Consider the following 288358-nt stretch of genomic DNA (forward strand, 5'->3'; position numbering starts at 1 on the left):
AAATGAGTGAACACAAAAATAAAGCACAGGGAAAGAGAGGATGTTCTCCAGGGCTCTGCTCCATTGGGATGTTTTAAAGCAGCAGACATGGAAACCAAAGTGTTCTTGACAGGAGCAAAGAAAGGTGAGCTGAGTCTTGGGGATTGATGGATGGGTGGATGGCCAGGCCAAAGCATCACCCTTGAATCCAAAACACAGCTGCTCAGTGGGTCTGGAGAAGGCTCATGTGACACCAGACACCTGGAAGCATAGAAAAAACAGGGCGGTCAAAAAAAAAAAAAAAAAAGGTATATACCGGTGACTGAATTCTAGCCTATGAGATATGAGCAGAAGTGCAGGCTCTCTTCAAGCCTGCCCCCCAGAATCCCCCTTGTGCCCCCCTTCTCTGTGCTGGTTTCCTGTGAGCCCAGCCAATTCTGAAACAGGAGAGCCAGCCTGAGTGGCTGAGTGCTGCTGGCCAACTACAGACGCTTATTGCGAACTCTGTGTGAGTGAGAAATAGACTTCGCCCGTCGTTTTTCATTGAGCCATTTTGCATTTCGCCATTTGTTTATTACCACAGTTGGACTTACTCTAGCAGAAAATCTCTCCAGCTCTAAATATAAAAGATTAAATCGAAAGCGCCATAAACACATAGATAATAACTCCACCGAAGAGATTTATTTCCCTTACCAGTATCTAAGCATCAGCAGGGTGCTGAATTTAGGCAAATTTTATTCTCAGGTTTTTTTACACTCTCTATTTTGGATGGATATATATATATATATATATATATATATGCTTTTTTTCTTCAGAGCTATTCTCAGTAATTGACAGGACATTCGCCTTGGGCATACCTTATGTCCATAGGCAGACAGCGCCACAGAGCACACGCCAATCACTGGCATAATGACTGGAGACAGCGGTATCACCACACTCCCTCCTGGAAATCTTTCTGGTGCAAGTCACGCATGTCCACCAAGCAGGCAATGTGACCCACTTCCTCATGAACACAGAGCAAATATACCAGCGGCACACTCTCCCCACAAGGCAGAGACCCATGGGCTTGGAAAGAGGACTTGACTTTCCCTCCTCCACCTGGAATGCACATTCCCAGGCGGTGCCTGCTGGTGTGGCCAGGAACTCTGTCCCCCTCTTGGGTCACACTTAGGACAGGAGAGGGACCAGGTTCCAAGGCCACATATGCTCCTGGCACTCCTTGGGTCTACAAATGACCTAAGGATATTGCTTGTCTACCTGGGAGCCAGTCTCCATAGCCTGCCCTGAAGGACATAGAAAGAAAGCTGCCTACAGAAAGCCACTGGGATTATGAGCAAGAAGCCCTGCCCCTGTTGCCCCTGCTACTGATGCTGGTGTCTTGATGGACAGCTGTGTTGATACTCCCTTAGTACCATCCCAGGCTCTGAGACGTCAAACTCGCTCCCCTCGGTGCTCACGCTTCCTCCCCTGCGTCCCTTAGCACAGAATCCCTTATGGGGGACTCTACCTCCTCTTCTCTCTCTCTCTCTCCCTTTCTCTCTCTCTCTCTCTCTCTCTCTCTCTCTCTCTCTCTCTCTCTCTCTCTCTCTCTCTCTCTCTCTCTCTCTCTCTCTCTCTCTCTCTCTCTCTCTCTTTTAAATTATTTTATTGATTTTTTTACAGAGAGGAAGAGAGAGGGACAGAGAGTCAGAAACATTGATGAGAGAGAATCATCCATCAGCTGCCTCTTGCACACCCCCTACTGGGGATGTGCCCACAACCAAGGTACATGCCCTTGACTGGAATCAAACCTGGGACCTTCCAGTCAGCAGGCTGAGGCTCTACCACTGAGCCAAACTGGTTTTGGCACCTCCTCTTTTCTCTGTGTTCCTTATATGGCTGTGGGATCCTTGTGGGCAGGGAGCGAGTCACACCCATTTTTGGCTTAGCTCAGACTCAGGCCCTCACAGACTCAAAAGGTGGAAAAAATCTGTTGTCAGCCTGGAGTTTGGCAGATATCTTATATGAATTTCCCCATTCTTAGTATAGGGCCCAGATCTATGATCGCTGAAAAATCAAACAGAGCTCAGAAGATTAGATTTATGTCTAAATAACAAAGAGAAATACTGTGAACTTGCTTAGAAGGGTGGCATCTCCTGGAGAGTCTCTGGCTTTTTTCCATTGCACCCACTGTTTCCCTGGCTGAGAACACAGCCATCTCTCAGCAGCCCCCATATTTCAAAGAGCCCCACCGTCCCATCCCTCCATAACCTGCCCCCAGAATGACCCACCCCCTGCACCCATCTGATTCAGAAGTAGTTTGTGCGTCTCCATTGGCTGTGGATTAAAGCACAGACTCTACGCATCATATGTTGTCAATACTTTTCACAGCCAGTAACTTCCAGAGAGTTTCTAAAAAGCACATCTTCCCTTCACTGAAATCACTTTGCCTCTCAGGATCTTGGCGGCCATGTGGTCATAGCGAAATGGTTGCCACTACTTGAGAACACACATCAGAACTTGCAGAATGGGTGTCAGCAGCTTGGAAGGAACCCCAAAGACACAGGGAGATCTCCTCTAAGAAACACCACATCGTCAGAGCTCGGGGTGGCACAGAGGACAGTGCTGTGCCCAATGCCCACGTGGCTCAGCATGCTGAACGTGATGCTACTGTAGGCATTCTTAAAGCAACTCATTTGGCTTTTATTTTCCTCCCTCCTCATGCGTGAGAACTGCACATGATGTCTAACTAATTCTTCAAAAGCCCTGCCAATGAAATAAGTATTTTGTGTCTCTGTTGAGCTGGCTCAGATCTTTTTATTTCTAAATGGAGCATGAAATAATAGTGCAGCTTACCGTGGGTGGTGCTTTTCGATTTGATTGAAATGGAATCTATCAATCTAACCCTATTCATACTTCTTCTCTTCCCGTTACCCTTTTATAGCACACTGATCCTCACCACTACAGATTCCTGAATCTGAGCAACACTTCTCTTTTTTTGCCTTTATTTAATCCATTTACTCTACTGGAGTTTTCTGATCTCTCATATCTACCTGTTGAAATTCTATCCATTCTTTAAATGCCAAATTATATGTCACCTCCTCCATGGACTCTTCCCACCTCTTTCACTGTGACCTCCTCCAGTCTCCATCTCCCCACATGGCTTGGACTTCTGTTACACTTCAGACACAGTATGTTCTTGTGGAATCTTCCGATGGCCTGGGCGCAAAGGTGGGCATTTTGGTGTATGTTGTCCCAGGTAATCATCACAGCAACCTTGGAGGTAGGAATTATTCTCCGTTCTTTAGGTGACTTTCACTGAGACTTCTAAAAAGCAGTTGATTTACACACTTTCATACATTTAGCTGGTAGTTAACACAGGTCTTTTGGCCCAAATCTTATCATTGAACACATTCCTTTTTCCCATATCCTGCCCTCCCCATCTACATACTGATAACATTGGGTTAAATGTGAAATGCAAAATACCATTCAAAACCAAATTTCCTTGAGAGCAAAGTCCCCAATTTATGTGGAAAAACACTGAAGTGTTTGAAAACACACCTTTTCGTTATTAGGCTGATATTCTTTGTTAAAGTTCATTTGTTTAAGAAATATGTGAGTTACATTTCATTGTAAGAAGAGAACCATTATAAACTTAGCTTCAGAAATGCTGTGATTAGTTTTCTTGTTTCTGTTTTTTTTTTTTTTCTTTAACAGTAATGAAGAATGCTGAAAATTTTACCACAACAGCCAGTTTACATTCACAGTATTATTAAAATACAAGAAGTAGAATTCCCCTTTCTATTCTGGGGAATAGTCAGCAATAGAACACAAAGAGGAGAAAAAGTCTTGCCTTTTCCCAGACACCAGAAACAAGAGCAGCCAGTTAAATCTTAAAATCAAGCAGAGCTGAATCTCAGTCCAAGCGCTCGCTAATTTTCTGATCTTGCACAAACTACTGAACCTCGTCAGAACATCGATATCCTCATTCATAGAACAAGAGTCAATACCAACAACATCGTGTCATTTTAGGACCAACTGGTAATGGCATATAAATCAAAAGCATTATTATGATTGTTATTATTATTAACGCTGTTTATTGATATAACATTTGGCCATATCCAGGAGGAGACTTATGATATCATTTGATTTCTGTTTTAAAAACAAACAAACCAAAACCTCTTTTTGCTGTATAGAGAAGAGATTAGAAGCGGTCAAGAATTGGGTAATCAGGAAAAAATGGCATAGTTTTCCAAGTAAGAGATTAAGGAGGCCTGTTCTTGGGTCATCACAGCTAAGGTGCTTCAGATGACTACAACTGAGACAATTTTAGGAGATAGGGTCCCTGTGATTTGGTGTTGGGATGGTTGTGAGAGAACGTGAAGCAAAAAGAATCAAGAATAACCTCTAGGTCTATGACATAAACATCTGTGTAGGTGGTAGCACCAAAAATTAATTTGGGGAAGACTGAGGGGAAATGGGAAGGAGGTCAGGTTGAGGGGTGGGAGTAACATACAATCCAACTATAGAAAAAGTCCACTTTTAGATATCAACAGTATAGTTTTCCAAACTAGTATTCACATTTGTATCTACATCTGGGGTGGTTCTTTCTCTCTGTTTACTAGTACACTCAAAATGTTAATGTAAAATGTTGATCCAAGTAAAGAATGTTTTCTCCTCTCTTACCTTCCCATGGAGACCATAGGAAAAGTCACAGAGATCTTATTAGCTTGATTCCGTCCCAGAAAGCTTTGGGGTTTTCTTCTCCATCTTGTGATCATTGATTACCTCAGCAGTTAAGCCAGTCATCTTGACTAAATCTTGAATTTCTTCCTACAGTTTTCCCGGCAGGAGGAACAATTCTGATCCAGGAACTTAGGTCCACAGAATGGGTTGGCTCCCTTGTCCTTGGAGGCCGAGATTCCTTGTAGGGCCTGGAAAGTTTGATTGTATCATCTGTCATGCCAAAGCATTGCCCAAACTCATACCTTCTTCTGCACCCTCTTAGGATCCCTTGCTCAACAAAGCCCACATTGTTTTGTTTGACAAATTCTTTCCTGATTGATTTATGAACATAAATTCAATTGTTACCTTATGGTCACCATAATCACGGTTGCAATTTCGATTATACTTTGCATTTACAGTAATCACCGTTCCCAAACTGCATCTGAGTGTCCGAACTTCCCCTCCCTGAAATTGTCCGAGTGAAGTCGCTCTAGATGACTATGATGGATGAGAGGTGGAATGGGATGACCCCAAAGTAAACTTCCTTAGCTCAAAGTCTGTGTACTTCACATTTAATATTTTGCAGAAAAGCAACAGTATTTGCTGCTCATGTGGATGTTCTAATTTACAGAAGTTTTATAGTATCTCCCACATTTAAGGTGACCTAGAAAGCCAAATAAGCAGAAATGGACTCAGATTTACTGGAGAAGTGATCGCTGCCATGTTTCCTGTGCAGTTGTCTGGCGCAGGTACCGAAGGCGTATTTTAAATGAACATCTGTTAAGGAAGTGGGCTGCTGCTGTGGGAAAGACTGCAGTGCTGGGTTATTGCCTTCATTCTGGTACTAACTGAATTTACACAGGACACCTCATATCTGAATGTCTTAAACACCTTCTCTCCAGGATAAAAGGCTTAAATTAACCCAGGGTTTCTCAGCCTCTGTGCTATTGACATTTGGGACTGGATGATTCTTTGTTGTGGGGGCCACTCTGCCCACGGTAGAATGTTCAGCAGCATCCCTGGTCTCCACTCACTAGATGGCATTAGCACACCCTCTCCCCTGGTTTTGACAGCCATACATACATGTGGACACATGTGTGAAGATATTGATAAAATGTTTAAAAACACATTTTTATTGACTTCAGAGAGGAAGGGACAGGGACAGAGAGAGAAATATCAATGATGAGAGAGAATCATTGATCAGCTGCCTCCTGCACATCCCCTATTAGGAATCAAGCCCACAGCCCAGGCATGTGCCCTTAACCAGAATCAAACTCAGGAACCTTCAGTCTACAGGCTGGTGCTCTATCCACTGAGCCAAACCAGCTTTTTAAGTTTTTAATGGTTGAAACTGGGTGATGGATATCTGTAAATTCTGTATACTGCACTCTCTAGTTTTATATATATTTCACATTTTCTAAAACTGTAACTAAAAGGCAAATTCTGTCAGATAAGAAACCAAAATTACAGAAAGGCACATCATATATATATATATATATATATATATATATATATATATATATATACACACACACACACACACACACACACACACATTGCAGTCCAATGAACAATGAAACCAGCCTATGAATGCAGGAATCAATATCCTAGAAAGATAGAAGTTACACTGAGATAAGCAGCTGTTTATTTGTGTTGTTTTATTTGAGGTTTATGTATTATTACTATTATTTTTCTTTATTATCCTTTGGGGTATTTGCCAATTCATGTTATGGAGCATCATGGCTGAACCAAAATCAGTGGACTGAACACATCAGTCATCCCTCTGCGGTAAAAAATAAAAATGTAGAGTTAAAGGGTACCAACGTGACAAGGACATGAGGAACCAAGATCCTAAAGGGGAAAAGCCACAGAGCAGTGAGCCCCAAGTGTATATCACTTTCTCTTGAAGCATCTGTGGTGTGTGGAGGGGATGGAGGTCAAGATGCTGGAGGGTAAAAAAAACAAAGTCAGAAGCATCTTCCGAGAGGCTAAAAGCTAAACAGAAATTTGGGCAGTCTCGTGGTCCTGGGGAGACTAAAACTGGAGTTGGGCCCGCTAGGGAGGTGAGGGCCTTATGAATGTTGGAATTTTACCTGAGACCCAGCTGCCCAAAGAGCTACTCCTGAGGGGTAAGCGCAAACAGAAAATGCATGTGCCCCCCAAAGCCTAAACGTGTGGCAATTGCTGCTTGTCTTAGATGAGAAGCCTACATCCATCTTCCTGCCAGAAAAACATTAGCTCCACTTCAGAGGAAGATAAAATCTTCCAAGCACCATATTGTTTTCCATAGATAATGTCTGGCATTTGAATTAATAGCATGCCAGGAAACTGGACCAAATGACTAAACAGCAAGAGAAAAGAAAACATAAAATAGAAACAGACCATAGATAACCACAATATTGAAGTTGTCAGACATGGACTTTAAAATACATACAACTATTGTGTTTAAGATGGAAAGATAGATAAATTCTCTGGTGAAGTAAAATATCTAAAAAGAGCATTAAGTAGAAATTCTAGAACCAAAGATAATGAAATACTAAAATTGAGAATTAAATAGATGAGTATAACAGCAGAATAGAAAAATCAAAAGAGGGGATTAAGCATCTGGAAGGTAGTCAGTAGAAAATACCTAGATTGGAGCACATAAAAAAGGAGGGGTGAAATGAAAAAGGGTAAGATTCAAATAGAATAATATCTAAATTTTGTAATTGGGATCTAAAAAAAAGTTTAGACGAAATGGTGTAGAAGAAATATGCAAAGAAAAACTGGCCAAGGATTATTTAAAATTTATTTAAAAAAAAAACAGGAAGCTACAAATTCAAGAATCTCTTAAACCTACATAAGATAAATACAGAGAAATGTACAACTAAGCACCTCATAATAACAAAGAGAAAGTCTTAAAAGCTATCAGAGGAAAAAAGACATAGAATGTTTTAAAAGAAGGAATAAAACTGCTGCCAAAATTTTTTTTTAATATGTTTTATTGATTTTTCACAGAGAGGAAGGGAGAGAGATAGAGAGCCAGAAACGTCAATGAGAGAGAAACATCGACCAGCTGCCTCTTGCACACCCCCTACCGGGGATATGCCTGCAACCAAGGTACATGCCCTTGTCCGGAATCAAACCTGGGGCCTTTCAGTCTGCAGACCGATGCTCTACCACTGAGCCAAACCAGCTTTGGCATGCTGCCAAAATTTTTAATAGGAATAATGGAAGACACCAGACAGGAGAAGGACATGTTTACAGTTTAAAAAGAAAATACATGTCAGCTTAGAATGCTATACCTAGCAAATGATCTCTAAAGCTGAAAATGCCAGTGTTCTCTCCTGTCCACGTTGACTCCTTTTCTTGCTCCTAGTAGTACATCCCTATTGCGAATCACTCATATCACATTGGGAGTAGGTAGACACTTCTGATCTTAACACAAAGGTGTGGGAGACTGTTTATTTCTGACCACAGACAGGTATTGTATGCTTCATCTGCGGAGCAATGGACTGGGGTTATTATAAAGAGAAATCTTGCCCTACCCAGTTTGGCTCAGTGGATAGAGCATTGGCCTGTGGACTGAAGGCTCCCAGTTTCGATTCTGGTCTAAGGGTACCTGCCTGGGTTGTGGATTCGATCCCCATAGGGGGCAGCCAATCAATGATTCTCTCTCATCATTGATGCTTCTATTTCTCTCTCCCTTTCTCTCCTCTCTGCTCAATAAAAGTATATTAAAAAAAAAAAAGAGTGAGAGAGAAATCTGGAAAAAAAAAATGCCCCCTTGAGGACCATTTAATGGCCAATGTGTTTATTTTGTGACTGTAGGAAGCATTGCAAACTTTAAATGGCTTGGACTGGTGTGGTGATTGGACTGTTCTGGCCAATCTTCAAACACATGCTTTCTCTTTCAATTGTAAGCACAGAATTACACAGAGCTGGATCCGTTTCCTCCAGTGATGTGATTGATGCGCTGACTGATGCATAAGTACGCTGAAGGTGCCACTGGGTTTTCTCTCCCTGTACCGGAGGACAGGGAGGTTTCCTGGGGAGGAAAAAAGTGCTTTGTATTTCTGCTCAGGTTCACTTATTTATTTATTTCCTTTGCACTGTGATGAATTGCACCGCGTTTTGGGAAATTGAAATGGTACATGTTACAATAAAAGAACAACGGAGTGCAGGAACACAATTTGGAAAGCAGCTGGAGCACCTCAAGATAAAAGGGGGAAAGAGAAGTGACAGAGTGTTAAGAAGAATTAATTTCCTCTTCATCATCTAAACAAACAGAAATGGATCTTCCAGGCCCCATTAGGGGAGATGAGTGTTTGATAGCGCTCCTGTTCAAAGCTGTTCGGTGTGATGGATAGATATCTATGCTCTGCCCAAAGGGAGCATTGTGGTCCTACATGAATGATTTGTTTTTCTGTGCCTCAGTTTTCAAATTTGCAAAAACAGGGTGATAAACACAGAATCAACCCATGCAGACAGCTCCTCTGCACAGTCAGTGTTCTAAGCACTTTGCATATATTACCTCATTTAGTCATCACGTTGGGGTGGGTGCTCTTATGATCACCTCTGCTTTACAGAGGAGGACACTGAGGCACAGAACAGCTAAGTAACATGCCCACAGCCACACAGCTATCAATAGAAAGCGGCAGAGGTGGGATTCAAGCCTACGCTGTTGGGCTCAGTGTCATGTTCTCTTAGGCATTAAATTCTACTGTTTCTCTTTTAGGTTTAAGGCTGTCACTTAAAAGGCTCCCCTGGGCCCTACTTGCCATGAGGATAAAGTCCCAGCTCTACCGCATGGAATAGATGACTTTCACAATGGAGCCTGTTCCTACCTCTGCAATCTTCCCTCTCCGGACATCTGGTCACCTCAGCACTTCATCCACCGGCCTAGGAAATTCTCATCATGTGTTCCCTGGACATCACAGTGCCCTCCTACCCATTAGGCTCTTCTCTTGCTCCTCTGTCTGCCTGCAGTGCCTCTCTCCACTGACTACCCACACCTCTGATCAGCGGGCTCCTCTGCTTCCTTCAAGTCCCAGGAAACTATTACCTCTCAGGAGTTTTCTTGACTTCCCTGGCCACAGGTAAGTGGCCTATTTTTCTCTGATTTCTTAAAACATTGCACTTCTTCTGTAGTGTTTATCACTCGGTATTATACTATTTGATGTATGAATCTGTCTGGATAGAGGTTATTTCCTTCTCTCCCAATCTAAGGAATTAGTGAGCACTGTGTAAAGAAGGATTCCAAGGTCACATGTGAGTTCAACAAGAGAATTCTGAAGGCAGACTTCACAGGGCAAGGACCTTGTCTGATGTTTATACCCTGGAATCCCCAGTGCCTGCCTCAATCTGAATACACAGTAGATACTCAATTACTATTTGTATAAGCAAATGATACGTTGACAGTCTGTTGTAGTGAGGGAGGGGAACAGGGTGACATTCATGCGAAGCATTTCACATTCCACTAATAGTCTCTGAACTCTTCACCAGCATCACCGCCCAGTCCTTGTTCAGCCCTGTATTGTGTTATGCTCACTGTCTCTCCTCTATCTTGGCAACCTCTCTCCCTGCCGAGGGTCCCTGAAAGCCAGGGAAATGGAAAATACATCAATAAAAGAGTTGCTCTTCAGAGAAAAATGGAAGTGATGTGTCATATCTTTGTCTTTGTTTCTACTGACCTGAATTAGAATGAATTAATATAATGTAGTGGCATTCTTTGAGATATGCTGGGGATGTTTGAAGTATTATAAAACAAAGATAGCTTGGGGAGTGTTTTTCTCTTCTGGTCTCTCTCTCTGGGGTTTAGGATGCCCTCGCCATGGTCTCTGGAGCCGGGCGTGTCTGATTAGAACTGCCCGCATTGGTGGCAATGCTCTGCATTTGCACTGTGCAATGTGATTGTCACTAAGCACATGTGGACATTGAGCCTCTGAAATGTAGCTGGGGTGACCTATTTTACTCTTCTCTTTAAAATAGGTTTTCCAACTTAGCCAAGTAAATTTTCTCTTTTCTCCATCATGTACACACCCATCTGTAACTTGAAGCCATGTGTAAGCCAAATCTGACCTATCCATCCCTAAACCCTCAGGGGCTGTGCCCGACCGAGAGGAGCCCCAGTGCCCCACATACTTTGCATCGTTTGCCTGGATTAGCCTGAACTCCTGGCACCTCTATCTACCTCTGTAAGGTGAAATATCATCCAAAGAGCTTTCCTAACTCTCACCAGGCCACTGCCCAGGCTTGTTCAGCCCTGTATTTTGTTATGTTCATTGTCTCTCCTCTATCATGGCCCCTCTCTCCCTGCCAAGGGTTCCTGAAAGCAGCCTAGGAATCAGTTTCATCCAAGTTCCTCATTTAACACTAGAGGTCTGGTGCACGAAATTTATGCATGTGGGTGTGTGTCCCTTAGCCCAGCCTGCACCCTCTCTAATCTGGGATCCCTCTCACAATCCAGGACTGCTGGCTCCCAACTGCTCACCTGCCTGCCTGCCTGATTGCCTCTAACTGCTTCTGCCTGCCAGCCTAATCACCCCCTAACCACTCCCCTGCCAGCCTGATCGACGCTTAACTGCTCCATTGCCAGCCCCATTGCCCCCAACTGCCCTCCCTGCAGACATGGTCACCCCTAATCGCCCTCCCCTGTAGGCCTAATCACCCCCAACTGCCCTCCCTTGCAGGCCTGGTCCCTCCCAACTGCTCTCCCCTGCTGGCCATCTTGTTGTGGCCATCTTGTGTTCACATGGAGGCGGCCATCTTTGACCACATGGGGGCAGCCATCTTGTGTGTTGGAGTGATGGTCAATTTGCATATTACCTCTTTATTATATAGGATAAGGGGGCACCCACACTCACAGAGCATTACCACTCTCTATCAAATTCCACTCAAGGTTCCTCTTTGGTGCCCCCTTTTCCTTTGGGCCTCTTCTGATTGCTGTGTGTCTACTGCTAACCCCTCCGGGATGCCTCTAGCCGCCTCCAAGAGCATAGCTATGGTACAGTGTCTTGCTTTGCTCCACTACCCTTCCCTTAACAATACAGTGGTTCTGAGAGTAGGGACTATTCCTTGACCTGTCTTCCCCATAGCACTGTGCGTCAGAGCATGTGCTCCCTGATGCTGTCAGGAAATGGAATTGGCAGAGCCTGTCCTGTCCCATGAGAGAACTTCGTGTACCCTGAAGGGAAAAGCATAGGGAGATCACATCATCCCTTCTCCTCTCAGATAAACCGTGGCAGAGAAACATATGCTTATGTTTCCTCAGCGCTTAAAGGGCCATTTTAGATGATGCCCAAGCACAGAGTTAAATATTGAAATTAATTCCAGGATATGAGCCAGTCAATTCAATTTGGCAGATAGTGATCAAATTCAAAAAGCATATACTATCGTTTAACGGACAATACTTTCTCACATGAAGGAGAGGGAGATTAATATGACAGAATGCAATTTCACTCAAGTGTTTATTGAATGCCCATCATGAGTCAAAAAATGCGTAGCTCAGAGCTATTCAAGGTTGGTGGCTGCCAAAGTGACTAAGGATCACATTACTCACCTGGTGAGAATTCAAACAGGCTTATATGATGGCAAAAGAACACGGCTGATAGCAGGAAGAGAAAAAGGAAGAGGAGGAGTTACCAGGTTCAGAAATTAGCTAAGCAATGGCATCAATGTGGAAATGCATGGGCTCTGCGTAGACTTTGGCCGGCGTTGAGGTTGTTTCTGGAGAAGAGATGGGAATTTCATGATTTGGATAAGCCAGCCCTGAGCATGGCATGAGGCTGAACTGCCAGCTCGGGCAGTGGGAAGCATGTAGATCTTTGAATAGCAGAGGACACCGAGGCATGTCAGTGGCCTTCGGGCAGAGGAGGTACACATTAGTCCATGAGTGAACTGTTTTATGCTCTCATTATAGTGGGACAGTGGTGACAAAGAGCAACAGATTAGCCATTTTAAGAACAGTTGTCAGAACAACTTAAGGATGTGCTGTTTTATGGGTCCGAAGAATTTTAGGTGAGAAATGAAAGATTTTTTGTCAAGTTTGGTGATTGGGAGAATGGAGAGATGTTCCATTGAGGAAATAAGAAATAAGAGAGGAAGGGAGGAGGTCATGTGGTAGGAATAACATATATTGAGTATGACAGGATAATGGACTTTCAGCTAGGGAAGCTAAATGAATTTCAAAATCCATTTGAACTAGAAATAGGGTGCGGATAAAGGCAGTGGCTTTCATGTCAAGAGAAACTACCTCCCTCCCCTCCCAACTGCACATTCATTTTTTCTTATTAGAATGCATAATATCGTCAATAATACTGTAAAAAGTATGTATGGTGCCAAGTAGGTACTGGAAATATTGGAGGGAACATTTTGTAAAGCATAGGATTGTCTAACCACTATTTTATACACCTTAAAGTAACACAAAATAATATTGAATGTAAACTTTAATTGGGAAAAATAAATAAATGATAAATGAAAAGAATATGGAAGCCCCAGACAGGGCCAAAGTTAGAACATGGTTGGATCGAGGCCACCATGTCCAGGACTCTCCAACTTACCTTGTCCAAGGTTTTACACGTGGTTCAAAGTCAAAGTAACCGTTAGTTGCTTTATAAACTGCCGGTGAACAGATAGTCTCAGTTTTATCTGAGAGCTAGATCTTGAAAAAGAGTAAGAGCTTTTGCCTCATGCAGTCATTAATGGGAAGACCGAGGGCTGGAAAGTGTAAGTGGGGAAAGGACTACATTTACTTTGTTCATACCCCTGGCCTTCTCCTATGAATTCTAATAAAATAACCCACGTTCCCAGCTCTTACCTGAGATAAGAGAGCACATAGGTTACCAACAATGGTCTCACTTGAGCCCTCACTACAAGAATTCCTGGAGCTCCACATCCCAATCCATTTCCCCACTGCCCATCATAAGCATGCACACACACACACACACACACACACACACGCGCGTACACACAAACACCCTTACTATAATAATAGTATTGATAGTAAGAGTGACAATAGTAAATGTGAATTCTAAGTATTTCAAACATTTCCCTCCACATTTCTCAGCTCTTTCAATATTAATTCTAAGTTTCTCAAACACTTCCCTACACATTCCCCATTTCTTAAAAAAAAAAAAAAAAGAGTGACAATAGAAACTCTACTAAAGACAAATGCTTTCTTTCTGTAACAAGGACCATGTGTTTCAGGACATGTAACCAGCAATCATACAGGATTAGTTGACTGAAGCCAGTTGCCTAATCTCATGTAGAACATATCCCAATTTCCTTGAAGTCCCTGATATAAACTGGAAGTTAGTTTAGGATAATCAGTTTCAAAATAAAGATTAAATCATAATTCATTACCCGAGTTGAGTCCAGAAATTCCTTGGTCAAGACTCTCAGTCATTTCCAGTCATTTGTAAAAGAAAACATGGCTACTTTGATAACCCTGCTGATTGTTTCAAGCTGGCTTTTATGAATGTGAAAAGGATACTGGTTCCAAAATATTATCTGATAGCATAAGAGGTCCACTTTTTCCCCCCTGCCAATAATGTCTTAGCTTGGAAGAGAGCAGAGGAAAAATAAATCCAAACTGTAAGCTGTGAGAAAGAGTTGGCCGCACCATCTCTCTAGGAGTAGGACTGAGGTAGCTAATGATCATCCAGGAAGTGCCTCAAAATGCAGCAAGAGTGAGTTCTGATCTTGTTGTGTGACACAGTGTGAGCTGTAAAAAATGGAAAAACACCAAGATTCGTCATCAGATGCCAATTGGCAATAGAAAGTTCTCTCCTAAATTGCTCTAGCAATTTTTCATACCCACGGCATGTCTAGGTACAAAGCAGCTGGTTCGTGCTCAGAATTTAAATGCTAGCAAGACTTTTAAATACTTATTTCATCTAAAAGGTCACTGCCTTAAATATTGCTCGGAGAACTTGCAGTGAGAGGTAGCAAGAGAGAAAGAGCAGGGATAGAAAGAGGGGTCAGAGACTGAAGCCTCCCAGGGAGGCCCGTGTGGCCATCAAGACAGGTCCTGGGGAAATTGGAGCAGCTATTTGTGGAGCAGTCATATTGTGAACATTAAATGCAGGTGCTTTGCCATTGTCAGTGGGAGATGAAATGCATTGTGGCTTCGTAGCTGCCTTGAATCTGCGACATTTATCCTCTTGTAAAGCCATTTTTATCCCTGAAGTCTCTGGAAGATTCCTTGTACACGCCACAGATTTTACCAGGAAATGCATTTGGTCCTGACCCAGTTACATGTATACATACTATTCCTAGCTTGTACAAGATTAAGACAAACCCCCTCCCCACCCTGCATGGCTAGATCACTCACCATCTGCTTCTCTCCCTGGCTCTTGCCCACTCCCGAGGGTATAAACCTGCACCAACTGGTTAATGTGAGTAGGACCTGAGCGATGCTGTTTCCTATGTGGTTGTGCTCTCTGCCTGAAGTTGCTCGCCACCCATAGTTAGGGCTCCAGGGCTCCAGCCCCTTTAACTGGCCCATTTCTCCCCATAGATCTTTGTCAAGGTTCCCTTTGCATTTCAGCCTAAGGCGATGGTTTCCTTGTGGTGGATGAAACTCAACATTGCACCAATGACACTTTCTACTTCAATGCTCTCTGGAATCAATTCTTGGACCTCTCACCTGGCTCGGTCCTCATGGGGAGTCACTGTCAGGACGATGAGAATGAGGAGAGCCACAACGTTACCCTTTGGATATGTCATGTACTGCTCCCCGAAAAGTGACAAATCCATCCTATTAGAAGACCCAATGGAAAAAGCAGAATTAAACCTCCCTACCAAGAAGTTTAATATGTGCATTTTAAATCGCAGTGTTACATAGATTCCAAAGCTACCTAATTAGAAGGGGCCACAGTTCAATTGGATTCATTTGGGGCGGCCCATAAAATTATTCTCTGCCATTGATCAGACTTGAATCAGTGCTTGGAGATGCAGCTCCTCAGATGTTTTAGGAGGGATCTAATCAAAATAATAAGGAGTCATTCAACCAAGAACGCATAAGCGCGGCCTAGTTCTGGACAGTGGGCTCAGCAGGGGACTGGAGGCAGGTAGAGTCACCTGCTGGGGCTGGGGACCGGAGGGCCTGGTGTACCTCCCCGAGGGCTGCTCTGTACCCTGTGCAGGCACCATGGAAACAGTGGGAGGTGCCAGCTATGGAGCTGGAAGCACTCTCTCCACTCACCCTGATACAGAATCCTGGGGAGAAAGCACTGAAGCAGCTTCGTCAGAGCAATCTTGGAGTAATTAGCTTTATTGACATTAACTGCCTATGAATGCCCCTTTCTGAATGCTCCTGGAAATGTCTAAATTATGAGACAAGCACTGTTATCATAAAATTACATTACATGTAACTAACAGAACTGACTTTCTAAAGTAGGACAAACGTTAAGAGTCTCAGGGTTGTTTAAACACACCAGTTTCCAAGCCGACCTCCGCATCAAAATCTTCATTCACTGGACTTTCATGGTGACTAATTATAAATAAGTAAAAATTAAATTAAATTAAATTAAAAATGCTGATTATAGTGCAGTATATGGTTTAAACCTTGTACTAATTGTATGACATGGGTTCTATCACTAGCTGTATGTAAAGATAAGAAGAGGCATAGAGAGGTTAAGTAACCTGCCCAAAGCACACAGGTGGTAAGATGCGGGTGGAGATTCCTGGTTTTAGAGGTTGTCTCTTTAACATACCTCTCCTCCAGATCCACACGTTACCCCGGGAGGGTGTTCTGGCTGTGGTGGCAACTGTTACTGCACAGAAACGTCATTTAATATTGATGGGGACTCAAGGAGTTAACATCTTTTTGGCTTTAGGTATATAGTTAATAAGCTGGGTAATTAATACACGTAGAGAGCTATTGTTCGGGGTCTGGAATGTGTGGCTGGACCTGCTCTGACTTCAGGACCTTTGTGCCCCAGGAAGACACAAGTGACCAAGACGGTCTCTCAGTCTTTGTGCTCCAGGGAGAGAACATCCACACCCAGAGCACAGACAGAGAACCCCGGGTCAGCAGATGAAGGGATGCTCGGAAAATCACCGGTTGGCAGATTTTATCTGATTAAACCTTTTCCCCTGAATTCCAAACCCTTTACCTACAATTTTCTTCTTCTAAAAGGGTTGGCTTGGGATGAGAGGTAAGACAGTCTTTTAGAATATATAACCCTATGTCTCCTCATATTGCCTACCATCTGAATAAAGTGTCCATAAAGATTCAATACTTACCTCTACTTATTGGTTCTGGTTATCACACACAGCAGGGCCACTGACTTTTCTGGTTTAAATATGACCCTTTGCCTTTCTTTCCTTTTGATTAACACTGGCCTCACCCAACACCCTGATGCATCCAGTCCCTTAATAATCAGAACAATGAGGTCCTGATCAGCATCAAATAATCTTAGAAACAAAGCCTCAGGACCACAGAGTTTCAGTTAAACTAGAAATAACATCCAGGCCTCATTTGTATTTTTGCTCCAGGCCCAGAAAAACAGCAAAACCAGATAAAGCCACACCATGGCTGATAGGACTGGATGCAATGACCATAACCCCTGCCTTGACCAGAGCCCCTCTGAAGCTCACCACTCCCACAGACTTCACTCTGACCCTGCCCTCGCTGAGACATGGAATCAGGTAGGAAATGTTCTCTGATTCACTCCCAGCACAATGGCATCTCTCAGGACCTTCCAGAAAGCCACAGGCACACTGTCACTGGTGGCTGCCTGGCCTCCTCTTTTAGCCTCCAGTGCCACTTGCCTAGTCTTTATGGCCTTACTGGGCAGGGGACCTCATCCTTTGTCACCCATCCCCAAAGTCTTCTGCACATCCTCATCTTCCTTTTCTTTTAGTCTTTGTTACCCATCTCCAAAGTCTTCTGCACATCCTCATCTTCCTTTTCTTTTCTTTTCAATGATCTTCCAGGTAAGAAGAGTCGGTTGCTTTACAGGCCACACAAGTTGAGTAGCAAGCTCTATAGTGCACAGTTAAATGTTTCATCCCAGAGAAAAGTGCCCTTGGCCTGCTCTTCTCAGACAGTCCTCCGGTCTCTCAGGTGCCACCATGTGTCATTCTATAATATATATCTAATAAATTGTCTGCCAACAGTGTCTAAACAATAACTTGGTTTCTTCAGCAATTTCCATATTCTCCCCTATAAATAGTGGACATTATTACTTAAATAAGGTAGAAAGAGTGCAAAGGAACTGTCAGTTATGAGGCACTATTTTCTGTCTATGAATTCATGTAAGCTCAGAGAGGAGAGTAAATCAAACAATGCTTGCAGTTTCTATTCTTTTCATTTTACCAGTTAAGAAAGAGATACTCAGAGAGGTCAAGCCACTAACACCAAAGTCAGCTTCACTCCAAACCCATGTTTTGTCTTGACAGCTGAGCTTCTGACACCTTAATGAGCACATTCATCACCATGGGGACTTGTTAAACTGCAGGGGGTGATTTAGAAGGTCTAGGGCAGGGCCCAAGATTCTGCATTTGCAATGATCTTCCAGGTAAGAAGAGTCTGTTGCTTTACAGGCCACACAAGTTGAGTAGCAAGCTCTATAGTGCTCAGTTAAATGTTTCATCCCAGAGAAAAGGCCTTCCTCAGGCCAGTCCCTTCCTAATGCCACCAATCCCATGTCCTAGGTCAAAATTAACACATACTTAATGAGAAGGTATTTCCTAAAGTGTGCTTCTTACACCATCTGTAAAAAATTCTCTGGAATGTCTTTTAAATACAACATTCTGGGCATCACCTGAGTCCTTCTGGTCTAAAATCATAGCAGGTGAGACCTGAGAAGGTGCATTTATGGCCAGCTCTCCAGATGTGCCTTCAAGTTTGAGAAAATATTGTGTGATCCAAGCACTGAATGGATGGAAAGGAAAATGATGAACATGGGAGCTTATTGAGACAGACCTGCAGACAAAGGAGCCTGAATGACATCTCCTGGAAGGCAAAAGAAAGCTTTTCTCTCTGTGGTGTGAAAGTGAGGTTAAAGCTGAAAAGGTGAGTCATGAAGGTTTAGAGCTAGAAGAGGCCCAGCAGACTAGATATTGACAGACAGGTCACCTGGGAGATCTTAAGAAAGAAACTGTTCTTCGCTTCTTATGAGGAAGAAGTCATAACATCTTTCCCCTTGGATAAAAATTTGAAGGATATGAAATATTGAATTGATATACTACACTTTCTATGGTGTCTTGGCAGTGCCTGTAGAGAAGAGAAATAGAGATAAACTCTTATTCGCAAAGCATTTTACCATGTGTGTTAGCACCCATGGCATGCATTGCCTCAGAGGGTGTGTAAAGGCAAGAATTATTCATTCCCAGCTCACAATTGAGCACTCCAGGCCCCAGGGAGTGGTAGTAATGCCAGGGCCAATGCTCTGCTCTCCAACAACATGACCATGCTCTTCAACCAGTCCGATAGCTCCTAGACGTGGCTGTGCATCAAAACCACTGAGGAGACCCCAATCCAGGTCCACTGAGTCCTTTGGGAGGAACTAGACAACAATCAATCTATGAATCCATATGTGTGAACCACTCAACCACACTGTGGCATGTAAAGAGCTTCAAAGAATCATCTGGAAAGAGAAGAAGTAATGTGTGGGACTCTGGGACCCCTCCTGAAGATCCGAATGGTGGCAGACACATTTTAGGGTCTCCCACACTTGGCAAGTTGGTTCCATAACTGCTGGAGGTGAGACCCTTTCAGATATTTGCTTTTAAACAATTGGTCAAGAGAAAACATAGCTCAAATCCTATATGGTTTCATCAGCAAGCCCTTCGAGGTGAAGAGATAAATTTAAATTTCTGTAACTGTAAGATACGGGGGAAGTGGAAGAGGATGCTACAGTGCTGGATTTAGGATCAGCTGTTGTTTTAAGTCCTCCTAGCCATGTGACTTTGACTAAGTCAACAACTCAATGAGGTATTCAACCACCTTCTCCACAGGACATACAAATGTGGGGAAAGATGAGTAAAAGAAGGCAACCCATACTAGGTGCTCTTTGCACATTAGTTGGAATTGAATGTGAGGTTCTTTAGATGGTTGGGCTGGAGCTCGGGCAGGAAGTAGTAGATCTTATGGCTGATGGCCTGGTTCAAAATAGCTCAAACTCCATACAATCCAGACCTTCATCAGAGGTCTGGCCCTCCAAATTGACAGCTGGGGCAGCAAACTGAGCAGTGTGATTAAGGAGTCTCCAGAAAGTTCCTTAGGGATGTAGTGCCTGAAATGTTACTGTTTTATTATTTAAAGACTGCTCCTCTTCTCCAGCTTCTCTTTCAAAAGTGAAAAAGCCCTAATGGTTGACTTTATTCTAAATTTTCATTGTTCCTCTGACCAGAAAAAAACACAAGAACGTGTGTGTGGGAGAGTGGGTGATGTGGAGAGAGGACACAGCAGGGGAGAAAGGGACACAGGAAAAGGTGAGGCCAAGTTCTGCCAGATTCATATTTGTCCTCCCCCAGACATAGCAACATCATGCTAGTGAGAGACTTTTGCTTATTACCAGAAGAATATGCCTGAATACAATCTAGACAGTATATAATTTTTGTTTATCATTCTCCCTTTTGACCTCCTCTACAAATCAGTGCAAACACATGTAAGAGAGAAGGTTGCTGCAGTCAAACCCCAAATCATTTCCACTCCGTGTAGATCCTTGTTGCAAAAAGGGAAGTGAAAACCTAGTTTAGAACTGAAATTGATAATGGTACCAACCAAATGCCACAAACATAATGTATTGTAATACCTAGAGGAGGAAAAGTTGGATCTAGGAAGGGATTGGTGGAGCTGAGATGTACCTTTCACAGAGGGAAGTGTGTGTGGAGAGAAAGTGTACAGCACTTTTCATCCAAATACTCCCAAAACTTGAAGCTGCAGGGGCTGGAGCTGGATACAATCTTTACACAGCTGGTGAGAAACAGAAGATTATAGAGTCTCTTGGGGAGTATGTCAAGGCTGGTATGGGAAGTAGCTAACTCTCAGCTTATTCCCAGAGAGCATGTTTTTAATAAAACACAACAGCCTCCACTGCACTCATGCCAGATAAAAAAGAGGACGTTGCCCACGCTAACTTTGACTTGGAAGTCACTGTGCTATGTTTATGACATTAGCTCTCTTCCTGCCCCAATAGAAAAGCCACTTACATAGATAATATTTTCAGCTAAATCTATCTAGAGGTCTATCTGAAGTTCCCCTTCTCCCTTTGCTTGCACCTTATTCTTTGATAAGGCTCCTCCACAACTTCTAAGTGAAATTCCCTTATCTACCATACTGGGTCAAAGTGACACCTCCCCTGATAAGGTTAAGCAAAGGAAGAGAAATCACCCAACATAGTAAGACTTACCAGGTCAAAGCAAACATACAGGTTAAGACTAAGTGCCACTGGGCAACAGCCTGATCTGTTGCATGCGCATAATTGGCTCATCTGTGCCCAGACACATGCCATGTCTAGAATAGCTACTGGTGTGATCAGGGTGACATCTCGGTATGAATTAAAGTAGAATCCCACTATGCTATGGCTTTTTGTAAACAGTAAGATACAAAATGTTTAGCATTGTTTGTTTTCAGAAGGGAAAGATCTAGTTGTTGTTCACCAGTGTCTCACACTCAAGTGGAACCGCATGCCTTTGATGGGCAGGAGAAACAGGAGCCAGCACACAGATTGAAATTTCAGGCTCTCATGCTCCAGTTATTACCAATGGCTCCGAAGGCAAAAATTCTATTAAAATGCGAACTCTCATTTCATACGCCATTGTACCCATGATCATTATATTAAAGGCTCGAGAGTTTGATTTGAATAAATTAATTTAGCCACTTTCTCTCTCTCCTTTATGGAGTACATTAAAATTCCATACTATTTGGTTTGAGATAAATGCAATGACTTTCTAATGAATCAAATATCCTGACTAATAAAGAGCGATCACCATGTAGATACACTATATAGGCATTACTAATTTTCAAAGAATTTGAACAGAATTAACTCAACACTAAAATAGTCCTGAGAAAAAGTTACTACCTTAGATTCACATACATTGTGCTAGTATAAATGTGTTAAACCCCGATTTATTTCATTTTAATATAGCTTTAAAAATAAATTTTATTTTATTAATTTTTACTTCTCAAAATTTTATGAAATGTTAAGGAAGAGAGTTGAAGAAAATATTTTATGATTTATTAAAATATGAGTACTTGCTATTCCTTTTACATGTGTAGAAAAATATGAGAAGAAAAAAAAGAGTCCTAAAATTGGTGTATAAGAAAATTCTCAGTAGGACCTGTCCCTGTGGTTGCCAGCCAGCCTGTAGGATTTCAGAAAATCAAAAATAGCCCACTAGAGAAAAAAAAAAATCAGGCTCTTCACTGATGGTGTATCATTGATGAGGTGTCAGCATTGCTACAAGCATGATCAGAGGGTGGTCTGATTAGGTTGAGCCCCACTAAGTGAATAGTAGAAATGTCCTAGCCATCATCCCCTCCCCTTTGTCAGTGCCTGGACTGTACCAGTTATGAAATATAATTTGAATAGCAAGCCAGTGTTTGAAGAGGGTCTAGGTCATCAGTAAAACTAGGCAAAAGCAGCTTTTTCACTGCATCAGAATTGTGTCGAGATGCTTTACGCTATAAATAACAGCCAACTTGAGCTGGCTGAAGCGAAGAAAGGAAGTGGCTTACATAATTATAATCTAGAGGAAGGCAGGCTCCCCAGCCATCTGCCTGTTTTCCCCTCTCCTCTGTGCCCATCCCTGCCTTTGCTCCCTTTAGTGTATCAGCTAGATGCCAGCAGCCTTGTCTACAGTGAGAGAAACCAGTTATCCCCAAAGCTCTGTGGATAAGTGACAAAACTTCTCTCAAATATTCAAATAACCTTCCACCGGAGTCTCTCTCTTTAAAAGAAATATATATATATTTGTTTATTGATTTCAGAGAGGAAGGGAGAGGGAGAGAGAAATAGAAACATCAATGATCAGAGAGACTCACTGATCAGTTGTCTCCTGCATGCCCACACTGGGGATTCAGCCCACAATCAGGCATAAGTCCTGACTGGGAATTGAACTTTGAACTCCTGGTTCATAGGTCATGCTCAGCCACTGAGCCACACCTGCCAGGCTACTGGAGTCTCTTTAACCTGCATCGGGGACCCATACACATGCCTAAACCAATCCTATGGTCATTAGTTGGCTGAAGCCAGGGTTTCTTTTTTCTTTTCTTTTTTTAATTGATTTTTTACAGAGAGGAAGGGAGAGGGATAGAGAGCCAGAAACATCAATGAGAGAGAAACATTGGTCAGCTGCCCCCCTCACATCCCCCACTGGAGATGTGCCTGCAACCAAGGTACATGCCCTCGACCAGAATCAAACCTGAGACCCCTCAGTCCGCAGGCCGAAACTCCATCTGCTGAGCCAAACCAGTCCTGGCTGAAGCCCAGGTTTCTAAACCAACTCTCGGAAAAGATAACGTGTGTGCCCTAGAATCTCTGGAGGGCTCAGCTCCCAAAGTCTGATGACTCAGTAGGACTGGGATGGGAACAGAAAATTTGCATTTCTAAAACTATAGTTTTAGGAAAAACAAACAAACAAACAAAACTTAGTCTTTTGCAGGTAATACTGATGCTTCTGGCCCCAGGATCACCATCTGGGAACCATAGGATTGGACCTGTAAGGAACGCCGATTATGGTTTAGGCAGGGATGCTGCAGTTCGAACAAACTCCCAGGGAATGCTGATGCTGCTGGCATCCATTGAGAAACTCCGTTTAGAAGTCCTCGTCACATTCTCTCTCTCCTCCCTGCTCATGGTTAGTCCCCTTCCCAGAGGACATGCTCCACCGCCAGCAGTGTGCTCCCAGCGCTTTGGAACGGTGAGTATCTCCTTTTCCGAAGAGTAAAGAGAACAGCTCTTTCATGGGCCTGGGAGTAGACAACAAAGGGAAGACCTACATCAGACAGCCCTGAGACCCACCTTCAGTAGGTGAGCACTGGGGTGAGTTCTGGATTCAGGTGAAATAGAAGCAAAGCTGTTTCAATGTGGTCCCAGGGTCCCGGCATTCCTGACTGAATTCTTGGTGCTAGGTTAACCAGAAAGACTTCCTATCAAACTCTCACTATAATCTTATCTGAACTGAGGGAGAACTTTTTTTTTTCATTTTAGAAGCATTTTGCATAAAAAAAAGGCTTCAATCACACTACAGTGAGCATTGTAATTTATTGCAAAAATATCACGATATGAGTGATCCCTTTACTCCTAATGCTCTGGTCCTGGTCTGGGAGGAGCACCTGTCAGCTGGGAGCGATGTAGGAATTCATCACTGCCCTCAGCCTTCCCTTTTGTCTATTCTTTGCTTAAAATGTTTTATTTAGAAGCCACAGGAGGCAGTGGATATGAATCAACGCCAAGCTCTCAATGTCGGCAATGAATTACACTCGTGAGAAATGAGCACATCTGAGGCAGGTGGGAGGGCCAGCCCCACTGATGGATGAGTTTTCTGAAGGAGAGCAGGGTAAGAGCACTTGGCAGCCATGGCTGAGGCTTCCTCCCCATCTTCAAACATCACACATTTTCTCAAGAAAGAGGTGAAGGACCTCTATGAGACTTCTTCAACCAGGCGGTGTGCTAAAGCCATCACTTACTAAAAGGTCAAAGGAAGAGAAAAATAAACCTCGAGAAGACCTGGTTAGTGTACCGTTTGGATGGTCTCCAGCAGTTCAAGGAGCCCCATGAGCAAGAGGAAATGAAACTAGAGGAAGTGGATGTTGGCTGATAACATGTGTTGAGGCGAATGGCGTTAAACATCTTGGCCCGGTCCCTGCTATTCAGGAGGAAGCAGAGAGGTAGGGTGTCTGGGTCTATCAATTACAATCCCAGCGAAGTGAGAAGGGCTGCAGAGTTGGCTGCGTAAATGGAAGTCAAGGAGAGAGGCAGACGAAGGGTGAGAATGGGAGAGGGGTGTGTGTGGACATTGATAGCCAAGATGGAAGGCTGGGTGGACCAGTCTTCCCAGATGACCTTCCAGATGAATCCAGGGCTGCGAGGAAAGCCGGGCCCCGGGTGCCAGAAGGAAGCCCGTGCCGGCAGCCGAGGGAAGGAAGGCCTACTCTTGCATGAATTTCATGCATCGGGTCTCTACTCATTACATAAAGAATATAAATATCAAGTCACTATAATGCACACTTGAAAGCAATATAAAATTGTATGTCAACTGTATTGCAATTTGAAAAGATAACCTTCTCACTGCCCAGCATGGCAGACAGTGAGGTAGTGCTGGTGAAGCAGAGGTGGCAGACAGGGTAGTCAGCGAGACAGAGGCTTCAGGACCAGGAAGTAATGGCCACCTGTAACTAGGACAGTTGTTCTGCAAGGAGCATCAGAGTAAGCAAGCATCCTTAACTCAAGATTGAATGAATGAAGAGCAACGTGGGCAACTCTGGAAATGAGAGCACACAGAAGCCAAAAACACAAAAATTATCAGAGTTATAGACATTCATTTGACAAAAGCGCTAAACCTAAAACAACAGGCAGGCAGAAACTGAAATCCCCTGTTGACAGTATGTCCCAAGCTGAGATGTGGCCAGTTTCCTACAGTCCCCATGGAGTCTCAACTATTTCTCATTTACCATGACAAGAGCATGACCAAGATAACCTTCAGCAGGCTCAGGATGTGACTACCACAGAGCAGGCCTGAATCCAGCCCACGGTCTGAAACCAAGCTCCTCGGAGTCCTAGCTGACATAAGCCTGTGAGTAAGAAATAATATTTGTTTCTGTGAGGGGGGAGTGGTAAAGGGGCTGTTTGTTACACGGCATCATTGTGGAATAACATGGTTAACACAAGCCTCAAATTAAAGAGGCTTCCCGTAATACCTACGAGAAGTTCGACTCAATTGATAATTGCTTTTATGTTTCTAGGATTCGGAAGGGAGTGAGCCAGGTAAGAAACTTCCCTCACCCGGTGTTGCCTGACTCTGGCCTGGGTGGCTGACATATCACTCACTGTGTAAGTAATATGAAGTCCAGGAATGAGGATGGTGTTGCCACGTGTTATAATCTTAGTGCAAGTCATTTACAGGTGGGAGTCATTTCTTTATTAATACGAATGCCACCATCTATAAAAAGCTCCCTGATGGGTCATCTGTGTATGTATATATCTCCATTATACAGAAACGAAAGCACAGAGAGGTTAAGAGAAGCATCTAAAACCACACAAGTGGAAGCAGTGGAACCAAGATTTAAACCCAGACAGTGGACATCCAGAGTGTGCTGAACGGCTGCCTTTGGGAATCTGCAGGGCTCACAGCTCTTTGCTCACACCTCCCTCCCACTCCCCCAGCCCCACCCACAGGTAGCCCTTCCTGGGCCCCCTGCTCCTTGTCCAGCCTCTGCATTCAGGATCCAGACATGGGTTCGAGGAGCCGCCGTGTAAGCAGATCCCTCTGCTGTCATCTGTGAGCATGTCCAGGGTGACTCCGGAGGGGTCTGGCTTGAGGCAGGAAGCTGGACTGCTTTGAGGGACCCTCCTGGGCTGTGGGGTACTGGCTGCTTCTTCCTTTCCTTGGCGAGTTCTCACAAAACCCACAGCTGATGTTTTACCAGGAGGTTTCGTTTCTTTTCCAGGAAAGGCTGTTTCTTACTTTTCCTCTGTCCATACCCAATATCTCTTGCTCCCTGCCCCCTCCTCCTGCCCTCCCTTTGACCATTCATAGCACTAGCTGTGTTTTCCTCTGGTTTCCGTCTTTGCTTTTCTGGCCTCAACATTCCTCACGGCGGCCAGGGGCTGATGATGCTCGGTGCATCTCCTCAGGGCGCAAGGAAAGGCAAACTTCATTCAGGTGGATCTAACGTGGTCCCTGGAAAAGAAACTGTCCCTCCTGCCGCTGTTTTACCAAAAAAAGAGAGAAAAGTAAAATGTCTGGGCTATAAAGGTAATACGTGCTCATGGTAAAAGATTACTGGGAAGTGTAGGTAACTCAAATAAATATAAAAACTACCCATTATTCTCCCCTCTCCTGAGATGACCACTGTTAATACGTGCAGATCTTGATATATTTCCTGACAGTCTCTTAAATGCACTTTAACATAATCAGGATTTTACAGAGTATAACGTTTAGTAGCTTGCTTTCTTGCTGAATATCATAACATAAACATTTTTCTACATCCAAAAAATGATTAGAAAACTATTTGCCGAAGCATGCCAAGGACCATTGGCCTGAGAGAGCATCCCACAGGAAGTGTGAGGGCCGGGGCAACACATCTGTGATATTTCATGTGACAGGGCCCCATCTTGGAGCTGCTTGGAGCTTCATTTAAATATCTGAAAAGCCGAGCGGTGAAGCAATCTGTTGCATTTCATTTACCCAGACATGGTGCTTGCATCTCGTTTTTGGAGGAACAACCATGACATCGCATAGCACTCGTGTTTTGGGGTCAGTCTCTAAAATGGCCTGATGAGGGTCCCAAGGGATCTCTCACCCCGTGCCCCTTCACCTCTCATTCGAGATCAGTCGGTGTTCCAGATCTAGACCCAAAGCTCTAAAAACAAGACATTTTTATTAAACCAGTAGAAACAGCCAGTCGAAGTTACAAGGAGAGCTGCCAGGGCATAGGGTTTTTGGATTCCTAAAGAGGAAACAGGAACGTGTTGACTCCTTTAAGGGCATATTAAATATGCCTGTCACACACATCACAGTCCTGCCCAGGCTCTCCTGCACCACCCATTTTGCAGATGGGAACCTGGAGTTGAGAGAGTGAGAGGCTGAGTCCAGGGCACAGGGCTTCTGGCTGAGCCCCCACTCTCTGTAGCATGACAACCGGCTCCGGTCTGTCTCCCTGCCCAGCAACCTGCAACGGGCATAATAGCGTTTGCTGTGGAATTAAAACCAGTGGCCCGCAGCTAAAAGGGTCATCCTGGAGCCATTAGCCATCCGCACGGTGATTTCATTAGGCCCCCAGCACCAGTCATCCCTTTCATTCTTATCGCCCGGCGGCACCAGCTCCGGGATGCGCTGCACGCTCCTGCACATTTGGCTCCTGAGCGAGATCTCTGTCTCATCTATTAAAGTCGCTTCACTTAATGCATTGAATTCCAGCCCTTTTATTTGGTCCATTAGAAGATGTGAGGAATGCAAAATCAGAATCCGTCTGAAGATAGAATGCTGAGCAGATCACAGAGCAGCTCCCCCTCAGCAGAGGCGAGCAGGAGCCGAGTCTGCATGCTCCAGGGGCTTCATTAGGGCTGGATGAGGAAGGGGAAAACCTAGACTTCTTTGAACCACCCCAAGCCAAATGCTTTGTTCACATCACAGTCAGCATGCTCTAGGGCTTCATTAGGGCGGGATGAAGACAAGGAAAACCCAGAATTCTTTAAACTACCCCAAGCCAAATGCTTTATATATGTTATCTTATTTAATCTTTATGTTATCTTATTTAATCTTTAAAGCCAGGCATGAACTAGTCACTGCTATACCCATTACACAGATGGAAAAACTAAGAGTCACCGAAGAAAACTGCTTGACCAGGTCCATTCATGTACAAAGCAGTCAATGCAAGAGCTAGCTGCACACAGCTCTCCCGGAATTGAAACCCATGTCAGGGCTGTCACGTCCATCTATTGCTTCTTAGAGAAATGGCCTGAGAGATGGCTCCTGGTCAAGGGAAGTTTGCTGGGTGCTGGCTGCCAAGGGCAAGGTCATCATAAGAAGGTAACTGTTGCCTGTGAAGGTCCTGACTCATTCCTGCTGTTCTGGCATAATTATCAAGAGCACCCCTTTCGCTCCCCAAACTCTCCCAGCTTGGAGGGACAAATTACAAGTAGCTTCCAGGTTGAAGGAATGAGTCTCCCCCACCCCCTCAGAGTAAAAACCAATGACAGAAAGCTGAGAGAGAGTGCACCTGCCATTCAGAAAGGGACGGTTGGAAACCAAGGTCTAGCCAATTGGTTTCCACTCCTGGGGTAGACAGCAACAACCCCGCTGAGCTGGAATGTAACTGAATTTCTTCTTGGGGACCACACAGCAAAGGAAGCGCTGGGTGAGCAGCGGTTCATGCCCCCCATGCGCAGGGACAGGGAAGCTGCTAACGTGGGCCTCGGAGAGGGGGAGACCACCTGCCCGGGGCCTGGAAGGTGCCCTTGGCTGAGCTGGAGAAGGTCAGGAGGAGTCCCGGCCCTAACCCTGGAGCAGCTGGAGCATCAGGCAGGAAAGCAGATGGAGTGCTTTTACAAGGCCTGGGCCAGAGCAAGAGTTCAGGGAGGCCCTATGTCAGAGGAGGCTCTGTAGACCCTGAGGCCCGGGATCCTTGGAGCCCCTGAGTGCAGGATGGACTGCCCTGGGGGTGAGGTCGGGGGGGCAAGTAAGGCCAGCGAACTGGGAACAGAAGAGCTGGGGGCATGAGGAGCCACGGGAATGAAGACAGTCAAATATGACATCCCAAACGTCTGGCCAGAGAGCCCTGTGGTTATGGGACTGTGGGCCCGCTGGGGGGAGTGGGAGGGAGACAGGCGGGAGGGTGGTCAGAAGAAACTGATTTCTAGTGCTTAGCTACATAACGGAGGCTTGTATTTCCAAAACGGCTAGAACTGAGAATCTTATTTCTCTTTGCATGCTTTTGTACTTGTCTGTTTGATGCAATAATAAAGAAAGCATCTTTTAACTTTCTCACATGATAAATTTCTACCTCATTTGCCTTTATCTTTCCCTCCACCCCGCTTTGACCCCTATTAAAGAATCCAAAATGTAAGTAACTCACGAAAACAATGGAGCTGCCATTCATCACGTCCCTCTTCTTCTGTGCCAGGAGAAGGTGCACATGGCACTCGTTACATAATAAGTTAGCTAATTACACAATGGCATCTGTTTGGTGAGCATCGCTTAGCACAGCTGCTGCTCCGGCCAGGGGTTGGCCTAGTTATGATAGGGTTTGCTGGAGGAGAGACGCTGCTGAATGAGACTCACCCTCTGCCTCCCGGGACGACTTCCAGCTCATTTGGGCCCATGAATTCCAGAGCACAACCTCCGTTCGCCTGGCCAGGAGAGACGACGGAGCAGGAAGAAGAGGCACAGTCAGTCCCGGGCTCTGAAAAGGGACAAATTCTATCCCTCAGAGAATTGTGCTCCAGCACCTCCTCCACCCCGATCACATATATTTACACCTCGCTGGTGTATCTGAAACAGACGATAAGCTCTCTGGTAGAGAGCACGCTCCGTTAAGGTCAAAGTCACGTGCAGGCTGCCATGAAGTACCGTATTTTTCAGACCATAAGACGCTCCGGACCATAAGACGCACCAGTTTTTAGAGAAGGGAAATGAAGAAAAAAAGATTCTGAAACAAATAGTGTCCTAAAATATTTTATGTGCATTAAAACCCAACATCACAGTCATAAACACATGTAATCAACCCTGTAAAGTAAACAGCAGCATTTAGAACCATTTTAGAGCCAGGCAAGCACACAGAGACCACACAGAGCCGGGCAAGTAAAAAAACTTTTTTTTTTAAAGTATATGTGTAGGCTATATTTGGACCATAAGACGCAGGGACTTTTTCCCTCCACTTCTGGGGGGAAAAAAGTGCATCTTATGGTCCGAAAAATACGGTATCTGCTATTTTTGAGCACATATAGAGTGTTGGTTTGAGGGGGGGAGAGGCAAGGCGGAGCCTAAGCAAAGGAAGGCACTGAGGTGTCCTCCTAAGAATTCCCACTGATGAATGGTAGCAGCAGGCTGGTGCGTGGTGAGGCGAAGGACTCTGAGGCTCACCAGAAGTTGCTCTGTTAGCCATGCCCCGCCACCCCCACCCCCAAGTGCTAGAAGCGGGAGTGGTGCCCTGGACACCACTTTCCTAGCTCCGGAGCCTCTGCTATGTAGAGGCAACCAGATGCGAGGCTGCTGGGACAAGCCCAGGGATGATTTGTTCGTGGGAGAGAAAGAGGAAGCTGGGGAAGAGCATCCTGAGTGTTTTGGAAGTTAACAGTCAACTTCTCCCCAGAAGACCCCCCACATTTCAGGAGAGCAGCAGGCTGAGGCAGTGTCCAGGGGAACATGGTGCTGAGCTGAGGGAGGGAGCCTTGTGCATACCTCGCCGAGGCTCTCGTTGATTCCTGGGACATACCTGTGGGCCAGGTCATGGCCCAGAGCCCTGACACGCAGCTTGGCCTCCAGCCTGGGTCTCCAGAGTCTTCAGAAGAGAGAGAGCAACCTGTCATGGAAAGAAGAGCCAAAGAAAACTTTGGGCATGGAAAAACACGGGCCGTGCTGCCTGTGGTTCCAAAAGAGAGGTGACACCCTTGGGGAAACGAGGTTCTTCCCACGCCCTCCGTGTGGGGCCTGTCAGGTTAAAAAGGAGAGCCCCAGGGTCTCCCAGAACAGGGAGGAAAGAAGCATTGCAGCGGTAAGGTGGGTACCCACACCTGTGAGGCAATTGCTGGTGGTCCCCATGGCAACCAGTAGCCAGAAGGCCACCAGGAGGCAGATCACAGGGAGTGAGCCACGTGGGAAGTGCAGTGCCCTCTGAGCTGGAGAAAGGGGTTCGGAGGGGCTGGCCTGCCAGCATCTCACATCGGGACTGAGTCACGGCACTGGTGCCTGTGACTATGTGGGGGACCTTGGAGAGTCCTGGGTCCAAGGACTCAGAGGTCCCAGCTTCCCAGCAGCCCTGTTCTCTGTCCTCCCTCCTGCTCCACAGTGGAGCCGTGCTCAGTGCAGACCTTTCCCTTCTCCCCTCCCCTGCACTTCTGGAAGGGCCTCTTCTGTTTCCTAGTTTCCCAAAGTCCCGGCCACGGGAGCCAGTGAGTCCCCCTGAAGCTGGTGACAAGAGGAAAATACTTCCCAGTGCCGAGGAGGAGCAATGCAAATGGTCCTGTGGAAACATTTAATTCGTTCCTGGCACTCCAGGCCGTGCGCCTGGAACCACCAGAGGCGCTGCGTGACATCCAGCAAAAAAAGCCTGGCTTGCTGCTCCCTCCGGAAGCTTACTCCTGGGGCCTGGAATGGAGAAACAAAGAACTGAAGAAGGTGAGGCGCTCTCCAGCCATCTGGAGGGACTGGTGAGTAACAGTGGTGCGTGGGCCTGGCGCAGCGGGAGAGGCTGGGAGCAGGCAGGCTCCGGCTGGCAGCCCGTGTGCTGCCAGGGGCCTGGCCTGGGAAAAGGCGCTGCCTGCCCCTTTTGGACCTGTCTCAGGGCCTCCTTTTCCTCCGCAGGAAAATGATCTTGGCTCCAAATGTAAGTCCTGTGAGGGATAGGCCTCCATGCCTCCCGACCTCCCCCTACATGATGTACTCACCTTTCCCACGCATAATTTCACTACGCCCTGAGCTGGCTGCCGTGGGGACACTGTGAGCACCGCTGCAGGTGGCCCGGCAGCCCGGAGCCAGGGAGGGATGCTCAGAAGCCTTGACGGGATCAGCAGATGCACAGCACATCCCCTTCCTCAGGGGCAGACCCTGTAAGTGGCCCAGAGTCCCCAGCGCCATCCAGATCTGACCTCCTTGATCAACCCAGTCCTGCTGCCACCTCAGGGAGTGGGCACGTAGCTTTGTGTTGCCATAGCAGGTACACCTGGATGGCTTCATCTGGCAAGGGATGAATGACGAGCCCAAGTTCAGGTGAGTTGAGAGTAGCAGAGTTGGTGGCATGGGCCCCAGACACTTGCCATATCCAAACTAGTCTTGACTGAGACCACCAGCCCCGCCCCAGCTCGCTCTTCATCATCCATTCTTCAGAGTCCTCTGGTCACTGGCTTCTGCTGTGATTCCTCCCAGTCTCAGACCAGACCCCACCCTCGGCCAGGACCCTGCCCCAGCCCGACCCCTGCTTCTGGAAGTGTACCCCCATGGTGCCCTGGTTGCCCACAAAGGAGTGCGTGAGCACAAAGGGGACTGGAGAGTCAGCCTGTGTGTACTCAGGGCCAAAGGTGTTGAGATCAACCCATATTGGGTGGGAGATTGGCATAACTCATCTATGCCAGGGGGAACTGTAGCATCTTCGTTCTTCTGCAGCATCACCATGTTGAACCCCTAGGATATGTGCCAAGATCTTGAAGGAAATGAGAAGACACAAGTGAAAAGACCTGGCCTGTTCCTGGAGGACTCAGGCTGGAAGAAGGAACACACTTGCCTGGTCTACAAGGGACTCACTTGTCTCCTTTCCTGTGTCACAGCCCCAGAGACTGGGCATCCCGCCTCCTTTTCCTCCCTGCTCCAGAGCAGCCACCACCCAGGTCGTCCCTGGAGGCCCCCTTGGTGCTGGCGGGATACAGAGTGGCCTTGGCCAAGTCTATCTGCAGCTGCAAAGGCCAATGTATGGCTTTTACTGCTGATGCTATGAGAAGCAGCTGGGAAAGAAAAATATGAAAACAGGAGGCCTATTCAGCTGTAACTGTCTCTAACTCTCTTGGCCCCTGCTTGGGGTTTCCCACCTCCTCCTGTGATAGCACTTGGAGGTCCCTGGTCATTTTTTCAACAAATAACTTTGATTTCTCCCCAGCCTCCACCTCTTGAAGGCTGCATATCGTGTCCTTCCCCATAGGCAGGAAACCACTGCTCTCAACCCAGAAGGCCAGCCCACAGTGGCTCAGCTCCTTGTTTCTACGGAATAAAGAGTGTGGGAGAGGATCCATTAGGTGTTGGCAGAGGAGACCCAAAGCCCTGTAGTAAATGACAGAGAGCCAATGAGAGAGAGACAAAGGAGAAAGCAGCCAAGGAAAGCCAGAGACTCCCTGAGAAAGCAGAGACTTGGCGATCTTGCCTGGCGCCCGCCTTGGCAAGCTCCATCCTTCCTCTCCTGTAAAAGGTGTGAAAAGCACTCTCTTTGATTTCCTGCAGGTTGAGTTAATGAAAGTAGAGGTGTGATGCGGTGGGGTGGGGGTTTTGAAGGGAGAAAGCACAGGACACAGCCTTTATAAGGAAGCCTGGAGGAGAGAACTCTCCATAAATGAGTTTCTTCAAAGCAGCTTTATAAGTGAAAGAGGACATTGTCTCCTCATTAGTGGTTTTTGCCTGTGATAATAAAGCTTCTTCCGGTAGGATCCCAGATAACCATCCCTAACATAACACCTTCCATTAATTTGAGTAGAGACTGGAGAAGGGGGAGGGGCTGGAGGAGGGATTGAATGGAAACACCTGATCTTCTATGGATGCTGCAATGGGAATAGTAGGAATTACTAAGGTGACCAGACATCCCATTTTGGCGGGACAATCCCGCTTTTTAACAATTTGTCCCGCATCCCACAGCATTTAAAAAAAGTCCTGATTTTGCCGAAACTGGTTTGGCTCAGTGGATAGAGTGTCGGCCTGCAGACTCAAGGGTCCCGGGTTCAATTCCGGTCAAGGGCATGTATCTTGGTTGCAGGCACATCCCTGGTAGGGGTTGGGCAAGAGGTGGCTGAACCATGTTTCTCTCTCATCGATGTTTCTGACTTTCTATCCCTCTCCCTTCCTCTCTGTAAAAAAAAATCAATAAAATATATATATTTTTAAAAAGTCTCGATTTTGTGGGGTGGGAACCTGGTGGAGGGGAGCAATGGAGGGGGAAGGGGGGAAAGAGGAACATTTGTAATAATCTGAACAATAAAGATTTATTTTAAAAAGATAGAAAGAAAGAAAGAAAGAAAGAAAGAAAGAAAGAAAGAAAGAAAGAAAGAAAGAAAGAAAAAAAATGTCCCGAAAAAATCAGAACTTTTTAAAAATGCCGAGGGATGCGAGACAAATTGTTAAAAAGCGGGACGTCTGGTCACCTTCGACTTACGCAGGGCTACCATGGGCAGGAACACGTCATATGCACAGCCAGCACCCCCCCTCCCCCCAACTCTCCAGTTCTCTAGGGGACTTGAATCTCCAGATAAAATGCTTACCACCCAAGCACTCTGGGAAATCCAGCCACCCCTTCATCCCACAGATAAGCACATGAGCCGATTGATCATAAATATTTCACCGAAATTCCCAGAGGGGTTTGTTCTCGGGAGCCTGCTTGCTGGGAATGTGAGCTCTGGCTAAACTCTCAGCCCCTCTTCACTGCCTGACGCCTCCTGCTGTGCTCAGGTGAGGCCTTCCCCCGCATCACCTGTCACCTGGGCTTGTGAGTTCCACGATTGATTGAGGGTTTGGAGGCAACCCAATCACCACCAGGAAATCTCACTCCCTGCTCACGTCCCACCTGGTGCTGGCCTCTCACCGTGTTTTCCCATTCCTCTGTGTAGGGCTCATTTGAATACCTTTAACTTCCACGGCTAAGTTCACGAATGTCTGTGTATGGAATAAAGGCTATACCTGTTTCCTCATTTCTCTGCCATCCAAACCAAACTAAGGATTTTTCATGTCACGCTCAGTCCCTCCAGGGGTTTTCCTGAGTAAATAGACCACTTAGGCTCTAAGTCTTAGAGACTGAAGGACAGCCACTTTTGCCCTCTGTTATCACCCAGTGTTACACCCATTAGCTATCCTGTCTTTTCACGAGTCTTTCTGTGGTTATCCTTGAACCTACAACATGCGATTTAACGAAGTCTAACAGAAATATTTACTCTTTAAAGTTCCCTGGAACACTTTAATGCCACTTACCTCTTTGCCCATCTTTTCTGTATCGCTGTCATGCCATTGTTATTCTCTGTGTTTGTAAAATAAGACATTGTCATTTCTGTTCGCACACAGTCAGTATTTACTTACCCACAATCTTATTTGCCCACATGAATACCCTTTTGATTGCATCCCCATTCCTGTCTGACTCTTCATGTGTCTCTCTGGGATCGGTTTCCTCTGTCTGAAAATTTCCTTGCGTGCATGCTTTCTGGCAATAAATTCTCTCGGATTTTGTTTTTTTCCTGAAAATATATTTTCAGCAATCCGTTTCGATTTTATTTCTAAGAATTTTTTTTCTCTCTGTGCACAGACTTCTAGGTTGGCTTTTCTTTTCTTTTCATACTAATCATACTAAATCTACTAAAATCGATTATTCTCTGGATTTCTTATTTCCACGGAGATGTCAGGTGTTAGTCTTATAGTTGTTTATTTCAAAGTCATGTGCCTTGTTGTAGGTGCCTGGGTATGTCTGCTCTTTAAAAAACAAATCCTGTTAAGAGTTTACAGTACTTCTTAGATCCATAAGTAAGTGTCTTTTATGTTTTAGAACCTCATTTATTATCTCTTCAAATATTATTTCTATCTAATTATCTTCCTTAAAAAAAATATATATATATATATATATATATATATATATATATATATATATATATATATTGATTTTAGAGAGGAAGGGAGAGGAAGAGAGAGATAGAAACACCAATGATGAGAGAGAGAGTCATTGATCGGCTGCCCCCTGCATGCCCCCTACTGGGGATTGAGCCTTCAACCCAGGCATATGCCCTAACTGGAAATGGTACTGTGACCTCTGGGTTCTGCTCGAGCACTAAGTCATGCCAGCCAGGCCCTCATTACCTCTTTACTCACCTTTGGGTGAACTAATCCCCTGTCAACACCACCTCAGTGTGCTTCACACGGACCTTTTCCAGGCTGAGCCTTGAGGCAAACTGAGGTCCCAGGCCTGACACCTTGATCGCAACTCCTGTGAGATGATAGAAGCTGTGGTTGTGGGTTTGGGAGTAAGTTGTGAGAGAGGAGTATATAACTCTTTCCCTCCCAGAAGGTCCCTTCTGCCTCTGCATGGAGTGCCAGGCCCGAGTTGGGAACACGGACACCCAGCTGAGCAGCTGTGGCTGCCACAAGAGCCAAGTCCAGGAATCTCGTGCCCAGGGCTCTCCTGCCTGAGTCCCAGCCTGTTCCCCAGACCCAAGTCCGCACCTCAGGCTCCTCCTCCTCCTCTACCCCCCTCCATTCCTCAAACACCAGCTTCATTGTTGACTCGTCATGAAGTTTTTCTTGAGAATTATTTCTACAACTTCTGTGAGTCACGAGACATCAGCTCGTGGTCCTTACTTTCAAATTGCTTCTGCTTGAACATATTTGGGAATAAAGACGTACGCTATCTCAGAAACACTTCAATTACTGTCTCATTAAACCCATCCAAATTGAATTCACCTGCTTTGGAAAGGTGGTTCTTAAAGGAGATGTGAGTTGGGACTTCACTTGGCAAAAAATAAAATAAATAAAAATAAAATAAAAATAAAAAAGTGGGGGGTGGGGGTGGGCAAGGGCAAGTATTTTTCTTCTCCTTTGAGCCCAAACCATTTAAGGCAATCATAATACTTTGTCATAAAGGGAAAAATGTGATCCTATCCGAGGAATTATTTAAAATGTTGCTTTGTTTATAGTTCCATGACTTGAGTTGTCTATACTTGCTGTTTCTCTCCTCCCGTGGGAAGAGAGCTGACACATTTATTTAAAAAAAACGCACTGTAACAAATATATTACAAAGAGAATGTTGCAGCTACATCTCAGCGAAGCATTTCCATACCCCCAGTGATGGATATCCAGTCACGGTGCTCTATTTATCTAATTTTGGCAGGTTCTAAGCAATCCATCATCCTCTGAGGAAAATCATTCAGGCTCTGGAACACATAAGGAATGAAAAATCGAATATAAATCAGGAAACTTATGACCCAAACTCAGTTGCTAATTAGCATGTGACCATAGGCAAGGTAGCTCATTGTTTGTTGGTCGAATAAAAATATTTATTGCACGTGGTTCTTGAGAGAGCTCAATGAGATGCTACCTGCAAAGCAGTGGGCACAGAGCATCTGATATGATTGATACACATACAAATATTTTTTAACCTAAAAAAGCTGTTTGAATGTAAATTGTGTTAGACCTCAGGGATAGTAAAAATTTATTGTATAGTCTTAGATTCAGTTTCCTCACTCACACCACCAAGGTTCAATCTTCAAACAAATATACAAAATTCAGTGCAATTGTAGCCAACAGGTAAAGGGATTTTTTAAAATGGTTCTTCATAAGTTCATTTGACGTTTGTCCAAATAGTGGTTCAGCAGCTCTCTATGCTAGCATAGATTCCATGTGCATTAAACGTTAGAAAAGTGATCAGTGAAAGTACAGGAAGAGCTGGACGTCATGTGTAAGACAAACAAGAAAGTTCAGAATCATAGACAGGAGAGGGCAGACTGGCTGAGGTCCTTGAGACCCAGATCGTGATTTAAGAGTGAGTCCCACGAGCTTTCTTTTTTGCTTGACATACCCCTAAATTAGGAGCTGGAGAAGCCAACAACCCAGAATTGCCAATGAAAACAGACAAAAGAGCTCTAAAAATTACTGTTCTCTCCAGCCTACAAGACAGGATACATTTAGGCAATAACTACCCTACTCCGGCAAAATAACAACTACCGCACCAGCACCCCCATCAGACAAGTGGTTGAAAAGGATAGTCTTCTACCCTCACCAGGTTGTAATGAGATGCCTAACTCCCCTGGTGGTGTCAGAAAAGACTGAATAGGGAACTAGGACTTTCCTATCCACCTGGTGGTAATAAGAGCCCCTCCTTTTACCTCTTATGACAATGGAAGCTGTGCAGGGAGCAGTAAGAGGGTGAGTCAGCAGAAATTTAGTGGGAAGCCTTAATTCCACCCTTCCCAAGGCAATGAATGCTGATGGCTTAATCCTTCACACCTGTCTCCTTCCTTAAGTAATTAGCAGGATGCTGAACTTAGTAGAACACCCACTTCCTGCAGGCCATCCTGTTGGACTTCAAGGTGGCTGGGGAAATCATGTAAGTCAAATGGGCTTTTTAATTCCTGGTTCTGCCATATACCAGCTGCTTACATGTGAGCACATCCCCCTACCTCTCTAACCCTCTTCCCCGTAAGGAGCGAGGGCTTCATTAAATGAGTGATGAAGAGTATGGTCCAAAGAACACGAACATCTTATGGTGGCCCCAGGTTCACAGTAGCTGAAGTGAAAATGATCTCTGGCAAACAGCAAATGATTCATCCCATACCTGGAACTTTCAGGTGAGTGATAGGAACACTTGGTTTCTCTGATTCTCCTGGCACAGGCCTCCCAGAGAACACACAATGGAGAGAAAGCCCAGGACATGTGCGGGTTCCTGGCTACCTCCTCATTGAACCATCCTTCGTTTTGCTCCATTTGAGACTCTTGTCCTTCTATGACCTATGTCTGCATTTAAATACATCTCTGCTTTAAACATCCTCAGACCTGTGGGAGCTTGTTCTAAAAGAAGTGAGGGGTACACGCCCCCGTACCATCTATATATATGTTAGCAGAGTTTAAAAATAATCAGGCACCAGCCTGCCAAGATTCATCTCTTGGAAATGACAATAGGCTGCCTCAAGACTTTAAACATCTCATTTGGAAGCGAGCTATTTTTACAAAGGGTGGGGAATGGGATGGTTGTGGGAGGTGTACAGTCTCATTAAAATGCTCATGATGCTTTAATGAGGATGGATTGTCTCATAGTTGATGAAACAGGGGTTCAGAAAGAGGAAGCAACATTTTCAAGGTCATACTACTTGGTAATGAGGAATCCAGAATATAATGCTGGCTTTCTCTAACTGCAAATCCCATGCTCTCTCTAGGAGCCCTATGGACACTTCTGGAAATAAGGAAGGGGGCTCCCAGAATGAGAAAAACAAAACAAAACAAAACAAAACAAAATCATCCAAATTATACATATAGAAACATCACAGACACAGCTAAATAGCAACAAGAACATCATGAGACCAGACCCTTAGGACAGTCTTACAAGGAGGGCAAATGGACCTCAGGTGGTCCCTCCCACCTCTATCCCAACCCAATTTCATTTTCCTCCCTATTCCATATGTCATTTGGAATCATTTGTAAGTTTCCTTCTCTAAGCATAGGAAGCATTCCAAGGGGCAGTTGTAGGTTCTCTCTCAACCTCCCAGGTCAGGGAAGGTCACCTGTGGAGCCACCACCTCCCCCAATGCCTGTGGTGCAGCTGTGGGTGGACAGTAGAGGTCTAGTCTGGTCTTCAGTGATCACTGGCAGAAAAGTTCAGGCTTCAGAATGTTCCCAGTGAATGTTCTCATTTAATTGATTGTCACTGTAGCCCCGTGCACTTGACAGGCACGGAATACACTCCCATGACATTGTAATTTATTTTCCTGCTGTTGTTCAGCCAGTTTGTGTTGAATACCTTCTTTAGGCTAAGAGCTTTTAAATGAACCAAGTCTCACTGAGGGCAGACCAGTTGCTCACAGACATCTTAAGTGGTAGGACAGGGTCTGGGATCCTAAAGAATCAGGTTCTTAGAACATGGCTCTTCCCACTCACTCTGGGGTTGGCAGACTTCCATAAAGGTTCATCTAGTATATATTTCAGTCTACTGTCTCTGTCACTAATACTCAATCCTGTCCTTGTAGCATGAACATATTTCTAGACAATTTGTAAGGAATGAGCATAGCTGTGTTCCAGTAAAATTTTATTTATCAAAAATGGCAGTAGGCCATATTTCCCCATGAACCGTATGTGCCCCACCCAAGTAGACCACTACCTTGGTTTATATAGCACCAGCATCCTTAGCCAGGTTCTTAAATTGTATGCTAGGTACTTTCCAACCCAACGCCAAGGCACCGACTTACCTTTCCTCCTTCCTTTTTGACAGGGTGGCCTCGTGCATGAAACTGACACCTCAAACCAGGTCTCAGATTATAATTTTACCTCTCTCTTCTTCTAGGTTGAAATTTATTACAGTCATGGAGAAGCAGGTTTGTTCATCCCAAAGAAGACAGTGCATATTTGTGCTAAAAGAAACCTGGTGGTCAGAGCTCTCTGAAGAGAATCTCATTGACTCAACGGCTCAATTCATCAGATTCCTGGAGTGAAAGAAGAAGAGGCATGTGTGCTCAGGTTCCATGAGGTGGTGTTAGAGATCTTGGGAAGAATACCCAGATTTGAGGTGACCATGTCTAGCATCTTCTTCTTGGCCATGCTGCCAACCTGGCCCCTGCAGGATCCAACATGGAAAATGAAGAACCAGGGCAAGAGGGCAGCATTTCTCAGGATACACCTCACACTGTCACTTGCTCTGGGTATGTCCAAAAGCAAGTATCTGATTAGATTATTTGCCATCCACCTCTCTGGAGGATCCTCGTTGAGGGCAATTTTGTCTACAGTGTGCCAGGGACTGTTCTAGGAACAGAGATATGTCAGTAAAAAAACAAAACAAAATAAAAACCCCACAAAGTCCCTGCATTCGTGAACTAGCACTGAATTGGGGGAGGGTAAGACAAAAGCAAGGAATAAATTCATACTGTTTAAATAAGGGGGAAAAAACGAGGGAAAGGAAATGGATTCTGGAAGGGAGAGGTATTATTTTAGAAAAGATGATTAGGACAAAAACGTTTTTGATGGGGTGATCTTTGTGCAGGGACTTGAATGAGGAATGAACCATACACATAGCGGAAGAAATAGCATTGTGGGAACAGGGAACAATAGGTGCAAAAGCCTTGACATGGGAATGTGTCTGGCAATTTGGAGACAGCAAGAGGCCAGTGGAGACCAGCATCTAGAGCAGAGTGAGAGAGGGGCAGAGACATACCACGTGAGGTCAGGAAGGGAGCAAAGGACCAAAACACTAAGAATTCACACCGAAGATCTTAGAAGGGATTTGGAATTTATTCCAGCTGAGATGAGCAGTGATGGTCTGCCTGGCCTGGCGGCACATTGGCCTGGTTGCCTGTACTTTGCAACTCTTGCCTTCTGTCCTGGGGCATTTGGGTCCCTGTGGAAGCCTGAGCAATCCAGGAAGTTTACACGTCAGGGCCATCTTTTGACGATTGGGGATTTGAATAGGCAGATAACGTTAACAGCTCTTCAGAGGGAGCCGGATGTAACTGAGCCCCCAGGAGCTCATGGCAGTCATCAGTTCAACCAAACTCCCTTAGAGAGAGTCCCCTCTTACCTGTTTGGTCTTCTCAGTCCCTCACTGGTGACCCCAAGTTTCCTTGCAGGAGGCTTTGTAACTCCAAGCTTACTTCCTTTACTGAAATGAGGAGCCTGTTTAGATAAGGGGGAAAAACAGGCTGTAGGAAGGAGAGGTGAGTGGGCAGGCAGGCATGATGAGCTTGGCTCAGGATGACACAGAGTTCCACATGGAGATGGCACAGAGGCAGTTGGATGACTTGAGTCTGGAATTTAGAACAGACTGTGCAGAAGAGACAAGGCCACCTGTCTTCCATGGGCCCTGTGTTGGGGGTGGCAGCACCCCCACATTTACAGACTCAATTCACAGCACCCTCCACCCCCACATTCACATACAATGGGTCTTGGAATCCCACTGTTTCCTTGATGGTGACTCTTCCCAGAGCTGACGGGATACAGGGAGCAGTGAAACTACAGACAGCGCTGTGGCCTGTGTCTGCAAGGACAGTCACATTAGAATGAAAGCTTGTCATCGAAAGTCAGCAGGGCCACCTCTGCAGAGGTACATTGTCTGGTGGGAGCCTTTACCCTCCACTCAGATCCCCCCTGAGGTCTCAGGAAGGAGAAAAGGAAGTGAGAGGAGAAGTAGTTGGGGGATGGGAGAAGATAGCAGTTAAGTCCGTAGGAGCACCTCTGACAGTCCCCAGCCATACCCCCATCCCCAGGCTCAGTTGCAGAGACACAGCAGAGGCAGGATGGGTTTTTTGTTTTCATTTTCATTTAATTTGCCCAAATGAAAATGGCAATTATGGAGGAGTTATACCTCCCCCTTGCTTCAGAGATGCAATCCCTGGCACATTTACGATCCCCATTTGGAAAATCACCCATAAAAGCATCAGACTCGCCTGCATTGTACATGGAAATTGGCAGTGCCATCTTTTGTGCAATGGAGAAAAATCCACCCTAGGGTACCAATGTTAATACAGTTTAATTAGGCCAATTTGTAGTAAACTGAGGTTTCCACTCTGCAATTTGACAAGCAGCTTGAAATGGTTCGTTTCATTTTTATGTTTGAGAATGTCCGTATCACAAACAAAAGGTCAAATAAAACATAAAATTCTACCCAAAAGACTCCTAAAAGTGCCATGAATTTCTGTTGTCATTAGCATGTGTGTGTGTGTGTGTGTGTGTGTATGAGTGTGTGCGCGCACTGTGATTTTTAGAATTGCTTGCTGACAATAAGCTACTCTCTGGTAGCCATGGAATCCATCCCATCAGTAAAGCTCAGGAGGGCTGATCAAACTGGTTCCCTCTTACAAAGACCTTGCCAGGGGCTCATAACCCTCTCTCCCACAGAGTCTGGGAAAGGATTCACAGCCACCAACCCTGCACATAAACAATAACTAACATTCACTGCATTTGGCTCAAGAGGTAAGCCATGTTGCATAGGGATGACAAATACATTTTATATATTATCATTCGATCAGAAAACTAGCTCATTTCAACTTCATTATCTGAATATGTGCAATTCATTTTACTGAGCTGCACTCTGATAATTTATTTCTGGAATTCCATCCAGGTCCCTTAGAAGGAATCATCTTGTGACTTTCACTTATATGGGTACTAGTGGTACAGTGCATGAACTTTGTGCACATTAAAAGAATCTGGAGTGCACCACGGGACCCAGAGTCAAGTCCCCGCCCACCCATGTTTGCCTCAAAATCACAGGAGACTCAGACTTGGCTACGCGCCCCCCCCCCCCCCCCCTCCCATTGAGCTAGATCCAGACCTGGCTGGTCCCACCCTTGTCAAGCCCCGTCAGACAGGGGGCACAGCCTCAGGTCCCCTGGCCCGGCACCAGGATGGGGGAGAGCCTTGAGGTCCCCCATCAAGCCCTTCCTGGTGGGGGATGCAGCCTGAAATCCCTTGTTGAGCCTTGCTAGATGTGGGGTGCAGCCTCAGGTCCACTGGCCCAGAGGCAGGGCCGGGGGAGCAGCCTGAGGTTCTCCAGCCCAACACTGGGGTGGAGAGCACACCTTGACACCTCCCTAAAGTCCCACTAGACAGAAGGTGTGGCCTCAGTTCCCCTGGCTTGGTGTCAGGGGTTGGGGACACAGCCTGAGGTCCCCTGTTAGCCCTGCTGGGTCGGGGGTGCAGCCTGAGGTCCCCCAGCCTGGCACCAAGGTGGGGGATGCAGCCTGAGGTCTGCTGTCCAGCCCTTTGGGGGCAGGGGAGGGCTCAGCCTCAGTTCCTGCTGATTGCTCATTAAGGCTCCTTACAGGAACTTGGCCTCTGCTGTGGGTGCAACCATCTTGTGTTACAGAACCCAATCCTCCTCCCCCCCCCCCACCCCCACCTCCGCTGTGGGCACCACCATCTTTGTGGTGAAGTGGTGGTCAATTTGCATATCCCCTCTTTATTATATAAGATAAGGCAGTAGCTGAAGCCACTCTTCATGAGAAGTGGTGGTGGTGGTGGTGGGGGGGGGGTGCATGGGTCAGGACACACAAGAGAGGACAAATTAAACAATACCTTCTTTCTTTGATAGGTTTTTGACATCAGAAATTATAGACATTATATCTAAAAACAAGAAATGCTTTACAAACAAAAATAGTTATAAGAAAGGTTTCAAAGGGTATGTAACAGAGCCAGTCTCCTACTAGGTAGAGTCTACATTGCATCTATAATACATTGCTGGGGCAAGACTGTCCGCCTGCCCTCTCATCTCATATGGTGCCTTAAATGCCCACATTAGAGCCAGTCTACTGGTCAAATATGTTTAATTCCAGAAGACTCAAGATAAGAAACGGAAAGTGTAGTACTTACAACTGATCCTGCATAGATCTCAGAGCATCTCAAATAGATTTTCAATAAATTGATTCTTGAGGGAGTAGAAACATGGTCAGCTACATTTTTTGAAAGTGCCAGGATAGGAATGGAACATAAGATGCTGCCAGGAGGGCAGGCAAGTTTGGAATGCAGATCTGGAGGTTGATAATGAGAAGCTTGGGACATCTGATTTAGGGAGAGGAGAATTACAAAGGGGCAGGACTGAGAGGTGAAGGCAACACATATGGAAGAGTGGCACACATTAATAGATGACATGCCAATTTGTTTTGATTCTTGGTGAAAAAATCTCAAAAAGCTACATTGTGGTCTGTTTCTCCAGGTAGAAGAATTGTCATTGGCCCTGTAAGCTCCAACCCAGCTGCTGGGGCCTTTGGCTAGAAATACTGAGAATCTCTGGTCTTGTGAGGGAGGCCTTTCCACTCCCTGCCAGAGAAGGAGCATGAGCACAAAGGGCAAGGCCATTCCTACAGGCTTGTTAGACCTCTGGCAGGAACCCCTCGCCCTCCATGTACATACCCATGCCCATGACCTGTGGTGGCCTGCCTAGAGCACCTGCTCACATCCAGAGTCTAAGCACCAAGTCAGGCCAAGACCAGGTCCATACAACTCCGAGTATCCAGCCAGCTCATGCCATAAGAAGGCCAATCCATCTGGAAGTTGGCCCTTACCCCCAACAGCCTAGACATCTGGATGGCAGATCATAGCTTTGATGGTGCTCAGTGGATGCCTTGAGACATGGGGTTCCTGTTCCCATGTGTCATAAAAGGCACATTCTTGAAGACAATGTAGGTCATGCCATGCCATTCAGAGGGTGAGAGTCTCAGAACTGGATTTTATTTGCTTGCATTTGTTTGAAGGCGGCATAGATAAATCACATTTGCATGACTCTTGCGTGAGACAGCCCTTGGGGTCTGCTGCAAAGAGACACATGTAGTTGTATCTACTGGGTCTCTGTTGTTGGCCTCGCAGCCTCTCCGTGGCTCCTACCAGGCCTCTTCTTTCACAGTAAGAGGGAGCGTGTGCTTGTGCTTGTAGGAACATAAACAAATGAAGCTTGGTGCATTACTGATTTAAAAATAATCAATGTTATGTGAGGAAAATAATGTGCATATGCATTATTTAGGCAAGAATTGCCATGCACTTGCTGTCACAAAACAGATAGCCCAAGTGAGCTAGCCATAAGAACAATAAATCATGGAACCCATTTCAAGGAAAACCAGTATTGCTTTGGAAAATTGCATTCAAATATGTGCACCTGAAATCAACTCAATATGAAAATCTTAACATTCAATAAATGTTAAGAATAGATTAGGTAACATTTGAGTCCAAAGAAATATAAAATTCTTCAAATTTGTAAACTTTTTATTTTACCCATGTTTTGTAAGATAATAAATTAAAATGTGTACAGCATATTGTGCTTTTTTTTTTTTTTTTACATTCTCCAACCCCACGAAGTAAAACCAATGGAGATAAACAGCAAATTCAGAGAGAAAAGGCCTTTCTGCCCACTCTCCATCCCCAAACAAAAGGATGAAGCTGATGCTTGCACTCCGACTTCCAGGAACAGCAGGCACTGTAAACGTCTCCCAGCTCAGTTGGACATGCCATGAATTCTATGGGGGGTCTCAATCCAGTAAACCCAAACTGGTTTAGGGTCTACATTAATCTGCCAGGGCCTTTGAGTGGGGTGACCTGGCTATTAATAGACCATTGAAAGGATTCTCCATAATGCCAATCACAGAATCAAAAGTGCTGAGTGGGTCCATCATGGGAATGAAACTGCTCAGGCTGTGCTGTTTTGACTATGAAAATAGATATTCCCCAACTGTCATCTCATTGAACAGTGTAGGAAATGTTCTTTAGTGTCATCCACCAGTCTGCCCTTAAATTTTAGGGGTACATTATTGTTGGTAAACCTGTCTATCCATCCTTTCTCCTCCATCTTGCTTTAATTTTTTATCATAGCCAGTTAGCTCTAAGAGCAAGTGAAGTGAGCAAGCAAGTTCCTTAAGACAGAGCCTACCTCCCCTCTCCATTTCCTCCCCCACCCCTGCCATGGTACAACTGTTTCAAGAGAGTCAAGGGAATCCATACTGCATGGGGGTTAGAGTTAGGGTTAGAATTGGGAATCCATATTATGTGGTTATGGTTAGGGTTAGAGGGTAGATTTAGGATTAGGGTTACAGTTTGGATTAGGGTTAGGGTTAGGATTAAAGGTTAGAGTTAGGGTTAATAGTTAAGGTTAGGGTTAGAGGTTGGGGAAGGGTTAGGGTTAGGAATCCATATTGTGTGGTTATGGTTAGGATTAGGGGTTAGAGTTAGGGTTGGGAATCAATACTGTGTGGAGAGTTAGGGTTAAGGTCAAGGGCTGGGAAATGCATACTGCATGGTTAGGATTATATTTAGGGTTAGGGTTGGGAATCCATATTGCATGGAGGGTTAGGCTAAGGGTTACATTTAGGGTTAGGTTTAAGATTAGAGTTGGGAATCCATGTTGTGAGTCAAGGATCCATTGACTCACTGTCTTCAAAAATGTTTTCAGAGACCTAACAGGAACGCATCATATCACAAATTCCTGGGTCTGACTTAGGGTTGGGAGTCCATATTGTGTGTCAAGGATACATTGACTCGCAGTCTCACAGATGTTTGCAGGGACCTTACAGTAACTCATCACAATCTGGGTTCTGGGCAGCCTGCTCTGTGTGGTGGAATCAGCCAGGCTTTCTGCTGCTTTCTATGCCCCTTCGTGCCTGTCTAAGCAGCCGAGCCAGGAGGAATTACTCAGGGTCTGATTCTTTAAATTATGTGCAGAAACACGGTGAAAATGACAACATAACTAATGGTATTTACATTTTTTTGAGCCAAAGTGAAACTTTTTCTCCTTCACAAACATTTCCCAAAGCCCCAAATTTTACTGCTGAAAGTAACCCTTGGAGGAATTTCTTAGGCATCCGAGTTCCAGTTGGAGGAAGTGGAGAAGGTGTTGATGTCAGTTTTTAAAGCATAAGCTGGACTATGACACCAAGTGGCTACAACATAACAGAACTGCTCCACCCAGAACTCTGGGTGAGCTGTTTTCTCAGGTCTTTTGTCTGTACGTGTGACAAGAGCTGCTGACATTGGCAGGTTCAACTGTTTGGACCTAAGGATCCCCCGGCCCTGCCTTCGAGCCACAGCCAAGTCCATAAAGGTGGCGATTAAATGTATTTACCCTGGACCAGTTCTGCTAAAGAAACCAATGTCTGGAAGGTCTGAAAGATGTCTCCTCACTGAAGGTCCATTAAAAGTATCTTTCCCTCTCCTCCCCTCTCTAGATTCTCAGAAACACATCAGAGACACTTGAACAGACTCAGATGCAAGAAGGAAAGAGAGCTTATCACAAAATGCCAACATTTCCTGAAACCCACTAAAAACCAAGGGAGGCTTGCAAAGACCTCTCAGGGTATGCGAGCTCCATTACCACAGCTCAAAAAAGTTCTATGAATTCATTGTGCCCCAGCAATCCCCCCAAACCAGTCATTCTCTACATTCCCAGGCAGTTTGGCTTGTTGCTTATCTTCTGATCCACATAGTGACTCAGGTCTTAAACTTCCAGACTGCACCATCCCTGTGCATGCATATTTGCTGAAATGCATGCACGCACGCGCACACACGTCTTTGTAAAGGTAGAATCTATTAAGCCTTATAAGGCTCTTCTCAAGAGTCCCCTTCCCTGACCAGCTACTGTGACATGCTCTTAAGCAGAAATTGGACTTACTGAAACCCCACCATGGTCAGCTGTGTGATCCTCTGGTTTACAAGTCATTCTTCCTGGACTATGATTGTCTTAAGGGCCATCTCTTAGTCCTAAAGCTCAGGATGTCTGTTGAACTGAACAGAATACAACCTAAGAAGCAATCTGATTTACAGTACAAATTCCAGCAAAGCTGCTCCCCCACCAATGTTCCTCTGGTGACAGACTAGCGTAATCACCACCTGTCACTCCAGTCAAAAACCTTCCTATCACCAAATCTGTCACAAACTTCTCCCCTTTTTATCTCATAGTTTGGGGGCTCATTGTGTCTCTTCTGGACTGTCTCAGGGGCCTCCCACCTGCTCTTTTGACAAAAAATGTCACTCTGTTGCTTAACACCATCCCGTAGCTGGATCTGTCCTGAAGTGGCTCTTCCCAGCCATCGCTACAGCCCACTGGGAGGTGTGGGGAAGGGATGACAGGGGTTGGAATTCATTTTGCTCTTGGAGCAGTTGGATGGGACCTAAGATGTCCCCAGAGGTGCTAGTTACAGGCAGCCCTATTTACCCCAGGACCCAGACAAACATTATTTTTGGAATACATGGCATACAGCACTTTAGGAAGTATTTCCCGTAGGAACAAAACCCTGCCTGGAACAGCCTTCCCACTTGGCTTAGCCAGGCTCACTCAGAATTATCCTTAAGGCTCACTCTGCACCACCTTAATCTTCTCAAAGCAGCCCAAATTAAGCTGAAAGGGAACTCAGGTGAAGATGGATCCCAAGCGGGTGTCATTCAATCAGGTTCGTGAAAGTCCAATGGAGCACCATGACTCTAAGGCCCAAAAGGCCACCTTAGAGGACTCGATGTCTGGGTCTGCATTTAGGGTAGGTGTAATCACCAACATTTGTTTTTCTCTTTCTGTGAACTCATTCTTGGCCACCTGAACCCTGACTTTTTTCAGAATGAAAATCCTGGATTCTGAAAAGTCTTGTAAATCAGGATTTAGAATCAGAGACAATTTTTGCGTGTTCCTGAGGGTGATGTTTGGAGGAGATAACTGATTTTGGCGCCTGTCACCTCAGGCATTCTTTCTCCTACACCAAGAGCTTTCTGGCTCACTTACCCGACGCTTGTCAGATCCAGAGAATGTGAGTGACGAAAAGCAGCGAAGTGCACAGAAGCTCAACAAGAAAACACTTCACATGGAGCTGTTGCAGCCATGGCTCTTGGCTTGATTTTATTTATGCAACAAAAATGTACAGACTACCCATCATGTTATTTTTCTTAATTAGGTAATGTATTCATGGGTGTTTGCAACACCAGTCTCTATGCCTTTCTGTATGTCTCAAATATCCTTTATAATAAAAGAGTAATATGTAAATTAGCCGTCACTCTGCGAAAAAAATGATGGTGCCCATAGCAGACGCTGGCAGCAGCACCCAGGCAATGGGAGCCCAGTATCTGCTCCTTGGCCATGGAGGGCGAGGAGGGTTCTCTGGCCAGAGGACTGGGAGTGGGACACTGAGCTTGTGTTGCCAGTGGCGGCATGAGCTCAGCGTCTGAGCCATGGCTGTGCTGTGGGAGAGAAGGAGCCTGTGGGGCTGTGAGCGGGAGGGAAGGAACCTCTGGGGCAGCAAGCCCAGAGTTTGCACGCCCAGAGTCCGCGCCCTGGCCTTCTGTGCTGCGGGAAGAAAGAGGCCCGTGTGATTGCGAGCCCAGAGTCCAAGCACCCAGAATCCGCACCCGGCTTGCCTTGCGGTGGGAGGAAAGAGGCCTGTGGGACCCCAAGCTCAGCATGCCCATGGCAGGGGAGGAACCAGAAAAATGGATCTTTCCAGTTCCTGATGCTAAAAGAGCCCTATGGGTGCCAGGGTCCTCTACCTGCAGCCCCCAGTCATAGCCCAGCAGCCCCAGTCACAGGCTGGAAGCCCCTTGCCAACAGTCCAGACATTACTAGTGTGGCGCCGCAGTGGAACGGTGTGTGTGTGTGTGTGTGTGTGTGTGTGTGTGTGTGTGTCTGGCAGGCATGCTACAGACATCAAATTACTGCTGCCGAGGCTGCCCCCCACACATACTTGCAAGTAATATGGTCCAGGGGGGCGACTCCTGAGGCAAGGCTCCCATGGCAGCTGATGCACAGCCAGGCAAGGAAGCCATTCCTGAAAGCCCAAGCACCCAGTACCCGAGCTGCAGGGCATTGTGGGCCGGGGCCCTGAGGAGGCTCCAGGACAAGCATCTTCCCAGAGGCTGTGTGGAAGGAGGGGAGGAACCCTTGGCTAGAGGCCAGGTGAGGGATGTTGGCTTCTTTGCAGGCCAAGACCAGGCTGAGGGACACCCGCCCCCTGCACCCCATGCATGAATTTTGTGCACCGGGCCTCTAGTTTCATAATAAGAGAGAGTTTTCCAGTTAAATGGCTTATCCGTGTACAACGAAAGCTGAAGGAAGAGTCCTTTGGGTCTTTCTTGTTTTGTTGGGAGGTGGCCTTTCACAGGCTGGTGGTCAGATGCTCAGGACACATGCAATTAGACCTTTGACTGGAAGAGTTGGTGATTCTCATAGAATTTCATAGGTATCACGGAACCCACATGGAGCCACCACTTTAATATATAACTACTGCTATCAATGTGGAGGATGCACTTTCTTCCTACTTCAAAAAGTTTCCTTAGGCCCTGGCTGCTATAGGTCAGTTGGTTGGAGCATCATTCCATGTACTGAAGGGTCAGAGGTTTTGATTCCTGGTCAGGGCACAAACCCAGGTAGTAGGTTTGATCTCTGGTCAGCGCATAAATGGGAGGTAACTGATTGATGTTTCTCCCTCGCATCAATATTTTTCTCTTTCCCTCTCCTTTCCTTTCTTTCTCTCAAATCAATGAAAACAAAACCCCAAAACTTTCAAACATAACTATTTTTCATAGGAAGAAAGGAAAGAACTTACTTTTCCTTAGCACCATGGGTAATGAGAATCATAAGAGTGCCGATTCCCTCATCAAATTCAATATTCATAGCTAATAGCATGACCCACATAGCGATTCTATACATGTAGACAGAGCAATATCAACCTCTCTATTAATTTCATCGGTATCATGGAACCCACACTAACTGCTAGCCTGGGCTATTTATATTAATGAGAGAAATGGAACATTTTCACTTCAAGTCATCTAACTGCCGGAGCTTGCCTTTGAGAACCCACGAAAACATCCCATGTGAATAAAGTGGGCCCACTATCACTGAAGCACTTGGTTAATCTGCATTACAATCAGTCATGAGCCAAAAATCATTGCTCTACTAAAGCTATGGCCAATAACAATAAAGGGAAACCAACTGTTGAGCTGATGTCCCCACTCTCCATCATCAGAAAGCTGTTTGACTTAGTAGGCCCAAACTCCCCTGTCTTCTCTCTTTCCTTCTTCTAAGAATAGGCATGAAAAAAAATCTCAGGTTAAACTAAACCCTGAAGAAAGTATGCCACACAGATTTGTAATCAAGCCACCCAAATTCATGAAATTGATCCATGAAAAAGGGCCTTCATCATTCATCCCCCGGGGTTGACAATGTTGAAAAAGAGGCTACTGTGTCTCGCTGGGTACAGTTACTCAAGCCCTTGGATTAGTCATGAGCAGTAAATAACCACCCACAATTTCCCTTCTGCATCATCTTCCTTCTGCATATCTCTTTTAATAAAGAGTGAACTGGGAAGTAATTGAAAGAGGATATAAAGAAATAAAAAAAACAAACAGGGCAGATCAACTGATTTCCCTCTGTTTCCTTTTAGCACAGTGTGGGGAATAAATGAAATAAAATTAAGTGATTGTAAATTGTGTCTGGATGACTATGCAAGTCTCTCAGTAGTGGCAGGGGGGGGGGGGGGTTCAGATCCCCTGGTTCTTAACCCTGCCTGGACACTACCTCTTTGTGTAACAGATAAGCAAAAGAGGGTCTCCAAATCCTCAAACAATAGGGGCAAGGTCACAAACTACACCTGGAAGAGGTGTCCTAAATCCAAGCTCTCCTTCCACAAACAGCACTAATGCGGTGGCCTGGCTACTGTGGGTCCCAAATAGTGGGGTATTTAGGACCCAAGTACAACAATAACATTCACATTGCCTGGTTCCTCAGTCACTATTACACTGTACACTTCATTCTGATCACTCCAACAATCATTCATGTCCCAGGAACAAACCCAGTTCATCAGTTAGCTGTTAGGAACCTGCTAAACACAGATGTCTTCACAAGTGATGGCAACATGCTGACTCTCAACAATTTGGGATTTTGCTGTTACCATTAATAATACTCTTTATAATGCATTATTCTAATATATAAAAAGTCAGGGTCCGTAACATCTAAAACTTCCAAAGGCTCGACTGACTGCCCCTTGCTGCAGGCACTGTGACCCAGCACTGATTGCCGAGGGGGCTGTGGATCAGGCCCAAAGAGAGGTCTGGAGAGAGAACCAGAGTGTGATACATAACCTCTGTGGAAGCTGTTGATCAGCTCCTGCCTCTCTCTTTCTTTTGGGGCCTGGCCAGCAGCCATGCCTCTCTTTCTCTAGGGCTTTCACTGGGGCTACTGATCAGCCCCACCTCTCTGATCAGGCCCATTGATAGGCCTGCATATGCTGACTGGCATAGAAATCGAATAATCAGAACCAAATCTGGGTGAAGCACGAGGAGCCAATGGCTGCCTAGGAACTGGAGCTTTTGACACGGACTGGCATAGCAACTGAGCAATCAGAACCTAATCTTGGTGAACTGCGAAGGCAGAATCTAAGGTGGGGGCTGAGGAGGGGTTTTAAGGGCAACAGCTGTTTGGTGTAAGGTGTAAGAAAGTGGTTCAATTTTTTAATGATCAGTTTGGCAGTGCAGTGCATATGGCTGGCTATCAGTGCAGCATCTCCTCCTGATGAAAAAGCCCCTCTCTCTCACTTAAGCAATCCTATCCTATATAATCTATCTATACTACTAAAAGGGTAATATGCTAATTAACCGGCCATCTTCTGGACGTCTGACTTCCTTCATGACAAAGCCATGGTGGTGGGGGCCAAGGCAGAGACCGTTAGGGGTGATCAGGCTGACAGGGAAGGGCAGTTAGGGTGAGATCTGGCCAACAGAGGAGGGCAATTGGGGTGAGATCAGGCCAGCAGGGGAGGGCAGTGGGGGCAAGATCAGGCTGGCAGAGGAGGGCAGTCAGGGGCAATCAGGCAGGCAGGCAGAGAGGTTAGGGGTGATCAGGCAGGGAGGCAGGCAGGTGAGTGGTTAGGAGCTAACAATCCCAGATTGTGAGAGGGATGTCTGACCTCTGGTTTAGGCCTGATCCCTCGGGCCTAAACCAGCAGTTGGACATCCCCCAAGTAATCCCCAATTGGAGAGGGTGCAGGCTGGGCTGAGGGAATCCCCCCTTCCGTGCACGAATTTCATGCACTGGGCCACTAGCAGGGTATATAAAATGTATTTAAATAGAGCTATTAAAGATCAAGGAACCTGAAGTTGGTATAGCTTATTTATAAAGTACAGCATAGCACATCTTGAAATGGAAAATATGTAGTTTTAAATCTTAAGCCCTTTATTTACTACAATTCAAAACATGTTTATTTTTAGACATCAGTGGGTTTTGTTTTGTTGACATTTCCACTTATGCAGCTGAAAAAAGTGAGGAAAATCACATGGTGACTAACATTAACCTATCAGGATAGCAGAGCAAGTATATAGACCATTCTTCATTTGGACTAATGTTATATCGACAGATCCGTAAAGGCTTTCTTTCTGTCTAATAATTTCGTGTTAACAGTCACCAAATAGCACTGAATAGGGAATCCTCTATAAATAATTAAAGGCTTTCACTTTATAAATGGAACAGTCACAACATGGAGATGGCATACATCGACTCATCGGATTTGCCCATCCTAAATTGTTCAGAGATTCAGAGAAATGGATAGTTTTTCTTATGCTGTGCAAGTGTCTCCAAATATTTGCTCATGCCCAATAAAACGAACATGTCACCCAGACACTCCTTAATCTCTATGTGTGACATACAAGTGGATGCATCCACCGCAAACACACACTTATACAATCAGGAGACTCTGAGAATATATAAAGATGGTAAGAAACCATTTGATTCTTTGGTTATGCTCCAGTAACAAATATATATTTCTTGGCAACCCACCAATCAGTTTGTGAAATCATAGGAGATCATGACCCAATAACATCTAAGAACCTAGGCCTTGCTTTCCACGCACCATTAGGGCCTGTCACCAATCAGCAGCCGTCTCTTTCCGGCAAGCATTCCTTTCTCTGCAATCATGAAACGTCCCTGGATAGAGCTGCCCTTCTCCAGAGAAACATACTTCTCACTCAGCTGCAAATCCTGATTCAAAGCTAAAATTAATGCAGGCAGGCAATTGAGGATTTTTTTTTTTTTTTTTTTTTTTTTTTTTTTTAGAAAAACTTCCTTCTTAATGACAACGTATGTGATGTTAAAGCTATCCAAGATGTCCGCATGCTGCCTTATTAAATTAAAAACATCTGGTTTATTTATACAATGTGTCCAATGGCTTACAGATTAGGATTCTAGAAATAATACATGTCTTATAGCAAAAAATATACATATAATAATCCACCTGTAGTTTATATAAATGACGAAATGTTTCTGAATATATCTCTATATCTATATATGTACATGTATATACTCTGTGTGTGTGCGCAGGAGGGCACACGTACACAGTAGTCCTTCACTGGCTCTTCCACGCCAGTGTCAAGGACACCAGGTTTCAAAGTCTTTAGCTGCTGAACAGAGGTCACCGCTGAGGACAAAGGACTGGCTTGATGCACCTTCCCCGGTGAAGGACCAGGTTGGCAGGACAGTGGCAGCCCGCAACGCATGGCTTATTGCACGGACCAATCTCATTCCAGTTGTCACAGGTCTTGACACATCCTGGGCCGCAGGTGTCATACACAGCCCCGTGCTTACACTGGGTGGCTGGAAGAAAGGAGAAGATAAAGGTGAGATGTGGTGAAATGGCCTCATTAGTTCATCCACAGCCTGATCCATCCTGCAGGCTCATGTCACTCACGGCCCAGGCCTTTCCACAACACTGGATCATTTTTGCATTTTAAAAACCTTTATTGTTGAAAATAATGCAGGTGTCTCCCTTTTTAAAAAAATAATAAATCTTTATTGTTCAGATTATTACAACTGTTTCTCTCTCCCTCCCCTTCATAGCTCCCCTTCACCTGTTCCCTACTCCACCGTCTGCCCTTACCTACCATCCCCCCACACACCCCACTGTCCTCATCCATAGGTATATGATTTCTGTCCAGTCTTTTCCTGTACACCCCACACAGATACCCCTTTCCCCCTGAGAATTATCAATCCCATTCCATGCCCCTGATTCTATTATATTCACCAGTTTATTCTGTTCCTCAGATTTTTAATTCACTTGACTTTTAGATTCACTTGTTGATAGATATATGTTGTTCATAATTTTTATCTTTACTTTTTTCTTCTTTTTCCTCTTTTTATCTTTAGCTTTTTCTGATCTGTGAAGCTTTTTATCTGCCCTTCAATTCTGAATGATAACTTTGCTGTGTAGAGTAATCTTGGTTGTAGCTTGCTATTCATCATTTTGAATATTTCTTGCCCCTCCTGTCTGGCCTTCATAGTTTCTGTTGAGAAATCAGCTGATAATTGTATGGGTGTTCCCTTGTATGTAACTAACATAACTATTTTTTTCTTGCTGCTTGTAAGATTCTCTCTTTGTCTTTTGCTCTTGGCATTTTAATTATGATGTGGTCCTCTTTGGATTCCTTTTGTTTAGGGTTCTGTGTGCTTCCTGGACTTGTAAGTCTATTTCTTTCACCAGGTGCGGGAAGTTTTCCGTTATTATTTCTTCAAATAGGTTTTCAGTGCCTTGCTCTCTCTCTTCTTCTGGCACTCCCATAATTCTGATGTTGGTAAGAAGCCTCTGGGACAACTTCAAACGTACCAACATCAGGTGTCACCTTTTATCCCCTGTTCACTGCTTCTAATCCCCCCCCCCCCCCCCCCCCCCCCCAGGCCTTCACCACACTATTTTCTTTGCCCATGGGTTATGCATATATGCATATATGCATATAAATTCTTTGGTTAATCTCTTTTCACCCACCCCCTCTGAGATTCAGACTTTTGCATTTTGACAAAGGAATAATGAACACCAATCATTCCACAAACACTCTGGGATCACCGGCACCTAAAAAAAATAGCATCAAAGATCCAGCTGCTGGGCTAGTGAACTTTAAAATAAAATAAAATGAAAGCTTTTTATTCCAAATTAAGACAAACTATACATTAGTAAAGCTATAAGGAAATCTATAAGGTCATTTAGTTATTGATAATACTGTGAAAAATGAACTCCAAAGAGTCCTCTAAGCAACTGAGCTGTGATGAATACAAACATTTTGTGCAAACATACCAATATTCAAATAAACACAATTACACAACAGGAAAAAAAAATCTACCAAAGATATTGGAAATGTGTTAACATATTTTAATCATACTTTAATTATGTGTTGAATTAATCAATCTGAGGCAAGTTAGAGCAAGAGTAAAGCTAAATATATCTGGTAATGGGATTACTATTCAGTCTTTATAAAAAACTCATGCAACTCAACACCAAGAAAACAAACAATCCAATTAAAAAATGGGCAGAAGACCTGAATAGATACTTATCCAAATAGGATAAGATACTTATCCAGATGGCCAATAGACATATTAAAAGATGTTCAACATCATTAATCAAATGCAAATCAAAAGCAAAGTGAACTATCACCTCACAAATGTCAGAAAGGTTACAAACCTTTAAGGCTACATCAATAAGTCAACAAACAACAAGTGTTGGCAAGGATGTGGAGAAAAGGAAACCCTCATGCACTGTTGGTGGGAATGCAGATTGGTACATTCATGATGGAAAACAGTATGGTGGTTCCTAAATGGAATGGTGTCATGACCCAGTGATTCTGCTTTTGGGTACTCATCACAAATTCAAAGGGATATATGCACTCCTATGTTCATTGCAACATTATTTACAATAGCTGACATGTGAAAACAACTCAAGTACCCATCAGTAGATGAGTGGATTAAAAAGCTGTAGTTCAATGGATTACTTGGCCATAAAAAAGAATGAACTATCTCTATTTGTGACAGCATGGAAGGACCTAGCAGGTATTATGCTAAGTGAAATAAGTCAGACAGGGTAAGCTAAATGCCATATGATTCCACTTACAGATGGCATCTAAAGAGCAAAATAAATAAGGAAACAACATAGAAATAGACTCATAGGTACGGAGAACAGACTGATGGTTGCCAGAGTAGAATGGGGTTAAGGGGCGGATGAGAAAGGTGAAGAAATTAAGAACTACTAATTGGTAGTTACAAAATAGTCCCAGGGATATAAATTATAGCATAGGGGATATCGTTAATAATATTGTAGTAACTATACTGCCAGGTGGGAACCTGATGTATTGGGGAGGGAATTTTGTAAAGTATGATTGTCTAATGGCTATCCTGTACACCTAAAACTAATAAAAATAATATTGAATGTAAACTGTAATTTAAAATAAAATTTATCAAAAGAATAAAGCCAGATAGGGGAAAATCAGATGTACCAACATGCAATAAAAGTAGTACCAGCAGAGTCCTGGGGGCTGGAGGTACTTAGAAATTGGTAACTCACATATTGCATTGTATTTGGTAATTCATATGCTACACTGGAGTCCAATTAGTCCTTCCTCCCACAGCTAGTGGCCATGTGCGTTGGGTTGGTAGTCACGATACTATCAAAATCCAGGCTACACTTGGGAAGTCTCTCATTTGTTCAGAGTTTCAAGCCTAGCTGGCTTCTTATTTGTTCAACTCCCAAGTCTTTTACTCTGTAAAGTTCCTTTCTCTGGGAGCTAAAAACAAGGAAAGAGTGTTCTTCTAGTGTTCAGAATTCCAGATGAGTCTACTGAGGGATGCTGCATGTCTCTGTAAATTTCTCATGTACTGGCTGTCAATAAGCAGAAGTTCATAATGTGTGTGTGTGTGTGTGTGAGTGTGTGTGTGTGAGAGAGAGAGATTGAGAGAGAGAGAGAGAGAATCTACAGAGATTCATAGTGTGTGTGTCTGTGTGTGTGTGAATCTGCAGAAGTTCATTGTGTGTGTGTGTATGTGTATGTGTGTGAATCTAAAGAGGTTTATAGTGTGTGTGTGTGTGTGTGTGAATCTGCAGAAGTTCACTGTGTGTGTGTGTGTAGTGTGTGTGTGTGTGAGAGAGAGAGAGAGAGAGAGAGAATCTACAGAGATTCATAGTGTGTGTGTGTCTGTGTGTGTGTGAATCTGTGGAAGTTCATTGTGTGTGTGTGTGTATGTGTGTGTGTGTGAATCTATAGAGGTTTATAGTGTGTGTGTGTGTGTGTGTGTGAAAGGCTCCCCTGCAGCAGCACATTGATGGAACTATACTTCACTCAGATGGCTCCATAATTGTGAGTGGGAAATGAAACCTTTCAGGACCCATATTCCTTTTCCATTAAAAAAGTAAATTTAGCTTCTGAGATTCAGCCCCTGAAATCAGGATGCTGACACGAAATGTGTAGCCTTCAAAAGCAATGTGTGTGCTGAAATGGTGCTAACTATAGCTCTGGGCCAGGAAGAGTTCATAGATTCTGTATCTAATACAATCCTCACCACAGCCAGCAAATCTGCCAAGTTCTGCTGAGCCCAGCATTTCACCAGGCTGGGTGGAGGGGGCTTGACTCCCTATCTGTTATTCATCCTCTGATCGATGCGAGGGCAGGAGGTCTCAACATAGAGAAGGAGAATTCAGTAGGTGTGTTCAAGATGTACCAAAGGGACCCAGTCCCTCAAAAACATTGCCCTTACGAAGCTAACCTTCACTGATGCTTCAGGGAAGAGGTGATCCAGGGAGTCTCACCTCAGGAGCCTCTGCCACAGCTCAGTGCGAGCTATTTTTCATCAAATCCACATACCTCCGAGATGCAGGCAGCACTAAGAGAGGTGCTCAGGCTGCGGGAAGTGAACTGAGACATAAAGATTGGACTTGGGTTTGCAGAGGAGGGAGCACACCCACAGGGACATCAAAGGAGATGAAAGGGTCTTGGTGCTTTGCAAGGACACAGACTCATGACTGCATCAGGGGCGGCCGGAGGAGGCTTTAGTAACTTCCACACACCCTCCAGCTACTCCCCAGAGCCACCCACCTAAGCATATGCCGTCACATTAACTTGGTGGTTTCAGCTCTGGCTGCAGGTCAGAGCCACCTGAAAGGTTTTAAAAGAAACACAAGGCCAACCAAAGCAGGCTGTCTGGGCTGGGGGCCCAGGCATAGGTTTCTGGGTCTGTGTTGTTTTAAGCTTCCAAAGTGACTCCAAGGCGCAGCCAAACTAGGACCCACTGGCCTAAATAAACGAGAGATCCACACACTGAAAACACAGCTTCCACACGATTCTTTCCTGCATCACACCGACCATTCTCAGCAAGCACTTAGTGTAGGTTACCACTGTTGTCTGGCTCTTCCATGGGACCGCCAGCATCTCAATGACAGGGGGTCACGTCACCAAAGTGCCCGCCGTGCTCAGCACGATGCCCAGTGCACAGCCACGTTGTGGGAAGTAGTGCTTGGGTGAACAAAGATGTCCATTTCACACACAGCAAAGAAGCGGATGACCTTGCCTGAGATCAAAGAGCTGAAACAACTATGATAGAAATCTATCTCGGCAAAGGAACATTCTGCTAGGATTTGCAGCACAATCTCTATCTCAAAAAAATATATAAATAAATAAAATCACAGCTACCCTAAAGACCTTAAGTGACTGCAGTTATCCTGAGTCTGCCTTGCCCCACACAGACCCCGAGCACAGCTGTGACCGTCCATGTGACATCCAGCTGGCAGCTTGAGGATGGGGGGTTGTGAAACAGAAAATTCTTCAATTGCTCAAACCTGCGCCTTCCAGAGCATCTCTCTTGCGTGCTTTCTGTCCTGCCCCTCGTGGGAAGCCCCTGTGTTTTGTCAAGGTGCCATCCAGCTGGGCCACTGCCGGGATTTCTCTTCGGCCCAGGCGGGATGTGTCCATTCACGCCCCCAAGTCTCCCCACAGCGGGCCTGGGCAGGGAGGTGAGCTTCTGATGGGGGGGGGCCCAGAACCACTCACCTGCACAGCTCTGCTGGGGCTCCCAGTGGACACCAATGCCCTCACGCTGGCAGGCCCGGGTGTACGCCAGGAATGACTCGCAGTAACAGTTCTTATGGACTGGACACTCACACATGTCTGTCACACAGGACCTGCGGGGCCAAGAGAAAGAGAAACATTCAAGAATATCCAACACCCTACATGTGACTTGCAGCAAGGGGTGAGGGGTGAGTGGGGAAGCCTGACTGGCCACTGCAGGTTGGACGCCTAAAACTGGAATGGCAGTTCTGCACAGCTCTCTCCCAACAGCAAGGCTGGAGAGCCCCTTGCTCCCGGAGCAGGAGGTTCCACAGGGAAAGCCATGCTCTGGGTTCTCCTCCATCCAGAGCAGCAGCCACTGTCTCCCCTGATTAGCGAGCACTGGGAATGCATCAGGGGTGACTGAGGAACTGAACTTTATATATATATATATATGTATATATATATATATTTTTTTTAATTGATATTTTACAGAGAGGAAGGGAAAGAGATAGAGAGCTAGAAATGTCAATGAGAGAGAAACATCCACCAGCTGCCTCCCGCATACCCCCTACCGGGGATGTGCCCGCAACCAAGGTACATGCCCTTGACTGGAATTGAACCCAGGACCTTTCAGTCCACAGACCGACGCTCTACCACTGAGCCAAACCGGTTTCGGCCAGGAACTGAACTTTTTATTTTATTCTATAGTCAGGTTGTTTAAACTTACATTTTCAAGTGCTTTTATTGCTGTCAGAGAGAGAGGAAGGGAGAGGGAGGAAGAGAAAGAAACATCAATGATGAAAGAGAATCATCTATCAGTTGCCTCCTGCACACCCCCTACTGGGGATGGAACTGCAACCTGGGCATGTGCTCTGACCAGGAATTGAACTATTATATGACCTCCTGGTTCATGGGTCAATGCTCAACCATGAAGCCACACTGGCTAGGCTACTTGATTTATTTTTAATTAACTTAGATGTGAATTGCCACGTGTGCCTAGGGGTTATCACGATAGAAAGGCAGCTCTTTGAACATAGCCACCACTCATGACTAGCTCTGATACGGGAATGGTAGGCACTACTGCAATGGAACCGAAAAGGTGGCTGGGGGAGAAAGCACAAAATCCCACAGCATATTTTGACTCTTAGTCTCTTAAGAAACACTGAACTCCATTTTTAAGAAGGTGGTGTGATAGATTCCAAAGAAAGCAAAACTTCTGGCCACCTATGAGACTGAAAGGGAAAGAGGACCAAACCAAGGTCTCTTAACTTGAAATATGGGACGATGCGCCAGGACATAAAGAGAACAGAAATATGTTTAACACATTCAGCACTCAGTCAGTCACTGGTGACTGACACTGTACTTTCTGAAGACAAAACAGACTGGGCGCTTAACATGTTAAATGCAAAAGTAACGAGTGTTAAGACATGTTAACCTCAAAGACCCAATAATAACCTGCTCTTGGCCTGGGACAGTACAGTTCATGAGGTGCAGTCTGTCACTGCGAGGCAATAGGACACCGGACAGTCACTCTCAGTGAAACAAAGAGGTCCTTTAACCAGTGAGTAGATGTGCCCACAATCACATGAATAAGTGGCAAAATAATGAGTTAAATTACACTTCCTACCTCTAGCCTAGTGCTCCCTTTTTTTTTTTTTTTATCAGACTATACCACTGTCCTCAGTCTTCGCCTTCCAGCAAGTTCCCTGCCTACCAACTCTGATTCAGCATTTATGCAAAAGGCCTCCTAGATGAATAAAATACAACTACCCTTATTTTGTCAGACTCTTACTCAGCAAAACCTCTTCCTCACAGGAGCGAGTTCAAGATGACAAATCGCACAGACAATCTTGAAAAGTGATCAGGGTTGAGTCTTAGTCTCATAAGTGATCAGGATGCACACGGTCACCCAGTGTTAACATGTCACCATTTTTTCCTGGTGGGACATGTCTGCACACCTGGTCAGAGAGTGACCAGCCAGCTCTACCGCCTGCTCTGAACGAGAATGGCAGGTACCCTGTGAAAGGACCGCAGACTCACCAGGCACCCCCAAAGTTACTGCAGCCCAACACTCAAGGGCAGGGCCCTGGGAAACATGAACTAACAGGGGCAAGAGAGGGGCAAATCGGAAACCCACAGAGCCTCTTCCAAGTCACAGACGAAAGATCATGTGATGACACACTAATTGGCACAGAAACACGGATCTCTCTCTTCTCTGTCATCATCAAGGCTGCATTTCTTTTCTTTTTTTCTTTTAAAAAAAATATATTTTATTGATTTTTTACAGAGAGGAAGGGAGAGAGATGGAGAGCTAGAAACATCAATGAGAGAGAAACATCAACCAGCTGCCTCTTGCACACCCCCTATTGGGATGTGCCTGCAACCAATGTACATGCCCTTGATCAGAATCGAACCTGGGACCTTTTAGTCTGCAGACCAACGCTCTACTGCTGAGCCAAACTGGTTTCAGCAAGGCTGCATTTCTTAATAAGCTTCTCCCACTTGCATTACAGAGTTCCTGTGAAATCATGTTCACTGGCAAACCCTTTCTGGGACAAGACATAACAGTGTTGTGTCTTTAAGTCTATGTGGAGCCTCCAGGCTTCCAGGAAAAGTCAAAGGAAGCCGGCCCTTAAAACAGCCTGATATTTGGGAATGAACCCTCCCCACCACTATGCCCTGTGCTGTTTCCATTTTCATTTCCGACTAACCCGCACTCATCACGTGCAAGCTCAGACTCCACGGCGACACTTGCAGAAGCTCTGCCCCGGGATCTCCCGTCTAACCCCATTTCTACTTCCCTTCCCCAGGAGGCACTTGTCCCACCCTCCTTCCTGACCCTTGGTTTGGAGGTCCCTTTCCCTTGTCCACAAACCCTTGAGGTGACATCGATGGAGGGGCACCTCGTGGGCCCGGGAAAAGAACAGTATTTGTATGGAAAAGAGCTGGTCTCCACAGGAGCAGATGCAGCCTCCGATTTGGAAAACCACCCATGGTGGTTCTTTGGAGGCATGTGGACAGGAAACAGATTCAGTTTCCATGTTTTCTGGGTGGAAGGACTGCTGGGGAATGCTTTCCTTCTTTCCTCTTCGTTCCTACTGGTGTCTCAGGAAGCTATTTATTCCGGTTACAATGAAGTGTGGGCAGCTAAATCCCATTCCTGGAGACTGTTGAGAGAACATGGCTTAGGCACACATTTAATATCCACCCGTGCAGACACCCAGCGCATCCTCACACACTGAGTCCTCACACACAATCTCTGACCTGTCTGCCCTTGACAATGCGGAAGACCAGAAGATGGGAGCTGTTTGGATTACTTGGTGCTTGTGACGGACAGCATTTGAGGCCAAAACCGTTTGTCAAAGCCAGCCCTTCGCTCGATACATTTCATACATTTTGGAGGGTTTAAAAGATGTGTTTTATTTTTTCACAGAAGTTAAAACACAAGATGTCTTTTCACTTGTCAACTTGACAATTTTTACATAAACTTGTGCCCAGAGTCTGGGAGAGAATGTGGAAATCAATAGTCAAAACCCTGAGGGCAGCAGGGTGACACTGTGAGCTCAGGCCACGCCCCTTCTTCCTGGCTGCCCCCTCACCGCCTTGCCCCACCCCACACGCCTTTATTCTCACACAGACTCTCCCTGTTTGTGGGAGGGCAAGGATGTCTCTGGCTCATCCAGCCACACGCTGCGCATCGACAGAAGACCGGGCAGGAACAGCCTAGTGACCAATCCTCACGTCCTCAGATCGGAATGATGGGCACAGATGTCATTGCCCGGATGCCCTGGCGGCCGCCCAACCTGGCCATGGCCCTGGGCACTGCCGGCCGCAGCCACCTCTGAACTAAGCCCCTTTCCAGGGCTTCTACTGCCAGGTTCACTCTGAAGTCTGGTCCTGCTCTCCTGAGTCCAAGGGGATGTACGGTTTTCATTAATGGATGGTGGAAAAAAGGTTTGGATGCGAGAATTCTGCTCTCATGACACATTTTCAGAAAAGTACATTCAATATTGTCAGAATAACCTATAGAGCTCCCTGTTATTAAAAAGGCAAGCCTCCCATGCTGCTAAAATCAAAACATCCAACATCTCTCGGCTGCCTAGCAACAGCATACCGGGTGGTTCTGCCTCTGCTTTTCCTGGCACAAGGGCCACCCTGTTGGGGAGAGGCAAGCACTCAGGCCTTGGATGCCCAGACACAGTCTGAGCCGTTGGGAACTCTCCACGCGGCTTTTGGGAGAAGAGAAAGCCAAGCAAGAGTGAGGGCAGCAGCCCTGTCCACAGCCAGAGGCCACTGCCCAGGAAGAGCCTGAGGCTGGATGGCGTGAGGTCACCTTTTCTGGGAGCTACAGTACAATCGGGGCTGGAGGCGACACACAATCACTGCCTCTCCTTATGGCGTGTTCCAATGAAGGTCACAGACCCGTGTGGAGGCACCTCAGGCCTGTTAGCACCTGGCACAGATGGGGAAGTGGGGAAGGACCGGAGAGGCAGAGTCCCACCTGGGTGAACACAGCATGTTTAACCTCCAAGAACCTACAAAAAGAGTCACTTGTACTTTAACCCTTGACATTCTGCCCTGACCTCCCTGGCCGGAGTTGCAGGGAAGTAACTGGAGGGAGTAAGCACGGGAAGAAGGCAGATCCATGTCACATGACCCCTCGGAAGGTCACTCCATCCCTAACCAGCAGTGGCTGCCTCTGCTCCTCCCCAGCCCTCTGTGGGCACCCTGGCACATGCAGCAGGAACAGCGCTCCAGCCCTAAAAGCAGGGCCAAACGTGCAATGCTGAGAAAGTGGAGGTGGCTTCATTGAGTTGTTCATGAGGGGGGAGCAAGCCCACGGAGCCCCAGCATGGAGTGCCTGCTGCTCATTCCAGACCCTTCCTGGCCAGCTCCTTGGCATCTTTGGAGCTTGCATGTTGGTGAGAACATCCAACAGCAGGCTTGGGCTGCGGCCTCAGTTCTGTGGCTGCTGGGGCTGATGGGACAGCACAGCAAGGCCAGGCTGCTGGGTGGGCTTGTTCCTTTCACACACTCAGCCGAAGCAGCGTGTCTCTGGCCGGAATACTGAGCCTACCTGCAGTCCAGCCTCACCAAGGGCCCCGCACAGACATGCGCCAGGCCTCCCACGGGCCAGGAAGGAAGTCACAGAGCTCTGTTTGTTCCCAGTTCGAAGCAAGGCTCCAAGATGAACAGAACTGGGCCCACCGAGTGAGGGAGATTGTGCGGGCCTGAAAAGCCAGAGTCCAAATGACCGAAGGGCTGTGATGGGCAGGAAGCCAGTGCGACAGATCCTGAGGACTGATTCCATGCAGGCAGGCAAGGGAGTCTGTCCAGAAGGAATCACAGAGCTGGAGAGTGTAGTAGGCGGTCAGTTAGACAGGCACGGGCAGAGCATGGAGGAAGGCCATCAGGGAGGAAAGCCCCAGGTGCCTAGCAACCAATCAGTGTTCAGTGTGTCTCTCTCACATGGATGTCTCTCTTCTCTCTCTGTCTCTCTCTCCATCTCTCCTTTTCTCCCTGCTCCTCCCTGTCTCCCTCCATCCCTTCCTTGCACTCTCTTAAAAAAAATCAATGAAAAAGATATCCTCAGGTGAGGATTAACAACAAAAAGACACAAAAAACCTAGGGCTCTCCATTTTTACCTAATTGAGACACTCTCTAGGTTCTGAAAAGTACTGACTGCTTTCATCCTGTGAGCCCTCTCCCCAGGAGGCAGCACCGTTCCTGCGCAGAGAAGTGAGTGTGGCACAGAAGGTCCAGCCTGGGCTTCAGCCGCAGGCGCCCTTTTCAAGCTGGAGACCGGTTTTGTGGAATAACGGAGGCATCTGAGGACACAGAAGCCGCCTTTCAAGAGCAGCAGTGTGGAAAGCTTCCCACAGATGTCAGTTTTCTGAGAAGTCCCTCGGACTTGCTGAGAGAGGAGACCCAACAGCCATCGTGCATTTTCTGGACCTATAGTCTTTCTCCCTCGATAAGACCACGTATCAGACCCTCTGTGGGAAATATGATCTCATGCCTGAGTTGTCTTGTGTCTCAGGGCTGGGGGAAGGGTGCGCACCTTCCTATTTACCCAATGCTCAGGGATGATGACTCTTAAGGAGCCAAAGCCAGAGACTAGAACCACCATCCATCAGAAATACTGCTCTTGAAAAAGGAGAGCTCTCTCTGCTGGGGTAGGAGTCACTGCGTCCTTGGAGCAGGGTGCTGGGGAGGGGCGGGCCATGATTCACAGACATTTTCTGAGATGTCCCTCTTCCAGGGATAACTCATTTTTCAGTTTTGGGCAAAGATGTGGCACCAGCCAGCCAGGGAGAGGGGAAGCCTGGTCACTACCCCCCTCTAGTGGCCGAGAGTTAGAGCGTCAAGTAACCCTCATTTTTATTCCAGCATTTGCTTCTTACTCTTTATATTTGGGGGGATGCTGGCTGATAAAAGAGAACGAGAAAAAAATAAATAAATCTCTTTTCTTTTAAAGACGTCCGATTCACCATTGTCACGCCCTCTGTGAAACAACTAGAAGGCTGTTGGGTGCACCAAACCCCTGCATAAGCCTAAGGTGCGCCCAGATGCAGGCACGGGGAGCCTATGGGAGCTGCACCTGTAGAGCAGGCCAGGTGCAGCATCAGTGGGGAAAAGCCCGCGCTTTTCAACTTTCTGTAAATTTCATTTCACCTGTGCATTGCACCTAACTGCACACTGCACCTAATGCTGCGCAGTGCACCTAAACATCTGCACTGCACCTAAACCTACACACTGCAACTAACCCTACGCACTGCACCTAACCCTATGCACTGCACCTAACCCTACACACTGCACCTAAACATCTGCACTGCACCTAAACCTACACACTGCAACTAAACCTATGCACTGCACCTAAACCTACGCACTGCACCTAAACCTACACACTGCAACTAAACCTATGTACTGCACCTAAACCTACGCACTGCACCCAAACCTTCGCACTGCACCTAAACCTACGCAATGCACCTAAACCTACGCACTGCACTTAACCCTACACACTGCACCTAACCCTACACACTGCACCTAAACCTACGCACTGCACCTAAACCTACGCAATGCACCTAAACCTACACACTGCACCTAACCCTACACACTGCACCTAAACCTACACACTGCACCTAAACCTACGCACTGCACTTAACCTATGCACTGCATCTAGTGCTTAGCAGCTAACCCCCAACCTAAATGATAATCACACTTGGAAAAACCTTCCAGAAATGAGAGGGGCTCTCTGCCCAGAACATCTCAAGCAATCCCTCTTCTCCATGGCCAGTTGTCTCATTAGCTCTCCACTCCACATAGACGGATACCCACCATCATGGAGACTGTCCCATTCAACTCCTCAAATACTCATTGAGTGTCTGCTGTGTGCAAGGCACTAGGGAGACTCCGGGTAGGGCAGGCTGCTCTGGAGGGGGTGACTCCTTAATCGTGCCTCAGGGCCCCACTCATCTCTGCACATGTGTGCCCACACAGGTGTCCCCATAGGATGAGCTATGTGGGAGCCGGAAGAGGCAGCCAGGTGAGGCAAAGAGCACTGTGGAGCTCCCACACCTGTGAACGCCCCGCTCTCACGTGGGGCCCATTCTTCCTGTTTTCTATGCCCGTCCTCCCTGAGCATCCCTCATAGGGCTCCAGGGAAACGTACATGAGGAAGCAGCTGTCCCCACTCCTGCCACCCCCAAGCCCCATGAGGAGAGAAATCTAGTTGCCTGTGGACAAGGCATCATGATCTCCTGGCTTTGCCCAGCTCAGGTTCAAAGAGAAGGCCTTTCGTCTTTCCTTCCCTCCCAGGCTAGGGTGGCAGCCCCTGGGTGCCATTCTCGGGGACGTCTAGCCCAGTAGTGCCTGTCACGTCCAGCCTTCTGCCGCCCAGCAGAGTCAGGACGGGTCTGCCCGTCTGGTGGCCGGCTGCCTGCTAAAGGGCAGTTGTTGGGGGTGTGTAGACACAAGTGGCCCTGGGGAAAACCAGGAGTGAGGACCAGCATCTGGAGGCCACACCCCAGCCACACGCCGCAGCCGCCACCCGCCGAACTGCTTCAAAGGGCCGAGCCCTCGGAGGCCTTTTTCGCATTAGGCCCTGGACGGCTGCCAAGGCCCACAGCCCTCCGCTCTGTGCAGGAATAAAGGGCGGGCGGCCGCCTCTGAAGGATGTGGTGCGCGGATGAGCTCTGTCAGATGCTGGGTGCCTTTCATCAAGCATCAGCCCAGCCCTCTGGCTCCACAATAAACCAGAATTCACATCCAATCGCTGCACAATCTTCTGGGGAGCTTGGATGTGCAGGGAAAACTCAGTCTGCTGGACCTCCAAGGAGAGGTGTCCTTCCCCAGGGGCCACCCCACTGCCCGCCATGGGGGAAGGACCACCCTTGGAGGTCCAGCGGCCATTCTCACATCGCCAAAAAGAGGTTCATGAGCGGACAGTCTCCAAATCCAAACCATAAACACCGAGGGCCAACCAACTCCTCGGCAGCCTCTTCCAGAGAGGGTCGCTTCCTGTGAGCCCCTGAAAGACAGGATGCAAGGCCTGTTTCCCAGAAGCTACCGAGGGGACTGCTCACAGCCCAAGAGAGGAAGAGGTGGGGATGAGGCAACACTTCCTGAGGACCTACTATGTGTTTCTAGACCTTATTTTTATGATCTGAGGTTAGTGATGGAACATGTCCTCCCCCAAAATCAAACAAACCTGAAATTTAGAAATCACTTTCCTTGTGGTGGGGGTGGATTTATCTCGATGTTTTCTTCCTGAATGTTTTAATACTCTCAACTATACAACAAAGGTTGTAATGGGAACCATTGTGGCAACCCATCTTGGTTTAGGACAGGGAGGGCTCAAAACTCCAACCAAGAGGCTGGGTGAGTCATAAACAGTCACAGAATCATATAATCAAGAGTCTTAAAAAGACATTGGTGAACATCTACTCCCTGCAGGAATTCCTTTTATAGCATCCTGCACAGATGGTCATACATCTGCATCATCTGTTCTAAGGGCTCAGGAGCTTTTTAGGAATCTCATTCCTGTAATAGACAATTAAAGAAGCTTCCTTGTAGATTAAATGGAAGTGTGTTCTGTGGCTTCCACCTTTTGTTCAGGTTCTGTCTTCTGTCACACTGTGGACTGTTCTGTGCTATCCCAGCTTCCCTGTGATATCCTCTTCAAACACATTACAAACAGGAACAATGTTCCACTTAGATGTTAACTTTGGGAGGACTTCTGGAAATCTTCGCATTACACCATTTGTATTAATTCCTGTGCTTCTATTTCGTACGCCTGCCAGCTAAAGGACACCTTAACCTTCTTTCCTTTGCGTTTATTCTTTCTACAGAACAGGGACATTGTGCATGCCTCCAAGTTAGAGGCAAAGATATAGAAGATGGGGTTCCAACTCCAAACTTCACAACGTGCTACAATAAATTGTAATAAAAAGAGGAAAATGATGAGTGCTCTACAAAACAGTGCAGTATTACAAAAGAACTTCAAGGTGGCAAGGGAGAGGAGAGAGAGTATTTTGACGTGGAAGGCAGGGAGTGAGAAGTTAGAAAAGATTTCAAGGAGGAGGCTTCATTTGAGTTATATCTTAAAAGAAAGAATAAGTTTCACCCAGGCAAAAAGGAAGGAAGGTCTTTCAGAAAACTCATGTTTTAGAAATACTTATGTTTGAAATGCCGCAGGTACCGGTGGGGGCCTCATGAGCATTAAGAACAGAAACAGAAGTCACAGGAATTGACTGGGAAGGTAGGTTGTGCTCATGTAACAAAGTGCCTGTAGGCCAACCTACAAAGAAGCTAAACCTTTTGTGAAGATCAGAGGAGTCACTGACAGATAGATTTGAGCACAAAGTGATAACATACAAAATACACCTCCAGGAAGTAAGCTGATAACAGTGTGTTCGGTGGGCTGAGGGAAGAGGAGAAGGAGGATTAAATGAGGAATTAAGGAGCTATTGCTGATAACCCAGCATAGGGTTATGAAAGAAAAAAGATACAACCAGAGTCTTATCTGGTGAACTGTCAACAGAAATCCAGAAATGTAAAGCCCATGGAATAGGAGAGGCATAAGCTACAGAGTCAGAAAAGGGGTTTTATGTTGGGGCTAGAGAGAAAAGTGGGGTCAAAGATGCCTCTGGAGATTTGAGACTAGGTTTTAAGTCTGTCAATGAATAAGAGGAATCAGGAGGAAGAGCTGATAGTGAAAAGAGGGAGTAGAAGGACAAAGGGTTCATAGTTAAACATGCTAAGATTCCAGTGAAATACTCAGGCAGTGATGTGATTGTAAATATTTAGCAACTGGCTTTTGGGGGTGTTGGGGAGAAGAGAGAACCCCTGATGTGCAATCTCTGCCGATGCCTGTGGTGTCAATTCTCTATTCTAGCACTGTCAAGCTACCAACATGAGATCACTGATCACTAAACATGAAGTTGGAAGAGATGCTAACAATTGGCCTCATAAGCCTGTTCTAGTACACCACTGCACCCAGCTGAAATATTTAACAGACAGTGGAAAGAAAAGACAGGAGTTGAGCCAAGAGCATTCTTTATTTTCCAGTAAACAAAATGCGATTCTTTGTGAGACAAAGTTAACACCGTGACTAGTGACAGACTAGAGCGCCCCTACTGATGAGTTCCAGCGCCAGCCGAAAGTCATAAATAAATTTTCTCATTCTGTTACCAACATTCATGTCAACATCATGAAAATAAGTACTGACAGCTACCAATGAGTTTACTCTCATTTTATTTTTCATAATGTCTCAGGAAGATTCCTCTTTTAAGATTTATTATTGTTTTGCCTGTCATGAAATAGTATATTGCTGAAGCAATTTGGCTTTAAAAAAATCAACTATATGCTACTCTTGATTTCTTTCCAGGAGTATAACAATCTAGCAGCATGCCTGATTAATACTGGGGCAGTCCCTGTGCCATGAAATTGGTAAGGGGTATTATGTGAAACAAGAGATTTAAAAGGTGAGAAAAGTGAATAGTCCCTATATAGATGATAGTTGAAAGTCATGCACTGGGAAAGAAGAGAGGAAGAGGAATGGTTGCAAACTATTCTAGCGGGACTCAGCAGTAAAATCATTCCCACCCTCACCTTTCCAGTGATGCCACAGAGATCACAGGGTGCCTTCTTCCAGACATAGCAGCCAAGCAAGCATGTCTGTGCAGCCATGCTTGATAATACTACTTAGGGGAGCATACATTCTTCATTCTCTATGTAAAAGCCAAATGTTCTTTTAAAAGTACAAATCATATCACTCCTCTAATTAAAAGTTTCCAAAGATGTCTCATCACATTAAAATTACAATCTCTCTGCCCAGCTGGCATGGCTCAGTGGTTGAGCACTGACCTATGAATCAAGAGGTCAGGATTTAATTCATGATCAGGACACATGCCAGGGTTGAGCATGGACCTATGAACCAGAAGGTCACAGTTAGATTCCCAGTCAGGGCACATGACCAGATCGCTCGATCCCCAGTGTGGGGCATGTAGGAGGCAGTCTATCAATAATTCTCTCTCATCATTGATGTTTCTCTCTCTCTCTCCCTTTCCTCTTTAAAATAAAAAATATATTTAGAAAAAAAATTGCAGAAGTTATATGAAGCAAACAATAACAAGGACACGTGGAACCAAGAAAATTTTCCAGGGGGAACATAGCAGACTTTATTTTTATTTTTTAAAATTTGACAGCGAAGTTTTAATAATGTAAGAATCAAAGTAATAAATGTGAAATAAATCATTTTTAAAAGTCTCTGTGGCTGCACAGCGGAAGCTGGGGTAGAGAGGCAGAGTTTGTGTCCAATATGGGAGGAGAAGGCACCTGGGGCAAGACGGGGTTGGGAGGGGTTGTTGTCCCATGAAGAGATACTGATGGCCATCACCAAGGCAACCATGGTTGCTAATGTAACAAAGGAAATGGAGTTTAGGTATGTTTAAGAGCTTACATCAAGATGATTCAAAAACTGTCAGAATATGTAAGCATCAGAGTTAAAGGAGAGAGAAGAACCCATCCATAGCTTGTACATTCAACAAATACTTGCTGAGTACCTTCCATGTGCCAAGCACTAAATTAGGCACCAGGAAAGAGAAACAAAGAAACAAACAAAACCAATTTCAACACACAAGAAACCTGCACATATTTCATTAACTACAAACAAAAATCTAATGGAATCCAATTCATGATTAGCAGGAAATTAGGAAGCAAGTATGCTTTCACATTACAGAATGACCAGGGGAGAACCTAAGTTTTGACCAATGGAGAAGAACCTAGAGCTACCAGGATGGCTGGGCATAAAACTGATTGGTAAATTTGGCTCAAACTGAGTGAATGCAGAGGAACCAGACCATAACCCGAGAGGGTTATAATGCAGAGTGAAATGTAGAAGTGAAAGAGGACCCAGACCTCTGGACCACTGGTTCTCAGCCCTCATTGCATCTTGGAATCAGTAGGGAGCTTGAAACAACAGTGATGCCAGGGGCCGCAGCCTGCAGAGTTTCTGACTTACTTGGTCTGAGTGTGGCCAGGGTATAAAAAACCCTCCAGTGACTCTGCTGCAGCTCTGAAGAACCCCAGAAATTGGTCCTCAGCACTAGCAGAACAGGTTCGTGGTTTAGGTATTATTACCTGCAATCAAACACAGCCAGGAAGGTCCTATCCATATGGTTCACAGATTGCACTTGCCCCAGTTCTCCACAGGAATCCTCAGAGTCCATAAACTCACATTTTTAGGACAGAGTAACTGAGATGCAGTTTTTTTAGAATCTTCTACAAGCTAAATAGCTTTTTCATGTGTCTCTCTCACATCGATGTTTCTCTCCTCGTCTCACCCTCCCAGGTTGAAGACTTTTTTAAAGGGGCCGAAGTAGACTATTATCTTTTTTAGGTACAGAAAAAGTTCTCCCTCTTTATTTCTTGGGTCCTCCACAATGTTTTAGATTTGAGATACTGCAGTGAGTGTGTCAAAGATACAGTTACTTGATTAAAAAGGAAAAGGGAACTTTTCTTCAGAAGGCCTGGGTGATGCTCACTGAATCGCAATCAAGCTTGATTCAGAGCTGACAAAGGTAGATTTGTATTTCATCTGCACTCTAAGGTCCTCCCAAGGAAGGCTGACTCTATAATTCTTTCTTGTTGAATATTTATGACCAAAATCCTCGGGGGGTCAAAGAGAAAAGTGAGTAAGAATGCAAACAAAGACTATACTTCAAGAGTGAAAGACTAAAAATCAAGTCACTTTTAAAAGTATAAATAAACTTAGGGAAAAAATGGAAGGAATTCAGTTTGAAAATATAAACATTAAGAATTTTTGTACAATAAAAAATAAAGAAACCAAAATATTGAAACTAAAATACCAAGCACTAACTGTGTACCCCTGGGCAAGTAACTCAAACTTTTGTTCCTAATGAGATATTTCAAACAGAAAGTAATATAGCAAGTAGCTTTGTTTCCAGTACTCAGAATGAACAAATGTTAACATTTTGCTGTATTTGTTTTAGGTTTCTAAAAGAAAGAAAACATTAGAGGTATATTAGATTCTCTTTCATCCCCTCTATTCCTAATTTCATTCCTCAAAGGCAAGGGACAATGCTTTCTTCACAATAATTTCATGTTTTTACTACATATAATTATATTCATGAATAATATGTGGTATTCTTTTATATTTTTAATTTTATACAAATGATATCACACTGTATATTCTTCTTGATTTTTCCCACACAATACTATGTTTTCAAAATTTGAATGCAGAGTTCTATATGTTTATTAAATAACACTTACTTCTAATTGTTTATATTTTCTATATTTTTAACCATTTTTTCAGCTGACCTACGAATAGTGCCTTAAAATCTTTCCTTGTGACTCAGAGTTACCAAATTCTAGTTGTAAATAGGAAAATTTTTTTATGTATATGTGACAGAAATTACATGTGACATCTTCTTAGCATATTGTTTTTAGTATCTTATTTTCACCTTTAATTTGATTTTGTCTGCTATAGCACTTTCATTGGTTGGTATTAAAATATATTTTCTCACCCCTTTATTTTCAATCTTTCTGTGCATTCTATTAGGTATTGCTCTTACAAACCACATGTAACCATATATAACTACTATTTTAGAAATCCAAAATGAGTCTATAATTTTTAATAGGCCACTTCAATCAATTCATAATTTTTCCAATTATTGATCTATTTGGATTTTGGTCTTCTCACTTTTTATATTTTCTATTATCAATGGGTTTTCTTCTTTATTTCTCCATTTTCTAGTTTCTATTTCCTTAAGACAACCAATATTGTTACTGTCCTACCTAGCAATCCCATTACTGGCTATCCACCCTTTAGAACTATTAAGGGGTCAGAAAGAACATGTATATGAAGATATCCCATGAAGCATTATCTATAATGTTGGCCTAGAAACATATGTGCAACAATAGAGAACGTCATGAAATATTTTCTAACCACTGCTACTTTTGAAGCCTACATAGCATAATGAGAAAATGTTGAATGATGTTCTAGTATTAGGAGGAGGAGCAGAATTCAAAGTTCCATGTGGACCACTATTTCAACCATGTAGAGGTATATCAGTGTTTGTTTGAAAGCTGTCCAGCCCATCTGGTTTCCTTGAGCAGCACTGCCCTTCTTTACTGTGGCTCCATGTAAATGCCCTGGCACATGCAATTGGAGCATTTGATTCAGCCTGTGTCACACATCTCTGCTGTTTTTCACTCTCACAAGTCCTAGCCACTGATGTACATATTCAACCAGAAAGTTCTCCTGAACTCACTGAATTAGTCAGGATTCTCCAGAGAATCAGAACTAATAGGCTGGCTGGCTGGACGAACAGATGGATAGATGGATAGATTAAGAGAGATTTATGATATTTATTTTTAAAGAGTTATTTCAAGTATGAAGGCTGTTAAGTTCAAAATGTATAGAGTAGGCTGGAGATGCAGGGACACGGTGATTCTGTGGTTTGCAAAGGCATTCTGCTGGCAGAATTTCCTCTTATTTGGGGAAGGTGAGACTTTTTCTATTAGGACCCTTGACTGATTAGATGAGGCTCACCCACATTATCAAAGTCTGCTGATTTAAAAGTTGACCTAACCTGGGCACTCTTGTTAGACAAATTGACACATAAAATTAACCATCACACTACCCTTTTTTGTGTTATTCATTCATCTATCCATCTCGCCAGCAAATTTTCATTGAATACCCAATATGCACCTGGCATAGTTGTCTTCGGCTTTCCTAAGGCAGTGCACCCCCTGGTGGCAATAAATCCCAGGTGAACAGGCTGCCCTCCCACCACAGGGACTTGGCCCCATTTTTTTAAAAAAAGACAAGATGCAAATAGAAACAGTATTGTGCAGAGATGGTAGAATAATTTATTTTAAATTACCTCCGGTGACTCTAAGTTTTATTTTGCTTTGTTTTTATAAAGTGGGATAAGTGAATTCAAGGCTTTTCTAAGAAGAGAGAAAGTGGAAAAACCCTAACAAAGAAATGCATTGAAGGTAGAAATTTCGTTCTCAGGAATTTTCAGAGGTTTATGCTTAAATCTTTAACACAAGGAATAGGAGTTCTGGAAAATGCTTTCTCATCCCCTTAGGATGGCCTGCATTTATTACATTAGCAGAGTGTCCTTTTCCCTGGCCTTCCAGCTGCCATTCTGAGGCCAAATTGGCAAAACGTCTCCTATCTCAACCTTCTGTTTTTGGGTGAAAAATGATTTTTGAAGCAAGTTTGGCTTGTGCTATGCAGCCTTTTCAGAGACCTACAGCTTCCAAGGTATTAAATGACAGCTGACCCAAAAGAAAAGTAAAGATAATAGTAAATAGGGAAATAATAATAACACTGCAGAAATACCTTTCTTCTTATTATCATAAAAGCCCTGGGGTTAACAAGATAGTGATTTTATTGTTTCTCTTTAGAGAAACTGGATATCAAGAGTGATTGTCAACCCCTTTTCTCGCCTGGTAGGAAAATTACTTAGGACTTTTTGACCCCCCAAAAACCTGGGACAGCACATGAGTTCAGTGCTTCTGACTCAGGGACCCTTGAGACATCCCGATGAGACTGCGAGCTTAGTATTTTTGACTCTGGTGGTTATAAAATGGCTGTGACAAGTGGAAAGAGCACAGTTTCAAATTCACAAATACCTATGTTTCTGAGGTGGCCTCCCATTGATGAATGAGGCAATTGGACCTGAAGCTCTGACATTTTACTGTAACACAAATCATTTCCAAAAACTCAAAAATAGATGAGATTCTGCTTAGGAAGGTCTAACTTCAAACTTAAGAGTCTGACCCCACCAGTTTTTAATAGAGTTATTTCCTATGTTCTCCAGTAATAGTACCCATTAAGGAAAAATAATGACTTAAGAATCCCAATTTGCTTTTGGAAGTTTATTCATGCCCGATTGCTGGACTGGGATAATCTTTTTGCTATTGTTGTTATTTGATTTTGTTTAAAACCCTGAAAATAGCTAAATAGATGACAACAGTTATTTGGAAAGGTAAAAAACAATAAAATATTATGAAAAACTCGGGCTTCTAAAGACTTCAAAAGTCTCTCCTAGCTTCCACAATTCTGTAATTCTGGAAAGTGAATAATTCAGAGAAACAAAGAAAATGAGTTATAGAGTTCTAAAGCCTGACAAGTTTTCTTTCTTTGTAAATATAGGAATGAGTCAAACTGAATACATCAAGGGAAAATATAGGAATGAGTCAATAAACTGAATTTAAGTCAAGGGAAAGGCAGATGGAAAAAACTACATTTCATCTTGGAAATCTTTACCTTCATCATAAATAATAAGGCATCCAATCCATCCATTCATCTTCTCATCTATTCTTCCACCCACCCACCCATCCACCCATCCATGCAATATTTTGTTTATGTACTACTGCTTCCTAGTACTAGGTATTGGGCCTGCAGATATGAACAAGACAAAAGGGTCCCTCATCCTCATAGAATTTATATTCTACTTCATTTTTAACTTCATTCTTTCAATGTAAAAAGATAGGAGTTACCCATTTTTTTTTTTTAACATAGAACAAATGCCATCACATTAAAAGATGCTGGACATCAAATAGTCATCAAGGAAACGCAAACTAAAACCACAATGAAATACACTTCACACCTGCTGGATTGGCCATCATCGAACAGTGAGATAATGCTAAGTGTTGGACCCTAAATGAACTGCTGATGGAAGTAAAAAAATGGCAGCCACTTCAGAAAACAGTCTGGCAGGTCCCTGAGTGACCACACAATCCAGCAATTTCACTCTAAAAGAATTAAAACCAGGTGTTTAAATAAATACATGTACATGACTGTTCATTAGCATACCAATTCACAACAGCCAACAGGTGGAGACAACCCAAATGTCCATCCACCAACCAATGGATAAACAAAATGTGGAATAGCCATATCATTAAATACTATTTAACTATAAGAAAAGACTGAGATACTAATACACACTACAACATGGATGAATTTTATAATATGCTAAGCAAAAGAGCCAGTCACAGAAATTACTTGATATATGATTCCATTCACACAAATGTCAGAATCAGGAAATTGATTGAGATCAAAAGTATATTAGTGATTTCGTAGGGATGGGGTGGAGGAGGAGCATAGGAAGTATCTGTGTAGCTCTGACTTGTGTTAAAGTGACTTGTACACATTTGTTGTCCCTGTTAGAACGAAAGCATCTGGAGGGCAGGGCTTCTACCTGTGTCATATTTGTGACTCTGAAGCATCCAGTATAAAGCCTTTTACATAGTATCCACTTAATCTGCTTTTGAGAGATAGGACCATTTATTGGTTCAAAATTAGGAATTATTTGATTAATGCTAATTTATAATGGGATAACTTTAAAAAACACATAGTGAATGACACTTTCCCACCTCACACTTTCTGGACTCCTTACTACACTACTCTTTTTGGTGTGCCAATGTGATGACCCGGATCAGTACTGTGACCTCTGCAGCCGGGCCTGGGCCCACTTCTCCAGCCTCATCTCAGCGACCCAGCCTCTGCCTCTTCTCTCCTTTCAGATCCTCTCTGCCTCAGGGCCTTTGCACTGAGTCCCCCTGCACTGATCTCCCCTGATTCATGCCCACATCTCCTTAGATGTCTGCTCCAGGCTCCCTTCCTCGGGACAGCTTCCCCGAGTCCAAGTCCCTGGCAGGTTACATTATAGCTTCTTACAACTCCTCTCAGCTCTCCAGATCACGCTTTACACTTATCACAATTTGCAATGACTTTCACCTGTGTGGTGACCTACTGTTTTGCTCCTCACTACATTTAACTCAGTGAGGACAGACACCCTGCCTTTTTTTTTTTTTTTTTTTTTTTTTTTTTTCTCGAAAGCATCCTCAGCCCAGCACAGTTCTTGGCACTTGGGAAATGCTTCCCAGTAAATTCATGAGTTAAGATTTTTGTGGGGTTTTTTTTTTTTTGAGTTTTTTAAAATATATTTTTTGATTGATTTCAGAGAGAGAGGGAGAGGGAAAGAGAGATAGAAACATCAATGATGAGAGAAAATCATTGATTGACTGCCTCCTGCACACCCCACAGTGGGGAGTGAGCCCCCAACTCAGGCATGAGCCCTGACCAGGAATTAAACCATGACCTCCAGGTCCATACGTCGATGCTCAACTACTGAGCACTGAGTTTCTAATAAAGAAATACAAAGTGCAGAAAACTCTAAGTGCCTATATGAGCAAGGCTTCACAAATTAACAACTCACGTGTCGAATCTGGTTTAAAACCCAAAAGCACAAAGGGACGATGAGAACGCTTGGACAGTGACTGCTGGGCACGGGAGCAAACAGACAAGCTGTGTAGGCCCCCGGCTGGCCGCACAGGCAGCGGAGCCGGCTAAGAGGTGCCTCCCTGGGGCCTGGGGCCCATGCGGATGGAGGTGAACTCCAGAGATCCCGGAAAAGCATGTGCAGATGGGGCTGCTTGTGGAGTTTATTAGAGGAAGGGGATGAAACACATGGCCACATGAAGACAGCTGCCTAAAAATGGAAACCCAGGCCTATTATGCAGGAATCATCTCCCCAAAATTGAAAACAGAAAGGCAATAAAAATGCCAATTGTGTCAATAAATGCTGTCAGTAAGGGAAGACACACCAACTCTCATCCACAGGAACAGTTGCATTAAAGGAAGGATATAGCAGGAAAGGGAGGGAAAGGGACTCTGCCTAGACTACATCCTAGGGGCAGGGGGGATGTGGACGGGAGAAGGGAACCCACAGGTGAACCTGGGATTGTGGGTGGGCAACGATGCCCCTTGCCAGGCAATGTTCGGGGGCCACTTGGGGAAGATGACCAATTAACATGATAACGACAGGGCACTTTAAATTGGTCTTCTTGCTGGGAGCTCATGAATGAATGCATGCAAAGCTCTTAGCACATGACCTGACATGTGGTAAGAAGTTAGAAAATATTAATTTTTTTAAACTGTGATTATTAAGCCCAAGGTGTCATATTTCATTATGTAACTTGCTCCAAACCCGTATGGACGGCAGTTGCTCCTATGGACGGAAAGCATTCTGGATGGTTTTAAAAAATGTGTGCTGACCAAAATACATTCCAGATGGATTAGAGATTCAAAATGAAATAAATGAAACCATAAAAGCTCTTGAGTGAAATATATGTATATTTCTATATAATCAAGGAGCAAATAAAACGCATATAAGCATAAATACAAAGGGAAAATCCATAAACCACAAAATAAAAAGATGTATTGACTACCCAAAATCAGAGTCACAGAACAAATGACTTGGGGGGAAACCACAACAACTACCAAAGGGTAATATCTTTAATATCAAAAGAACTCCCCAAAATCAATAGGAAAAAGATGAATGTCATTAAAAATGAGAACTTACTTTTTACCTACCATTTTGCTCTGTATTTAAATTCTCTAGATTTTTATTGTTTATTTTAATGAAAATAATGTTAGCAAGAGTATTGCTCTCCTATCACTGGTTAAAATATAAAATTGGCTTGGCCTTCCTGGTGGCAATATATATATCAAAGGCCTTACAATTTGCATGTCATTTGACCCAGAACTCCACTTATGGACATTTAGATCAAGGAAATAAAGATAATCACAACTATTGAAATATGTTCATTGCAAGGGTACTTAAAATCATCATAAAAACACCTTCCATGCCCAACATTGGTGGAATGGTGATAAATGAACTATGTTACATCTATGTTTATATGAGATGATTTAATCCCTATAAAGAAGTTTGCCTGGAACATTATATATTCTATATAAGTTTTTATTAAATGAAAAGAAGATTAAATAAAACACCATACAAGCATTTACAATAACACTATAAAATAATAGTTACTGATATATGAGGATGTGAATGATATATTACTAGGTGGGGGAAAAACAGCTTATAGCACTATGTACAACATGATCTGGCTGTTGTAAAATAAATGTATATGTGTATACATATATACATATGTCTGAAAATAATAAAAACCAGGCATACTCCTGGAGGTGTTTTCACTTTCTTCACTATCTGTTTCCTAACTCTCCTGCAGTATCACGGTACGTGGGGAACACATTTTAGAAGCATACTGAGTTGGAATTTTAACTTGCTAAAAGAAAGAATTTTATAAATCTTATAAACCTGCCCAAGTGTTTAAATGTAAAAATTTATATGAACATTTCTATAAATTCTATTTAAAAATAGTCATATCCATTTTTTAGCAACCATGTAGATAATACATGATATTTTTTTTTTCTAGGTTCATTTCAGCATTCCCCAGAGGCCATAATTTTGTCTTCAATTATCTTCTCTTTGGAGGGCTGGAAGGGGGCTTAGCCTGGGAGCTGCACAGATTCCCAAGGAAATCCTTATAACATCACCCAATGCCAGCTTAAATCCAAACCAAAGTCTTAAATGCAGATTGACCTCACCTCATTATCCCCAAATGAGATGAATTTTCAGCAGACCACCCAGCTGCCTCCAAATGATTGGAACATTCAGGCACCAGCCAATCAACAAAGTCTTGACAACCCAGTTGGATCAACCAACAGCGAAATCCATCTGATTGATTGAGCAGACAAACCATATCCAGGCAAAGGTAACTGGGGGACAAATTACATTTGAACAAAAGGAGTTGATGCAGGCCCATGGGTAACTAAAACCCGAGATACCTGGAGCTCTCCCGGACAAGACCTCCCATAATAACCTAGGGCTGAAAGAGGATGCTACTGAGTCTCTGGTTTCCCATTTGAAATCTTATGAAACAGCAGGAGATTCCATAAAAGATTAATAAAAATAATAATAAAAAGCTGTCTCTCCCTCAGTAATTTTTCCAAGGAGTTGTTAACAGGCCCATGTCACTGAAAACTAATTTAAGCATCAATCTTCCTTATGGAAATCCCAGCATCTAGCCTCCCTGCCTTGCTCTGAAAGCCTGGCTCAGCTATTAAAAGGAAACCACAGAACCAGAAGGACTTTGTCCCTTGAAAACATTTTAAGAACAGAAGCAATCTGCATCCTTCCAGAGGTTCCTGTGTCTCCTACCCCTTAACCCGGAGTTTTATGATCATCTCAAGATCCTAAGATTAACATTAGTTATGTTACTTCTAAATCTTCACTCTTGTCTGACTATTCAATCTGGATTCACGTCTCACTTCCAATTATAAATTTTTTAAATAAAATGAAAATCTGTCCTGGATGAGAAAGAATGGCTTTAGTGTGGGAGGCCAGCACCTTTGGCTCCCACAGGCAGCCCCTTTCCAGGGTCTCCATATGACAACACTAAACCTTTCCATCCTAGATTCGTTTGCACAGATTCTTCCAAATTTCACAGGAACACACGGTATATAAAGTCTGAAAGCACATACAATAGTGATGAGGAAAGTGACAAACATACTCCTTCTGTGGTTCCCAGACCAGCAGGCCAGCTGTTGTTCTCATCACTACATCCTCTTCTGAACTGTCCAGAGGCTCTGCAATCTGGCACTTACCCTCCCCACTCTGCTCACCACCCCGAACAGGAAGCAGATGCTAACCTCCATCCACTTTCCTTCTCTCCTTGCTGTCCCACACCCTCACCTTGACGGACAGACGCTGAGGGGGTGGGGGGCACAGGATAGGGATGGGGCAACTGCAGCGAAGTTGTTGGGACATGCTGGCCAAGGACTGGCAATTGGAGGTAAAAAGACCTTGGTGCTTATAAAGTTGAGTGTTCTTGGTCCATAAAAAAAAAACACAGAGATGATAAAAATGCAAACTACAGAGCAAAGCCAATGGATATCCGCCAGCAAAGTCCACTGCACAGGAGAGCCAGCGGAAACCTTGAGACCTGGGTCAAAATCGGATTGCTGCTTCCAAAGCTCATCAGAAGCATGATTTCATTTGAAAGGCTTTGGAGGAGCACAGGGTTTTCCTTGGATGGCATTTCCCCTCTCACTGTATAGTGACTGTCAGCAAGATTGTACATAACATTAAAAACCAGAAGGAGAAAAAGCAGCTCGTTCATGTTGCAAGGATAAAAAAAGAATTAACTTAAAGCAAGTGGAACCAACCCACTGATACTGGTTAAACTCAAGAAAGTCAATTTTAAAAAATATATATTTTATTGATTTTTTACAAAGAAGAAGGGAGAGAGATAGAGAGCTAGAAACATCGAGAAGAGAGAAACATCGACCAGCTGCCTCTTGCACACCCCCTACTGGGGATGTGCCCGCAACCCAGATACATGCCCTTGACTGGAATCGAACCTGGGACCTTTCAGTCCGCAGACTGATGCTCTATCACTGAGCCAAACCGGTTTCGGCAAGAAAGTCAATTTTTAAAAGAATCCTTCCAAATGTTGACACACTCAAGGTCGATTAGCTTAAAGGAAACAGATTTCTAAAACTAGGTTAGCAGCAGATGTTTGGTATGGAGGAAGTCTTAACCTTCAGGCAGAAATCACACCTAGTCCATCTGTGTCCCCAGAGTCTAAGCAGTGACCACATTTAGTGGGAACTCAGTAACTGCTTCCTGAGCTGAAGGCTCTTTACCATGGTAAGTACCATGCCAGTCAGGAAATCTGAGAAAGGAGAGCAAATTAATAGAACAGCTGTTGGATGACTTGGAGAATGGAATCAAAGTGAAAATCCATATTGGCATGCTTCATTTCATGTGTCAACTTGTCTGGGCCACGGGGTACCCATGTATTTGGACAAACATTATTCTGGATGTTACTGTGATGGTGTTTTGGGGTGAAAGTTATAGTTAAATCGGTAGACTGGGTAAAGCAGATGGTCCTTTCCAATGTTCTAATCAGAACAAAGAGTCAGACCCTCCTTGTGTAAGAGAGAAGTCTTCCCAACTGCCTTCCTATGGGGACTTTGGTTGTTTTCCTGCCTTTTGACTTGGACAGATACATCCACCATTGGCTCTTCTGGGCCCTTCCTTACCTTTCCAACTCAACCTGCACATCTTGGGACTTGTCCATCTTCATAATCACAGGAGCCAATTCCCTATAATAAATCTTTTTATAGGTACTATTGGTTCTGTTTCTCTGGAGAATCCTGATTAATATACCAATCCAGTTGAAAATCATACTCCCCCTCTCTTACAAGAAATAGTTTAGGGCAGATTCTATGAGTAAGACTCTCTGGTGGTCCATGTTGGGCTAAAAATTAGAACTATATAATATCAAGGGAGTATCGAATGTTTAGGAACATGCAAAAATCCATGGGACTGTCAGGACCTTTTTCTTCTTCCAACCCAGGAATTTGGCATCAGGTAGAAATCACTCTAAACCTTCATGATTTCTGGGTAAATACTTCAAAAAGTACAGACAGACCGAAACAGTGTAGTCAGAAAACTCCGGTTCTTTTCTCCACTCTCATACTCAAGACCCTATAAGTTACAGAAACCTTCCAGGGAAACCTAAGAACAGGGAGTAGGGGAGTCAGTAGCAAACACACACTCTATGCGCCACCCAACTGATCATGATATATACTCTAGCATCCTGAAGATCGACAACCAGTAGAAGACAGTGAAAAAAACTAACGTGAAGGTATTACGCTAAGTGCAATAAATCAGCCAAAGAAAGACAAATGGCATATGATTTCTCTTATTTGAGAAAACTAAAGAACAAAATGAACAAACACAACAGAAATAGACTCATAGATACAGAGAACAGTCTGATGGTTGCCAGAGGAGAGGGGAGTTGGGGGCTGAATGGAAAAAGTGAGGGGAATAAGAAGTAGTTACAAAATAGTCATGGGGATGTAAAGTACAGCACAGGGAATACAGTCCAAAGTATTCTTATAACCATGCATTGTGCCAGGTGGGTACTGGAACTACTGGGGATCACTTATAAAGTAAATAACTGTCTAACCACTCTGCTGTACAAAGAAACAAATACAAAGTAATACTGAATGTAAACTGTAATTGAAAAATAAATAACCTTTTAAAATTTAAAGTAAAAGAAAAAAAACTAACATGAAAACCAGGAGCTCTGGTGTGACCTGCTTGGGCAGGTCAGAGGCCCTGGGGGTGAGTGACTTCACATTCAAGAGGCATTGTCCATGACAGTGTCCTCCGCTGACTTCATATGTGTCCTTGGCTTATCCAGGGTTATGAGGCAAGACCATTTCCAATAAGCCGGGCTCATTTCACAACATTGGAAAAGCAAAAATATACACCCTTCATAGAGATCCAGTACTCCAGGGAGCTGTGTATGGGAAGATGAACTTTCTCCACCTCTGTGCCAAAATCACTGTTAGTTAGATTTCTAGAATCAGCACAGACTTTTCATTGATATTCTTAAAATCTCTACAAAATCTTACAGATGCAGAATCACACACTGAAAAGGGGTTTTGTTTGTTTTGTTTTACGTGATTCTCTATCACTGCATTGGCAAGTGAATATATAGCTTTTTTTTTTTAATTACAAATATCTGTTGAGTTTTGACTCTATAGAGACTTTGTGCTAAGTCCTTTAAATGTATTATCTCATGTAACAGTTCAACAATATTATGATGTAGATGTTACTTTGCTATGCATTTTAGAGAGGAGGAGTTTGAGGCCTGAAAAGTTTGTCATTTTCCTAATCACACACAGTAACTGTGAAGCCAAGATTGGAACCCAAGTGACTAAACAACAAGCCCTCACTTTTAGCCATTGCACCAAAACTCAGCACACCAAAGAACTCAAAGTACACCTAATCCATGGAGCATCAAGCTTTAGCTATCACACAGCTTCTACCAGAAAAGGGGACTGCTATCCTTTGAAATGAAAAAGTATCCCATTGGAAAAACAATTCCAAAACCAGAACCCAGAAAAGAGGGGGAAAACACCTGGGCCTGAGTCAGTATCATATTCCTATTTTACTTCTGGGGGGGGGGGGGAAACAAAAACAAAAACAACTCAGTTTACAACCAAATTACATCACACTCCCACCAGTGTGGTCAGTTGCCTCTGCTCTAGGTAGGTCTCTGGAGGATGTGAATGAATCACAGCCACACTCGGAGGTTTGGCACAAGTTATCAAGTCTGAAAGAATCGGCATTAGGGTCCAAGGATACAGTGACAAGTCAGTTTGAGAATGCTGCATAGTTAGTAAGGTTATTCCAATTGGCATGTCCCAATGATAGTGGGATGTTGCATGTTGAGTTGCAACATCTATTGTTAAAAACAGAATTCTATAAACATTTATTCTAATCATGATGAACCTCTCTTGCATTGAATCAATTACTAGGAGCCTCCAATGCAAGGAAAGTCATGTCAGGAGACGTGAAATGTAACCATGACGTAGTCCTCCACTTTGTGACATTAACTCCCTCTAGTTGAGAAGAGGGCAAATGAGCTGAAAAAAGGATAAACAGTGACAGAGGACATACATCCCCATCAGTGGCCGCAACAAGAAGCTAGGTAGGTTGGTTGACAACCAAATCAGTGAAGTGGTCTATGATGTAGTGCAGGCTTGTGGGGATGAGGATTCAGACTTCATCTGTGAGGGAGAAAGGCAGGAGAAATGCAGGCTGAGACAACCTACAATGTGCCCAGGTGTTTTATACTCATAGTCTCACTGGGTTCTAACGACCACCCAGAGCATAATGCTCACTCACCCCATTTCACAAACAACAAAAGCTCAGGGAGTGACCCAGTCATAGGGCCAGTAAATTGGAGACAGATGTGTGCAGAAATTCTTAGACAGGATAAAGGAATAGAGGTGCAACTGGATGAAGAGGGTGTGAAATACTGGACAAAGTCAATAACCCCTAATTATGCTTAAAAGGTTTTAAGCAGAAAAGGCTCCAGATCTTTCCTAATAAAAATATGGACCAAGAAGAGCACAGAAAACATAGCATCATCCTCTTCCTAGGGTAGCAGTTTTTCCTGTAATTGTGTGGGGTTGTCCCCAGGAGAGCCACACCAAGGACTGCACTATTTAGTTCCACCTAGGCCTGAGATGAGGTCCCTATATGGCATCAGCTTTGGGTACCTGGTCTTGTGGCACCTGGTACCAGGTCTACATAGGTTATTATATTGATCAGAGTCAATACCACCACCTGGAAGCTAGGCTTTGGGAGCTGGGACACTGCAGGCCTCAGCATCAACCCAGTGCTTACTTATCTCATAGTCTGGGTCACCTGAAGAAAATGGGTGATGTGTCCTACTCATTCCACTTCCTTAATCCATTAAAAGGCAGCAGTAAAAGTTGTTTCCATGCTCCCTCAGCTCAAGGGCACTGTAAGCTCAAATGAAACAGTGTCCCCAACTCAAATAAAAAAATAGTTAATATACTCACTTCCAAGCAGATATTGTAGATGCTCTGGAAAGAACACAACCACCTTTCTTAACTAGGACTGTTAAGTACATGTTCACTTTGTATACGAAATTGTATCGTGGTCCATAGTCAAAAAAGGATGATTTTCATGTTCACTGAGGAATCCACATGTTGAAAATATTTCATCTTCCCCTCAGAATACAACTGAGCTCACGAGTCAGAGATTAAACTGTTCTCATCAAGGGTGAGTTCACACACAACCGATCGGCCCTCTATGGCAAACTGGGTTTATAAGATAAATATGATTGCCTTGGACAGGTCTCAGGTGCTTTCAGTTTCCTTCCACTGCTGCCTAGAGGGAAGAACAAAGCCCAGACTGATCCTGTCTCTGCAGACCTCTCTTAGGCAAGTCTAAATGAGGACAAGGAGGTGTGTTCCCCTTCTGCCTGAAGGAGGAACTATAGAATGGCTAGCTTCGCATGTATATGATGTTAGGGCGGGGGATGGGGGATATTGCTCAGAGTTTAAATTCAGAAGAAAACAATCTTATATTAGACTATTAGACTCAAAGGAACACACACTGGGGATCAAGAGGCACAGACTGGAAGACAGAGGGGTAGAATACCGAGTTTCAAAACATGTGGTTATGGGAAACATGTAGGGAAAGGAACAAAAATGCCAGGTCCACTTAGGGCCCAAGGCCGATGTTCAGTAGCTGGACATTAGCCGAACAGAAGGGCACAGAATGAACTGTGTTCATTCTCGAGTTCATTCTCTCAACATCCATGCTTATTTTATTGATTTCAGAAAGGAAGGGAGAAGGAGAGAGAGATAGAAACATCAATGATGAGAGAATCATTGACTGGCTGCACCCTGCACACCCCCCTACTAAGGGTTAAGCCACTACCCGGCATGTGCCCTGACCAGGAATTGAATCATGACCTCCTGCTTCATAGGTCAATGCTCAACCACTGAGCAACGCCAGCCAAGCTGACTGGAAAAAAAAAAAAATCTGCACTTCAAACACATTATCCAAGGGTCAACTGTACAAGGAACATTTGTAAAATCTGAGTGTTTTAGCTCATTTTAGGAAACGGAAAAAATTTAGGGTTAGAGAACTATGATGGTGGTCCTGGTAAAAAAAAAAAAAAAAAAAAAAAACTCAAGCTCTGGATCAAACAGATTTAATGGCTTTAAATCCTGGCTCTGCCTCTTTCTTGCCTTGGTGACCTTGGGTGATACGCTTCACTCCTTCAGGCTCTGGTTCTTCAGCCACATAAATGAAACAATATATGCAGGTAAAGCCCTTAGCTGCCACCTAGCACATAGCGAGCACTCAATGTATCAGCCCTGACCCATTATTATTAACATAGAATTAGGCTTCCCAGTTTCAGGGGCATAATGCATGTCAATCAATCAACGCTGGCTAAGGGTGCCCATTACTGTCACTCATTATCTGCAGTCATGCAGCCCGCTGTTTTCAGTCGGCCTCTGCAGCTGAATTTTCCCACTCTTCAAGCACTAAATACCACCCCCGGCCATCCTGCAGGCCTTGCTTGCTTTCCAGGTCAATAAATCCTAAGGGTGGCCACAGAAGGACAGGTCAGTATCTGCTTAATATCTCTCCTCCCTGGCTTTGATGGCAAAGACAAAGCAAAGACTCCAATTTCCTGGTTTCCTTTGCATATGGAAAAGCTTTCAGGGGTTCTGAAAGGTCTCCTGGCCCATATTCTTTGAGCAGCTCCAATGATCCCACCTTCACGCTCATACATGGCTATTGGCTTGGGATACAATGAAGAAACCAGCTCGCCCTCTCTCCCTTTTTTCAAACTCCAAACTCTAGGTAAGACAGTAAATAAAGATCATAGAGAGCAGCTCTTTCATGTGAAAAGAATTATTAATTCCAGTATCGTCACCACATTTCCCTGTTTCCTTGCAAAGCATTTATTTCTCCCCTCTCTGTGCTCACTGGCCAGGCTCTTTGAAAGCCTGAAGCCAGTGGAAGGAAGAAGATTTTTACAGATACATCCTGTCCTCTCTGGGCGGACTGTCCTGGCCCATGGCTCTGGTCCTGCTTGTGGCCAGGACAGGATTTGGGCAACTCTGCCTCTGCCCATACAGGAACCCCAGGCTCCCTTTGGTCCAGCCACTTAGCTGCCTTGTACCCAATGCTCTCTCCTCCCACACTTGGTGGGCTCCAGTCACTCATCGTAAAGTGACCAGGGTGGCCCAGCCAGCGTAGCTCAGTGGTTGAGTCTCGATCTGTGAACTAGGAAGTCATGGTTAGACTCCTGGTCAGGGCACATTCCCAGTTTGTGGGTTTGATCCCCAGTGTGGGGAGAGCAAGAGGAAGCTAATCAATGATTCTCTCTCATCATTGATGTTTTTATCTATCTCTCCATCTCCTTCCTCTGTGAAATCAATAAGAATATAGTCAATCAATCAATCAATATGACCAGGGTGGCTCCCTGTGAGAAGGTTTTCAGTGACCAGGAGAACTTGGACTCTGGATTCTATCTCTGGCCCACAAATGACCCAGTCAAATGAGACCATACTCCTGCTGGTCTGGCCTTATGAAAAAGCAGTAAGGCCCATACCTCTGGCTTACAAAAAAAGACATAAAATGGTTTGCTTTGGTGCCTATACTTTACACACCAAGAAAATGCCACTGAGCGCCAATGACCACGTGGGTCTAGGTGGGCATATGCTTAGCTCCTGATCCCCCTGCACCCATGGACACAGTCTACATTGTAGTCACTGTTTGGAGGTTGACTGTACAAGACTCAAGAAATGAAAGCCCTGTTAGCAAAGAGAAAGTCTTTGAGGGGACAAAGTTTCCAAGGAGTGAGTCCCTGGGAACCACCAACAGTTCTTCTTAGAACTCCTTCACCTGCTGCAGAGGTTCTCCGTGGGCGGATCCTGACCCCAGCATCACCTTGAACTTGTCAGGGATGCACATTTCAGGCCCGCTACAGACCCACTGGATCAGCCTCTCCATGATTCTCCTGTTGAAGTTTCAGAACCAGGACCTCACGTGTATATAAAAATAAGATTGAAACGAATGATGAATGAATGAAAAGTCTCAGCATTACTCAAGCACTGCCCAGTATACCCAGCTCCCAAGTAATGGTTGAAAGACACTACAGTGTCCCCTCTTCCTGTCCGATGGGTGTTGGGGCATAAATTGTCATGATGTGGGTGTGGCCTCTGCTTCCTGACTCACACCCCTCCATGGGATATTTTTCTGTGAACTGTACCGGGCTCTCGCTGGCCTCCATAGCTTTGAACGTGCAATCTTCTATGGCTGGAATTTTCCCCTATCTCTTCCCCAACACTCTACTCTTCTGTTTGTTCCACTAAACCCTACATCTGGTTTGGGCTTCAGTGTAGAAAGTCACCCCCTCCAGGAAGCAGTTTCTCTGTCTACACTCTGTCTCACCCACTGGCCGGCACACATGCTCTGGAGCCAGGGGACTCAGTTAACGACTCACAGCCATGGCTCCAACACCTGCAACAGTGCCTACTGAATTGTTTAATCAAGCAATCATTTGTGACTATAAAATAATCTGGTTTTTTTTTTTGTAATAGGTAATATATATATCTATTTTAACTTACTTTTATTGACTTTTAGTGGTAATGGGTAATATATATCTATTTTAACTTATTATTTTTTATTGATTTTGTTGTTCCTCTTATTTGCTGGTTGATTCTTGAATGTGCCCTGACTGGGGATTGAACCTGCAATCTTGGCATATTGGGACAATGCTCTAACCAACTGACCTATCCAATCAGGGCCTTCATTTATTATTGATTGATTTCATTGACTTAGACAAGGGTAATTGACTATTAGCCTAGAAATGAGGACTGTGGATATAAAAAATAATTCAGCATTTTCTTTCTTAATAGAAATTGCCCCTGCTCAGTGTTTGTTCTTTCTTTCTCTTTTCTTTTTCTTTTAACAAATACATATTCCTAAATATTTGGTCCCTGGCTGACACTGCCTCCAAAAGCCAGTGTGTGAAGGCCTACGCCCCTGAAACTTGCCCGGGCCGAAGAAAAATGAGATGGAATATTAGATTTCCAGTAAATAGGGAACAGTGCGTAGGAAGATCCAAGAACATAAGGGCTCCCCCTCCTTCAGATTTCCACTCTCCAACAACTGTAATTTGTGCCAGCTTGATTGCCAGATGGGAGGGTGACCAGTCCTGGATGGCCCCCAAACAGCACAGCCCCAAGCTCTGGACCGAAGCCCCATTGGTGCCCCAGAGCAGCAAGGGCTAGAGTGCCACCTTGGAGAAGCCTGTGAAGCTGCCAGGACCCCAGCGAGTTTCACGAGCTGCTGTGTTCGCTGAGTCATAGCACTATACTCATGACCTAGCTAGGTTCCAACAGGTCTATCTGTGGCCTGATGGGAGCCAGCCCCCACAGGGCCAACTCTGTGGACACTCTGCCCCCGGTGTCTTTGACATTGGGGAGCTCTGGCACCCTAATGTATTCCCAGACTGTCCAAAGGACAACCTGAAACCACAGGACTCAGGCCTGTCCTCATGAGTGCCCCTAGACTCGCTGGTGATGTGGCCAGATGAAGTGGGATCCTTGGTCAATCCATGTGTGTTTCACAAGACAAGCCTCCTCCAGCGACATGAGCCACATATTGGGGACACTATTCTGTATTTCACAATGAAAACCATGGAAGTTCTGAGGTGTTAGATCCCTTTCCCGTGGCCACTGCCACTTAATCCCCAACTTAGTAATCAAACATTTATAATTTATGAAGTGATTCTCCCCACCCCCATGTCTAGAACCCACCCACATGACACCATAGATAGTTATTACAATATTATGGACTATATTCCCTATGCTCTATTTTATATCCCCATGACTAAGTAACTACTAATTTGTACTTATTAATTCCTTCACTTTTCTCACCCAGCCACCCTCCCATCTGGCAACAAAATAATCTATATATATAAAAGACTAAGCAACCATCCAACCATTCAGCCAGTAGCTATGATGTGCAATAACCACCAGGGAGCAGACGCTCAACACATAGGCATGGAAACATGAAACAGACTGATGAATCTCAGAGCGAAGGGAGAAGGAGGAGGGCAGGAAGAGATTAACAAAAGATCTTATATGCATACTAGAGGCTCGGTGCATGGATTCATGCACCCTTAGGGTCCCTCGGCTTGGCCTGTGGGGATCAGGCCAAAACTGGCTCTCTAACATCCCCCCAGGGGTCCTGGATTGCAAGAGGGTGCAAGCCAGGCTGAGGGACCCCACTAGTGCTCAAATCCACACACCGGGCCTCTAGTATTAATAATAAAACTGCCTTTGACTGAGTAGCTACCATGTGCCAAGCCTGGGGTCTATAACACATGGAGTGCCTCCTGTAATCCTCACCACAAATCTCAGGGCACTTGGTCCTCTCATGTGACCCATGGGGCATTCGGGTGTCCCCAGGTGAACTAGCCTGCCCCACAGCACTCTCAACTTGGACATGGAAGAGCTCAGAAAAGTTATCTCAGTTTCCCAAGTCTGCTTGACAACTATGTCACACTCATGTTGTATCACTCTACCATAGCTTTGTTAAAAAATATTTTTACTTCATTAATTCATATTTTTTCCTGTTTAGTCATTCAACATATATCTTTTGAGAACCAGAAAATATGTCATGCACCACCTTAGGTGCTGGGTATATAAAATGAATGAAACATATGAGCTTCAAGGAGGCTATAGCTTTATGCTGATACAGATTTTAAAAGGCAGACGTTTACAACACATTTTTAATGCCTGGGACAAAAAGGGAAGTACAGAGTGCCATGGGACCTCGTAGTAGGGACACGGTAATGCAGACGTGGTGGAGTTACATCAAATGATACAAAATGATAAATTAAAAATGGTTAGGGGGTAGGGGAAAGCAAAGTGCTCACATTTCGCTTTCTGTCAATATTTAATGGACAATAAAACTAAAGATAAGCCAAAATTTATTTCTATGGAAAGCAGTGATCTATTGCTGAGTAGCAGGTTTAGTGGCCTTAATAATAAATTTAGTGGCATAAAATTACATACTTTTATGTTAGTTTCTGTGAATCAGGAGTCTAAGCATGGCCTCTAATCTGGGACTCAGAGGCTACAATAAAGGTGTAGGCTGGGGCTGTGATCTTACATGAACCCCAACTGGGGAAGATCTGCTTCCCAGTTCATATGGTTGCTGGCAAAACGCCTATCAATTTCTGCAAGTGTTAGTCACTTCAGCCTTCTTTCTGGTCTTCACACAGGCCACACCCTTCTACCTGCCCCAGACAGGCCTCCTCGCCAGTCCTTCCCATGCACAGTGGGTTGCACTCAAAATTGAGCTCCTCATGAAGGCTTTTGCTGTCCACCTAATACAAGTTGGTTGCTCCCAGCCCACCTATCACATCATCATATGACCCCTCTCACAGTTGGCAGTGACCTTATTTCTTAATTAGAGTTGTCTGTCAACATACACTGTGAGTTCCCAGAGGAAGCACTTTTGTCTCTCTTGTTCAGTCCCAAATCGCCACACCTGCAATAGTACCTGTCACATAACAAGTGCTCAGTTGGAAGTTGTCAAAGGAGTGCATTAGATGATTTTTAAAATCCTCCTTTGAACACTCATGGCAGAAGCAGGGTATTTAAAAGCCTGAGTGGACAGCAGTAGACTCCGGCGGTTCTTGCCAAGTTCTCTGACAGAGACCAGAGAGCAGGTGTCCTGTCAGGCTGGTTGCTCGGGCTCCATGGGTGGCCTGGAATGAGTCTCCTCACCTCTTGGTGCCCTCATTAGCTGTGAACAGTGTAATGAAATGAGGAAAACACTACTGGTGTCAGCCTCGCTCTCATGGATCAAAAGGGTTTTACACTCATAAATAATGAAAATGTAATGAAGTTACACAGACCGCCTCCGGCTTACTCAGAAGTAATCAAGAAGTCCCCTAAGAGGCCAAGAGAGATGCTACAAAATAATTAGTGTTTTACCTGTGACAATGACACTTATTCAAATCTGTGTTTAAAAGCCTCATCTAATTGCATCCAAGAATGCAATTTTCTGAGGGGAAACACTGCAGGATTCTAGAAAGTTTATGCTGGAAATAAACTCTAAGCTAAAATTAAAACCAAACTAAAAGCACATTAACCTTGAGCCAGGCAGCTTGAGTAGTGAAGAATTAACCTTGCCCAGAGAGAAGCTGGCCTTGGCCTTTGGCTCCTGGCGGGTGATTCAGGTGCCCCTGGACTGTCTTAACAGGAGTGACGTTTTTGCTTGGAGGGCCTGGCCCATTCTAACAATATGATTTATTATGTGGGCTCTGGGCCACAGGCAATAGTGCTTAAACCCAGAGAGGTTGGAAATTAAAGGCATTAACACAACCTCCAGGAGGGGCTGGGAACTAAATGTAAACCACCCAGGCAGCCTGAGATCAAGTCCCAATAAAATCTCTGAACACCAAAGTCTCAGGTGAACAACCCTGATTGGAAATACCCCATAGACAGTGTCACACAGTGTAACCCAGAGGAGTGAACACTGTCCCTGACTCCACAGAAGACAGCGGGAGCTCCAGGTGTGGACCCCTCCTGGACTCGGGCCTATTTGTCTCTTTGGATGTTCACTGGGATGCTTTCCCTATAACAGAGCATTGCCATGAGTGAAGCAGTGTTCTGTGAGTTCTGATTCCTTCTAGAAGATTCCTTCTGACCCTTAGGGTGGCTTTTGGAACACCTCCAAATGGATAATGTCAGAAGTGAGGGTGTACTGTGTTTCCTCTAACATTTGGGTTGTACAGATGACCTAAACTTTCCTCAAAGATTAAAATAAGTACAGTTTTTTTTCTTTTTAAAAAGATGTTTAATTTGTTTTTTCATTGTTGACACTATAATAGATATCCCCCATTCCCTCCACTTCAGACCCCGGCCCTTCTCCCCTTGGCCACCACCATACTGTTGTCTGTGCCTATGGACTATGCATATATGCTCTTTGGCTTGGCTATCTCTTCACCTTCTTTCATCAATTCTCCAATCCCTTTCTCCTCTGATCTCTGTCAGTCTGTCCCACGCATACATGCCTCTTTTTGACATGAAAAAATTAAACATGAGAAGATGTAGATCTTGGAAAAATGAATCCTCAAGCATTCTCATATCCTTTCTAAATGTAGATATGTCTTTTTTTTTCCTGCTTTAGCCCCACAGAATTATATTAACTAGCTAGGGCCCTTTCTGAGCTGAAACCCAGGAATCTAAGAGGCAATTTAAGGCCTTCTTCTTGGGTTATTTTGGTGGATCAAACAGAGAGGAAACTACCTGTGCCTAAGGTAAAGAAGAATGAATGAATGGTTCAAGGGAAACCTTGATAAGGCTTGGTTTGCAACTAAGACAGAAGGCTCAGGGCAGAGACAAAATAGGACTGTGACCCCTCAGTGAGAGTGCTGAGTGATGCTAGGGCAGAGGGTCAGCTGGCCTTAGTAAGATCAGCCTAGCTTGACTGGTGTGGCTAAGAGGTTGAGTGTCAACCTATGAACCAGGAGGTCATGGTTCAATTCCCAGTCAGGGTACATATCCAGGTTGTGGGCTTGATCCTCAGTGTAGGACACAGGGGTCAAACACAAGGCCCGCGGGCCAAATCCGTCCCGACAGGCCTTGCAATGTGGCCCGCACCGCGCTGTCATCACTGCACTCCGCTGCGTTTCCATCACAATGACAGTTTATGACTGTTCAGTAAACCATTTGGCCCGCGATTTAGGCTGGATTTTAGATTTTGGCCCCTTCTCTGATTGAGTTCGACACCCCTAGTGTAGGATGTGGAGGAGGCAGCTGATCAGTGATTCTCTCTCATCATTGATGTTTCTATCTCTCTCCCTTTCCTTTTCTCTCTGAAATCAATAAAATATATATTTTAAAATATCACCCTGTAGGAGGTTAGTTTTTCTTCCACGAGAGGAGGCCCATTTGAGGTCCTAAGATCAACTGCAAGAAACCAATTTCAAAACATCTATGGCTCAAACTATTACATAAGAAGACAGCCAGATCAAATATGAGCTGAGGAGTAGAACCAAATGTGGGATGTTCCAGTGGCTCAGAAGTGAATTGTGAACAGGCAGAGGCAGATGCTGAGATGGGACTACCATTGGCAGTCACAGCAGAGAACACATGCATAAGGAGTAATGACAGTTCTTGGAGCATCGAAGGTGGGCCAATGCTCTGACTAGTCATTTCCCTGAAAGGACAGAGATGGCTGCACTTCTGACTCGAAGTGTATAACCAAGTATGGGAATGAAGAGTTAGGAGGGTCTTGGAATTTGGGGTAGCAAAAGTCACCATTGGATCAGAGAAGTTGCAGAGGAGACAGAGGCTAGAAAGGGAAGTATGAAATATTTCCTGAGAGCCAACCTTTCAGAGTGATGCTGAGTGAAATGCAAAAGATTAGAAAAGGCATTCCCCATTTCCCACTGAACCTAGAATCCAATCCTAGCAAGACAGTGATAGTACAAACTAGTATGCATGCTAAATAATGATAAACACAATCAGCACATCGAAGAAACTAAAGAAACATCTACAGAGTCCTAGATGAAACTTGTGTTGTACCTTCAGCTTAAATCCATGTAGAAAATGAGGGCATCTCAGGCAGGAAAATGACATGGACCCAGAGACATACATGTGCATTGTATACTTAGATGCAGTGACAGAAGTTTAAGTAGGCCAGAAGTTTAAGAGAGGGAGAGAGTGCACTAATGAGTAGGTATATTTTGAAATTTAAGGTTGGACATCTAAGGGCTAAAATCTAATAGGTAATACAACTGAAGTGTCTACTGCCATCTGGTGACAACATACCTTAATTACGGATTTATCCTAAAACTCGAGTTTGCTAAAGGAAAAATAAAAAGGAATGTCACGGATTATAAAAACATCTCATTTGATTTAGGACCCTAGCTCTCATGACAATTTTGGATAAGCATTACAAGATATAAACAGAAATGCTTCAGGTATGTTCTTTGAAGCAAGGGAAGATTGACTTGATTTTAATTATAGAACAGCAGTTATCATTATGTAATTTTCTCATATACACACGCAAAGTCTGGACTCCTGGCTGGGATCTCTCCTTTTGCTTTATAATAAATGACTAGTTTCCTTTAAAGGAAAACACAAAGTGGGTCATCCATGAAGTCTGTGATCTCCTGGAAAGAAGCCACCAGCCACTCGGAAACCAGTATATCCAGCCCTGTTCTCCAAGGTCCAATGTTCTCCTGCACAGTCTTCCACTTCCTACCACCTACCTCCCACTTTCCACCACCCACCTTCCACCTCCCACCTCTACCTCCCAGCACCTCTGCAGGAAGAACACATCTGCGAATCCTCTGGCATTCCTTCAATTCCTTACAGCTGTAAAACCACTACATGGAAAGAAAGGAACATTTCATAGACCGGGAGTCCCCAGACACTTTCCCAAACCCAACAAGTGAAGAGTGCTTTTGCCCCGGTGAACTACACCACATTAAGGGGAGTGAAGATAGGAAAGCGTCCTCAATGACTGTGAACTGTACAACTGAACTGTGGGCTTCACAGCGGTTCATGTTCATCCTTTGGACTCTATGAACTCTGTGCCTGCCCTGACTTAAAGGTCCTGCTTAACTGGCAGCATACAATGTTTTCATCTAAGATGTGAGTCTGAGTTAAGGAAAAAGCCCCCTTTGGTTATTTCATCTAAGAACCCCAGCTATTTGAGGTCTGCTCTTTCCCTGGTGTGTTGCAGAGAGCCCTACCCATCTCCTGGCCTCTCTCTGCCCACAGCTGCCCGATGCTGGCCTGTTCAGTGTGGCCTCAGTTGGCATGGGCAGTGGATTTGATATCAGCTTTTGGAATCTCAAGGGAGCCTTGTGGTGGAGTCTGCCTATCCCTCGAGGAGTTCTCTGTGGCCACGGGAGACACAAGCAGAGAAGACAACCGAGGCTGGGAGTGGAGACACAAGTAAAGAATGAGAAAGGAGACACGGTCACACACTCAACACATTCCCCTTGGAAGAGTCTCTGCTTCAATCCAAACATGATTCCAATGATGCCACATCAATGTTTCCACACTCTCCGGTTTCTCTATCTACTGGAATTTGCTCCATCCATAGCACACCAGTGAAGGATAACACAAACAATTATTAGAGGATTTAAGAACAAGTCAATTAGCAACTCTAGGACTTAACACATGTTATCAAGGTAACTAGTTAAAAGTGTAATATGATTCATAATTAAATTCTTTTGCACCCAAACAGATTCAATTAGTTAATTATAGCAAATTTTGCTGATCACAAAGACTTTAGTTAAGTATTACATCTTCATACCAAATGAGGCCATGATGGCTGAACCACGTTTGTGAAGAAACAAATCAGCAAAGCTTAAAAAGGTTCCCAAGAGAGGCTGTTAAGTGGCTTTGTGCTCCACCTTTTTCCTTTGATGCTGCTAACGCTGCCGGCTCTCATCAGCCTCGGCCCACTCTCTCCTTGAGACCCAACACCATGCCTTCAATTAAGTTGCAGTGCTCTGATGGAGAGAATTTTGAAGTTGATGTTGACATTGCCAAATAACCAGTAACTATCACGGCCATGTTAGAAGATTTGGAAATGGATGGTAAAGGTGATGATGACCCAGTTTCTCTAACCAATGGTAATGCAGCCATATTTTATATAAGATCATTCAGTGGTGCACCAACCACAAGGATGACTCTCCTCCTCCTGAGGACGATGAGAACAAAGAAAAGAGAACAGATGATATCCCAGTTTGGGACCAAGAATTCCTCAAAGTTGACCAAGGAACACTTTTTGAACTTATTCTGGCTGCAAACTATTTAAACTATCAAAGGTTTGCTTGGTGTAATGCGCAGGACTGTTGCCAATATGATCAAGGGGCAAACCCCTGGAGAGCTTCGCAAGCCCTTCAACATCAAACATGACATTACTGAAGAGGAGGAGGCCCAGGTACGCAAAGAGAACCAGCGTTGTGGAGAGAAGGGGAAAGTTGTGCCAGGCACTGCAACACTGTAAGGACTGTTCCAAACACTAGTTGCGTTGCTCTGTTTATAATTGTTGACATTAGATAAACACTAGACAAATGCAGCAGCAAATCAATTGTATTCGCAGAATATGATCCTCATTGCATGTGTAGTTTGGGTACAGATTCCAAAACCTATGGCTGAGTTTCTTCCAGTGTGATCAAAAGTATCTTTTTTCTTTGCTCTGACTAAAACTGAACTGTGGGTTCTCTATAGAAAAAAGAAAGGTTCCCAAAAGAAAAAAAAAGAGGGGGGGGTGGTCAGTTGGCTAATATGTAGTCATTTCTCATTCATTTACAAAACTTTCAAGTTCTTAGACAATGGATGGTGTATTAAAAACACTGAACTGGGTGACGACCAAAATAAAATAAGAGTTTTAAATCCTAGACATCTCACAAGTAAAGTTTAATTCATAGACATTAGAATTATTTTTGACCTTATAAGAAGAGCTATCTCATATATATATATAATAGAACTGGCCCTAGGGAATTTGTCATACAATTCAGAAAATGCCAAAGAAGTAACATTTCCTCAGACAGGTTACTTTGCTGTCTCCCTTCTTGATGTTCCAAACACAGTCATGTTCATTCTCAGAAGGTTGACTTTGCATGTTGTGAGATTTTGTCCTTTGTCCTTAAAGGAAAGTACAGATATTTCTTTGGAGGATGAGGGGAAGATGCAAAAAAAAAGTTTATATACAGCTGATATGTATGCCCACCCATGATATCAAGGCAAACCTGTTTGGTTCTGTGACAACCCATAAAAAAGCTCACAGCAACGGTCATGACTGTGCTTTCAGGCTCATTACAGAAATAGCACCAGTGACAGAAACCACACAGGCAAAAGCGTCCAGGTGTGGAATGTCATGGGGTTGCTATTTTCTTCTTTATTCTTTTCAACATGACCTCAGTGTTGTACAGTGAACACCTGTTACTCTTTTGATAAAACAAAAACAACAAAAATCTTTAAAGGACTGCAATGCAGCCTTCTCTTACACTATCGCATTCAGTGTCATGGAAGACATATGGTTCATTTTAAAACTGTTCCATGAACTCATCAGTGAGAATCCATCTAATCAGTTCTCCATGATGACAGAGGAGAAATTATTAAAAAATCAGAAAGATAAGTGCCCGAGCCAGTGGCCAGATTCTCCATAGAGAAGAGGGGAGACAAGACAACAAAATTATATTTCCATCTACCATGTGACAATGCAGCACTGCCCACTGACCCCAGACCTTGGAGGAACAATCTTACCCACTGGGTTGTTATTGTCAAGCCTACTCTAACGGTAAAGAATCTGAAACTCAGTCCCAGCCGGTTTGGTTCAGTGGCAGAGCATCAGCCTGTGAACTGAAGGGTCCTGAGTTCAATTCTAGTCAAGGGCACCTGTGGGTTGTGGGCTCAATCCCCAGTAGGCGGCATGCAGGAGATAGCCTATCAATGATTCTCTCTCATCATTGATGCTTCTTTCTCTCTCACACACTTCCTCCCTCTCTAAAATCAATAAAAATAATCTGAAACTCAGCTAGCTGCCAGGGCCACACAGCTAGACAGTGGCAGAGTTGAGATGAGGTTCAGCTTGGCATCACCCAACGTGTTCTCTGTCCATGCCTCCCTAAGCTTTGGTCCTCCTCGGAGATCCCCTGAGAACAAAATTGCCTTTTCACATTGTCCCTGTTTATTTCCTTTCTTTTGCCACACGTGTGCTTGGCAGAAGAGAAGAAACTAAGATTCTACTCTCACTTGAAAACACATGGGTTGGGGAGTGAGATGCCCAGCAGAGTGAGTGACAGGCAGGGTTTCCACCTCTCCCCTCTTGCGAATGGTTTTTGACACATTCCTGCCTCTTCCAGGAAGGGGTGGCTGACTCTGGAAGGGTGCTCTGCCACCACACCATGCATGCAGAGCACAAGCACATCTGCCACCACACCATGCATGCAGAGCACAAGCACATCTAACCTCCATGCACAATTATCCCAGGAGAGTTCTCATGAGCATCCACACTTCATGCACCAGGCCCCTCACACAACCTAGAGGCCCCCGCTGTGGCCACTATGGCAGTGTTTAGAGACAGAAGGTGAGCATCTGCCTGGCCACCTAGCATTCCAATGGTCTCTGTTCATGTCAAAGTTGTTTCTCACAGCTTTAGCCAACATGCTCATCATATTCCTGCTTGCAGTCCAGGGATCATAATACAAAATAAATCACCAAAGAGGGAAAAAATAGAATGCAAAAAAGAGAGACAGATAGAACTAATCTCTGCAGCCTGCTCTCCAATTTTTGTTTTCAACACATTCTTTGGACATGGGAAGACGACCAAAAGTGTAGACTGCTGGGGAGAAGCATAGCCTTTCATTCTATTTTCAACAGACAAGGACTCAATCAAATTCTGTTCCTCAGGTAGGAAGCTTCCAAAAGAGAACTTACACTTGTCAATCATTTAATTAACAGAAGAAATGAAAGCAGCCAACAACTGTAGAGCATGTGCTATGTGTGGGCAGTGGGGTGTGCATATGCATTTATGTTCATAATCTCACTGAAAGTCAATGACAACTCTTCAAGGTTTATTATCCCCAACTTACCGATAAGAAAAATTTGGTTTAAGAGCTTAGATGACTGCTCAAAGTTGTAGAGCTGGACTAGACTTTCCACCCTGGGAGACCACACAGTTCCTAATTGCTATGCTCTACTGCTTCCCATCAGACCTTCAAGTGATGGGCATTAGATTCCAAATAAAACCCGGGTTGCCTGTCTAGCTGCTTACCTCACTCCGAAGCCTAACATTAAGATCTTTCCATTTCATTAGGCAGGAGGTGGGCTCAATATACGAGAGGGGAAGGGGAACCCAGAGGATTCAAATTATAACAGGAAAATGGATTGAAAGAGCTAAACGTATGTATTGGAGCCAAATGGTTTGGCAGATGCAGCCATGTTCAGGGATTTGTGATGACAGGGAAGTCCTTTTTCCACCCCTCTTTGAGCTGCCTTTATATAACTTTATCTTTTATGTCCAAAGATCAAATAAAAAAAGATCACATTTAATGAGAACTAGGGGAAATAAACTGGTGGCAATTAAAGAGTAAAAATAACTTCTCTGTGGCTTCAGACCACAGGCGTTTGCTCGTTTTAAGAGGCACAGGCAAATCACTTAAGGCCTTTTAGGCTGAGTTGGTCTCACGTTTCCTCCCACACCCATGGTGATTAAAGTTACAAGCAGTCATAGCTCTTGAACCCATGGAATTGTGTAGTAAGTAGAAGTACAATCAGGCCAAACTCATCAACTCACAAATGCAACTTGTAACACGGAAGTCAAATGCAAGTCTCCTGTGCTTTGTGTGAAGGGGGATTAATGAGAGTTAGAAAAGGTCAATGAGTAGTTATTCACAAGTCAAACCAGGAAATATACTCTTGAAGAGAGGTCTTCTTTCCTTCACCCTCAAGTTCTGATTCCACTCTCCCTGACTCTGGACACCTAGTTGGCCAAAATCCAAGGAATCATCATTTCACTGCCTTGTTTTCCACATGCAAATCTGTTTTGGTCTAGATGATGAGGCAGACCCGAACTCTTCCTCAGACTTAGAATAACCAAGTTCACTCAAACCCCCACAGGCAGCCAGAAGGATTTGAGATTCCCACCTCTGCACTATACCACTGTGGCTTAGACCAGAACTTGGGAAGTACTCATTGATCTTCAAGTCAAGCAAACACCTGGTAAAATCTTGGGTGTTACCATCTTTCCAATGACTCTGTAGACACTAAAAAACAGAATAACCTATGAGGTATTACTCTGAAATACTCCTTGAAATTTTCTAATTTGGGATATAATATGGGACTGACTCAAGAGAAATCAGCTGCTGAACAGAAAGATGTAAGAGTGTTTATCCTATATTTTGGCAGCCCTTGTTCTGTACACCAAGAGATATGTCACACCCTGTATCAAGGTCAAGTCTATCCTAGGTTTGTAACTGAATCCCATCCCCCAGAGCATTGCACTTACCGGTAGAAAGTAGCATAGTCCACTGTTGAGTGGCAGGTCTGAAACTCCCAGGACTTGAGTTTCTGGCATTCTCGATGGGCTCGGAGCTTTACCTTCACAGTCCCTTGACACAGTTCAGGCACTGGCTTTCTGCGGGGTCTGTTGCAGAACTCATTGGACTCCACCCTCCAGGACTCAGCAAAGTCATCCACATCAAACTTGAAGTTTCCATCTCCACCAATTAAGTCATCACGCTTATGTCCATTGTAGTTGCCACAGAGACCACAAAGTTTGCCCTTGAGATGAGGGGCAGCCATGACTTCTACAAAACTGTCTCCATCCCAGGATATTTCCAAACCTAGAGGGAAAGAAGAAAAGGGGATCAACCACTCTTGAATCCATCAATAATTCCCAAGTGTATACATCCTTATACAGCACATATGACCATCCCCTAACAAGGAACACTGAGGGTCTGTCCACATTCTTGGTTATCTTTCATCCTTGCAATATTAAATGTCATGTGATTTTACACAAATCAATTATTTGTTAGGACTTAGAATTTTTAAACTATACAAAGTTTGCCCTTATAATGATAAAATATGTATCCCAGTTTGACTTGTAAATAACTACTTATTGACCATGTTATTCTAAGGTATATATTTCTGCCCTTTTCTAGAGAAATTGTGTTGGCCCAAATCATGAATCCACTTATCCAATGATTACTCTAATGTAAAAAAATGCAAAGATGACAAAAAATGATAGTTTTTAATGTAATTTTTCTTTATCTCCAAATCCCCCATGATGGTTGAGTGTCATCTCATGTACAAAAGCTCATCAGTTTGATTCCTGGGCAGGGCACGTGCCCAGGTTGTGGCTCAATGCCTGGTAGGGTGCATGTGGGAGGCAACTAATATGGGTGTTTCTTCTCTCCTTCTCCCTTCCTGTCATCAATAAAAACGTATTTTTAAAAAGCCTTTTGAGGTTCAATGCAAAGTAAATATCAAGCTCTACTAGTCAAAGAAGGTTTCTTTTGGTCACAAATATGTGTTAGATGTGTTTCCTACTCTTCTCCTGGTAATACGCTGGCAGTGCCTGAGTCCCCAGTGAATGGCTGGACTAGAAAACCAATGAAAACAAAAGAGCCCCCTGGGCATGACCACCCAGGGAACATCTACAACAGGTCAATGAGCACTTTTGCTCTGGGACTTCTCCTTTTTTACTTCCACTATCTCCTAGGGGTGACAACCTACACACACACACACACACACACACACACACACACACACACACAGCTCTTTTTTGATAGAAAAAAAGTTTCCTTTCTTATTCTGTGGTTTGTTTGTTTTTGTGTGTGTTTGTGTGTGTGTGTGTTTTTTTTTTAATGTTTTTGGTGTTTTTTTTTTTCCAAAAACTAGTCTTTCTTTGAGCCAGTTCTGAGCATCTGGAAAGAGCAACATGATTCTCTTCCTGAAAGATCCTGCCTTTGCTCTTAGAGTATCAAATGAGGCTGATGAGCAAATGTTCAGAAGATGCTCAGAAGTTGGGGAATAAGGTAGTGATAGGAAAGGAAGCGGAAGGGAAAGGATCTTGCTTGGGTATAGAATTGGCATAAGGAACATCAAAGTGATGTGAGATCAGTAAGAAACACCCAGAAGTAAGGTTCTAAAGCCAATATTCCCTAAGTTTGGACGTGGTCCATGAGGAGAGGAGGCTGGCCAAATAATATTCCTGTGAAGAGACCACATAACTTCCACAAGAATAAGTTACATATCTGCTATAGGGGGTGTTATTGGTAGAATTAACCAGGTGTCTAAAACTGGATATCTTAAGAAATAAACAGAAAATCCTACGTGTAAATCACTGTATGTTAAACTAAAGGAATGGATGCATTCTTAGTTCACAACAAATGGTAGAAAAGCTTTTTTTTTGGTTGTGATAAAAGCTGAGTTCAGAAAAGCAGTAGAGTGGAGTTTAGTAAAGAAGCAAGAGAGATGATTATAAGAAAGTTTCTCTTGAGCCGAAACTGGTTTGGCTCAGTGGTAGTGTCGGTCTGCGGACTGAAAGGTCCCGGGTTCGATTCCGGTCAAGGGCATGTACGTTGGCTGTGGGCACATCCCCAGTAGGGATTGTGCAGGAGGCGGCTGGTCGATGTTCCTCTCTCATCGATGTTTCTGGCTCTCTATCTCTTTCCCTTCCTCTCTGTAAAAAATCAATAAAATATATTTTTTTTTAAAAAGAAAGTTTCTCTTGAAAGAAATCTGACGAGAAGACAGTAATAGGACAAGGTGAGTAGAGAAAGGACATACCGCTAAAATGCCCACATACTGGGCTGACCTCTCATGTGGATCTCTGAGAAGATGGTGTCAACTCTGACAACCACAACTATCGGATACGCTAAGTTACATGTGTACATACCCCCTCATCTAGCACAGTATCTGGCACAGAGTGTACACTTACTAAATGAATGAATTACCCTGTAAATTGATATATCATGCAAAGCCAAGGAAATTGTGAATTTCATGCTGGTTAAGGCACTGAAATAACAATTTTGGGAAAAGACAAGCAAACTATAATATGATTTGTAATACACTCTCTACAGTATAGAGGAAACTTGACCTTACAAGCCTGTAGCCAGGCAGCTGCCCAGCAAGAGAAATGAGGGGGGAAATCAGTTTCATCCACACTCTAACTTTTACAGCACCGTTCCAAGATTTTTCCGTGCTGCAAAATTTTCCAAACTACAAATCTTTTTTTCCTAGACAGCAGGCAAACACTCTTCTTCCGAGTGCCACAATGATTGAGAACTTCTATCCAAAGAAGCTCCAACATCACTACTGACAATAACATAATAAATTTTGAGACTTTGGCAACTAAATTCATGGGAATTCAACTCACGGTGAACAAGGTGGTCATTGTGTTCTTTCTCTGCAATGGACTGGTGGTCCGTGCAGGCCTGGGGAGACCCACTGTGTTCTTACTAACCTCTTCTTAAAACTCTTACCATCTCACTCATAAAACATGGTCCCCAAAGTAAGAGCATACTCTGCAATTCGCTCTCTTTCCTCCTCTTTTCTTTATTATATTAAAAGGATTTTCACGGGCCAATGCTAGCTTTCATATACTGACAAGATAAATTATTCAACTATCGATGCCTTTGTCTCTTGCAGTATTGTATACACATGTGTTGGCATGATTTTTTTTTTTTTACTCTCTACATTAGTAAAATCTATTAAAACTAGATTACAGCAGTGACAGGCAAAAAAAAACAAAAACAAAAACAAAAACAAAAACAAAAAAACCTAACAAGTTGTAATTGAAGAGATTGCTCTTCCAAAAGATAATTTCAATAAGCATCTTAGGAGATGAAATATGGAAGGCTGTAGTTCATCTTTTCTGCAGCTGGGATGAGTTTCCTAATTCTCTTGCTGGAAACCGGGTAGAAATAACTGGCAGAGACAGAAGGCTGGAGCCGAAGCACATATCCCATCCAGGGATGAGCAGCGGCCGCATTCCTTCCGCTGTATGAACGGCCTTCCAACTTTCCCTCTTCACCAGTGCATGTTTTCTAACTTGTTCTTCATCCTTCAAACATGTGACCTAGCTCCAGACCCCTAATTTGGGGGATTTTCTTGAGAGGGGTGGGTGGGATATGGGGAGTTGTTCTTTTATTTCATGGTTGTTTTGTTTGTTCTGCTTTGTTTTGTTTTTAGGTTATTGTTGCTTTTGTTGTTATCCATTAAAGGAGAGAGGAGGTGGGAAATCAATAGACATTACCAGAGAGGTTCTTTAAAATGGATGGTTTTCTGTTCAGTTTACATCAAAGGGAAAAAAATTAAAAATATATATATATATTCTCCAGGTCCAAGAGTAGAACTCTTGATGAACCCGGAAACAAAGTTAATAAAAAGCCACACTCACATGTGCTAATGCCTTTCAGGTGGGTCTGCTGAAACTCTTTCAGGTAAAGCTGATGATGCGAACAGATGGCAGAAAGGAAATATTTTCAAATTATCTGGCAAGTGCCAAGAGTGGCGTGGGGGAAGTGATGGGGTGGGAAGTGCTTTCTCAAGCTACCAAGCGTTGCTCAGAGCCCTGTGTACTACCCCTATGTTATCAGGAAAGCAGCTACCACTGAAGTCCACCCCAGTGACAGGCCACACTGAAGTCCACCCCAGTGACAGGCCACAGTGCACCCTACAGGTGATCCCATCATGAAATTCTGAGTCCATAAACCACAGGGGCAAAATCATTCCTTCCATTTCCCCTTCCTTCAGCAGCAGGATTGATTTAAGCTATTATTCTGAAGAAAGTACCCTTTAATCATACGAGCTTATGAAACTGAAAAATAAAAATGATGGAAGAAGAACCCTCCAAGGATATTTTAAATACACAATCAATAAGTGATAAAAACAAAATACCCCTAAAGGGTAGTACAAACTGAATGTGATCAACCAGAGTGGAAAAGACTCTTGTCTGGAAACGCAATTGTCCCATTCAAAGGGTAGTGTCCACGCCAGTCCAATGCCCAGAGGAATACGGCTCTTCCCCAGGAAGCAGAGAGCCCGTGAGCTTCACGGCTCCAAGAAATTGTGCAGCTGAGTATGAAGGGAGCCACATAAATTACTTGAATCCTCAGATGGAAAAACTAATGAAACTGGAAAACTAAGTCCAAGGCCTAGAAGAGTTTGATTCACTAATCAAATTATGGTGCCTATGATGTATTATTATTTTCTTAGCAGCCTCATTCTTGTGCTCATTTTTACAATGTGGACTTCTTACAAAGAGCACACTTATTCCATAAGGTACCGCCAGCTGGGAACAGAGCGGTGTGGAACCTCCTAGCCATTAGCAATCTTTGAGCATCCAGGATCCATGGGAGAACCGGGCTGTGGTTGACTAATAATTTCCATATCAGTAGAACCCACTGTGTTCAGCTGGCTGGCGCGCAGAGACGCCAGGCGCTTCTAATTAGTGGTGTTGACTCATGTGTCACTGGTGCACATTTTACATGGTCTCACCAACTGCTGCCTCCTTTGAAGGAATGAGCCGAGGCCTCTATCTGAAGAGGGACCTGTCATTTGCATCTGACAGCAGGTGGCTACATTTTCTGAGCAGGGCTCATCCCTCTAACGTGGAATGAATGGAGCGCTTCGCATCTGCCACACTCAAGGTCAGGCATGGGAATTTTTCCCCCTTTATATCAATAGGATGTTACAACACATTCATAATGAACGTCTTCTCACTGGAACCATGCTGTCCTCTCTAAATAAAAGCTCTCTGGGCTTCTCCTTGGCTTCCTGCCTTGTTTAGTTAGGCTGGCATTCCATAGGCTAAGTCAATTTATCAAACATATTAATATATTTGGCTTGAATTGAAACAGTTCACAGGGTTTTGGAGATAGAGTAGAGCCAAACAGTCTCTATAGCCCCTCAAAAGTGCCTGCCCAGCCAATGTTTCCCTTGTGGATCCGTATTATCTAAAGGAACTGGAATCCAACTGATGCTTTATCTTTGTTAAATTCTCATCAATGCAAAAAAGCAAGACATATCCTGATTTACTCAATATCACACTAAAACAAATAGCATAGGCAGGAAGTTATGCAATCTAACACCCAATTAACAAACAGAATGAACTAACCAAAGGTAGCATGAAAAGAACCACATGTAACATAACAAACCATGTAAATGAGCTAAACTCATACTTTGGGGCCAATACTGAAGAACCGAATTCTGCTTCTAAGATGCCTCTCAGAGGTAGCGCATCACAGACAAAAATTTGCATCTCATTGAATTCATAGGAGTAACCTAGCAACAGTGAACCTAGCAACCACTGCTGGAGATGTAGCTAACTCTTCCAATGGAAAGGCAGAGCCTAGTGGGCCTCAGGCGACATGGACTGCTGAGAAAGGGCCTCAGGGTCAGCTCCACATGCCCAAGGCCAGGGGGAGAGCTCTCAGCAAGCATCCCAAGAGGCCCTCATCAGCCCGGTGAGCATCCTTCCCCAGGGTCAAAAATGGACAGGGCTGCTGGTCACACAGCCTTGCCCCGGCACTGCATCTGCACACCCACACACACTGCAGTTTCCTTCGGAGGACTCTCCCTTCTTGGACCCATGCCGACAAGGAAACAGTCTCATTGATGTGAAAAGGCTCACTGCTGACTCAGTTGGGAGGGACCCTGACAATTCCAAGCTGGCCATCAGTGGCCTAAAATTAGCAACAAATCAGGAGAAGAGGTTATTTGGGGAGCAGGACTGCTAGCTGTGGAATGAGGATGGAAAGGCACTGGGTGAACAGGGATTGCAAGACTGGTGAGACTGGCATGGATTGCAAGGCAGAGGGTGTCCAATGTCTCCAGCTGCTCAGGGGCATCTTCAAGATACGTTGCCTGCAACCAAAACCAGTTTGGCTCAGTGGATAGAGCATCGGCCTGTGGACTGAAAGGTCCTAGATTTGATTCCAGTCCAGGGCATGTATCTTGGTTGTGGGCATATCCCCAGTGGGAGTTGTGCAGGAGGCAGCTAATCTATGTTTCTCTCTCATCAATGTTTCTAACTCTCTATCTTCTCCCTTCCTCTCTGTAAAAAAATCAATAATATATATTTTTTAAAAGATCTGCTGCCTGCAGTTGGGCCACTTCCCTGCCTCTGGGTTTCCCTGAGCAGCGGGGGATCTGGGTCCTGAGTGCTCAGGCGATGCTTCTATGCAGGTTGGAGAGGTGGAGGGTCACAGACACCCCTGATGCCCACCTGCCTTGGTGGTCACTTTCAGGAGGTAGCCGTCCAGGTCGATGTGGAAGTGCGGCGCCCGCCAGGGCAGCGCAATGCGCGAGCCGTTCCAGCGCACGGTCAGGTGCTGCTGGAGGCTCAGGGTGCCCGCGCCCAGCACCAGGTCCACCGACTTGGTCCACGAGAAGGAGCGGGTCCTGCGGGCGTCGTTCTTCACCAGCACCTGGAAGGGCGAGGCAGGGGAGGAGCAGTCTTTCGTCAAAACGTACTGACACGTCCCCTGAAAGTTAAATGTCCGTCCGTCAAAAGTGTTGTAGTGGGGATCTCCGAATACCGTGCAGACGCCGGGCTCTGCGGATGGGTGAGAGACAAAAGCAGGGTCACAAACCGAGCGCAGGACTCAAGGGGAAAGGGGGGGCGGGGGGGTCCCTGCAGGAAACCTGGAAGGGGCACCCGCCGGGTAAGGGAGGGCCTTACAGAGATGCTCTAAGCAAAACAAACTTTACCCAAAATAAAGTTCGGTGGGTTGGTGGTTTTAAAAGTCTGTGCCAAACCTCATAGGACATGGCATGTTTCTGGTGCTTTGATACTGAAAAGTTATTTATAACACTTGTGGATTGTTAAGGCATCTCTGCTTTGGAGCCTTGATATGCATCTGTGTTCTTAATGCAAGGGATGGAGAAATGGAACTAAGATAATTTCGTAAATAGAAGTGGACTAATTTTATTACTCATATAAGCAAGAACAAAAATAAATAAGAGGCAGCCAAATAAATAACAATATACCAACACACAGTGTTATCTCCATCTAACTAATTTAAAAAAATTATAAACATGATAGTCTAAATGTTACTTGTGGTTTTAAACTAAAGCAGTATACTCAACACATATATTTACTAAGGACAAATAAATAGAATTGCCAGATACATGCTCAATACTGCAAGGAACTAAGTTCTGATAAAGTTAAGAGTCTCTGTGTTTTATAGAAATACAAGGTGCCTATATTTTTATCTGAGTTAGATTTTTAAAAAAAAAAAAGTCATAAAACCCATTATTTAGTAAATTTAACTAATTCCAATGAGTTCACCACTTCAAAATACCTTTCTTTCAAATACTTACAAGCCCCAAGTAGAGTTTGACATTTGGAGCATCTCAAAGATGTTTTTATAGAAATTTAAATATTATTTTTAAAACAAAATTTGACATTAATGTGTTCCCCATCTAAAGCTATTTTATCTGTTTTGAAGGAGGCTTGTATGAGGAAATGAGGAATTCATTAAGAGAATTTAGCCTAAATGATGAAAGAACTATAACAAAAAGTATAATTTCCAGTCAATACCAGAACAGATCAAAACTAACAGTCTCTCCCTGGCATAAACATGGTGCTTTCTGGTTAACAGGGTCTCCTTGAGAGACAACAGGATAATTACAACTCACAGTTGATACTACCACGTGCCACTCAAGGCCCTGGCCACTCGATGCACCAAACTCAAGAGAAGGGCTTCTTTCAAGCTCTTAACTCCATACTCAGCAAGAAAACCCGAAACCTAGCAAGGCTTTGAGGATGTAACGGGTGGATCTCAGCTTGGAAAGGCCAGTGCATTACTGGATTTGAAATTCTCTTCCGGAGAAACTCTCTCTCACTGTGTGCAGGCTCTGGGAATGCCCGCCCTCTGCCCAGAGTCCACAGTGTCATCTTCTCCTGAACAGGAAGCAACCACATCTTCTCCTGGTGCCCCGACAACAGGTGCATCAAAATGATTTTTAACAAAAACAGTAACAGTTGCCATTTTCTGAGAATTCTGTACATGCCCTGTGTTCTCTATGCCTGCAGATCTTGAATACCCTACAGGAAAGTTGTATTTCCATGGTCTCCTAACATTAAACCAACAGCTGAGCACGTGTAGCAAATCCATAAAGTGAATCATTATCTGATCATTAAAAAGTGTGTAAATAATGTTCATGATTGAAAAAATGCTTATTACATAGTAAATGGGAAACAAAGTTCTATCTTTTTAAAAAAAAAAATTTTTTTTTTCCATTGATTTCAGAGAGGAAGGGAGAGAGAGAGATAGAAACATCGATAATGAGAGAGAACCATTGACAGGCTGTCTTTTGCACACCCTACTGGTATATTGGGGATTGAACCTGCAACCTGGGAATGTGCCTTTTCTGGGAATCAAACTGTGACCTCCTGGTTCATAGGTTAATTCTCAAACTACTGAGCCATGTCAGCTGGGCCAAATTCTATCTTAACTGTCTTAGAATAAATATAGAAACACATACACCAAAATTGTGAACAGTGGTTATTTCTTGGTGACAGTATCATGAGTGATACTTTTTCCTTCTTCCTTATGCCTTTCTGATTTTGTTTTAGTTATATATATTTTTTTGAAGAGTCAAAATACGGGTACCTGTAGATACAGCCAATTATGTGACAAAGCAAATCCTCAAAAAAGAAACAGAAAATATACTGTGTTGAGTGGCTCTGGGGGAGCTGGAGCTGACTCAGAGCTGGGCAGAGAGCGATGAGGACATGGGAGTCCGGCAAGGGAGGCCATGTGTGAGCAGGGCTGTCAGGAAAGTGATTTTTCAAGAAGCTCTAACTTGAGGAGGAGAAGGGTTTGGAGATCAGGATGATTTTTCTGGGTAAGAGCAATATGGAAGGAGCCAACAAAATGTCATGACTGCAAAGATGCCTGAGAATTATGTGTCGCTTTTGGGGACATTTGTAGCATGAGCTAAAATAATTTGGAAGCCTTGGCCCTCTTTCCTGGCACCTCCCAGTCCTTATGCCAAGTCCTGCAGGGACAGAAAACATGTACACTGAAGAGTGACTGAAAGTGAGAACCCCAGAATCACACAAGTCTGCCTGGCTGAGAAGGAATAAGCTATGGAGGCTGTTAGGGACATACACAAACATTGTATTAATATTCTCATCGAGTTTTTTTCCAGCAGATGCAGTGGAATGAACTGCAATCCAGGATGTCCAGATGTCTGGTCACACTTTCTGGAATGCTCGGGGTGATAGTTGGAGCTAAATAAGCAGACTCTTCTACAACTAACCTTAAATATGTGTAAGTCAGAGGGAGAAGAAGAAAATTCGAGTTTACTCTTGGTGGTACTCTTAAGTCAAATCATCGAATTTCGTTTTTATTTTGGTTTGTTTTCAATATATGTATACAAGGGTCTAGGCAAAGGGGAAAAAAAAGATTAAAAGTATATAAATCCAATATAAAGAGTGTCATTTTTTCTCTTAGGTTATGGAATTATGGGTGACATTTATTTTCTTTGCTCATTTATGTGTATTTACATTATCTTATACAACTACATTAATGATTTATAATGACTATGTACACTTTTGGAAAAAGAGTATTTGCTTTAAAAAATTAAAAATATTATATTGAAACATGACTTTGCTGTTAGATATTTAATAAGATTCCTTTGAGAATTAAGAACATCGACTACTTCTGAAAACATAATTCCATGCTTTTTTTTTAACGTCATCAAGTACATTTATTTCTGTCCTGGGTGTATTTGTTCTAATGAAATGCCTTCATTCTGAGAGTAGTGATTATTCTCAAGACATCCATCAAAGAAAATTAAGGGGAAATTACACAACTCCATGCTATGAGGAAGAAAATAAGAGAAGTTGGGTAGACTCCAAACCTCTTCCCAAAACACACAACAAACAAACAAAAACAGAAAAGCATAAGGAAGAAAAAAAATCTATCATTCATGGTTCTGCCATAAAAAATAACCACTGTTTACAATTGGGGTGTGGGGGAAGGAGTGTGTGTTTGTGTATTTTAGTTAAGATTAAGATTATCCTGTACATGAAATTTTACTTCCTCCTCACTGAACATGTCACAAGATTTCCCCAGTCATTAAAGTCACTTTGAAAACATGGAAAGTGATTTTTATTGTCTGTTCATTATTTCTGCAGAGAAAAATTTCTCCAACTCATCCTAACACACACCACCATGGATCAGTACATTTCCAGAGAAGTGTTCTAACCTCGAAAAAATCTATCGGATAAAAAAATAAAATAAAAGAAAAGAGGTTTTCAGCTTCCCTCACACGAATTGCAGGAAAACTGGCTGTGCCAGACTCCAGGGCCCCTGGGTCACGCAGGGGCTCCTGGGAACCTCAGGTGGGGAAGAGACGTCACAACGATGTCAAATTTGAGTCAAGAACCAGGGAAGGGTGGGATTGGAAACACTGATCTTAACACAGCTCCCGTGTTATGGGTCCCAGCACCTCCTAAACAGGCTGTGTGACCTGAACGTTTCCACGCTCTGGATCGCGTGCATCCCTATAAATTTTACATCCTGGCTTCTTACAAGAATTTAATTTAACTTTACCGGGTGAATGTGGAGAGCAAGGGGTCGTGGCCCTCTTTCCACCAACCTATAATCCACCAGGTATAGTTACACATCTACATATAAAATCTAATTTTTTAAAAAGCCAGAACTAATAATTAGTAGATGCCTGAAACAAATATTCAAAGAAAAGGGATATTGTTAAGAATGTATGCTGAAACCAGTTTGGCTCAGTGGATAGAATGGTTCGATTGGTTCGATCTGGTCAAGGGTATGTACCGTGGTTACAGGCCCATCCCCAGTAGGGGGTGCGTAAGAGGCAGCTGATTGATGTTTCTAACTCTCTCTTTCCCTTCCTCTATGTAAAAAATAAATTAATATATATATATATTAATTTATTTTTTATTAATTATATATATATATATTTTTTAAAGTATGTAAATTTCTTTTTACATATTTTCTAGAACCCCAATTACTCACCAACTTCAAATGGAAGAGCAAAGGAAAGCATTCCTACCTTCAAATTCTAATCTAATCGAACTCCTAAACCCACGACTAACATCCTAGGGCCTCCCGACTGAGCCTCCCTTCCCCAAATCCATTCTTCGCTCCACAGTGGCCTGAGTCTGACCCATACTTGACATTGCCCAGCACAGGATCCTTCAGCTTCCAGCTGCAACTTCATGAATGCCACACTTCCCTTCCCTCCAAATCTCTAAAGTGGGACTGACACATGGCTCTGAGATTCTGGGATGGTTTTCATTTCAAATACTCTACCCTATAGATACTTTATGTTTTTCAGTCTGTGGGGTTGAAAATATGGCCACAAAATCCATAGCATGATTATGATCATCAATTTCTACCCTAGCTTATAGTTATAATGCCTTTAACTCTATATAAATCAGACCTGATGTATATTTGGTGTAATCTCTCAGTGCCTGGCATGCTGCCCTGCTGCTCAATATATTGGAACTCTCTTTCTCCTGTGTGATTCCTCTTTGCATTATTAACAGCAATGCCTGGTACAATACATATTAAGTATCAGTAAATATTAGCTGAATGAATGAGCTAATTAATTAAAGAATATATTTTTTAGTGGAAAAAAATAAACTGCCCCCACTGAACTTCCTAAAATAGATAAGTATAATGACTGGCATATAGAATTTTGCTTAATTAATTAATTAATTAATTAATTGAATAATTGACCAATGTTCTCAGGACAAGCACTTAAGGTTGCAACCAGGATGAAGGGTGCTGACCAGCTGACGTGGAAATGGGGAGATGGTCCTGGATCATCCAGTCCAAAGCAGTGTTATCACAGGGGACCTTACGGGTACAAGAGGAAGGCAGGCGAGTGTCACGTGAGGCAGTGTGAGGACTCAACTCGCCATGGCTGGCTTTGGAGATGGAAGGAGACTTCAAATCAAGACATGGGGGCGGCCCCTAGAAGCTGGACAGGGAAGAAAACAGATTCTGCCCAGCAACCTCCAGAATATGGGCAGCCCTGCCAACACTTTGACTTGGCCCATTCTGATCTATTTAGACTCCTGGCCTCCAGAACTTATAGGATAATAAGATGTGTACTGTTTCAGCCACTGAGTTTGTAGTACTTTATTACGGCAGCAATAGGAAACTAATAAACTTAGAAAAACCAAGGCAACTAGTCTAAAGTGACTAGTTTATGCCAGGTACCGTCGTCACCACCATCTCTAATCCTCCCTGCTTTTCTACACGTTTTATATTATTACCCTGACTTCTAAGCCATGAATTTGGAGAGGTTGCCATGTTGCCCATGGTCACTTGGCCAATAACAGTTAAGAGAGTCCAACCCAGTCTCTTCCCTATCATGACCAGAAGCTTCCAATACCACAGCATCCTGTGCAGTTGTTGTTAACTAGCTGGGATCACAGAGCTCTTTGGGGGTCTGAAGAAGTGTGTGGACACTCCACCCTCCACATGCACAAGTATACCTGCTCAAATATAGAGCTTCATGGTCACCCTGTCCTGAGAGTTATCAGTCACCTCCTAAGAGAGCATGAACTTCAGTTAACAAATGTCTATCTAGAAGTTAATTAGAAACTATGTTCTATGGTTTTCATATTTAATGTACTTATAGTTCATCTCCTCAGCTACAGAAGTTTCAAAACTCAGGGTCTGCATCAGCTTCTTATTCTGAAGGGCACCTTCCAGAATGCGGGGAAACTCACCAAGTGTTAATACAAACTTGTTCTAGAACATGCATTTTTGCCACTCTCATCATCCAAGCTCTGACTTTAAACTAGAAACTGCCATTTATCAATTATGAGAGATGTGTATCTGAGCTGAAGAGATGCGCTTCACACCTCCTCCTAGACTTAGCTTCCAACTGGAAAGCCACATTGGAGCTCTGGACACACACCCTGCTTTGAAAAAAGCTCTGGGTTTGAATCCCAGTCTTACTGCTTAATGAATACAAAACCAGGACTGACTACCTACAAACCTGTTTGTTCACCTATAATATGAGTCTAAGAAAAATTACCTGGAAGGGAGCAGTTATAACGATAAGGGTAGCACTGCCCAGAGTGCTGAGAACATAATAGATGCTCAGAGAATAGTCATTGTGAAAGATTTATTCTTATAAATTCTATGCAAATCCAGCAAATAGATATCTGCTGTTGGCTAAAATAGGGTTGGGCCAAGTACATGTAAACGTAGCTTTGTTGACATTTTGAGTCCATCTATAAGATGCAGATTGGGGCTAGAATGGAGTGAGCCTCCAGCGTATAAGACGACCCCCTAATTTTAAAGTTAAAACAGGTTTAGGCCTATATTCGCTGTATAAGACTACCCCCCCACTTCAAAGAAAAGACTTACTTTGCTGTCAAGATCTGCAGGTAATTTTTTGTGCAATTTTGGTCTTTTGCCCCTGATTTTCGGTTGACTTTTTTTCGTTTCAAAAATCGTCTTATACACCGGAAAATATGGTAAGTCTTAGACACGGAAAAGCTCACAACTAGCACAAGAAGATCCAGAGAGCAATCTGACTGGAGTGGGGAGTTGCACAGAGATGTGAGAACCCGCGCTGTCTAAATAAATGGGCCTGAGATTAATTGCCAGCCGAGAAGTTTAAATATATTCCAAAGGACCAATAGTTCTTAACGTGCTTCCTCTGAGACATCAATCCTGCCCGTGGCTCTGCCAAAATAAGTAGAAATAAACAAAGGTTCTGGAGCTCCAATGCGTCTGAGGCTCTCTCCTCCCCACCACCCTCCTGAAAGTTTATCCCGCTTGCCGCAATAAAGGCTCTGAGAATTCTCCAGCAAGAAAACGTATTTCAGTTTACTTGACCCAGCACTTCCCGAATGTATTTAATCACAGAGTCTTGTTTTGAAAACATTACTCATGACTATCCCTCAGCACCAGCGCTTTATAAAACAAACTTGGGGAGACTGTGTGAGAAGCCAGCGCAGGAAGCTGGTACTGGTTCTCAGGGAAGCCAAGTTTGGGTTCTGACAGGCTACACAGAAGGGAAGGATTGTTGGAGAAAAAGCAGAAACTAGTTGCTGGCGGTAGGAAGAAGGTGTGACTGCCATGGAAATGGGAAGAAAATGATTTATTAGAAAAATAAGACAAAGAGCCGACCCACGGATGTGATGACTGATTAGCAACATGGGATAGAAATGCCAAAGGTATGAGAAATAACATGGAGGCTCTCAACCCATGCGGCTGGGATAATGGGGGGGTGCCAGGACCCAGTCAATAGACAAGGATTGGAAACAGCCATTCAACCCTCCATCCAACTCCCCACACAGATAGATCATTGGGAGAATCAAAGGTAGCAATGGTTAATACAATCCAAATGCAGTACTCCAAGGAGAATGTGGTCTCCAAAATAATGAAGAGCTAACATCTGCTGAGATAGCATCTTATCAAGAAGTCATATCTTAGGGACCTCGAAGTTTGGATCATCTGAACCCAGAAGGAGAGAGTACCTATGGGAGGGATGCCGAGGAGGCAAGGCTGGAAGCTTATAGGATGAAAGGAAGAAAAATCAAAGCAGGAGATGTGAGTATCGAGAAGAGAAAGAAAAGACAGTGTGGAGACATGGAGTATTGCTGGGGGGCCTGGTAAGGAGATGGAATGGTAACAGCCAGAATATGAACTTCACACCGGAGGGAACTGCGGGGTGCAGCTCAGTAGTCAGTTATCCAAACTCCCAGAAGGTTAGAACTTGAGTGTTGTAACCCAAGAGCCTAAAGAGGTCACGTGACCTCATAAACATAGATAGCTTCCAAAGGTGAGCAAATACAATTGCTTTTAAATAGTCCCCAGTCATGGAGAGAGAAAGACATTGGCAAACTTCATATACCTTTGAAGGCAGATCTCCAAAACGAATAAAAATGTGGTCCTTAGAGGACATAAAACAGTGCTTAAAGGTGGACCCTGGAGTCTCCTGGGCTGGGGATTGCCCTGTCAATTTCTCAGACCCACCTTTGTGCAGGAGGGATAACAATAGCTTGTACTTCATGGATCACCGTGGGGATTAACTGACAGATGCACAGAGAGTGTTTATCACATGGCCTGACACAGACCTCCAAGTCATAACTCAGCGCTGGTACTAGGAGCAATGGCATGCCAGCAGAAGTAGCAATTGTGCTTAACTTAGCTCATAGATGTGACCTCCAGAGAAGAATAAACTTGCCTCAGCTTGGCATGCAGTCAAGGGCGATTATTATTCACTAGAGGCCTGGAGCACAAAATCCGTGCACTCGGAGGGCCAGGAGAGGGGAGAAGAAGTCCCTCAGCTGGGAATGAGAAAAGGTGCAGGCCAGGCCAAGGGACCCTACTGGTGCACAATCGGGGCCAGGGAGGGATGTGAGAGGTTGGCCAGCAGGAGAAGGGCCACACGAGGCCTTCAGGGCATGTCCACTCAGTCCCTATGGGCCAGCCCCTAGCAGCAAGCTAACCTACAGGTTGGAGTGTCTGCCCCCTAGTGGTCAGTGCACTCATAGCAAGTGGTTGAGCAACCTTAGCATATTATTAGCATATTAAATTTGATTGGCTGAATGGCCAACCAGATTACTGGAGACTTAGCGTATTAGGCTTTTATTATATAGGATAATGTAGGATGTATTTCCCTCACAGTGCACTTCTCACTGTCAGAGTTTGGGGGATGTGTCCTTACTGTGTTTTCTCACTTCACTATATATTAGGTGGACCTCAGTTCAGGGGTTTTAGTCACCAGCTTCTTCAGTCAAAACTGGGTTCCTGCATCTTTCTTAAGATTCAAGATGGTGACCTTGCTCAAAATCCACCAGGTGTCTAATAATGAATTTATAGATCTCTTTATGTACAACAATTAGGCAGGAAAGTCACTTGTAACTGAAAGATTTGATAATGGTCCATCTATATGAAAAAATAACTTTCCCAGGCAGAGGTCCGAGGAAACTACATGAGATGATGGAATAAATACTAAACTAGCAGGTAAAATTAGAAACCAGGTTATCATCCCAGTATGTCCAGTTAATTCTCCATGTCCTCACCTAGGAAGTGGGAGGTTGACTTGCGGTTGAAGTCCGTTCAGTCATATACTCTCATATTGCTACATGATGATGAGCTTGAGTGACATAACAGCTTTGCTGTTTCTCACTCCTGATGGAGATTACACACAATTCATTACAGTTTAAAATTGTGTATATTTTAAAGTTGTAAATAAAAAGACTGGGAGAGATCATCACTTAACACTGGAAATGCCTCACCCTGTTACCAAGAGAGAAAAAATAAAACAAAACAAAAAGACCTGAAAAAAATGAATAGACATGGACAACCAAGCCGGTTCGACATGTGGGTGAGGGCCCAATAGACCAATGATCACTGCTCTGCATGTGAACAGGAAGGCGGAGGTGCCACTGGGCAGATGACAGCCTGGGCACTGTGGTTGGCATTTCCTCCAGGGCAGGGTGAGGGAAAACACTCATAAATGGGAAACTTCTCTTAATGTCCTTCTTCAATCTCCCATCCTCACCAGTCCTCAAGCCCTGCAGACCTTCTCTTTCCTTCCTAACTGCAACTGTCACCACACTGAACACCGTGACCTAGAAGTCAATGGGGGAAGTCCAACACAGGCCCTGGGACCAGACTTCCTCATGGGAATCCAGGCTCCACACTCACCTTGGGCATCCCTCTTAACCACTAAGCTTCCTTGGCCATAAGATGGCTCAGAGAATTAAATAGGATCAAATGAGATAGTCTAAGTCAGGGCTCTGGCACAAAGCAGATGCTGAATAAATATTACCTCTCACTGCTGCCGCTACTGCTGGTTATGGTTATTGCCACTGTTGTTATTTGATGATAATGATGATGACTGTTAACTAAACAGTCAGAACTGATAGAGTACTATCATACTGTAGGTGGATAGAAAATGACCATTGAGCCCTAGCCAGTTTGGCTCAATGGATAGAGCCTTGGCCTGCAAAGTGAAGGGTCCTAGGTTCAATTCTGGTTAAGGGTGGTGTAACCTGGTTGCAGGCACGACCTCAGTGGGGTGCAGGGGGGGTTCAGGAGGCAGCTGATCAATGTTTCTCTCTCATCGATGTTTCTAACTCTCTAGCCTTCCTCTCTGTAAAAAAAAATCAATAAAATATATATATTTTAAAAAAGAGATGACCATTGCTCCACCAGTGTGGTTCAGTTGGTTGAGGATCATCCTATGGACCAGGAGGTTGCCAGTTCTATTCCTGGTTGGGAACATGGCCAGGTTTCAGGTTTGACCCCCCCAGTAGGGGACATACAGGAGGCAGCCGAGCCCATTGATATTTCTCTCTTATCAATGTCCTCTCTCTCTCTCTCTCTCTCTCTCTCTCTCTCTCTCTCTCTCTCTCTCTCTCTCCCTCTCTCTCTCTCTCCCCCTCTCCCTCTCCCTCTCCCTTTCCCTCTCAGAAATCAATAAAAACATTTATTATTTAAAAAAAAAAATGACCCTTAATTGCTTCAGGCTCCTCCTTCAACTTTGCACCAATTCACAGCCCCAGAACATTTAAAGTAACAATATCCCTTAGGACAGTACAGCATATAAAACAAAAATAAACAGATTTCCTCCTCTTCCTACCAATGCCCCTGCCCGTGTGTGGGGTTTCCTAGCTGCCACGTGTGGGACAGTTGGGTTTCATTTGCCACCTTGTCTGCTGGTTGGGCCTCGGGAGCAGGGACAACTGGCTCCAGGTGCTCATGCAGAAAATCCAGTGGCCACTGTGCTTAACGCCTCCTCGGCAGGGCGGGAGCCCACACCACACATGCTTATTCTACAAGCATCTTGAGCTCCGGTTTCAAATTTCCTTGCTTTCCCCAGTTAAGGACAGACTCTTGGTGTTAAGGGACCTGGAGCTGCTTACAGCCTCGGAGGCCAGAAACCTTGTTCAAACACAGAATTGCTAATTTGCAGAACCTCTGTCAGGGGAGATTTCTCATAAAATGGGCCCCAAGGTCGCTGTTTCATTAAATTGCTGTTGCATCCCCCTCCTGTAGCTACTCTGTAATTGGTGATAGCTGCAGCCGTGCCCAGAGGCTTCAGTAAGATGTGCCAAAACGAGCCAGGCGCTTCCAGGTGGGTGCGTGAAGCAGGCGGGGGTCCCCCCCGAACAGCAGGCTCACTGGGCTGTGCACAGCTGGAAACTAACCCTTGGGAGGTTTAAAGAGGTCACCTGGCAACTGTGAGCCTCCTTGCACCCTGAGTTGCTGGAATCTGATATTTCCTGTTACTTGTGGAACGTGTTGTTGAGGTTAGTTCAATTAAACGCACATCTGTGCTCAGTGTAGCCCTGGCTGCCCCATGTTATGTAACTGTGTACGTTTTTTGGGGGTTGGGAGTCTAATGGTTGCGACTATTACAGCTACAGGCACAGTTTCATGCATCTAGGAGACCCGGGGCTGGCATCCATGGTGGGGCTGTCTTTGGTGGTCTCTGGTTTTGTAGATGGTTGAGATTAAATTATTTCTCATTCTCTCTATCTCCCTCCCCCAGGCCCTCCCCCCTTCTCTTACACACACACACACACACACACACACACAACTTATTAGTAAAAAGTTTGTTTCTAAGTGTTATTTCTATGTCTCAAAACAGATACTCTACCAGCAAAGCATTTATCTGCTTCGGATCTCTGTTGGGTGGTCAGGTCAACCACTGTTTGCCAACACACAGTAAGATAATCTCACAAAAACCAAGCGCCATAAGCACAAGGGACAGTGGCTTAGTGGCACCTCACCCTCTGTCCCATGACGCCCGGTCCAGGCACTGCGGGACTTGCTTTGGGCTACAGCTCATACGTTGACAAGAAACAGCATGTGTACCAAAGCATCCTAAAGTTTGCTCAGCTCACTGTCAGTATTTTATTTTCAATAACTCATGCAAACCCAACTTGATTCTTTTGTGTTGGGAAAGGAGAAAGGGAGAATTCCCGTGTTTGTAGGACCCAATGATGCTTTTCTTCTTTCCTTCAGATTGATTTTAAGAGGATTCCTTTTTGTTGTTTTTTAATAGCATCATCATTGCCCTCTCAAACCAGCCCTACAAAGCCTATTCCAGTGGTCGGCAAACTGTGGCTCTGTTGACTAATGAGTTTGTCCACCACTGACCTAGACCCTTGATTCCAATAATTACAGGCTGTTGTTGTTCCTTGTGATTAAGCCCCTATCCCAGTGGTCAGCAAACTCATTAGTCAACAGAGCGGAAAACTGCGGCTCCCGAGCTGCATGTGACTCCTGAGCCACAGTTTTCGGACCACTGGCCTATCCTAATCTGGGGCGGTCAACCAGTGAGTGCCTCAGTTGCAGCTTCCTACCTGCCGAATTCTAAGTTAACCACTACCTCTGACTATTGCAGAGAGAAGCCTTTGAAATGTTCTTCCTCCACTTCCAGAATAAGTCCACCTGGATGCGCTCATGCTTACAAAAGGTGGGGGGCATCCCGCCTCTTAACTCCCATCTGAGCAAGTAAACTTTGCCCAATAGGACGTGTTCTGCAGCCCTGGTGGGAGAACTGCTGGACAGCAAGAGAGGAAACAGATGGAAGAAGCGCCGAAGGAAGCTGAGAAATAGCCATCTGATGATGTCATTGAGAGCTGGACCGAGAACCACATGCTGCCCCCCCACCCCCTCCCTGCTCCCCGCACTGTCCTGCTGGATGCAGGTGCACGGAGTTGATGTCTCCCTGGTGCCCTCCAGCTGGGTGGCTTTCCTTCATGCCAATTGCCTCTCTCAGGGACAGAGGTCATGGGCTCCTTCACATGCTTCACGCGATATTTAACATGACTGCTTGGAACCTTGGTTTGATTTTGTCATGCCTATCCGTCTAGTTCTCTTCTTTCTTTTTTTTCCTGATAAGACACACAGATTCTAAATATAGAAAGGCTAACCCAGCTAAATATGGAAAGGCTAACACATCACGGATAAAGCAGTAATGAAATGCAGCTTTTCTCTAAGTCTCTCTCAGTAATCGCCACCCGGACGCTTGCAGGATAAAGCCGGGTTATTCCAGACCCAGGCTGTTTCGGTCCAGGCCGGCCATGTGCTTCTGCTAAGCGGTGTGATGGGCATATGTAATCTATCTGCGCTCACACCAATGGGAAGGTTCGCTAGAAAAATCCAAGGGGCTCCTTTGAAGTCCGCCTTGCCTTCAACGAGGAGATGCTTTCTAGGGAAATGCAAACAACTCCCTAACATGGATACGGAGAAAAGCATCCATTTAGACTCCTCTCTGTTCACCCAGAAAGGACCTGTGCTGGAGGCAGCCCCCAGCCACCTGTAAACAAGGTTTCCTCAGAGGGCTCCTGGGAGGAGGGTGAAGTCTAATAGCTTACACATGTGTTCAGAAATGAGCTGGTGTGCTAATCCTAGCTAACTCTTTCTACATTCACTGGGGGGGATCAATTAAGTCATATTTCGTTGACCTCCTTTGAGCTATTTTATGGACTTTAAAAAATGTTCTTTTATTAAATCTATAATTTAATGTTCATTGAGTCGATCAGTACTTTTATCCAATGTATAATGCATCCGTATTTAATAGCTCCCCATCTCAAAACTGTGACGTGTGAATATATATGTATATATTACATATAATATACTATGATATTGAAAAATCTCTGTATCTATTGTCCAAAATATTTTAGAAAAGTAGAATAAACAAATCTATTCCCACATAAAAAGTGCTGTTACCCATCCACAGAGCCCATTTTTCTCAGTCCGACCAGCTCATAAAGTAGTACTTTCTAATATAATAGATGCCATGGCTTTGCTAATTCTGCTTTTCATATTTGGAAAATAATTTGATGGTGACATGACTAATTCTCCTCTTTCAGGGAAACCCTTCAGAGAATGTCTCAGCTCCATATGAATTTGAGGAAGACACCAAATTTGCTAATAGATCCAGACAGCTGTCTGCACGTGGGGAGGACATCAGACCATTGCTATGTTTGGTCTGTGCGGTTAGTAATGCAGCCTCAGATGGCACCGAGAATGGGCCATGTTAGAATTCAGTTAAAAATACCAGGAAGGCCTGGCTGGCATGGCTCAGTGGTTGAGCGTCAACCCATGAACCAGGAGCTCAGAGTTTGGATTCCTAGATAAGGCATAGGCCCAGGTTTCGGGCTTGATCCCCAAATAAAGAGGTGTGCAGGAGGCAGCCAATCAGCAATTCTCTCTCATCATTGGTGTGTTTGTTTGTTGTTGTTTTTTCTCTCTCTCTCCCTCTCCCTTCCTCTCTGATATTAATTAAAAAAAAAAAAAATACTAGGATGGCCAAACCATCACCAGACCAGAGACCTCTTGTATTATCCACGTGAAATGGTGAAGAGCTGGGTGTGGGGGTGAGGGAGATGGAAGCAAGCACAGCTGCTTGGCTTTATAATGATGGAAGGAACTTCCCTCCTTGGTGATGCTCACTGTTGGGTTTTACTGGATACCACTACCTTAGCCACTAAGACTGCAAATGCGACGAGCAGTTAAACTGCACACAGAGGTATCTGGTCCTTCTTAAAACCTCATCAGCCCATTCATCTTCTAAATTTCCCATAGCAACACATTCCAGTTGTGCTTCTGTGGTGGGATTGTAATTGACAATGTGTTTGCAGGGAAGAGGGAGGACCCCATCCTAGACCAATAGGAACAATATGTGCAGAAAATGTACACCACCATTTTTCTTGTCACACAATAAAACCAAAATAAATAGTCACAGCACGTTTCCAACGGAATAGACTTACTTTCAGTGCAAATGGGACAGCATCCTTTTCGGTTGAGAATTTTACCCTAATCAAAAGAAAAACAAATAAGAGTTTAATGCTAAGAAACAGAGTCTGCTGAGGACTTTTAAAAACTCTAATACCAGACAAACCAATGAAATCAGTCCAAGTTATATTTGAACTCAGTGCCCAGATGGTGATGATGATGGTGAAAATGAAGTTTCAAGTATCAGGCCAGGCGAAGCCTTTCAGAAAGTATCAGGGTCTCAGGCCAGGCAAAGCCTATCAAAAAGCTTTCCTGTTTTTACACACCGAGAGATAGAATATCTCAAGGCCTCATTGGTGGGATCTTTCTCATACAGAGGGGAGATGGGGACTGTCTGGATTCAACCTTTTCACCGATACCCGAATCTAGTCCTCTGTAAGCCAAAAGCACACACATCAAAATAGGAAGTGGCTGTCAACCCATTGAAAATGTGAGGCCTCTGTTCTGTTTTGCTTCTAGGAGGGGCCCAAACAATAAACCGTAACCCAAGTGGGGGTCTATGGATCCGGACAAATATCTGTGTTACAGATCAAGTTCATTCACATTTCTTCTTTCAGAAACTGCTTTGCAGTTGAAGCCAATGAATTTGAGGGTTGGGAAATGCTGAGTAATTTTCCATTATCATTCTGGAAACACAGTGTAATTTCCTAAAATGCATTTATTCCCCTTTTTTTAGTGCATGGCATTTCAAGGAGGGAGCTTATTCTCAGGACCCATATCAGCAAATGGCATGGCCTTATCTCTGATTCAAGAGGACTAGAAGAGAAAAGAAAATGTGGGAAAAGATGAACCTAGACAGAGCACTTTGCTATGTGACAAACACCCTTTCAGATATTTCCCTTAAGCCATCTAACCTCGGGATCATTAGAAGGATTTAATAACTTAATACTTAAAACATTTAAGATTTAATCAATAAAATACATATTATTATAATTATCCTTTTTAAGATGAACAATAACCTTGTAAGCTAAGTATTTCCCTTTTTATAGGTGAAGAAATTGATGTTATGCAATGCAACCACGGGAGAACCCAAAATCAAACCTAATTTTGTATAACCCTAAAGGCCATCTTGTTGGCACTCCAGATTTTTATCCTCTTCCATCCTTTAACTCTAAGAGAATATAATATTCACTGGGCACCTGCTGTACACAGAGTGCTGTGCATTCTTCATACTTTATCTCATTTAAACTTCACAATGACCTTCTAAATGTAGGTGTCCTGGCCTTTTATTAGGAAAATAAGAAACAAGGATCACAGAGAGGTAGCCCAAGGCCTATGTCAAGGCTACAAGTCAATATAAGGTCCATCCACTCATTCCCTACTGGTCAGTTGCATCAAGAATAGATTTAGAAACTAGAGAAAATCATACTGGTTCAAAATATGCTAGTCAGCAATTAAAGAACCAGGACCATGTTAAATTCATTTACCCATTAGCTAGCTCAGTGATTTTCCACCTTTATTTATCTCATGGCACACATACACTAATTATTAAAATTCTATGGCACACCAAAAAATATATAGCATTTTTTGCCAATCTGGAAAAAAAAGGTATAATTTTGACTTATTCACACCAGATGGCTATTGTTGTTTTGGTTGTTGTCATTTTTTTATTTGACAATATAATAGGCATGGAATGTTTAAAAAAAAATTCTTATGGCACACCAGTGTGTCACAGCACACCGATTGAAACTCACAATATAAGTTGTATAAGGGCCATGATGACTTTGAATAAGACTTAAAACTCAGCCTCATTCAGTCATCCCATGGTCTGGAGCATCACGGCATGTATTCATTGCCTAGAGCTCTATCTTCTATTTCTATTGGGCAGCCAGGTCTCCTTGGGTTTCTCGGACTGAAAGCAGTTGAGGACAAAAGCAAATGTGCTTGGCTCTGGCCAATGGCGTGATGACCCCAGCAGGGAGGAGTGAGGGGCACTATCCGAATAGAGCAGAGCTGTCTACACCCAAAGCCCCCACAACGCATGGCGATGTGATCCCCTCCACCTGCATGCTGGCAGAATTGCCATCAGCTTCTTTACGCAATGGATGTGGGGCTGGTCCTATTACTAAACGAGGTGGGGAGGGGTAACTCAAGCACCAGCTGTGAGGTCAGGGCTCCTGGGTGTGGCATCCAGGCATGCTACCACCTCGGCGCTAAGAAGGGTGCAGTAATGACACCCATCCGGAGGGGTGGTCTCAGCATTGAATGGGATCAACGGCCCCTCGACGGCAGAGAAAGTCTCAGTCCAGGTGAGTGATGATGAGATGGTGTCATCACAGCTCTGTTCCCACTGGAACCCTCATAGCCCTTCTCACGAAAGGTAGGCCTTTGCCTCTGGTGAGTTGCCAGGGAAGGGGGACAAGGAATCCAACCATAAAATCCTCCTTCAACAAGGCACCTCCTCTTCTGGGGAGAGAGCTGTGCAGTGCCTGGCCAGGACAGAGCAGGGGACAGGACAGAGCAGGGGACTCCTGCAGGACCATTCCCTGGAGTGTTTTGATCTCCCCAGGCAACTGCAGGGAGGGAAGGGGTTTCCATGGTAGAACTAAGTTTTCTCCCAAAGTCCTGTGCTGGCCACAGAGGAGGGAGGGTGTGAGCTGGAGGAGTGGTTGGAAAGATGCCCAGAAACCAGAAGGGGGCTCCCGAGGCAGGAGCTGGGCACTGCAAGCTTTGGCAAGCTGAGGAGGAGGGAGCGGGGAAAGGCCTGTGTTTTGAGGCATGGATGCCCCCGGCCCAAACGTGGCCCGCCAAGAAGAAAGGCTGAGAGATGCTGCTGGTGACATAAAAAGCACTGACCTCCCCACAGCGAGAGGACAATGAGAACCAGCGACCCCGCCACGGCGGCAGGACCCCAGGAAGCCGGACTCTCACCACGGCCCAGGGAGCTTGTTACTGGAGCCACTAGGTTGGCACGGCGCCCTGATTTTGTCTCTGGAATAAGGAAGCCCGTTATTACTAACATGTGCTGCAAGCGGTCATTAGCAGCCAGGGTTCCCCCGGGACTGGCAGAGAAGTGATCTTACTCTCCAATGAATATTTATAAGCAGACCACGTTCAAGTCCGTGGACTGGATTCTCCCTCCTTCTTTTTTATGGGAGCTTTTCGGTTTTATGTCCGGGGCTTTTTAAAGCAAGACTAATTAGGGTTTTTTAGGTGTGTGTGTGCTTTTTTTCCGCTTCTCTCTCCCCCTTCCTTCAGTTGTGCAAGAGCAGCAGCTGTTGTTTCTCATGCTGCGTTTGGTGGTGAAGCAAAAACAGCGCCTTGCTGTTTACAATAAGCACAGATGTGGGTGAAATTAAAGGCTGTCAATAGCAGAGGAAGGGGGACAGGCCCTGAATCCGAGGGTGCATTATTTTCATTCACTGCGAGGTACTGAATGGGTCTGACATGTTCCCAAAATGCCTGGGTTTCAAGTTGCCGAGGAGAACTCACTGAAGGCGAGCGTGAGAGGAGAATGGGCACCTTATTCGGCGAGTGGGAACGGGGCTTCTGAAAAGGGATATTCCCACCAGGACGCAATTGCCATGAGGGACTACGATGGAAGCCAGGGTTCCAGAGGGAAAACTTCAGAGGGAAGCTGGGATGGGGTGCCGCTAGGTAGGAGAAAACCTTTGGGAAATCTATGGAGAAACAACCACATGTGACCTGAATAACAACGGGAAGGGACTCTGATCGGAGGAGAGAGAGAGAAAGGAGGGGAGTGCAAAGGGCGCTGCTGATAGTCAACAGCAAACCCAGCCACAGAGACCAGGGAGCAGACCAGCAGGCTGGAGATCTGAGAACACAGACATGGGCAGAGTCACTGAGACACAGGAGGGTGGAGAGAGCCAGGTGGGCCCTGTCTCCATGCAAGGCTGGAACGGGGTGGGGGGGGGATGGGAGTGGGGTGCTGCAGGAGGGTCCTCAGAGGATGCTTTGCAAGGGGCGGGGGCTCTGTGGGCACTTGGAAGTTTCAGGGGAATGGGGTTCGGTGCCCAGGGGACCTTCCACACACAGGACGTGCCCCAGGCTGCTCAGTGAAGGCACAGGAGCCTGCATCCCACACGTACCTGCGGGCAGCTGCTGATGGGGGTGCACTGCTTCTTGCGGCACTCAGTCTTGCCTTTCACACAAGCACAGATGGTGCAGTTCACGGAGGACCACATCTCTCCATCCTGGGGGAGAGAGAGCACGGGGTTCCGTCATCGGGGAGCGGGGGGCTGTGGGGAGGAATCCAGCAGGCTGGGGCTCTGTCACGGGAAGCCTTTCTTAATGAGTGCTGGATGCCATCATTAGATTACACCCCTCTGATGGCTCTATTGCACCTACCTGATTTAATGTAAGATCAGATTTAAGGTGTGTGTGCACATGTGTGTGTGTTTGCCTATGTGTATATCTGTGTGTGGGTGCATGCATGTGTGTCCCTGTGTGTGTGCGTGCATGTGTGTACCTGTGTGTGTGCGTGTGCAAGCATTTGTGTGAGTGTGTGTGTGTGTGTGTGTGTGTGTGTGTGTTCCTCTCCAGGATATAAAAAGAATTCTTGGGCAGCTAAGTCCTATTTACATCTTGCTCCTCCTGCACTAGGAGACAAGCAGGAATTTCATCATGATGTCATTAAAAAGGTCCAATTTTCCCCATTCGGTAAGATGGACATGTTCAAAGCTGAGCCAGGCCCCAGACATTAACGGACACATCCACAGGTGGTCAGTTTACTCCCAGGTGGGCCATGGTTTTGGACCACATCGGGCACAAATATGACAAGGACAGAAGCTAATTCAAACGACTCACACTTCCCAGGCAGACACCTCACCGGGAAGCCATTGGAAAGCGAGGGGCCTGTCAACTAACTCCGAGAGCCACTCAGGCGCGTCCCTGCCTGTCCGGCACTCTGCTCCCTACAAGCTGGGAGCCACTCGGGGGCACGTTTTCTCACTGCTTGAGGAATTTCTAGGGCTCACTGGACTTATGACCCACATTGCCAAGTGCCCGGCCACAGGAAGCCCCGTACCTCCGGAGAACGGGCAGGGATGGGCACCTTGCTTTGGGGAAAGAGATTACAGGCAATCAAGCGGGGCCTGAACACAAAGCAGGATTCCTTCCTGGAGGGTCTCAGCAGCCAATTTTGTTAAAACAGAGACACTAGCTCAGGTCTGTGAGTTTGCGCCTCTTCCTCTTCCTTCTCGCTCTTTGGAGCTGTTTTCAGAACTGCCTGCTCTCCAGTGCCTTTACTTCTCGGGAGAGGAAGACCTGGCTGAATCTGTCTTACGGGCATCTACTCTTCCAGACTCTCTGCATGTTTCTGGGACTCTGAGCTTCAAGAATGACCCTTCAGTGATTTCCGTCTCAGTTCACAGAAAGGAACTCAGGAGGAGCCTGGAAAGCACTCTTACAACCACCATCATGAGGGGGAGTCTGCTGCATCGGGGGCTCAGGGGAGGGGTGACTGCGTGCAAAGAGGACCCGAGAGCTCTGGGACCCTGGCGCAAGTACCACCCGCACGTGACCCTTCCCCTGGGCACGACACACCGAACTTCTTATGGATTCCGTAAGCCAGGCTCTCCCTCCAACTCCGAGGTGTAACAGGAAGCCTGGCTCAGCACAGCCTGCAGGGGGAGCTCCCCATCTGCCTTGGTTCTGGGGGTCTCAGTGCTCAGGGGTATCATGAAAAGACCTTCGGGACAGAGGGACTCCTCCACCCCTGGGGAACAGGGACAAGATGGAAAGGACTTCGGACAGTCAACAATCTTCATCCTGACGTCTAAGTGGTCGCTGCACAGCCCTGTGGGTGTGGCTCAGTGGGTTGGAGCATCCTCCTGTACATTACAAGATTGTGGATTCCATTCCCAGTCAGGGCACATGCCCAGGTTGGGGGTTCAATTCCAAGTATTACGGGAGGGATGGGAGGCAACCGATTGATGTTTCTCTCTCACATCAATGCTCTCTCTCTCTCTCTCTCTCTCTCTCTCTCTCTCTCTCTCTCTCTCACACACACACACACACACACACACACACACACACCAGTAAGCATATCCCTGGGGAGGATTACAAATAAATAAATTAGATAACTGGCCACTGACAGCTTGCTACTCGGGCCATCAGGGGACGGTGTGAAATACCCTGTTTCCCCAAAAATAAGACAGTGTCTTATATTAATTTTTTCTCCCAAAGTTGCGCTTGGTCTTATTTTCGGAGGATGTCTTATTTTCGGGGAAACACGGGCACGTATAGTGGGGAGCGTCCAGGACAGCACTCGCTCATCTTTGCTCCCTGCAGCGCTGGCCACATGCACCATAAGCACCCTCACTGAACATCTCACGGAGGAGAAAACCGCTCTTTGAAAAGCAGCACCATAAAAAATGTCCTGGATGTAGCCAGCTGCAGACCATCAAGACTGAGCGCTCTGGCCAAGACAGTCCTGGGCAATCAAGGCCCCGTAACAGCACCACTAGGGAGGCAGTTTCAGCTCATCCCCAGCCATGGGCTGGGCCGACCACATTGGGAAAAGGCAATGATTGCCTGTACAAGTTTAAAACATCATATAAAGCCAAAATATAAAAAATTTTAAAAAGCATTTTTCAAAAGAAAAAATTTTTCCAAGAAAAACTTTTTCAAACACTTGCTTCTCTGTCTCTGTGTGTACTGGATTCTAAATATAGATACATATAAATATTATACTATAAATCAGTGCAGTTATAGATGAACACACATACATGTATATATACATACAAGCTCCTACACACAAAATGGAAGACCCCAATGAGCATGTTGTCTGAAGCTTTCTACAATTCAGGGTACACAGTCACCTCAGTGTGCCTGGCTCGGGACGTACCCGAAAGATCTTGTTGCCAAACTTGCACACTTTGGTGTCTTCCGGGGGCACATGTACGAGGCACTCCTCACAGCAGGCCTCCTCGCCCTTGTCGCAGCCGCCGGCCTGGGAGCACTTCTTCTTACACACCACAGTGGAGTCCTGCGGGCCCAGAGGCAGACGAGATTAAAATGATGCCCACCCGCACCCAACGCCCTCCCTGGCCTTCCGCTAACAACCTGCAAATCACCGCTTCCAAATACAGTTTGAAGATTCCGAATTTTAATTTATTGCAATCGACCTTTCATCCACTTCAAACTATTGTTTGTTGACTCAATATCTGGACTATGCAAAGTAGACTCTCTACCTTACCAGGGTTTATAATTTAATGCTCAAGGGACTAACGGTTCTGCTTCAGCCACTGTGTGGCAAGAAGGTCCAGTTCACAATAGACTAGCCAGTTCCGGTCCTGTTCCTCTTTCCTTCACTCACAGCGCCCTCTGGGGCTCCTGCCTGGCTTTGTGCCACCTTCTAGGAGTTCAGCACAAAGGCAGGGTATCTCTGATCAAAGAGCAAAATTCACAGTTCATGTTCCATCTCAAAATGAAATCGATTAGTGTCTTCTGTGTTCGAACAGGAATGGAAGGAGCAATTCCTAAACTGGACCTGGGTTCCAGAGCTCTTCCATCAACTGTGTGACCTTCACGTGGCCACTTAACCTCTAAGGGTGACAAGTTGATACCTGTAACTTTAAGGTGTGAGGCCTAGTTTCTAAAGAAGTGGTATTCCATGAACGAAATAGCTTAGTGAACTGCGTCTGCTAATTTATTCAGCCACACACTGAAGAGAGGTGAAGAAAAGGAAACTTCCCTAGTTCCCCAGCCAACTAGACACAACTCCACCTGGAGCAGGTCGACAGCTGGGCGGACTGTAAAAGCTGAACACCCATGAAATTTAGTGCAAGACAGGGTTGAAGAAAAGAAGTGTCCCAGGTAGATCAGCAATCCCCTCAGAGTGTTGCGTTAAGGTGAGAACAATAGCAGAGAAATGAGGTGAAACCCCCTCCAAGACATAGACCCCACTGGTAAGCTTTGAGCCAGGACGCATGTCTGAGCATTATATACATGTAGGATGTATAAATCAACCTATGTAACTTCTGTAGCGTAGGGAGTGGCTATAGGGTTAAGCCTCAGACTGACCTGCTGGCAAAGCCACAAACAAGTCCCAGCTTAGAGAGCACAGCCCCCTTAGCATAAATAAGCTTGGCCTTATGACACTCTCTAGATCCTATCTGGGAAGCTAATGGGCTGTCTGAGGTGCAGTAAGTGTTGCCAAAACTAGTGAAACTCACAAGAACATTGTAACTATGGTGATCACTACCTTGTTTACCTCTGACTATAAAATAAAGCATCAGCTTGCCTTCTGGATTTTTTCTTTGTGGCCTCAGCCAGACACAGGAAGATCCACCTAGATCAGTGGTTGGCAAACCTCGGCACGTGAGCCACATGTGGCTCTCGAACTGTGGTTTGCCTCTCTGTTGACTAATGAATTTGCCAACCACTGCAATAGACTAAATGTTACCGTATAGTTGGAAGCTATTAGGATTAGCAATTGTGGTATATTGCTTGCAAAGAGGTAAAGGGTAGTTAGTCGACCACTGATCTAGACCCAGCTTATTCTCTTTGTCTGTCTTTTCTATATCCTTCGCCACCCTCCCTCAGGTTGTGCTAGCATGACACACTGTAGATTCTATGCTAATTTTATAACTTTAAGAGGTACTTCTGGTACAATCTACTATACTTTCATGGATTAATTATACAAGATTAATATGACACTGACGTGATCCTTCAAATGCCACTTGATATCCTTTATATCTATCAAAGGTGATGAAACTTTTTTCTGCCAAGGGCCATTTGGATATTTATAACATCATTGTTGGGTCATACAAAATTATCAACTTAAAAACTAGTCAGCTAGTCAAACACTTAATTAACTCACCCCTAATACCTTGGCAGTTCAAGACCAAATGATTTTGTGGGCCTAACACATCCCACAGGTCAGATGTTCCCACCGCTGCTCTAAGCAAAGAGAAAATAATACTGACTATCCTAAATGATTGCAGCCTGCTTTTTCAGGGGATGTCTGGCTTTCCTGCAATCAAGAGAATTGGGAATGACATGGGTTTTATCAAAAGCTCAGTATCCCCAAGAGGAAGCTATAACCCGTGAAGTTCCTGGAGAGGAAGAGAAGTCCTGAGGATGGAGGCCAAGGCTAAGAGCAGGAATAGCCATCTGTTTACCATAGGAGAACACAAGCCAGGAAGAGAGGAGGGAGCCTCGGGAAAGTCCTTTCAGTCTCAGTGCCAAGGAACACTCAGGGCAGCCCTTACTCAGCCACCTCCCTGCAGCAGGGCTGTTACATAACAACGCCTTCCATGGGTAATCAGGACCTTCTGAACCCTCATCGCAGCTACTGACTCAGAGCTGGTGTTGAGCAAACTTCCCCTCTGGCCCTCTCTTGCCCTTTAGTTATTAAAAACAAAACCACCACCAACAGCACCACACTCATGCTACACAGATGTTTGGGTGAACTCACTAATGATTGACCCTAAAGCCCTCCATATAAATGATTCTCTTCTTGGTTCCAAAAATAAATCGCCACATAAACCCAGTCTAGAAATGCAGGATGTGTATCCCTTTATAATGGGGGAGTGGTGCAATTCTTTCTTTACCAGTCATTAGGCTCCGGTTGCCTTTTGAGAAAAGTGAGGGATGCCTCAAATAAGGAATGACACCGTGAACAAAACATAAATACTCCCTTCCCAAACTACCAGGTTGATCTTGTGATGGATGCACGGAAAACCCATGCCGCTCTTTTCTCTCGCATGTAAGGCCACTTTTATTGCCAGGAGTGCCAGAGGTTTCACTGTGGATCATCAGCTCCAGAGAACGCTGCCATGTGCATTTGTCTGAGTTTAGCAAGTGCTGCAGACAGCCCCTCAGTTCAGTTCTCACCACCAAAAACTAACTTGCTATTCTCGGGGATGACAGTGAATGGTAATTTGAGTCCTTGTGACCTTAAGTGTGAATTCACCCTAACGCGGCATCAAGAATGCCTCCCCCTGATAAATGGCACATCGTGTTTGGCCACAATGTTAACACTAAAGCCCAAGCTGCTCTAATGGCAGCCCCTCAGAACCACCATACCCTGCAGGTGCACGCCGTGCAATCGTCGTACAGAAACGAGGATCCGTTGTCATAAACGTCACTGCGGAAGAGGCAGCTTCCAAACGGGAGGTCAAACACTTTCCTTTGACCTAGAGGGAAGCAACAGCACAGTGTAAGCAAGGCGGAAGCCAAGAATGTCCCCCTGGGTCATTAGCAATTACAGCACAGGCAGTTCAACAAGCAGATGCTCCCAGGGCATGCCCCGGAGTCATTAATTTAGAGAGTTTTTCTTACAAAGAGTTTGATTGCACACTATACATCAACAAATCTTCACTGAATATCCATATACTGAACCAAGAGGATTAAGACATAGACCTTCCCTCATGGAGCTCAGAATCTACTGGGGAAGCAAACTCATGAAACATGATTTCGGCACAAATGTATGCTATGTTCTGGAAAGAAGCCAATCTGGGAACCATGAGGAAAGGAGGACAGAGAAGACTTCTCAAAGGATGGGATGCCTGAGTTACATTGAAGAATGAGTAAAATTATGCAGAAAGCGAATATTGGAAGGAAGGAGGCAAGATATCCCATGGAGGAAAAGAATGAGCAAATAAAAAAAAAAATAATTACAGAGCATTTCAGTTGAACAAGTTACAAGTCCATTGGCATAAAGGGTGAAGCTAACTCAAAGAGTCCATGGAGGCAGAATCCAACTAAATATGCCAAGGGTCCAGGCATCGTATCTCTGCAGAATTAATTTAGTTTGCCTTTCCCTATAATTTACCTCCATATGCTTCCTGTATTTTCTGAAGTGGACTTAAATTATCCTTGGCAACAGGCAGGATATAAATAAATATGTAGATATAGTTAAGCTTTCATCTCCACCATTAAAATAGATGTTCTGAGGAAGTCTTCTCCTCTTAGAATGAATAGCCCCTTCCTGTTCCTTTTACTACAGGTATAGTCCTCAATATTGTTGCCTGGATGGATGATGGATGATGGATGGATGGATGGATGGATGGACGGACAGACAGATGGCTACAGTTAGTATATCACTGAGCAAAAAGACTCTTCAACAAGTTGATGCCTCCCCTGAACAAATGTAACCAATGGCTTAAATTATCTAGCGTAAAATGTGGATTTTATCTAAAAAAAAAAAAAAAATCTTAGTGTTAATTAGTTTAGAGTTTTTCTTACAAAGCCTTGTACTCATTAATCATGCCAAAAAGTGCAAGGTGGTATGTATTATCATTATGAGTTGTGGGATCATCTAAATATGACCCTGGGCCATGTCACTTTCTCTTAAAGGGGCATCCTGTGCTCTGTGTACACAAAACTCTGACCAGGCTCTTCACTGAAAAGGAAAAAAGAGGAGAATGCTGTGATATCAAAGACAGAGGTATGTCACATGAATGAATCTTGGTGATAGGAAAATTTAACAGCAAATCAGTATCCAAGCAGCCAAAATTCTAATTAGTCTAAGATTTCAGTATCTAAATAGTATCCTGGTATTTTCTTTCCTATCTTTTGTGTGTATATGTAGGTGGGGTATGTTTCTTTCTACTCCCTCCCAAAAACAAACAAACAAGCAAACAAACAAAAAACATAAAATTTTACCTTAATCTCAAAGTCATCATGGCCCAAAATGAGATAAAAACATTCAAAAAAGTGGTTCAGAGACTCCGTGTACAGGCCGATTTGAGTCATTTCCACAATATTCCACTGGGGTTTAGCACAACCAAAAAAAAAAAAAAATGGTTTCCTTTGGGAGAATTATGATTTTCAAGTTTCCTAAGACTTTCTGTTCCTTTTGTAGTCAGTCTTATGACCACAGATGGACCGAAAAATCTGCCTTCAATACAGCAGCCATTGCTCATGTGAGAAACTCTGACTGACTCAGCATGTCCATGGGACTGGCTCCAAAACATTAATCAATCCTACTCATCTTACAGGCCAGGTGCCAGAAGCCATCTCCTCTGAGGTGACTTTCCTGTTTAGGTGGCCCATGGCATGATGATCCCACCCACGGTGAATGGGCTAATTGACCAAGAAGCACACAGATCAATGGCAATATCATGTCTAAACAAGTCTCCTTCATCCTTATAATTATTTCATATTTACTTAAAAATTATCTGTGTGTGTGGGTGTGTGTGTGTGTGTGTGGCAAAAAGGCAAACATTATTGGGTAAAGAGGAGAAACCTGCCTTAATTGATGAGGCACCTCCATTTGCCAATTTGGTTGTAGGAAGACAGACTTAAGAGTATGGCTGTGATAAGCTGGGAATGAGAAAAAGAAATCAACAGGATGTGTTGGAATTGGGAAAAGCAAGCTATGAAAGAAAGGCAAGAGGGTTCAAGAAAATGGTGTGGGCAGTACTGGAAACTGAAGCCCAAATAAGAGAGACAAATGGTAAATTTTTTCTAAAGGCAAAATGGCTAAGACAAACCAAGGATGCTGATTATCTCATTGTATGCTGTTCCCTGTGCTTCGCTGTAAAGTGACCATCCTCGTTGACTGCAAACTTTCAGTAAAATCTGAGGCACAAGCCTTGGCTCAACAACATTATCAGAGGTGAGAGACTGGATGGGAGGATCTCTAAAAGGACAAAATATAGGAGGAGGAGGAGGAGGAGGAGGAAGAGGAGGAGGGTAAAGTAGAAAAGGAGGGGGGATAAGAAAGAGGAAGAAGAGGTGGAGGGGAGTGAGGAAGAGGAGGAGGAAGAGGGGAATGAAAAGAGGAGGAGGAGGAGGAGGAGGGAATGAGAAAGAGAAGGAGGAAGGGGAAGAGGGAAAAAAGAAGAAGAGCACAAGGAGCAAGAGAGGCAGGGGGAAGAAAAGGAGCAGAGACAAAAATAACAGGAGCAGAAACACAAAGCCAGAAGTGACTGGGGAAAATATGAGTTCCCTCAAGGGTCCCTGGAGATTCTGGTGGGGTTGCTGGATGCTCTAGTGTACGCATATGATGGCTCAAGCTACTTTTATTTCAATCTTAAACCTCTAACTCCAGAGACTAAGGATCATATGGAGGAAGCTGGCATGTGGATGATAAACCAAAGCCAACCAACCTCATGCTCCAGAGTCTCCCTCATACACTGTCTCCTTTCCAGTGGTGATGTGTGTGCTGCCTCCATGCCACCAGGGCAGTTGGGCTGCAGCAGCTTCAAGCACAGGCTTAGGCATCCCAGAGAATCGTGTTCAGGTGCCAACCTGTCACCCCCTGGCTATGCCCTTCCAGACCTTCCCTCTGGGGACAATAAAACTAATTATCGCACCTAAATCCCACATTCAAATGATGTCATGTATTTGGTATCTACATAGCACAGCTTCTGGAGATGATTCTTTATGGAATCTATTGAGGTGACCTGGTTAACAAAATTACACAGGTTTCAGGTGCACATAAGATTCTTAAGATTACATGGGGAAAAGCATATAAACTTCTCATGGTGCTCAGTACAGGAAATGTGCAATGAGAAAGAGCTAGTGCTTCCCGTTTTTGGCTATTACCCATGGTTCCCTCCTAAGCCTCTTGTTTTGGCATGCTATGCTTTTCCCTCTGAAAGTACCAGGAATCTGTATTCCTCTGTTTACTTCACATGCCTTTAGAATCTGCCCCGACTCATCAGATGCTCCATTAAAGGCAGGGTCTTCAATAATGTTCTCCCACAAGAGGGCATTGCCCCAGGCTGTCTGGTGCTCCAGGCACAGACACAGGGAGGCCAAGGGAGAAGAAATCTCCCCAGAGGCCTCAGAAAAGAGAATACCTCCCCTTCCCCCAGTCTCTCATGCCCACCTGATGCTCCTTTAATTAGAGAGGTTTCCATGAAGACAAGACACCCTGAGGACCCAGCACAGCCATGAGGATGAATACGCTCAGTGGAAACCAGTGAGAATATATTACAATGTTCTTTGACCTTAAAACTGTCACTCACCCAAACATTTGGGGCAGCACTGTCCCGGGGGAACGTGGCTAAGGTGCTGAGGACAGGAGAGAATGGGACAGACCTCGCGCACGCACTGTGTCCTGCCTCCCTGAAGGAGAGAGAGAGAGAGAAGCACATTTAGCCAAGTCAGTGAATGCAGATCCGATGACCAAGGTTTCTGGACCAAACCAGGGCCTTCCCTCATATTAAATCCCTGGTGACTGCTGGGAGCCAGGTAACTTCTCCCAAGCCTCCTCCTCCCTTCCCTGCAGACCACAGGAGCTGCACCAGCAATGCCCTCCGAGAGATGATGAGGGCATAACTCTCACCCTGGCCAGGCCTCTATCTGTCCTCCTGAGGACCAGCCCATGTCGCAGTGCCTGAGATTTGTGGCTTTCAGGACTAAAACTGGGAAAGTGTCAGGCAAACCAGGATGAGGTGGCCTCCCTCCCTCACCCCAAGCAAGCCAAGGAACCCCCTCTTTCAACCCCATCGCTTTGTAGGCCCTGCACGTCTTTCCCCAGAAAGGCTCCCCTGCCTGCCACAGCTTACTGCTGTTCCTGGGATGGCTCAGAGGGGTTGGGATCAGGGGAGGCAGCCAATCTGCTCAGAATGGGCGCACTGCAGGCCGGTATTCAGACGAACAATTGCACTGAATTTACCAAGCTAACCTAATCTGTCCATGACCTCGGTAGAGGGTATATGAAACTGAGATGGCTGGCAGAGCTTCCGTGTACCCGGGGAGAAGTCAAGAGCCTTCAGATAGTGTCCCTGCCCCCCATTCTCAACCCTCCAGCCTCTGTGACTGCTGACGCCCATTCCTTCCTCCTAGAAGGTGCACACACAGCATGCCCACTCCCTTCTCTCTCACTCAGAGTGGCACCTGGTTGTCAAACTTGTAACTGAATCTCCAGAAAGCTGGCACTGGGGAAAAACAGGATGAAACACAACAAAAACACCAGCTTTGGAGTCACCTTACACCCAACACCTTTGCAGGGCTCATGGGAAAACTACCCTGTGCAAAATGAATTTGCTATCAAATTTGTGAATGATTTCTACCAGTTGGCTTCTCTGGGGTTTGAGGCAGAAACCAAATTAAGAGCCTCAGGCATCCGTTGTCTCAGGCTGATAACTTATATTTCAAGAGGCCTTGGGAAAGGAGGGACTGGCCTCCCAGAGCCTGAGCCTGGCGGGGAAAGGAGGCCCCTCGCATTTCCTCTGTCCCCAGCACCTTCTGCAGGGACCCCGCATAGCGCCTGGGTCACAGCCAGCCCTCCCCGCACACTGCCGCCTCCTGCAGTTGCCGCCTTCTCTTCCTGTTCTTGCCATTTGTGTTATTATAGTTTATTTTTTTGGTGGGGATGGATGAAAAGGGTAGGGCACATGATGTCTTTTTAAATATTTATGATTTTTAAACCACTTTACTGTTGGATCCTTCCCCAAACCAATAAAGAACATGTGAAAACACCACAATGAGCTCTTCTGTTGCTTTTACATTATTTTCAGGTCAGCAAGAATCACTAAAAAGCTCCTCAGAACGCTGGCTGTTCCAGGAGCGGTTTCTCTCTGGACTCTGCAGAATCCGAAAGTCTGGCCCTTCATCGGACTCCAGGAACATGGACTCTGAGGACAGAGCAGACGCTGAGGTCTGCCCCGGCTTATACATAAACCACAAATGTCAGATCAAGAGGAAGGACACAGGCTGCCCTTAGCTTTTCATTTCCAAGAAGTCTATCTGCAAATAATCCCCCAAAATGTGGGAGCTCTGGCTGCATGAGGCGAGCTGTGTGCGGGCTTCTCTTGGGAGCACAGAGGACGGATTCTTCTCGGGGACACTCTCTGTTCTTGTTGGATCAGCATCTATTTTTCAGGCATGTTTTAAAGTTACAATTTTTTACATGTTGCATAATTGCATAGGAGTGGACTTGTCCAACACTTTGGAAAGCTGGCAAAAGATTCTGTGGACTCCAGTAATTTTCCTTACAATGAGGTCAGAGAGCGCGTTTTGCATACATAATGCAGCTGCGGAGTGTGTCTCCCCAGAGTCCTCTCAAGTAACTTGAACTCTAATGGGGGTTTGCTGGTTTGGTCGAGTTTTATTTGGTTTGGGTTGCAGCTTGTGGCACAGTCCCAGTCCCCAGGCTGCCTGCCCAGGGATGCCTCCACAGAGCCCCAGGCCCGTTGGCTCACAAGCTGCTTCTTTCTATGATTTCAGCTCCGCAGGGACTCTGGTTAAACTATAAGCTGTGGCTGTGCTGTAAACTAAAAGTGGTCAAGTAGCAGAAGTAAACATTTCTGTTTCTAAAAATGTACGAATTTTTAGAAATTCGGGCTCTGTCGGATGATTGCCATCGCCTTCTCGTTAGCATCCCTGCCTCAACTCTCTTCCACTAATTGACCCTGGAAGGTTCCATATGGTCAGGACTCCTTTCCAGCACACATCCATCATTTCATTATTTGATCAAATATTGGAGGCCTAGCATATGCTGGGGATATACCAGTGAATATAACCTCCATAAATCACTTTCCTGATATAACTGGCATCACCACTGAGCATGCCCCCATGCTAAGGTAGAGGATGAATTACCACTGCATTCTGGGTCAAGTTCAACCCACTCAGGCTACAAGTCACTCAATGATATTTGTTTGTTTGTTTTTTCTTCCAACACAGAGGCACTACATTTCCCAGACTCTTTTGCAGTTAGGTGTGGCTATGTGACTCAGTTCCAGTCAACAGGAGGTGAATGGAAATAATAGACCACAAAAATCTTTGGTACAAACCAGATAGAAAGGGGGGTGAGGGAAGATAGGAGAGGCTGAAGGGGGTATAAATGATGATGGAAGAAGACTTGGCATGGGGTGAACATACAATACATAGATGATGTATTATAGAACTTTACACCTATATAATTTTATGAACCAATATCACCCCAAGAAGTTAAAAACAAATAAAGTTTTAAAAATCACAATTCTCCATGCTCTCTCTTCTGGATAGATAACAAGCTGAATGGAGGGCACATTTAGAACTTCATAAAAAATGGAAAAAGCCTGCTTCCCTAAGTCACCATATGGAAATCTACCCACTGTTTAATGAGCAAGGGGAAAAACAAACAAACAAACAAACAAACAAACAAAGCAAAACACTGCATGAAAACACTTGGATATATTAGTTCTCTATTATCACAGTTAGCCTACTTTGTCAAGATACCCATAATCTTCTTTCCAATCTTCTTTCCTCCCCCTCCAACCTAAAGAAAAAGTCCAGGATATTTTATATATATTAAAGGCCCAGTGCATGAATTCATGCATGGTTGGGGTCCAGTCAGCCTGGCCAGGGAAGAAAGGGGACATGGGCAGTTGGCCAGCCTGCCTGCTGATCGAACTCCTGGTCAAATTCCTGGTCAAGGGGACAATTTGCATATTAACATTTTATTATATAGGATATACACTGAGTGGTCAGATTATTTAGCATTCAGAGATCATAATAATTTGGCCACTCAGTGTATTTTATACACACCTCTTTCCCTCTCTCCCCACATCATTGACCCATATGGAAATCCTGCTTCATTCCAGGTCTATCTCAAGCCTCCTCCTATCTATGAAGCCTTCTAAATCTGTTTGTGTCCCAGTCACCTCTTCCGTCTTCCCATATCTCTTCCTTTCTCATCTATTCTCCTGTATTTTTGACACATGCAAGACAACACTGATTTTGGCTTCACACTAGATTATTGTTGGGGCAGGAATCAGTCCTGAGAGCCCAACATCCTTCATAAAGTGATGGGCTTAAGGAATATTTCAGTAAAAGTTTGTTTCATGAAGGACAGAGCCACCACTCTGATGAACTCTAGAACCGGCTGAATTCTTTGGAGGTCTTTAACCACAGGATGCTGATGAGAAGGCACAGTTGAGGGCTATCTGCATGCACTTACATTTGTATGTCCTTGACTTTTGCACGTTTTAGGAAATAATCAAATATTTATTGGTACTGAGACTTCAAAAACCAACAGTCAACCTCAACTTATAAAGCTTCTAGGATTCCTAGGATCTTATGTATTTTGTTGAATATTTGAAATTTCTAGATAGTTAAGATACCTAGAGACTACTGGCGATAGCTGGCCCTTGAACAACTCAAGGGTGAGAGGTGCCACCCCCCCCAAATGTTTGCACATCTTCATGTAACTACTATATCCTCACCTGGTCAACAAAAAGGTGCCACCCCCTGATAATGTTTGCACATCTATATTCTCACCTGGTCAACAAAGAAAGGAACACCAGGAACTTCCCCAGTACTGGTGAGTCATGACATTCCCCATTTGTCTCTTTTCAGAAGGACAAGTTTGTTCTTTAGAGGTGGTCATTTGTTCTGATTGCATATATGAATGCTTCTCCAAAAGTAGCTGCTTTTAAAAGACTTGAAACATGTCCCATGTCTCTTGCCCTCCCCCTGACTTTTATTTTAGTTGATTTAGTCACGAACACAATGCTTTGTGTCAAAGTTTACCCTAGGGTAGCAGTTGTTGCGTAATAAAACTCTTCCTGAATAGAGCGATGAGTGCAGGATGATAAAACCATAGCCATGTGCAGGCAGGATGCCTCTCCCACCCCTGAGGACCATTGAGAAGTGGGGGCTGAAACTGTCCTACAGCCTGGAACCTGTCCCTGGATCAGGACACAGAGCCCGGCTCTCTAAAGGGAGGCGAGAAGCGGAGCAGTGCATTTGTAACCAGTTACAGCCAATCAGCTGCATTTGGGCACATTCTACAATGGTCGGTTTGTCCAGTGTTCAATTCTTTCAAGAGAATGAAGTTCTCATTGATTCCAGATGAAAGTAGGAACAAGGGGACAGGAACACTGGAGGGGCTGGTGTAGGGGAGAAAAACATTGTGAGTGACACAGAATACTTATGCCATAACAAACAGTGGTGCAAAGCTGTTTTTGAGCAGAGCACGCACTCTGAGTTACAAATTGGGTCAAAAAACTTCACACATAAGCCCTGGCCCATTTGCCTCAGTGGCTAGAGCACTGGCCTGTGGACTGAAGGATCCCTGGTTTCATTGCAGTCAAGAGCATGTACCTCAGTTGCAGGCTCGATCCCCAGGCCCAGTCAGGGCATTTGTGAGAGGCAGCCAAGCGATGTGTCTCACATCAATGTTTCTCTCTGTCTCCCTCCCTTTTACTCTCTAAAATCAATGGAAACATTTCCTCGGGTGAAGATTAACAAACCAAAACTTCACACAGGAAAAAAACAACTGTCCTTGGCACTACCTCACTTTGACCTGAATACTTCTTGTGGTAAAGTTTCAGAGCCTGGCAGTTACTTCCAGGGGTAGAGCTCTTGGTGCTTGGCTTTCCCTGTTCATGGCCAGTGCAGGCAGGGAATCAAGCAGAGGAGGGCAGCAGGTGAGCTGTCCACGCCAAAAGAACAGAAGTAGAGTGGATAGGGGAGAGAGGACACCCAAACTGGTGGGTGATGAGCCTACTTAGAGAGATAGAAAGGGACACACACACACAATTACATTGGCGTACCGGCATATACCACAGTGGTATAATAATTTAGGTGTGTGTCTGTGTGACCCACTAGATTAGGGTTTTTAGAGGTTGGCTCCATTGACATTTGGGATGAGATCAGTGTTCTCTGGGGTCTGTGCTATGCTTTGTAGGGTGTTTAGTAGATACCTCCATCCACGAGATGCCAGTATCACCTTTTATCCCCTGGTTGTAACATACAGAAATGTCTCCAGGCTTTGCCAAGTGTCCCCCGGGAACAAAATCACTCCCAGTGGACAACAACTGTACTAGATCAAAGTTTCCCCAACCACAGTCCAGGCATCTGCATCTTTAATAACCTGCCCTGGTGATTTAGATGCTGCTGCCTGAGACACTGGATTTTTCAAACTGTAAAATAAAACCCAACTTTGATTTTACACTGAGTCAAGGACATGTGGGGAAAGATTGGCCAAGATAACCTATTTTGTCCCATAAAGTTTAAGTAAACAATACCTGTGGGAAGTACCCTCTGGGCTGACAAAAATAAAAACCCCTTTGTCCTTCACTGCCTATTCAGAGAACTATGACCTCATGCTCTGACTTGGGAATCAAACCGGAAGCAAATCCCTTTTCTTTTCCCCATCAGTTAATGTTTCTAAGTTCAACTGTGCTGTTGTTAATGTCGCTGGTTTGGGTTCCTATTGCTGCTGCAAGAAATTGCCACATAGCCTTAGTGGTTTGAAACCACACACATTTATTATCTTCCAGTTCTTGGAGGTCAGAAGTCTGAAATCAATCACTGAGCTAAAATCAAAGTGTCAGCAGGGCCGCCCACATTCCTTTTGGAGACTCTGGGGAAGAATCCATTGCCTGGCCCTTTCCAGCTTCTACGGACTGCCTGCATTCCTTGGCTCATGGCCTCCTCTCTCCATCATCAAAGCCATCAGTGTAGCATCTTCAAATTTCTCTCTGCTCTGATTCTGGCCCTCGGCTTCTGTCATCACATTTTCTGTGACCGTGGCCCGCCTGCCTCAATCTTATAAGGACTTTTGTACCAGATCCCACCCAGGTATCCCAGGGTAATCTCCCATCTCAAAAGCTCCACTAAATCACATCTGCAAAGTTCCTTTTGCCATATAAAGTAACAGTCACAGATTTGGGGGATTAGGATATGGACAACTCATGAGCCAAAGGGTACATTATTCTGCCAAGCACAATTATTAGTCAAGAAAAGGTATGTAATTTCACTGTGTAGGCCCAGGTGTAATAATTCAGGTCTGAAGTCATTACAACACACCAATATAACCTGTTCTATCCACCTTCCTTTCACTGAAAAGCTGGGTTTTCTTGTTTTTCAGAAAGAAAAGATAGTCAAGAACCTAAATTTCATCCCTGATTGCATGGCTGCTGAGCTGAACAAGTTTTTTGTTCTTCTGCTTATGTGCATGCCTAGTTATTGCATCCTAAATTTAGAAGGTGACATTGTAAGCAGACCATCTGAGTTTCTCATCTCATTCTCTTCTTGTCAGGGGCAAAATCCCAGATGCTGATGGACATCCTTAGGAACAATTTTGGGGGGTTAATAAAGTAGGAAAATATCCTAGGTTGCTCACAGGCTTCCTTAAGACCAAAATGCCAGCCCTGTTGGTGAGCAGTAATCCCCCTAAATTGAAGTTCCCACAAGCTGTATGACTTGGCCAGTCATCGCCTGGCACACGCCAGCCAGCCCTGTAGGGACTGCAGTGTGTTCTGAGGGCCAGAGAGCTGGGACCCAAAGAAGCTGACTGTTGAAAGACCCTTGCAGAGACTATAGGAAAGTGCCTGGATGGCCTCCGCAGGAGTCTGCAGGCACCACAGTGAGGCCTTGACCTGCTGACAGCACAGCTCCAGGCCGGCTTTCGGCGGCCACCTGAGTGAGCAGGCAGGCCTGGCTGTGCAGGCTGCATGTGCAGAGGTAGAGTCAGAGCTCATAATGCCCCTGAAGTAAACCTCACACCCACTGATTAATAGGTGGTGTGCATGCGTTCACTGTTGTATGCTAAGCCTCACATTTAAAGGTGAAGTGTGTCTTCTTTGAGTCCTTGCTCTTAGCTCTTTCCTGCCATTTAGCTGAATGGCAGGTGTTTGTGTTTGTTTTCTTAATTCATGTTTTTGCTTTAAAAAATAAAATTTACAAACGTTTCCTCTTCCCAAACCCAGTGTTCCACACAGTCAGACACATCACTGACAAGACGGATACCATTTGCAGCAAATTCCAACTAGTTCTGGGTTTCCACAGATATTTTATTCCTCTCTTTTCTAGTTTAGAAGCAGGAGGAGAAGGCCATCCTCCAGGACCAAGCTCAGACGAGATGGCTGAGCAGACACCCTGGGAAGAGAAGGGCAGCCAAGCCCTGGCCATCAGGATGAATTTGCCGCTGCGGTTTGTTTGGTGTCTGCAGGCCTGTGCAGAGGGAAAGCTGAGCATAAGCGATCTGCCCTGAAGAACGTGATACCTCATTCCCGGGTTCCCAGAGCAGAGAGGTAGGGCTTGCTGATGGGACCCTGAGAGTCTGGCCTGGCCACGCCAGCGAGCACGGGTGTTCCCTCTCTGAAACGATCGATAAATAAACAAATAAATCTACAAGAGAATACCCTCCCAATAGTGCACATTCCTGGAGACCACCCGGGTAGGACATTTCTCAACTGCCACCCGAGAGCAAGAGCCAAAGAGAGGAAATGGGCCCCATTCCTCCTCTTGCCTTTTGCATCCGAGTTCACCCTTTCATCATCATGTGAGGAGTCAGGGCTGCTGCGAGCCCACCACCGCACATCAAACGCTCTACCCGCAGGCTGGCCCGCTGCCAGGGAGATGAAAGGAACAATCATTCAGAACTCACACCTTCCACGAGTTATGAGCCAGTCCTGAGAGGAAGGAAATAACACCCTTGGCGGGAGAAGGGGCGCTTCTCATGCACGCCAGGTGGTCCACACTGCAGACGCGCTGGACATGAGGCAAGGATGAAGGCAGGTGAAGACCTCGGATGGGGCAAGAGTCCCTGGAAATACTGCCCCGCAGAGACAGAAACATGGGCATCTGTGGTGATCTGCTTCTCTAGAATTTTCCTGTTGACCATTAAGTTTCGGCTACCAAAACTAATTTATGCAGACCACGTGCTTTGCGTGTTGCTTCATCTGTTTCCTTAGTGTTACATCTGGACTTATCTTTGCCCAAAGCTAGGCTGAGCGTTCACACCGGGCAGGAGCCCCGTTAATAGTTCTTCTGTCATCCTCAAGTGCCTCTGTCTTCCTAGCTTCACGGCAAGACCAAGGTAATATCAGACCTGCTTGGTTTTTCAGTTCAACAACTACCTACCTGTTGGGTTGTCAGTTAAAGCTGAAAATAATTCAGAAGTGTGTATGCTCCAGGGAGGATTCCCAAGGCATCAAAATATCTGTTGTCTTGAAATGAACTAGTCTTCATTAAGATATGCCCAGCCCTGGCTGGTGTGGCTTCATTGGTTGAATGTCACCCATGCACTGAAAGGAAGGTCACTGGTTCAATTCCCAGTCAGAGTGCATGCCCAGGTTCAATTCCCGGTCAGGGCGCATGCCCAGTAGTGGGTGTGTGGGAAGCAACCAATGGATGTTTCCCTCTCACATCAATGATTCTCTCCCTCTCTCTCTCCCTTCCTCTCTCTATAAAATCAATAAAACATATTTTAAAAACAACATATGTCTGGATTCCCTCCGTATATTGACAAAATTATACTTAGAAGTCTTTGAACTATTTCCTAATACAGTATGCCTGAACACACTCCTAAAAAATAAAATTACATTTAAAGTCTATTTTAATTTCCAAATAGCAGCAGACTAGTCACAGCATTTTGGCGTTGCCTATTCAACAAATTTGTGAGTTTCTATGTGTTAGACACTGTGGTCTTGAAATGAGAACTTTTTAAAAATCTCCATTCAGTGTAATTACTATGTGCACTTCTCTATTTTGTATCAGGTGCCAATTGCCTAAAATTCTAAAAAATATTAAAACATTATAAGTAAAGTGTCATGGGGCCCTATAAACACTCTGGCCTCCATCAAGGGACACGGTCCAGGTTGACTAGAGGTTTCTGGCACTATTCATTCAAACTGGTAATACCCCTGGGTATTGGTCTTGTCAACCAATTCGAAGTTTATGTTCTGAGATAATCAGGCTGCAACCCAATCTTGGCAAGCTCTTGGGATGATTGCGATCTAGGCCAACTATGATCAAAGGAAAAGAAGCGTCCAGGCTGTTGGAAACAGCTGTGGTGGGGGGTCCTGGTTTGAGCCAAAGCTAGTGTTCTGACATGTCTGGGCAAGTCTAGTGAAAGGGAGGGGTTCACTCGTTTGGCTTCTCATGAGAAAGAGAGAGAAAAAAGTCCATCCTGAGGGAGGAAGAGATGCAGTACAACAGAATCACCAATTTCTGAGTCAATGGACAGGAGGGAGGTGTTATCTGAATGTATTTGGGCATCTGCCACTCAACTCATCCCAAATCCAGCACCATGGATACCTGCCACATTGGTTCAAGGGAAGATGCTCAAAGCAAAGCCTGAGAGGACTGTGTCACTAAACCCCTGTGAAATATTCAAGGTCAGGCCCCAGGGATTTGGGATTCCTATAATTGAGTAAAACTCACACAGAGGAAAGAGATGTTGTTCTTTTCTCTTCCCCTCCACACATGCTCTGTCATCAGAGGCCCCCAGGGCATGAGTGGCAATGCACAATGCAAGCACATGGCAGCAGCAGTCACGCCAGGCTGAGAACCCAGATGCCTGGAAAGTGGTAACATCAGCAGACACAGCAGCAGGGGACTCAACCAGCCCAAAGAGTAGCATCTCCTCTCTCATGAGCACTGACTTCAGGAAGTCTGGCCTCAGTGTCCAGCACAGGGCAACATAAGATAGCCCCGGGCAAGGCCCAGGTATATCCTCTGACAACTGTATTTACATATTTCAACTTTGCATTGAACGAGTCTCAAAACTCCAAATCTGATCCATCCTTAGACTTGCAGAAATAACATCCATGAATGGGGCAATGATACCAAACTCCAGAAACGTGAAGATGAATTGAAAATTTTAGGGAAAATAATGACTTCTTAAAATGTTTATGAAGTCTTAGTCGGTGATGGCATAAGCAAATCAGTTATACCTTAAAGCTCAGTACAAATCAAGAAAGGTTCCAGATTATAGATCAGGAAGGAATACTGGCCCCAGCTGGTGTGACTCAGTGGACTGAGCATTGTCCCATGCACCAAGAGGTTGCTGGTTTGATGCCTGGGTTGCGGGGCATGCAGAAGTCAGCCAATGGATGTTTCTTTCTCTCCCTCTCCCTTCCTCTCTTTCTAAAATCAATAAAAACATTTTAAAAAATAAGAAGGAAAACTGGAAACCCTCATGGTTCAAAGGAAGAAATCCCTGGGGTTAAGGGCTCTTTCCGACCCCAGTTTGCTCCTTCCTTACTACTTTGCACCAAAGTGACTTAACTTGCCCAAGCTTCAATTTCCTTAACTATGAATTAGAAAAAACAACAGTACCCACTCTCAGGGCGCATATAAAGAATAAGAGGAAGGAGGCAAAGCTTTTAGCCCAGTGCCTGGTGCATAGTAAGTGCTCATTAAATGTTAGCTCTTGCAAATATTCTGGGTCAAATTAATTGAGAATCCCAGCCAACTCCATAAATGAATAAATGAGTGACCTTGGGCAATTTATTTCATCTGAGTCTTGGTTACATTATTGCTAAACAATGCCATTTTTTTTTCACAAAGCTGTTGTGAAAATTTTATGAGTGAATGTGCTTAAAGTACCCAGAACAGTACCTGACCTATGTACTTGACCTATAAAACTAACCAATAAAAACCGAACCTTCAGCTCCCTCACCCCATAGTCATTCACGGTACCCTTCAGAGAACAGGGCTGTGCAGGGTCCAGGGCTGCGGTGGCTCTCCCTATGAATTTGCCGGAGAACACTGGTGTTTTCCTTGGCACCAGCAACACATGGAGTAGTCTTTGGGGTGTACAGTAGTGTATACGTCACCCATGTATTTGCATAAAGTTTCAAAGCATTTTCTTGATATGTGCAGTGTGACAGCAGCTGTCACAATATATTTATATAAGTTCTACGCAGATTTCATAAAATAAACTTGCAAATGTTTGTTTTCCTAAGGAGGGGAGTGTTTTGGCATTGAGACCATTTCATCTTGCTATAGAAAGGAACACAGGCTGGCCTGCTCCCCTATTTGCAGATAGAATAGGTCACTGTGTAACCATTTAAAAAAAAAATGCTTTTTCTATAAAACACAGCATTGATGGGCACTGAGACCACAGTTCACCTGAGGTCCAGAGGGAAGGGCAGGTAGCCTTCTGCACACAGAATCCCTCTGGAAGACTGCCCTAGCCCCAGCTGGCTGGCCATCTTCTCATACAAAGGCATTAGCCAGAAGGAAACAATGATGACAATTTCTTCCCAGCACATGCCGACCTTTACCTGTCCTCATTCGGAGGCACTGGAAGAAGTGTCTAGATTGGCTGAATCTTTCCATCCAAATCTGTAGCATTTCCTACATTAGTAGTTTGGGGAATCCTGTTTCCTACGAGGTTAACAGGGACACCATGACACAATATTCCTACAAAGAAATGGGCTAGGTTGTGCTAACCAAAGTGACATAGGTTTCTTTATGGCAGGACTTTTCTTATCCTTTAACTCATATGCATATTCAATGGGGAGAATACATGATCCGGTGTTACTCAAAGTTATTTGATCATAGAACCCTTTTTTCCCCCCAATATATTTTATTGATTTTCCACAGAGAGGAAGGGAGAGAGATAGAGAATTAGAAACGTCAATGAGAGAGAAACATCGACCAGCTGCCTCTTGCATACCCCCTACTCGGGATGTGCCCACAACCAATGTATTATACATGCCCTTTGACTGGAATAGAACCTGGGACCTTTCAGTCTGCAGACAGACGGTCTATCCACTGAGCCAAACCGGTTTTGGCGCATAGAACCCTTTTGACAGAGCACATAAACATATTCTGGTACCATGTAATGAGGACCACAATAAAATGATAAACACCTTTCAATTTACTACTGTAGATCAGTCCTACACATCTGCAACTGTAGCATTCTTTGTCTTTGGCACAAATTTGTGGGTGACAATTTTTGTTAAATAAGTCCTTATATTGCAGAGTAAATATTCCTTAATTGAGCAATCAATTCTGTTCCCCAAAAACCTTCTCTCACCCCCATAAATACTATATTAAATAGTTCGCTCTTCAAAGTCAACTTCAGGTTATATTTTTATACATTTCAAAAAACAGTGATTTTTATTTGTTTGCAGGATACTGTCATTACAAGCTATCTTGGGATTCCCATTCTTTTATTTATTGTTTTCAAGATTATCTTGATTTTTTTCCCCAGAACTTTTCCATATTTACTACAGAAGAAAAAAATTCTAAGCCCTTTCCCAATTCCATAAACCAGGTCACCCTACCAATGCTTGGCATTTCTGGAACATTTCTAAATACCACAGTATGAAAACTCCACATCCCACGTCCTCTGAAAACAGAGCTGGCTGCTAACTCCCAGGCTGACTATGCGGCACATGTGGTTAGCCCGTGTTTAAAAGGCGTGCTTGTAGGATATGCTGAGGACTATTCCAGACGTGTCTTTCTCTTGTCTTTTTTTGCCCAGCAAACTTGCCCCTCCACCTCCACCTCTTGGTGGTCTTTAAGAAATGACACATTGTACACACATAGAACCCTTGTGGGACCCTCAGAAGGTGGTAACGTCAGACACCAAGACCCAAAGAAAAGGCTTACTTCCTGTTGTAGCTCCCTTTGAGTGGGAGCCCCTGTGACCACAGTGAGGCTGTGACAGCCCCAGGCTAGGTTAGGTCAAGGAGCTGCATAAACAGAGTGAATCGAGGCAGGAGTTTGGGGAGCCGGCAAGGACACTAGGCTGGGAGCTGCCAGGTAGACCAGCGCCCTTCCCAGTGCCCAGTGTTTTAAGGGGACAGAGGTTAATATAGCATGAATCTCACAGGTATCTCCAGCCCCTCTTTCACTGATGTTGAAATAAATATTAATATTAACGAAACACCACTTTCAAAAACCATACGGTTTGTGGTAGCTTCCCCATTAATCTGTTTTCATTTTTACTCCTCCCCGTCAAATTTGTGTCAACATGCATGCATAATTGTATATCTATAGTCCAGGATTGTGTCTCTTGTTCACCTGCATGTCCCCAGTAGCCTGCCAATAATGACAGCTTTTGTTCGTAGACTAATGCCCTCAGGTAATCTAACTTCCCTGCTTAAAATCCTAGCAAGCAGTTTTCATGATTTTCCACAATTAACATTGTGTTGTCCATGTATTATTCCATCCTATTGAGGGTATTCTTTATGATGATCTCATGAACACACCTCCAAATTCCAGTTGTGTCTTTAGATAAGAAAGGTTTTACACAGAGGCATTCAGGATAGTTAGCACAGCACAGCCAGCTATCCATCTTTCCTTTGGAAGGAGCTAGCCAGATGTAAAACATGGTGACTGCTGTCCATCATTGCACACGGCTCCTCCCTTCCCATCTAGGTCGGTGGAGACCTCAGTTCATACCTCCTCCCGGGTGGACAGTGTGCACACCTGGGAGCCTTCAGAATGGGGGTCAGCAAAAAAAATCTCTTATGGCCCAGCCAGCATGGCTCGGTGGTTGAGTGTCGCCCTATGAACCAAGAGATCAAGGTTCGATTCCAGGTCAGGGCACATACCCAGGTTGAGGCTCAGTCTCCAGTGCAAGCCATGTAAGAGGCAGCCGATCAATGATTCTCTCTCATCATTAATGTTTCTATTTCTCTCTCCCTCTCTCTTCCTCTCTGAAATCAATAAAAATATATTTAAATATATATGTAGATAGATATAGATAGATAGATAGGTAACTTATAGACATTTCTAGATAAACACATGGGAATCGAACCATGGAAATGCTAAGGAAACTGGAGGGGAAATGTGAAAGACAATTTGCTTTATATTTAAATTAGATATGGATTCCTAAGCCAGACCATATATAGAAAATGTAGTTGAAACCAGTGGTTTTCAAACTTTTTGATCTCGGGATCCCTTTACACTCTTAAAAATTATAAAACCTACCAGAAGATTTTGTTTACATGGGCTATATCTACCTATTAATTAATATGTATTGTACTAGAAATTAAAACTGAGGAATTTTTAAAGCTTGTTCTTTATAAAATAACAAAAATCAATTGTGTTAACATAAGTAGCATGTGTTTTTTTATAAATAACTATATGCTTTCCAAAACAAATGAAATACTAGTGAGGTAAGTGGCACTGTTCTACCTCTTCGCATATCTCTTCAGTGTCTGGCTTAATAGGAGATGTGGGGTTTTCCTAGTTTCTTTCAATTTATTGCCATCTGCTTTTTTGGGTGCAGTATATAAAGAAAATCCAGCCTTACACAGATATGTAGCTAGAAAATAGAACCAAATGTTAAGACCTATTTCATATCTTTATAAATACTCTTTTTTGATTCTATACCAAACTCAATAATCTTAGAGATTGGCTATAATGCAGAATTCAAAACAATCTATTAAAGTTTGGGTGGACATATTCCCCACATATGATTCTGGTAACACTGAGCACTGCTTGGAAAATATTGATTTAGGCAGATCTTCCAAATATTGGTACATTTCACTATCAAATATTAAAAAAAATACATATATTACTATCTCTTACATCTTCAGTGGCAAATAAAAGTTTTCCCAAAGTCTAATTTTCCCACAAAAGCTCAAATTTTATCACTCTTGACTTAGACTGCCATTTATTTTCTTGAAAATGACATGCTTGTTTTCTTCTATTTTTGAGAAGATGTCTACCAAATACCCAAATGAAAACAATGTGTCTGTCAGTCATGCTTTCAAGTAAAAAACGTAATTTCCATGAAGAAAAAAAAAAAATGTGACTGGATCAGCTCACAACTCAAACTCGTTGTGTTTTCCCTTTAGAAGTCCACTTATCTGCCTGCCTTCTTCATTCTTCCCACGTTAAAATGATGTATATTAAAGGATATGCTTTAATAAAAATAATTTTAGTCTCACCAAGGACATTTTTAAGTAAAAGTGGCTTTTGTTGTTTAACTAAGAATACCTGGTACTGACCAACACAGCAACCACTTTGGTGCCATTGTCATGACCATGCTGAGGTTCTAGCTCTTCCTCTCAAAATCAATGCAAACGTAAACATAGCCCCCCACCAAAAGGCAAGTAATGACTTAGTATTATGATAAAAGTAGTGTTGAGCACATGAACACTCTGAAATAGTCTTGGAAACTAGAAGGGGTCCATGGACCATGCAAAGTTTTCGAGTAGGCCTCATATTCTGGAGGTCTACCTCCATGAAGTGATTCTTATAACCTTGAAACCAAACCAAAGTATAGCCACACATTTGGGTCACAGAAATGAGTTGTATGGTCCCAAGGAAACATTGCACATCATTGCTTCACCCAGCAAGTTCACTGAGTGGACTACAAAACCGTATGGACTATGGGCGGAAAAGGACAATCAACACCACCCCAGAGCAGCCAGATCTGGGCAATCAAAGCCTGAACACACCCGTTTTGTTCCAGTAAAACTGTCAAGAATCCATATTAGTCATTTACACCCATATTTTCAGGTACTCAGTAGAAAAAAAGACAGCCCTTTGTGTGGGTTAAGAAATGAAGTATAAACCTAGGAGGCAAGACTGAGAAAGAGCAGATGCTTACGTCTCCAGAGTTTGTGCTTTTTTTCTCTAAAAACATTATCTGTCATCAACTTCAACTTAGAGGACCAACAAAGTACTTTTATAAATAAACACAGTGGCCATTTTCATTTTAGGGACTCTGAGCTCTTGGTAATCAATCTGATGGCTGTGGAACTCCAGCTAAGCCTTCTCCAATGGGGTTTAGGCAGGGTGTCCTCACAAGACGGTCATTGTTTGTGTAAACAGGACCTACAAGAGCCGGGCCTGGTGTACCAAAGTGAACAACATGGCATTTTTAGCTACTTGCTTAGCCAGATAACTGCCATGATATTTTGAATTTAATTTAAAAAGGTCTGCCTCTTGAGTCTATAGACACTTATGGCATATAAATAGTTAAATGTTCACCTAAAGAAAGCTGAAGGAGAAGTTTCCATATTCCCCCTCATTTTGAAATTTAAGAAAACCTTTATAAAATTGATCCACTAAGACAATTACCCAATGGAAAAATCTGTGATTCATAAAAATGATGGTGATTAAAATGTCTGATTGTCTAATAGGGTCATCTTTTAACTCTCTATAGTCCTATTTCCCCACTACTGCTCCAAATCTATGTATCTAGAGCCACATCCCCCTCCCAGTTTCCAGGGCAAAACAAAGTAAGGGATCAACCAGTCTCAAGCCCTCTATCTCCCCAGCTCCCTCAAGGTACTTCACACTGGACCACCTTTCTCAAAAGGCTGGGCCAGGAGGTCCAATTCTAATGCTGAACCCGAAGGAGGGGAATCTGGAATTGCTCCTGAAACTCCAAGAGTTCTGGAGCTTTATCCTGACACCTCCTGGTCATGGGCATCTCCTGCCCTCCCAACGTCCCCAGAGCTAGACAAACTACCTTATGAATCCTGTTTCAGCTCCCAGACAAATGTAAAAGCCTCACAGGTAGGACAGAAACATCCTGGCAGCTCTATCTCCAGAGATTTTCCACTTAAGCACTAGCAGTACAGATGTACACCTTAGGCTTCTCTGCTCTCCCCAAATCTGGTTCACAGACTAACATTCCTGTGGTCCGAAATGAGTATTAATCTCCCCATCTGCTCGCACCCAAATTGCATCATGTTTTTAGGACGGTCATGCATCTTGGCCCCCTTTAAAATTATTGACCATTTACTCTGCTTAACACCTGGGGCCTAGCATCACTTCTTTCTCTGCCCCTGAGCCCCAGGCCATAGAGTAAAAGCTCCTAAAGAGAATGTGACACGTGCCTCCCTGGTTGGGTGCGTGCCATGCACGCCTATGCTCCCAGAAGTATGTGCTGTTTGCTGGAATTCCTCTAGCTCACCTCAGGCCCTGGACACTAACCATCTGCCTGAAGCTGGGCTGTGCAGTGTTATTACCCTGAGCCAAGCCCTCACCTGGGTGCACCTTTGGCTTTCTGAGCCTACCCACTACCGGGGAGCATCTGTGCTCCTAGACAAAGACAAACATCTATGGTATTTAAAAATCAAAGATACAAATCAGAACATTCTTTCAAACATTATAATCACTAGATTAAAAGGTCAAGTTAAAGTTTTCATCGGGAAACTATTTGGGGGATCCATGTCTGTTATGAAGGAATAAACAATTTTAAATCTTATTTATAACTAGCAATTATATAGTTATATACAAACAATTTACATGGAGCTTACAGATTAAATTCATCTAGTTATTAAAGTAGAACCCCTGAGCCATTGCTTACAAATTACTATGCCTTTCCATCCTCCACACCTCTGGACACCTAGGCAGGATCAGAATTGTCTGAGTCACTTGTGAGGGGCATACAGCATGAGAATGAGGCCACCTTGCATCTGTATCCACATCTGAGTGCAGAGCCAGGGATTTTAATGAATGCTTTCACATTCAAGATTTGTACTAATAGTAAGAATACTATTAGTGCATCACATATCCAGATAATAGGTCAGTAAAGAGAGGAACATGCAAAAGAGTTAAAATAAGCATCACCAACCACTATAGGAATTCTGTAAATAATATTTAAAAGTGATTAATCAAGAATGAACAATACATGTGTATTACTGAGTAATATGGGGAAGAAAGAGAGCAAAATAGCTGAAAACACTGGAATCGGTCACTTTGGGGAAAGAATATAGAGTAAGGAGGTGGGGAATTATTGGTTTTGTTAGGACTATTTGACTTTTTTCATAACCACATATTAATTTAATTAAAAAATTAAAAGGCATTCAAAATAAAACACTCTATTATTCAGATTTTTTAAAATCTATTTCGTGTTCCCACCATATTTCCATTCATCTATGGTTATAAAATGGCACTACTTGGGGAAAGAAAACAACACATAGGAATCAAGGAAGAATGCTTTTCAAATTTCGGTTTACTTTAACAGAAAACAAAAAATAAGGAAGATATTACTTTAACCCTTAGCTATCTATTCCATTAAATGAATTTTTAAAAATTCACAGAATCTTTTAATGGTGCAAAAACACCATTAAATTCCTTCAAGGGATCACTTCAGATTTCCTGTGCAACAGCTACATAATTCCTATTAAAATGTAATAGGAGGGCAGATGGCATAATTCAATATTCAGTGTAATTTTTTCTAAGTCCTCTAATTTTTCTTTGCCCAATCTTCATGTCAAGTTTGTTGAAATCTTCATGACCTTATGTTTAGGGCCCCAGGAAACTTGAGATTATTGAGAAGTTTGGCCAAGGCTGCTGGAGGTTGGGAAAGATGTGCTCAGTACAGAGACAGGGGAGAGTCGGAGAAGGGAGCCATGGCAGAAGGACAGCAAGCTAAGAGGAGAGTGGATTCTACAATGAACAACCCTCCCGGCCACTGTCAAAGGGGAGCCCCTCTAACAGCACAATCCCCTGACAGCAGATGTGTGTCCTACATGAGAAAGCTAAGGTTTTTTTGGACTCTGGGTCCATCATATGCATCAGTGCCCCGCCAAGGATTACAGTGAGAAAATATTTTTACTGAAGAGTCTGGCTTCCCTAAGGTGCACAGTGACCAGACATAGGTGACAAACTGACAGCACTGGATACTGGTGAAAACAGGACAAACAATTCATCTTTCACTAAGCTGTCATTCCTTCTGCGTCACTTGGGAAATTCTAAAGACCTACTTTGAAAGGGACTAAGTGGGCCACTTTCTAGAGAAGACCTTTTTTGGGTCAAGTGCCATGCAGGTTCCTTCCGGTTATCTCTTCCCTCTGCGGCCCTCTCAACCAGTCCGAATTCATTTTACAGCTGATTTCCAAGGGCATTTCAAGTTGGCTCAAAGCCCTCAGATCACATAGCAACCTCTGTGACCAGAGATATATTATAGTTCCCATCTGACTTCCCAGGGGAAACCCAGAAGGGTGATCAGTCACATGGATAGCTTGAGACAACTACAGCATCTGAGACAAACTCTGCATTGCTGGGAAAGGCGAGGGATGTTAGAGCATGTTGCCAACATGATAACTCCTTTTCCGCCTTTTTTTTTTTTTTTTTTTGGCAAATGTTAAAGGGATTGGTCCACCCAGTCATAATCTTGTTAAGTGAAGCCAAATCCAAATTACTCTTGCAGGCTATTTCTTTTCCAGACTGAGCAGTAGAACGCAGAAAGTTGGCTTATAACAAGGGTCTGTTATAGGGCCTGTGGAGCTTTAACAAAGATTTTTAACTAAATATTGAGTTGGAGTTTCCTGATTTAGAAAACTTTCATAAAGGAGTTCAAACTCTTCAGTTTTTTGAAGTCTCAAATGTTTTGAAATCTTCATGACCTTATGGAATTCAAGAGTTTCTCTCGCCTAAGAAGCCAGGGAAATGGAGAAAAGAGTCACCTGAATTCCCCAAAACCTAGCACAAGACAGGGGAAGGCACCAGTCAAAAGGATACCAGATAGTGAGTCCTACTGAATGGGAATGTTTCAGTTGCAAGTCTCTCATATTTTCAGAAATTAAAGTAACTTCCTGAGCCCTGTAATTTGCAAAGAACACTTAAAGAACCCAGCTCTTTAGATGACAGGGAATTTCCACGTAAGTGGGACAGCTGTCACAAATGCCAAGATGGCCCCAGAAGCCATGACTGACAGGCACCCTGGAGCAGAACTATCATTAACGTTTCTGAGTTCCCTGGACTACTTTCCTCATGAGTATTCCTCATGGTCATCACATGTCAAGAGCAGCAATGAGCAATGTTCCACAAGAATGTACGCTCCTGGATGGCAGGGGCTCGCCGCTATGCCCACTTTTGTTTCACACTCCTGCATAGCTTCTAGCGCGCAATGAATCTCCAGTGGATGGAAGGTGCATGAATGTCCCAGACACAAAGAATGCGAACTTGGCATTTTCTTAGGACGGTGGTCGGCAAACTCATTAGTCAGCAGAGCCAAATATCAACAGTACAACGACTGAAATTTCTTTTGAGAGCCACATTTTTTAAACTTAAACTTCTTCAAATGCCTCTTCTTCCAAATAGACTCATCCAGGCCGTGGTATTTTGTGGAAGAGCCACATTCAAGGGGCCAAAGAGCCACATGTGGCTCACGAGCCGTAGTTTGCCGACCACGGTCTTAGGACAATCATGTTGGCTTATTCACTTCCACCCTTCATCAGAGTTCCCTGAAGCGGGAACCACGTGGGCCCGAACCCACCAAGGTCCACCCAGGAGGAAGCATGAGGCCCGGCCCACAGTAGAGCTCCGTGTGTCCTTGTGAAATGAATCAACAAACAGAGGAGTGGTCCCTGCTGCCTCAACTCCTGGAATAGGATACAGATGCTTTTGTACCTGTGACATCACTCAAGAAGGAGACTAAACTCAGCCACATCAGGCAGTTTTCCACAGAGGCTGCGTGAGCTCATCCTCTAAGGACTTTATTGAGGCTGAAAGTACAAATTACCCAGATCAGAGTCAGAGGAGGAAGAAATGTTCCGAATGCATCTTGGCTCCCGGAGGTAAAATCGGAGTGGGAGACACTGAGCCAAGACTCAACCCTGTGGTAATAAATAGAGGCCTTGATCTTGTCCCCTGACCAGAGATGGCTCCTGGTCTGCTAACATGCAGTTTCCCCTTAATCCCAGCTGTCCATACCCTGTGATTTATGAGAGAATCGAAACCCAAGTCTCCACTGCAGACAAGCTCTTTGGAAGTTGAAGGGGGAGAGGGATGTTCTTTTCCTCCAGAGCTATAAGCTAGACACGGTGACGCAATCCTGCAAGCAACGCATCTCCAAAACAAGACTTTCGTTTCCCGGAGAGCGGCGTCTTTCCGGAAGCCATGCAGTTGGTGGTGGAGCAGACCATCCCTCTGTGGGCCATGGCCCCTCGGACCTCCGCAAACCTTGCCCCAGCCTGAGCACCGACCAGGATTTCACACATGGATCAGGCTCTGGTGTCTTTCCTGCGGTGAACCGATGTCTCCATCCGCCAGACCCTCTCCAAGGGAAGGCCAGCAGCACTTTGCAATTGCAACGTGAGACAAGGCGCAGGAGGCGAAAAGCCACGATTTCCTTCTTTTCTTTTTTCTTTTTTTCGGGTTTGCTTTGTGATCTTAACTTCTGGGAATTTCCTTTCATCTTCAGATTTACAGGAGGAAAGGGAGACAAGGTCCAAGGAAAGACTCCTCTGCTACGTGGTTTCTCTCCAGCACAGAGCAGCGCAGGAAGCAGGTGTGAGAACGTCAAGGTGGTCCTACATCAAAAGGGTCAGAAACCTGAAGCACGGAGCAAGTGCGAGCCACATTTAGGTTGGAAATGAAACAGCCAACTCGGCTTTATCTCGGAACTTCTGCGAGGTGCATAGGATCCGGCCACGGCCGTTCCAAGGTGACAATGAAGATTCACACACAGACTTTCTAAAACTGAGCCCACCTTCAACACCAAACCTCCCCTTGCTCCTGCCAACTTGCAAAGAGCAGAACCATCTACAGCTTCTCCATCTGTGTGAAAGGTGACCATTCCTGTCAGGTCTCAGGGCACCGGGATGTGGAGGGTGGAGGAGAATCCTGCCATTTGGTTGCTAGGAGAGGAAACGTTCCCTTATATTCCCAGGTCTCTTCTTTGAAGTCAACCTTTTTTGCTAAGCTCATCATCAAAACCTTCAAACCAGCATGTTCTCTGTTTCTGCCCAGCAAGGCAGGGGAATGGCAGACCAGATGTGGTTGGTGACTTCCAACCCCACAAATAAAGGCAGGTCAGGCCACAGGGGTTTGGGACACCAGCAGTGACAAGATAAGGAGTGGATGGTACACGAAAATGGATGTACCCCTTGCCCAGTACTCATTCAGAAAACTCAACTACTGGCTTTGATTGGCTAGCGAGTCTTTAGTAGAGACACCCAACAGAATGGCCTGGGTCTCCAGGGAGAGGTTAAAAAGTCAGGGATAAAAGAAGGAAGTAAGACATGCAGGTCTCCATGCCAATCCACAGTTGGCTACCTCTCCAATCAGCAGCCCAGAAATATCTGGGAACATGTTGAAATGCACATTCTCACCCCAGACCCACTAAATCAGCCTGTGAAGGTGAGGCCCAGCTATTTGTTGTTTTTCTTTATTTTAGAGAGAGGAAAAGGAAAAAGGGAGGGAGCAAGAGGGAGGAAGAAAAGGAAAAGGAGAGGAAGAGGGAGAGAAAGAAAGAGAATGAATTAATCAGTTGCCTCCCCCAAGTGCCCCCAACCAGGGATTGAACCTGAAACCTGGGTATGTGCCCTGACTAGGAAAGGAACCTGCCACCTTTTGGTGTATGGGACGATGCTCCAACCAACTGAGCCACACCAGCCAGAACCCAGCTATTTGGTTTTTAACAAGCACTTCAGGGGGCTCAAGTTTGAAAATTACTGCTTCATCCAATAGTTTCCAAATCTGGCTAGTTACGAGCATCACAAGGCAGCAACTGAAAGCTTTCTGACTCTAAAAGCCACCTCATACTTTCTGAACCAGAATTCCCCTGCATCCAAATGATCAGCCTTCAATAAGGGACCATGACTAACTCAGGACTCAACCAGCAGGGTCACTGGGAGACTTCTGTGGAGCGAGTGCCCGGTGTTCCACGGGCATGCGGACAATCTTCCAATTCCAGCCTCACCCAGTCTCAGTCCAGTCTCTCACAACCCTCCTGGGTTTAGTATCAAGTTGATTTCTGTTTTAAAATCAAGTTTATTTCTGTCGCTGGTAATAAAACAATAGTAACATTGACTAACACCAACATTCTACCTGGAAATTCTGAATTCACAAGAAATATATATTAAGTGGTAAGCTGCCAAATATATATTAAGTGGTAAGCTGCTCCATTCCCTCCCTCGATCCCTCCCCTCCAAAAATGGCTTTTCCAATGAGCTGGGAGCATGCCTTTGGCAGGAAAGTGGCAAGATGAACAAAGATGTTTTGTACGAGGGGAAAGTTACTCAGATAAAGCCAGATAAAGCCGGGGAATTGGGAAGCATAGACAATACAGTACGAAGAATTTCACATCCACTGTAGGTGAGCTCTTAGAGACAATTCAATCACTTTAGAGAAATTCAAGTCTCAGGTCCAGATTGATTTCATCCCAGGAACTCAAAGAAATTGCAGGTATTATCTTAAAATGCGGTCAGTAATCAGAGACATTGTAGAGAGCTCGATTTTGAAAGGAAAGTCAAATTTTGCAAATTTCAGACCCAGGAGTTCAAGGACTGGCTTGAGAAATTTTTCAGGCATTGCCCTGAACACGTAGGTTTGAACATTCAGGAAAGAAAGTCAAGTGATTGCGGTCACGTGGAGTGGTTATTAGTGAAACAATCACAGCGAGAAACCCTTTCAGGCCTGTTTCACGTAGTCACTGGGGATCAAAGGCTATTTTAGCAGCGCTGTCTCTCTATTTCTGTAAGGTAATTGGCAAGCGTCCCATTATTTTCCTGGGGAGAGGAAACTACGTGAGACGAATAAGTGCCACCCCAAACAAAAGTGTTCCATCAGTGCAATAAATATGGCCAGGAAATAGATTAAGGCCCTGATTGAGTTTTCTTTAAAAGCCTTAAAACTTTAGTGTTCTCATTTTCCCTGTTTTGTTTTGTTTTTTTTGTTTTTTGCTAACTCTGCAATGGTCATATCTGAATAAAATGCCCAATCCATTATTCCCCAAATCCTACTGTACCTGCTGATAAAACCCTGTATTATATATTTTCCAAGAGTGCTGTTTCAGAGTTTGGGGGCGGGGGGGGGGGGGGGGGGGATCCTCCTCCGGACTCTGCTTCAGCCCCATTGCTGGGAGAAGGATCTCGGAGCTCCAGGTTCAGGAAAAATGCCCCATTGTACAGCCTCACTGAGGCAAGCACTTCATCTTCAACAGAAACCCTTTCTGATCAGAAAAGCTGGTATTACACTGATCAATCACATCTTTCATGTGCTCAACTCTAAAGAGAATGTGCAGTTCCGTCATGAGTAACTGACCTGTTTTGTGGCTGCTCTCAGCATCTCACTAAAGGAGCGCTGGAAATGCTGTCACAGCAGCAACAGTGGGCATGTTTGTGTCCACAGCACCCACAGCACCCACAAGTATTAGGCACCGTGAGCACGGCTCGCTCCCCTCAGGTTCTCCCAGGTCAGATTTTCATGGGTCTGAACTGATCTCACTCATAATATCAGCCTTGATAGGCATTGCTTCCAGACCTACTACTGTGTAGTGGGCGCCCTTTTAAGCACTTTTAACAAAATCATGCCATTTTTGCCCCATGCTGAAGTATTGGTATTGTCCTATATTACTGATGAGAAAATGAAGGCACAGAGCAGTTAAGTAACTTGTCCAAGATCACACAGCTGGAGTATTATTGTCCTATTTTACAGGTGAGAGGATGAAGACAACACAGCAGTGAAGTAACTCGCCCAAGGTCTCATACAGCTGATGGCTGGTGAAATTCGAATTCAAACCCAGGTATGCGGGCTCCAGAGTGACTTTCTCAATGTCTTTGCTGTGTTTAGCTTATCTTTACTTCTGTAAACGTCTCCCTAAACCCAAGATAATTTCTGCTCTCAGGTAGCTGAAAATTCAGAGCATGCCTGGTCCTGACAGGCAGAGTGAAATGAAAGGCTCTTCCAGTAGAGCCACAGGCCACTCACTATTCTGCTCCCCCCACGTGGACAGAACATCTCAGGAGCTAGAAACCCTGGCTTAATGTGCATATTACTGGTGAGAAAGCAAAACAAAGTTGGAAGCACCCTTTACAAAAGAGGAAAATACTGAAAATATGCCAATAAGCTAAAATGAATGAATGAAAATGAATCATTTGGTACCTATTCTTGCTCATGTCTGAAGTGCAGCATACACAGGCAGTCTCTATTGCACTGATTTGAGTGTTTCATGCAGTGAACATGTACACTACAAAGGCTACGAGGGTCTCTTACAACCTGTATTCCCCAGCATCGTGTTCCTATAAGACCTCAAGTTGACTAACCATGATTTCTCCTACTCGGTGTGTTCAGGGCCTGAGTGCCCCAACGGGAGGAAATTCCATCCTGCAGGCTACTGGCCTGGCGCGGTGCTGTGCCGAGCGGCCTGGAGACCCCACAGGCGGCGGGAGATGAATGGGCTGCTTTGACTGGCCCCAATTCATCGCATCACAGCGACGCTTTCAAGGGCCATTGACATGGAACACTTGCCTCACATATTTACAGAGCACAGCATGTCTTATTTCAAGGACACCCCTTCTCCCTCCTCACTGTGACCCCCAAACATGAATGTCATCTTGGCCTCCCAGGCCCCTCCCCGGCCTCCACCTCTCCACCACTGAGCAACAAGCACAGCTCTGCCTCTCTGACCACACTGTCACCACCGTCAAAAACACGGGCTCCTCCAAAATGCTCCTCCTGGCTTTGCTCTCTCAGCTTCTTTGGTCTCTCCTTGCCTTTCATTTCCCCACATTCGGAAAAGGAAAAATGTAAAAACCCACCCCATGTGCCTTTTTCTGATGGTTTAACCCCGTGGTCGGCAAACTGTGGCTCACAAGCCATATGCGGCTCTTCAATGCCATCAGAAAATCAGAACCTGGGAGATTTCAGTGTGCCGACAATGTGACTTCTTCAACAAAAAAGTGACAAAAAGAAGAGGAAAATTTGTACTTAAGAGAATAAATCAACTGTAATATATGAACCTTGTCTGAATACAAGCAAACCAATCATGAGGAGAGAGAAATTTAAAGACTGAAGGCTTAGTAACATTAAGGAATTATTGATAGCCTTTTAAAGGAGTGACAATGTAATCATGGTTATGTTATTTTAAAGAGTGTTTCCTTTTAAAAATACATAGTGAAATATTTACAGATGAAATTATACTATTCTCTATACTTTTATATATACTAATTTCATGTAATAAAATTTTGAAGGAAGAATACAGTATTATGGTAATGGTTGCACACCACTAAATTTACTTAAAAAATCACTGAATTGTACATTGAACAAAGTGAAATTTATGGTATGTAAATTATATTTAAATTCTATAGAATTGTGTTATGTTTTTTGTAAAGAATGTGAAATAAGCCGAAACTGGTTTGGCTCAGTGGATAGAACATCAGCCTGTGGACTGAAAGGTCCCAGGTTTGATTCTGGTCAAGGACATTTTCCTTGGTTACGGCACATCCCCAGTGGGGGGTGTGCAGGAGGCAGCTGATCGATGTTTCTCTCTCATCAATGTTTCTAACTCTATCCCTCTCTCTTCCTCTCTGTAAAAAAATCAATAAAATATATATTTTTTAATGTGAAATAAGAAATCTATTCCACTCTAACTTCTTTTCTTCTTCTTCTTCTTCTTTTCTTTTTTTTTTTTCTTTTTTTTTTTTTTTAGTAAAGGTGGAAATTTATTGAAGAACAAGTACAGATTCCCACCTGGGGAGAAGGAACAATTCTCACAGCACAGACTCCCATGGGGGTTAGGGGGAAGAAGTCCCAACGACTTCCTGTTCCCATGGTTTATAAAGGCTGCAGTTCCTGTGTCCTAACATCCCTCTTGATTGGTCAATATTCCCTTTCAAATTAACCTATTAAAACTTTAAATCTACTAAAACTTTTAAAATAATAAAAATAGTAAAAGTGAGGAGACTAGTTAGGAAGCCATCACTAGAGGCAGACAGAGACGATACAGATGAAACTGGGTGGCAACAGCAGAAGTGGAGAAAAATAGATCCCAGCAATATTCATGACACTAACTCTATAAGACTTGGTGGCTGCAGGGTGGGGTGGGGAGGAGGAGGTGCAGAGCACAGCTCCTGGGTGTCTGGTTTGCATCAGGATGAAGAGTGGTGTACCTGCTGAGACTGGGAAGTGCACAGAAGCAGGCTAGTGGGGGTGACCACAGTGCAGTCATGGTGCTGAGGAGCAGCACGCTGAGACCAGCAGGGGCAATACAGCCAGGATTTAGTGTCCACACGCGATTTTTCTGCACGCGATTGTTATGTCTTTGGTCCTTTTTAAGCAACATCTGTCTGCTGTGGAGCTAGGGCTTCCAGGCTGAGATATCTGGAGACTCCAGAGGCTGGACAATCCTAAAAAGTGGCAACAAAAGATGATGCCCTTTCAAAAATTTTGTGTGGGTAATTTAAAAAAAAAATAAAGTTTAGAAACAACAGAATGCTAAATATGTAATATTTATCCCATTTGAGGTCATCTTTAAAGCACACTTTAACCACGTAGGTTTAATACAATGATTGATACCTTCAATTTTCCTCCAATAGGTCTGCTCTAAGCCTGCTGTACACGTTTCTTGGACCATTTCCTTTGGCTGAAACTGTCATCATATGAAGTTTGTGGGTAAAATTTGGCGCTGGCATATTTTGTTTGTGAGTATGTTGTCAGCATATCTTGATTTGTGTTTTTCTCCAGAGTTTCAGAAGGTGATTCCTTCCCACCTGCATGGGAACTCCCTAGAGGAGGGATGTCAAAGGGATGTATCTATTTTCCTGTGTGTGTGGTGTATCAGTTCGTATGGAAAACAAGACTTACAGACATCTTCCGCATTTAAGCAAAGGAAAATTAAATAGTGGCACACTGAACATGAAGTCACTGTCCTCACTCAGACCCATCTGCCCATGACCAGCGCCAGTTCCTTCCAGATGCCAGCATTAGGGTTCTGCCTATCTCTACATTCAGCATCTTGGGAGTACATTCTTTGATATTTTATGCAAAAGTGTACAGGCCTGCATTGGGGACTACCATGGAAATGAGATTTTGAAGCTAACATCTCTCAGAGGAAATCAAACGGCAAGGAGAAGCAGCCAGTCTCTTGTGAACGCTCAGCCTCGGCGATCTTTTGAACTTACAGACGTTTCCTGTTCCCCGTCTTCCTTTGTACATCCTCTCAGAACAGAGTTTGTATTGGAAAACTGATTTCCCTTCCTTCCCTCTTATTAAGTTTCTACGCCCCTTACCAATTTCAGCCTAATAATTTGCAGATTTCATTTGGCTTCGTTTATCCCCATTGTTGCTATTTCGAGGCGCTCCCCTCTGCCGCATGACATTCAACTCTGGATGCATTCTTGGGGTTTTTCCTTTCAATTAAATGCTTCCAGAAACAAGAGTTCGGAAAATGGGTTCACCCTCGCTGACTCAGATCTGAAAGCTTTTCCGGAGAGATTTTACAGGGAAAATATCGCTGGCATTAAACTCCAAACGCTGAGTTCTGGCCTGCAGTTCGGACATGGTTTTCTTTTTTCATTTCTCCAGCAACGTAAAACCCCAGCAAAGGAGCTGTCTTTTCTAAAAGCAGGGCCCGGGTCTCTGAATGGGTGTGATGTCCTTATCCGGTGAAATTTCAAGGCACAGTATAAACTTGCTTTTTTTGCCCTGACCAACTGGAAGCGGCAAAGCCCTTATTTATATTCTGGTTTATAAGGTTTTCCTTTAATGGAAGTTTTGACTCATCTTCCACTTGTCACACACGCTTGTGGTATGAGTGTGAGGGGGCTCGGTTGCATTGTGAAACTTTGCATAACCAAAGAAAAAAATGCTTTTTATTTCCTTTCAATGATTTCTTCCAAGACAACCGAACAAGTTTGTAATAAATTTTTTAAAGTTTAGCACCATTCCTGACCCCTGCTACTTGAAAGTGGTCACTAGACCAACAGCTTCAGAACCTGCATTTTAATAAGAGCCTTTGATCAGTGGTCGGCAAACTCATTAGTCAACAGAGCCAAGTATCAACAGTACAATGATTGAAATTTCTTTTGAGAGCTGAAAACCGACTTCCGTGCTCGGGGCATGAAGTTTCAATTGCACTGTACATGCACTCCCACACTTGGTATTTTGTGGAAGAGCCAAACTCAAGGGGCCAAAGAGTCGCATGTGGCTCACGAGTCACAGTTTGCCAACCACTACCTTAGATGATACATGTACATGTTCAAGTCTGAAAAGCAACAAGATCCCAGGTGTTGTTGCTGCTGCTGACCCACAGACTACACTCCAGGTGCCAGAATCTATATGTATGCACAGAATCTATATGTACGCACTGTATGTATGGATGCTTGGGTATGTATGCACATGTATGGTAATTTCTAAACTTCATAACAGTCTTGAAAAGTACATATTCTCAGCTTTTTTATAGAGGAGAAAACTGAGATTCTTTAAGTAACTTACATGATAACCACATAAGAAGTCAATGGTGTGTACATGACTTCAAAGCTGGCTTTGGTCAATTCTTAGGGGCGGGGGGAAATGCTCTGGTTTTACCAACTTCCCATGATCTAAGACAGGTATGTTAACAATGGTTAAATTAACCTCTTTATTTTCTAACAGGTAACCTTACTAGAGTCAGTACATAGATAAAAAAAACATAAGACCCCAAAAAAGTCATGTTCTCAAACACACACACACACACACACACACACACACACACAAACAAACAAAAAAACAAAAACACACCACACATTCCCACATAAGTTGAAGAGATTGTTTTTAACTCAAAATGATACTTCAGAAAGAGATTCTTCTTAAACAAAATCATTCACAAATCTCTTATTAAGAAGGCATTTTCTAAATTACTATTTACTAAGTAAGACCCATTAGCCGAATGTACGTTAATCAATACAAACTAAAAGGTCACCAAGTAGAATCAGTAAAAAAGAAAAGAAATTTATGTCAAAATCAGTTTGGCTCAGCGGTAGAGCGTCGATCTGCGAACTGAAAGGTCCCAGGTTCAATTCTGGTCAGGGACATGTACATTGGTTGCGGGCACATCCCTGGTGGGGGGTGTGCAGGAGGCAGCTGGCCGATGTTTCTCTCTCATCATCAGTGTTTCTAGCTCTCTATCTCTCTCGCTTCCTCTCTGTAAAAAATAAATAAAATATATATATTTTTTAAAAAGTGGTACAGCATGTAGTTGCATGGTAGAACTCAACACATGAATATAACCCTAGAGATGAGTGAAACAAACCAGTATCTCTAATGTCTTATCAGTGGGTACTTGTGACAACATAGTGCACGGACTTCATAAGTACGGGATCCCAGACAATGTAAATGAGATGATGATTTACTCTGGAAAACCAAGATGTGACTCAAAGAGTAGCCCTACCAATGTCAAAGGTCCATGATGAGGATGCATGTAATCAGTTTGAATAAACTGTTTTATGGGATGTGATCATAGAAAAGTTATGTTCTTTAAATAGCATTTCATATAACAAGTGGTGTTAAATATGTATGTATAGCTAAATTAATAAGTTAAACATTAAAGTGTATGATTTTGACTAGCTCATCTAAACCCCCCAAAATATATTTAAGTTGACTACAAAGGGTTTTTTTTGTTGTTGAATTTTCTCAATAAAAAAAAATAAGGCTATCCTTCCTAATAGCATGACATATATGAGTAATCCTAAAATGCAGAAAACACAAACAAAATTATACAACCATGTGATAGATGTAATAGTGAACCATGTACAAAGTGCATGTAGAGAAAGGAGCAAGTAATCTGGGTGACCAGGCAAGGCTTCTTAAATAGTCAACTGGAGAGTTGCTAACTTTTGAGAATTCCTAAGAATCTACTTCCACAGAAGGAAAGCCTTCAAGAATGCATGAATGTGAATCTGCTCTGACAGTCCAACAAGTCCCCATTTGAGAGTGCACAGTGCCTTCGGGAAGGCACTGACCAGTCTCCCATTGGGGTCTCACTGACCTGAACAACAACACAGGAGTCTATGAGGGAGCCCCCAAAGCACAGCAAAGCTAAGGCACAGACGATGCAATTGTGTTTTCCAAATTTAGCAAGGCAACTCCATTTTTCTGGGGCAGGGTGGTAGTTAGGACTTGCACGAAGTATTAATCAATTGTTGGTAAATACTATGATTAAAATTCTGCATTCTTAGTATTGCTTGGTGTTGTTCATTCATTCATCCGGCATGTATTTGTTGAGAGACTGCTGTGTGCTAGGCTCCATTTTAGGTAGTGTACACAGCCATGAGCCAAACCTTCTTTCTGTCTTAATGGTGCTTGTATTCTCAAGGGGGTAAGATGAGGGGGGAAGGAAGACAAGGGGGGGGGGGGGATATATCAAATGACAATAAAATTACCAAGGTGGATTCAATAAGGAGTAGCAGCTGTCAGAGGGACTTGGTAGCAAAGCAGGATCACCATTTTAGACAATTCTTGATGAGAAAAGACATCATTGAGAAGGTGATACTCAGGCCAAGCCTGAAAGGAGATGAAGGAGCCAGGCCTGGGCATCTGGAGAAGAACGTTCCAGACACAGAGTTGGCTCTATAAATACAAAACCCTGAGGTAAGAGTGTGCCTGGAACGTTGGAGGAATTGCAAGCAGCCTATTGTGTCTGGAAAGGCTTATGTGATGGGGGAATCTTGAAAATAAGGTTGGGGGTAGAGCTTTGGCTGAAAAGGAAGGGGTGCCCTTGGAGGACTCAGAGAAGAGGGAGATAAACCCTTAGAAAGGACCACTCTGCTGGTTACGACATCCGTGCTGATTTCTTGGTACCTGGCACGTATCAACCAGGCAGACCACAACAGAACATCGATGTGCACGTGACGGAGCTAGGCAGGAGGAGAGTCCTGCTGAGTGTGGGTGTGAGACCTGGTCCTTCCTTACCTCCCAGCATTGGCTATATTTGACCTATCCGATGTGGCAGCCAGGAGCCACGGGTGCTGCTGTACTTGAAACATGGCTAGTCTAAAAGAAGCGCTGTTCATGTGAAGTACACACAGGAAGTTAAATACACAGCAAAAACAAAACAAAAAAAAAAAGTCAAAAGAATGCGACATGTCCCATTTATATTTTTATAATGCTATATAATGATATATTTTAATATAAAGGATTAAATGTAGTGTATTATCAAAATTCATTTCACCTGTCTCTTTCTTCTTTCAATGTGGCTCCTAGAGAAATGACATGTGTGACTCCCTTATATCCCCCACTGCACAGGGCGGGTTAGAGTGTGGCCCGGATGGTGCTCAGACCTCCCCATCATGAAACCCCAGAGAAAGTGCAGCAGCTCCTTAAGGAAGAGAGAGTGTGACTGATTTCAAAATCCGATGCCCCCTCGAGCCAAAAGCAAGGCACCGGCATCTGCAGGCAAAGAGGCAGCTTCCTTGGCCGCTTTCTGTGCGAAGGGCAGCAATCAGACACCAAGGGGCTGTCGGAGTTTTCTCTGCAGAATAACTCACCCAGAAAACTCTGCTCTTAAATGTTGAGGTCTGATATAAAAATAAGTGCCCTGAATGGGAGAAACAGGCTACCATTGAAGGACTATAACTAAAAGGGACTATTGGTCTCACAGAAAAGAGAATGCATATGCTACGTGCAGGTTACTAGGCAAGGTGGTTTGTGTTTATCACCCCACGGACGAAATCCTCACACCCGGCTGGGACTTCTTTTATTTCATAAAGAAAAAGATCCACGGCGGGAGCAGTGGATTCTCTAAAATCCTCTATTTTGTTTCAACAACCGGAAGCAAAGGCCCCTTCTCCTTTTTGTTTTGCATCAGACCCTTTGGGTATGGAATGGCTTTTTAGCTCCTGTTTGCCATAATATTAGAGGAAGAAAACATAAGGTCCCTGGCTAGTTTATTTTTACCAAGAAATGGCTGCCTATTTTTTCTTCTTTTCACACCTGCCATGGATGTAACTTCTGCTGTGTATGTCACACCAACAGCCTTCTTTCAGACCAGCCATGTTGCGAGCACAACAGCACATGTGGCCCGTGGCTACCCCATTAGCCAGCACAGGTCTCACCAATGCCGAAATCCTTTGCCCACAGCAAGAACCCCTGAGGGATACATCTTCACGCCTGAACCCACTCAGAACCATACAGCGATACATGGAAGGTTTAAAAAAAAAATACCAAAAAGGTCATTCCACTTCTCCTAGCGCCTGGCCAAATGATTTTACTGAATGACAGACATTGCGGGTAAACATCCAGTTGGGTTAAAAATGTAATCTTGCTTCAGCAAATGAAAATCTCAGTGTTGGAGAAACCTTCTTGCAGCCTGCTGTTCCCTGGCGTATGCTCGGCTCTCTCCGCCGGCAGGCTGTGTTATTAAAGACAGCTGCGTCCATTGTTTATGAATTTTGTGGATGCTGAAAACCTAATAACAAAACCAGAAAATCTCAAGAGTCCCGTCCTCGCCTTTTCCTGAACTTGAAACTGAAAAGACACTCATTTCCCACCGATGTCAGGAACAGTCAGTCCTGTCATCTACCAATCACAGTCCCCAGCTCAGATTGGTGAGGGGGAAGAGCCCTCGAGTCAACACAGCCCTGCAACAAACTTGGGGAAATAGACTGGAAGCTTGCTTTGTCTCATTAAAGGGTGAAAACGTTAAGATACGTATCAGTGTTGATGCAGTGAGAGTAAATTTCCATTCTTGTTTTGAAATTAGAAAGTAATTTTTCTATTATTGAATTTTAGTTCAAGTAGGAACCCCTTTGTAATAATGCATAGCTATTTTTATTGGTGTTTGACTACATTACAAATTTCTATTTAACCTGAGCAAAAATGAAACAGGTGCCTCTGCCTCTCACGGAGGAGGATGTCTTTCTACTCATTATGAAAGTGTCTGTTTCCTGTTGTTTAATTCCAGCCATAGTCAGAGGTTTGAAAAGTTCTTCTGCAGGACATTTGGGACATGACACTGTTAACTGGGACTGTGCTGTCTGGTTCCAGTATGTGTCTCATAGAGAACAGAGAGGCACAAGAGTAAAACATTAGTGGGAGGTAGTACATGACTGAGGCGTCTGACAACGGGGTATAACTTCAGGTAATTTATACATTTCATGGTCTCCTTGCACAGAAGCTTCACCCAGATCATGGAGGCCTGTCCCCCTCTAAACAGTAAAGGCTGCTCAATTTTTTCACGCTGGTTCTTCTCAGGTAGAAGGCTTTGGTGGGCTCATGGGGGATGATTCATGCTGATGACTCAGAGATGGGCTTTAGAAAATTGCATTGGATGTATACAGAGAAATAATTCTCTCCTGTGTTTGAGGTTCAGTACTCCCAATCTTTGGGAGAACCCAACACATCCCTGCTTATGCTGACAAGTGGCCCCATTTAAAATTCCACTCAAAGGAAATAATTGAAGCCATTCACGGGACCACAAAAACGCTGCCACCCTCCAAATCAAACATTTGAATGACATTTAAAGGTGCCAAACTGTGTAATCTATTCATCCAACAAATATTTCCTGAACATCCAGTGTATACAGCACTCTGGATGGCTATTCAAGGAGAGACCAGGATAGCAATGAAACTGAATCATGCTGCTTTATTAACACAGGCTATCATGGGAGATCCTGATGAGAATCCAAGAGGGACAGCTTAGGGACACCGGAAATTATCAGGAAAGGAAAATGGAAGCAGGAGGGGAAGGAAGGGGTAGAAGTGTGAGTGGGGAGTTGGGTGACACCAGGAAGCAGAAACAAGGCAACAAAGAGAGGAGCAGACCCATAGGCTCCCATTTAAAAAACAGGTAAGGTCTCATTTAACCATGATGCTGCACACCTAAAACTAATACAAAATAATACTGAATGTCAACTCTATTTGAAAAATATAGTTGAAAAATTCCTATTCCTATATAATAAAGAGGTAATATGCAAATTGACCATCATTCTCTCACAAGATAACAGCCTATGACCAGGCTGGCATGGGGATTAGTGAGGGACGAACAAATGACTGAACAAGCAGGCTGTGTGAGGTGACCAGGCCAGCAGGGGGGTTAGTGAGGGATGACCAAATGACTGAACAGCAGGCTGCATGGGGTGACCAGGCCAGCGGGGAGGCCTTGAGGGGTGACCAGGCTGGTGGGGAGGGGGGGCAGTTAGGGGCAGCCAGGCCAGCAGAGGGGGGCAGTTGGGGGGCAACCAGGCCAGCAGGGAGGGCAGTAAGAGAGGACAAGGCAGGCAAGGAGGGCAGTTAGGGGCAACCAGGCAGGCAGGCAGGCAGGTGAGCAATTAGGAGCCAACAGTCAAGGCTTGTGAGAGGAATGTCCGACTGCCAGTTTAAGCTGGATCCTGGGGATCAGGCCTAAACCAGCAGTTGGACATCCCCCAAGGGGACCCGGATTATTGGAGAAGGTGCAGGCTGGGCTGAGGGGTCTCCTCCCTCTCCCCTTTATGAATTTTGTGCACCAAGCCTCTAGTAAAATAATGAAAACCAGAACAAAAGTCAGGATAATAACAGAGAAAAAGAAGAAATATTGTACAGTACTGCATCGCTGTACTTTATTCGATTTTGCTGACAAAATAGAGTATTTCTTTTTCCTTTCATTAATACTTGTTTCTTTTCTCTTCCTCTCACACACAGTTCTTATACCTGCGATCCTATCTGTGAGGAACCAGAGCTCAGTCAGCCCTACGCCATCCTCTTCACACAGATACTCTGAAGCTTTTTCAAAAGGTGTTTTTGTTTGTTTGTTTGTTTGTTTTGTTTTTGAATGCTTTAGATTGGATTCTCTTTCTCTACAGATTTATCATAAATCCTTCATGTCACCATGTTCACTGAAAGAAAACAGTGAATACACTGAAACAAAGAACCAAGTAAGAAGAAAGTTCTAGATGATATAACTCATTTTCAAGAACATAAATAATCAAATCAAAAAGGGTTAAGGCCAGGCATTTAGTCCAATATTTTCTGATTATGACACGCAAGACACTGTACTCAAAGATATGAGGTACACTGGGTCTGTCCTCAAGAAAGTTAAAATCTATGCCCAGCCAGTGTGGCTCATTGATTGAGCATGGAACCAGAAGGACACGGTTCCATTCCTGGTCAGGGCACATGCCTGGGTTGCAGGCTCAGTGCCCTGGAGGGGGCATATAGGAGGCAGCTGATCAATATTTTTTAAGTTAAAATCTAAAACAAAGAAGACCAAGAGGCAGGAAGAAATGGGAGGAAGAGCCCAAATATGTGATTAGGTCTGGAAAACAGCTCAAACACTCCTCACTCTGAGCCAGGAGAGAGAGAAGGCGGGGCCAAGACAGAAAGAGGCTGGAGGCTACAGAGCCATGGGGAAGGGAAAAGGCATTGTAGGAACTCAAAGAAGTATCATTTTAGTATGGGAGCAGGGCCACTATCTTAAAGGTCACTATCTTAAAATGAGGGACTTGGAGATGGAAAGAGAGGAGCATAAATAAAGTCTTGGACTAATAATTAAACTTGGAAGCTAACAATGTTGACTCAGTTTTCTCCTTGTTAATATATTTGGATCTAGATTTGAGGAGAAAGGTCTGAAAGAAGACATGGGATTTCGGCAAACTCTGCCCTTATCCAACATGCAACATACACGCTAAGATCAAAGTGCGCACACAGAGTTTGTTCAGTGTTCTTAAAAACATACCTTTACAGAACTACCAGAAGATTCATATCCATAGTGCACACATTGACTTCAGTGGAACTTGAATTGCTCAATAGAAAATGAGGAATAAGCTGAAACCGGTTTGGCTCAGTGGATAGAGCGTCGGCCTGCGGACTGAAAGATCCCAGGTTCAATTCCTGTCAAGGGCATGTACCTTGGTTGCGGGCACATCCCCAGCAGGGGGTGTGCAAGAGGCAGCTGATCTGTGATTCTCTCTCGTCGATGTTTCTAACTCTCTATCCCTCTCTCTTCCTCTCTGTAAAAAATCAATAAAATATATATTTTTTTAAAAAGAAAATGAGGAATAAAAACACACTATTTACGGAAGCACAATTGACTAATAAACGTATGAAAAACATTCAGTTTCAGAAGCCAAACACCAGTAAAAACAAGATTCTCAAATGGAAAAACAGTTTTGAGGTAAAAAGATATATACATATGTACATTTATGTACAATACAGACACACACACACACACACACACACACACACACTCTCCTCCCTCAAATTGTTTGTATCCTTATCTCACTAATTATCCTTCTATGAGTGTAGCCTAAGGAAATACTCAGAGGAACGAGAAAAGATTAATTTTCAAAGATGTTTGTTGCATCATTCATAATAGCTTAAACAGAAAACAATATTAATTTTTAATACCAGAAAATTTAATAAGTAAATTCTAGCCTACATAATCCTATTAACCAATGTCATCCCAATAACTTTATTTTTTAATTCTAGTATACTGATAGAATATTATGTAACAACTAAAAATTATTTTACAATGATTCTTTAATGAAATGAAAATGTGCTCACAATATAATATTAAATTAAAATAACCAGGATGCAAAACTACATACAAAATATGATCCTATCTAGATATATGACTCCATGTAAATATAAAGAAAAAAAGGTTGGAAGAAAATATATCAAATTATATCATCAGTGGTTAACTTTGAATTATAAAATTATTACTGTTTTTCTATATATCTGGACATTTTATAATTACTATATATCTTATGGTTGGCATGTATCACATATTTATTACCTTATACATAGCACACACAGTATTGCTGCAGAATGATTTCATTGGGGGTTATTTTTAAGAAACATATCCAAGCCAATGCATTGTAATTATCTGTAAAGAAAAAATGAAATCCCTTCATCTTTGGGCACACAGGAGACATTCAATCATTGTTAAATTAATAAATGACCACTTTTCACAAGTGATGGATGGAAAGAGGAATGAATAACGTGCTGGAAACCTCTTCGGCATTTAGTAAAATTGGTATCTTTCCGGGGATTTGGGGGAGATGAAAGGGGTTTGTCATGTGGCAGGCCTTTAAGAGACTGAAGGAAGGGGGGGGGGGGGAATGATTTTCACAAGAACACAATTGGATAGGATTTCATTGATGGAGTTCATTCTTCTACCAACTCGCAATGTCTATTCCAAACTTCACTCAAATGTGTAAATGCATCCGCTTCTTGGAGAGACAGGAGAAAGCAACTGTTCGAAAGCAATTCCACAATTGCCCCTTCACCCAACCAGGAGGATGTACTTAATTGGCAGAACCACTGAGACGCATATTTAGGTATAGAATCTCCAAGGGAGGCTTCCAAATTGATGCTTCAGTTTCTTCAGTGACTAAGAGAAGGAAGAGATGGGTCCCATCAGATAAGTATGTACTTCTATCCATTTTTGGAAGCAGAGACAAGAATGGCTCTGTCCCAGCAATGATCACATGTTCTGTGTGTATTCACGGCTTCTTGGCATGGAGATGCAGTGTCTCCACTCTCCAGCTGATTGAGGGTAACAGATATGCCTTCTTCACCCACTCTGGCATCACGGTGACAGACACTCGGCTGAGAGCCCAAGGCTGAAATCTGGTATGAGTTTAAACTTGCTTAGACTTGTGAACTACAGAGAGGAAGAAGAACTCACATCTTCGTGTGTTAATGTCTCTTGCACCAACACTGGGGTTCTTTGCAGATGCTCAATCATGTCACCATTATTTCTCCCTCAAAATGTCTGGTTGCTCTTCACTTCATTGATCCAAGAGCATTTCCCACTTTCCAATGCCTACAAATACTCATAATATCCCCGAATCGCATTCGTTGGTGGGGAAGAATGGAGGATGGGAGAGAAATGATATGTGGCTTTTTAATCAGGCAGTTATTAGCTCTTATTAGCTCTTTGCCCTGAGGCAAGTTACTAAACTCATCAGAACTTCAGTTTCTTCATCAAAAAACTGGGGCTAATGCCTCTTTTGCTGCAGAACAATCTTGAAAATGAACATTAAAGCTTCTGGCATGGTAACACACTCAGTAAAATAACTATTGTTATTAGTAATGTCTCTGTAATTAAATCACTTGCTGATTCCTTTCCAAACTCTGTGTTTTCCACTAAATGCTCAAATGCCATTATGAGAAGTTTTCTTTCTAACTATTTTCCCTATTGACTCATTTTTAGGATGGTGGCTCCTGGGCAGAAAAATAACTTTATAGGGTGATTCAACTATAAATTACATAAAGAACCTTAGAAACCACAAAAAATAAAGACATATCTAGGGATTAAAATTCTGGATTTGGCCTGAAAGCACGAGGCGGGGCTGAAATAAAATTTTAAAAAATATAAATCATTCCCAATCTTTTCAACATCAAATGAAATTAGACCCCCTATTGATTTTGGAAACTTTTCCTTCTAAGACACTATGTTAAGGCTCTGTCAAGGTAATGATCAACGACCACAGAAAGCAACAAACTCAACTTTGTCTTCCAAGCAGGTCGTTTGGATGGTACTGTCAAGAAGCAACAGTCCGACAACCCCCTTCCCCAAAAATAGTTGGATTCAATCTAAAGAGAATGGCATCGCAGCAGACCTTCCAATAGAAGCCTCAGCTGACAGATGGAACACAACTGCACAGATCCATCCAACATAAAACACCAAGGGCGCCGGCCAGTTCCTAAGCAAGTTGGAGGCTCCTCCTAATTGTTAAATGCTATCCATCTAGCTCATAAAGAAAAGCCTACCCTACCCCTACCCACTATTGACTATTCCAAACCAAGACCACCTTGTCCTCAGAGTGATGGTACATTCATGAAGCCAAATGGAACACTGCAGCCACACCACCAATATTTCAGCAGAGTTTTGCAAAGGACCCCGAGGGTTTGGGGTCCACATTAATCTAATTCACTCAATAATTGCTCAATTCTCCAATTTATTGCCCAAATGTAGCCAAATTCCTCCCCTTAGACAGAAAGACACAGAGACAGCCTGTAATGGAAATGTGCTGGGTTGCACGTTACAAGTAAGACGGAGGCCACGAGAGGGTTCCGCGGTGCGGGTCCCCAGTCTTGCCAGAGGAACAGCAGTGTGGCTGGGACTATGGCACTTGAATGGCTGTGGCCTCATATGACCAGGGAGCTGCTGGGATGGCACAGTGCTTCCTATTCCAGCGAAGCGCACCCTGAAGCCAGACCCTGGGACCGGGAGAGATCGGAGGTTCTCCCCCTTGCTTCAGGGCAAGGTCAAGCCTGAGCATGGCCTGATCATCAGTGGGAGCTTCCTGCCACTGCGTCTTCTGGCTACCATTTACAGCAGCAATTTCTGAGGCTTAGAGAACACTTTCAGATCCGAGATCTCCAGGGAAGTCATCCACATTCCATGCAATTTATAATACCGTAAGCGCTCCAGCAGCGGGCCATACATCCATCTTCCTCTCTGAGCGCATCCACTGTGATGTGCAGCTCTTTGTTCCCTGAATTGGCGAGGACTCACAGTGCCAGGGAAATAAATAGCAGAGTGCCAGAGAGGCAGTGGGGGGTAAAGGAAAATTGAGCGATGATTATGAATGCCCTTTATGACCACGCACTGAAGGTACACAGTCAGCCTTGTACTCAAATGAAGTGAAATGCTAAAATTATCAATCACAACAATACTAGCAATCATTTTCAATATTTGGAAAGTAAAGTATGATTGCTCTGAAGGGTTTGGCAACAGGACTTGTTTGGGAGTCAGAAGGGAGGTATGGGATTCTGAAGGCAGATGGGTGGGTATGAGCTAGGTATGGGGCACGGTAGATGGGGAAAGGACAGGAGGAAGAAAAAACATCCTAGGTCAAGGCCATGCAATGCTAGACAAGTGCTCCTCGAATGGCAAGTGAATCCTCCAAGAAGCTTGTGAAACTGCATTTCAATTCAGTGGGTCGGGGCAGGGGCCCATGATTCTGCATTTCTAACAAGCTCTGGGGTGAGGCCAAGACTGCGGGTCTGGTCCACACCATGTACAGCGGGGACCCGAGGTCCTGGTGAGGGAGGGCCGATGAGAGGCCAAAGAACTTGGCAGAGGTCAGGGGACTGGGTCTAAGAAGGGTGGGTACCAGGAAGACCTCCATTTCCTTTGTTCTCACCAAACAACCATCCTAGGAGTTCATTTTCCCGGGAGACAGCACTTTGCAATCTCCGAAGTGTAAGTGAGAGCAAAGGTGTTTATGGACTTCAGGGCCTTCGGGAGCCAATAAAGCACAGCTCCTTCATCACAGACAGCCCATTAACAAGCCATGTTTATTAGTAAAAATCCTCGGAACTTAATACGCCTTTGTCAGCAAAAGTAATTGATCTTGGCCGGTTAATTTGGCTGCTTTTACAGACTGAGGACTTGCCACTCTTTTAAGAGCGTCCGGCAGCTCCGTGAGCTTCCCTCCCTTCAGCAAGCCGTTTCCAAGAGCCGGAGGCTTCTTAAAATAGTTTTCTGAGAGAAGAGAACGCAGACATCTCTCATTGGCACATTGGTCATTGGTCTCAGGGGCCTGGGAGACGCGGGATTTTACAGAAAGGTCTTTGCCAACTGCCACCACCCCGTTCCTTGCGAATTGCCTGACAAAGGCATGCAGAGCTATGTGCTGTTCCATGGGGCAGGTAATAAAAAGCTCAAGATTAAGCATAAGAGAGGCAGATGGGTGCTTTCCTTCTGCCGTAGGAAAGAGTTAGCTTCTTTCCCTTTTAAAATGAATATAGAGCCCAGCCAGTGTGGCTCAGTGGTTGAGTGTTGACCTATGAACCAGGAGGTCACAGTTGGAATCCAAGTCAGGATTCCATGCCCAGGTTGCAGGCTCAATCCTCAGTGTAGGGTGTGCAGGAAGAAGCTGATCAATGATTCTCTCTCATCATTCATGTTTCTATATATCTTTCTCCCTCTCCCTTCCTCTCTAAAAATCAATAAAATATATTAAAAATAAAATAAATATAGGACTTATTCAGACTGAACACAGGTGAGGAGGAAGACACACTAAATGATGCAGATAACTCTGAGGAATAGCCAGAGGGGCTCAGGTCTGCGCCCCTGGTATTGGGACTCTGCAGAAGGGATTTTCTTTGCTCTCTATGTATCCAATGAGTAGATGGGGATGATACAGTTTCACAAGGAATAGGAAAGAAGTCTTCACATGAGTCACGATGATATTCACACCTAAAAATGTCAGGCGCTCTGCTTCTGGAACGAGTCAGAGTGAAATTGTGAAATCCTCTCCCGTTATCTTCAGACGTCAGCATGCGCTCAGCTGTCTGGAATGCCAGCCATATAGACGGCCGAGACCCGAGTCAGGACGTAAAATCATGGGCCAGGCATTTGGTTCACTATCTAAAGAATCCATCTCAATGAGATGGGGGGTCTCTCCAGTTATCCGCCTCCGTCACCACATCATAAAAGCATGGGTAGACAGAGCTTCCCAAATTTGGAGAGTATAACTAAGGCGGTTGGGTAGGAAATAGAAGCCGGCTGACATATACAGTGCTTACTGGAGGGGCGAGGTGGGAAACACCCGGAAGAGTTGGGGATTCATTTATCAGAGACAGGTAATATGCAGAAGGATTTTTCACAGGTGCGCAACTCCAGAGGCAATGCTCTGAGGCAAGCAGCAACCTAATGAGATGGGAGGTCTATCTAACAACAGCTATTCTTCCTCGGCAAGAAGGGGCTGGTGGCTTTAAAGGGCAAGAATGTCATGGTTTGGAAGAGAAGACAGTCCTGGTTTTAAGGTGCTGTGACACAAGGACAGGTACCCCAGTTTCAGGCTTGATGCCAGGTCCTCCCTGGTCAGGGCATGTGCGGGAGGCAGTCTATTGAGTATCTCTCTCACATTGACGTTTCTCTCTCTTTGTCTCTCCACCTTCCTAACACTCTAAAAATCTATGAAAAAATATCGAGTGAGGATTAACAAAAAAACAACAAAAGCCAGGTTTTTTAATAACAAGTTGCAGAGGGGATAAGGACACATATGTAATATCTTAATCAATAAAGAAAAATAAATAACAAGCTGCAAAAACTATTGTATTCTCAAAAAATAAAAACTGCTCTGATGGCCCTCCCATACCCAAGCTTACTCACCAGAGTCCTATCCCCAAGCAGGGCTCCGTCCTCTCGGCCACCATCCTATCAGTGGAAAGGTGGACATCAGAGCCATGAGTGGCTCCAAAGTGCTGAGCATAGCAAAAGGGAACTAGGAAGAACGTAGGATTAGGACTATAAGAACACGGGAAATCAGATACAGGGGTACAGAAGATGATATAGCATATAGGTCTGCAGAGAACTCACTGAGCAGGAAAGCTTGGGCAACCAACATCTTTGCATTTTTGTCTCTTCAACCAAAAATGAAAGCAGGACTTCCAGGGCCCTGAGCTTGGTCCTTCGGTGTGTTGTGTTTAGAAACACATGGAATCCGAATGCCCTGAGTGCATTTGAGTTGTGACCCTGCACATACAATCTCCAAACTCACTTCCGCTCTCCAACATTAAACTACTTCCATGACTGTTGTTGGTGAATCTACAGGATCTCCCATCCTCTTTCCACGTCCTAAGTCCCACCCCCAGTGCCTCAAGAAGGCTCATCTGCTTCTCCATGGCATACCTTTCTGGGAGAGAGAGTTTGTTCAGGTGCAGATTTAAAATTTCCTACTTAGGGGTGCCTTGTTTTTCCTCAATTTACCCAAAAGAATGGGATACATTAAAAAAATGATCAGCAAAACTTTACAGCTGCCAATAGGAAAAAAAATAAGCAATATTTATTAGCAAATAGAAATGATCTACATTTAAAAAAAACACACAAAGCTATTTATCCACATGGAAGTGGAATCTAAATATGCAAAATCATTTCATTTTCATGAGTAAATTATCTTTGTTTTTATATATTATTATAATATGATGTGTATAATATTATATACCTCATATTACATATATTTTATACACACACACACACACACACACACGCATATCCTCTCCTTCCCAGTCCCCCTTCCTCTTCTTTCTTTCCTCCCCCTTCCCCTTACAAAAACACCCTCACCCTGGGTCATGCTTACTTTACTCGGGACTCTCTAAGTTGTATGTGCTGTAGGAAGGGGAAAGATTTTAGGAAAGACATGTAGAGAAATGACAAATGCTGTGATTTACGATGATCCACATATGATTCTACTTTGGTGAAATTATGATGCTAGAGTTCCCCATTATTTTTAATATTCTGAGATGCACGCTATATGTTCTTTATTACAAAAGATTAAAAGCTTTAAAAATATATGGTGTAAATAACTTGGAATGGCTTGTTAAGACTAGGTTCCCATCATCACTGTGACCACCATCATCACCAATGATTCTACTCCAAATTTAAAATACATCAATAAAAAAGATCCCCTCCACATCATAACATCTGCCAAGCTCCTTTTCTCATTCTTAAGCACTCTGAAGATATCCTTGGTACATGAGTTACAAGTTAGCAATGCATGGAGAGGCAGGCCTGTGGCTTTGCCTCACCAATCCCTGCTCCACCCTGAACCCACAGCTTAGGGGCCACTTCCTCCTGCTCCTTCCCCCAACGCAACTGACCAATCTTTAGACCAGGTTTGTCATCACACAGAATACACTGAAGTGAGCTGACCCCATCTGCTTCCCATTTGACTAAAGAACTCAACAGCTGCTTCAGCAAGAAGCTTCTTTGCCCAAAGAGCAGAGAATCCATGTCTCCCCAAAGAAGATGCAAGTGGAGGAAAATAAGCCTCTTCCCCTCATTCCTTAGGCCAGTGGTTCTCAATCAGGAGTGACCTTGTTCTCAGGGGACAGGTGGCAATATCTGCAGACCTTTTTGGTTGTCAAACCTGAGGGTGAAAGTGGAGGCTACTAAACATTCTACAATTGCACAGGACAGCTGCCACGACAAAGACCTACCCAGCCCTGAAGGCCAGAGAGACAAGCTTTCCCCTGGGTTCCTTAGCAGGAGGGAGAGAAGGAGAGACTGTAAGGAGAGTCAGGGCTGCCAGTGGTGAGTCCCAGCTGCAATTAACCAGAAGGAACGTCCCTGGACCACCCAGGGCAGTACTTACAATGCAGGAACACTTGGTGCACTTGTCTCCTTCGGGCCGAAAGTTCTCCCCTTCTTGGTACTGCACACCCTCAAACACACAGCCTGGAACGCAAAGCAGAGTTTAGAATGAGAGCAGCCTTTGTTCAGTTTGACCCTATTTTTCTCTCCACTGTTCATCCATCTCCCATCTCCACCTCCACCTTAAAGAGCATCCTCTTTAACCAGAGGACAATATTGCTTCATGGTAAGAAAAAGGAAGGAAGGAAAGAAGGAAGAGAGAGAGGGAGGAAGGAAAGAAGGGAGGAAGGGAAAGAGAGAGGGGGAGAGGGAGAGAGGAAGGGAGACCAAAAGATACAAAAGACTGATGTGACCCTAAAAATCTCAAGATGCTTGAAAGTACGTCAGAGGTTGGGCCCAGGTCAGCCTGAGGAGGACCAGTGCACATGGTGAGCCCTGCAGAGCCTGTGGAACTCACCATTGACCATGACATTGACCATGGCCAGGAAAACCAAATGCCAGAGGGACCAGAGGAGACATATAGAAAAAGTCCCAGTGAGAGAAATCAATAATGAGCTAAATAGCAAATGACCTAAAGAGCTGCCACTCGGTGAATAGCAGGAATTGCCAGCCTCTATCAGGCCCTCCATACCCATGATTTCACTTCAACTTCACCAGTGAGCCTGCCAAGTAGGGACTTTTGTCATTGTCCCCATAAATGGGGAAGACATGGCTCTGAGAGCTGGCTGATGGCAGAGCTAGGATTCAAACTCAGTTCTAACCCACTGGCCACACTGTACAGATAACCAAGCACCAAGACAAGAAGACACAAAGGTAGGTCAGGGGGTACCTGCAGGTTTTCAGTACCACTCTTTGTCCTGTTAAAGGGGTTGTGTTACCCTACCAAGTCTGGATAAAAATAAGACCAGAAGCCCAAGAGGTGTCTCCTATTCAGAAAGATGATCAGAACACTGTTATATTCGTAACAAATCTCACAAATGACCTAAAGCATAGATGGCCAGTAATCCCCTAACAGCCAGGCCATGGGAGAACTGTCAACTATTCCTCAGGTCCGTACTCAGGAGGCACTTTGCCAGAATAGCTGAGGTCACTCTCTCATAATAGACAGGGCTGGAGGCAGCAGTCCGACGGCCAACACTCAGCAAAGGGGGCTGTTGCGAAAGACAGCCTCATACCCCTGGGAGCGAGTGTTCAAGGCCCGCCAACCGAACTCATCAACAGAACCCACCCAAGTCTTGAAGCAGCTGGTTCCTTCCAAGAAGAAACAAGTATGACCCTCATCCACCTGATCTGGCTGCTGGACATGTTCACCTTTATAGTTTAGTTTAGTTTAGTTTAGTTTAGTTTAGTTTAGTTTAGTTTAAGGCATTACAAATAGTAGTACATATGTTTCTCCCCCACCACCACCACTGACCTCCCCCTGGCCTCCTCTCTCTGCCCCCTGCCCAGCACTTGCCCTTATCCCCTCACCCCCAGTGTCTTGCGTCTGTTGGTTGTGCTTATATGTGTGCATACAAGACCTTCAGTTGAACCCCCCTTCAACCCTTCGCTACCTTCCCGCTGTAGCTTGATAGTCTGATGCTTCTATGCCTCTATTTTTGTTCAATAGTTTATAATGTTCTTTATATTCCATAAATGAGTGAGATCATATGGTATTTATCTTTCACTGACTGGCTTATTTCACTTAGCATAATGCTCTCCAGGTCCATCCATGCTGTTGCAAATGGTAAGAATTCCTTCTTTTTTACAGCAGCATAGTATTCCATTGTATAGGTGTACCACAGTTTTCTAATCTATTCATCCACTGATAAGCATTTAAGCTGTTTCCAAATGTTAGCTATGGTGAATTGTGCTGCTATGAACATAGAGATGCATAAATCAGAAAGGATATATGGACCTGTTCACTTTAAAGCTATTGTAGATATAGAGCCCTTTGTTCATTGAAATACACAGAGACAAACACTACCAAGTCTGAATAACGGAGTGAAAATGCTTGTAAAGTCTTGTTGGTACCCACATCCAGCCTTCCACCACCCCTTGCTGTTCCCATTGCTTAGGGAAGACCTGGTGAACCCACCCGCAGCCCTCCCAGTGGCTGTAGCTCAGCATGGTTCATAAAGGCAGGTACCCGGTCATCTCTTTTTTAAAAGATGCTGCAAACAAAGGGTCTTCCATTCTTTCATATGTTTGTACCACTGATTCTGTTAGACAGACTTCCAGGTGATTACCCACAACAATCTATGTTTGACAACTTAGAGAATTTTAAATAAAAATTCCATGCAAACTGTTCCTGTCACAACTCACCATCTTTGAACAAAGGGTCAGGAGGAAAGGAAGGAGCAGACAACCAAGAATGCCCTGAAATTTGTCTCAGGAAGAAGCTGACCACAGACTGTGCATGTTTGTCATTATGTGGAAAAACCATCCCATGATCAATGACAGATGCCAGTCCTGAGTTATGAAGGAGAATGTCACAAGGCTTCCCTTGAAGGTCCCTGTCTAGACTGAGCTGAGACCACCCTCCCAAGACAAAGGATGACACATTCTGGATGTGGCCTCTGATCTGCATCCCAAAGGTTGGCCTTTGAAATTGAGAAAGCGGGGGAGGGAGCAAAGTTGAGTCTTTTTTATTTGTTTGTTTAATGTCTTCCTTGATTTTCAGAGAGAGGCAGGGAGAGGAAGAGAGAGAGAGAAACATCCATTAGAGAGAATCATTGATTGGTTGCCTCCTACAGACCCCCTACTGGGGATTGAGCCCACAACTCAGGCATGTGTCCCAACTGGGAATCGAACCATGACCTCCTGGTTCATAGATTGATGCTCAGCAATACTGGCCAGGTGCATAGTTGATTCTTGACCCCACAGTGGAGGGCACAGAGCTTGCCCAGCTGGCATGCTAACTTTAAAGAATTGCCTCCCAGGGCATCTGGAACCAAGCAGAACAGTTATCATGGTGTGTGGGAGGTGGGAGACAGTACAATATGGTGGCCATGAAAGAGAGGAAACCACACCCTAACCCCACCTTTGGCCTTTTCTCACTCACAGGTCTTATTCCCATTGGGTCTCATTCCTTCCTCTATGCTTTGGGCAATACCTCACTGGTGGGTCAAGTGCATTCTATAGTGTAGTATGTACAATCATAGAGTTCACCCTTTCCTTCTGGGAACTCAACCAAAAAACAAAATGGATGAAGCAGTTGCTCAAATATGATAACTTCAATTGCTGAAATAAAGTCACTCTGATATTTGTACACTCACACTATCAAAGGCAGCCAAAAAGTATGACTATCTCCTGACTGAAGAGGAATGTTATATGTGCGCAACTGATTCTGTATAAATAAAACAATAGTCTACTCAACATGACTGAATTCATATTTAAGAGCCATGACAATTTTAAAATTTATACAGCATTAAGAAAAAACTGCTCTGTTATCAATCTCAAGCTTGGAATTACCTGGGATGACTGGGTCCCCCCTTCAGAGATTTTGATGGAATTGCTCTGTGATGCAGCCTATACATCAAGGTTTATTTTTTAAAACTTCTTGTGTGATGGTAATGTGCAGCCTAGAAAACTAGTGATCTAACTTAATAAAGATCTTTTCGGCATGTAAGAGTATGGCTACATGATACAAAGCATATTTGGTGCACTCAGAAGAAAAAAGTGCTTAGGGAAAGAATTATCAATGAGTTTTTGGTCTTCCTGTAAGCTCATCCAATAATAAGTCACAGCAAAAGGAAGATGGGCTCAGTAAAGACTGTGCAGGGCCCAGCTGGTGTTGCTCAGTGGTTGAACATCTATCTATGGACCAGAGGTGATGGTTCGATTCCCAACAGTGCACAAGCCTGGGTTGCAGGCTCAATGCTGCAACCCAATAGGGGGCATGCAGGAGGCAGCTGATCAATAATTTTTTTTTTCATCATTGATTTTCTCTCTCCCTCTCCTTTTTCCCTCTCTCTGGAAATCAATAAAAACATATTTTTTTTAAAATGAGGAAAGACTGTGCAGGGAACTTAGGAAGGTCAGAAGTAGTGGAGAGGGGCCTGTTCTTATGTCATTCAAAGATGAGAAAGACCACACCTCAGAAGGGACTCGGGTCTAGATATATTTTAGACTTGGTGGAGGGGAACAGCAGGAGCCTCATCTTTGTCAAGTGACCCACCATGTCATCATAGCCATGTCCCAGGAAGGTTTGCAGAACAGAAGACTTTTTGGAGATGAACCTCAAAAGCAAGGAGAAATTGTGAGCATCACCTCCAATGGGGAAAAACACTGTGGAAAGCCCAAAATGCAGAACATCTGTCTAAGAGGATGGGCCAGGGGCTTAAGGGCTCAGAAAAAAATCTCTCACCTCACAATCCCTGGGCTCAGCCCTAAGGGTGAGCAAAGGCGCAGGGGGCCTTGGTAATCCTGCTCGGAGAAGTGAGAGGAAGCCCTCCAGCCACTGAGAGCAAGGAGCCCCCCACCGTCAGCTGGGCTGTGGGGCCTCTGCAAAGACCTGGGCCCAACTTGCTGCACCAGGCCGCCAGCGGAGGCCAGCACGAGCATAGGCTGAATTCCCTCGGGGACAGGGCTCTCGGTTTTCAGCAAACATCTGGTTACCTCATCGCCCAGGCAAGCTCTGGCCAAGGGATTGCACATTGAAGCAGTCAAGACATTTTTGGTAGCGAGGGAAAGCCACAGCCTTTCCTTCCAAAATAAGCGTCACCTGCGGCCCGCGGAGTGGAAAGCGGGCCGCTGAGCCTCGGACAGCCACATGCCAAGACCTACAGCACGTTGCATTCATCCCGGGCTCCGAGGGAGGCCAGCTGGACTTTTCTAGGCAAAGAAGTTTGCTCTCTAAACCCATTAGGTGCACGGATGTAAAGGGAGGAGCAGTCGGTTGGGAGAGGGGGACACCAGGCATTCTGCAGAGGGCTCAGAGGTTCCAGCAGTCCCTGCAGCCTCCCCGTCCTGCGAGTTTACCTGGACACGTGGGGCAGCACGTTCCCGGCTGTTTGGAGGGATTTCTACAATGCACGACACACCGCACCTCCGACTCGGTGACAACGCCTTCCTGAAAAACAGAACAGCAAGGTCAGCCCAGAGTCCCCGCTGCAGACGCGTTCGCTTTTGGAAAGTCACCAAGGTAACTGAGAGGAGTCCCAACACAAATGTGCAAAGCAAGGGTGGTGTCAGGTCCAGAGGTATGTGGCCCAGATGAGGTCAGATCTCCCTGGCTCAGCCCACGGAGGCTAGTTCTTCACCCTAATCTTACTCTTTCTCTTTGGCCCTATTGTCTTTCTTTCTTTTAAATTTAGTGCTTAAGCCGACCAGCATAGCTCAGTGGTTGAGAGTGGACTTAGGAACCAGGAGGCCACGGTTCGATTCCCTGTCAGGGCACATGCCCTGGTTGCGGGCTTGATCCCCTGTAAGCGGCGTGCAGGAGGCAATCAATCAATGGTTTTCTCTCATTGCTGTTTCTCTCTGTGTCCTTCTTCCTTCCTGTCTGAAATCAATAAAAATATTTTTTAAATAAATAAATCTAGTGTTTAAGAACCTGGTGCCTGTAGTGCCTTGCTGTCATTCACAATTACTTTTAAGTTTTCAAAAATACACTTACCTGTATTTTCTATCACTGTCATTATACTTTAAGCCATTAATTTTGAGGCAAAGAGTATGAACAATAATATCCCAGATGGGCATCTGGAGACCTAAATCCTAAACCCTTCCAGAAATACCTAGACCAGCTCTGTAATTTAGACATTCCACTCTGCCTCACTTGAGACTGGCTCGCCAGCATCCACTGAAGAGATTAGATAAAACAATTTTCAAGTTTAGAGTACCTAGGCCAAAAGAGAGACTTCAGGTCTTAATAGTGAAATCAGGTGACTTGTTTGCAAACTGATCCTGGGGTTCTAGTATTTTAACATCAACTGAAACACTAAATTAAGTTTTAGAGTTGGCTTTTGAAGAATGTTCACAATATTCTCCCCATATTTTATACATGGATTTGTGTGTGTGTGTTTGCTGTTTGTTTAGTCTTATTTTCAGGTGAGGTGTAGCACAGGCTACAAATAATGTAACCATCTAATAACTAGATGCTTTTCTTCATCGTGCCCGCCAACAGCACATCTCAATCCTACATGGAAGGGTTCTTTCCTACACATCTTCATATCTGTCAGGCCTGAGATGGCCACCACCAGTGGAGTTTTTTGGGACCTATATCACAGTTGGAAAGAAAAAAAACAGCTGCCAAAATTCTATAATAGATATTAAAAAAGGATCTGTGCTTTAGTTATTTAACTGAAGCAATGCAAAGAGCTAGGGCTCAATATCCATTTCCCTTTATTATCTGCAATCCAGATGGAGAATTCAGGTTTGCATGAATTTCCTGTCTCCTCTTCAGAGCATCCTCTTCCAGTAAAAAAAATAAAAAAAAATAAAAAAATAAATAAATAAATAAAAGCAGAAAATCAATGTGAATTTTTTCACCATCAGAACTCCTTTGGTAGAAGGATCTAAGAAATAAGCTGGAATTCAATGCAAATGGAAATAAACCAGGTCATCAGACCAGCTGTTATGTCTGGTACCTAGTTGGACCCAGGACACGCAGGCTCTGCCTGAAGGGATTTTAACTCCAGGCTCCTCATTGCTTGCCACCACCATGTGAGACAGTACCAGCCTCACTTCACGGGGATGAAAGTGAAGTCCAGGGATGTTAGATAGCAAATGCCATAAGTGGCAGGCCCATAGGTTCCTTGCTACACTGCACTGTCTCCACTATTACTGAACCTGTGGGCATTTAATAAGAATGTGAATAGGTAAAATTCAGATTTCAGTAAACTAAATGTAAATATAATTTTAAAATATATATTTTTATTGATTTCAGAGAGAAGAAGGGAGAGGGATATAGAGATAGACACATCAATGATGAGAGAAAATCATTGATCAGCTGCCTCCTTACACACCCCCAACTGGGGATTGAGTCCACACCCTGGGCATGTGCCCTAATCAGGAACCAAATGGATGACCTCCTGGTTCATGGGTTAATGCTCCACCACTGAGCCACTCTGGCCAGGCTAAATGTAAATATTTGAGAGAAGATAAGAGAGAGTCCTGGCCAATGTGGCTCAGTTGGTTGGCCATTGTCCTGTGCACCGAAAGGTCAGGGCACATACCCAGATTGTGGGCTTGATTCCTGGTTGGGGATGCATATAGGAGGCCACTGATTCACGTCATATCAAGTCTTTCTTTCTCTCTCCCCCCTTTCCCTTTCTCTCTCTAAAATTAATAAAAACATATTTTTAAGAAAAAGGTCAGAGAGAAATATACATTATTATACTAACCTTCCTTTCTCCTTTAAATGCAAAAGCATATGCTTGGACTGTGAAAAGGGTTTAGGGATAGAATGATTTAACAGCACCTTCTCTACAGAGAAGATTTTAAAAATTATATCCAAATTCAATGAGCATTGTTTAAATAGCATTTTTCAAGGGGTAAGAGAAAAAGAAGTTTGAGTATTGAGAGTCTGCATGTGTCCTTTTGTTTATCTCGCTGTATTTCAGACCTTTCACCATCAGAGCCACATGGGGTCAGCGCTCCTTCCAAGTTCCGCAAGCACCAACCACAGTGGGCTCCTCAGGAGCCGCCCCTGTGGTTCTTAAATGAGTTGGGTTGAAATCAAGGAGGCTGCAGCTTACTAATTGCTGTGACTGAACACAGTGCACAGATTGGCTCCAATTCAAAATGTTTCTGAATCAAAGGAGGAAAACATTACCTCTAACAGTACCTCTTTCTGCTCACAGGAATTTGTATTTTGCTTATAGTTGGCTCACAGGAAGTCCTGAATTCTCCCCAAGGACATATGCATCTTCCAGGAGTTTTTCCAGGCCCAATTGAACAATGGTGAACAATTCCGCTGTGTGTTTCTAGAAGCAAGTCCTATACAATGCCTATCCTGTACTGTCTTGGCTCAGTGACTGCCACAACCAATATGCCCAAGAATACAGTTGGGTTTTGTTGTTTGCTTGTTGTTGTTTTGTTCTGTGCTGTTTGAAAGGAACTCCTGAGGAGGACTCCACAGACTCCTCTCCATGGGAGGGTAAGATCGCTGGGCCATACCTGACACTGGCGCAGGACACAGGGCTCTGCAGGACTCTGCCACTTGAAGGAGCTGTTATAGGTGTTTCCTTCATAGGTGCAACCTAGACCGGAAACGGAAGCAGAAAGACAGGCCAACAATTAGTATGGGTTTTTTCCCTTTATCTTTGAAGCACAAGAAGTCAAGTCATCTCAGCCGGGACTGATCACAGAACCCATCAAAATTGCTTTGCTCTTCTCTCCAAAACACAACTAAGCTTTTAAAATATCCACTTGGCTTTCACTTGCATTAATTCTTTGACTGCTGAGAAGATTAACTGCACAGACTATATTTTCACATGAAAAACCATGGATTGATGAGCCCTCTTGGCCAAAATTCATAACCTTGTACGTGACTTTATGCCACATGAAATACGAGGAGGACTGAGGCTAAAACAACACAGTGAAAGGGGGATCTTACATAAGACTTGGTGGACTCAAAAACTGCTGAAGGTCAAGAGGGAAGGTTAAAACATGGTAGAAACTAAAAGCAGAAAATAAAAAAAATAGGAAATAGTTGCAAAATTATATTTCCATCTGAATTTCCTGACAAGCTATGATCTTCATCAGCTGACCCCCCTACCCCCAAGTCGTGCCTCCCATCTCTCAGAGCTATGATTTCATATTTCACTTTTATTTATTTCAGGTTGTGAACTAGATTAAGGAAATCTGGAATGATCCATATATAGATTATCACATGTTAATTCACTAGCCAAACAGAAGTCAGGCTCCCGCATGGAGAGGAAACAAGCAGAAGTCAAAGACCAGAGATGCTCAAAAGAGGCCACAAGCAAGTTAAGTTCCTGTAGAAGGAGCCAATAAAATAATGATGCAAAGCTCACATTCAAGATTTTGATTGTTTTTGTCTAAATAACACCCTCCTTCCTGTGTGTGACACTTTGTGAGAAGAAGCACTACGTATTAGATTATTAGGAGCCTACTACCGTGTTTCCCCGAAAATAAAACATCCTCCGAAAATAAGACCTAGCGCAACTTTGGGAGAAAAATTAATACTGTATAAGACACTGTCTTATTTTTGGGGAAACAGGGTAGGCAAAGGGATTTATCAGTGAGAATCCAATTGCTTAGCCCAAAGAGTACAGAAGCAAGAAAACACACAGGATAATGCAGCACTAAAAGGACCCGCCTCTTGGTACCAATGATTGACTTCTGCCAAGCCAATCACATCAGTTCACATCAGTTTTCCTTGTCCAAGATACAGGGAGGAGACTTCCCTCCTTCCCTGAATTCTGCTGTGGTAACAACAACAAACCCTTCTGACTACATACGAACAGAATAATAAAGGGCTTCAGAACATTTCGATAGACATTTTCATGGCCTGGAACCATAATCTGGATTCCCAGAGGGTTATGAATGATTGAAAAGAGCTCAGTAATGCTCTCCTCTCTAGTTCCTACAAATCAAATTACGAAAGTACACAGCTGATTGGAAACATATTAGGGAAATGCTTTCACTATATATTCTTTAATTTCCTTTGCATGGAGTGTTACAGTGATAAAACATTCAACCACAGGAACCCCCTAGCATACTACAAATGCGTACATGCCAAACCGAGAATGAATACAGTGAATTTTCAACAATGAAAACCAATATAAAACAGTTTGGGCTAGCATAAATCTTCCTGCACTCACACACTCACAACAGACGTGTCATGTGCATGTCTGATCCACTGAAGCAAACTCGCTCGGATAATAAATAACTTGTTCCGAAAGGGGAAGGCGGGGAAACCAGGGGCCCAAACCTAATTCGTGTTCAGTCCAAGTAAATAGAAGACGCCTGCCAAGTCCGCCCTCGGGGTTTCCAAATATGTTATATATTTTCATCCTCCGGATTTTTAAAAAAACACAACTGAAAGAAAGGATGATTTGATGCAGTTAATAGGGCAGGCAAAGCTCTTGCCTTTTGACTGCGGAGGAGGAAGTGCTTACAAAACCCACACAGACCAAGAAGGGACTGCTGACCAAGAGGCTGCTCCCAGCAAGGCCAGCTCATGTGCACAAGCTCCCAGGAGGGGAACAGCCTCTCTGAGTCAGCCCACTCGATGTGGGATAAAAGCTACTGGAACAAGTGGTCCTCGGCGCAGGGAATCCAGCAAGGTTTTCTGCTTCAAGTAACTGTCGGGTGGAAGTGTGACTCCTCTACCCTATTTCAGCATGCAAAGACCAAGGTCCGGTTGTAAAGTGGTCTACTGCTTAACTACCCTGATTTGCTTGTCAGCCTACCACACCTGACTCCACCAAATATATTTTCCCATATGTGGGAGGAGTCTGAGTGACAGAAGAGCCTCAAAAACACCGCTGGTAATCTCTTTCCTGAGTGCTATGCAATCCATACCTTTTCCTTCTTCACCTACCCTCACCAGCATCAGCTAGCTATGGAGACTCCGGTATACCAAGCATGATGGTAGATTCCCTACCTAAGGGATTCTAGGGAATAAAATAATGAAAGAAAGGCTATGCCCACTGCTCTCTGGTTCGTGGTCTAACATAAACATGTTATCCTAAGCCAAACACGAACACAAGCTATGTGCAGGCACATGTACATGCAATCAAAAAGTACCTCGGGTTTACTCTAGAATTAATTCTTATTCTCTGTAAGGCAACTTGCTTTATAAAAATTCTATTAGCCACCAACTGTATGCTGCTAATACAACAAACAGGCATTATCTTGCCTTTGTTTTTATTTAAATCCCGGAGGAGTAATATACTACACATCTCCTACTGGCCAGAGTAGATGAGCAGGCAAAGAAAAGGTTCCATTGTACCTTAAGCACACTCGACAGTGCTCTTCAGACTACCTCTGGTGAACGGCCAATTTGTTTTGTTTTGTTCTTCCAATCAAACGTGGACTAAAATTTCCATAAACTATAATCAAAATGAATTACTAGAAAAATTTGAATTTAAAAGACTAGGACAAAATATAAGCCTAATGTTTTATCATTAACTGTAACACCCATAGAATTACACACTTGAATTATAAAAACAAAAAGAAACAAACAAAAAGACACATTTCTAATTGTTTACTCTCCGTTCCTGCACTTATCTAATTGTAGACCAGCCGTGGTCTATGGATCATCAGTGACCAACAAAGCACATTTTGGGGTGCACTACATTGAGAAGAGGGGGTGTTGTGGGATCAGGACCAACCCAAAGAAATAATCAAAATATTTCAACCTTAAATAGTTAGAACTAGAAGCAAACTTACTGATAATATAGATTACCTCCTTCACTTGACAGGTGGGAAAATTTGCACAGGAAAATCAGAGTAGCTTACTCAAAGTAAGAAGGCTTTACGTGTGAAACTAACACTGGGATCCAAGTCCTGTGTGAAATCAACATTTTCACACCCAGGTCTAACCTGGCAGTATTATTTGGGCATTCCCTAATACCTTTGCATTGAGGAGTTAAAGGCCCAGGAGAAAAGCCAATTCTATCCTTATAAAATTATGTGAGCAGATCCAAGAACTAAATGAAAGACTGGGCAAGTGGGGTAAGCAAATGAGTCATTAGGCAACCAGTTAAGTAGCGTTTCCTTTCTCTTTAAATATTTTTAAATAAACTTTCGACAAAAGAATTTATAAACATTCGTTTTCGTCTGGCAATAAAAAAATTTAAAAAAGCAGTGCCCGAGTCCACAAGCTTCAATAAAACCATTGCAGCAGGAAGTAGTGGTTATTTTCTGATAAAATCACTAAACTTCATTTAAACCAATAGTTCTCCATCTAGGCAATTTTGCCTTCTCCCAGGGCACTCTGGGTAATGAATGGTAGGAGTCATTTCAGTTGTCACAACCAGAGGATCATGGTACTACAAACACCTGGTAGGTAGAGGCCAGGGCCTGATAACCATTCTATGGTGCACAACAGAGAACCAACAAGTTCAAAATGTCAACTGTGCCAAGGCTGAGAAACCCGGATCTAAACCATCACACATCGCCCCAAGTGGTTCTTCTTTACAAAACTGAAATCACACAAAAACAAGACCTACACTTTTCTCCTGTATGTACATTGCTTTTGTTTGTTTGTTTGTTTGTTTGTTTGTTTGATATTTTCAGGATGCAGAAGAATTGCAGAGCTTGCTTTTTTTTTTTTTTTTTTTTTTTTTTTGGTAAACACACATACTCTTAGAGAAAAACTTGGCGTAGTCAATGATTCAACTCAGAAAACATGTGGCAAGGGAACAGGAAGAACACAAATAAACTGAGTCCACAATTTAGCAATCAACTTCATTTTTCCTTTCTCCGTGGCCACATTATCCCCAGGCAGAGAGAACACTACACATTTTCATCATTCCATTGTTAAAATAGCTATTAAATATCTTCAGGACTAGAAAAAAACAGCAATGGCCTTATAACAGCCTTCATCCTACCTGGTTTCACCCTTCTAATCTCAGTCTGTCCACTTCTCAAGTTCACATCAGCCCAAGAGCAGAACTGGATCTTCCCGCTACCAATAACACAAGCCCATCCCATGGCCTCATCTTACTTTATCAGTCCGTCCCCTTCACACCTGGAACTCACTCTGGGTCCCCAGGATTATACCCCTTTCCTTGATCATAATGAACTTGGATGCTTCTTCAAACAGTTAAGTTCTTCAACCAAGGCTACCTGGCTCCCACCATCCCACTGAGTGCCAAAACCAAGGACACCCAGTCTTTGCCTTGTAGGTCCTCTCTTTGGCAGTCTGACCACGCTTCTCTGCTTCTCAAACACCCCACACGCCTTCTAGCTGCTCTCCTCCAATTATCTTCACTCCCTCCACACCTGCCTCCACTAACCTCTGGTTATTTCTCACCTGGACCATCACAGAGGCTCACTGACTGTTTCTCAAAGAAACAGGAGACTTCTCAAGCATCCTCCTGCACAGCTATAAGTGTGGGCTCTTTAAATCCCCACCTTACTATCTCGTTTGCACAGCTGAGATCTAACAGTGACTGGTTCACAGCCTGGCTGAGGGGTAGACTGGTATCCCCAACCTTCCTTCTCCAGATCAACTGGATCTGAGTCTCTGGAGGTAGGAAGTGGAACTTCTACAAGTCAAACTTCGTACCATATACAGCTCTCAAGCCTGGTCTGTGCGTCACTGCTTCCTTCTCTTACCTGATATTCCCAAACACGCCCCGTGCAGGCATGCCACGCTTAGAATCTCCTCTCCTCCCCGCCTCCCACACCATCCCCAATATGGCCAGAAGGTCTCATCCCATGGTTTTGCAAATACTGGTCCCTGCTTGAAAAAAACAGATCTTACCCATCTCCTCCATCTCCATCATCCCCACAGTGATACGCATCCAGGCCACTCAGATTCTCCTTTGCTTAACTAACTCCTCCTTCAAGATTCATCTCAAGGTCACCACCTCTGGGAAGCCGTCTCCACTCAGAGCATGCCCCTTCTCCATGTACACGTGGCCTCAGCAATGTCCATGTCCAGTTCCCTTACAGTACTTTGTGTATAGCTGATGCTTCATCAATATTTGATTTCACGGGTAATAAACAGTAAGTACCAACATAGAGCCATTCCTGGAAACCACGGAGAACCCAGGAAGCATGACATTCCCTGGACTTCCTGTCATCTCCTCTTGGCAGGTGGACAGCTCAGTTCACTATTCACCCCCCAGAAACAGCCAGCTTTCCTGGGTCTGTGTCTCATAACCAACCTCTTCCTCCCCCGTGGACCAGGCAGGCTGCGAGGGAACACAATCCGGAATGCCCTTGAGCATCCCACCATCTACCAAACCTTCGAAATGACAAGTCTATCAACACTTTCCCTCCCCTCTTCCCATGCTCTTCAAGACTCATCTTCAGCTAATTTTCAGAAGGTGTCTTTTTCTTTCCAAAATCCACTTCTGTCCCCCAAGTTACTAGTTTATTCTTGTCTGTTGGGGGCAGAATTAGCATGCAAACTATCACAGTTACTTAAATTAAACCGAACTTGAGATCTTTTAATTCAGTTCATGTCGCATGGAGCAGGGTGGCGAAGCAGGTGGGTCTGCCAGGCTTTGTGGTTTCCGGGCCACCTGATCTGGCACCCAGCCCTGGACTTGGTCAGTGAGCCCCCAATCCTCCCAGGCCCGTACAATTTGTGTAATGAACCACTTTTCAGACACTGTTCTCCAGAAACATGTAGAAGTAGAGTCAGGAGGGATACACATAAAATCTGACCAGCCATTGTAGGGCTTAAATGGTGTCCTTAGGAGTTCATTGAAAACAGGCTTTTACTATTCTTCCAGGCCCTACCTACCGGGGATCTTGCAGGCAATGTTGCTTATTTGGGGCTAATGGAGATTTTATAGCCAAACCATTTCCTCGATCCCAAGAGAAAGAATCAGACCCACGAACCACAAGTTCTTAAAGAGGAGCCTTCTGGCCACAACATTCGTTTTCATAGCTTCTTTGTTTTGTTTTCCAATTAGGAATTAAACGTATGATTGAAAGGAAATCACCAGCAATAGGAAAATAAAATGATAGAAAGCTCTAGTTAATTTTGATGGCTTTAGAAATAAAAGCCCGAATATACAGAAATATCAGATGAGTACAGATGGCTTGCAAGTTGAGCTCATTTCATCAATAAGAAGAATGCAAAATCTCCATGTGACTGCCTTGGAGACCTACTCTATGTGTTTATTGGAGACAATAAAGTGATGGAATTGTGGCTTATAGAATCAGCCTCTGCACTTCCTAGGATTATGACATACACACTATCTGGCATACATCAAGGAAGTAAGACAGATTCTGTGAGCCAAAACTAATTCAGTATTCTATCTGGTGTAATATGTTGTGAAATTTATAATACAATTCGTACAATAAAGGAAATACACAATATGTTACGGGGGGAAAAATACTTGCAACCACTTTTTTGTAGGAGCACATCGTCCATCATTCCTGCATTTGCTCGGTTCTTTCAGAATCGCCCCTAAATGTGGGAGTGCGTCCACCCCAGGCTGAGTTAGCATCGCCGCCGCCATTCCACCCTCAGCGCCCCACTATCAGAGAGTCCATGCCCACGGCTTCTATGGGCAGAGGAGAAAGATGGAAGCTGAGCTCGTGCTGAGCAAGAGTGGGGAAGGGAGGAAACGTAGGAGAGACTGCCCCGTGAGGCCATATTTTGGTGTGGGCAGGAGATGTCGGTCACCGAGGTCACTGCCAAAGGTGAGTTCCAAAAACTACTTTTATAAACATTAGCCCAATCATCCTCCAACAGGAGGAAAGAAGACAAAATAAACATCATCGCATAATTTTATAGGTGAGGCATCAGACTTGGAGTTTTCACATTTTATCCCCATGAAATGCACTCTGGGGCAGAGAAAATTTTACCCCCAGTTTTCAAAACGAGGAAATCAAGACCCACAAAAGCCAAATCACTGTGAGGCCCGGTGCACAAAATTTGTGAATGAGGTCGGAGGCAGGGGCGCTTCCTCAGCCCAGCCTGCACTCTCGCAATCCGGGACTGCTGGCTCCCTGTAGGCCATCTTGTAGTGGTCATCTAGTGTCCACATGGGGGCAGCCATTTTTGACCACATGGGGCAGCCATCTTGTGTCTTGGAGTGATGGTCAATTTGCATGTTATTCTTTTATTAGATTAGATAGGATGGCAGTGTGCATCCTGGAAGCTCCTGCGTAAGCGTCTGCCAACTGGTGGTGAGTGCATGTCATAGCTACTGGTTGGACAAACAGCCTTTTATATGTATAGATACCTAGATAAAATACATAAGAATGCCAGGACTCGCATCTTTTCCATTGTGGCATTGCACCTGGCCTTCCTCTCCTCCTAGCATGTAAGAACTCATCATTTAACCAGGAGAACATTCATTCCTGTGGCTCCCAAGCTCCCCAACTGGGGGCTAATAAGAATACAGCTGCCCACTGAAAGCAGCCCACATGCCCACTGATGGGTGAGTGAATAAAGGGGATGCGGTATGTTCGTGCAATGGAATGTCATGCAGCCTTAAAAAGAATGAAATAATGAAACATGCTACACCATGCAGGAGCCTTGATGTTAAGTTAAACAAGCCAGACACAAAAGAGCACACACTTATACTCACTGAGGGTCAAGTCATAGGTACAAATGGCAGAGGAGGAAATGAATTCTCCACCTAATTCCAAGCTCAGTGCCCTTTTCCTCCAGCCTTCAGGGAGCTGAGGGCTGTTATCACTATCCGCCAATCCACAGGCCCCAGGGCACAGCACAGGAGCTCCCTGGCTCTCATTTGGCACCTCAATGCAGCCTTCGGGGCTTCTTGAAGTTGTACTCACAGCCTCTTGCAACTGGCCATCCTATAGCCCCCAGAATTCAAAATGTCAAAACCTTAGAGGGCACGTTTAAATGGGACCCTTCTGCCTGCCCTGGGCCCGGCTTGGAGAATGCCCAGATGCTGCCCAGAGGTCAGAAGGCTGCCTGTGTTCTGCATCAGCCGGTCGCTGCTGGAGCACGTCTACAGATAAACATCTTGGGCCCTTTCACCACGAAGCTACTGGAGACATAATTAGTTGGCTCTGGTGCCCATAAGCTCATCTGAGTGAAGGAGGCACTCAAGTTCACGGGCATACCAATGTACTTTGTTCACCTCCATTACCACATCAGTCCTGGTAAATGCAAGCCTCTCTAGCAGACAGAATCCTCAGGCAGATGCACATGAGCTCTCGACAAGATGCCTTTCGAAAAGCAAACCTAGAACATGTTTTGTTGTTGTTAATCCTCACCCAAGGATATTTTCCCAATGATTTTTAGAGAGTGGAGGAGATGAGGGAAAGGGAGAGAGAGAAACATAGATTGATTGGGGTCAGGAATTGAACCTGCCACCTAGGTATGTGCTCTTGACTGGGAATCGAATTTATGACCTTTAGGTCTGCAGGCAGCTGCTCTAACCACTGAGCAAAACCAACCAGAGCACAAACCTGGAACATTTGATGTTAATTAAAAAAAAAAAAAAAAAAAAGTGCCAACATCTGAAGAGACTGATCAAAGCCCAATAAGAATGGTTATAGCCAAGACTGTTTTGGCTCAATGGATAGAGAGTTGGCTTGGGGACTGAAGGGACCCAGGTTTGATTCCGGTCAAGGGCATGTACCTTGGTTGCGGGCATATCCCCAGTAGGGGGTGTGCAAGAGGCAGCTAATCGATGACTCTCTCTCATCGATGTTTCTAGCTTTCTATCTCTCTCCCTTCTTCTCTGTACAAAATCAATAAAATATATTTAAAAAATAAAAATAAAAAAGAATGGTTATAACTGCAGCCTGGTGACTATTTTTAAAATAATAAATAGGTGCATGTACAGTCACACATCTTTATATATAGATACAAGACACACCGCTTATCTTCGGCCACTAAGCCTGTCAGCACTTGTTACACATCAGTAGAAAATTAGCACACCAGGCATCCACTGCCGGAGGCAGCAATGTCAGACCGGGAGTCCACAGGCAAGGACACCCAGGTTTTGAGAGTAGCACTTCAACAGGGGCACGTTTAAATGGGACCCCAGGCTCCTTCGTCACCATGGGGGACATTCTCAATGCGCCTGCTTTAGAACAGAGAAAACTAGTGCAGCCCACGTCAGCAGCAGGCCTTGGCTGTGGAGCCTACTATCTGAGAGGCAACCACAAACTCCCCGCTGAAACTGCCTCAGAAAATCCCACAGAATGTGACAGACAGGGGCCCCCCATAGATGGATGGGGACGAACTTGACAGGGAAAAGTTGATCTCTGGTTTAAATCTTCCGACCAGTTTTAACAATGAAAACAGATTTTTGTAAAAGATGATTTTAATGTTCACAAAATCTTCTCAAACAAATAGGGTCCTTTTTATTTAAATGCCAAAATAGCCTGGTTTATATTATGGAAAAGCCAACCTATGAAAAATAGCTTCTTATACATCTTTTTTCAGTTAGAGAAAAGAAGAGTGAAAAGGAAACTCCCAGACTTTTTTATTTTGTTCTTTTTCCCTCTAAGCTTTAAAAATTTATTAACAAGGAGGGGAGCTAAAGGGGGGAGGGGGCGGCGGAGAGGAACAATTGTAATAATCTGAACGATAGAGATTTATTAAATTTAAAAAAAGAAAAAAAACAATTATTAGGAAAAGTATTAAATATAAATTGGCATCAATTTCTGTTAAAGGTTCAAATAATTATCGGTTAAATATACTTACAGCCATGCCATCATCTAACAATTTTCATCAAGAAACACATCAGCCCTAGCTGGTTTGGCTCAGTGGATAGAGTGTCAGCCTGCAGAAGCGTCCCAGGTTCGATTCTGGTCAAGGGGACATGCCAAGGTTGCGACTTGATCCTTAGTAGGGGACATGCAGGAGGCAACCGATCAATGATTTTTCCTCATCACTGATGTTCCTATTTCTCTCCCTTCCTCTCTGAAGTCAATAAAGATATATATATATATATTTTTTATTTTTTTTTAAATCAGTCTCCTAAGCTCTAAATCGAGGAAAATAGCAGTAGACCTCGGCAGTTCCATGGTGGGAATGTTCTTCAGAGCAACACACTTTCCCGAGATGTTTTAAGTGCTAGTCAGCCTCTGCACTGAAACAGCTGGGAGCTGTGCCTAGAGAATCTGCCTGCAGACTGTAGGATCCAGAGTTTGATTCCAGTCACGGGCACGTACCTCAGTGGCAGGCTCCATCCCCTGCCCTGGTCTAGAGCGTGTGGGAGGCAACCAATTGATATATCTCTCTCTCTGTGTATGTTTCTCCCCCTCCCTTCCTTTCTCCCTAAAAAATCAATGGGAAAATGTCCTCGGGTAAGGATTAACAACAACAACCCAGCTGGGAGTAAACTGGTGGAGACTTCTGTGCTGCTGGAAATGGAAAACCACGCTCACCACATGCAGAGCCAGGCTCTGGAGGGTCCCCAGGAACCTAAGTGGCTGTCCCCAGGAGAGGGGATCTGAAGGCTGGGGTCAGGAGAGGGAGGAAGCCTTATTTGACTATCAGTGCCTCTGGATACTTTGAATTGCCTGTTAAAACTATTTTAGGAAATCAGGCACACACATCTTCACAGAAGAGTCAAGCTCGTCTTGGATACTGAAGAGAAAAAAAGTAAGTTAGGGTTTCCCAAAAGATTGTCAGTGAGTAAGAAAAGCCACAGCCTCCTAAGCCACATGTTATCTTCAACTGCCTCCACACAAAGCTTCCATCCGCATCCTTCCTGTGAAGGGCGGTCCACCCAGGAGGCTGTGGCAGACTGACCTCAGATCTGTCTCCCTCTCTCTCTCCTTTATCTCCAGAGCCCTCCTCACTCCCTGGTCTCTCCTCCCTCCTTATCTCACAGGCAGTGTGATACCAGCAAGAAGGAGCCTCCTGTACCCAGGGCCCTGCAACTTCTCACAACTGTGTGATCGTGAAAAATAAGATCACCCCCCTAAACATCTGTTCCCCCATCTGTGAAGGCAGAATGATAACCATCACCACCACAGGGCTGAAGACAGCAGTATCTAGGAATATCTTCAGATGGGCTTTGTGTGTATCAAAATTTCCTCTAAGTCTCATTCACAGTAGAGTGAAAATGCCTGACAGCATGGACCTTAAGCAAGTCCAGGTGGCTCCTTGTTTGGGATGTGGAACCTGGGGCAAATGGCATCAGAAACACCACCAATACTGCTAAGAATGTGGCTGTGACTAAGGGGAAGGAAAACAGAAGTGGAGGGAAAAGACACTCTTTTGTTTGGGCAAGGCACGGATGCAATTGCCAAAAGAAGTTTGGTTACAAACAAACAGATGGACGCATGCATGGCTAGCTCAGCCTTTCCATCTTCCACAGTTTAAACAATAAGTCAATTTACTCTGTCAACAAAGAGAGTGTGGTTATTTTTTTTTAGTTGTGTGAGTTTTGTTTTGTTTTTTAATGCTCATTCCTGTATATGGTAAGTGGCTGGATCTCTTCAAAAACAGCCACAGAGGAATATCCTAAAAGACACAGTCATGTTCCAGGTCATTCTCAAAGCAGCATTGAGAAGAAGCCATGGCCTTGGACTGTATGAAAAGCGAGTGATAATTAATAAGGCTCAATCTTTAATGATTATTCACAGTTCCACAGGTCAGTCCTTGGTCTACATAAATGAGCCCAATTCCCTCAACATTTTCCATGCATGTTTTTCTCTCTAAATCTTATTTATCAGAACTGAGGACGGCTGTCCTAATTCTGGAAATTGGTGTGCAAATATTTACATTTTACCTCTTTCCTTTCATTTTCTGAGACATTGTAGGATATTTTTAAAATCAAATATAAAAGTTAAACCGTTTAAAAAAAAAAAAATACAGCCCATGGGATCACCACTCAGAAACACAAGCCCCAGCACACAGAAATCAAAGACAGAGGAGACTGTAGAAAACAAACCCCCGCTGACAAATGAAAGACTTGCTTCTTATGTCTTTTGTCAAAGTATTGCAGACAATTAATATGTGATGCTCCACGTGCAGGAGCTGGAATTTGACCTATAAATATTTGCAACACACCTTATTTGTTTATGATCCACTAATTACAAACATATATTCGGATAACAAATACATTATTGTTTATGAAAGAACCCCAAATGAAAGGATGATTCTTGGTCCAAGGAAATACAGAAAATAGGCCAAAAATGCCTGTTGGACTCTCAATGATCTCATTCGTTTTCATCAAGCAGTATTGCGTGTTTTCTAATTAGATGACTCTTTTGCAGTGAAATGTATAGCCATTCCTAACATTAAAATGATCTGAAAAGTACACTGAAACACTGGCTTGATAATTTACTTACTTAAAAAAAAAAAAAAAAAAAAAAAGACTATCTGGCTTCCTAAAAGTTAAGAACAATTGGTAAAGCAGTGCCATGCCATAAATACCCAGCATGTAGGTTAGTAAGTACTTATAGAATAAAATGAATGAATGAATGAATGAATGAACGAATGAACAAACAAATCACATGAGTAATCAGAAGCAAAAGGAACACAAATGTGAACACAAATGTGTGCGCGCATGCACACACACACACACACACACACACACGGTTAAGAATCCTCTTGGAAACCTGAGTTTTCATACTTCTGTTTTCAACCTGAATTGCCTTTTCAATAGCAACAACTCTTTCAGAGGAAAAGAAATAGAAATCATGATAGAATTCTGTTCCATTTTTGCCTGCCCCTTTCACCCTCCCCCAAACGATCAGCAACATACAAACAAAAACTTATTCCCGATTTGTGTTAATTCATCAGACCTGGAGGGAAGCCCAGGAGCTGGGGCTTTAACACGTTCCCTGGGTGATGCTAAGTGGCAGGTGGTGCCTAAGAACTATTTCATGCCTTTGTGTGCCCCCCGTTTCCCTGGGAGCCTTCCCCTGAGCAGCCCCCTTTGGATGTGATTAACTCCTTCTTGTTCATGACAGTGGGTTGCCCCTTCAGGAAACCCTGCCCCACACACTCCCAGCCCCTGGCCCTCCAGCTGTCTGCCTCCCCTCGTGTTGCTTCCCTGGAGAACATCCCCACGGATGGCATTTCTTTGACCCCTCCAGTACAGCAATCTCCTTAAAGGTATAGACACCCTTTTGCTTGATATTGGGGTTCACGATTTAACTTATTTGGCCCCCACTTTCCTCATCTAGAAAATGAGCTGTCATGTGGGCTAAGTGATGAGGATAAACCAATGAACCCAGTCCCCAGCGTCTTGGGAAAGCAAGACCCTCTGGACTACTATGAAGATAACCGGTGGGTGGGGGTAAAGGTCTTAAAAGGAACCAGGTGAGTCACACCTTACCATCCACAGGGCCTGGGCTTTCCCAGGGAACAATGTCCTCACCCAGGAAACATGTTCCTGACCGGTGGCTGGCCTCAATCAAAGACTGGCCATGAGCAGGAAAAACCCATCAAGAATGGCCATGGCCATGGCTACCAGGATGCAATGCATAGAAACTTCTGTAATAGTTTAAGGCAGTGGTCAGCAAATGGCGGCTCAGGAGCCACATGCAGCTCTTTGGCTCCTTGAGTGCTCTCACGCCACTTCTTCAAAATAGACTCGCCCAGGCCGAAAACCGACTTCTGTGCATGGGCCACGAAGTTTCAATAGCACTCTACGTGCACGCACGCACGCACGTGGTGTTTTGTGGAAGAGCCATACCCAAGGGGCCAACGAGCCACATGTGGCTCCCGAGCCATTGGTTTAAGGGATGAAATGAGGATCCAACAGTTATAAATAAACTAGACACACTCACTACAGAAGTGGCCCAAATATATGGTAGTACACATAGGATAAAATGTGAATCTGAACACAAACAGAGCATAACATGGGGATTTTCAATGGTCCAAATCTCTTAGTAGAATGAATGAGCTAACAACACGCTTTCTAGGCCTTCTCCTCTCCATGCTTCTCCCATATTAAAAATATCAAAACAAACATACACACCAGCAATCGCCTCAGAGCCTTCACATGCTTCGGATGTGGAGGATGCTCGGTAATCAGAACGCTGAAGAGGATGATAAACAAATAAGCAAAGGCAGACACGAAAGCCAGCAGCCTGTTCCGGGGGACACGTGCCCCGCAGGCCGCGGAAAGGAGGTCGGGCACAGGCGCCGTGGGAATGCATCAGAGACAAAGAGCTCACGTTTCACCGGGAAGGAAAGCACGTGTGCCGTAGGGACCACAGTGATAACATGTGGGCTCAGGCCTCAGGCTCAGGTAGACAGGGCGTAGGAGAAGCCTGGGAAAAACTGAGCTCAAACTGCTTTACCGATGAAGATGCCCATGTGCGTGTGTACCAGAGTGCACAGACCTCACATGGACATCTCTGTGACATTGCAACAACTTGCCCCAGAAACAAACCCAACAGGCAGATAGATGCTCACCACACTTTCAGACCTCCACCAGAGAGCCCCCTTACCACCACCAATAGCTCCCCAACACAAACACATACACACCACATACAAAATCATGCACACCTACATATGCATGCACACACATGCATGCACACAAACATGTGCATACACACATGCATGCATGCACGCACACACACACACCAGCTTCCCTCCCAACACCCATGCGCCCCCAGCCCTGGGCAGAGCGAAAAGGAGGGAGAAAGAGAAATAAGATGTCTGCGGAGGAGGCCAGAGAAGCCAGCCGGGAGCCGTCACCTTTGCAGCGCTCGCAGCAGGCTCCCCTCTGCTTGACGGCGAGGGCGCAGTCCCTGGACAGCACCGGGCACTTCTCCCGCTTGCAGGTCACTTCCTTGTTCTGGGCAAAGAGACAAGAGACATTTGACATCAGCTTCAAACAGAAGCCCTGAATCCCAGCCCAGGGCGGAGTTCCCCCAACCTCCTCCCCTCACCCCCTGTCACCTGCCTCTGGGCAGGAAAGCTCTGTGAGGGCAGCAGGTCTGTGCACTCTCTGGAGCAGAAATCCTCCCCCGGGCATGCACGCTCTTTTAGGCCAAGGGCAGGTGCCAGGGCATGGGCAGGCCCTTCCTTACAAGCCAGATTCACCTGGACACCCACACTGAGCGGGGAGAGGCATCCTCGCCCCACGCTCAGCACCCCTCTCAGCATGCCCCACAGAAACCATAATATTTGCGTAAATCGTACCCTGCCCCTTGGGCTACCTGGGCCAGGACTGCATCGTGAGAACAAAAATATTTGCACAGGCCGTCCAACAACCCTTCATAGTCGAGTGCATTAAAGTGCAGCGCCTGCAGTTCCAACGCAAATACTGACAAGGAAGGCTGAGGGGGACTGGGCTCGGGCAGAGGGAAGGGAACGCGCCCCGGCCAGGCAGGACACAGCGCTCAGTGTTTACCGGGACAGCTGTGTCCCATTAGCGCGGAGGCTCGGGAAAGGAGGGCGGCACTGGCATCCTGGTTCTACTGAGAGGTCAGCGGGTACAGGGACTCGGAGGAGACCCCTGCAAAGGGGGTTCCCCCTGCGGGGGGACTGGACGCACAGGAGCCAGAGGACCGGCCCAGAACCTCGGCGGAGCTGGGCTTTGGTAACGGTGCCTGCTGAGCACTAGGGTGTGCTTTCATGCCTGCTCACGTCCTTAGGAGGTCACCAGCCCTGCAAGGTGCCCCCAGGGTCTAATCTGTAATGAATCAGGTTGTCAGCCCTGCCCCTTCCAAATGATCAGAGTCGCTGAGCATTCTAGAACCCACTCTTCCCAGAACCTCACTCTTTCCAGAACATCCCTCCCTCCAGAACTCCCCTCCCCCCAAATCTCCCCTCCCCTGATATCTCCCTTTTCCCAGAACCCCACTCCTTCAGTACTCCACTCCCCCCAGCACCCCACTCCCCTAGAACTCTACTCCCCCCAGAGCCCCACTCCCCTAGAACCCTACTCCCCCAGAACCCCACTCCCCTAGAACCCTACTCCCCCCAGAATCCCACTCCCCTAGAACCCTACTCCCCCAGAACCCCACTCCCCCAGAACCCTACTCCCCCAGAACCCCACTCCCCCCAGAACCCCAATCCCCCCAGAACCCCAATCCCCCCAGAATCCCACTCCTTCAGAACCCTACTCCCCCCAGAGCCCCACTCCCCTAGAACCCTACTTCCCCAGACCCCACTCCCCTAGGACCCTACTCCCCCCAGAATCCCACTCCCCTAGAACCCTACTCCCCCAGAACCCCACCCCTTCAGTACTCCACTTCCCCCAGAACCCCAGTCCCCTAGAACCCTACTCCCCCCAGAACCCCACTCCCCTAGAACCCTACTCCCCCCAGAACCCCACTCCCCTAGAACCCTACTCCCCCCAGACCCCCACTCCCCTAGAACCCTACTCCCCCCAGAACCCCACTCCCCTAGAACCCTACTCCCCCCAGAACCCCACTCCCCTAGAACCCTACTCCCCCCAGAACCCCAGTCCCCTAGAACCCTACTCCCCCAGAACCCCACTCCCCTAGAACCCTACTCCCCCCAGAACCCTACTCCCCCAGAACCCCACTCCCCTAGAACCCTACTCCCCCCAGAATCCCACTCCTTCAGAACCCCACTCCCCCCAGAATCCCACTCCCCCCAGAACCCCAATCCCCCCAGAACTCAACTCCCCCCAGAGTGAGGTGCATGGAACCCTGGACCCCTTCATCCCAACAGCTGCTTCACTCTGCAGGGCCACTGACGCTGGGAACCACAAGCCCCAGGGAAGAATGCTGCTCCGCCTCTTCCACTGGACACACCGAGCATCTCACCAGCACCGCCGGTCAGCACCCTGAGGCCAACGCGGTGAACACGCTGGCGAGGCCATCTCAGGGCCTGCCTGGCCCAGAGGAGGGCGTCCATCCTCACCACCCACACCCACCTGCGGGCTGGCGTGCAGATCTTTGGGGTTTTATTTATTAGCTGTCGCTGTATGATTTTGGTGGTTGACCTGAATAATCCAGTTTCCACACACACACACACCGCCCCCAGGTGTCTGTTATGTGGTCAGGGCCCTGGTTAATTCCTTAAAGCCCGTGAGGCAGTGGTCCCCACACAAGGCTCCAAGTCAGAACCTGGCAGCTCCTAACACGCCCGGCTCTGCCTCCCACCTGCAGTCTCTGAGGACCAGGCCTAGACAGGTCTCCCAGCTCCCAGGTCATCCCAAGGGGCAGCCAGGGCTACAGAGCATGCCTGTGGCCGGGCAGGTAGAGGTGGTGGCATGGAGACACTGAGCCACAGCCCTTCAGTTCGCTGCAGAATTCTCTTTACATTACAAATGTAATAACAAAGTTACGGCCACAATGTCCTTTAAAGAAGCATAGTTTAAGAATGTAATCGTCCTGGCCGGCATGGCTCAGTAGTTGAGCATCAACCTATGAACCAGAAGGTTAATGGTTCGATTCCAGGTGAGGGCACACGCCCTGGCTGTGGACTCGATCCCCTTCCCAAGCAGAGCCTGTCACACACACACACACACACACACACACACACACACACACACCAAGCTGGCTCCGCCTTAGGGAAGGACCACCCCCAGGGCATCTCCTCTCAGAAGGGGAGACGCAGGCCCAGAAACTCAAGCTCCGAGGGCGTGCGAGTGGGTGCGGAGTCTCCAGGCGGGGTTTGATACAAAGAACACACGCTCAATGCTACGTTAGAAACCTGGGAGCCAGTCAAGATCCATAACAGGATCCCACACTTCAGAATAAATAGCTTGTAATTGCAGCCCCGCACAAACGTTATTCCAGCCAGATGGCTTGGGGAGTCACATCTGGAACGTTTTTGTCCACACACACGGGGAACAGACCTAAGCCTTATCTGTGGGTGAGTAGGGGTTCTTCCTTCCTTCTACTGCCCTTGGAGCTGTTCTGCATTCTACCAAAGGTCACGTAGGTCTGGAGCTGCCATCCCTCAGCATCCCCTGCGGATGATGGGCATGGAGCACCTGCTCAGAGTCCCAGGCCCTCCGAGAAAGGAGCAAAAGCTGCACAGCGCCCCTGAGGAGAGGCTGCTGCCCACACCCCCTAAGGGGGTGCAGCAGCGACAGAGCACATTGGAGCACAGGTGAGCCAGGACCTCGCTTCACTTTTCCTGATTTGCCCAAAGACAAAACCACTGGCCTTCCGCCAGTGCCTCCCGTGAGGAGCCACACCCACAAAGCCAGGCCTAGAAGTCCTCTTCCACTGGCTGCCTCACCCCCACGTGACCAGGTGTCCTCTGGCCTGGTTCAAGGTCACAACTCATTCGGCTCCCCGATACCGGCTCACACTGACCACGCACCTTTATGGGCCAGGCTCTGTGCTGAGAATTTTATATACATTACGTCACCCAAAGGTCCTCATGGCCCCCATTTTACAGGTGAAGGGCCCAGGTTCAGGAGCTCACCCAGGGTCACACCCACAGACCTGTGTCTGACTCCGAAGGCATGCCCTGAAAGGTTACCCGTCGCTGCTTCCCAGGCGGTCAGGAGACACAGCAAAGCAAAAACAGTGCCGGCCCCGAGGCTCCAGGGGAGACGGCACCGGCCCGGCAGTCCCACAGGCACACCCCGAGCTCTCGAAGGGGGAGAGAAACTCCCAGGAGCTGCAGCATCACCAGCCGCAGGAGCTCTGCAAACACAGCTGCCTCCTGGCAACAAGGGGCTGTGCCACTTCAGATACGGACAAGTCTCTGGGCAAACCACCCCTCTGCAGACCAGACTGGCATCCTCGAACAAACTTCCCTTGAGATCCCAGCTTGGGTTCGAGGCTCCCCAAACCTAAGCAACAGAAAGGGTGGCAAAGAGGTATTGGAGGCAAATGCCACCACACTCTAAAATGCCCGTGAATAAGGGTAATAAACCTCCTCACGTGTTTCCCTCCCGGCCTCTGGGTCCTGGTGCCCATCGCTGCCCGGGGTCGCCCAGCCTTGTCAAAGGCATCCGTTTGCAATATTGTCTCCTTTCTCAAAGACCAAAGATACCAAAACCCCAAAGGCAGCCTCTGGGGACACAGGAAATTAAGTGCCAACAAACAAAAACGAACAGGGGCATCGGGAGTGAAAATGAAAAAAACCTCCGTGGCTGGCAACAAAGCTCCTTAAGGATGAGCGCCAAACCACAGCTCCCGCCACAGCCAAGTTCAAACAGGATCTGGCAGGCAGCTTGCTGTGTCAGAGATGCGCCACTAGATGGCAGCACCGAGTTCCCTGGCTCCCTGGCCTTGGGAAGGGTGGCCCTGGGACCTTGCAAGGACCGCCTTCCTGAGCATTTTCCCGGGTCTGGTGTGGAGGGAAAGGATCGCTTCCTCATGGGGGGCCAGGGGAGGCGGGGAGGAGGGGGCTGGAGACAGAGAAGAGAACAAATCACCCTTGTGAGATTTTTCCTGTTTGCTTTCCTCAGAGAAACCAGGGGGGAAAGGGAAGAAAACAAGCTTTGAGATGCTTTGGTTCTATGTCAATCCAATGTCTTGAAGGTATTTTTTTTTCTAAGCTTCTTTCAGGAATACAGGACGTATTGCCTGGCCTTCCTTTTCTATGTTTCAGATGACAATGAAATAGAAATCTGGGGGGGGGGGGGCGCGCACGAGACACACACAGCAGCTACTATGGCGAGCACAGTCAGGGCAGGGAGAAAAGGCAGCGGGCAGAGACCCTGCGTTTAGACTGAACCAGTGCCACAAATTCCTTGAAATGAGAATGTAAACAACAATAGCTGGCACCCTGCCTGCGACCCTACACACACACACACACACACACACACACACCCCGGGGAAGGCGGCAGCCGGGAGGCGGTCCTCCTTCCCTGGCATCCTCGTCCCATGAAAGCAATGCCTGCCTCGGGGCAAACAGCTGTCGTTTGGCAAGCGAGCAAGCGCTAAGTGCCAGCCCCGCTTTTTGGAAAGGCAAGAAGGCTGTGACATGGCAATATTTCTCCCTGCCCAAACGAGCAGCACTCAGGATGTCCCTGAGACACAGAGGGCAGCGAGTATCATAAGGGGGTACAGAGGTGCCAGCAACTCTCTGTCCTAAATTAGAAACTGCCCAGACCACTCGCCCTCCTACACACACACACACACACACACACACACACACACACGCACGCGCCTCAGTCGCTGCATCACTGTGTCTTATTTAAGAAGTGGTTCTATACGTGTTGCTGCCTTCAAGAATTGCCCTACCAACCTCCCTGTTGGTTAGGCCATCATGAAGGTTACAGGTTCAATCTCCACAAGAAGCAACCAATGAATGCATAAATGAGTGGGCCAAGAAACCGATGTCCCTCTCTGTTCTTCCCTCCCGCCCTCTCTCCCTCTAAAATCAGTAAATGAAAATACAGTGATGTGTAGTTCCAAAAGAGCTGAGCCTTGCCCAACCAGTGTGTCTCAGTGGTTGAGTGTTGATCCAGTGAACAAGAGGTCACTGGTTCCATGCCCCGTCAGGGCACATGCCTGGGTTGCAGGCTCTTTCCCCAGTAGGGGGGGTGCTGGAGGCAGCCAGTTGATGTTTCGCTCACATGGATGTTTCTATCTCTCTATCCATCTCCCTTTAAAAAAAAAAAATCAATGGGGAAAAAAAAACATTTTAAAAAAGTGAGTTTCATCCCTGTTGATTTAAAACAAACAAACAAGAAAGAATTGCCCTACCATAATGCAAATAGACATGGGGGGAGGGGAACCCATATTAATGCTGAATGAGCTGCTCCCTTTGTCACCGTGTTGTCGGGAGACACCCAGCAGACACCCAGCGGCTCTGAGAAACACTGAGCGGGAGTTCTAGAAAGACCTGCACCAAGGCCTCGGCATGCCGTCGCTGCCAGCGTGCTGGCCTCTCTCCAGAAACGTATGCTGTCTCCGAAGACACAAGGCATCGATGTTTGCAGATCGCCCACACACACTGCGGTCGCTTCTGTCCCCACTGAGGCTTACAGGGGACACTTCCACCAGCTCCAAAGCCATGGATGTCAGCCAACACCTAGGACAGTTTGAATTCTTTTTTCTGAAGAATTCCTTTGGAGCAGACACACAGTAGGGTTTTATTATTGGAGAATCTCAAGATTGCTCACAGAGGAATTCGTCTTTTGGGAATATGATGCCATAGATCCAGTTTCCCAAGGAAGGTGACCCAACATCAGCACACTTTTCTCTTAGGAATTTCCAGTCTCTCTCCCCCACTCCTCCCGCCCCCCTTGCATGAGGTCACAGAGGTCAGCTTCTCCTTGAAGTGCCCCCCAGGGTAACCCAATTCCAGTCCCCAAAGAGCCAAAGGGAACTTGATGGTGCTTCTGCACACAGGCCGCCACGTCTTCTCAGCAGTATCCTAACACGTCTCATACACAGAATGCTCCGTGTTGGCACCGCGCCGACCTGCTGACGAAGTCTGCGGGCACCGGTTCATTAAGCGCACAGGTTCCCTGTGACTCACAGGCGGAGGAACAGCCCTCGGTGAACCCACGCGGCTCGGGTCCCTCGAACAGCTGGCTCGCAGGGGACTTGGGAGTGCAGCCTGGTCCCCTGGCCTGGATGAAGGGGCCGGCCGGGATGCCGGTTGCTAAGGCCCAGCACTAGAACACACGGGTACACCCTATGGGGTGTCAGGTTAGCTTCCACGTGATCACTGAGGCTTTAGGAAGAGAGCAGTGTCCAGGGGAGCTGACCGGGAAATTTTTAAGGAAGACAGGTCCCCTAGGCCAGACAGGTCAGGTCTCCTGCCCTGGTCCCGGGCCTGTTCTAAGGTAACCTGGAAGGGATGGTCCAAAACGTGGGGAATCGGGCCTGACTCCAAAACGTTAGGGGTCTAGAATGCAGAGACGTAGGCGAAGCTGCAAAAGACGCCAGGATTGGGGGGGGGGGGGGGGGGGGACAGCTTCCATGGCTCGTCGCCCGTTTTGATAATGAACCATGTTCAATAAAGTGACTCCGTCCCTGGAACAGGTGGTCAGGGGAAACCCTTCGCAAGCGCACGTGACCCCTCCCGGAGAGACAACACAAGCTCGGACCTGCTCCAGCCTGTCTCCTTAGGACAAACTCCGGTCTTCGTCTCTTAGAAAAGAAAAAGAATCACAGGAGGCCTGGAAGCTGGGGGGGAAGGGGAAGGGAGGGGGGGGGGGTCTGAGATAGCTCAGTGGTTGCCAATGGCAGTATTAAATTTGACTGATAATTTATTATTTTAATTAAGCTTTTACTGGCTTGTTCTTTGTTACTGATAGTGCAATTGAATTCCCCATAACTCTTGCACAGAAAGAGCTGCAAGTGGGGGGGGGGGGGGGGGGGAGCAGAGGGAGGGAGGGAGGCAGTTAGTCCACTACAAAGCCTTTAGGTCCAAGTATAAGGCTGTGGGCCACGATTCTCAGCTCAATGAAAGTGGGGGAGGAGGCAAATAATGGGGGGGGGGGGGTAAAACACTAGCAAAACTATTTCTAAGGTGAAGAAACTCTGTCTAGTAGGGAGAATAACCCAAACTTCCCAGCCAGGAGAATGGTTTTCCAAGATCTTTTCTTTTTCAACTGAGGGGGTCGGCAGGAGAGGTGGGGGGTGCCGTCTGGGTCTAGCTTTTAACGTAAATTAGCGTTTCCAGGTCTCTCTGGACCCCTGGCCTCCAATGCTCTGGCAAGTCCCTTTGATCACCAAAGCCACGGAGCCGAGCCACCTCCAGCCAATGTCAGGCACATGATGTGGGGGCCACTGTTGAACCACTAAGAACCATGGCCCCTGACCAGCAGAGCAGATCCATCACCTTCCGGACTGCGAGGAACACACATGATTACGTCCTTCTCAACCCTTGCCACGAGCAGAAGGCGGCTCTGACTCGCCCTGTTTGGGGTAAGAAAACACCCTCTCTGCTGGCTCGCCCAGGTTTGCCAGGCAGCCGGGCAGAGATCCACACCCAGGGCAGCGGTCCCCGGCGGTGCTTCCTGGCTGTGCTCTCCAGCAGCCGGCTTTCGAGGCTGAGATGAGCCACGTCCTCCTCGCAGCTGAGAATTCACGTTTGCCCCCGCGAAGCACGCCTCCCGCTCAGACACGACAGATGCACCTCCGTGGTTGACGGCTGCACCGTGAACCCGGGAGCTAACACAGGGCCTGGTGGGAAAGGCAGGCGAGGTCTCTGACCTCGCCGCTCCAAACGAGCCTCAGGCCTTGCCGGACGGCCCGGGACCCAGACCCAGGCCTCCGGGTCCTCTGGTTTCCCTCTTACCCTGAGTGGAGGGGGCGTCTCTCCCGAGAGGCTGGGGCCACCCCATGGCCCTGCTTTTGGAGGCTTCATGGTGAAGCACCTGGCAAGAACAACAAGAACATCCCACAATTCACTGCGAGTGTTATTCTCCCTCCGTCCCGTCCAGGCTCGGCAGGCCGGCACCCCAGAGGCCCGGACCCTGGCCAGCGCCGCCGCCTCCTCCGGCCCGGCTAACGGTGCGCGCCGCGAACAAAGCTGCCCTTGAGGCCCGGCCATGGAAAAGGCTTTATGAAGCCCACAGGGGCCCCCGGTTATTTTGCAACAAGTCATATCCCATGAAGAAACCCACTTCTCCGCAGCACAAAACAGAGGGAGATTAAAGAGAAAGGCAGGGGTGCAGAAGCGCAGGGAGGCCCCCCGTCGCTCCGTCTGGCCAGAACCGAGTCTTTTAGTGCCCGTGTCGTCTACAAAGACGATGCGCGGGTGATCTACGGCCCTCATACATCACGCGGTGACAGGGTGCTCCCGGCCCTGTACCTTGAAAATACGACGCGTGCCAGCAGAAGCAACGGGGGATTAACAAGGAGGCCCCTTCATAGTTCACTTCCCCAACATCTCAATTCTCGCTTAATGGGCTTTCGTGTGTTGCGGATCTGATGCCATGTAAGGGTTGAGATCTGGCTCTTTTTTTTTAATTTCTTTTTTTTTTTTTTTTTTTTTGGCCTTTGCAAGGAAGTCTTAGAACAAAGACACGCAGGCCATTAGAATGTCCCGCTCCTCGAGAACAGCTCTGATTTAAAACAGGGCCATGTCAAGCAGCTCCCCGTTCTGTTTAATTGTATTTTGAAATGCAACCAACGCATTGGAGATGGCAGAACACGAAAGAAATAAGCACCCAATAAAAGCAGTAGCCCAGAGAAAGGAGCGCCGCCTGGCTTCTATTACAGCGAGTGCCGCCCGGAAAGCCAGAGGCCCAGGCCCGGGGTCAGGGTCAGAGTCAGAGGGCCTGAGCACCGCGCCCTGTCCCGGCTCCCAGAGGCCGACCTGAAAGCCAGGCGGTGGCCGTGCCCCCATCTGCCAGGAGCCAGGAGGAACAGAGTCCGTGTCAGCCTCCTTCCTTTACGTGGCCCACGTGCCCAAGTCTACCCAGCCGGAAGGGACTCAAACAGTAGGATGTGGGATGGAGTCAGTGTCACAGAGGAATGACCATAGACCTACTCACACACACACACACACATACACACACTCACACACACAGAGACTCACACACATTCACACACTCACACACACACACACACTCACACAGACTCACACACACTCACACAGACTCACACACAGTCACACACACACACTCACACACACACACACACACACTCACACACACACAAACTCACACACACACACAGACTCACACACACTCTCACACACACACACACACTCACACACACACTCTCACACACACACACTCACAAACACACAAGAGGAAGGTGTGAACCAGAAGGAGGGTCACAGGGTCTTGCAGAGCAACCGGGCCTCGTGCACAAGCAACCCGCTGCCTCTGCCAGCTCCCCTGGTTACTTCACAGCGCAAGGCGCCCTCAGCACGTGACGAATAACGAATCAGCTGCTGCTTCTGCCCAAAAAAGAAAACAGGAAAGAAAGGGGAGGTGCGATTCTAGGAACACGTCCATTTCTTGCTGCTGAGTTCTTTTGAATTCTCGAGAAGATGATGGGGTTCAACTCTGACCACCAGGAGGGCCTATAGTGCAGGGGGTCACAGCCGGGCTCTCCTGTCCGGGGGGACCGCACAGGGGCTGTGTGCCAGGTAGGCAGGGCATTAGAGCAACTGTAGAACGAAAGTTTAGGAGTTAAAAATAGCCCGGACAGTGTGGCTCAGTGGTTGAGTGTGGACCTATGAACCAGGAAGTCACCGTTAGATTCCCAGTCAGGGCACATGCCTGCGTTGCAGGCTCCATCCCCAGTGTGGGGCCTGCAGGAGGCAGCTGATCAATGATTCTCTCATCATTGATATTTCTCTCTCTCTCCCTCCCTCTCCCTTCCTCTCTGAAATCAATAAAAACATATTTTAAAATAAGAAAATTATCATAAAGTTAGAGTGACTTCCCTGCGGAAGGTTGCGATGCGATATATGAAGGCTGGGGGGCTGCAGGGGCTATATGGAGCACCCCTTTTCTGACTCAGCAAATATACGAAGCCGAGCTCCCTGACTCTGCAAAGAAATGGAGAACTCCATGGGCCTATGCACAGAAGTGATCCTCGGCCAAAGCGGGGGAACCCTCCACCACACGGCAGCGGGCGTCCCCGCTCCCACCTGTGACCGGCGTGCCGAACCATGGGCACCTGTCCCTGCCCAGGTCCCTCTCCCACCCACCATGGTGGGACTCACCAGATCAGCAAATGCCTCTCCCTCCTGTAGGTCGACAGACAGCAAGCCACCGAGCCCACTGAGCCGATTCCTCACAGAATAGAGCAGCTTGTTCCCGGGCCGTGGGGAGAGCCCACGCACCACCGGGAGCTCCACAAACACCTGCTCTGACAAGTGCCCGGAGCTGCCAGCCAGGGACCAGGCCGGCGGAGGGGCCTCACAGCCCATCTGTCATCTTGACAAAGTAACTTTCTGGTCATGGTGAGACACTTTCAGAGACATCTGCGCCATTGACCCCTACCCCCAGCCATCTCGGAGGCTTTCAAAGGGCCCCCTGGGGGGCCAGGCTGGCGAGCTGGTTCCCGCCAGCTGCTTGGGGAGGGCGAATAGCAGTGAGGGTGCCGCGATGTAGCAGGTGCCCGAGGATCCGGGCTCCTGGGCTGTGTCCTCCACAGTGCTACCCACTGCAGAGGGTGGCCAGTTAGCCCGAGGGAGGAATGCCAGGCAGGGGAGCAAGGGGGCAGGAGCACCTGGCTGACTGGGCGCTCACAGACAGACATGGGCAGGCCAGCCTCTCAAGGTGACCCTCCACAGGAAGGCAGCCCTGTGGGCGAGGTTGTCCTGGCCCACTCCCCTGGGCCCTAGGCAGCACACACTCTTGGCCACGGTTCCCCGAGGGCCACATGCAGATGTCAGAAAGAACCGGAGAAGCCGCTGCTGTATTGTGGTGTTTTTTGTTTTGTTTTGTTTTGTTTTCCTCACCCTGGGATATTTTTCCATTGATTTTTACAGAGAGTGGAAGAGAGAGGGGAAGACAGAGAGAAATATTGAAGTGACAGAAACACATGGATTGCTTTGCCTCATGCACATGCCCCAACCAGGGCCTGCTACTGAGGTACATGCCTTGGACCAGGATTGAACTCAGGACCCTTCAGTCCAAAGGCGGCCGATGCTCTATCCACTGAGCCAAACCGGCCAGGGCTCACAGGTGTATTTAGTAGCTTCAAAATGAAATGTGGATTCATTCACTTCCACTTTAAACTCATTAAACCAACAACAAATACTAGTTTTGCAAATAATCCACTTCTGACTGAGGTGTGATCAAGAAAAGGACTAGTTACCCACAAAACATGAACATGAACTTGTCGCTAATGAGATTCGTAACATGTGCCCTATTTTTTAAAAAATGGCTTTTACTAGTGAAAGGGTTTCATTGGAGGGAAGCAGCCCTGGTCCCGGGTGCCAGAAGGAGGCCTGTGCTGGCAGCCGGGGGAAGGAAGGCCAATTCTTGCACAAATTTTCATGCATCGGGACTCTAGTCTAAAAGAAGACAAAAGTGTCAACCAAAGACAAATGACCCTTAGGAAACGAGGCATCTTGAGTCCGAGCTTGGGTTTTCCTGCAGGTGAAAATGCGACACTACAGAACTCCAGTCTACCTGACGGAAAAACCACGAATCCATTCAACAAATATTTTTGGAGGCCCTGCTGCGGGCCAGGCACTGTGCCAGGTTTTGCTGGGAACAGAGAACATGAATCGGAGACGTGTTCTGCCCTGTGAGAGCTTAAAATCCAGGAGGGCGGGACCAGGGCACAGACACAGCAAAAGTACCGCACAGCCCGCAACGTGACGGGCATGTAGCCATCCCCGAGTTCAAAGGGAAAAGTCAGTTTTAACCAAATTTCACTGCCACAAACTCCCAGGGACCTTCCAGGCATCTCGGTTCCTTTCACCCTCACATGAGCCCCTGAAAGGCCCAAAGTAAAGCTTTGTTGCACAGCTGTGTCACCAAGGCAGGATCAGACCGACACACCTCAGCACCTTGGGATGTGACAACCCACAAAAAGGCCCTTCGGTGACCATATCCCAGGGCATTCCAATTCAGGGGAGGCCACCTGGCTTCGCACTGTGAGCAGAACTTCCATTGTCTTATGTGCATCCTGGAGAAATATTTTTTTTAATATTTTATTGATTTGTTACAGAGAGGAAAAGAGAGGGTTAGTTAGAAACATTGATGAGAGAGAATCATCGATCAGCTGCCTCTTGCACACCCCTTACTGGGGATATGTCCGCAATCAAGGTATATATGCCCTTGACTGGAATCAAACCCCGGACCTTTCAGTCCGCAGGCCGACACTCTATCCACTGAGCCAAACTGGTATTGGCCTGGGAAAACATTTTGTGCCACTTTCTTCTTGCTCTTCAAAATCGTCATAATGAACACACGTTACTAGCCTTTCGCCTGGCTATTTATGCTTTAGGTAAAGCATAAAGTACCAACCCACTGAACTTTAATTTCCATCCCAAAAGCAATAATGATCATGCCACCCAGTGGGAATAGCACTATCTACTTTTTTAAATTGTTTTCTACAGAAAAATTATCATATAATCATTACTGTTCATTATATATTTTCTTGTAGTTATGTTATTTGTCATTGGAGACAACTTTTCATCCTTCAGCCAGAGTATCTGTATAATCTTCCTGCCACCAGACTCGAGATGCAAAGTCATGTGAGCTACGAAAACGGCAAGTCACCACTACAGCAAAAGCAGAGTTTAAAGTAGGAAAAGAAAAAGTATAATTTATTTTGAGGAAAGAGAATTAGATCTTCAAATTACTGAGTTAAAAAAATTATACATGCCCTACCTGGTTGGGGTCTGAGGATAGAATGTCAGCCTGAAACTAAAGTTCCCGGGTTTGATTGTGGTCAAGGGCACATACCATAGTTGCAGGCACTGGTTAGGTCACATGTGGGAGGCAACCAATCAATGTGTCTCTCTCACATCAATGTTTCTCTTTCTCTGTCTCTTGTCTATCCCCCTCCCTTCCATTCTCTCTTTAAAAAAAAAAAATCAATGGACAAATATCTTCGAATAAGGATTAACAACAACAAAGTTAAATGTAAGCATATCCAGGTCAGGGAGGACCTTCGTGGACCAAGTTATATTTCAGAGTGTCTTCGCGATGAGAAGAGAAGCCACTGGAGGGTTTTTCATTAAAAGGTGAAATAATTGGATGTATTTTTCTAAATGATCACTAGTTGATAATCTATTGTCTGGAGGCAAAGTGATCAGGGAAGTAGTTAGACATAATCAGATACATGGTCGAGGTTTTGCTGTCAAGATTTGCTAACAGACTGAACGTAGAGTGTAAGAGAAAGCAGAATCAAGGGTCATGGTTGGTGGCCTGAGGTTGCTGGTTGGAGGAAACTAGCTTTACGGGGGAGGAAGGTAGAAAACAAGATCTCTGCTTGAGACATTTTCAGTTTGAGACGCTTCCTAGACACCCAGGTGAGAGGTCACAGAGGCATCTGGATGTACCAGTGTGCATTTGAAGGCTCAGGGCGGGTCAAGCAGCACACAGGCAGCTTTGAAGCCGTGGATCAACATAAACTCACCCCGGGAAGGGCTAGACACAGAAAAAACACCCTCATTGAACCTTGGGGCCCCCCAACATTCAAAGTTTGAGAATATCAGGAAGACCTAACCAAAAAAGATCTGGTAAAGAATAGCCAAATAAACAGAATTCTTATAAATCCATCACGCAAATGCTGAGAACTCTATACTTGTAAGTCCTTGTGCGCGCGCGCACACACACACACACACACACACACACACACACAGCTGTACACGGTCACTGGTTGAGATTATTACATTAATCTAGTGACCACCAGAGGTCACCTTTTCTCAGCACCTGCCTCTGTGCCAGCTACCTAGAGACCAAGATACCTCTCCCAGTCCTGGTCAACCATGTGAGGTTCACAAAGATGATGCTGTCTTGGCCATGCTGGCCACTCCTTAACCCGAGTGCTAAGACCCACCATGTCTGCCATGCTAATCCCTGTGTGACTAGGCTCAAGTTTAGGAAGTTTAAGAGTGGCAGAAAGTTCTAGGACCAATGTCTCCAAACTACAGGCCTGGGACCCATCAGAGCCTTGTGACCAAAGGTGAAGTAAGTGTTAAAGGTAGGTGTGGGGGTGATAGGATATTAAACCCTATGAATAAGAAGAAGAAAGGAAGGAAGGAAGGAAGGAGGAGGGAGGGGGGAGGGAAGGGAGGGGAGGAGGGAGGGAGGAGGGAGTGGAGAAAGGATGAGAAGGTGGGAAGGAGGAGAATGGAAGGAAGGAGGAAGGAGGAAGAAAGACAGAAAGAAAAGAAAAGAAAGCCAAGCGAAACTCCATATCCCCCCCAGAATATCACAAGAAAGAAAAAAGAAACATAAAAGTTTGGGCATCCTTCATTTTAAGTTTTCCTTCTCCATGACACAAGGTCTGAAGACAAGGCCCTGGGGTCCACCGAGTCCACAGTCAGGCCTTGCTTCCAATTTCTAAACCCAACACAAGAGGCTGAGCACAGCTCCTCCGTGGTACCCAGGGCGCAGGGCTCTGGGGAAGATGCCTGCATTCACAGGAGGCATCGGCCAAGGCGCTGAGGAGCACCCTCAGCCGCCTTGGGGCTCGCTCTGGATGTGTGTGCAAGAGGCAGAAGCTGGTGGAGAAGCCAGAGCTGAGGACACAACACAACTCTGGGATCTGTACTCCTCTCTGTCCTTCTGAAATAATTCCTTCTCACGCATCTGAAGGCTTTGAAAGTCCCCCGGGCATTCTCTCCACCAGGCTGCATTGTATCAGTGCATCACCATTGGTGAAAACTATTTCCTAAACCCCACCTAGGTGCTTGGCTCTGCTCTAAGCTGGCCCTGAAGCTGTTCCCAGCCATCCTGGTCTCGACCCCTTAGTCACGATCACCAGCAGCCTGTGTCAGAGGCCTCCCCACTGGACACTCCATCCCCCAACCATCTGGCCAAGTGTGTGTGTGCAGGAAGAACAACTACCCCACTGTGATTCTGTTGGTGCATCTCATTATCAGGCCGAAACCAAGAATTAAAAACCGAAACTGAGAAAAACAAGCCACAGGACTCGGGGAGTGGTGACGTCATGGAAATGCTGGGCTAATTACAGAGAAAGAAAATAACACGGTAAAAAAAAATAATAATGAAGATGGAGATGATAAAGGTGAAACCCAGGGACTACAGAATAACAGACTAATTTAAAAAAACAAAACAAAAAAAAACCCACAATTTTTAAGGATTCTCATTTAAAGTGCGGACAATAGTTCATCCACGTGACCCGAACTGTGTGAAGGCGGTGAGTCAGAACCAGGTGTGCTCTCCGAGATCAGGTAAAGGACGGGGTGGGCAGCAATCGGGGGGCCTAAAGAGAGAGGAAAGAACTAAAATTTATCAGAAGGCTTCTGTTCTGGATGAGGAAGGCACCTGCTGGATGGGCATGGCCAGAAAGAATGGAAGGGGAGGGAGTGGGGGCAATTCTCAATCCCCATCACATGACCATCAGCAGGGCCACTGCTTGCCCCTGGCTCCCCCAGATGCTGCCGGGCCTGGCAAGTCCGTCACAAAACCCAGGCCGGAGTTTGAATTGCTCCATCCAGTTGGCTCACGCTGAAGATCAACACACGGACGTCACATCAGCTTCATCGCGCAGCTGCTGCCCATCATGGAAAGACCACAGGAAACGAAGTCCATCCCCGTGGGAATCCGTCCCGGGAAAGGGCTGGCTGTCCCCCAGAGGGCCAGCCTGTCCCACCCAAAGGCGCCAGGCAGGACCCTACCTAACCAAACCACAAGGACCGCGAGAAGCAGAATCCCTAGGGAAGTGGTTTGCCGGGTCTCTCTCACTCCTGGCCTCAGGCGCTTTCTCAACCCCGTGGTCAGGAGGCATTGTCTGCAAGATACCTATCTCCTGGAGCCTCAGGGCTGGCCAGGATTCCCACACTGGAATTACAGGCCCGTCTCCAGGACGTGCAGTGTGAGTTCATCGCGCTTGACTTTTCTGAGCCTGGTTGATCTCGACTGCGGACAGGTTTCCTGAGAAAACCGGCCCTACTCGCAGCCTGGACAGGGACACGCAGGCTGCCCCAGACGTGGTGTTTCTTCATGAAATAGTTACGGAGACTTCCAGTGTGCAAGATGCTCAGGAGAACTGGACACTCTTCCTGCCCTGAAGAAGCTTCGCATCCAGTCAGGGAGATGGCAGGGCAAATTATAAACTTCAGGGTGGGCAGGAGGAACGGACACAGTGAGGCCTCAAAGAATTAGTAATTCTGATGGATGACTCAGGGAAGCTTAGTGGAGGAGAGGACGAGAGCAGGAGTGGCAGTTGGGTGAATATGGTTAATGTGCGAGGTGACTGAGGACACCCCACAACTATAACGGTATGCACATGAGAGCTGCCCTACTATGGGGCTGTACCAATGACAAGAAGGTCTGCTGTGCCTAACCACTCGTTCCCAGCTTCACTGGGAACTGACTTATATTTATATATCCTTCCCTTTCCCTAGCCTGAAATGGAAGTTTTTCAAAAATTAGCCCCTGCATAGAGTCCATGGAAGAGTATTGAAAATAGAAATTATTTTTAGGTAATACTTTCAACAATCAAGATTTAATTTTTTTTTAAAGCCTGAGAAGAAGAAAAAATAGAGAATCTCTTTTTTTCTGTTATTGAATTTATTGATGTGACATTGATTCCTGTAGGTTTCAGGTGTACAGTTCTATAATATATCATGTGTATATTGCATTGTGTTCACCACCCCAGGTCAAGTCTCCTTCATTCACCATGTATCCCTCCTTTACCAAAAAATAAATAAATAAATAAAGGAAGGAAAGAAAAATAGAGATTCTGTGGTCTCTCTGTCAGATCTACTGAGTCAGACCGTCTGGAGTGAGGCCCCAGGATCTACATTTTTAACAAGTTCCCTGGTGGTTTATCTGCGCATTAAACGTGAGAGCACCATGGCTGGGGCCCTGGCGGGGAGAACAGAGGAAAGGACTTGTGAATGACCTACAACTGTGAGACAGAAGGTGGGAGTCGGTCACTGTGTGGGTGCGGGGCAGGGAGAGGACAGGCTGCCAGACCGGGACAGGATTGTCTGCTCCTTGTCCCCAGTGCTCAGGGCCCCCACCCCCAGCTTGTGCACAAGTTCGAGTTCAATCACATGGTCACACTTTTTTTTTAAATGATAGAAGGTAGTTTGCAAACTAAATCCATTATCCGAATTTTATATTAAGTACATACATATCCTTCCACATATATCCATATATGTAATCTAGCGGTTGGTTCTGATTAATGAACTGTTCCAACCAAGGGTTAATATCTGTGGCTTGTATGAGTTCATCAGTTTTCAAAGAACTCTAAAGCAATAAAAGACAGTTAACTTCAAAACTCTCAGGAACATAATTTAATCTCTTTGGTCACGTAAAAAAAAGCTCCTTTTCCAATCTCGCCGTGCCCCGGGCCGTTATTAACATAAATGTTCAATAAATGTGACTGAGTCGAATGACCATCAATCATTGCTCCACTGCAGCCCTGTCATTGGTACCAAGGAAACTTCCCGCTGCGGTCAGAGGCTCCTGAGGATGAGGGAAGGCCAGTTCCTTCAGAGCTGGGGGTGGAGGTTAGGGGGCGTTTGCCTGTTACTGTCTCAGCAGCGTTTCATTGTTAGTCTATGAACCCAGAGTGAAGTTCCCCCTGAATGTAAAGCCCCCGCACTAAGACCTGTCAGGATGACCTGTTGGATGACTTCCTCCAGTGGAAAAAGCCTCCCCGTGCTCCAAGAGCTCTCAGGTGGACCGCAGGAGTGCCGGTTCTACAGTTCAGCACCGCAGAAATGGCCGCATGCTTCCGAAGAACACCACCATCGAACTAGTGTCCTGTCAGCACGCTTCCCTTTGTCCCTGCCCACAGTAAGGTTTACAGAAAACAGAGAAAACTCACATCGCATTCTGTAATAAATCCCAGCTCCTTCCCCACGCATGCTGCCACTCACAGAAGGAAGCCACTGCCCTCTGGCACCTGCACCCCCAGTACACCCAGGCACAGCCCAGCACATCCCGGCACATCCTGGCTCATCCCAGCTCATCTCAGCTCATCCCAGTTCATCCCAGTTCATCCCAGCTCATCCCAGCTCATCCCAGCTCATTCTAGTTCATCCCAGTTCGTCCCAGCTCATCCAGCTCATCCCAGCTCATCCCAGTTCATTCCAGCTCATCCCAGTTCGTCCCAGCTCATCCAGCTCATCCAGTTCATCCCAGCTCATCCCAGTTCATTCCAGCTCATCCCAGCTCATTTTGTTTCATTCCAGCTCATCCCAGCTCATCCCAGTTCATCCCTGAATTGTAATTTAGGTCACCTCTTAGTCTTAGGGGAAAAGAATTTCCACCCCAGGTGACTACCTGTGTGCTAATGGACTCAGAGTTGGGCTCTGGTGGGTCCCCTGGCACAGGAACCATTATTCACACGGGCTTGAGAACAGAAGCTGCCACATCTCAATCCCAATAGGCGGTTCCCCCATCCCGCCAGGAGCATGAGTGCAGCTACTGGCAGGAGGCGAACTATCTACTAATAGTTTGGCATAGCAGCTCTCCGGTGGGAAAACATCTGATTGATCCTCCATGTCCTCTCCATCAGGAAATTAGTGTCTCTACCCCCACCCCACCACCCCTCCCAGACCAGGAAGCACTGCTCTGTGAAAGCCCCCAGGCTACTGCTCTCACACTACAGTCCACAAAGCAGGAGGGACCCCCAGGCCAGGAGAATTTGTGAATTTCTGAGAAGTCAAGGGACAGAGCGAGGTAGACACTGCACAGCGAGGCTTTACAGAGCAGACGGGTCGGGCTCCTGGGACCCCCGCCACACACAGGCACAGGGAGCCTGGGGCACCTGCCTCAGCTTCGCTCCAACCGCTCTGTCCCGTTAGAGCAGCCAATGGACTAGGAAGGCCCAGGACTTCGTAAGGAATAAACCAGGTGTCTTCAAACTACGGCCCGCGGGCCACATGGGGCCTGCAGAGGAGTCTGATCCGGCCCGCCAGGTTTTTTGGGCAGTGAGCGCAGCCGAGGTGTTACAGTAGGAATTAGTAGTTCATATAGTCCGACCCTCCAGCTCTCTGAGGGACCGTGATCTGGCCCCCACTTTAAAAAGTTTGAGGACCCCTGAAACTCTGAGGATAAAGAAGGAAAATGCCGAGCAGGGTGGAGAGGACACTGAGGGAGAAAAAAAAGGGACATCTGTACTACTTTCAACAGTAAAGATAAGCTTAAAAAAAAGGGGGGGGGGGAATGAAAATGCCATTCCTTTGCTCATTGAAAAGAAATCAGTGTGAGGTCAAAGGAACCTTAATTATTGCCGCTATCCACAGAGTTGCTTCAAAGACAAACCTAGGAAGTTAGGTTAAAACAAAACAAAACCAAAAAATGTTTATGGAGAAGCATGAAAAGAAATGAAGATAAAGAAGCTAAAAACGGCCGAAACTGGTTTGGCTCAGTGGATAGAGCTTTGGACTGCGGACTGAAAGGTCCCAGGTTCAATTCCGGTCAAGGGCATGTACCTTGGTTGTGGGCACATCCCCAGTAGGGGATGTGCAAGAGGCAGCTGATCGATGATTCTCTCTCATCGATGTTTCTAACTCTCTATCTCTCTCTCTTCCCCTCTGTAAAAAAATCAATAAAATATATTTTAAAAGAAAGGAAGGAAGGAAGGAAGGAAGGAAGGAAGGAAGGAAGGAAGGAAGGAAGGAAGGAAGGAAGGAGCGAGAGGGAAGGAAGGAAGGAAGGAAGGAAGGAAGGAAGGAAGGAAGGAAGGAAGGAAGGAAGGAAGGAAGGAAGGAAGGAAGGAAGGAAGGAAGGAAGGAAGGAAGGAAAGAAAGAAAGAAAGAAAGAAAGAAAGAAAGAAAGAAAGAAAGAAAGAAAGAAAGAAAGAAAGAAAGAAAGAAAGAAGAAACTAAAAACGGCCCTAGCCGGATTGGATCATTGGCCTGTGGACTGAAGGGTCCAGGGTTCGGTTCTGGTCAAGGGCACATGCCTGGGTTGTGGGCTCGATCACCAGTAGAGGGCGTACAGGAGGCAGCCCATCAAGGATTCTCTCATCATTGATGCTCTGTCTCTCTCCCTTTCCCTTCCTCTCTGAAATAAAAACATATTTTTTTTAAAAAGAAGCAGCAGCTAAAAGCACCTCTTGCAGAGGCCCCAAGAAATGTTAGAGCAGCCCTGAGCGCCGCCGTGTTCCCAGCTCCTTTCTGGGGTTCTGCTGGCCACAGTCTCCCCGGGGATCTTTGAGGCCAGGAACCCCACCAGAGGCCACCACATGGGGTCTGAGAAGATCTGCCTGCGCCCACCAGCCTGGGCAGCCACGGAAACACACCCGGCCACGCCTATTTGTTGGCCCAAGAGCGCAAGCGCTGTTTGGAAACGTGTGCTTCTGTAGGTGACAATGTGATGCGGTGATCTCGATGCTTTCCACTGTCACTGTCCCCCTGTTCCAAGTGTCTGGGTACCCTCTCTGGTGGGGCAGGTCCTCTCCCGCCGTCACTGATGGTTATCCCATCAAAGCCGGCCAGTCACCTGGCGACACGCTCTGGTCCATGGAGATGCCACCTGTCCCTCTCTCGTTGCCTCTTGTTGAGCCACCTGAGCGAAACCTTCCCTCGCCATTCCAGCTACAGACCCCTGCCTTTCTCGTTTGGCAGACCTGGGTTCGTACCACCCATGACCTAACATTAAAAAAAAACAACAAAAAAAAAAACCCACCTCATTATGCTACAGGACATGCACATACAATGAGGCCTTTGTCCTTAGAAGAAAAACATAATTTTCAGCAGAGCAGCTCCCAGAAGCCAAGGGAGCGAACGTCCAAAAGCGAACATAAACACGGGGCTGTGTCCAGGCTGTGGAGTCAGCCTCACTGGAAGGGGGGGATGTGGCTCCTGGGACCCGAGGCGTTTTTCATGGTGACTTCTGCCAGCGGTGGGGAGAATCCCAGGCCTGCACCGTCGCCGGCATCCCGGCTGTTTGGGGGGGGGGGGGGGGGGGATGTTCCTTTTGTCGCCAAGAAAAGCAGGTCTGGGTGTCCATAGGATGCTGAATTTTCAAATGTGAGCACAATCCCCTGAAGGCGGGGGGAGGGGAGGGTGTGTTTTCATCATGATTCCTTAGGATGTCTCTTACAGCGGAGGCTGACCTCCTGGGACAGGCTTTCTGGGAGAGTCCTGTTTTGGAACGCGGAGTCCCCTGCTGGGGGGAGCTCTCCCTCCCAAGTGTTCACAACGCAAACTATAAACAGGAAGCTCAGGCCTGACTCCCACTCAAGTCCAAGGTTGCGGACCTCTCTGGCCGCAGCTATGGGCCTCACAGAGAGGACGGGATGAGGTTCGTAGATTGAGGACCTCCTCTTTTCGGACAGGAACCCGCCCAAGGAACCACCTCACAGAGGGAGAGAAGGGGACACAGACTCTGGTTGCCGGGTCCTCTGGTCGCCAACACACAAGGCGGTGTGCGCTCGACAGGTCCCCATGCCCAAATCCAGTCACATCGGCGCATCAGGAGCCATCCTACGAGGCCCACACCAGGGGAATGCGGGAGTGATGGTGGTCCGTCACACAGCGGGACTCTGCTCCCTCCAAAGTGGGAGGACTCACAGGGCTCAGGAGGACTCACAAGGCTCGGGCTCAGTGGGTCCACTCAGGAATTAGTTCTACATCTTCGCCGCCTACCGGTCACTTCCTGATTCAGTGCCAGAGAAGGCCACCTGGACCTCATTGCAAAAGCCACTGTGGCCCTGGCTGGTGCGGCTCAACTGGTTGGACGCCATCCTGTGCACCAAAGGGTTGCAGGTTCAATTCCAGGTCAGGGCACATGCCCAGGTTTCGGGTTGGATCCCCAGCAGCGGGCATGCAGGAGGCAGCTAATGGATGTTTCTCTTTCTCTTCCTCTCTCTAAATCAATAAAAACATACTTAAAAAGAAAAGCAGCGCTGTGGTTAGCTGTCCGCAGGTGGACACCAACCAAGCAGATGTGCCATTTAAATACAAATGGAGAAGCGACCCATCTCACTAAGCCCACGGCCAGTTTCCCATTTTCAGCAGAAAGGCTAGCTGCCACCGCACCGCAGTTCCATTGTCGATGCAAACAGAAATCCCAAATAAACACGCGTTCATAGAGACTGACAGTAGACTGCAGTGAGCACGGTGCATTTCACCACTTCTTAGAAGTGCCTTCCAGACAGGAACTGCAAAGGAGTTAGGCGGTGGTGGCAGCTAGGATTCCTGAAGTGCCCACCACGTGCCCTCCTGTTTTAAGAATGTTTCACCTGCTTTCACTTACAAATCTGACAAAAGCCCTGTGATGAAGATAAAGATATCGAGATACAAGAATATCAGGCAGTGCACCCAAAACCTAAAAAATATATATTGAAATGATGTGCCAAAAACTGGTTTGTGGCCGATAGCTCATTTTCTTCTATTTAAGTTCTTGTTCTTAATAATTCCACTTACACTGACTGCAAAGGGCTTTCACAGACATCAGCAGATTTAACCCATACACAGCCCTTCTGTTCATTGCGACTATCAATAGCCACGGTCTGCAATAGTATTCCTCCTTATAGATGAAGCTGAAGGGCACGCCCCCCTGCGGCCTGCCCAGACCTCACCACTAAGTCTCGGAGAGTGCGAGGCACCTGCGTGGTGATGCACAGCCGGCGGGCAGCCCAGGTGAGACGTGAATCCATAATTCCAGACAGCTCGCCATAGCTGCACTTCCATCGTAAAACGGACATTAAAAATTCAGTGAAAAGGGGAAATGTTTTTCTTGAAGATCAAATTATATCATAATATTTTAACAGCACCATTAACAGTTTAATAGAGCAAACTTGAAAGTTTACAATGGTAAGTTTTTATATTAGCCTCTTTTATATTGTTGCTTTTTTTCATAATTTAAAAAAAAAAGCCCGTGTGGCCTTGTCCAATCTGCACTTCACTATATAAACATTCCAAAGACTTTTGCAGAAGTATATTAGTTTTATCCATGAAATTAGTTTTGTTTGGGTACCTTTAAAATTTTCATGTGGTAATTAGTCCCTTTTTCTAAGGTCTTTTCAAATCCAAGTTTGGAAAATCTGTGATTTTTGCACTCAATTTTCAAAATCCCTACATCAGACTTAAGTTTTGGATTTCTGTCAAATTCCATCTACCAACAACTTGATTCATGGGCACATGTGCAGCAGGTATAAAGGAGGTGGGCACCATGACTGGCTGTTCCAAATCATCCATGACGGTGAGAAGTCCTTCTTTGATATTCTTCTAGAATCTTCCATCTAACTCTGCAATCATCAATACTACTGGACTGTCTCTCTTCAAATATCTTTTGTGTGGTTCTCCTCTTTCTTCTATAACTACTTCTCAACCTCTTTCATGGGCTTCTCCCTTTTCTATCCTCTTAAACATAACCCTTCTTCTCATTACTCTATTAAGCCCAGTCCTTGAAATCTCAATTTATACCCCTTGCCGAGACAAGTAATGTATCCTCAAAGTCTTGAAGTTTATTTCATTGCAGACAGTTAACAAATTGGTGTTTTCTAGTCCTGGTTTCTCTTTTGAGACCAAGGTCCACATTTATTTGGCTTTTCTACTTGGAAGGTCTACACAGTCCATCTCAAGTCTAAATCCCTGGTCTCTTCTCTTCCTACATTGGCTAGAACATTGCCTAAATGCCTGGCCAGTATTGCTCAGTAGTTGAGCACCAACCTATAATGAGGTCACAGTTCAATTCCTGGTCAGGGCACATGTCCGAGTTGCAGGCTCAATCCCCAGTGTGGGGCCTGTGGGAGGCAGCCAATCAATGATTTTCTCTCATCATTGATATTTCTCTCTCTCTCTCCCTCTCCCTTCCTCTCTGAAATCAGTAAAAATAAATTTTAAAGTGTGGAGGGGAAAAAAAGTAAACATTAACGAGTCTCAAAATTCCCTTCAATCACCCTCTCTCTCACCCCTATTACCCTGTTTCCCCGAAAACAAGACAGTGTCTTATATTAATTTTTTCTCCCAAAGTTGCGCTAGGTCTTATTTTTGGAGGATGTCTTATTTTCGGGAAAACACGGTATCTATTTTATTGCCAAGTGCTAGCTACGTGGGCTCCAAAACTCCTGTGCAAATTAGGGGTTCTAGCATACTGGTACATCTTCTATAGTGAGCTACTCAATTTGTTTTTGCACAAAACTTGGCTAATACCGAGGATGCAATCGTGGTAATACACAATTGGCCAAATGGGTCCTGCGACGGTGCACAGCAGGTTGTCCCTGTGGGTAAGAAGTGAGAGCTGTCACCGACATAGAACTTTTAGAGTGAGCTCTGGGAAGTAAACCATCCCACTCCAAGTAGCAGCATCCTGCTCCAGAGACACCAGTGACCATCAAGGTGACTACCCCTGTGACACCCAGCTCCATGGCGATGGCAGCTGCCTGCTAACTGCCGTGTCTTGCTGGGCATGGTTTAGAGCCTCTTGATCTAAATATTCTAGATTTACAAGGTGCTTACGGACATTCAGAAGGGTGAGCCACACTGGTTTACCCCAGAGCCTTCTACCCATTCCCACTACCCATCTGATCCACCTGACCCCAGCTCATCCCTGGACACACTGCCCAGCTCCAGCCCCTGCACACTCTGAACATCGCCCATAAAAGCTCCCAGATGAGTTTACATAAAACACAACTTTTTTAAAAAAATAGTTTTTATTGATTTCAGAGACAGAGAAATAAAAACATCCACGATGAGAATCATTGATTGGCTGCCTCCTGCATGGCCCCCCGCTGAGGATTGAGCCTGCAACCCAGGCACATGCCCTGACTGTGAATCAAACTGTGACCTCCTGGTTCATAGGAAGATGCTCAACCACTGAGCCATACCGGTTGGGCATAAAACATATCTTATTAGATCACATAACCGCACAAACATACTCAGTGGCTCCCCCGATGAATGAGCGGAACTAATGTCTCTGTCATGGCACTCAGACTCTCCCCTCCCTGGCGCCCACACAGCTTCTGACTCGGGCTCCCCATCAGAGCTTTGGGAACAGGGCATCCCACTAGCCCTATGGGTCCCACACACATACTTTTCTGTGCCTTTCCCCAAAAGGGGCCTTGCCAGGACCTCCCCTCCCTGCCCCCCAGGCTCGGGGTGACCCAGTCACAATGCATCTACGAGTCCCTTGGTGCCTGCGTCTGGGTCACTCCTGTGAGACGCATTGATGCCTGTGTCTGTCTCCCCCATTCGGCTGCGAGCAAGAATCCGTCCTGTTGGTCTTGGCCTCCCCGAGGTGCCCGCACGGCACAATGCTTCCAACACAGAGCAGGCTAAGAATAACAAAGTGAAAGGGAAGGGGAGAACCAAGTGTGGAGAGAAGGAAGAAAGAATAATATTATGGAGTTTATAACCTGCGATCCCGAGTGCCTTGAGTGCTGTTTTATAGAATTAGAGCTGAAAATCAAGAGGTCTTAAAATACACACCCAGCTCATTGGCTGGACGTGGCGAAGTTCAAGGAGCGCACTTGACCCCCCGGTGCCACGAAAGGTGGTGTTATTTCTATTATTTTATGGCATAAAGGAGCCCGTCTGCCAGCGGTCGGAGGGGAGTCCCTCGGAAGAGGGTGTGAAACACTGATCCCTGTGTTTATTCAGCCGATGGTTACCCATTGCCTTTACCCGCCTTCCATCCATTGGCCTTGCCTGGCTCTTCCCAGCCCCGGGTCCTGCCCTCCGTCCACACCATGTCAGGACCGCACAGCATGGCCTACAGGCAGGACGCAGAACGCAGCTGAGAGTGGATGTGCGCTGGAAAGAGCGGAGTCGCCAAACAAAATGAAAGGGTGTTTCCAGAGGGGCAGGGTGGGGTTGGGGGAGCACGTGCTTTAGGCAGCTAAACCCACCGGGGTCTGGATGGAGGGATGGCTACGGGGCGGGCCAGGAAAATCCCCGCGCTGCCAGACCACTAGGCAGTTTTTCCAGAATTACGGCGCTCCTGGGCCCGCACCCGGCCCTGCTGCCAACAAAAGTACAAGCACAGGGGACCCCCAGGCATGGTGATGGGAACGTTCTGCAGGAAAATGAGGCCCCTCTCCCCCGGAAAGTTTCCTTAGTGCTTAACGGAGAACAGGAGGAAAACTTATCCCCCCGCCCGCCGACCGCCGGACCAATTAGGAAGCAGCGTGCTTGGCCCCGTCCAAGCCTAGAGAGACTGAAGGCCCCGCTAATGGTTACTGACTTCGCCCCGGTCAGGCCTAACGGTGGGTGGGCTTGGCACCCTCCTCCCTCCTTCTCCTCTCCACCAACTCCCCGTTTCCCCTTTTCCCATGAGGCTCTGCAGCCTGTTCCAGGTGAGGAAATGAGGACCAAGGCAAGAACGTCATCCAGAGAATCACTGCACGCTGAGCCTTATATGCTTCATTGCATGTAATCCCCACGGCACCCTGGGACCTCGGCGCTGCTGTCCACCCCACTGTCCAGACATGGAAACAGAGGCTTAGGAAGGTGAGGTGACTTTCCCAGATTTACCACCCGTCAGTGACAGAGCCGCAATGAGAACCTAAGACTAGGGGATGGCGGAGCCCGAGCCCTTGGCTAATATGACATGACTCCCACCAAAAGCTACCTGGGCTGTGTCTTCCTTCGAAAGGGCCCTCCCAGTCCCAGACATGATAGGGATTATGAGACCAAGATCACGCTAACAGCCCCCGGGGAGTGCCCGTGTCAGCCTTGCAGAGGTCAAAACCACTCGCTGACATGCCTAGAGGTATTTTTCCACATGTCTAAGCAGCAAAGTGGTTTAGAGGGGAAGGCACTGGCTTCATGTCCCAGGCAGTCTCTCAGTAACTGTGTGTCCACAGGGCATTTGCTCTGCTTGCTGAGCCTCGATAAGGCATAGGCAAAAGCAATGGCCTCAGAGCTGGGGTGGGTGAATCTGCCAGCACAATGCCATACACTGATTACCTTCCCCAAAAAACGGTTTTATCGAATGCCTTGTTCCATGGAAAAGCAATTGGTCAATACACTTTCTATGCAGGGAAGGAAGGAAGGAAGGAAGGAAGGAAGGAAGGAAGGAAGGAAGGAAGGAAGGAAGGAAGGAAGGAAAGAAGCCAGTTCACTTCCACTTCCTTAGTGAGAATCCAAAGTCTAAAAATTATATAAAGCAATTTTCAAAATTATACTGCAAGCTATGTATATGTGCATGTATTAAGTACTATATCTTTCTGAACACATCTGGATTCCTTTATCTCTCTCTTTCTCTCTTTCTTCCTCTCTCCCTATCTGCACCCCAACTCCTCCCCCCCCCCTCTCTCTCGCACACATGCACACTCACACGAATTGAATCCTGATGCAATGTTATCTCTCTCATTCCCAAACATGTGCCTAACACTTGTTCAGATAATAGATATCTTTTCTCTAGCCAGTTAATTTGAACAATAAAAATACATGAGGATTTTATAGAGATAAGGCCCCCGAGAGACCCCAAGATGCTGGTAGCTGCTTGTTCGGTGATGGAAGACTTCTGTGATGAAGAAGTGGAAGACAACAGACAAAGTCTCCTCTGTTTTCACCACTTGCTGGGCTCCAAGGGGGGTAGGGGGGCGCTCTGTGTGACACCGAATTTCACGTTGCTTTTTATGGGCAGAGGGTCCATATCTACGTGGCACCTCTGGATTTAAAAGAGGGAATTAAAACCTCAGAATAATGTTTTTTGCTGAACAACATGTCTGCCAAACTAAGCTCTCTCACTGACTTCTGGTTTTCGGAGTCCCGGCCTCCGAAGTCATGCTGGGTTTCCAGGACTGAGCCTAAGACCACCGGCTTGGGCCACAACCTCTCGGCTCCAGTTGGGAAAAGGGGGTGAGAGGTTGTCGGAGGACCACTTCTCAGGGCCGCTGGGTGGCTTGGGGAAGCCAGAAAGAGCCAGACAATTGCTTTAGACTCCTGATCTGGATGTGGCTGGCTCCTGTGGGCCTCAGTGACAGCGCTGCTGTGCTTCCCCAGATGACATGGGGAAAATAATTCTAGCAAGCACTGGGGGAAAGAAAATCACACACTCCAGCAGTAAGTCTGGGCCTGCCTTCCCGCACCTCTTAAAAGACCATTTTGCAAGGCGGTGAGAGGCCTTGCTTAGCTTCCTAACTAAACAATGGAACACTTTGCAGCCTTCACCTAACCCGCCTCCTCACGCCCCCAGATCTCAGGCCCGACTTCTCACCTTTCCCCTGGAACAGAGACACCCCAGCTTTCTGTCCCACACACGGTGAAGCGATATCCATCACCAGCTAACAAACAGGTTATTCTTGGACCACGACTGGTTCTGGCAAGATGCTCGGGCCCATGCAGGCGAGGATACATGAGAAGAAAATTCTCCAGTTCTGCTCGCCGGGGCCACTGCCCTCGCTGTCATCCTCAAAATTCCCACAGAAATGAGCTCATTCCGCCTTGGAAACATTTCGGAGCTTACAAGTTTAAATCAGGCCAAGTTGATTTTGTGGGGGGTGGTTTTCAAGCTTTTAAAGCGTAATTATATGCAGGACTTTGTGCCACCTATTTCCTCCCAACTGTAACATTTTACATCTTTTTTAAGCATACGTTGAGGTTAGCTTTTTTTTATTTTTTTATACATGTTATGAAATAAGATATGAACTTATGCTCAGTATTCGGTCCCTTTTTGCCAAAAGGCTAGACCAACACAAACTAAATATGACTATTTCCTTTATCCAAAGCACAGTTTTGACTATTACATACCCTTTTAACGTACATACATAAAACCAGTCACAACCAAAGCTCCCCACAGGTCAACCAAACTCCTAACCAGTCTTTCCTTTCATCTAATCTGATTAACAAATGTCAGCTAAGCAGACTCCTGAGAGACTCCAAAGAAAAAAACAAAACAACTCAAAGCGACGCCAAGTAGTAAAGTAAGTGGACGGTCTTTCCATTTTTCTCCTGGCTTTTTCATACATCCACTCAGCAAATAGCCTCTTTCACTTGCTTGTAGGCATGTGCCTTGGAGGCAGATGAAAACAACAGGAGAATGAGTTCCCAGCTCTGATATTTGCAAAAATATGCCTTTCACGCCGCTGACCTCGGTTTCCTCGTCTGCAAAATAGGGGTAAAAGCCTCTCGAAAGATTTTTTTTGAAGGAGTCAGTGAAATAGTGCAGACTTAGATAAGCGCCAGAAATAAAGTGGCTGGTACATATTAGTTGCTATTGCTTATATTATCCATCTGTTAAATAGGACTGTCTTCCAGCCTAAGTGTCAAAATGCTAGGCAGCCTCATGGTCAGGGGGGCCACTCCAAAATCCATGGGCCGCAGTGGGAAGTTACAAGAGCATATACAAACAGAGATCTGGTCATCTAGCTATTCTTACTCAATGTTTTTGAAATATATTTTTATTGATGTCAGAGAGGAAGGGAGAGGGGGAGAGAAAGAGAAACATCAATGATAAGAGAGCATCATTGATTGGCTGCCTTTTGCACGCCCCACACTGAGGATTCAGCCTGTAGCCTGGGCATGTGCCCTGACTGGGAATCAAACCATGACCTCCAGGTTCATAGGTTGTTGCTCAACCACTGAGCCACGCCAACTGGCTATTCTTACTCCATGTTACCAAGTCATTTACAAATGTTTGGGAAGCAACAGTGACTATGATAACTTGGGTCCCAGGACCCCAAACCCATGCACGGGCCACAGAGCACAGCACTGAGCCTTTGCTAGGGATAACGTGAGTGAGAGCGCCGGAGGCCCCAGTGAGCACGTTTCAAAAGGATTCCACTCAAGGCAGATACCCCCAAATGTTCCTTCAGGACATAACTGGACCTACTCTCCTTCTAAGCTTAAGCAGTGCTTTCCTGAAACAGACATGACTTTCACTGGATTACCAGCAGATGCATTTTTTTTTTTTTCTCTCTCTTCCGAGTCACTCCTTGCTCTCAAAGGGCAGGATTCTAGGCCTGAGCTGATGATCAGGAAGGCCGCACTTTGAGAGAAAGAACTTCTTCCCGCAGGGTGTGGTCCCGAAAAGGGGAATGCTCTGCGGGAAATTTTTCGTAACGTAATTTGGGAACCGTGTGCAAAACCCAAGCGGCTATTTACACTTCGAGCTCAGTGATATCGTGGAGGAGAACAACAATATTTTTACATGTGCTCAGAGCTCCGAGCTTTTAAAGGTTCGTTGGGGTAATTTCCTCTGAAGAGAATAAGATAAAATAATTCACTCACAATATCAAGATAAGAGAAATTGAAAGGGGGATCATACCATCCCCCCTCCACACACACACACACACTACATTTGTAAATATATAACTGTGTCAAAATTTAAATGCAGAGCATCTTTTCAACAGGCTCTTTAGGGAAAGGTCATGAAAGGCAGCTCAGAAACACAAAATCTGAAGAGCCTGCCTCTCTGAGCCCTTTCCTGATGTTTCTCTTCTCAGCCAGCAAAAGGCATTTTCGCCTGTGATTCTGTTGATTTCCTCAGGGCAGTGGTCGGCAGACTCACTAGTCAACTGAGCCAGCTATCAACAGTACAACGACTGAAATTCCTCTTGAGAGCCAAATGTTTTAAACTTAAACTTCTTCTAACGCCACTTCTTCAACATAGATTCGCCCAGGCCGTGGTATTTTTGTGGAAGAAAGAGCCACACTCAAGGGGCCAAAGAGCCGCAGTTTGCAGACCACATGCGCAGAACCTGACCATCATTGGATACAGGCATGCCCCCTCACCCACTTACCATTGGGCAACATGGCCCTCCTCTCTTGTCATGAGAGAGTTTGGGCAGTTTGAACCCAGATGGCTGGGCGCCCACCTACTCTGAAAGGACCCCCTTCGCCAGCTCCGTGCAGAACGCAGACCTGATCACCAACGTTCACCTCTCTCTCTGGAGCCTCACACGCTCGCATGGCCTTCATGTATTTCCAACAGGGTGTGTGGTGGGCAGCCTTTCGCTGAGGCTTGCCAAAGGTGATTGGCATGGAAAACTCCCTTAGAAACGTGGCTCTTTGTGAGTCTATATTCCATCTCAGAAACTCATATTCATATAACTTAATCTCCCCCATGTGGTTACTTACTAGTTCTTATCGTTAACTATAAACTGGAACAAATTCTTTTCTTTTTTTTTTTAATCTACGGCCACTGCCAGGGTTAACAAAGCAGCTGACAGCCAAGTGTCATTCTCTGTTAAGAACCAAATATCCTTCTTGACTCACATTTCCAAATCCAAAATATAATAAGGACGGTTTTGAGCGCTTAGGTTCTAACAGGCCAAGAAATCCCAGGCGACACCCTGTCCTCAGGTTTATCCTCTGTAACTGTCACTCCTCTCTCCCCTTGTCCCGCACCTTATCACTGGTAAGGTAGCTACGTGTTATCTCGCCATTTTCACACTGAGCTCAGATGACAGAATCGAGGCAGAAAGTTGGACGGCGCCTGTGACATGATGGCCACAGCCATTCCTGGGAGCAGACAGTGCACACGGCAATCACCACTGGGTCAATGCCACACAAAGTCCCCCCTTAAAGCTATTTCTGTAAAGACGAGGTCAAAGAGACGAAGTCCCAGACAGACGACACAGAAATTGCCAAAGTCCATCAAACTCAGAAATTCAGCTCAACTCCGTCCTCCAGCTATGCACAGCTTTGTAAGGACCGAAAACCATTTTTAAGATCTGGTTTAGGATTACATTGAGTGAGTTCCCCTGGTCAGAGGGAGCCATTGGCTGGCTGTCCATGGCCTGCCCTCCCTACTTACCAAGCAGACGCACATTATGCAGGGGTTGTCCGTGATAAACGGGATCTGGAGGACTTCACCTTCATTTTCACATTTTGCAACAGAACCTGAAATGAAGAAGAAGAAAAAATTATTTTTATTTTTAAATTTAGCTTATTGGCATTACTACAAAATTAAATTTTTTTTACACTAATCCTTTTTGAAATGACTACCCAAATTTCAGAAATTCCTAATGAGTTTTAAATGATCAAACTCACCAAAAATAAAAAAAAATAATTCCACCTACCTCTGGGGGGGAAAATATTTTCTAAATAGTTTTATTTGAACAGGTTTTTTTTTTTTTTTTTTAAAGGACAGTAGCCATACGGGTTAAGCACAATTCGTGGGATCTTTAATAATACTCCTCCTTTACGCAGGAATTTCAACTGAACACACACACACCCCCATATGAAAAATAGATCCAAATTGGCCATTCGAGCAGATTTTAAATCCGAACACCATTCAGGGCCGTGTCAATGAAAAGGCCTTTTTATGAATCTGTCTCTTATTGTCTTGATTTGAAATCGCAGTTTCTTTCCTCTCCTCTTAGAAATGGACTCAATATTTTCTCTTCTGCACCAGGTGTCAGTAAAGTATGTCCTTCAGAATAGCAGTGGAGGCCCTCACCTGCCTGGAAACATGTAATTACTATATCCCGCTATTACTACCCTTTCAAAATAGGGTCGTTTCTTTTAAATTTAAGGTCTGAAGAGTGGGTGCTACAAAAAGCACTCCTGACAGGAGCTATATTGGAACCTTAGAGAGTCAGAAAGAAGGATGTGTGAAAAAAACCGTGCACATTTTTCCTTACTTGTGCCGAAACAAGGGTTGAGGAGACTATTAAAATCAAATGAAGGGGCTTCTTCCATTCAGATAGAAGGTCTATCCCTACATTGCTGTCAGCATCCTCTCAGCCCTTAACCAACCTCACTGCCTCCAACCCCTGAGCCCCGCGGGCTTCGCTGCATCCCCGCCAGCCGGAGAGGGGCAGGCGCTCCGAACCCTCCCGCCCGGGGCGCCGGCGCCTCCTCTCCCAGGTGCCCTGCCGGCGCCCGGGCGGGCCGCTCCCTCCGGCCCCCTCCCCTACCTGTCAAGAAGGAGGAAGCCAGGGACGTGGGGACCCCCGAGCAATTGAGCAGCAGCAGGACGCAGCAGGTAATCCCGGGCGAGCGCCGGCGGGGACGCTCAGCCGGAGCCCTGACGGCGGCGAACCAGCGCATCGTCACCTGGAGGGGGTCCCGGCCGCAGGTCCCGCGCCGCCGCCTCTCCGCCGCCGCCGCCCGCGATCAGAAAGGGCTCTCGGCGGGCGAGCCCGGAGACAGTCCGAGCGGGAGGGAGGGAGGCGGGCGCCCGGGAGCCGGGGGGGCGGGGAGGGCGGGGAGGCAGGGGGGCCGGGAGGGGGGGCGGCGGAGGGAGGCGGGGGTGGGGTGGGGGGCGCCGGGGAGGAGGGGTCCTGCGGCCGGGCTCCTCCAAGGCGGCGTTTTTTAGGGAGTTGCTCCCGAAGCTCTGGCGTCTGCCTCCTCGCCAGAGAGGGGCCGGCGGGAGGAGGGGGTGTCGGGGCGGCCGGGACTGGCAGCGCTGCCCGCTGCGCACCGCTCCCCGCGCCGCCGGGGCTGCAGCCACGGCCCCGGGCGCTGCCACCGCCGCCGCGGCCCCGGCTCTCCGCTCCCGGCTCCTCGCCCGCCCGCCCGCCGGCGCGCACGCTCGCTCCCGCGCCGGAGCCGGGGCACCCCGGGAGCCTCCGGGAACCCGCTGGGGGCGCCCGGGCGCCGGAGCCCAGCGCCCCGGACCGGTCCCCGCGGGGCGCCCCGCTCGCCCCCCGGGCCCTCGAGGGAGGCCGCCGGCCGCGGGGCGCGGATCTGAGCCGGCAGGCGTGTCCCCGCCGCCCCGCGCGCTCGGTGCCGCCTCCCTCTCCCCGGGGAGCCCTCCCCTAACGGGGTGCCGCGCCACCCCTGCTCCCGCCCGGTGCACAGTGCTCACAAGGGCGCGGAGAGGGGGCTTGGGGGTGCCACACCACCCCTCCTCGCTCCAGGTGCCCAGCTTTGGGAAGGGGTGACAAACGGGGCGCAGGGGCGTGGGGGGACTTTCCCTTTGGGCTTGGCTTCCCCTGGCGGGGTGCGCCGGCGGGCTCGCGGGCCGGGCGGACGGAGCGGTCCGGATCCGCGCCCTGGGCTCGGGTGTCTGCGCGCCCGGACCCCACGGGGGGCAGAGGCGGACACGACGGGACACACAGGGGCGATTCATACATGCTCTTCGGCCCCGAAAAAAGGAGGGACGGTCGCCCCAAGACTCCTCCCTTCCAACCTCGGGCGAGCCAGGGCGGGGAGATGAACCATTCATTCACCCGCGGAGAGGGAGGGACTGGCCGCGGCCTCCGCAGCGGGGAGTCCCGTCGCCGCCGCCTCGGGTCCGGGCTGCGCCCCGATCGCCTCGCAGCCGCGGGTGTCGGGGTGTCGGACCCCCCACGCCCTGCGCGTCCTCCCGGCCTTATCTCGGCCTCCGCCCGAGCCCTGACGCCCTCTGCTCCGAGGGAGGTGCTGCCTGCAGAGGGAGGAAGGGTTTTTGTAACCAAATTGTGCCGGTACGGGGTGGGCATGAGGGGTGCTTGGGGCACGGGGCCTGACGGTCAGCGGTCCTCGGAGCTGACCGCGGCCCACTGCCTCTCCCCGGGAGTGGAGCCTGGAGCCCGCACGCCGTCCCCCCGGGTGGGAGGCTCGGGTGGGTCCCGGGGCTGTGCCTGGCCGCCACGCGCTTTCCCGGCGGGACGCACGCCGCGGAGCCTCCCAGCAAAGCGGGTTCCCCGGCTGCCTTCCCAGAGACTGTGCCTTGGAAAACACGTTGTTTGCTGACACATTTAGTCTAGTTTCATCCTAACCCCTCCCCGCTCGGGAGCAGGGGGGGGGGGGAGCGGGGGGAGCGGTGGTGTTTGTTTGTTTTCATTTTTTCGAGTGGTTTGGAGGTTTCCCTTAATGAATGCAGCATTGCCAGGGTCCTGGCACGCCAAGGAGCTCACAGGAGCGCATTGCTCTGACGTGGGAAAAACAAGAGACGGGAAGGCTGTCATTAGCTTGGCACGCTCCATTTCCTTCGCCAAACAGATTTTTAGGGTAAAACTTAAATTAAAAGAGATGAAAGATGATGTGTGGTTGGGTTCCCCCCCCCCCCCCACACACACACACACACTCCAAATAATCACCATGGTCAGGCAGCTTCTTGAAAATCAGAGTGTGCTTAATGTGTTGATTAATCATAAAGAAAGAGAACATGCAAAAAAGGAGAGAGAGAGAGAAAGAAAAAAAAAAAAGCCTTCCAATCTATAGTGACTGGCTAAAAAAATAACATAAGAACTTATCGCTACAGATAAGTGTAATTGATTGAAACCACTATCTCCTCCATCTGCAAAGATTCCCCTGTGTGGTGTTTTAGCTGAGGGCGTTAATGGCAACTTCAGGAAATGGCAGAGTGGGGCGGCTGGGTGGTCTTTCCTTGCCCCTAGACCAGTGGTTCGCAAACTCATTAGTCAACAGGGCCAAATACCAACAGTACAAAGATTGAAATTTCTTTTGAGAGCCAATTTTTTTTTTTAAAAAACTATATCGGTAGGTACATTGTTGTTAACTTAATGAGGGTACTCCTGAGCTGGCCTTTGCTAAAAACTCAAGGGGCCAAAGAGCCACATGTGGCCCGCAAGACGCAGTTTGCTGACCACTGTCCTAGACGTCAGGGTAGACCGGGGTTAGTGCACATCACGGACATCAGGACGTGGGAGGAGCTGCAGGTGCCTTATTCCGATGTGCCCTCCCTGGCACCGGCCACACAGCCTCCAGGTTCCGCATGGCCAAGTCCTTCGTGATGGAATCCAGGCGTGTGTGGCACTTCTCTACCCAGGGGCATGGTGCTTTGGGGGAGGGGGTGTGCTCTCCCTGAAGGTACAAACCCCCAAAGCATCTGGAAAACCCTTTCATCTATCCGGATGATGGACAGAAGCCTTTGGCAAACGCTTCCTATTTGTCTGGGTTTTGTCCTGTTTGTTCTGATCAGCTGCCACCAGTGACCTCGCTTGGTGTCTTCTCAACAAATGGGCCCAACTTGTGAAAGACCATCCTTCTCCCCAAAAGGCCCATCAGAACGTGTCTAAGTGCATCCACTGCTGCTGCTGCCACCCCTCTGAGGGACCGGTCTACAGCTGCCTGCTGGCCTCTGCCTACACAAGACTGAGAGATGCTGGGGTCAAAAAAGAGCTGGAAGATCCAGCAGGCCTCTACTGAAAGGCACACAGATCCTCTTTCCCTTTTAGGACACATGGCAGCCCTATCCAGATCCAAAACGCTCTGGACAGAAATCAAACCGTGAACCACGTGTGTTCACCTCTCTGTTTGTGACATTTTTCAAGGTGATGGAGGTCATGGGTCCATAAGACCCTATGTAACGCAGGGCCTGACCAGTCTCAGACAAAGCACTACCTCGTTCCCTTTAAGGTGAAGTAAAGAACTGAACCAGCCCTAGCTGGTTTGGCTCAATGGATCAATGGATAGAGTGTCAGCCTGCAGACTGAAAGGTCCCCAGTTCAATACTGGCCAAGGGCACATGTCTGGGTTTCAGGCTCAGTTCCCCCTGGGGGGGGGGGGGGGGGGGGGGGGGGGGGGCCAAGGTGCAGGAGGCATCAGATCAATGATTTTCTCTCATCATTGATATTTCTCTCTCTCTCTCTCTCTCTCTCTCTCTCTCCCTTTCTCTATAAAAATCAATAAAATATTTTTTTTTAAAGAAAATAAACAAACTAACCAGATTCATCGAGAGCCAGGCCTACCCAGGCAGGAGAATTCTCTCCAGCTCCTTGCAAAGCTCTGATGCTGAGTTTGCACTGAAAAATCCTACTAACTATAGAACTTAGTAACGTGGATTCCAAGTAACTTCAAAAGAAGCTACATCAACCCATTTCCTTATAAACAGGACGGGAGTAGACCCTTCCCAAAAGGCACCCTGGTAAAGGAAGTGCAGTACCAACCACAGGGAGGGCCCGAAGTCTTCACCACGAGGGCTTTACCTCCTGAAGGACACCAGGCCAGGCGTGGTAGGCCTGGTAAGGGAAGGTGCTACCCAGGAGCTCAGGGTCTGGTGAGCAAGTTTGTAAATGAATGCGGTGCAAGGTAGGGAGTGAATGTCAGAGGAAGGGGTAGCATGCCCTGCCTTGGAAGCTTAGAGAGATGAGATCAAGTTCTTGGAGAAGGCGGCTCAGGAGCTAAGCCTTGAAGAAGGTGGGGGGAGGGGAGGCTGTCATTGTGGGGAGGGCAGTCAGGGAACCTCTGAGAGCACCAGTAGGAAACAGAGTTTGTGAAGAGAAAGGGGCAGACCTTCCCTGGCGCTCTGTAGGTGGAGCTGGAGCTGGGGGAGGCGGGGATAAAGAGGAATGCATGAACAGCACTTGAAGGATCCATCTCACCCCACCCCTGAGCAACAGGAAGTTGACCTGGGAATAAGTTCCTAATTCTTTGAAACAACCAGGCTACCTTTCTTTAGAATGGAAATCATTCTGGTGGGTGTATTCAGCAATGGGCCCATTAAGTCATTGTGAATCCCAATGTGGAGGGCATCATTTCCAAGGGTAGCTGCTGTAAAGGAGAAAGTTCTCTTTCTTCTTTTTCTCCTTGCTGATGGCTGGAATGCAGGCATAAATAATGCAGCAGCCACCTTGACTCATCAAAAAACCTTGAGAAGAGAGCTTCAGGTTGGGGCACTCAGGAAAGAGGAGATTAGACTCTGATTCCAGTCAAGGCAACACTAGCCCTGGCCTGACTCTCTCCGACCTTCCTGACTTTGAAGGAAACATAGCATCTATCTTATTACAGTTCTTTGTTGACCTTGTTACTTCCAAATAAATCTTCTGAAATATTTAGCACTAAAGAATAAGTGCCCAATAAAAAGCGAACTCTATACCTCCTGCGCCATGCCAGCTGCCCAGAGCCCAGGGCACACCAGCCCACAGGGTAGGAGTTGTGGTGAAGAGCTGCACTGTGTCCTCCTGGGAAGGAGGAAGGGGTCATTCGGAGCTGGCAGTTTCCAACTTCTGGGGAGTCATTTGGAGTTTGGTGAAACCTGGGAAGGATGTGCTCAAAGGAAAACCTGGGAAGCAACAGCCCTTCACCTGGAAAGTGTTCGTTTTGCCTGGGTTGTGAATTCTTTCATTGAGAAGGAGAATTACCGTTATGTCACTGTACTACTGAAGGGAGAAGTGGATGGGACTCGGGATGCAGAACCTCAAAATGCAGAGCCTGAAAAAGATGCAAGTTGGGAGTAGGTTCCTTGGGAAGGATTTCCTCCACTAGACCAGCTTTTCTGGGCACTACGTTGTTTAAAGGAATAAGGTGAGGGTCCATTTAAAGAAGATTTGGATCATCTGGTAGGATGCAAAGGAAATCATCTCTGGATGAATGAGATTAACTGATTAAAAAAACAAAAACTCACACAAAAGACAAAAGAAGGTCCAGAGAATGAAAAATACCTGTATTTCAGAACAACTCCATTTTTATCTAAAAAGTCCCATATCATTACCAGTTTGTTTTCAGTCTCTTAACATGCTTCCCACCCTTTCAGCCAGTACTTATGAAAAATTTCTTGGGGTTATATTATGATTTATATTCCAGACTCAGAAAATGTATTAAATGGTGATATTGCGATTCATCTGCTTTCCGGATTTCCCTATGATGTTTTCTGTGTCGTTTGTCATTATCAACGTGCATGGAGTGCAATAGAATTTTCCTTAGTGTTTCAGTTCAAATAGAGAACATAATTCAGATGCTAACACTACATATGCCTGTAGTAGAATATATCATGTTTGTTGATTTTTCTCTTCTGTTTTATCTAAGTCAAAAGGTTTTTGGTAATATATTGTGGTAGTCCTTTTAACTAGAATGAACAGGATAAGTTATTAGGGTATATTTCCTAGGTTTCTGATTGGGAACCTAAACCAAGAGAAGTGAGAAATACCTCCTAGGATCTGTATTCTATCATTAGCAAGCCATCCAATTTTGGATTTCTCACTTAATCCCCTTGAGATCCAGTATCCTTAAATGTTAAATAGGGAGATTAGGCTAGAGCAGTGGTTCTCAAATGTGATTTGGGGAAGTTCTTGAGCCCTTTGAAGGATACTCAAGATCCAAGCAGTTTTTTTTTTTAATACTAAGAAATTATTTTCCTTTTTCACTCTCCTTTCCTGAGTATACTGAGGAGTTTTCTCAGTGCTATGTGAATGCAAAAGCAGAAATGAGAATTCATCTCTATTCTATTAAACCAAATATTAAAGACATTTGCAATAAAAAACTAAATGTATTAATTAATGTACTTATTAATTAAAGATGGAAGCACCTTCAGAGCCAAACACCACAGATCCGTGGTCCCCATTTACATGTGTTTTAGGAGATCTAGGGGAGCTTATAATATTCATTTCTTAAAGAAGAACTTGCCCCAACCAGTTTGCCTCAGTCTGTGGACTGAAGGGTCCCAGGTTATATTCCCATCAAGGGCATGTACCTTGGTTGCGGGCACATCCCCAGTAGGAGTGTGCAGGAGGCAGCTGATTGATGTTTCTCTCTCACTGATGTTTCTAACTCTCTATCCCTCTCTCTTTCTCTCTGTAAAAAATCAATAAAAAATATATTTTTTAAAACTTTAAAATATGTGTATACCATGTTCATGGGTAAATTATTCACAATAGCCAAAAAAAGGTAGAAGAACCTTAGTGTCCATCAACAGATGAGTGAATAAGAAAATGTGCTCTCTCCATGCAATGGAATGTTACTCAGCCTTTAAAATGGAAATTCTGACATGTGTTACAACATGGATGAGCCTTGAGCATATTATGCTAAGTGAAATAAGCCAGTCACCAAAAGACAAATATTGTACAGTTTCACTTATGAGGTACCTAAACCAGTCCAATTCATTGAGATAGAAAGTATTGTAGAATGGGGTTCCAGCACTGGGGGAGAAGAAATGGGGGATTATTGTTAATGGGCATTGAGTTTTAGTTTTGCAGACGAAGAGTTCTGAAGATTGGATGCACAGCAAGTCAGTGTGCTTAATACTACTGAACTGTACACTCAAGAATGGTTAAGACAGTAAATTTTGTTGTGCTTTACCACAACTAAAACATTTAAAATAATTTTTAAAGTTTTATATTTTCTTTCTCATTACCCAATTAACATAATTGTTGACCCAAAAAAGTAGGGAATACAGATTAGCAAAGAAAAACATGTACTGTGTTATAACTTTATGAGAATGGCTGGTTTGTGCTAAGCAGTTTGTGTAGATTACCTCATTGAATTCACCCAACAAGCTAACAGGGCAGGTACTATCATCAACCCCAATTTACATCTGAGCAAAATTAAGCACATAAGATTAAGTAAATTATTCAAGGTCACACATGGGGAATTGGTTGACCTGGAATCAGTGTCCAGGTAGGCTGACTCTGGAGATCAGGCTCTAATTAGTTAAGCAATTATAACCATTTGTGTCACTAATTATTCTTTGGCAACATCATTCTTAGTAATCATACAATTATTCCATTTTATGAAAATACCCTGTCCTCTCAAGTAATCTCCCATCTAAGCGGTTTCTAGTTTTTTACTACTTTTAAGAGATGCTTCCATGAACATCCTTTTATTATTCATATTTAATTCCTGAGGATCAAGTCATTAACTGGCAGACCAAGGCATGTGCATTAAGGCTCTTGAAGCATACCTTTATACATTCTTAATCAAAGATTATTTTTCTCTTTGGTCTTAACATTTTTCTCTGCTAGCAAGTCAGTGGGAGCTCCGAGCTGTTTCTCAGAGTTATTTTAATAGATGTTTGCAGATGCAGAGGATATACAATTAATTTAAGGCTTGTTAAAAAAAAAAAACACATTCCATTGACTTTCTAGACTTCATTGATTGTGTGGTGGAAATATTTATTTAGGGAAATCTTAAAACAAACAATAGTGACTTATTTGACCACGATCAGCTTCGTGGCATAAAATCAAGTGTCTGTGAAGACAATAACCAATTTCTCCCACTTTTGTCTGTAATCTCTTCCTAAGAGCTGTCTCGTTCAACTTCAATTCTCAGTAGCTTTTCCTTCTCCAAACCACACTTTCCAGTAGCTCCCATCAAAAAGACAGTAATCATATTAATGCACAACCTCAGCATCTCTCAGAAGACAGCAAACTAACAAATCCCAGTGCCCGAGATTTCATTCATCAGAAGTCGCCCATCAACTCCAGCTTAATTTATAGTAGTTTGCTATCAATGAGATTAGTGGTCATTATGGAATGAACAAAACTAATTTCACTAATGTGGAGAGCATTCAGAGGGGATTCTTTGAAACTAAGCCAATGACTTAATATCTAGTCCCAGTCCTGCTGCTTGACATTCTAATGATTTCAGGCAAATTAATTCCTTTGTGAGGCTCAGTTTCCCCCTCTAATAAGAGGGTGAAATAGCATCACTTCCGCCTGCTTGTCAGGACCGGAAGCAAAATCATTTTATAAAGGGCAGCATAAGGAAAGGTAAGTGGAAACTAGAGGTTTTAGATAGGAAAGGGCCCTCAAAAAGCATCCAATCCTGCCTTTTTCACTTTGAGTGAAGAATTACACAAATTCTTCAGCTCAGGTTCAAAGAAACTTTTGTGAGAAGCTATAGTGGGTGTGGAGAAATATTCCTCAAGATATGTGGTTTTACTATGAACTGCCAACCATTAGACAGAAGTTTCCCCTTCCAATACAGTCCAATACCCCCAGTGGATGCCTGAAACTGAGAGTACCAAATCCTCTCTATGCTATGTTTGTTCTTATACGCACATACTTTGATAGAATTTAACTTATAAATTAGACAAATACCAGCAGACCACGGTTTGGTTCTCAGTCAAGGCATATGTCCAGGCTTCAGGCTCAGTCCCCGGTCAGGGGCATATGGGAGGCAGCCGATCAATGATTCTCTCTCATCGTTGATGCCTCTCTCTCTCTCTCTCTCTCTCTCTCTCTCTCTCTCTCTCTCTCTCTCTCTCTCTCTCCCTTTCTCTTCCTCTCTGAAATCAATAAAAACATATTTCTTAAAAATAAAAATAAATTAGGTACAGTAAGAGATCAACAACAATATCTGATAGTAAAACAGAACAATTATAACAATGTATTTTAATAAATGCTATGTGAGGGAAAGTCTCTCTCTTTCCCTTGCTTTCAAAATATGTCACTATACTGTCCTCCCTTGTCCTTGTGATGATATGGGATGACACAATGCTTATGTGAGGAGATGAGGTGAGGGGAAAGACCTATCCGTTGTGATGGAGCGTTAGACTACTACTGACCTTCAGGCCTTACTTAACAAGCACTTTATGGCTTCCCTTTGGCATGTCCGAATTGCCAGCACAACTGCTCTTGCACGCTGGGACCACTATTAAGTAAAATAAGAGTTATAGGAACACAAGCACTGAGATACCACCACCATCGGTCTGATCACCAAGCTGCCTACTAAGTGTCTAAGAGGCAGGGAGACGTACAATGTGGAAAGGCTGAGAAAAGGATGATTCACATTGTAGCAGAATGAGCTGAATGGTGTGAGTTTCATCATGGTACTCAGAAGGGTGCACAATTTAAAACTTAGAGTCAGCTGGTGTGGCTCAGTGGTTGAGCATCGACCTATGAACCAAGAGGTCATGGTTCAATTCTCGGTCAGGGCACATGCGTGGGCTGAAGGCTCCATCTCCAGTGGGGGTCATGCAAGAGGCAGCTAATCAATAACTCATCATTGATGTTTCTATTGTTCTCTTTTTATTTGAAATAAATAAAAAATATTTTTTAAAAATAAGTAAATAGAACGTATTTATTGAATTGCTTACTTCTGGAATTTTTCACTTAATATTTTTGAACAGAGGTTGCCTGTGGATAACTGAAACTACAAAAGGTGAAATCTGTTAAACAGGGACCACTGTGCCTAATATGCTAAGTGTCCAGTCATCTGGTCATCTGATCAAACAAAGTGTAATATGCTAATGAAAAGTTAAGGCCACTCAACCACTCGCTATGACATGCACTGGCCACCAGGGGTCAGACAGTCGACCAGTCAACTAGTTGCTATGATGTGCACTGAGCACTAGGGGGCAAATGCTCTGACTGGTAGGGTAGCTTGCTGCTAGGACTGAACTAGACGGGCTGGATATGCCCTGGAGCCCTCCCATGATCCCTCCCTGGCTGGCCAATCTCCTGTGTCCCTCCCCAGTCCTGATCATACACCCTTTTGCTATCTGGGCTGAGGGACCCTCCCACCCCCCCTCAAGTGTATGAATTTTGTGCACCTGACCTCTAGTAATAATATACAAAGTTATTATACCAATATATAGGTACTACATATAAGAAATAAGGTAAGCCCCCAAATTCAGGGGTCCTAGTAGAACACAAAACATACTCAGGAGCCAGGCAGCAAGGCAAACATCTCCACTCCTACAGGGTAGTGCACACACGGAGCAGGCAATCTGCTCGGCTTTTTAATTCTGACACATGACCTGCCTCTCACTCCTGATTGGAGGTCAGGTACACAGTCTTTTGCAATTGGCTAATTTGAAGGGAGGGGTTGACCTCTGCCATTTCAATATGGTGTCTCCCAGAGGAACTGCAAGTCATGTGGTCAACACGGTGGGTGCCAAGTCGCAGTCCAAATGGCGGCTGTCTAAACTGTTCTCTGGCAGAAAAGGTGACTTGTTTATTCTCACACTACAGCACCTGCTACACACCTCAGCCTGAGGGACTGAAGCTAAAGGTAGACAGGTTGTGGCCTCAGAAGAGGAACTGCAGAGGAGGAAAGAGCCTGGCCTTGCTGGTGCCCTGGGATCACAGGACACAGACATCAGCAGCCTGTTTCCCATCCTGGAGCCCATCCTTATCTTCAGAATCCTCGCTGGCCTTTGTTATGCAAACCGGTCCATCTTAAGGCCACTCAAGGCCGTAAATCGCCTTGATTGGAGCTCCTGTGTGCCTACAGGTCCTCCGTGCCTATTAAGTTACCAGGCTTTCACTTTCTGCACATTGGAAATTTCTACTACTCCAGTTTGAGAATTTATATTCTAAATAGACATTGAACGCTCTACATCTATACGTTTTATGTGTGTAAATATGGGGGGGGGGGAGGGGGAGCTCAGCACCTTTGCTGAATATTTTAATTGATCTGGGGGAAGATCAATTCCAACCAGAAGAGCTAGTTCCACCGCCTTGCCCTTCCCCAGTGAGGTTTCTGGTGGAAATAATTGCCAGGCATTAGTGACCATGGTACTAACAGATGCCATTAAGTGGACCCCAGACAAAACAAACCAGCAAGTGGCAGTCTGTTTGTGGGTCACTTTATTCTTGGCTGCTATGAATAGCGCGTCCTTTGGGCACCATAATAAGTGTTTGCTCCCCTTCCCATGCGAATGTGTTACTTCTCGCCCTTCGTTAACTGGAGACTCTGATAAGAGTAAGCATGAAGGAACCCCCAGATCTGCTTGGTGTGAGGAGGTGCTTCTTGGCTTTGCCGTGGGTCCCTAGGACTACTTCTCTCTTCTCCAGGCAGTCAATTCCCTAAAGGGCCAAAGGGTCAGTTTGAAAAGAGGAAAGTTTAATTTTGACACATTTTTCTGAAGTTGGTGTCATCATTACTCTCCCTTGGAGTTTGAGAACAGAATTCGCACAGTGCCAAAATTGCTCTTTGATTGAAGGCAAAATCCCTGCAGGTCGCAGACTTCCTGAAGATAAGGACTTCATAAGCCAGGCTGGGCGAAGGGCTAGGCTGTCCTGACAAAGTCAGTGTTTTAGTTGATACAGTATTTTGGGTGGAATGCAGAGTTTACCGATCCTCAAAGCCTTAGGCAACAATAGAATACATGCACAAGTGGTGAACATTTTCCTTTGGCAATGCAAAGGAACTTTGCGATCTTCAAATTGCTCGAAACTCCAAGTGTGGGTGCTGGGCCTGCATCTCTAACAGCACCCGCATCCCATGGTAACTTCTAAGAAACAGAGCATCTCAGACCCCATCCCACATCCCCCGAGTCAGAACCTGCATTTCAGCAAGTTACGCTCAAGTTTGAGAAGCATTGTTAGTGCCACAGGATGGTCAATTAAACATGACCTTTGTAGCCCTGGCTGGTGTGGTTCAGTCGGTTGGAGCATCATCCTATACACTGGAGGGCATGGTTTGATTCCCAGTCAGGACTCATACCCAGGTTGCAGGTTTGATCCCCATCGGAGTGCATATAGGAGGCAACCGATTTATGTTTCTCTCTCTCTCTCTCTCTCTCTCTCTCTCTCTCTCTCTCTCTCTCTCTCTCTCTCATCAATAAAAACATATCTGGGTGAGGACTAAGAAATAAATGAATAAACATGACCTTTGTAATATAAAGATAGCATAAGTGTGCCCCAATATTGGTTAAATCGGATAAAAGCCAGACAGGGCACTTGGTTTTGTAGTTTAGCCCCTGGCATCCATTCAGGTGGGCTTGCATGAATAGAAATAACTTAATTTACAAGTGGATACAGACTCAGGCCCTGATAACGAAGACCTGACTCTCTTCCATACATGAAAAGTACTGCAATAACATGTTCAGACTTTCAGAGCAATAGCCCAAGGTAAGCACGTTACAGACAGAAGCTCTTTGTGACTGTTTGGTCAACTCGGCTGTGTGTGCTTTTACGTTTCGGCAAGTCGGAAAAATAATCGGTCAGGTCGTGTGTTCTGACCTATTATATATGGACTTTGGAAAGTGAGTGGCACGGACTCTAAACAGGTATGTACTGGATTCCCACTGTGACGTGGGGACGATCACACTGGTGCTATGTTTCACGTGGATTAAATGCAAGAACCTGCCCCCTCACTGAGTCAATGCCTGCCACATGGTGCCCTGTCAATATGACATCTCTGTATGTCTGTGCGTGGAACTCCGTCTGATTTTAGTTGTCATTTTCCCCCCGTTAGAAACAACGTTTAGAAGCGTGTTCAGAACAGCTGTGTCAGGGACAGACATATTTAAAACCTGGAGCAAAGGCGAGCTAGCTAACTGTGGCTGTGCAGAGCAGCCCAGAAGCCACGAGGGTTGCGCGCTCTGCCTCGCAGGCCCTGTAGGTGGCAGCACTGAGGCCGCTGGTCCAGCTCAGCCCCGGATGCCGCATTTTAAGCGCCTGAGGAGACAGGGGGCTGTGGTTAAGCCCTTTTCATCTGCCGGATCTTGCAAAGGGTTTGCTCCCACGCGTGTAGAAACTGTTTCCCAGTGCCTGTCAATATTTCCTTTTCCCTTCCCTCCCCGCCAACTGCTCTGCCTGCTTGACATTTGCATGGTGTCTCCTTTATCTCTGATCAATCCCGATATTTTACAAAGTTACTTCTACCTCCTGCTGCCCCCATGCCCACCAGTTTGGGAAAAGTAATCATGCTTGTAAACCATATGTAATAAATGCCCTGCACAATCCTAATGCGCTTTTCACTCATTCTTCAGACTGGATCATGAGGTAGGTGATATTGTCAGGAACTTGCTCAGAGTCAGACTGCAAGCCAGGGTTCAAACCCAGGCAGGGAGGGTCCTCCAATTGGTGGTTTCAACACCACAGGGAGCTGCCTCTTAGGGAAGATTGTAGCAGAAGTTGTAAGAGCTGCCACTGTAATTCCTGCAAATTGAAGAGCTCTAGAGAGGGGAATGTGTCTCTTCTCTCCTGGATGTTCCCAAAGGCAGACACTGACCCCTCTGGCCTATGCACCAGGCCGTGGGCTCAGCAATGGCCTGCTCGGAGCTCTCCCCAGGCAGTAGGGAGATGAGAGGAGTCAGGCCGGTAACAAAACAGGGAATCCCATTCAGAAGTCCGTGTGGAAAGAAGAATCTCCTGTGTGAGGTCATGAGAAAAGCCACACCCCTGAGGATGCACTGCCAGTCCTCACCTCACCTATATGTCCAGCTCTGCCCATCCATCCCATAACACTGCCAGGCGACACCTCTCCTCCTCTCCCCCTCTCCTCCCAGGGAGAGCTAAAACACAGGCAGAGTGCAGTGAAATACTTTCCTTCTGGTCTTTGGAATCCAACAACCCTGGGTTCGAATTTTTATTTCTGTACTTGGTTGAGGCCGTGTGAATTAACATGGGAACCCCGTTTCCTTGTCTACAAAATGGATCTCTGGGTTGTACCTTCCCCAGAGCCACCTGAGATACCCCAGGCAGAGCTGTTAGCACAGTGGCCAGCGCTCAGTCAGAGCCTGGTCTCGGGGTTGGCAGGAACCTCCAAGTGTTTTCTATTTCCAGTTCCCATCTGGTCACGTGGGAGAGACCCCATCACCCTACCCCCCACTGGGTGAATGGTGAGGATGGCACTTGCTGTCTGTCATGCTTTGGCTTCCAAACTCCACTGGCTCCCCGAGTGAGAAAAGCACATTTAAGCTCTTCACCCCGGGAGCAGAGTTTGCCACCTGTCCCTCTCCAGCTGCCTGGGGCACACGCCTCCTTCACACGGCCTGGGCTTCAGCTGAGCAGAGCGTGTGTGCACCCCGCGCCTGCCCCATGATTTTCTTCCTTTATTACTTCACACCCCCTCACCCTGTGCTTCCCAACAGGAGCCATATGTGGGTGTTTAATTAAAGTTAAAATTAAGCCTAGCCGGTTTGGCTCAATGGATAGAGCGTCAGCCTGCAGACTGAAGGGTCTGATTCAATTATGGTCGAGAGCACATGGGGCACGTGCAAGAGGCAGCTGATCAATGATTCTCTCTCATCATTGATGTTTTCCTCTCTTTCTCCCTCTCCCTTCCTCTCTGAAATTAATAAAAATATATTTCAAAAAATTAAAGTGAAAATGCTCTCCTCCATCACACCAGCCACATTTCAAACGCTGAGTAGTCACAGGGCTGGCTATGGCATAGTCCATCAGGGCAGGAAGTGTCATGAGGTCGTGCTGGCCTGGAGGGTACATCTCAATCCTCGCCATCCTCAGGGACCAACCCAAATGTCACTGGCGCCACAAAGCCACTTCTGTGCCTCCCCAGCTGCAAGTTATCTTTCCCAAGGCAGCAAAGACCCTGCTGGCCATGACTCACCGGCTGCCTGGTCACCACGGAGACACCCCCTGTCCCCGGCCGCATGTCATTTCAAGTAAAGCAGCTCTTTGGTGTCTGCACCGCATGTGGTGGATGAGTAGGCATGGAGGCTGGGAGCTCCGGGGGATGGGAAATTTCATCTGTTTGGGTTTTCAGCATTTTGAGCCACCTACGTCCCACACACAGTTTGAGGTGTTTACATACAGCCTTCCACTCTGTAACGTAGATATTTTTACCCCTATCTGACAGATGAGAAAACCGAAAAACACTGTGGTTCGGTAACTTGCCCCCCAAATGGTATGTGTGGTATGCTCACAGACAAAGAAAGAATCAAACCAAATGCAGGATGCAGGTCTCTGTGGCTCAGAACCGGGGTTTGTACCATACACATGCTGCCTGCCCCCAGGCCTGTGGCATGAGGCTGCCTTCGTTGCTTTCAACCAAATAAAATGGTTTCAGGCAGAGTTGGAGGTTGTGGGGAAAGAGAATGAAGGAGGAGAGGTGACACTCTGGACAAAGAACAAGAGTACTGTCCAGACCTTCCTTTTATCCATGTAAATGTGTCACCTCATTGACATCTCACTCTCTTACTGCTAAGGTCCCAGAAGAGGAAGATTAACTCATAATGAGTGTGTGTGTGTGTGTGTGTGTGTGTGTGTTATGGGAAAAGAAGTTAGAGGACGTGAAATACAATGATAGAGGAAACAAAAATCTTTCCATATCTTTTCACTGATGCACAGAAACATTTTTCCATACTAGGTAGAACCAGAGGGAATTGCCATATTTATAACTAAAATGGTCGAATATTAGCAGTTTCCTATGATTCAACCTAATGTTTATCAATTGTCAATTACTTTATCAATTTTACTATCAATTATTTTATCAATTTAAAAAATGGCTAAAGATCTAGCTCTGAATTTAGTACAGCCTGAGTGTGAGTGCTTTAAAACCTCTGCCGGACACGTCTGGGGCCCAGCAGTGGCACCCACTGCCTGCAACCCTCATCTGAACTTGAAAACAAGAGAAACAGGCCTACTTTCTGAGAGTTCAACTCTCTGGGAGCCATCAATGGTCTCAGAGATACAAAATCCGCTCCAGGAGACAGGCTGCCTGGTAGCTGAGAAGAGGTGCATTAGCATATCTAAGAGAAGAATGTAAAGATCAGAGAAGGGGAGGTGAGGGCTGAGAGCAAGAGAATCTTAAGAGTGAGCTGGTCCTGACTCAGGGGTCTTAAAATTCTTCATACTTTGAAAAAGGGGCCACACCGCATTTTAGGCCCTGCCAATGATACTGGTCCTGAGGAGAACCCACACTTGACTTTGGGGAGGCAGGGGGGGTTGGGGGGGTCCGGGGGGCGCGGCTTCTGAGCAGCAGTCAGAAGACCTCCGTATTATTATTATTCTTGTGTCATTTGACCTCCCAAGAATTTACTCTGAGCTTTAACCCTCAGCAGAATCTCACAAGGGCAGCACGGTGGTGGCAGTGTTTTTAAACAAAACTACTGGTGATGAAGTACAAGCACGCAGGCATCCACATTAATGCAACACGTGAAGCAGCCAAGTAAGTTGCTTCTGTGGTCAATGGTCAATTCAACCTCCTCCTTGAGGGCCTACTGTGTGCCAGGCACTGGGGTTATGGAGATGGCAACAAATGAGATAACAGTCTCTGCTGTAGGCAGGCTTGTATTTCAGTTGAGAGAAATGGACAATAATTACAAACAAGTCAATGATACGTGAGGTGATTGATTGTAAAAATAAAGCATTAAGAGGCAGTGTGGATGTCTCACATAGGATAGGCATCTGAGCAGAGCTTTGAAAGAGGTAAAGGCACAAGCCCCTAAATCTCTGGGTGAGTGAGAAAAAGAGGTTGTGGGGGCGAGGGGAGGGGGTCTGTGCTATTTGAGGAATAGCAGGACAGAAGAGAGGGAAGAAGAGGACAAGATGAAGTCACAGAAGTAACAGGAGGTGATCTTGCAGGGACTTGTAGACCAAGGTAACTTTGGTGGGAATAAGAAGACAAGCGATTGAAGCATTTGGAACCTGGGAGTGACAAGGGGAGATGAAACAGGGTCACCTGGGCTGCTGTGAGGACAGGCAAGAGCATCTGGAATGAAACCGGGAAACAAGATAAGGTGATGCAATCTTGCAAATAGAGGTGATCAGAGCTTGGACCTGGAGATTAGCAGTGGGGATGGTAAGAAGTAGCTAGATTCTGGGTTAACTTGGAAGGCAGAGCTGATAAGATTTGGTGAAGAGCAGCCACAAATAACAACAAATAAACAAGATCTTAGGCCACATTCTTCCATTAGCCTAACTCTGGCCAACTTGGCTGGGGATGTCATCTCAGTTCATCTTTACAGTCACCCTGGGTGGGAGACCTCTCTTCCTTGCCAACAGGAAAGTGGCACTCAGGGGGTTATGGAACTTGCTGAGGGCACTCACTAGTAAGTGGAGGGCACATTGACCTATGTAGAGCCAAAAGCTCAAGGCACACACCGTGCTGCTGAGTGGATGCTGGCTTTCAGAGCCCACTCAGACAGAAAGAGATGAAAGGGAGCCTGGAAAGCCTGATCTGGACTCAGCACTTCCCTCTCTGGCTACTGGCTGGCAAGGTTGCTAATGGGGAGTGAGCGCCATAATGAACTTAGTGCTGGGAAGATGAGAGCTCTCCTACCGGCACTAATTGAGGAGGAATGAGCTCACCAAGGTCTTTGAAGAATTTTAACAGCCATGGAATTTCACCAGTGGGGTAGAACCTGAGCCAGACAGATACCCACTTAGGTGGCTTCATACCAGCCCCTTTCATAAAAGCCTGGAGGCCCTGCCTCCCGGGGTTGTGGTAAATGGAGGCGTGAACCACATAAAGGGTTTGGGATTGAAGGAGAGCTTCTGCCCTGGGGCAGAATGGGCTGAGAGGTGTCTGCCCTCCAAATGGGATGCACAGGGGAGGGGGTGAAGCTGTCAGCCAGCGTGAAGGATGGAGCAGGGCTGGGAGCTGGGTGAAGAGAGGCCACCATAAAGTAGCTGGCTCATCGCTGCCAGTCTAACAGTGCGCGCCCCCATCAAAGGAGATCAGCCCTCCTTGCCTTCAGAGAGCTGCGGCCACTTTTGTCCACAGTTTATTGAAAAGTAAGCACTTGGCCTGGGGCAGGCAGGGGGAGTGGGCAAGGAAGGGGACATAGGGTTGCCCCTAAAAGTAAATGAAGTGAGATGATGTTCAGGTTACTCTCACTGCCATCCCACAACCCACCCCCACCCTTGGGGACATGAACAATGACTTGGCCATGGCCCTGGATCCCACATGTTGGGAAGTCTGACAGGGCACAGTGGGCATAGCTTGTCTCAGCTCCATGCTATCGGGACTGGGAAGATACAGAGATTGGAGGGGGAAGCAGAGCAGTGACTTGGAAACATCTGGAAAAGTCTTGACTCATTTGTCTAGTGGTTGATGATGGCAGTTGGTTGGGACCACACTTGGGGCTATTGGCCAGATCATACGACCTGGGCTTCCTCATGGCACGGCAGTCTCATGGGAGTCAGATTTCTCACGTGGAAGCCCAGGGCTCCACAGGAGAGTCCCAACAAGAAGGGTGGCAGTTGCATTGCCTTTTCTGACCCAGCCTTGAAAAGCATGCAGTCACTTTTGCTACTTTTTGTTTGTTTGTTATAAACAAGCCACAAGCCCACTGGGCCTCAAGGGGAGGGGACAAAGCCTCATCCCCATCCCAAGAGGAAATTAAATATGCTGGCATTTGGAGAACCTGCACTAATCCCAGGTTCTCCAAAAAAGTGTGGATAGTGGTGTGACCTACACGGGTGTCCTCTGCTTCCTTTCTTCTCACCACTGCTCCCCCTCCTTGTCCTCTGAAACCAGGTGGATTCTGCCCTCCCTTACTTTGGTGACTTTGGGAGGACATTGTTTTCCTAATGGTCCATCAGAGTCTACAAGTTTATTCTTATGTTCCCTTGCTCCCTTATGTACAAGAGTATTTCTCCCTGCCTTACCACGTGAAGAGAATTCCAGGTGACTTGGGTTTGAATCCTGACTCCATGAATTCAAAGTCAGGTGACTTTGGACAAGAGGCATGAACTCTCTGAGCGTCAGTTTTCTCATCTACAGAGGGACATTTTGAAGTATGGTAGCAACCATACTTAGGTAAAAACTGCTGTTTGAATTTTAACCCTGCTATTCTGGTTTCAGCACTGGCTTACTTGCTTAAACAATAGGGTAGTTGCCTCAGCTTCCAGATTGAGACCTGGAAGCTAAGGCATTTTTCCTATGCCTGTGGACCAGGACCACAGGAGACTGATTCCCACTGATTCAGTAGCTTCAGGAGTAGAAACTGTAGAAAACCTTTAGAGATTAACCGCTGAGCTCTGCTTCTGTACTGTCTGCTTTGACAAGATAGGGCCACTTTCCAATGTCTAGCAGGATGTGGCTGGGAACGACCCTGTGGGCTGTTCCCAGCATTTAGAATTTAGAATTCAGGACAAAGGAAACCTTTTTTGGTTTAGACCTTTAAAAGGACTGCCTACACCTGGAATGTGGACTCCACCTGAGTGTGGTGCTCTTGTGGCCATCCTGGCCAGTTCAATAATCCTTGCCTGCTTTTTAAAAATCAATTAGCAGCCTCAGGTGATCTTATTTTGACTCCAGGGTTCAACCCCACAACAATTTTATAAGGATTCAAAGCAATGCCACCTGGCAGAGAACAGCCATTCACGGAATATAAACTGCCTTGATTTTAAACTGAGCAGCACAGCACTCTTTAATTTTTTATTTTTTTCAATGACTTTCCTGGTCTTTATATCTTGTTCATGATCTGGACCTAGACAGACATATGGACATCCTGAACCCAGATTGCCTCACTGTGTGGCCTCAGGCAGTCCCTGTACCCCCCTTAGCCTCGGTGTTGTCGTGTCTGCAGGGGATAGTCATACAGGAATCAGGGGTACATGGGCTTATTCAATAAGATGATAGATATAAAGAGGCACCAGTGGACCAGGCTCCTGGGAAGGTTAATGCCCTTCCCTGTCCCATTTCACCCCCATCATTTTTTTTTTTTTTGGAATCACTATTCCTCACTGAAGTAAGCAAAGATCACTCAACTTCTAGAACTTCTCTCCAACCCTGTCTCATGAGCCTCTCCCCTCGGTAACCATTCCCAATTCCCCAGTCTCCAGGACAAAAATTCAAATGCCTGACCCTCTTGTGAGGGGAGGTTGCTTAGAGATAGTGTGGATGGCCCAGGTTAGGTGGGGGGGGGGGGGGTAGAAACCACCAGCCCCCATCACAGCAGGCTGCCCTGCCTGGAGGCCTGGGTAAATGGGTAAATACCTTCACCAGGCCTGACTCCACCCCCTGGTGAGGAGGCTGACACCCACAGGCCTGAGGGAAAATTCCTCTGATTATAGGACTGTTACTAGATTCCCAGCCTTTGTACTGAAGAAGCAAGAGGGACCATATTGCCAAAGACCAGGGTTTTCTCATTTAGGTCCAGCTGAGCTTAGAATGACAGCAAATGCGGGGGGGGGGGGGGGGGGGGGGGGGGGGCGTGACTTCCTCCCAAGGGAAGAAAAGTCTTAAAAAATTCTCCGCCCAAATTCCTAAGTGATCCCAGCTCTCTCTGTAGTGTCTTTGCCCAAATACCTCTCACAAGCCACAAACATGCTCCCTGGCAGCCCAGCAGAAATCACTCCCCCCCACCCACCCAAGTGGCTGTCAGTCTTCCCGCTCTCCCTCCTTTTTGTAATGGAAGGAGAAGTTATTATTAATGAAAGGAGTCAGAGTGTTTCTATTCCTTAGGCCAAGAGAGGAGACACAGCCCCTGAGAAAAGATGGCCAGGCAGAAACTTAGATGGACATTCTCCTTCCTATTTCTTCTTCTAGCTTCTTTTAGGGGGTTGAAAATGTCCTCTTTTTTCTAAGAGTCCCCCATACCTGCATCAGCTCATTGACTTATGCCTTTCGCAAGCATTTAACGAGCATCTGTTGACCGATCCTGGGAACATAAGGATGAATTAGACAGGATCCAGCCTTCATCATGCTCCCAGTATGTCAAGGTGGGAGGTGGCACAATGGCCAGATACAAGGGAAAACAAATGTCACCTGGAGTTGAAGGGCTGTGCTTGGGTAGGCCGGACAGTGCAGCTCCCCCGGGGGGCCCAGCAGCTTCTGGTGATGAGCGAGCGGAGGGTGAGTGGGTGCGTGCTGTGTGGGAACGGGGCAGGACAGCCTTTCTGCCAGAAAGGACAGTGTGTGCAGAGGCATGGTGCAACATGATCCTCTGAAGAACCCCAGGTCGCTGGGTGCAAGGAAGACTCCGCAGGAAATGTAGCTGAACTCGCCAGCGAGGCTGGAACTTGCCAGGCTGCAGAGTCTGGGCTCTTTGCCAACCCACAGGAGAGCCCCTCTTCCAGCTTAGGGCCTCTGGCAGACCAGGACGCGGACCTGGTGCTTCCTCAGTTGCCCCATCTGCAAAGCATACAATGATCGATTGGTCCTCCCAACCCTTGTGCAGCCTGGAGGAGCTACACAGAAAGCACTCTGTGGCTTCCAACTTCTTCCTCTGCTTTATTGGTTCAAGAGTGAGAACGTTCATTTATTTTTATGGGACACATGGGCTTGGTGATTTTTTTATTATTAAAAATAAAATTCTTGAGAAAAATTCAAAACTTTTGGTTTCACAGCTTCCAACAATATAAAATTTGAACCCTGAGTCTCAGGCAAAGCCAGGGTTGATCTCTGCTGATGGACAGCGAGCCATGAAGGCTTCCATGCAACAGAGTGAGTGTGAGAAAGGCCGTCTACGGTGACGGGTGGGCACTGGGAACACGGAGAGAACACTGTAAAGCAGATGGTTGTCTAACCACTACGCTATACACCCAAGACCAATACAAAGTAATATTGAACATCACTGTAACAGGAAATTAAAAAAAAATGAATGTGTTGCCTTCCCCACCCCTTTCCTCTATGTTCACCCCAAAACAAATACTCATGATGATTCACTTCACTATTGTCCAAGGAGCTGACATCCAAGTAATGAGCTGGCTGGTCAATGGAATGAGTAAGGCTTAGCGCTGGTTGCTGCCATTGGTAACCACCCTGGCTGTCTGGTTTAACCAATGAGAAAATATTGGTTAAGAGGAGAGAAGAAAAGACTGCCTCTCTCCTCCTTCCTGGTTGGTCTTTCTTTTCAGCCTTGGATCCCAAAGAATTGGGACCTGATGTCTCTAGGCTACAGCAGACCCGTGTCTGAACTCCTCTGGTGCTGGGGTGAGGTGCGGGAGTGGGGCTATGGATGCTACAGGCCGTCCATCAGCCCAGTGGCAGGGGAAGAACAGGTGAGCTTGATGGAGGGGCTGGATAAATAGTCAGCAAGACTCAATGGAGGGCTCAGGAATGAGATGCCTGTGACCTCGCCTCAGAGTGACTGAGTAGCAGCACAGCCCGTCAAACTTCCACACCAAGGTCACAAGAGGGCAGGACAGGGTGGCTGAGGGAGGCTCTCCCACAGACGCTACTGCCAGAAGGAGAGACCTCCCCTCTCAGTCATTGGTCTGAAAGGCCACCTCCTCTGCAAGGGGCTGGGGGACAGGTCCCAGGCAGATGGAAACGGAAGCCCCTGTGGGGCTCCTGTGAGGAGTGGCTTTCTCCGAGGCCTGGACATCTCCACTATTTGAGTAAACTTGGTGTATGAGCAGGAAGAAGCCAGGCCTGGCCTGGGAACCACCCCCAGACCCGTGTTTTTTGCTTAGTTTTGTTGGTTCACAGCCTTTTGGGCAAGTCAGCTGTAGCCACGAAGCAGCCCTCGCCTCCCGGCCCAGGATTCGGACTTCCTATCCGTTTACATTGCACGTGCTGCCATTGCTGTGAGATGGCGCAGATCTTTTGTGCATAAATACAGTAGGCAAACACTAATAGGCAAGAGGCATGGGGGTGGCAGGAATGCAAGCGCATGTCCCTTCCGAGTAACCCCTCTCGGCTTGAACTAGAATTGGCTCTTCTTGTTCACAAGAGGGTCCTGTTTGGGGTTAACAAGAATGAAGATCAAAATAGTCCAGACTTGGGGCCTCCTCCATCCAGCCTCCACCGTGGGAAGGTCTGGGTGCCAAGGCAAGCAGTAAGAGGAGCTCAAGGTGATGGTCTAGTGTCAGCGCTCCTGCTCCTGGGTGCTGCGGGCTGTCCCTGTGAGGGAGCCGCCCCAGCCTCTCCCAGTGGCTGGGAGACAACCCCCACCCCACATCAGCGGCAGCCCTTTCGCCATGGCTTCCCAGCTGCTGCCACCACGGAGTTGTCAGGAAATTTGCGATAATTCTTTTTATTGATCGCCTCTATTGATTTTGTCTATGGTGAAAATATACTGCAGACACATTAAGTAGCTATTATAGGCAAATGGTCTTTTAATGAATTGTACCAACAGACAGGACTTTACATTTAACCCTAACTGGGCCTGGGGCTTTCTCTTAGGCCCTGAATGATCACAGAGGGACTCAGTTCCAGTCCAGAGCCCAAGCTGACCTTTGGCGGTGGAGATCGCCTGCCCCAGGGAAGCGCCCACCATGGTGTCATCAGGAGATGAAGAAGGTGATCATAAATATCACCAGAGCCTGGCCGGTGTGGCTCAGTGGTAGAGCATCAACCTGTGAACCAGGAGGTCATGGCTCAATTCCCAGTCAGGAGACAGGCCTGGTTGTGGGCTCAATCCCCAGTATGGGGCATGCAGGAGGCAGCTGATCAGTGATTCTCATCATTGGTATTTCAATCTCTCTCTCCCTTCCTTTCTGAAGTCAATAAAAATATATATTTTTTAAAAATCACACAAGAATCAGTCTTGTGACCCAAACACATGCCTTGCTAGCCATTTTCCTAAACTTTGACATATTTCCCAGTTAGTCTTCATATTTTAAAAAAGAGTGTGTGTGGGGAAAGAGGAATCACTTTGGACACACTCCCTGTCTCATCCCACATCTTAAAACTAGGCTCGTGCTTTTCAGATGCAAGGGGAAAAAGGAAAGAAGCAAGACTTCCTGCCTTGTCAAAGACTGTGCTTCTGCCTCCTTCATGTGGTTTTTGGTTTTGGTTTTCTAAAAAACAACTGTGTGTGCGTGCACGTCTGCCTCTTGGCAAAACTGGATTCAGAGGAACACTCGGAAGCTTCCATTCAACATGCTAAGTGCCGGCCAGAAGCACCGATTTCCAGCTCTGTTAGCACGTCCCCAACATGGGCTGGGACTGGAAGTGTTGCTTCGTGGTGGTGATAGCAGATGAAGGATCTTCTGTTACCAGAAGCAAGACTCCGGCTGCTATTATCGGATCATGTAATGGGCAAAAACCACAGAAGAAATGCTCTCTCTGATGGGAAAACGCTGCAGATTCTTGAAAATGGTCATTTCAACCATTTGGCAGGAAAGGACTATATTTCTGACAGAGATGAATTATAACTACAAGCAGCGAAATCAGAGGCCAATGTCTCAGTTGTGCTTGAGTTAGGGTTTAAGAAGAATAACCATTCAAGGCAGGTGACATGTTACAACTGTGCTTTCCTTACAAAACATACAGGAAAGAAAGCAGTCCTTCCAGGCCTCGCGGGCCAACACTCGGAGTCCATTTGGTATAGATTCAAATGAGAGTTCCTCCCCAGTCTGCAGAGCCCAGGCCGAGACCCACGCACTCAACCCTGGCCATGGGCTTACAGCTCTGGACCTTTTATTCTAACTCCCATCGAGGCTCTGTCCCAAGGCTGTTTTGCCTCTTGGTTACAGGAGGGCTGCCTACAGCAAGAAGGGTTCACATACTTCCTGGCTCACACCCAGCAGGAAAAAGAAAGAAGAAAGAGAAAAGAATGTTCTCTCCCAACCTGGGATGCAAATCATTCCAGTTGGTATGACTGGGTCAACTCAACCTTGTGCCCGCTCCCAAACAAAGCAGGTGCCAGGGAAAGGCCACGGGCTCCAAGGTTCATGGCTCAGGGCACCCCTGGGAGTTAGAGACAATGCAGATATCGACACTAACTTGGGACTCTGTTCAGAAGTGAGGAATGGGGTGCCAAGTGGACCATCCAAGGTGTCTGCTGCACGGTCTCATTTAGGGTTGGCTGTAAGATTAAGCATGCAGCAAGTATGATTTTGGTTCATGAGGAAATTGAAGCTTAGAGATATTAATACGTATGTCCAAGTTCACACAGCTGATTCCTGGTGAAGTCTGGGTTGAAACCAAAGTACATTAAATAGCAAAAGCCCATCACGACCGTGACCCCATCACTCTTCTGTCTCCCTTTAGTCCAAATGCTGCAGGACTATGCTCTCAACATTTTCCTTTATCAATGCTTATCACCTATGCCACAAAAAATGGCACTTTCTATTGGTGATATGGATAGCAGAGAAACACAAATCTGGTCTATTATGGCTTTCACTCATCCATTGCTGCACTTAAAAACCATGTTAAGAGCTAATTTTCAAAATAAGGCAAAAATCATTGTTGTCATACAGATGTAAAACGAGCATGTGTTAAAGATTGTATTTATCAAAATTAAATGAGGAAACAGGTGGATGTGGTAAGTAATTCAAAGAAAAAGTCAAAGAGGTGTAAATTTACACGCGGTAAAGGAACGTAGAAATGAAGAGGAAAATGGAGACAACAGCCCACTTTCAAGGGGAGGGTATTGTTCAAGGATGAAAATTCTAGGAGGCTGCTTGCTACACCTTGTGTTAACTTCTTGGAGACCCATGATTATAATTTTTTTATTTTTATAAAATATACTTTTATTTATTTCAGAGGAAGGAAGAGGGAGAGAGAGATAGAAACGTCAATCATCAGAGAGAATCATTGATCGGCTGCCTCCTGCATCTCCCCTTCCCCCACTGGGGATGGAGCCTACAACCTAGCATGTGCCCTGATGGGGAATTGAACCCTGACCTCCTGGTTCATAGGTTGACGCTCAGGACAAGCAAAATCACTTTATTCTAACAGCAAATATGTGAAATGGCTCAAATGAAAAGCTTTTTAAATGAGACCAGGATTGTCACATAACCAACAATAAGAGAAATATTTGTTTTATATAATTGATAGCATCTTGGTAACTGTCCAAGTGGCTATTGAATAAAACCTGTCAGCCTATCACATAAAAATACAGCATTTTCTTCTGATGACCTCATGAAGTCAAGGCAGACCTGGGCTTGAGGCTTTCCCAATGAGAAGCAGCCAGATCTTCATGTAGCTCTTCACCTCGAGGTATAAATAACCAAGATCCCAGATAAGAAATGATATTTACAGCCCAAACATTATTATTTTAAAGTTGTTGCTTTTTTCCTTAAACAGGTCAGCTGACTGTGGATTACTGGAAATCCCTGCGCATTTTATCATGCCTGGGTCAGCAATATATTCTTGGCTTAAGAAACATTGATGTTGGAAATGAAATATCTAGCTTTCCCTTCCCGCTTTCCTCCCCAACTCACGCCTCCATCATTTCTCCCCCAAAGGATCAGCATTTTTCCCTTGGCCTCTCTGGCTCGAATAGTACTTAAAACCTGAATCTGGTATTATTATATATATATTGTGGTTGTTGTTGTTTTGTTTTCTTTCTTTCTTTCTTTTTTTTTTTTTTTTTTTTTTTTTTTTGAGCCAATTTGACACTATTTCCAACCCTAAAAACCTCCTAGCAGTGCTATTTCCATTGGTCCTTTTTATAACCTACTTAAAAGCAAGGCAAAGGTCATTCTGATGGGTTGGATTAATGGGTCACCAGTAGAAGGAATTATGTCACCACCCACGGCCACACCCCTATGTCTTTCCTCCGCTGCTTATCATGGGTGTTCTTTGTATATACCTAATGAAAATTCTCCATCATGATGTTCCAGACATGATATTTTTGGAAACCTGGAATTAAATGCAAGGTGCATGTGGTATGTATGCTCCCTTTTTCTTTTCTTTTTTTGTAAATATATTTTTATTGGTTTCAGAGAGGAAGGGAGAGGGGGAGAGAGAAACATCAAAGCTGCCTCCTGCACATCCCCTTATTGGGGATCGCTGTGTCCTTGACCACAATTATACCCAGGACCATTCAGTCCACAGGCTGACACTCTATCCGCTGAGCCAAACCCGCAAGAGTTGTATGCTTGTTGTAAGAGTTGTTTTTCTTGCCTTTAATCAGCTTCTCAACAATGATATAGTTAAACCTAATATTTTAAGGACCATATTTGTATACCAAGAAGATTAGCCGCTTACTCTAAGGCACCCAAATGCCCACCTAGACATGGCTGGGTTTCCTACGGTGTGAGGGACACTGCTAATAGGAACTTATTAGGTAGAGCATAGAGCAGGGACCAATCCAGAGTGATCCATGGCGATCCCAGCTGCGTCTGAAACACATCACATGTTCATGTGCAGAGACCAGCGTGACCTGAATCCCACTTAGATCCCTCAGTTCTACGCTTCTTAAAAGCAGATTTGGTGCCCTAGCTGGTTTGGCTTAGTAGATAGAGTGTCAGACTGCAGACTGAAGGGTCCCAGATTTGATTCCGGCCAAGGACACATCCCTGGGTTCTGGGCTCGATCCCCAATAGGGGGCCATGCAGGAGGCAGCTGATCAATGACTCTCTCTCATCATTGATGTTTCTATCACTCTATCCCTCTTCCTTTCTCTTTGAAATCAATAAAGAAATATATGTTTAAAAATAAAAGCAGATTTGGGGAGGTGTGGGTACAGGGTGGAGGGGGTCAATGGGAAAAAAACAAAACAAAGGGGACATTTGTAATACTCTCAACAATAAAAGTAAATTTAAAAATAAAATAAATGAAAGCAGATTGGTCTTTTCTTTATGGCACATGAGCTTTTTGAGACAATTCTTCCCTCTCCCATTGAAAATGCCTTTGAAAAGCAGGACTTTGGCTGTATATAGTTTTTCCTGCTTCTCTAGGTTTGGCTGTAGTCAAAAAATATCAATACTACCCACTTATGAGCTCTCCATACTCTGGGCCTTGTACTTTCTGTGGATTTAGCTGGGGTCATCGAGATGTGAAGAGGACTCAGTAGAGTTCATTTCTGCTGCTCCGTTTAGAACAGGGCAGAGAATGGAAGTGATGTCTTTTCAAGTGGACCTGAACTTCAACTTTGAAGAGATGCTGTTGAGCCTTGAGGGAACAAGGGCATGTGTCTGGGACCCAGCATCCCCATGTGGTTTCCAGCTTCTGAAATTTATTTCGTGTGTTTTAAGTTGTTTGGTATAAATCTGAAGGACTTCACACTTCCACTCAAAAATCTTAACACGTACACACCTTTTTCTTATTTATAAGCACTAACAGAAAAAAGGTGACTTTATTTACAGCACTGATGAAAAAAAAATGGCAATGTGATAACTTTACTACAAAAATGTGATTTCATTTATTTTTTTCTATTTCTAAACCTACTTTTAAAACAAACTATGTCTTTTCTCCGGGCAAGGCTCTTAGAACTACTTGGTGAGTATATGTCGAATATTTTACTTTCTTTTCCCTGTGATCCAGCAAGAAGTTCATCCAAATAGAACCATGCCTCCACCACATAAATCATTCAGAAGATCTGGTAACTTTCCATGTGATTCAGTTAAATCCTTTAAATCCCACAGGAGAATTTACTTGTTTTTGGCATATTTCACCATATTAGAAGGAAAACCAGTCTCCGGGGACACGGTGGTTAATGAGAATGGGCCAGAAGCAGATGTCCTAAACTCAGTTTTGTTAGCTTAGGCATGTTCAGATGGTGTTTCTCTTGGTCGAGATTTCCTGAAGATATTTCCTTTCTGAGTCCTCCATACCCTTCTAGGCTCCCCTAGATGCTTTTCAAAGGACAGGAACCCCTCCACCCCCATATCCCCATAATTAAAGGTAAGACAGATGCAGAGATAAGGTAATGCATTGAACTAATTCATTGACATTGAGCTAAAAGGCCAACTTTACCTAAAGCCAGAATTGATGGGTTTGAGGGAAGCAGGAAGAGTTGAAGTGACGTGATTGGTGGAGAGAAGTGAGCAGGACACTTGCTGGGAAGAGGAGAAGTTGTGGGGGGAACACACATTTTCCCACCACTCAGTTTTGCCCAGTCTCTGCATGTAGGGGCATTCTCTGAGCTGAGATGGAAATCCACCTTCTGAAGCTATTGATATTTTATGGTAAGGCAAACCCTTGCCTTGAGAGAATTTTGAGCCAGAAGACATTCCCAATCTGTTTCTTTAAGTTTTATTACGTAAACATGAATTCACAATGCCCAGGAGAGAGGTGTACTGGGCCCTAAGACTCCAGTGCATTCAGAGAAGTTTAAGGTCAAAACACTCATTTGGTTCAGGAGAAAGTTCCTTAAAGTAAATAGAAATGGAATGGAGGGAGGGAGAGGAGGAGACAAAATCAGGGACTGGGTGACATCCATTGTACAGGAAGTTTACAGGAGAAACACAGTTTATGATGGTATTATTTTCCATTGGAACAACTGTAACCCTACTTTTGCCCTGCCCTGTAAACTATATTTATGCTACAATGAAAAGAAGCATAACCTCCCAAAGTCTTTGCATATTCAAATTAACGAATGACTAAGTGACACAAATATTTCTCAGTTCTATGCATTTGAGGGTATATTTTCAAAAGTGTATTAGGGCTCTCAGCTAAAGGTCATGTGTCTCCAGGATCAGACTGATCATTGGCCATCCCCACCCAAGGGGAGTTTCCAGCATCTGTAGTTTCAGACTGGAGGAGAAAGGACATGGAGTAAGGAAGGAAGCAAAAAGGGCAGTACTGGAGTGCGACCTCATACTCTGTTCATTAGTAATCTTCCTAGTTCCTGATGAGTTTCCCCACCTCTTTTGGTGCCAATTCCTGCCGTAGAAAATGTCCTGGAGCAGATCGATAGGAGTTACTGAATTTGCACATATGTGCTTGCTTTGAAACTCCATCGACCTGCCAGCAGAGAGAAAGAAGGAAAGCATGGCTTTCAGTCTAACCTAAGAGGAGCATGGATATTGGAGAGACTCCCTCCACCTAACCCAGCCCTCACCACCAGGACTAACATTGGGGCTGACTCTCCTTTAAGTAATAATAATAATGAAAGTTTGTCTCTTAAAGTCTATATGTGAAGTGTCAAGTTAGATATAGGTGCCACGTGTTGGGGAGGAGAGAAGAGGTAAAATAGAAGGATGAGAGTGGATCCCAAGGCATGTCAAGGGTGCACTGTCAAGCTCTCAGCTGAGTGTAGCTCACTGACATACTCCAAGCCCACAGCTGTGACCTGAGCCCATGGCTCCAAACTTGGACAGAATGGCTCCTTCCAAAGTCAGCACTTAAGTGAGCCGCCCCCACTGCAACCTCAGCCCCAGATGTCGCAAGAACTGGATTAAGCTGAGGCCTTTCTAGACTCCCACTTAGCATACATATTTAAATTCTGGACTCGACGCCAAAATTCCGCAGTGGACTACCTTATCCTTTGTTAATTGAAAAAATAAACCATTCTGCACCAATGGAAAAGGGACTTTTTCACAGAAACGTCTTTGATGCAAAGGCTGCTTTGAGGATACACATCCCTATACCTCCTGTGAATACTTTTTATTGATTTCAGAGAGGAAGGAGAGGGAGAGAGAGATAGAAACATCAATGATGAGAGAGAATCATGGATCGGCTGCCTCTGCATGCCCCACAGTGGGGATCAAGTCCGCAACCTGGGCATGGGTCCTGACAGGGAATTGAACTGTGAGTTCCTGGTTCATAGGTTGATGCTCAACCATTGAGCCACTCTGGCTGGGCCTCCTGTGATTTTTTAACTCAAACTCAAGGACTTTACAATACAAAGGAGCAACCAATAACCAAGACCAGAGGGTTTTCTGTAGAGGCAGTGGGTGGAGAATTATTGTCACACTGACTCAAGTTTAGGGAACCAAATCAAGGGGCGAAGAGGACATTGGGGAGTAACAGTGCAGGTACTCAACACAGAAGGCAGAGCTTAGCACAGGGACAGTGTGATTGCCACACACACACTGCCTCTAATGCCTGGGGTGGTGACAGCTTATGACATTCTAGCTGCGGCAGCTGAGCCAATGGTATGTTATTGCCAATCTACTATTTCTCCATTTACTATGTATTGCCATCGTGGGTGGTAGGAAGGAAGAGTTAATCAATATTTCCTTTATTTTTACCCTGATGGGAGGGGGGAAGCTGGTGTGCCCTTACATATACATGTTTTCAGTTGACTGGTTTTAAATAAGCATGACAACCTAGCTGAATGTTACCTTTTCCTCTTTGCAGGCTATTTTTCAAGAGGGTGAAGAACGCACATCTTCAAGGTACAAAGAAAAGTGGTCACATAGAACTAATATCTGGATGGGCCAACTCACCAACAAGCTCACACCAACCCACAGGCAAGTGTGCTAACTAAAAGCACACGAGTTAGACAGCCCTGGGTTCAATCCTGGCTTCTGCCATGTAGGTAGGTAAATGTCTTCAATAGAATTCTCCCTGAAGTGGACTCTGAGCCAAAGATTCAAGTTCTTTATCCAGAATTTCCAGGAGGAAAAAAATGGCAAACCATTGAGAAGCATACCCGGGGAGAAGCAGCAGCAAAGCAAGGGTCTTCGATTCAAGATCAGTCTCAGCTTGAACCCCAGAAAAGCCCTGAAGTGTACATTGCACCTCAGAGTTTACCCAGAGACAAAGGAGCTCGGCTTTTGAATGTGAGCATCAGTTAGTCTCCAGTCTGTGGGCGGAGGTTCAGAAGTAAACACCCCCAGGGGCCACTGCGGTGGGAGTGAAAACATTGGGTGCACAATGTCCTGCTCTGGACCAGACAAGGTCTAATGCCAGATGGTAAGCTTCAGTTAGGCATCGAAGGATCATTGGGAATTGCTGCCAGAAGGAAAGAATGCAAATGGTTTCTGTGCAGCTGTTTGCTCCATATTTTTAACTTCACCATCTGACCAGGTGGACAGTATGACCCCACGCTTCTAGCCTGTTTTGACTCATGGTTATGAATTTCATATCCAAATTTTGCCAACACTGATGAGTCATCGTCTCATGAAATCTTTCTCAGATGAAAAGCATTCTCTGGACCAAATGCCATTCAGTTATTTTACTTCTTTGATCAAATTCTACTCCACATGCTTAAACCTTCTTCAGGATTGTTTTCCATTGTCATTTCCATTCTACTGGATTTTTAAAATCAGATTGTAAATTTTAAGATTTTTGTGCAACTTTTAAAAAATATATTTTTATTGATTTCAGAGAGGAAAGGGGAGAGGAGAGAGAGAGAGAGAGAGAGAGAGAGAGAGAGAGAGAGAGAGAGAGAGAGAGAGAGAGAGAGAGAGAAACATCAATAATGAGAGAATCATTGATCAACTGCCTCCTATACGCCCCCTAGTGGGGGATGAGCCCAAACCCGGGTATGTGCCCTTGACCAAAATCAAACCCAGAACTCTTCAGTCCTCAGGCCAATACTCTATCCACTGAGCCAAACCAGCTAGGGTTGTGCAATGAGTTTTAACTGGGATACTGTGATATGCTGGGTACTATTCTCAATGCTCATAATACACAAATAATTAAGACAGATACTGATTCCTGCACTCATGGGATTTAATATTAACATTATATTAATACTACTTTATTGTTATCTCAAATAATCTCAGAGCAATTGTCTCTGCCTTCATGAGCTTTCTTTTGGAGGCCATTATTTCTAAGTTCAATGTTTCTGGTTCTAATTTTACAGATTTTTAAAAAATACTTGTTTCTCCTATCAGTTTTTTTTAATCTTCATCTTTCCATTTGCAATTTTAGCTGTTGACAGTTTTACTTCATGTTGACCATTTCTACCAAGCCTAATTCTTTTTCCCGAAGCCAATTCTTGTAGGATCCAACATAGCCATCAGGATGACCCTTTGGGCAGGATTTCACTTATAATAAATTTTATCACTTGTAGCTTTAGTCATTGTCAGTTTTAGTTTGTGTTGATAACTTCTGCCAAGCCAAAAATTTCCCCAGCAACCTAGTAAGTGTCCTTTGGGTCAACGTTGTGGGATATATATATATATATATATATATATATATATATATATTTCTTTTTTTTTTTTTTTCAAATCCCTTATTGAAATGGTGTGGTAAAAATTGTGATCCAACACTTCTTATTTTATAAGAAACAGCATGAGAAAATATGCAAAGTCACGGCTGTCAAGACTTTAGAGTAGCAATTCTTACACTATAACGTACATACAAATTATCCGGGATCTTGATAATGTACAGTGGCTCTAGGGCAGGGCCTGAGACTCTGCTTTCAAACCTGCTCCCGGGTGATGATGATGGTGCTAGTCTGCATGCAGAGTGACAAAGAGCTGGGTTATATGCTCTGGGGTCTAGCAGACCTGGGTTCAAGGCCTTTGCTATCCTCTAAATTTCAGGAAGTGACTTCATCTCTGAGTTTGGGCTTACTCATTTATAAAATGGTATGGTTACACTATTACAGATCTGAGAGGTTGTCAGGATTAAATAAGATGATTTATGTAAAAGGCTTGTGCAGGGCCTGGCATCTAGTAAATAAAAATTGTCTACCCTTAACTGGCCTTTGAAAACATGGGCAGGGCCCAGAATGGATGATAAGTGGCCTGTCTACCCAAAGTGTGGTCCATGGACAAGCAACATCTGGGATGGAAGCGTGGACTCTCAGGCTTTCTGAATAAGCATCTGTATTTTAACAAGATTCCTGTGCACCTTGTATTTGGAGAAGTGCCAACACTGACTTAAAAAGGGGGCCAGGAGACCTGTCAGGAAAGGCCTCCCAAGGGCCAGAGAGTGTCAGACTTGCCCGTTGTAGACTTTGAAACTTCTTGGAGGGCTGAGGGGTGGCAAATACCTACACTTTCTATTCCTCTCACACCCCCCTCGCACCTCCCTTCACACACACACACACACACACACACACACACACACTGCTATGTCTGACCATGTTTGTCGATCCTCAGCACTGTTTCCAGCTGCGCCATGGTTAATCCCAGGATCCCTGTGTATACATGCCATGGACCAGGCCACATTAATGCATCAGAAGTGACAGAAATAATAGACTTGCAATCACTGTGCAGGACCATAGGGAGCCATCCAAGAACTTTAAAATGGAAAAAATGAGACACTAGAGGTAAAAGCTTAGAAGAGTACCCAGTACCTGGTAAACACTCAATAAATAGGAGATGTCTCCCTAGTCTAACAGGCCATGCCAACATTTTCTCCAGACAGTGCATAAATCAGGAAATTTAAGACATGTATCTTGGTGTTTGTTACCATGTCCTTTTATTGTGAAAAAATAGAATAGATAGAATTTTTTAAAATTCTTATTTGAAAAAATGAAGCCATTGGTGATCCCATGTTCTCGCCTGCCCATCTTCTGTTTTCATTGAAGAATGGCACAAGTACATCTGGAAGTGATTATGGCCTGTCCTTCGGGGCCTGTGGGCATTTGGGTCATTCGAGCAGAAAGGGCCTGAGTGGAGAGGAGTGGCCCTTCTCCCTGCTCCTCTCTATTCATCCCATGACATCTGCCTTTGACGTGAGAGGGACAATGGTTCCTTCTGCAAATGGTGGATGTTCTTCTCTTTTCCACGTCTTCCCAGGGCTCACTTACAGAAACTCTGTGACAATTAGTGGGAGCCTGTGGCAAGTCCAGGCTGTGGCATAAGGCCATCTCGGAGGAGCATCCCCCAGCTGTCTACTGTGAGCTGCATCTCCCCATCAGCAGCCCTCCGACAGCGGCCACACTGGGGCAGGATTAACACCAAGTCCAGGGGCCTGCGGAGAGGACGGTGTCATTGCACTAGATGACCCGAGAGAACATTTCCAATGTGAACCGCAGACTTTTGGACCCAAGCGGACTGTTGGCTATATTTTCTGGATACTGCACCCACCAGGATACCCTCAGCTCCTAGAGCCAGCGCTGGCTTTCAAAGGCATGTGCTCCTGCTTCCAAGTGCTCTGCTCCTGCCCCACCACCAGAAGCTCACAAGCTCACTATGATTCATTGACCAAACTGTTCTAATAAGCCCAGGAACCAAAGTCTACTGAGGTTTAAACCTTCCTGATTTAAAAACATTTTATATTTATTGCTTTTTTTTTTTTTTTTTTTTTTTTTAGCTCAAATACAGGCATCTATGTGCTAGTAAATCACCCATTTCATACACTCCCTGGTGTTATGTATGTAGTTATGCTGCCATCTGATTCTAGAAAATTAATATGCAAGTAGAAGTTATAATAGTGCCACAGAGTGAAATACAATGTTGTGTGTAATTTCTGACCAGTTTTCTCTTTGCAAGGCAATGAGAGGGAGGAGGATGGGGGAAGAGAAAAGAAGAGAAGAGAATAAAAGTAGTTGAGTTCACAGCATCAACATGTGGGATCAAGACAGGAATCCCATTTAGTACCACACTGTAGACCACATTTTTAATGGGAGACTCCTCTTGACAACTTTTGAATACTCAGCTTACCCAAACTCATCATTAATTCACTTTCAAAGTGTGGTATCAACAGACTTCACATAAAAATCTCTCTCGAATAATGAAGGCTTTGGTTCTACTGGGATGCTTCAAAACGGCAGCCCTTAAAAACATGATTAAAAGTTTCCATTGAAATGTATTATCAATGAATAAGGTTTTGTGCTTATGCATATGAGGCCTTCCAGAGAGAAAGATTTCAAATTCCTTTCCAAATGAGGCCTGGAACAAACAGAACCACTTCCCTTCATGAATAGATGTACTAGGGTTGGTCCTTGTGGCCATCAGGGGATGTGGCTAAAATATAAAGTCTTCTAACATTTTGTGAAAAGACTTAAAAAGAAAAGGAAAAAGTGGTGCTCACCACCTCCCAGTTGGCTTATTGTATTAACCATGTCTTCTATTTTTCTGAATTCTGATGTTTTGATATTTGGGGTCTTGTTGAGCCTGGAGAGACTGCCTGTTGCACAGTTAGCTAATTCCTAGACATGAACAACTCGCCCATGGGCACACTTTTAAAATACACATCACCCAACCTAGTGCCCATACCCCAAACACCTTCTCGATTGGGCTCCCAACACTGCAGGCCACTGTCCATCTTTCCTAATCACCCAGGGCAGATAGCAGACAATTAGGGCAGGTCCTATGGCCCTGAGCTCACTACCTCATTCAAATAGCCCACCTGAAACCTGCTGACCCTGCCAGGCTTGTTCCTTCCTGCAGAGAACACAAGAAGACTCTTGTCCACAGTCCTGTTCTCTTCCTCTGACTTCCAACTGCCCCTGGTGCTTCTCCATGTGCCATCATCATGAACCTGTTTGATCCTGAACCTCTTACGCTGGCTTCCTTCCCTTCCCTGTCTTTCTCCCACCCACCCTCCTCTCCTACCACTGTTTCCTAGGATCACCTCCACTGGTATCCTGAGTATCTGCTTCTACTAGAGCCCAGGAGGATTCCTTTAAACTGAGACTAGAAGGACACTAGTGGAGCTGGCATTCATTGAGAACTTGCTTTACATTAGTTACCTTATTTAATCCTCTGAGGTAGGTAAACTATTAATTCCATTTTATCGTAAAGGGAACTGAAGCTTGAAAATTAATTTTTCAAAAGTGCACACCTAGCAGATGTCAGGATGTATACCTATCTTTTGAGTGACTGCAACTCAGCCTACTATTAGATACATATATAATATCTGCAATGAGTATATGTAGAATGTATCTGTACATTATATATCCTCAGTGTACAGCACAGAGCTGTTCACATAACAGCTACTCAATAATAGTAGTTAAAAGCGAAAATGGATGAGTAGACTAGGATCCCTGATGCAATGGTCACAAAGACAAAGGTAGACAGATTCATGTATAATTAGACATTAACAATATTCCTTCACAACGCTCCTCCCACACCAACCCATAGTTACCCAAGGAAGAGAGCCTTGCTTTTTTAGCAGTGCAAATCCTTCTAGAAGAACTGTTGTGGTGTTCAAGTCATTGCCTGCTTCCAAAGTCCCCCAGGAGAAAAAGCAAAACCCTTCTACTTTCTCATTAGCAGGATTCCCTCCAGAATATTCTCGCACTTACAAGAAGCTTCCATTCACCACGATTCCCCTCCAAAGAAATCCTAGCTCTCTACCACTTACAACTTTTCATTATAAAACCGAGGGAGAGAGTTAGGGTGGGAACCCTACTGTTTTCTTTTCCTCAAAATATAATATTTCTCCTGTACTTCTTTGCCAAAAATGGCACTTGAGAAGATGTAAGAGGGGAACAAGAGCTGGTGACTGCCAAGACAACCACGGATAATACCACCCATCTCAGCCACACACTCTCAGGAACACAGGGAGGAAATTCGCTTTTCCTTTCTTTTCCTGTTTGATAAAGACAGATCTACAGAGATATGGGCCAGCTCCTCTGGAACACCCCATTATTTGGAAATGTCACTTTGACAATGGCCACCCAGTGTGAGTCGCTGGGTCATCTGAAGGTCGCAGAGAGGTGTGGTTGAAAGGCTGGGGCACCAGAGTCCCAACTGTAGGCGCCCTGGCCACAGACCACCTCCCTGCCTCACCTCCCGTCACCAGAAGGCTCCAGATGGTAACCATTTTCATGTTTTCCCAGTTAGGTTTGGAACTGACCCAGTGTCAGCATCTCTTCCCACCCCCAACCCTCTGTAATGGGATTGTTCAGGGGTCAGTGCCTGCCATTTGCTTCTTTCTGTGGTTCTCTGGAGCCTTGACCTTGGTGCCAAGTTTTAAGATGGGAGCCATTCGAGACCCTGCATTATGGAGTAGCACACAAAATCACAGGAGGAGGACAGCATGTCCTGTATTTTATTGTTAAAGATTGTTTTTCTGATCTCAAAACTTGAGAGTGTAAAATCAAAGAAGTATAAAAGCAGAACAAAACCACTCATCCTAAATTCAGAGAAAACCAACGATCATCATTTGCTGTCCCTCTGCTAGGCTTTGTTAGTGCAACAGAGACTGATAGGTTGCCTTTTGTCCTTTCCTTATCCGTGCAAAATCGGGATCATATGAACAAGGGTCTTGGTGAATCTCAAAAAAAAGAAGCTTTGCATCTTGGCTGGGTGGCTCAGTTGGTTGAAGCATTATCCCATCCACCAAAAGGTTGCAAGTTCAATTCCTATTCAGGGCACATACCTAGGTTGCAAGTTCCATTCGTTCCATCCTTGGTTGTGTGTGTATGGGAAGCAACCAATTAATGCTTCTTTCTCACATTGACATTGAACTCTTTCTCTCTCTCTCTCTCTCTCTCTCTCTCTCTCTCTCTCTCTCTCTCAACCAATTAATGCTTCTTTCTCACATTGACATTGAACACTCTCTCTCTCTCTCTCTCTCTCTCTCTCTCTCTCTCTCTCTCTTTTCCTCTCTCTCTCTCTTCCATCCCTTCTTCTCTCTAAAACAAAAATTTTTAAAAAATCAATAAATATATTTCAGGTGAGGATTTAAAAATGAATCTTCACTAGTTTATGAAGTGGTTTTAATCTCTATAGCCAAAGTGCAAAGTTAGATGAGAAAGTCTGATACAGGCTCAGATGGTGCAGAAAGCTGAGCAAACCATCAGGTACAGCCTAGCTTCTGAGCCCAACAAACCTCACATTCTTCATTGGGGGCATTGACTTACTAGCTTTGTGACATTGGGAAAGGTACAGCACCCCTCTCACCCACCACTTCCTGCCTAATGCATATAAAATGATTAGCCCAGTGCCTAGCAAATAGGTAAAATTACAAATAACGGAAGTAGCCTTCTCTTCTAAAGGACAATGTAATGCCCAGGGAGACGTCAATCACTTTCTCCAGGGCCTTTTATTCTTAAGGAATAAAAAAGCAATTCAATGATAATTACTGATGACACTAGTCTATGCAAACTGCTATCACAAAATACTGTGAACTGGGTGGCTTAAGCAACAGAAAGGTATTTCTCACAGCTCTGGAGGCTGGGTGTCCAAGATCAAGTGCCAGCCGATTTGGTTTCCGAGAGCTCTCTTCCTGACTTTGGTCTTGTAGATGTCCAGCTCCTAGCCTGGCATAGAGAGCAAGCAAGCTCTGAGGTCTCTTCTTTTAAGGGCACTAATCCTATCGGAGGAGGGTCCCATCTTCATTCAACTGAAATTGTTTCCCCATAGGTCCTAATTCCAAACATACTCACTCTGGGGGTTAGGGCTTCAATGTTTGAAATTGGTGCAGTGACCGAGTTCAGCAATTCTTCTAGAAGCATTTTTACTGTTACCATAGCAAGGCTCTCTTCCTTGGGTAACTATTTGTTGGTGATGGAGGAATGATGTGAAGGAATAAAGTATTTTATGGGGGGGCCTAGTCCCCCCATGAAGTTGTCTGTTTGCCATAGCACTGATCAATTATATTAACAAAATAACAGTTGATTTGTGTATAGAAAACCAATGAGATGCTTTTAGCCTACAGTCAAGTTGGACAGACAGAGAAAGAAAGGGCAAGAGGAGCCCTCTCCACTGCAGTGAGGGAAAGACAGTGAATGTTCTCCCTCAGGTTGATGAAGGCCATTGTCAATGCCCAAAGGGAAGCACAGTTCACTTCTGCAGTTCCAGGAGGAAGTCTTAAGGGGAAAGCTCACTGTTTTGGAGGCTCAGAGACATTTCTAGTTTTAGGAGTCTTTCTTACTTCAGATAAAGAATTGCTATCACCTTCGTTTAGAAAATTGAGGCAACTTTTCTCCCTGCCACCCCAGGTGTTGGAGTGATTTCCCAATCTTTTTCCTTAGCTGGTTGGTGAATGCTGCTGCTGAAGAAGATAGAAATTCATTCTAACTCTGGCGTGGTGCTCCCTGGCTCACCTATCCCTTTCTCCCACTCTTTCATCACTTATGTAAACACTGCTCTGACCCCTGGCCCTCACACAAGCTTCTCCTAAAATTCAAACCTCTGATGGGCCAAATGTATCACACCTGTGGATGGTGAGGGAAGATTTGGTTTCAGAGTCCCAGCTACTATTTCCTCTTCATTTTCTGCACAAAGAACCCAGAGAAATTCCACCTTGAGAAATGCCTCAGTGTCTTTGAAGCGAAGTACCTCAGGTAGCGGAAAATCTGCTCTAATTTCTCACTCAGTTGGTGGTTCTCAACTCCTAACTTTTGCAGACCAAGATAATATTCTGGGGGATGCTCATAAAGTTGACAGTTGAATACGTGCTGTCAAAAAATAAGTGGACATGTTAAATTAGGAAGGTGATATTCCTAAAGTAAATGAGTCTTTTCCACAAAGAACTCTAGCGTGGCATGTAGCATGACACTGCACTATACTTATTTTCTCACAGAATATCACCAAGATGGAACCTGCCCATAGCTAAGACTTCTGAAATTTTTGGCCTTTTGTTCTGTTCTTCCTTTTCCCTATTTTAGAGCTGTTCTGCTCTGCAGTTATTTATCTTCTCACTTGGTCTTTCTCTTGCTTCTTGTCTCCTTTATTGACAAATTCATTGTCTAACCCATGAGATCATTGAATGGTAGACAAACAATTGTGGTTAGAATGGAAGGGCAAGCCAGGTCTGGAATGGGACAACTATTTCTGCTTTGAATATTCAAGAGAATATTCAATAAATAACCCAAGCCCTGCAAACCTCTGGTCTGAGGTGATTATTGTAGAATAAATTTAGTTTACCTACACTTGCTAGTTACAGGAGATCCTAAGTTCTTTAAGGACAGGAACTGGTGGTCTTTCATGTCATATTCCTCTGGGCTTGGCCCAGTGTCTGGCCCAGAATAGGGCTTCCCCGATTTCCTGTTGAATTTATAAATGTTGAAGAATCATTCATTCATTGATTATCATTATTTTTCCCTTCTGATTCCAGACCTTATTCAGCCAAAAGAGACTTCAAGAGAATTGTGATTGGGACCCATCCCATCACCATCTCAGCTACACATCGCTATATTTTAGTCTCAGAAACTGCATAGTCCAAGGGTGACAGGGCTTGGAATTGGAGGAAGCCAAGTACCATTAAAAGAGCAAATGCTGACCGATGTTTTCCCTTTTGCCCAGACTTCCTCCTACTCTCTCTTCTGCAATTGACTGATTCATACAACATAAATGCATGTTCATAATAACCTCCATCTGTGGACTGGCTTGTATCACACAAGCAGCAGTCATTTTGGAAACTTCAATATTGTGTACTTTACACTTATTTTTAAGTATTTACTTAAATAAGCTCTGTTTATAACTTATTCAGTAAGAGGAAAAAGAAATAATTAAAAGGTCAATAAAGGCAATGCAAAGATTTGCGCGAATTGCCTGGAACTTTATCTCTTCAGAGGTGGATAGTTTCAGAAAAGAGATCAAATACAGGAGGCTGTGGGTTCCAGAGGAACTTTCCCACTGACTCATCCTGAAACTGGATCAACCTCTTCACCTCCTTCAACCAAATCATTGCGTTGATGCAATCAGGGAGGGTTTATGAATTCTTGTTTTAAGAGAGACCTGAAAGCAGGAAAGATGAACCTCTTCACCTGATTTTTCCCAATCACCAGGGTAATACTTAAACAGTGGTGTCGCAGCAGTTCAACTGTTACTAACTTAAGCAGAAATTAGACTTTTTCTAAAGGAAATCAAGAGAATCCTTACAACCAAAGGGATGCTGAAGGACTATGCTTGGATAATGGCAGGAACCAGGGGAGCACCAAGCACCAACTAGTGAGATTCCTGTGTCTGGGAACACCAAATACCTGGCAGCTCTGCTGGCTCCTGACTTTGAAATATTTTATTCTCTATTGTGTTATTTATTGAATACTCAAAATTCCAGAAATAGTTTCTGATTGTTTGAGCTTAGATCATGTGGCCAGCCCTAAGATCGCGTGTGGCCTGTAGGTGATCATGACATGCTTGGCCCTTGAACATGACAATGAACATAGAGAAGAATCTAAACCCTTAGATTCCATAATGTGAGGCATAGTTTTGGAAATGCTCTTAGGTCAACCTACACACAAAGGACATTCCCCTAAAAATCAGAAGATTGAAATGCCAGTAGGAAGGTCAGGGTGGTTGGATAGTAGAAACCACTAGAATTTCCCATGAGACTAGTAGTGTCTCTCTTCACTAGCTAGTTGGCATAATGTCAACTTCATTTTACACACACACAGACACACTCACTCAACTTGGAAAATCTCTTTCAAAATATCTTCCCTGATAATGTCCATTAAGAACATGCTCGATCCAGGCATTTTTATCCTTTCTAAGGTGATTTTTAAAGAAAATCAACTTAACCTTTTATATTCTTATTAACAAAAGCAGGTCATAGGCATATGTCATAATCACTCTCTCACCTCCTCCTTGTTCCCCTTTGCCAGTGGTCGGCGAACTGTAGCTCTCAAGCTGCAGTTTGCCGCTCTGTTGACTAATGAGTTTGCCGACCACTGAATAGGAACTGAATCACAAGGAACAACAATAGCCTGTAATTATTGGAATCGAGAGTCTAGGTCAGTCGATGGCAAACTCATTAGTCAACAGCTTGCGAACCTCAGTTTGCTGACCACTGCCCTCTGCTAACACAGGAGAAATAAAAAAATATACTATACAGTGACACTTCAAAAGGAAAGAGACTGGCCATAAATCCACAAGAAATCTTCCTTAGTGTGCGGGAGGGAGAACTGCAAAAAAAGTAAAAGGAAAATAGTTAAAAATAAAAATGGAAAACGATTTGGTATCCGGCTACTATTGGATATCAGTTATGTGCCAGATACCACAGTGCTTATTACCTTCAAATCACAGATGAGACAACAGAAATCCAAAGGTTTAAATTACTGAGTGAATGACTGAATGAATGAACAAGGTGTTTAGCAGATTTGAGGAGTCGTGGTTTCTGATGTGTCCAGGGCCTACATGCCTGGCCAAATATGGTTACCATGTGCCCACCCAAATTTAAAGAATGCTGTGTGTGCCATGGCTTCTATGCCCACAACTCTGCTACCACTCAGGGCTTGGAGTCCTTCTCCAAACCTAGAGCAACTGGCTCTAAACTTGGTAGGCCTTTACCCAGCAATCCCACCAATTCCCCAGATTCATGCTGACCTGGACCACCTGAGTATCATTCAGCTTTTGAAAGATGAGCCATACTTGGCAGATTTAACTCCTCTTCCCTCCTGCAGCCCAGCTGAGAACACTGTTGTGCTCACCTGGCCTTCTCTGATCAGCTATGTCAATTAATAAACATGCATTGCATCAATTTGTCTTCCCTACAAGATCATGAACCCAGCCCAATGCCTTGCATGTAGTAGGCACCCAATAAATATTTCTCAATCAAAAACCAAAATGAAACAGCAATGGTGCTCTTTGGACTTTAAGTATGGGATGCACTAATATTACATAAACACTACTTTGCAGTGAACATATTCTGCCCTGCCTAGTCCCATCTTCCTTAACAGTTTGTGTTTCTAATAACTTGACTGCATCATGCCCAAGCCTTCCAATGGATGCCAAAACCACATCTCAGCTACGTTCTGTTCCTGTGGTCAGTGGCTTTTATAGCTAAAAAAGAAATGGTGTTCATAATAATGACCAAAAGATAGAGAAGTGTCCTTAATCATTAATGGAATATTATGTTTGTTCTTCCTAGGGCAAAGGAATTATAGATTCATTATGGGTTGAAATGAAGGCTTTTCTGTTTATTTCTGACTTAAACAGTGATTCAGTTAACTAGAACACCTCATTCTCTGAGCATTCTGGTTAATTAAGGTTTTATTGTCCTGTTCTTGGACAACTTTTCCCCTCTGACATCTGCTGCATTTTTATGATCTTCATAAAGCTGGTGTACTGCTTTTATGGAGGAAAACTAAATTATAATAACTTACATTTGTGCATAGTTAAAAAGCATTTTCTGATAACAATCTATAATGAAGGCAGGGCGAGTGATAATGTCCCTATTTAATCTGTGATTAAACTGTGTCTTGCATGATTAAATATGCCTAGGTTCACAAGGCTGGCAAAGTGTTTCCACCCATTCATTCAACAAATATTTATTAAACACCTACTGTGTGCCAAGTGCTGTGCTAGATCCCGGGATGTAATCATGAGCCAGACGGACAGCCTCTCCTCTCCTGCAACATGAGTTCTGGCTCTGTGTCTTGCCATTTCCCTCATTCCTTGCAGGATCCCCACCTCCCTGCCAAATAACTCACTGGCAAGCCCCTGAAGAGGCTTCCCAACTACACAAGAATAACCAACCCCATAGATTTCTTCTAGGGGATGATGGTGGGACGTGTCCATACAAATGGTCTAAGCATCTCTCAGTGCAGTAAGGCCAAGGTTCCAGGCTCTGCAGGAAGGATGGAGGTTAGGTGACTAGCCACACTGTATGCAGTCACCTTTGTCCAACTATGAAATCTTTGGGTTTTTTTTATGCCAGTGGGTCAGAGTTGTAAAATGCTGGAAACAAGAGAAGAAATGCTGGTGTTTCAGTGTGGTACTTAGAATCAACATTGTCTTCTTTCCCATCTTTTAAGACTGATTCAAAAAATGTAGAAATGCACATGACATATGGTTCTGTTTGGAAGATGATATTTGCTTCTTGGTCTATCCAAATGTAGAAAATAACAAAATGTGTTAAAAACAATTTTACTATAACTTCAACTTTACTTTTCACCCATTTTTATGGATTTACAAAAAGAGCAAAGCATAGTACATCATGTCATTCAAATTCTTTCTTCCCAAGAGTTTCTTCTGGAGCCATTTATTAGGCAATGATACTTAATCAATAGTGGGTCTTAGAAAGGTCAAGAAAGATAAGCTCAGGAAACAGATGGGCCAAGGGGATAGATAGTAGGTTATCCCTCCTCTTGCCTTCCATAGTGGACTTTGAGGGTCTTGGATCATAACTGAGACATTCTATTCCCAGACCTTGGACACAGCTAGCCTACATCTTCCCCAGATAGTAGATAAAAGCTTGTGGTCTTCTTATCCTAGACAATCCCCCAATGCCCTTATAAGCCACTTTTGATGTCCTTGGATTTGCTCTTATCCCCCTGCTTTCTGAATTTCTGGCTTCATACTCTCATTCTTACAATACATATAATCCCTTTTGGTTAGCAACCTGCCCACTTCCTGTTCTGAAGATTTGGACTTCAACTTCCATCTATCCTCAAATCTGTTCTATTCCATTTAATTATTAGATGAGGTGTCTTTAAGATGCTATGAAAACAAAAACAAAAACAAAACAAAAAACAAAACAAAACAAAAAAACTCCTGCTCTAGTCCTGTAGTCCTGGCCCTGACAAACTCCTATGGATAAAACATTTTTAATATCCTCCTTAACGCTCTCTTCCTATTAGGCCTTCTTCCTACTTCCAAAACTTAAGCTCACCTATAACTGCAGCAGGCCAAACAGGGTCAGGTAGAAAAGGACCCGCTCAGGAAACAGTGAAGTTAAATACAATTCCAGTCATTGGAGTAGTACATGGAAGTCTGCTCACTAGAACCACGAGTGCAGAGTGATATATGATCTTTGCCACTCTGAATATGACCGGAAGTGCAGGGTGGCTGGAGCTTACGGGACATGGAGGAAGGCAGTGGGAGCTGAAGACAGACTAGCCTTCCATGAATTCCCTGCTCTAAATTAGATCCAGGCATAGAAAGATACTCAATTAACACGAACAACTCAATCCCTGCAACAATCAAGGCAGTGGAGAGTGGACCAGCATGAGGATTCTTTTGGTCTCATTTGTAGAGAAGCCCTCTGGCTGAAGTAAGAAGGGTGGTCTGGAGGGGGCAGCACAGAAGAACAAGCTCATCAGGGGAGAGCCGACTGGAGCTTGACGTGGGGAGTGGCACTGGGAGTGGGGCAGATGGTAGAAATCAAGAGATCCCGCAAAAGCAGATTAGAAAGGGTTTACTGGGGGAAGGGAGCAAGAAAGGTGAACCCCAGGTTCCTAATCTGGGGAGCTGTGTGAAAGGGCTGAGGCTTGAACTATGCTGGAGGCTTGGGCCAGTGAGGTCATGAGTGTGTGAGGACTGGTAAGGTTGAGGCCCCAGGGGGACGCCCCACTGTGCAGATATCTCAAAGGTGAGTTTTAGACGGAAGGGCTGGGAAAATGTTTACATCCACAGAGGTCCTTGTCTAAGAGTCAAAGTAATGTGTGTATAGAGGTCAATGACAAGGTATCAAGATAAAGAAAATGATATGCAGTCTATTCCCTGTAAAGAACTCTCATAACACAAGTGCTGTGTGAAACAGCACTCATTAAGGTGTGAGGAGGAGCTAATGAGTTAATGGGGAGCATAAGGTTTGGACTGAGAAGACTCCGTTCCTTGTGAACTGTAGAACGGGTGTGTGTGTGTGTGTGTGTGTGTGTGTGTGTGTGTGTGTCTGCGCGTGCGCATGTGTGTTTACGACCGTCTGTCTGACTGACACCTGTGTGTACAGGGCCAGGACTGGCACAAACTCAAGGGGGCTCCAAAAACCACAATAATCAAGATAACTCTTTATCATTTTTTTTCTTTATCATTTTAATGCAATAATTTAAAAATCAAAATTGATATAGGAATTCATTATTAAAAAAATATTAGGATATTACATAAAGACAGTGCCCTGATGAGCTGAGCTATTGTAGAGCCTGAGGCAAAGGAAAACTCAGTGAAACTGATACTCTCCCTATGTCTCCTTATAGTCTGTTCATCATGGGGTTTCTTGCTGTGATTCTAAGATATTACATTAAAATATTCTTTATCTTGAGGACTGTGTTTTTTTGGCATCCCCTTAAGTTTGGTGCCCAGAGCAAGCATCTCCCTCACCTCATCTCATATGTGTGTATGTGTGTATATGTGTGTGTATGTGTGTGTGCGCGCGTGTATACTTTGGAGAGAGAGAGAAAGAGAGACAACAATCACATCAATTCAAATAGAGTTGCACAGAAAATGTGCTACAAAACAAACCCTTTGTACGCATCACCATCTGCCCAAGCAAACTTCTGACCTCAGATTTCCTGCTGTCCTTTGTTGATGCCTAAGATCCAGA

At 45.3% G+C, this 288358-nt stretch overlaps 1 protein-coding gene and 1 pseudogene across 3 annotated transcripts; one reads left to right on the forward strand and one right to left on the reverse strand.

The window, feature by feature from the left end:
• Positions 1–54139: 54139 nt before the first annotated feature.
• BMPER (BMP binding endothelial regulator) lies at positions 54140–241637 on the reverse strand. 3 transcript variants are annotated; one of them, XM_045578644.1, is made up of 16 exons: positions 241402–241637; positions 240297–240382; positions 207869–207968; positions 192733–192815; positions 189595–189685; positions 184634–184716; positions 139224–139323; positions 135331–135440; positions 132146–132286; positions 129387–129491; positions 125313–125358; positions 110095–110111; positions 109782–109983; positions 103056–103392; positions 60232–60362; positions 54140–55024 (listed from the first exon to the last, which is right to left on the reverse strand). In XM_045578644.1, the coding sequence occupies exons 1-16, from the start codon at positions 241532–241534 to the stop codon at positions 54843–54845; spliced, it is 1947 nt and encodes a 648-aa protein (XP_045434600.1). In that variant the 5' UTR covers positions 241535–241637; the 3' UTR covers positions 54140–54842. The 3 variants fall into 3 exon arrangements, with proteins under 3 accessions (XP_045434600.1, XP_036285779.1, XP_036285780.1); XM_036429886.2 differs by having other exon boundaries at positions 109782–110111; positions 241402–241635; XM_036429887.2 differs by lacking the exons at positions 109782–109983; positions 110095–110111 and having other exon boundaries at positions 241402–241636.
• LOC118714528 lies at positions 98526–99050 on the forward strand (annotated as a pseudogene).
• Positions 241638–288358: the final 46721 nt, after the last annotated feature.

Source organism: Pipistrellus kuhlii, unplaced genomic scaffold (assembly GCF_014108245.1).
Source record: "Pipistrellus kuhlii isolate mPipKuh1 unplaced genomic scaffold, mPipKuh1.p scaffold_m20_p_10, whole genome shotgun sequence".
In the NCBI taxonomy this organism is placed as follows: Eukaryota; Metazoa; Chordata; class Mammalia; order Chiroptera; family Vespertilionidae; genus Pipistrellus; species Pipistrellus kuhlii.

Bases quoted from the DNA above. Each gene is read 5' to 3' on its own strand.
- BMPER (XM_036429886.2), bottom strand. From the start codon at position 241,534: ATGCGCTGGTTCGCCGCCGTCAGGGCTCCGGCTGAGCGTCCCCGCCGG. The intron at 60,363-103,055 runs GTAAGTGCAATG...TTGGCCCCGCAG, and splicing joins GACTATGCTACTTTCTACCG to GTCCTGTGTGACAGACATGT. The intron at 55,025-60,231 runs GTGAGTGGTTCT...CCTTTCTTCCAG, and splicing joins GCCCCAGCAGAGCTGTGCAG to CCACCCAGTGTAAGCACGGG.